General features: G+C 42.4%; 3 protein-coding genes across 14 annotated transcripts; 1 reads left to right on the forward strand and 2 right to left on the reverse strand.

Annotated features, from left to right (window-relative positions):
- Positions 1-219: 219 nt before the first annotated feature.
- Positions 220-36,087, reverse strand: AP4S1 (adaptor related protein complex 4 subunit sigma 1). 6 transcript variants are annotated; one of them, XM_053251855.1, is made up of 7 exons: positions 35,718-36,085; positions 26,171-26,313; positions 16,751-16,942; positions 13,665-13,751; positions 11,104-11,172; positions 6,950-6,961; positions 220-615 (listed from the first exon to the last, which is right to left on the reverse strand). In XM_053251855.1, the coding sequence occupies exons 3-7, from the start codon at positions 16,886-16,888 to the stop codon at positions 487-489; spliced, it is 435 nt and encodes a 144-aa protein (XP_053107830.1). In that variant the 5' UTR covers positions 16,889-16,942; positions 26,171-26,313; positions 35,718-36,085; the 3' UTR covers positions 220-486. The 6 variants fall into 6 exon arrangements, with proteins under 6 accessions (XP_053107830.1, XP_053107823.1, XP_053107849.1 ...); XM_053251848.1 differs by lacking the exon at positions 35,718-36,085 and adding an exon at positions 34,795-34,943; XM_053251874.1 differs by lacking the exon at positions 35,718-36,085 and adding an exon at positions 34,677-34,810.
- On the forward strand, positions 35,207-134,259 carry STRN3 (striatin 3). Of its 6 annotated transcripts, XM_053251801.1 has the most exons (18): positions 35,207-35,551; positions 61,237-61,340; positions 71,343-71,416; positions 75,712-75,793; positions 76,530-76,709; positions 79,304-79,436; positions 88,535-88,676; positions 97,764-97,874; positions 107,427-107,567; positions 110,472-110,605; positions 117,562-117,737; positions 117,882-117,929; positions 119,881-120,002; positions 120,807-120,974; positions 127,255-127,395; positions 128,564-128,671; positions 131,203-131,289; positions 131,384-134,259. In XM_053251801.1, the coding sequence occupies exons 1-18, from the start codon at positions 35,207-35,209 to the stop codon at positions 131,551-131,553; spliced, it is 2,466 nt and encodes an 821-aa protein (XP_053107776.1). In that variant the 3' UTR covers positions 131,554-134,259. The 6 variants fall into 6 exon arrangements, with proteins under 6 accessions (XP_053107776.1, XP_053107793.1, XP_053107785.1 ...); XM_053251818.1 differs by lacking the exon at positions 107,427-107,567; XM_053251810.1 differs by lacking the exon at positions 97,764-97,874.
- A 10,146-nt stretch (positions 134,260-144,405) lies between these two features.
- Positions 144,406-197,968, reverse strand: COCH (cochlin). 2 transcript variants are annotated; one of them, XM_053282747.1, is made up of 12 exons: positions 197,542-197,968; positions 197,296-197,331; positions 197,093-197,137; positions 189,856-190,012; positions 165,964-166,097; positions 160,189-160,251; positions 159,117-159,161; positions 158,881-159,028; positions 154,628-154,731; positions 152,225-152,451; positions 148,513-149,029; positions 144,406-146,659 (listed from the first exon to the last, which is right to left on the reverse strand). In XM_053282747.1, the coding sequence occupies exons 2-12, from the start codon at positions 197,318-197,320 to the stop codon at positions 146,484-146,486; spliced, it is 1,641 nt and encodes a 546-aa protein (XP_053138722.1). In that variant the 5' UTR covers positions 197,321-197,331; positions 197,542-197,968; the 3' UTR covers positions 144,406-146,483. The 2 variants fall into 2 exon arrangements, with proteins under 2 accessions (XP_053138722.1, XP_053146289.1); XM_053290314.1 differs by lacking the exons at positions 189,856-190,012; positions 197,093-197,137; positions 197,296-197,331; positions 197,542-197,968 and adding an exon at positions 174,577-174,653.
- Positions 197,969-261,532: the final 63,564 nt, after the last annotated feature.

Below are 261,532 nucleotides of genomic sequence, written 5' to 3' on the forward strand. Positions count from 1 at the left end.
TGGATCAATGCAGTCATGCCTGAAATATGCATGTGTTTTACTTCAAACAATACTGAGTATATGCTATTTCTGAAGTGAACCGTAGTACCATCAGTTTAAAAGGAATATAGGCACCCCTTGCTCTCTCTAGTTTTTGCCCATAATTATTAAGTATTAACACCTACATTTTTGTGTTTTTAATCCAGTCTTAATTGGCAAAAGAAAGAAAGGAGATACAGATTAAAGGATCCATTTGTTTATTTCCCCAACTGAATTAAAGGACACAGTTAAACATTTTGTTATGTTAAACCAGTAAGTAAGTAATCTCATTTCACAGGGAAAGAATTAAGACCATAAATTTGTTTCCTTCAGTCATCTTGTAGCTTGAAAAGAATCTGTCTAGCCCACTCAGAATGTTGCAAGAATAGTCTTTGGAACACTTAGGAGTTAGTTGCCTTTTATGTTTGAAGAATGTTGTGCAATATATCCTTCACCAGCTTGGTCATTCTAGCTTTCAGCCATTTTGTCAAGAACAAGAAGAGGTGCAAGAATTCTGATCTTGTTGGTTTCCATGATGCAGCCATTTAATACCATTTCATCCAAAATGATGTGTACCCTGTCCAATTTGAACATTATCTATGTACATTTAAAGTTAAGGATTTTTTCTTGTTTAAGGAATGAGTGATGAGAACTAAATTGGAAAATATCCTAATATCGGAGTGTTTAGTATGTATTTGGTTAATATTCAACAACTTTCAATAATAATGTCAAAATTATTGCTTTGTTCATATTTCAGTTAGTTCGGCTGCATTCTTTAGCAGAACCCAAGGCATGACATTTGGTAGTATAGTATGAGAATAGTTGCTTCTTAACGTACTTGCACATTATGGAAGGCAAAAACAAATGTTAACATACTAAGATTTGCAAACTACAGATGCTAACAAACCTATGACATAGTAAGACTTAGACACTGCTTAAGCTATTAGTTAGCTATTAAAACTTTGAATACATAGACTTTGGTCAAGATCCAAAGAATTGTGCAACTAGTTCTGCATGGCCACTGGCACGACTTGGGTTGAATATGAGCCCTATCATACTCCCTGGCAAACTGCTTTCCAAATTGAAGAAGCTTTCAAAAGATTGATATGGCATGAGAATAGATGTGTGTGGCTAAGACCTTGGGCTAAACTACAGTAATTTGTTAAGATTCCCTGCCTTTTTCAAAATATATGATGGTAGCCAACAGCTAATGAAAAGTATGACTGCGTAGCCATTGGCAAGTCACTAGTTGACATCCAATCAAAGCACTTTACAAGGCTAGAGTGTGGATGAAAACAATAATTGATAGTATAAGAGGATGCAAATTAAAACTGAAAGAAAAGAGAATATTCTCTTTTCTATCAATGTCAATTGCAATCAAATTGCAATTATAACTTGCACTTCAACCGAGAGATCATTTTGTGAAGTATGGCACAAAATCCACACCCCTGCTAACTGGGCAAAGAGGCAGCTTTTACCGTGGTGATTCTCTTTATTTAGCAGGGGGAGAGTAACTGGCCCTATCCACCCCCAGCACAGTACTTCCAGTGACTGTTGCTGGTGTGTGTCTTATGTTTCTTTTTAGAATGTGAGCCCTTTGGGGACAGGGAGCCATCTTATTTGTTATTTCTCTTTGTAAACCACCCTGAGCCATTTTTGGAAGGGCGGTATAGAAATTGAATTATTTATTATTATTATTATTATTAATTATTATTAAACTAACTCACTTCTTTAATTACTTATATATTCTCAGCATATGCTTAGTGACATGGCTGTTCAAAACACTAGAAAACAAATACAGTGGACAAATTTAAAATTATCTGATATCAGTTCCTTACTTCACAACATAGTTTAATGAATTCTGTCACCGCAATTTGACAAGTTAAATTGGTCTCGCTCGCACTGCACTTCTATTATGTTCACATTTCTATTTATAATAATGGTACTGATCTCATAAGGGTAGTGGTCAGAGAAATCACAGCTGCTCTTCTCTTATATAGCTCTTTCAAATGGAAATTATGCAGTAGGGACTTGAATGAGCAGATCCCAAACAAACAAAATGCAACAAAGTGACCAGAATCCATGCCTGTTTCTCTACTTTAGATTATTTCTCTGTGTGCCGTTACTACTGCGTTCCATCTAGAGGTTTTTATTACCAGCTGCCCAAAAGGCACATATTTAAGTTTGCAAATACCTTTCAGCATTTTCCCCACCTCTACCCACTTAATATTTAGTTATCCTGTTCATGCTTTGATCATGTTTTGTTCAGGATGATATTTGATAGTGTTACATCAAACAAGTCAGCTTTTATTCTCTACAAGCATAGCTGTGCTACAAAATTAAAGCAGTTTTATTTCAGGTTGTCATGTTTTCCACCAAAGACTTATGGGAATTGTAGTTTGCTGAGGTGCTGAACATTCTCCCTTAGATATTCCTAGCTGCCACTCCTACTGCACAGTTCTCTGGGGAAAGGGCAGACATTTGGTACAAATTTATTCTTCTGAAATTACAACAGATTGACTACACTTGTAAATGGAGTGAAATCAGTGTCAAGGGAATACTTTTTGCTCTGCTTATGTGATAATGTGTATATCCTTCAGTCAAACCTCCTTATCTTTCCAGGCATGCCTTTTAATGTGTGAACAGTTGTACAATTAAACCATAATGACCACATGAGAAACTTGACCTTTGCTATCTTAGAATTACTCTCAGTGGCTAACAAGATGTGCACTCCAGGGGAATGTTGCGAATGGGGAACTTGCAAAAATGCTGCTTCCACATCTGCTGCTTCAGAACAGCATCTGGGCTTGCTTCGAAGTCCACAACAGCCCTGGGGCACAGCATTATGGGGGTCAGTTAGCAGGAAATAACAGTGCTTTGGGATCTAACAATTTATTTTAAAAAAAAAAATATTTCAATACTACTAATTCAGCTGCTACAGTAAGCAAGGGCATAGGGTCCATGGAGCAAGGGGCTATTTATGTATTCATTCGATTTCTATACCGTCCTTCCAAAAATGGCTCATGGCCATCTTTGGAAGGGCATACCAAAATCAAGGGTATGATCATTCCCTGGCCATCAGGCTCTGGGGGGATCAGTAATCAGCACCTCATCGCCCTCAGCCAGGGTGCCCCCTTGCCCCCAGCCAGCCAACGAAGCATTCACCCACTGGGAGCGCAAGGCATGCCCCCTCCTTCCCAGCCAGTGTTTCACTGAAATGCTGGCTGTGCTGGGGGGGGAAAGCCCCAATGAACCACTAATTGGGGATAGACCCTCTCCGGGGCACTGCCCCACCCCCTGTATCTGACATCAGACGCAAAAGGATGAGGCCCGTCAGCCCTGGCAAAGCTTCCCCTTCCCCAGTCAGCCAGGTGGAATTGCTGACTGGGAGCTCCTTTCCCTGCCTCCTCAAGAAGTCAGGCCCTGCCCCCTTGCGTCTGATGTCTCATGTAGGGGGAGTGGCTTGAAGCGTGCACAGGCTTCGCACAGGTGACTGTAAAGCTTAGCGGGCGGGAGAGCTGCTGGAGGACTTTGTCCTCCGGCCGCAGCCAAGCTCCCTACGCCCCTGACATTCTGTTTGAATTGTAGTTTCCCCCTGAAAAATACCCATCGCTTAGAGTCAATAAACACCTCTTCAGAACCATGAGGAAACTGCACGTCCGAATCTGAGGCTTGCTTTCTTCATTTAGGTGTGTTGTTTTTTAAATTGTGAACATTCCATCTTACAGTCAAGTGTTTTTTAAAGCTTCTACAGAGATAGCTGATGGCTGACTTCCTGCCAGGAAGCCCAAAGAGGTTTTCTTTTTCTCCTAGTGAGATATGAGCCAGTGGCACCCTGTTCGGCAGCATTCCACAACTAGCTACTCTTCATTCCACCAGCAAGTACTTCATCTTCTATTGGGAATTGAGTGACCGCAGCCCATAGGCAGCCCCTTCCGCCTCAGTTCATTCTTCTGTTCCTCCCTCACTTGCCCATGTTGCTTTTGGTAAATGTTCCAAGTAGATGCTGAGCCCTTTTAGGTATTGTGCCCTGGTTTGAAACTCCTTATGATTCAATGGTGCTATTCCTCTACACATATTGGCTTTAAAATGAAGCAAAGTCTAGCTACCTTGTTGATTTGGCACAATATGTATTATGTAGTAACACAAGCACAGGGAATAAAGCAGGTTTGAGTGTAATAATTGACTAGACAGTTGCTTCCTTTAATGGTTGGGATAGTGTTTAGGTAAAATTCTTTCTTTTCAAAGACTGAATGAAGTAGATTATTACTATTCCTTTTTTACAGATGGGTTGCTCAAACTGAAATCCTGAGCATACTTATTAGGCTGTAAAACCTATTTTGCTCAGTGAAGCTTATGTCGAAGTAACAGAGCAACCCTAAACTTCTTTCCGTGAAATTTGCTCAAACCCCATTCATTGAGGTGTTTGGAAGTTTTATCTCAGCTCCAAAACTGACACTATCAACTGGACCATGATAGCCCTAAAAGGAACACTATACTATTTAAAATGCTTGAGGATTTTCTTTATGAATATCTGGTGAATTATAGCTCATGTTAAACTCTGTCCCTAAATATGTGTTACTTGCTTGATTCCACACATATTAAAGACTCCAGTATAATTTGGCTGTATAACTGCTCACCACCACAGATTAGCTGCATGCATACTATCCTCTAATATATCACATTGCCAGTCTGACAACAGCTTCTACAAAGTAGCCTCTGACCCAGTGACTGGCCTAGCTATTTCGGTCCGTGAAGAAATTTGCTTCAATTAGCATATGGCTCTGAAATCTCTTGCTTGATCAAATCTTAACAGGGTATCTTACAACTGTACAATGTTGTGATTTTAGACTTGGACTGGAGAAGCAAGATGGTTCTATTGTTGAATATTATTTACCCAAATTGAAGATCCCCTACTAACTGAGCAAAGATGTGCCTTTTAAAGTGATATTTATCTTATATTTCATAGGGGAGAGCAACTGGACCTTTCTAACCACAGCACAGCATCCCTCCAGTGGCTGTTGCTGGTGTCTACCTTGTGTTTCTTTTTAGATTGTGAGCCCTCTGGGGACAGGGAACCATCTTATTTACTTTATTTCCATGTAAATCGCTTTGAGAACCTTTGTTGAAAAGTGGTACGTAACTACTACTAGTAGAAGACAACTCTGAAATTTAAGACAACCCTCTTTTAAAACAAGATTATACTATATTTACTCAAAAGGAAGAGGACTGATTTTAACATTACCACCCAATTTCTATGATCAAAGACCTTGGGGAAAAACTTGTGCTAGATTCAGCTAAATACAATAATATGTATTATTGTATTTAGTGCTACTAAATAATAAGTGTCCATGTGTCAAGCATTTGAAAGGCCTTAGCTAAGTTCACTGGTGCAGTGTTCCACAGACATTTTGCATGTCGTGGAAACTGCTGTGTCTTCCAAATGCAAGTTGCGCTGGAGTGCACTTATTGATGCCATTACGTGAGGGAGTTGCACAATGACATAGCCATGATTTCCAATGGCTGTGTGATCACGCAACTCCCTCGTGGAATTCCCAAATTTGCACAAGTTGTGCTCTAGCACAACTTGCATTTGGAAGACACAGCAGCTCCTACCATGTGCAAAACTGCCGTGGAACACTGCATTGTATTTGAACCAATAACCTGCAGTGAAAATGTATGCAAGAGAAAATTCTTACATGCTTTTCAGAAACTTGGCAGTAATTCTTTCTTCCTGCATTACAGCATCTGTATTTTATTTTTGTGAAAAAACATTCCCTTACTTCTCACACAGACAATCATTTAGTCACGAAGCAGAAACCCAATTTAAACTACAAAATTTCAGCTTAATGTGAACTACTCCCCCATCAAACTATGGTTTTGCTGCACAAAACCGCTGTGATAACTTTCAACTGTTGCTTTTGTAATATTTTTCTTTATGACTCATCCCTCCCAGAAATCAGCACCTACTGCAGTTGTTTTAAGAGCTTAATAAAATTCCACCCACTTCTCCATGCACAGAGCTGGGACTTGTCAAATATTAAATGTGCTAAGTAGCAACACTTCAGATTCTGCTTTATGGGGAAAATGTTTAAATCCCAGCCACTCAGAAAGATTTATTTATTTATCTATCTTAAGTATGGGAAGCAGCTTGTTTAATGTGCATTCTTAATTATGTGAAGGTTAATGCCTAATAAGCTTCCAAACAAATGGAGTCCTGAATCGGATGGACAAAAATTTGGTTCTCCAAACAACTATTTAGGATGTAATGAGAATTTTCATTCTTGTAATTTGACTGAAACTAGACAATTAAAGGATGACCTTTTGGGTTAAGTGGTACAACTGTGAAAGTTGCCATCTCGGCTTTTAAGTGTCTCAGTGGCTCAACATGACATCTATTATCATGCCACCTTTTCCTTTGTGCAAAACTTGCATGAGTTACCATCACTCTGTCACTTTCCAGACACTTCACGCCACTAGCACTCAGTGGCTGACAGACCACGCAGGATGCTGCCCATCATAGGGGCACACATGAGGGGCTTGTGAGCCAACTAGGAGTCCGTCCTCACTGACATTGGAGGCGGGGGAGGAGGCATTCATATCCATCTGTGCATAATCGCTTCTCCACCAAGACTGCCAATAAGAATAATGGCAGTTGTGGGGAAGCAGCAATTATGAACACAGCCGAGTGTGCACAGAGCCTCCTTTGCTTCCACTGTTGGCAAGGACGGGCTCTTGGCTTGTAAGTTGCCCATGCATGCCCCCCTTCACTGTGTGTGGTGCATGGTATTTCAGCCAGTCTCTTGAGCACCTTTTTCTTCTGCACCCAGCTAAATCTAGGTATAGCACAATTTTAATTCACCAAGCAGCACTGCAAAAGGAGCATGAACATAGATAAAAGCAGATAGATTGGTGGAACAAAAAAGGATACATCTAATTCACTCTAGAAGACAAAGGGGGGGGGGAGAGAAAGGCCAGTTTGAGCAAGAGCATAGAACTTATATTATTTAACTATATATACATGAGCACAATTGTGTTAAAAGCAAATATTTTTCACGAACAGTTTCCATTGCCTCATCTGTGTACATTCTACCACAGCTCTTTGTACAATTAAATCTGACTTTCCCCCCTGTCTATATCAAAAATTTTCAAAATTGTCTATATCAAAAAGAGAATGTAGCTCTTTACTTGGGGCAGGGGGGAACGTAAGGCCCAAATATGTGTAAACAGTTACTTACATGCACGTTGCTCCCATGAGATTCAATTAAAATGTTACAGATTTTGGGTACAATCTATCTATTGTTGCCTCCATTTATTTCAGTGGAACTTATATGCAGAAGACCTGCAAAAAGTCCATTCAGGCGGAAGGAAGTTGGGTAGTTTGGGAGATTATGCCCCGGGGCTTAGACTTTGGCCAAAAATTTCCTCCCAGATATTCTTCATTTATATATACACATATACATCCATAAGATTGGAACTTAATACGTATGCTCCAGTTTCCCCACACAATCCCAGTGGTGGTGGAAGGGGTGAATAATGTGATTTTTGCTGTTCTTTCTTCTCTCCAGATGGAGTTTTTACTTCCAGGAATCTGTCGGTGGAGACTGCACAACCCTTAGGGGCAGATTCCTGAAAGTAAAAATTCTATTTGGAGGGAGGAGAGAGCAGCAAGAAACTGCCCTCCTTGATGCTGGGGTTCCTCTACTGATGCTGGAGCTGTTGGGAGAGACTGGAGTGCATTTCACCTCCAGTTTGCTACTTCTGTTTTTTTAGCCCTGCGGAGAATGGCAGTCTTTTCATTCCCCTCCCACTTTGTTGTCAATCAATCAACCCTTCACACTTTAATACTGACATTGACTATGATCTAGTGAAAAGACATTAGTGCATGTAGGAAACCTGTACAACAGAATTTTGCTATCACTTTACTCATGGCTCTTGCAAACCTCCTCTAAACTAATGTTTAAACTAAAGGAGTTTGGAGTGGGAAGCTATTTGAAAGGGGGCGGGGAAACCCCATCAAAACTTTGGCAGATATCCAGCACAGTGTTGCAAGTCCATAACCCTGTGGGGCTGCTCTGCCCTTCAAAGGCAGTGTTGAAGCTGTGCAAAATGGGCAGCTGTGCAAGCAGCACTTCCGCAGGCTAACCCACTGTACTGAATGGGGAAACCTGTGGAAGTGCTGCTTGTGCAACCGCCGGTTTTGCATGGACCCCATACTGCCTTTGAAGGGCCCAGCAGCCCAGCATCAAGGAGCAGAAGGTCCTCCTTTTGCGAAAGTATCTTTATTTTGCTGTGTGTCACAATGCACACTTGTTTATAACAATTTCAAAACTATGGCCAACATGATGCGCATGCTAACAGAGCTATAAGGCTTGGTCGCAGGGCTGCAGCAAAGCCAGAAAATAGTCCCAGCATTTTTTAAAACTGGCAGCTGAGCAAGCAGCGTTGCCATATTTAGCCCTTCTCATGAAAGGGGAGAAATACGGCTTTGCAGCCACCAGTCTTCAAAAGCACTGGTCAAGCTTCACTGCAGCCCCGCAACAGAGTTTATGACTCCAATGGTGTGCGGTGCACAGCACGTCAACCAATGTAATCGTTGTCTAATGTTTAGCAAACAGCTGACTGGACAGCAATATCAGCGAAAGAGAGGTGGTCGCTGTCTTCAAGGTCTCTTCAGCATTAACCAATGAAGCTCTGTGCGGCACCAAGGCAAGCACCAAGCTCTACTTGTACATATGCTACTCATGTACATGGTGACATAAGGAGCATTCCTTGGCCAGGGGGAGGCTAGGGAAGCCCGTACCCAGGAGCCAGAGCCTTGCAGACATTTGGCTCATAGCCAAGGCCCTTTGTGCAAATGAAGTGCGAGACAGCTGATAGTCCCCATGCCTGAAAATTTTTAAATTAAAATATTTAAAACATTGGTCAAATTGTGCTAGGTGTGTTAGATGCATAATGTGGAATGTTAAAAATAGCTATGGCATTCATCTTCACATATGCACCGCTACTGCATGGTAGGGATTATATCACATACAGAGGGGAGTGGGGAGCCCCAACCTGCACATGTGAAGCCACCATACAAGTAAGGAAGCACCACATATCTCTTTATCTGGAAATTTACATGCCTTAGTCAAAACACCTCTTCCTAATATTTGATTTGCCCAGTTTATTATTTATGGCACATTCAGCAGATGCTGTGTATCTATTTCTGAAATACTATCTATAGGCTAAAAGATGCTGTCTAACACCAACGTACCACTTGCTCCATCCCACAGAGATTGGTCTTGCTCAGATCTGTTGGTTTATTAAAAGTAGAAGAGTGCAAAAGTAGGGTGGATCATGGGGTGTCATGGTTGCATTCCATGAGCATGTGACTCATAGAATAAACAAGCTAATACTGACAAATTGGACTGTTAATTAATTCCCAAGAGATTTTCTGGTAGAAACCACAAAAAATGGAAGCTATACGTTTCTGTGCTAAATTAACATATCATATTTGGAGATTTTTGGCAGTGCCCTAAACTATTATTATAATGGAAGAGGAGGAGGAGGAGGGAACAAACTGTGGGAAAGAAAAGAACATCTGTCCTTTACTAGAGAGACGTTTTGTCATCTCAGTATTTTTAGGTTTGTGAGTTTCAAACATTCTTTGCAAGCGCTATATTTATCTAATGGCATTTGCAGAGCTTATATTCAGATTTCAGACCCTCCTGCATATCCCAAAGGAAACACTGACAAAATTAGGAGCAAGATATCAATCTGTCTTTCAGCTTCTGCTCAGATTCCTCTTTATTTTCAAGGAGACTATTAAACTAGAATTCAATACATGTGGAATGAGGTTAACTTATCCTCTCACTTTTTAATTATTTCTCACATTTAATGTAGGCCAAATATTTACACTCTGATCTGGATTCTGCATGCAGAGAGATAGGGTTCCGCTTGAGCAAAAACATGCTGAGCAGAGAGTGCTGTCTGGAGCTGCACGTGGTTGCTGAATAAAAAAATTATGGACAGTACTAATTTACCTGCTCAGGGGTAGGGGGAAACTGAATCCAGGCCTCCCCTGCTCTTTTCAAACAGTTTGACTGGCACTATCAAGGCGGACACAACTGACTACCTGCTCAGCAGGTGAATGCACACACAGCCTCTTGTGCATCATGTGCACAACCTGCTCCTTCATGCAAGACTCTGCGGATCTCGGCATCAGCAGAGAAGATTAAACTTTTATCCAATCTTGGTCATCTTCACTGTTCCCTCTAAGGCATGTGCATGTGCACGCGCTCACAAGTTTTTGGATGTCCACTCAGTTCATTTTAGATCCCTCTCAGGTTGAATCAGGAAGGCCCCATTCTGAATGCAGGTGCGCACACACTGCCTGGATACTGCCGCTCAGAACAAAACTCATTCCGCACAGAGATGAAAAAATTAGAGGGACCACTGGTCACCTTCTTAAAACATATCAGCAATCAAATCACTCTAGTGTACATTTGAGGAGCCATGCAAGAGCTGCCCTCTCCCCTTCTAAAGCTTGCTTACTTTATGTGCTCAGACTATTCTCCAACACTGAACATGAGGCATCCCTGCTTACATGGGATGCCTCCATGTACAGTATACATAGTCTACGCATGCTTTCAAATGTGCACCAGAGACTGATTGAGTACTGTTGGCCTCGATCAGGCCTGCTCAACTTTGCCCCCCACCAGCTGTTTTTGGACTACAACTCCCATAATTTTAATGGTGTTTTAATGTGAACTGCCCTGAGCCTTTTGGAAGGGCGGTATAAAAGTTTTAATCATCATCATCATCATCATCCCCAGCCACAGTGGCCAATAGCCAGTGATTATGGGAGTTGTAGGCCAACATCTGCAGGAGGGCCGAAATTAAGCAGGCCTGGCCTAGGTCTAGTGAGGAAAAGAAAGCAACAAATCATGCTCTGGGGAAGGATTGTGCTAATGGACAACCTGAAGGTTCACACTTGCATCAGTTTCAATGGGGTTGTGCAGGAAACCCTGCCTGCAAAAATATGACACTCCTGGTCTTTCCCATTGACATGTCTACAGTGTCATCATAATTTTTGATACTTACCACTCTGCTGAAATACTTATCCAAAACCTCCACAAAATTATGTATCAATTCATATACAGCCATTTCATTCTGAAATTCAGCAGAAAGCAGATCAAAAAGAACAAGTGAACAGGTGTACTAATCTTTCTTGAATTCCTTATATATCTTAAAGCTGTGGAATATTTCAAAGTTTAGAAAGACCAAAGCACAAACAAAATTGTCTGATTGTAAGATTTGCAAGAGATGGCTTACTGCCAATACAATGCAATTGCCAATTGTCACAGCAGGAACAGCTGCAAACAGATATACACTGCTGACATTAATTATTGGGTTCAGAGTACCAGTTTGTAGGTTTAGGAGCCCAATGTCCATTTTACTAAAGGCCAAACTAACAAATGGTGCATCAGTATTTGTAGGCAAGAGTCTATTTCATCAAGTGCATGGATGGTAGAGATGATAGAGGGAGGTTGTGTGTCTGTCTGAGTTAGAAGGGAATTCCTTTGCAACATGAGATTAAAATATAAACAAACACATCCTAATAGTAGAGATACCACACACAAGTCAATCATCTGGACTTAGTGATATTCAGTCAGTTGAAGTTGAAGTAATGAGAAACACCTCATTACCTACAGAATGCCTACAGAAGTAGATGGGTCCAATGCATCCAATACACATTTTATAGGCTGGTGCTCAATCTGCATGACCCACATGTGGGCTAAGTGCTGTAACTTAATCAACCCAAGTCTCTCATCTGGCTTTTGTCACAATAAATCTGTTGGACTGTAAGGTGCCCCAGAAATTTGCTTTTGCTGCAAGAGACTAACACTGCTATTCCTTTGGAATTTGTCCCAGGGTTAATGGCAATCTATCCTTCTCCTTTCTAGCTCTTAGGTCAGAGTAAGATTGCAGTCTTAGGGCTAATTTTTCAGTACTGGCAGAACTATTAATACAGAATAGATGAAGGCATGTTTGGTACATAAATGTCATGAAATGCCCAAGCAAGAATGATATTTTTGTTTCCCTTACCCAGTACTATGATGCTATTCAGTTGCCTGGAAGCAAGGTGCTGTTTAGGGGACCACATCAGAAGGAACAGCTTTTGCTTAGCAAACAGTACAGAAGTGACTGGCTCGGTCTCAAGCTACCCGAGTTAAGAGACTAAATGCCACCAGTGCTGGCATATGTGCACTCTCTTCTGCCTCCTTGCAGGGGCATAGCAAGGGGATAGCAGGCCCATGTTCACAGAGTGAGCACCGGTGGCCTCCCCACTTGCAGCGGTGCTCCCCATGGTAGCACATGCACTCATGCGCACATTGCCCCCCACCATGATTGCCTCTCCCCTCCAGCTGTCTGCCTGCTTGAAGCCCCTGCCATCACTGCTGACACTGGCCGCCTCTGCTTCTGGCCACCCAGCTCCTATGCCTGCCCTCCTTCCATCAGCCCATTGGGAGCATATGCACACCCTTCTTCCATCGGCTTCCCACCTCCCAAGCCCATCCTCCTTCCATCAGGAGCACAAGCTCAACGGGAGCAACTCCACTTTCCTCGGCCTCCTTGAAAGCATGTACATGCCCTCCTTCCATCGGCCAGAAGAATAGCCAAAAGAAGGAGGATGGGCCTGGGACCCAGGTGAGTGGCCAAAGGAGGTGGCTGGCTGGCAGCTGTGGCAGCAGCAGTGGTAGAAGCCCCGGGCCAGCCAGAGGGTGCAGCGGTGAGCTTAGCAGCTCCTTCCAGACGCTTATTGGCTCCCAGTCACAGGCAGCCTCGGGTTCTTTGATCCTGTCCACCTTGCCTCCTCCTCTGAGACTTCTGCTGGATTGGTTAGGTGGAGGAAGCTCCGCTTAACCAATCCAGGATACGGCAGTAGAGTAATGAGGAAACTCTACAGAGCATTGTTGAGGCAAGAGGCCATGAAGGTGGTGAGGAAGAGGAAAGAAACATTCAGCAAAGAGCTACTCCAAAGGTGTTGAGCAGCAGAGAGAGGCAACTGGTAGTGGAGAGCATTTTGCTGCCCTGCCAACACCTCAATAAACTATCACTTAAGGTCACTGCTTCACCTTGCCTCGTGGAAGGATGACCCCTGCTTTCCATCTCAATGCCTCCATTTCATTTCACCCCAGAGCAAATTTTAAAATGTTAGGAGCAGAAATGTGCAGCTACCTACTTCTAGCTTTGGCACTACGGGAAAGTAAAAAGGTTCTTAGGATTTCCCAGAAGATAGGGGCCACACTGGAGGAGGGGGGTTTGGGAGAACAGGGTCCTGGGAGAGTATTCAAACATAAATAGCTTGGAAGAAAGGGGCCATGGAGGTAAACTATGGTTGCTCTTGGCATGGAACTACTCTCTGGAAGCAGAACAGAAGTCACCACCATTGAGGAGGTGAATGGTCTGTGCAATTCTGAGGCAACTGTGCGGGTTGTTTCTTCCCTTAGGCTCTGGTCACATGGTGAGAGTGCTGAAGAGTGGCCAGAGGTAAGGACACAAGGTACAGTACTGGATCACATATAAACATCAGAAAAGAAACTGAAGCTAATATAATCTGTGTTTATCTAACTTTACATAGGTAAGAAGTATATACATACCTCAGTTTCATTAATCCCAACCACTATGAAAAGAGCAGCATACTGCCGATAAACCAGCTTAAAATCTTTGTATTCAATGAAGGAACACTAAAAAAGGCACAAAGTAAAGAATATAAATGGATGCACAAGATATGAATTTGCCAATAAACACCTGCTTATTGAATAATCGTCTGACTTACTACTCAATTGTGAGAACATAGCACCAGACATTTCCAGTTTATACAAGCATAAATGAGATAAGCTAACAAAGTGTATCAAGTGTGCAGAAAATCAGCATTAGCAGTGTATTTTATTTACCTGTTTTAAAGGCAGGTGGCTTGTAAACTACATGGCAAATCAAAACAGGTTTAAAGTCAAATTAGACAAGATGGGTTAGCCATGTAGATTTTCTCCATGTGCCTGCCTTCTTTACATATACAACAGCAGTGAAGGGCTCTATTCGTTATATCAAAAGAAGTGTCTGGAGGAGGGAAGTAAAACCTACTACCCTCCTGTTTTAACTCTATGCTCCATTGATTTAAGCCATTTTCTCCTAATCCAGCTCTCTTCCAGCTTAAAACAACCGCGTGTAGCAAAGTGAGACAGAGGAGAAGTTCTCTCTCCACACCCCTTTTCATGTAAAGAACAGACATGCTTGATCCCTGCTTAATAGGTCAGCAGAGAAGGCATGTGAACAGCTGCCCCATCATATCTTGGTTGGCCCTTAAAAGGCCCAAATCTGACACTCAGTCACACCAGCATAATCTTTCTCAGGGTCTTACAGAGATGAGGATGACTAACATTCAGGCATACAAAGTAAGCTTGGCAGGAAGGAGAACGGAATGGCTCTATACTATAAAATACTCCACTGTCTTACTGAAATGAAGGAGGCTTCAAAGTGATTTTGCCTCTATTACTTAGCAACAGTTTGCAGTTGAAGAAAACATTGGCTAGCAATTAAAAACACAAAAAGAATGGGGATTTTTTTCTTTAAGAGAACATGTCTCTAAGCATAGATGAGCAACAATCTAAATATTATGGAGAGTGAACCAAATAATACAAAATATCAGTCAATTAAAAAGCAAAAAACCCAGCACCAAATGGGCAGCCTTTCAAGTTCATTGTTATACAGTGAATATATTTTCTTGCCCCAAAACAGAGATTTATTTATTTTCAGATGAGCCATAAATGTCTTCCACATAGGGGTTTCTGTTCATTCGAGGAAGGAAACAGATCTACACACACAAATGTGTGTGTATGTAGATTAGCATCCTCCACTGGGACTTCAAAGAGCGGTGGCTCTAAAGGAGAATCCCATGCTTGCATCAGAGTTCTCATACTGCAAAGCTATTCCTTAATTGGGACAACTAATTATTGCCTTGATTATACATAACTCATCTTTATAGTACTTTCCCAGTAAACAAAGTAGTGACAGATAATATTTCGGAACAGACAAAAGGTCACAACCACCCTGGTTAACTCCCCACTTCAGAATTCCATGCCACATGATGAGGGGAACCCAGATTCCTCTAAATTTGGGCCTAGGTTGTATAGGGCTTGTTGCCACCAGCCAGTTCTTCCGGCCCCAAAGCACGCTTATCCTTACAAAGTGAAAGAAAAGATTGCTAGGGACAAGCAAGAAGAGATTGCTAGGGACAGGAGAGGTCTTGCAGGCATCATCCTTTGCTAGTCTGGTCTCAACACAATAATTTTCTGTTGGAAAGTATGGATTGCTTTGGGGAGCCTCTCAATTCAATGAAATGAACTGGGAGGCATAGAAAACTACAACTCAGATGCACCCTGACAGGAAATAGTGCTCTTGCGCATGCTCAAGAATACCCAAGCAAACATAAGGCTTCTCCTACATGGCCTCTCCTGTCTCTAGTGACCCCATCAAGATATGATGGGGCAGCTGTTCACATGCCTTCTCTGCTGACCTATTAAGCAGGGATCAAGCATGTCTGTTCTTTACATGAAAAGGGGTGTGGAGAGAGAACTTCTCTGCCTCACTTTGCTACACGCGGTTGTTTTAAGCTGGAAGAGAGCTGGATTAGGAGAAAATGGCTTAAATCAATGGAGCATAGAGTTAAAACAGGAGGGTGGTAGGTTTTACTTTCCTCCTCCAGACACTTCTTTTGATATAATGAATAGAGCCCTTCACTGCTGTTGTATATGTAAAGAGGGCAGGCACATGGAGAAAATCTACATGGCTAACCCATCTTGTCTAATTTGACTTTAAACCTGTTTTGATTTGCCATGGTAGTTTACAAGCCGCATGCCTTGAAAACAGGTTTTGCCACCAGGTAGGTTCCCTTATTGGCACCAGGTAGAGAAGCTTGCATGGAGACCTTCCCATCCACATCACGACTGGGTAAGAGGCAAGGGCAGCAGGACATTGTTCAGGACTTATGAGGAGTTGCAAGGGGCTTGCAGGACTGAGTAGAAGATTCTAGGTCCTGTCGCACTCCCAGTGACATGATTGTGGCAAGTTCCGAATTTGGAACTGGGCTCAAGAGAAAAAAAGTTATTTTCAACATTTGTGGGGAAATAGGTTGGTTTGCCAAGCCCAATTCAGAATCAGTCCAGGAGACATTTGCTCACTGTGGTGGGGGAAAAACACTTTACTGGTTTTACCCAATTTTTCTCACAGGTTTGAACTGGCTAGTGGACAAACATCACATGACCGCAGCAGAACCATGTCTTAAAATGTGGGCCTGCCTCAATCACATGTAAAGTGACTGGTAATGGTGGAGGATGCAAATTAAAGTATAAAGGGGTGCACAGTGTAAAGGGGTGCACAGATCCTACCCCACTTGCTGCTTTATCCCCTGGAGCCCTGACAAAGACATTTTTATTCTAGACAGGTTCCAATGCAGGACCAAAGTGGCTGGAGTGATGGGTTGGGGAGAAGATTAAGCATCTCCTGCATACACACATCCCTTTTGTACTTTAAATCAATCACACACACACACACACACACACACACACACACACACACACACACCCTCTTTGTATGTACCTGGGCAGACCCAAGTTTAAAGCCATGGGTCTGTCACTGTCACATGTAGCTTGGCCCTAAAACTTGTACGTAAGAACAAAATACATACTTGCTCCTTAGACCGGGAAAGGCAATGCTTGATTACTTCAGCTTCCAGTATTGTTCGCTTATGAAGGTCCATATATTCATAGTAACGAGAGAGCCTTGTTTGGCCTTGCTTGTTCACCATAAGGAAAAACTTGATCATGTTCCGTGATCTGCTCTAAAGATCCTTCTGAGGTTTGATGGTCAAAATATACATCTGAAGAGGGTGAAGTCAGAAATGTGAGATCCTAAAACTATCAGAAAATGGACAATTTTATCCTGTGAGTTGGCTCTGGATTGAAGACAACATTTTCAGGCTTAGACTATGGGGTCAGGTGAGAGAAGCTGTTGAGGACTCCACAACCATCTCCAGCAACTGCCTGGAAGCTACCGCTTAAATGGGCTCTTCTCGAAGCACATTAGCTACTGAAATGCTTTAGCAGCATTATTGCAGATGTTTTCCAGTACCGAATCTCACCGCCCCCCTCACCTCGCCCAAGCAAATTCCACAAGGAGAGATGCTTAGCAGGCATGTGGGAGGAAACTGAGTCGCCAGAGTTTCTTTGGAAGAATTGCGTTCTGCAGAAAATCAAAATGCCAGGAAAGAAAAGGATGAAGGAAATTTAGCTCTGCATTAATGTGCTGTCAACAGACATATCAAACTGAAAGGTGCAGACGTGCACAGCAGTGAGGATGCGTCTTTACTCCGCAAAGTATCTGTGTGAAAAAATTTACAGTCAATTTGCCCAAAGCCCACTACGAAGGCCACCAACGCATCTATGTAACTAGCCTCAAGCTTTTGAGGTGGAATCAGGGGGGCATTGGGGGGGGCAGGTTATATGGCTAATTTGCAGTGGAGAATTTTTTGAGGTGCTTACAGCTTATTAGACCTTGTAGTTACGGGTCTAGGCATGGATTTCATCTTTTTTTACCCCGTTAAAAGCCCAGTTTTATCTGTCTGTACAGATAAAAGATCAAAATAAGAAACAACCTATCTCAATTACCTAGAGCAGTGCTTTTTGTATACTATCTAATTATCAAACACAGTCTAATCCTCACTCAGTCATGAAGCAAACTGGGTGGCCATGGGAACATTACTTTTTCTCAGCCTAACCTACCTCACTGATGTTTGTTTGTTTATTTAACATATTTGTATACCACCCAAAACGCAAGTCTCTGGGTGGTTTACAACAAAACAATAAAAACAACAAGTAAAAAGGTTAAAACATTACAACAATTTTAAACTTAAAACAATGTTAAAACTATTAAAAATCATCAAACTATTAAAACAGTATCTAATTAAAAGCCTGGGTGAACAAATGTGTCTTGACTGCCCTTTTAAAAGTTGTAAGAGATGAGGAGGCTCTTATTTCAGCACGGAGCATGTTCCAAAGCCTCGAGAGAGCAATGGAGAAGGCCTGTCCCTGAGCAGCCACCAGATGAGCCGGTGGCAACTGCAGACAAACCTCTCCTGATGATCTCTATGGGCAGTGTGGTTCATAGCAAAGAAGACGTTCTCTTAAATACCCAGGGCCCAAGCTTACGGGGATAATATTAAATTCTACATATGCCAGAGTGCACACCTAGAAGGTATGAGATTTAAGTGGAGCAGTGGGATTTTAATATGACCAAAGCCCCAAAGACCTCTGCTTGCTCAAGGGATCCATCATTCCCCAATTCACCACCCTAAGCTCCCACAAAAGCCACTCCTGAGAGTTGAGATACCCTCAAGGATGGCATGGGATGTAGCATAGGGGATAACTCTGAGAATTTCCTTCCTCCCTGCACAAAACATTCCATGCTACTCCTGAGAGTTGAGGGGTAACATTTGGTGGAGGGAGATGACTCAGGTTTTTGTTTTTTTGTTTTCAAACACATTTCTACTGCACCAAGTCATTGTCCTGGAGCTGCTTTTTTGCTCTGTGAGACCAAACATGTGGGTACAATATGATCGTGGTTCTCCTACCAGTTCTGTCCTAACTTAAGCTAGATTGGGACCAAACAAGCATAAATTAGTAAAACAATACAATTAAAACAATACAAAGATAAACTATCATACAAAACTAAAGCAGGAGCAGTACTATATTTAAGAGCAGCAGTTAGTCAATATCCAGGGAAGGCCCTCTGATATAAAGATGCTATATGAGGGCTGTAGGAGGGCCTTCTCTATGGCCACCCCTCTTCTTTGGAACACTCTTCCCCCCTAGATCCATTCAGCCCCCTCCCTGGCTGCTTTTAAGGCCCTTCTCAAGTCCCACCTGTTTCACCAGGCATTTGCCCTTTCATTATTATTTTAATTAATTGGTATTGGCATTGTTGTTCACTGCCTAGAGTCCTTGGAGGAGGCGGTATATAAGACAATCTAAATAAATAAATAAATAAATAAATAAATAAATAATAGTAGTAGTATCACCTGCCAGTAGAAGCTGCTGTACTGAGAGATTGCCAGGTGAATCCCGCTGGCAGGGAGGGAGAGTCAGCAAGCGGGAGTTGCAGACAGCAGAGAGAAAATGAGTCCAATTACTATGCAACACAGAATGTGCACCCTGCAAGGTTGTAAGCATGCAGTTACGCAGCTGCAAGAATTGCATTTACACAAGAGTAATCTCATTTCCAACCGTGCTCTTGTGCAACTGCGTGCTTGCAACTTCATGACGTGCACGTTGCACTGCATAGTATGTGGGCCATTCTGCTTTGTGGTTATGATATTAATGGGCAACAATGGGCAGCATCCAGTCTAATACTTCTGTGAACAGAAGATGTTCTGCTCGTGCAAGGTTGGGGGAGAGGCAATTCCTGCCAATACCCCCTTCCCCATGTAGACCTGTGCGAGCGGAATATCTCCCATTTCATAATAACTACTCTGGATGCTGCCCAATATCTTTAATGTACAAATGTATTTAAATATTAATGTTACCTATAATTGTAGTTCTGCATTTTATATTTTTAAACAGGTTTTGTAAGGTGCTTCGAGAACGTATTTTAGTAACTTAATCAATCTCATAAATACAATAAATAAAAAGATGACCTTGCTGCTGAATGACAATTCCCAACATTACTTTATACAAAGCCTGACTTTCACTTAAACATTACACCAGAGCCAAACTGTATTCTTGATTAATACTATTAAGCTTTCACTCAAAGTAAACATGTTGATTTACTTTCCAAATTCAGAACTTGCTTACTACCTTAAAGGGCAAGATTACACAATCCTCTTTGGCACCTGAAAGGCTTAAGTGGAGCTTCTCTGCTCCTGTCCACAGTTTAAAAAATGAATAACTGGAGGAGCTGAACAACTATGCTTTGCTGCAGTAGGCACCTGTTATGGCTTGAGGAAGTCCAAAGTAGGCCTGTGTGTGACTGATTTGGGGCCGATTTGGGGATATTACAAATCCAGACATATCCCAGAATCAGCCACACACGATGGGGTCAATTTCATGGCACCTTTATGTAACCTCAGCATAACATACAGATACTGCACAAGAAGTTTCATCATCTAGCTACCACCCAGTCACTCTCTTGCCATGCACTGGGCCATTCGCTGGCTGAGTTCAACCACGCCTAGGTGCAATGCTGTTCTCACACAACTCCTCCACAGCAGCAATACACTATCACCACTTGCAACATATCTATTGCTCAGAATGATGTGACTAGTCTCCCTTTTATTCCATTGAGTCTGCAAACAGAATTGTTCACCTTTAGCATGAGTAATGGTTGCAAAACTGAATGGTTGCAAAACACGACAAGTGTCATGATTTCATTTCCTCAGTTTTAGTAGGAGATATATATATAGGTCATCAGCCACACCCATGTTGAAGCAATATTTGCTATTTATTTCTTCTGTATCAGTTCTTCCAAGGGAGTCTAGCGTAAAGGTACGCATTGACCTAAGCTTAAGCTGAAGCCCGTAGCACTTTCAAATGCCCCTTACCTTCTCAAATATGTCCCAGGTCATAGTCTGAAGGTGCCTGATAACTTTCACACATTATGTTCAATGCACAAAGTGTACCTTGCATTTGAGGGGTCTGTTCCCATGTTCACTTTAAAAATGCATGTGTTGTCAATCACAAACACATGTACATGTATACAGACACGTGTACACACATTTAAGATAAGGTCTGAAGATAGGACTTTTGCCTATGGTCACATTGGTATTTGCAGGTTTTAGTAGCACTTCAGATACATGCAAAAAGTCAAGACTAATTTTTACCAGCTTCTCGAAAGCACCCTGGTTAAAAAAAAACACCAATACTCTTCCCTCTTTTCCTGTACACGGAACAGTCTTTATTTATTCATTCATTCATTTTTATGTGGAATCGGCTGCCTGCCATTCCAGAACAGCCCCCACCTACTACCACCAAGAACTGAAACTGACTAGACCAGAAGCTGCTCTAGTTTCACTGCTACATTGATGTGCTGGGATTGGCTAAAACAGCTTCAAATACACACACAAAAATAAATAAAATTAAATAGACACAGCCATTATGTTCCCAGTAACGCTTACCCCCTATTTTGTTTGCACAGTTATCAAACTGATAATATTGGACTGGATTTGGGCTAAAACCACAGCAGTATTAAAGGAAACCTATTGCTCTTAAGAACAGATTGTATTAGTGCACAAATCAGCTCTATGTCGATAGAAGGCAATTTAAATTAAATAGTGTTAATCAGGCAAAGCTGTGTCATCAATTTCCACCCCCCGCCCACGTAGTATCTGGAATATAAGTGTGGATTTTAAACAGTGAGACATGGAACAGTGAAGTTGACGTCTGCACATCGAAACGTCTGTTCTTTATTTGGAGTTTTTAATTTTATTTTAATCTATGCAATAAAAACATCTGGAGAGAAGAATTAATTTAAAAGTTAGGTTTAACTTTGATCTGCATAGTTAAGTTGGTGGGCAATTACAACAATAAGAACTGGACAGAGGCAGAATGGACAGTTCATTTACACCCTTTATCCTACTGGCTTCAAAGAGAAAATATCCGTGTTCTGGTGATAGAATCACCCCTATATTTCCTGTTGCATTTTAACTATACATAGTAACTATGGACACCACAGTCTGATTCATTGCCAGTTCTACTCTGAAGTCTTTTGTACTCTGTCATTTGTCTCACTTGATTTTATTTATAAGTGGATGCTGGATTTCCTCATGGGAAGCTTGTTATATGAATCACTGCCAGTATGCAGAATTACTGTGTTATTATCATGCATAGATATAGGCATAATTCTCTGCTATGCAAAACCAGTTTTAATTATGCAGCTGTTAAGAGAGCATATCAGGCTATTTACAGAACACAGGAGGTCCTTTCCTCACAAGCCAAAAGCAACTTCTACTACCAAGCACTGTTCCCTGTAGCAGGGATTCCCAGAAGTTGTTGACTACGATTCCCAGAATCCCTAGCCAAAGGCCACTGCAGCTGGGGATGAGGGAGTTGGGGTCAACAACAATTGGGAATCCCTGTTACAGGGAACACTGCTCCCAAGTCAAATGAGTCCTCTTCAAGCTATGGGGACTTGTCCGAGTAAGTGGATTGCAGTCATTGCTAATAGTGGAGTTTCTCAAACTTGTGGGTCAGAATGATGGAAGTTGCAGTCCAACAAAATCTGGGGACCCAAGTTTGAGAACCCCGGGCTTATAAGTTTAGATATGTGTCTTGTCTCTGTGAAAAGACAAAACAACAAAACATACCCACTCAACCACGTGTGTGCGTGTGTGTATACACACACATACATACATACATACCTTTAAAAAAAGGACCGTGTTTTTAACCTTTATATGCTTATTTTGCGTTCTATTTTTCCTAAACAGCAGGTAAAAGGCAGTTCACAGATCACTAAATGTCTTTCAATAGTGCCTCACAAATTGGATATGAAATGTGAGGCCCGCGTGTGCCCTGATTAGGCATCCAAGCGCACCCGTGCCTCTCATTTTTGTATCCAGCTCACTTTTATTTATTGTAGAGCTTTAAACAATGGGGGCACAGTCTATTATACCACATTAAGATTCTGTCACCTCTTTCTGATAGATGGTTAGACCCAGTCTAATTGTGAGCCCAAAAGGTTGGTTAAAGTGTGCTAGGAATAACCAATAGATGTTAAGTGATTCATATAGGCTCTTAGTTTACACCCGTGTAACGTGATGAAAGAATGGTTCACAGCTTTATTGTAATTTTAGAATGATTGTGGGGTTTAAATCACATGCTCATACTATGTATGGGCAGAAGGAGAGGGATTATGGTGGGTCAACACATAGAAATAAGAAAACCCCAGCATTTAAATTTAAGGAATGAGTGAGTGACAGGGTCTAGGCTATGGATAACAAGCACAATTGTCATAAAAGAAGAGCTGAATCAGATGTAGTTGTCAAACAGATGGCATGCACATGGAGTTGTCAAAGGTAAAGCAAGGGGACAGTGCAGAAGAAAATTCCTAGGAATTACTTACAAACTAAACACCAGACTCTAACAACTTTCATGTAAGCAAACTTCCATTAATAAAATGGGTACTTTCTTGCCTCTTGCAGCATCCCCTTAAAAACTGCTCCCGAGGAGTGCTGTTTGGCTTTAACCAAAACAAAACAAAAACCTTACAACAGTTCACAAACAGGGTGTGGTGGTGATATCTTTCCCTAGTTGTTAGTCCTCCCTATCCGGTAGTCATAGATTTATGTAAGGCTTACCTTGAACAAGACTGCACAGTGTTTAGCCTTTTAATATGTTTTCAGTGCTTAGGGTTGGACATGAAATATATGAAGCGATAATACAGATGACAGTGGATTTGAGCATGGGATGAATGCCTTTCTCAGAGCAATTAGTGGAAGTTTCCAGGTCAGAGAGCAAGACAGATTTAAACCCCAACATCTCTAATTGTTGAAGGAAGCACATGGCACACAGTCTCTGAACCCAAACACTGTAGCTAATAGGTATAATAGTAAGAAGTGCCTATCCTCCATGTATTTACCTAATCCTTTTTAACACCACTTATACTAATAACCATTACAACATCCTGTGGAAATGAATACTATCAGTTAAATATGTGTTAAGTACTTCCTTTGTTTTAAATCTGCTACTTAGCAATAGCAATAGCACTTACATTTATATACCGCTCTATAGCTGGAAGCTCTCTAAGCGGTTTACAATGATTTAGCATATTGCCCCCAACATTCTGGGTACTGATTTTACCGACCTCGGAAGGATGGAAGGCTGAGTCAACCATGAGCCCCTGGTCAGGATCGAACTTGTAACCTTCTGCTTACAGGGCGGCAGTTTTACTACTGCGCCACCAGGGGCTCTTAGCAATTTGAATGAGTGACTCTGGTCTGGTTTTTTTTTTGAGACAGTAATTTTTCTCTGTTCACTCTCTCCATGCTGTGTACGAATCTTTATTTTCTCTTCCCTCATCTCTTCAATTATTTAAACATATAATTCATCAAGAGCAATACAGATTGTTGGGGAACAATTCTGTCCAACTCTTGTGAAAATTACATCTACAGAAAGCAATAGCTTTACTGGTGTGTCGTCAGGTTGTGTGGTTTCACAAAGAGCAGGACTTTTTCAAATAAAAAGCCATCTTCACCACCATCCAGGGTGGATTTGATTTAAATCAAACTGATTTAAATCACGATTTAAATTACTAGCAGGGTGGATAAAAATAAAAAAAATCCGATTTAAATCAAAAAAATCCGATTTAAATAAAAAATGGATTTTTTTGATTTAAATTGGATTTTTTTGATTTAAATCGGATTTTTTTTATTTTTATCCACCCTGCTAGTGATTTAAATCGTGATTTAAATCAGTTTGATTTAAATCAAATCCACCCTGCCACCATCACCTTCCAAAAACTTCGAGGAGTTACCATGAGCTCACAGAAAGAGATGAAGTAGATGACATCAATTTGGCTCTTTAAAATATCATGTTTAATATGGAAATACACTGAAGTTCTAAAACCATTTGCAATTCAAGAGGTTTGTTCGTAGGACTGCCAGCACGATAGGAGAAGCACTCTGACTGAGTAAAAGAGCTGGGAGACTCACAATCAGCAGGCATGAGAACTCCAAACACTGAGATTGGAGGTCCGGAGCATGATCATGTGTGAGGCAGCTGCTGAGTAGGATGCCTTTTCCTTCTACCTTGGGAAAACGCTGAGGACAGGATCCCAGAATGGCGCATTCCTCTGACCCAGTTCCTGCCTTGCAAATGATCACACTCCCCTCTTCCTACCTTAATGTTTGGAGTTCTCACAACTGCTGACTGGGAATGTACCTGGTTCTCCAATTAGCTTCCAAATAACCAAACATTGTCCAAAATGGCTACACCTGACAAAGTCACATTCCTCAAATGCACATATGATAGTCAAATACCATTTCACTGTGCTTACCTGAAAACCTTTGAAAGAAACCCCTTTCAAGCTCCATTTCTAGACTGGGCACTGTGCCCCATTTCCAGTGATCAAAATCTGGTATTTAATTGATTTTGAGAAGCATGTGGTCATTGGCATTGATATTCTATATATATAAACATATGCATTTGTTTAGTCAGAGAAAAGCTTTCCAACCTGGGATGACAACTTTGGACCGGACTGGTAAGCAGAATTTTGATATAATCTATTTGAAACATTGGTTTTGCTGTTTCAAATTATGGACTGACAAAAACAATTTGTGAGCTAGAATAGATTAACTGGAAACATGCATTTGCCAGGCTTACGTATAAAATTGCTACACGGAAGAGAGAATGGGCAACTCCTTGGACTAGTGTAAAAGTTGCTACATAAATGCTAATGTAAATGCAAGGTAGTTGCACAAAGAAAGTAACCTATGTTCCAGAATAGTACTTATGCTAATAGAAGATGTTGCACTAGTCGTGGTGCAATATGGTGCACCAGCTAATTGTTGGGCAACACATTAAACCACCTCTTGCCCAGCTTGGGTACATCCCTGGGAAGATTCCACTTCCACTAGCAATAGTGTATCTATATTATTATTATTACATTTATATCCTGCTCTTCCTCTAAGGAGCCCAGAGCGGTGTACTACATACTTAAGTTTCTCTTTCACAACAGCCCTGTGAAGTAGGCTAGGCTGAGAGAGAAGTGACTGGCCCAGAGTCACCCAGCTAGTTTCATGGCTGAATGGGGATTTGAACTCGGGTCTCCCCAGTCCTAGCTCAGCACTCTAACCACTACACCACGCTGGCTCTCTAATAGTATCTATAGGGCACTGCAACCATAAACAGTCCTCCTGTAAGTGTCAGGGTGGATGCTATCCAGTTTTAACAACATTATTTGTGACTGTTTCAGTCTGTTCATATATCCTCTCTGCTTCCTATATATTAAACACTATTTAATCTTTGCATTCTGAAAAAGACAGAATACTGTGGCACTTTGGGCTGCCCATCAACATTAGTGAACAGTGTTAGGGACTTTTACATAGGAGAGTGCATCTTACCTCTGAACCAGTCACACAAGTTTTAAGGATGGGAGTATGGCCTGTTTTCCCCCCACAGGTGAAGTCATGAGAGACTAGAATTCCTGTTGGCTCTGCTTCCTACAGTGCAAGTAGCCAAACATTTGCTTGCAGACAGAGGCACTCTGCAAAAGAGAAGAACAGGCTCTGCTCTTGCAACATTCATAGGAATACTGCACGTGTTAAGATACAATTTCTTTTTAAATGGAAGTCTGTTCAAGCACTGCTGTAGGACCAAAGCTGACGGAAACACTTAACACAGAGATGCCTTGAAAAGATACAATTGCTGGGGCCTTTCAGACATTATATGTTTGAATGTACACCTGAGATGTTTTGATGTAGACCTAATGTACACTTATAATTGAACAAACATGTATCATAACCATACACTCATTACAAAGCTGTCATAGAATGAAACTTTCCTGTTGAGTGTATACTGGGGGGCAAACTAAGGTCCAACTCTCTATAATGTGTGAAATGGCCCTTACTCTACCAGAGAACCATCCAATGAGGTCATTCACACAATCAAAAACTATGTTCTACCCAGGTTTGGGAGCTGTGTGCTCCCAATTTTCAGTTGTATGGAAGCAAGGTAGGAGGAAAACCTGGTACCTACCTTGCCGCCACACAAGGTATTTCCCTCAGCAAGGTTGTCCTCTTACCTTGCTTCCACACAACCGAAAACTGGGAGCTCCACAGCTCCCAAACCCAGGTAGAACAGTTTTTGATTGTGTGAATGACCTCAAATTCTAAAATGATATTGATACATTATTGACATTTGATGAGGGTTGACTCTTTATGCTATTGAAAAAAGGCCATGAATACAAGATTCAATCAGTGCAGGTGTGATCAACTCCAGATTAGCAGTGCCTGGCAATGAACAGTCATAGGCAAAATGGATACTGTAAACACACACCTAAAGTGGAACAAATACTTTATGTGGTAAAGTAGCCACTAGTTCCTACTGAGTTACACAATTTGCTAATGAATTCAAACTAACCAGCTCCAAGTGGGAGTCTCCCTTTGAAAGTTTGTTGATCTTTAGTGCTTTATTATGGCCAGCTACAAAATGTCCAGGTAGACCAAAATGTTCTCCCACTAGTTCTGTGTTGTAGTTTTCAATATCTGATTTGCATCTATTTATCTTCTTGCATACTGAGCAATTCATTTGGCCCAAATGGGCATTGTCAGCAGATTATTTAGCAGACATTATTACAATCTATATATATTTTTCTTAGGCATACCCGTCACTAATCCCATGCATGGCAGCTCTCGCTAGAGTTCATGAGTATCTGCCGGATAGCGGCGGGGACGGGTGGTCAGCAGCCAGGCTGGCTGGCGGGTAGGGAAAGCGGTGGCCAGGCTGGCCGGGAGGGAAAGCACTGCCAGAGGGCAGTGAGAGAAAGCGGTCTGGGAGGGGGAGAACGGACTGGAGCTAAAGACAAAATGAATAGGGGAAAGACAGGGAGAACTAGGGGCACAGATGCTCTGCACCAGATCAGCTAGTTATTATTTATTTAATTTATTTTCAAAGGCTCTAGGCAGTTCACAAAGAGGAATGCAATAAAAACAAAATAAAACAAACTGTTAAAACAATTTAAAACATTCAGGGATTACTAAAAGCTAGGCTAAAAAAAGACATCTTAAGGGCTCTTTTAAAGGCTAGTAAAGATGTTAAGCCACAAATATCTATAGGGAGTGCATTCCACAGCCCAGGAGCAACTACAGAGAAGACCTGCTCCCAAGTTGCTGCCAGAGCTGCTGGTGGCATCCACATTACCTTAATGTGCGGTGCGGATTGTGCAGAAGAAGATGCTCTCCCAGGTAACCCGGTCCTAAGCCATTTAGGGCTTTAAAGGTAATTACCAGCACTTTGTTTTTTGCCTGGAAACCTATTGGCATGTAGGTGAACAAGTCATTAATGGAATTGTTTGCTCCATGATAGTACTGTTCAAGTACATATGGGGACAAAGCAGACACTGGGGAGGATCCAAATTAGTATTTCCATGAATAAAAGCAGTCCTGCTTGCTCATGCAAGGGGCAATTTTCACTAGGGTATAGGTGGCAGCAGAATAAAGCTGATCCCACTTTCCCTGTGTGGCTGGCCTGCACCCTGGCAAAAATCGCTCTTCTTGTGCAAGCAGAACGTCTTCCATTTGTGAATATACTAGTCTGATACTACCCACAGAGACTGGTTGCAGGAACCAATCCCTGGTATCTTGGTTTGGTACTCTCCATTGTTGCTAGTAAGCATCAACTTCAGATTGTGGGGCTTTCCATTAGACAGGGCAGGCCTTGCACTCATGATTTGTGAAAAGGAAGAAACCTTTCCCAGGGCAGGGTGTTGATCTTTGTGATTATGTGCTTGATAAATTTTAGCTGAGAGTCGTAGATGACAAGCTGCGTTCTTTGCTGGATCTATCTTGTAGTTGGTGACTATTAGATCTGTGCAATTACTAGGCTCTGAATAGCTGAAACAGAATAATCCACACAGCCACACTGGCACTGTGTGGAAGTGACCATTCCTACCATTCACCTACAATGTTGTACTGTTCCCTGCCACCAAGGAATCCTTTAAAGCAAAACAGAGCCCTGGAGAGCCCCAGCGATGTCAGGGAAAATGCGCATGGAATACTGGGAAGTGGAGCAGTTTTTCCTTTAAGGTGTGCGCATGTGCACACACTCACACGTTTTTTGATGTCCACTCAGTTAATTTTAGATCCCGCTCAGGTTGAACCAGGAATCATGTATTTCCTCTCTGAATACATGTGCACACACACTGCCTTGATACTGCTGCCCAGAACAAAACTCATTCCGCACACAGATGAAAAAAATTTAGAGAGCACACTGAAGTGGAGTACTTTCCAGCATTCCCCCCACATACTTCTGAACACTCCCTAGATATTGCTGGGCCTCTCAAAGGCTCCTCCAGATCTCTCTTCAAGGGGCCCACCAATGCAGGGAACAACACAGAGTTGCATGCAAGTGAGCAGTAGGAAGTCACTTCTACATGGTGCCAGCAGGGCTGTGCAAAATATTGTGACTACCATCTACCCTTGTTGATCTGTTCCTTTACTTCCCCCAAGAGAGTATTTAAAATGCCTGATGTAAATCCTGCATAGGTTTGTCTTTGTCTTTTACCACAAGTCTTGGCACAACAAATCTGTAGACAGTGGTTGCATGATTGGTTTCTTGACTGCAGCCTTAACAGCACAGTTCTTCTAACGAAATATACTTTGGAGTAAGAATCAGTCATTTATTATTCTTTATTATTAAAACTTTTATACTGCCCTTCCAAAAGGCTCAGGGCGGTTTACATTAAAACACCATTAAAATCAGTTAATAATTAAAACAAGAATTATAAAACATAAAAACAATGATTAACAATTAAAAACATCATAAAACAACAATTAAATAATCAGAACAATTTAAAAACAAGTTTTAAAAAGCTGAAAAAGCCTGGTTGAAGAGATGTGTTTTCAGATGTTTTTTGAAAATTGGGGAGGATCGTATCTCAGCAGGAAGCGCATTCCACAATATCGGGGCAGCAGCCGAGAAGGCCCGTCTCTGTGTAGCCACCAAACAAGTTGGTGGCAAGTGGAGACGGAGCTCCTCAAGTGACCTCAACAGCTGGTGGGGCTCATAGCGAAGAAGACACTCTCTTAAATACCCAGGGCCTAAGCCGTTTAAGGCTTTATAACTAGCACTTTGTATTTTGTCCGGAAACCTATTGGCAGCCAGTGTAACTCTATCAACAAAGGAGTAATGTGGCTGCCACATTCTGAACCAACTGAAGTTTCCGGACTACATACAAAGGCCGCCTCACGTACAGCGCATTACAGAAGTCCAGTCTGGAGGTTACCAACAAATGTACCACTGTTTTGAGGTCATTGATCTCGAGAAACGGGCGCAGCTGGCGTATCAGCCGGAGCTGATAGAAAGCACCCCTGGCCACCTCCTCAACCTGAGAAACCAAGGAGAGACGTTGATCCAGAAGTACTCCCAGACTGCGAACCTGTTCCTTTTGGGGAAGTGTGACCCCATCTAGAACAGGCAGATCAAAATAGTCTCTAGAGTTCCGACCCCACACAATAAGTACCTCCGTCTTATCTGGATTCAGCTTCAATTTATTCTTCCTCATCCAGCCCATTACTGCTTCCAGGCAGGCATTTAGGGAGGATATGCCAACTCCTGAAGAAGTTGACATGGAGAAGTAGATCTGGGTGTCATCAGCATACTGGTAACACCCAGCTCCAAATCCCCTGATGATCTCTCCCAGCGGTTTCATGTAGATGTTAAAAAGCATTGGAGAGAGTACGCAGCCTTGAGGGACACCATACTTAAGCTCAGATTTTAAAGAGCAACAATCTCCAATCGACACCATCTGGAATCTGTCCGAGAGGTAGAAGCGGAACCACTGTAAAACAGTGCCTCCCACCCCCAATACCCTCAGACGTTCCAGAACGATACTATGATCGATAGTACTGAAAGCCGCCGAGAGATCCAAGAGGACCAACAGAGTCACATTTCCTCTGTCAATTGCCAATTGGAGATCATCCATCAGGCCGACCAAGGCAGTCTCCACCCCATAGCCCACCCGAAAACCAGTTTGAAATGGGTCTAATCAGTTTCCTCCAAGACCGCCTGGAGCTGAGAGGCCACCACCCTCTCAATTACCTTGCCCAGCCATGGGAGATTGGAAACTTGCCTATAATTGCTCAACTCTGAGTGATCTAATGCAGGCTTCTTTAGAAGAGGTCTGATAATTGCCTCCTTAAGACAAGAAGGCATCCTGCCCTCCCCCAGAGAAGCATTCATGATTTCTACCAGGCCGCCTACAACAGCCTCCCTGCTAGATAGAACAAGCCATGTTGGACAAGGGTCAAGAGGACAAGTGGTAGGCCTCACCACTCCAAGCAGGTTGTCCACATAATCAGGAGTCACAAACTGAAATTGATCCAGTCGAATCGTATAAGAGGAGTCGTTGGAAACCTCCAGTTCAGACATCAAATTAATTGAGGAGTCTCCATCTAAGTCAGCCCGAATCTTAGAGATTTTGTCTGTGAAAAATTCATTAAACACACCACAGTGGGTAACTGATGCTTCCAAATTCTGGTTCAAGGGAGAGGGGGCAGATACTAGTCCCCTCACAACCTTGAACAACTCCGCTGGACATGAACTCGCAGAGGCAATACGGGCAGAAAATAACTGCTTCTTTGCCGCATGTATCGCCTGAGCATAGATCTTTAAATGTGCTCCATGTCTTAATCTGTCGGATTCAAGTCGAGTTTTTCTCCACTTGCACTCCAGTCGCCTACCTTGCCGCTTCAGCCCCCGTAGATCTTCTGTATACCAAGGGGCCAATTTTGAAGCAGGTCGGAGGGGACGCTTAGGAGCAATCGTGTCTACTGCCCTGGTGAGCAAGTTGTTCCAGTTCTCAACCAGGGCATCAACAGGATCACCAGCCGAGCCAACAATGAATCCCTCCAAGGCTTCTTGGAATCCTACCGGATCCAGTAACCTCTTTGGGCGGACCATTCTAATAGGCCCCTCACCCCTGCGAAAGTGGAAAGCGGTTGTAAGTCCAACCTTAACCAGATGGTGGTCCGTCCATGACAACGGGGAGATCGTAGGAGTTCCCACCCATGGAACACCACCCTGATCAGAATAAAAGAACAAATCAAGCGTGTGACCTGCAATATGCATCGATCCAGAGACCGCTTGATAGGCCCATAGTTGTCATGGCCGCTATGAACTCCTGAGCTGCCCCGGACAAATTGGTCCCAATATGAACATTGAAGTCCCCCAGCACCAAAAGTCTGGGAGACTCCAACACAAGTTCCACGACCAAGTCCGTGAGCTCAGTAAGGGATTCTGTTGGGCAGTGGGGCGATCGGTACACCAACAGAAGTCCCTGGTCCCCAAACTCAAGTACACATATTCTATATGGTCCGATACCCTAACAGGGACCCTGGTAAGGGAGATGTTATCCTTATAGACCACAGCCACTCCACCTCCCGCCCACGTCCCCTCACCTGCTCCTCTACAGAATATCCTGACGGGAGAAGCTGGGACCAAACTGGACCACTAGCCTTCCCCAACCAAGTCTCAGTAATACACATCAGGTTGGCCTCTTCATCCATGATCAAATCATGGATGAGTTCAGATTTATTTTGGACCGACCTGGCATTGCAGAGGAGCAAGGTAAGGTTATGTGGGATGTTAGCAGTGCTCCCCAAGGTCAAAGAGCTGGCAGGACAGCCGGAAAGGGGGACAGCTATTAGATTTCTGACTCCCCTTCCCCTGGAACAGCCTGCTGACCTGCCAATGTTTCTTCTTCTATTCCCCACCACCACCGGAATAGCTGCCCCACATTCAACGAAGGCACTCCCTGCCTCCCCATCTCCAGACAAACACACACAAATTGCAACTTCAACCCAACCTCAGCACAACTTAAAACTGATTAAACAGAAGCCCCACGATTGAATGCCTCCCTCTACACAAATGGTTGGACAAAGTGTCCAGCCCTCGTTTCTCCCTCAAAGGGGCAACCCCCTTTGGTGTCGCCCCTTCGGTGGCGGGCATGCCGCCACTGGCAGTCTTCCTATATAGGCTGAGCAGCAAGCTCAGCAGGCGGAACCAGGAAAAACTGCCCAGTCACCCTTACAGCCTCAGTTCTGCAAAGCCTCTCCGCAAGCAGTCCTGGGGGGAGGCAGATGGCAACCAGGGAGGGCAGAAGAGAAGAGGTAGCCAGGCAGGCACCCCAGTCTCACACCCTGGGGAAGATGGTAACCTCTTCTCCAATTAGTCTAACTAATTATTAGATGATATGAACCTTTACTGTAATAACTGTATTCAAATGAAAACTACTTTTATGTTCAAATGTAACTGCATAATATTCCTGGCTTAACTCTATACCTTTAAAAGGAAACATTTACTTTTTGTCTTTTTGTTTACAAGGTGCACATAAATTGTGCCTATACATAGCATATATATTAGGTTGCTCCTTTTAAGACAGAAACTGCTTGCAAAGATAAGTAGCCTACTAAAGGCCAAAGGTGGGAACAGTTCCCTCCTGCTCTGATCTTGTTTTAAACATCCCTATGATGGAGTTTCCACAGCTTCCCTGGGGGAAATCACTCAGACAGCTCTCCCTCCTTATGTAGTGGTAAGCCTCTCTTAATTTAATCCTGTACTCATAGTAGTAATTTGATACTAGGTTGCTGACTGCCAATACTTTGGTTTCTATTTGCTGTCTTGCTACTTTGGGTGACAGGGTAATAACAACAGCAGTGGCAAAAATCAGAATGTGCCTCATGTCCTAGGGGAGGGTGTGTGTGCATGTGTGTGGTGGGGGAGTAGCTCACTCGTCCACCCCAAGGAGTCAGCTGTAGACATGTGAGGAATGCAGCTGCAATGCCAAGAATCTTTAGCTGGCACAAGCCACCATCACGGAGACCATTTTAAGTGAGTGGAAGGAGCAACACACAGTAGCAGCCCTGAAACAGAAAAACTAATGAACGGGAGAGAAAAAATGAAATGAAACTGCTTTTCTACAGTCTTTCAAAATAAATCATCAGTGAAAGGAAGTATTCCAAAGTGGGGCATAATCATTTTTTCCATTCCTAGTGAAGGGGGTGGGGAAGGGCCACCATACTTTGAGGCCGATAGGAACATAGGAAGCCGCCATATACTGAGTCAGACCATAGGTCCATCTGGCTCAGTAGTGTCTACACAGACTGGCAGCGGCTTCTCCAAGGTTGCAGGCAGGAATCTCTCTCAGGGAATCTTGGGGGGGGGGGGACTTGGAACCTTCTGCATGCAAGAATGCAGGCACTCTTCTCAGAGCGGCCCCATCCCCTGAGGGGAATATTTTACAGTGCTCACATGTAGTCTCCCATTCATATGCAACCAGGATGGTCCCTGCTTAGCTACGGGGACAAGTCATGCTTGCTAAGACCAGCTCTTGATGGGAATGCCAGCTTAGACATTCAGAGAGTGAGTGAATTAGGTGTGTGGACTAGCAGTGGGTTCCCCCCGCTGCCTTCTTCTAAGTGACAGGAGCCTCAAACTTTCCTGAAAGTCAGATTTCTCTTCTAATTTTGTAAAAACAAAAACACAAAAACAAAACAGAAAACCACACACACAACCGTTTCTATTTTTGTTTTCTAGTCTTCAACTGTAATATATTTAACCAACCAACCCTCAAAGTCAGAATTCGGTCCTGGGAATGCTTGCTTTAACGCTTTAACTACTACTCCACAGGTGCCAGCTGGTTCTTGGGTTAAGAGAAGCTCCCAGCAAAGCGATCAATGGCATGCTTTTAAATAACAACGATAACAAAAATACTAGTGAGCGGCTATGACCGTTCCGGATATACTATTTACAAGTTATTTCGGACAGAAAGAAAAAGCAAATCTAAAACCACTAAACATCTATTAAAAAAAGAGGGGGTGTGTGTTGGGCGCTGTACAGAAACGAACAAACCCTTTCGCTCCTCGTCACTGATTCATCGTTCTCCCTATATCTCCCCACAGCGAAACATCATGACAAGGAACAGGTGAGCGAGTGACTGAAGCAGAGAAAATCAGGAAAACACACTCACGGAGAGCACCCGAGCCTCTCCCTTCCATCCTCTCGCTTATCCCCCTCCACTTTCCTTCAATCCACGCTCGCGCATGCGTCTAGCGAGGCTGCCGGAGCAAGGCGGGTGCAATTTCCCAGCATGCCTTGCGCGCACCCCCCCGGGTGGGTGAGCTGAGTGAATCTGTCCGGCCGATGATGGAGCTACTGAGACCGTAATGGCGGCCGGCGGCAGTAGCTGCAGCGGCGGGGGCTTTGGTTCAGCGTCGCTCTGACACCCGTCTGCTACTCCGCGTGGCCGTGGTCCTCCCACCCCCGGAGCCGCGCCCTCCCCCGCAGGCAGCGCTGCTCATCGCCGCCCAGGACTCAGGAACACACACAAGGCGGAGGAGGAGGAGGAGGAGGAGGAGGAAGGGGAGGACTCCCCACAGACAATGGACGAACATCCCGGAGCCGGCGGGGGGATCATGGCGGGGGCCGCCCCGAGACCTCAACAGCAGCCGCTGCCGCCCGCCGGAGGAAGCGCCAACTCGCACTTGCTAGGCCAGAGCTGTGTGGGGCCGGGCGGGGGTCCACCGCTGCAGCAGCAGCAGGCGCCGCCGCCTCAAGGCCCGGCTGCGGCTCAGGAAGCCGTGGGCCCCGCCGGAGGCGGCGGCAGCTCGGAGCTGTCTCGGCCACAACACTACACCATCCCGGGGATCCTGCACTACATCCAGCACGAGTGGGCCCGCTTCGAGATGGAGCGCGCGCACTGGGAGGTGGAAAGGGCCGAGCTCCAGGTGAGGCTCGAGGGGACGCCGCCGGGGGTGGATGATGGGCGGGGGGAGACACGCGCGCCCTGGGAGGCTGGTCCTCGGAGCGGGGCGGGCGACCGCCGCTTTCGAGCCGCAGCCCGAGGAGGGGTGTGTGTGTGTGTCTGTGTGCGCGCGCGGGAGAGGCGGGTACCTGTGTGCGGTGGGTCCGGCGGGGTGGCGAGCGGCACTCCGCGCATCCCCCTCACGGCTCCACGGGCTGGGCTACTTTTCCCGGGGTAGCCATTTTGCTTTTTAGCATGGCGCCCGCCTGACTTGGGCCTGTCAAGTTACTCTGGGATGGTGGGGAGGCGGGGGAAGCCGCTGCCGCCGCCTCCGCCGCTTCCCTGAGCCCAGATTTCAGACGCCTTCTCCGAGCGCAGGGATCTGCGCCTTGACAGTTCCTGCGCTCCCTGCGGCAACGCTGCCTTTCCGTCTCCCGCGGAGAAGCGAGAGCCTGCCGGACATTTCGGAGGCTTCCGCGGCCTAGCGAGAGGGCAGCAGCCGGCTCTTGCAGGAGCATGACAAGGCTCCCCCCCTCCGCCCCCCCCCCCCCCGGTATTCCCATGTGCTGGTCAGGAATGCAAATCACACACATCCCTCACGTCAGTTCTTGGCAAGAGATCCGCCTTCTTTCTAGGAATGGGAGGCGTGTCCCCCTCGCTCTCTTTTCAGGTGGTTGCACGGTCACGCTTTCACCAAAACGCCAGGAAGGGTGATGTGATGCTTCATTGATCTCTTAGGTCTTTATCCATTACATCATTGAAATGTACATCTGATAGCATACATTTGCATCTAAGAAAATTAAGGGTGACTGTGGCAGATGCATGTATTGTTAAAGGCACACTTGTCATCAATCGTGGATTGGCGACTGGTCCCTCATGAGCATACACTAGGTGAGCCCTGTTTGTGTTCAGAAAGTATATACAGAGTTCAAACATACAGTTCTGTACACATGTACACACTCACACTTCGTTGGAACTTGTGTACAGTTCTATATTTACTATCTGTACCCCATACCCTGAGCCTATACCCAGATTCACTTCTTCAGTGAGTGCATGTGCAGTCATTCACATGCAGACATTTCTCTGTGTATAGACAACTGTATGCACATATAATATGATGGCTGGGTAGGATGGTTAATCTGCTTTTGACACTGTGTAGTGTGTGAATGGTAATTAAAGTTGGATGCACAGATGGAAAAGGGGCATGCATCTCGATAACCAAGCATAAAATCTTAGAGAGATACACATCTTTAAAATTATCAGGTGCTTTGCCCCTGCTAACTGGGCAAAGAGGCACCTTTTACCATGGTGATTCTCTTTATTTAGCAGGGGGAGAGTAACTGGCCCTATTCACCCCCAGCACAGTACTTCCAGTGACTGTTGCTGGTGTGTGTCTTGTGTTTCTTTTTAGAATGTGAGCCCTTTGGGGACAGGGAGCCATCTTATATGTTTTATTTCTCTTTGTAAACCGCCCTGAGCCATTTTTGGAAGGGCGGTATAGAAATCGAATTATTATTAACTGCACTTTGTACAAAGTTTTTTAATGATGAAACAGCTACATTCATACAGGCTTTACCCTTTAATTTGACTATGTCCATTAAAAGTTACTATAAGTGGCCAGGCTGTAAAACTGACTTACTATGGCTAATGAGATGTGATTCACTGAGCAGTGACAGATCTGCCTTTTGTGATGAATGTGTTAATGACTTTCAAAAAAGTTAGACTTGAATTTGAAATGCTCAGCTCCGACATGGATTTGTACAGACTTGCCCAAGGATGCACAATTGCTCAGCCTCAGTTTCCTGGTTGGGGGTGGGGGTGGGGTGGGGGAATGCATAATACTGATCTATCTGCAGAATTGTGAGGGAAAGCACTATGGAAATTTTTAAAATACTCTTAAAGTTGAAAATATACTCTTAACAGCATGATAGTAACAATGTAATCAAGACTACGGTGTATGGTTTTAATATAGGCTCTTGTGACAAGTGGTGAGGAATGTCTCAATAACTCCTGAGCAGAGCTTGAGGCAGATTAATCATTTAACATAGGACTGCTCAACTTTAGCCCTTCAACTGTTTTTGGACTCCCAGCTTGCATCATCCTTGGCTGCAATGGCCAGTAGTAGGGGATGATACGAGTTGTAGTCCAGCATCTTCAGGAAAGCTGAACTTGTGAAGCCCTGATTTAATAGAAGGATTATGGGGTTTGGTAGCTTCCAAAATAATTTATACCAACGTGAGGGGCAGAGCAGGGCATGGTTTTGTTGTTGTTGTTTGTTCGTTTGTTTTGAGAGAGAGAGAGAGGTTGGCTGAATCATACACCGCATTCAGATTTATATGTAGGTTTAAGACATATAGCACAATTATTCCAAGACTCTGATTCCAAGTCTTCACTTAAATGTTGCCTTCAATTAAACATTTGGGGTTTTATCTATTAGCTATAAGGCCCAAACCTTCTTTTATTTCTACAGTTTAGCAATAGTTGTGGGACCTGGAAAAACAAGGTATGTGTCACCCATATACACTATTGATTCCAATGAAATATGGGGATTGTTATGAAAAAGTGCTAGAGCAGGCATTTATGTATTCTATTGTATAAATAGACCATACAACTTGTTTATCTTTCACATAGAACATTAAATGATTAGTCCTACCAAAATGCATAGGACATTCATGAATAGGTCTCTCTAGGATTGCATCTGAATACCTTGGGGCTGTAAGTTCTAGCTTTTGTTCCCTTAAGAGCATAAGAACAGCCCTGCTGGATCAGGCACAAGGCCCATCCAGTCCAGCATCCTGTTTCGCACAGTGGCCCACCAGATGTCGCTGGACGCCTACAGGCAGGAATTGAGGGCATGCCCTCTCTCCTGCTGTTACTCCCCTGCAACTGGTACTCAGAGGCATCCTGCCTTTGAGGCTGGAGATGGCCTCTAGCACTCGAACTAGTAGCCAATGATAGATCTCTCCTCCATGAAGTCATCCAAACGCCTCTTAAAGCCATCCAGGTCGTTGACTGTCACCACACCTTGTGGCAGAGAATTCCATAAGCCAATTATGCATTGTGTGAAAAAGTACTTCCGTTTGTTGGTCCTAGATTTCCTGACAATCAATTTCGTAGGATGATCCCTGGTTCTAGTGTTATGTGAGAGAGAAGAATTTCTCTCTATCCACTTTCTCCACACCATGCATGATTATATAGACCGCTATCATGTCTCCCCGCAGTCGTCTTTTTTCTAAACTAAAAAGCCCCAGGTGTTGTAGGCTTGCCTCATAAGAAAGGTGCTCTAGGCCCTGATCATCTTGGTTGCCCTCTTCTGCACTTTTTCCAGTTCTACAATGTCCCGCTTTAGATGTGGTGACCAGAGTTGTACGCAGCTTATGCTGCTTTAAGCCTTGTCCGTTCATTCAGCAAATCATGGATGCTGCAAACTGGTATATTGCCCACAAGGTATTCCGAGTCATAGAGAAAAATCTCTCCATGTGTACAGCATTGTTCTCTGCAAACAAACACCATACTCATGGACAGTGTAGGGACAGGGCTATAGAATATGTCAATACGGGGCCATGACTTACTGGCATACTCTTGTTGACACTGTACTTAGGGAGAGTGTCCATGCTATGCTGAACAAATGAACAGGACTATAGCTTCCAGGTTGATTTGAAACGCTGTACTGTGCTGCACACAGCCGCCTAATGGCTCAGCAGGAAAGTAACTTGTCTAGGGAGCAAGAGGTTACTGGTTCGAATCCCTGTTGGTATGTTTTCTAGACTATGGGAAACATCTATATCGCTGCTTCCTGATATAGGAAAGATGCTGAAAGGCATCATCTCATACTGTTCGGGAGATGGCAATGGTAAACCCTCCTGTATTCTACCAAAGAAAACCACATGGCTCTGTGGTTGCCAGGAGTCAGCACCACAACAACTCTGAGTCGACAGCACAACAACTCTGCTGCACACAAGCAGGGAGAGTCTTACCTCTAGTTTGAGGCAACAGCTGTTTTAATTTGGGTGTTACATAGTAATCTTATATTTACAAAAAATATAGGATTCTCTAGCTTTAATTGAGTAAAATATTCAGTTGTACGGGAAATCCAGTTTCTTGACTCTTGTCCATTCTCAGCAAAGGCCAAACATAGTATCTTAGAGGTCTCCATCATGCAGGGACTTCACTGAACACTGCTTTTTGTTTTCTGTGATCTTTTGGTATTTTGTTTTGTTTTAAACTTGCTGCTATCCTGGCTTTTGGCTCTTTAATACCTCCACTACCTGCTCGTCATTTCCACATGTCCATTGCCCTGGACATAGAATAGAAGTTCTAAAGAACTGCCCATTCTTTTCAAGGTACAGCTTGTGTGATTGAATGAGGCATAAGCTTGAATAAATATTATTATCCTGGGAAATACCTCGGGTAGTATAAATTTTGTTAGGACAACTCTACATTTTTGAATGTAGAAATCCATGCTGAGATGAATGTTCTTTACTTTATTAACTTATCAGTGTAGTTAACTCCTGTAACATCAGTGTAATTATTAGCAATGTAGCCTTGAGATTATTGATGAGCAAATAACATCAGTATTAGATCATGATTGTGGACATAGGTGAGATAACTCCTGTGCTTAAGAAAATTGGTTTGACACAGAGTTCATTGGCTTTTGCTAGTGATTTTAGAATTGAAGCATGAGTTATTAGTACCTCTGAAATATACTGAAAATATAATAAACTGACTATGTCAGACCTTGACAAATTTTCTTTGGATCTAGGAGGCAGCCTGAAAATTTAGTAGCCAGTCTTATTTTTTAGCCCAAAATGGGTTTCCCTCTCTCCTCCAACTCTGTTTTGAAAGAGGCTAGCTGAGAACAGAAATTAATCACAAATTAAGTCTTTTCTCCCCTCGCTGCTTTCTTTCTGTCCCTTTTTATTCTCACTCCACCTCTGCCTCCCCAACCCTACCTTTCGTTGTAAAAGACAAAGAAATGCAGGTTAGTTTAGAATGTTCTAAATGAAGTGGGCTGTGGAAGCATTTCCTGGTGATAAAGGAATGAAGAAGTGGGGGGGGATTATTTTCTGTGGCAAAGAAGCTTGACTTATGAAATGTGCTCTTGAGCAATGAAAACTTTTGTTTTAGAGTTAGAATAATTCTTGAAAAAATATTTTTTTTAAGTAAGTGTTACGAAAGTCATTGATTTTACTGCTAACATTAAAAGCCCAGAGAGAGAAAACCAGCACAGTCTTTTGCATCTTTACTTAGGAGTAAGATCCATTATTCCAGTGTGGTGTTGTGGTTAGAGTGCTGGACTAGGACTGGGGAGTACAGAGTTCAAATCCCCATTCAGCCATGATATTTGCTGGGTGACTCTGGGCCAGTCACTTCTCTCTCAGCCTAACCTACTTCACAGGGTTGTTGTGAGGAGAAACTTAAGTATGTAGTACACCGGTTTTTTATGTCTGCTAGGTTAATTTTAGATCCCGCTCAGGTTGAATCAGGAAGGTCCCACTCTGAATTTGAAGGAGGAGGGAGAAGGTAGGCAGTGATCATGCAAGCAGAATTTTAAATAAAATATTCAGATTTTTCAAAAATTATTTTAGAAAGCCCAGGAAAGAAGCAGAAGATCTCAAGGATAACATTCCAGACTTCAGTGATGTACAAATGATCATTTTGTAGATTAGAGGGCCAGGAGAGGGATAAAAAGAGATAATTTGACAATTTGACTGACCTTTTAATAGATGTGTTGAATCAGATGCAAATATAGAGGTGAAAATAGAATCATATTTTCAAATTAGCAGTGATGCTGGTAACATTTCAAATATTATTATAACAAGAAAAAAGATGCATTGGAGTAATCTGGAGAGCAACTACCATAGATAGTGTAAACATTAGTCTTGTATATAAATGGGTATTTCAATTTCAGATGATGATTAATTATAAAATGCAATGACAACAATAATAGAGAAGGCATAAAGATCCATCTTATTTATTTATTATTGCTCTGTGTAAACCGCCTTGAGCCATTTTTGGAAGGGTGGTATAGAAATCGAATTAATAATAATAATAATGATCATCATCATCAAGAATTATTTTGTGTGGGGTAGGGGGGGACTGCCAGATTCAAACAGTTTGCAGTAAGGGATAGAGTGAAAGAAGGTCCTTCCCATTGAACTATATGTTTACTAATGTATTGGATCTTTAAAGAAGGATTTCTTGATAGTTTAATGGAATAATTTGTGTGTTTTATTTCTTATGCACTGTCCTTTTAAAATATAAAAATGTTGTTTGTTTATTTAAAATATTTCTATACCACCCAAAACTTGAAACTCTGGGTGGTTTACAGTTAAAATCATTTAAACGCATTAAATCAATTAACAATTAAAATCATTTAAAACATTAAAACATTTAAAACCCAATATTAAAAATATTAAAAATATAAATTAATTAAAAGCCTGGGTGAATAAATGTGTCTTCAGTGCCTTTTTAAAAGTTGCCAGAGATGGGGAGGCTCTTATTTCAACAGGGAGCGCATTCCAAAGTCCAGGGGCAGCAACGGAGAAAGTCCGTTCCCAAGTAGCCACCAGATGAGTTGGCGGCAGCTGCAGACAAACCTCTCCAGGTGATCTAAACAGGCAGTGGGGCTCATGGTGAAGAAGACATTCTCTTAAATACCCAGGACCTAAGCTGTTTAGGGCTTTATAGGTAATAAGCAGCACCTTGTATTTTGCCCGGAAATGTATCGGCAGCCAGTGTAGTTCTTTCAACACAGGGGTAGTATGGTCTCCTAGATGATCCAGAGACCAACCTGGCCGCTGCATTCTGGACCAACTGCAGTTTCCAGACTATGTACAAAGGCAGCCCCACATAGAGCATATTGCAGCAATCCAGCCTAGAGGTTACCAGCACATTTACCACTATATTGAGGTTGTGAAACGGACAGTTATGCCTGCTCCCGTTGATTTTGACATGGAGAAGTAGATTTTGGTGTCATCAGCATACCGATAACACCCTGCACCAAATCTCCTGATGATCTCTCCCAGCGGTTTCATGTAAATTTTAAAGAGCATTGGAGACAGTATAGAGCCCTGAGGGACGGGACACATATGCTCAGAATTCAAAGAGCAACAGTCTCCAGTCAACACTATCTGGAATCTGTCTGAGAGGTAGAAGTGGAACCACTGTAGGTCAGTGCCTCCCACCCCTAACGCTCTCAGATGTTCCAGAAGGATACTATGGTCAATAGTATCAAAAGCTGCCGAGAGATCCAAAAGGATGAACAGAGTTACACTTCCTCTTCCTTCCATCTCTTTCTAGAAAGTATCCGTAGCATATATACCCTATATTACTAGAGAACATAGACTCCCTCCCCGCAAAATCAAGACTTGGTTCTCCCCCAACTCCTAAACAGTAGTTCTTCATAATTAAAACGTTCCTCCCCCCACCCCACTGTCTTGCACACATTAAATTTTAAAAATTTCAGTTACAAGCCTGCTAAAACAGATATGTCTTGAGGGCCTTCCTGAAAACAAACAGGGAAGGGGATTCTCTCATTTCAACTGGGAGCATATTCCAAAACCCTGGGGCAGCCACAGAGAAGGCCTCGTCCCAAGTTGTCACCAAAATACCAGTGGCAACCATAACTGGTCCTCTTCAGTAGGCGACAGGGCTCATGACAAAGAAGGCACTCTCTTAAATACCCTTAAATACTTAGATTGCTCTAAGGCCATTTGTGTTACCATTTCTTCAGTCCTTTTCTCATGATTTGGTGTGACCTTACACTTCTAGTGTAAGGAATTAAATTTTTAAAATTAAGATTTTTAAACCTTATACTTCCTTATACCTTACACTTAAGACCTTACACTTCTAGTGTAAGGAAGGATCACACATTGAGCAACTAAATATTAATTGCCTACAATTAGCCATGTATTCCGATTGTGTGTGTGTGTGGGAGGGGTGTTCAGTCATCTGGGGTTGGGTCCATTTGCATATTGCATGTATCTCCAGGAATATATAAGAGGAATTAAGGGTCACATTTATCTTAATATAATTTTCAGCCCCAAAGGATATCACTGTTTGGCAAGTCCACATTAGGTGTGTTAGATGTGCCTCTTGGGATTCCACATCTCCAGCAGTTATCTGTGGAGGTGATACCCAGAGCATGAAAATGAACTGGGGTCCAATATGCCTTAAGCATCAGGGGGGTTTGCTATATAAGCTGCATAGGCAAATTAATTATCTGTACCCACTCGGCTACAGGAATCCCATTTGTGCCAGAGCACAGTCCAGCAGTTTTCAATATCAGGGCTAAAACAAACCAGGGGGAAAGTTCTTTTTACTAGGCTTGAGCCTGAAATGTTTCGGAGGCCATTATAGAAGCCTCCAGAACGTTTCGGCCACCGGGGCTGTTTCAGCTTTCGGAGGTGGCGGGGGAGGGTGCACTTATCCCTCCTGGCGCATTTCCCCTGCCGTTGTAGCAAAGCCCCTCGGGGCATCAGCATACCTCCCCGCCACCCCTTTGTTGTCCTCAGCTGGAAGTACCCGGAAGTACCGGGCGGGTGCGCACGCCCTCCTGCCATGCACTCTCACATGACGGGCACGCACCCGTCACCTCTGGCCGAGGACGACAACGGGGCGGCAGGGAGGTATGCTGCCGCCCCGAGGGGCTTTGCTACAACAGAGCGCTGGCGGGGGAAATGTGGCGGTAGGGGTAAGTGCACCCTCCCCTGCCCTTTAGGGAACACCCCCGCCTTCAGAATGGTTCCAGACACATCCCTACTCTTTATCCCATAAAAGAAATCCACCCCAGGTATTTGTGCCAACCCCTGTTTCCTACAGCAGCCATGGGGATTTCCTGACTTTTTTTGCAGCAGAGAAAGTTGGTGCAAAATGGTGCCCCCCCCCTTTTTGGGGTAGAGTGTGCAGGATGAAAGAGTGAGACCAGTTGCAAGGGCACTTGCTGGGAGGAGAGTGAGAGCTGGGAAAGGTATTGAGGATGCAGTAGAAAGCAGCAGAGATTATATGCATTCACCATGCTCCTATGAGATCACCAGAGACATGAAAAAAGATAAAGGCAGAACATAGTGGTTTTTCTTTTGGCCATACTATTTAAGGAACAGATCTGACACTTGTAAAAGATCATTTTAAGGCATTTGCAAGGGGTCATCCCATCCACATGTGAACCAAGAAAGGAATGAATGAATGGCAGGAAGCTATATTGGAATAATATAAAATTATTCAAATTAAGAACATAAGAACAGCCCTGCTGGATCAGGCCCAAGGCCCATCTAGTCCAGCATCCTGTTAAAGTCACCCATTATTACTGCCCTGCCTCTCCTTGAAGCCTCCCTGATTTCCTCCTGCAACTCTCAGTCACTGTCAGTGTTTTGATCCGGAGGGCGATAGCACATCCTCAGTAGCACATTTCCTCTCAGGCCTTGTATTTTCACCCACAGGGTTTCTATTGAGGACTCCAGTCCAGGTTTTCTACCTTATTAGATTCTATCGCTTCTTTAACAAACTGTGCTACCCCTCCTCCAAGGCGCTCCTCCCTGTCCTTTCTATAGAGTTTATACCCAGGGATAACAGTGTCCCACCGGTTCTCACTGTTCCACCATGTTTCTGTTATGCCCACTATATCTATTTCTGTGTTAGCAACCAAGCCATCTTGGCTCAGAGGCTTTTGGCATTGGCATATAAGCACCTATACACTGAATCTCATCCCTAGTGCCTGCTACCTACCTTCTGACTCTTTGACCAGCTGGCACAGGCTCCCATCTGCTCTTTATGCAGTTCTTCTCTGTCCCCTTCTGTTTTATCTGAATTCTTTGCAGCCTCACACTTTAAAGGATGGCTTTTGCCAAACAGGATACTGCCCAGCTCCCATCGGCTTTTCCCCAGGTGTCATTTTAAAAGCTGCTCTGCAACCTTTTTGATTTTAAGTGCCAGCAGTCTGGTTCCATCTTGTTTCAAGTGCAGCCCATTCCTTTTGTACAGGCCTTGCTTGCTCCAAAATGTATCCCAGTGTCTAACAAATCTAATCCCCTCCTCCCGGCACCAATGTCTCATCCACGCATTGAAACACCTCAGCTCTGCCTGTCTCATTGTACCTGCGCATGGAACAGGTAGCATTTCTGAGAATGCTACCTTGGGGGTCCTGGACATCAATACACTACCAATCAGCCTAAATTTGGCTTCCAAGATCTCCTGACTACATTTCCCCACATCATTGGTGCCAATGTGCACCATGACAACTGTCTCCACCCCCGCACTGCCTGTCTAGACGCTGCATGATGTCCGCAAGCTTCGCACCAGGCAGGCAAGTCACCGTGCAGTCAACGCGTAGGTCACAAACCCATCTCTCTATATCTCTAATGATCTAATCCCCTGCTACAAGGATGCCCCCATCCCCCAGAGGAGTATCCCCCATGCGAGAGGATATGTGCTCATCATCCATGGAAGGGGTCCTTTCTAAAGGAGCATTTCCCTCTTCCTCAGATTGATGTTCTCCTTCCCCAAGACCTGCATTCTCTCTGAAAGCAGAGGACCTATCAGCCCTGGAGTGGGATGCCTCTTCCGTGTCTCAGAAGGTCTCATCCTCATGCCTCTTTGTCTCTCTGCGCTTTTCCAGATCCTCCACCTTCGTTTCAAGGGAACAAACTTGTTCCCTGAGAGCCAGGAGCTCCTTGCACCGAGCACACACCCATGACTTCTGCCCATGGAGCAGATAGTTATACAATTTAATCAAATTAACTTTTTTACTTAATGTGGTTAATTTTATTAATTTTAAATGCCAAGGGCAGCAGAGGAGTTAGTTGAGAGAGACAAGATAGAAAAGAAGGTGGAGCAGTAGGAAGGAACAATGGAATTAAAAGGGAAGATAGTATTCAGTTCATCCTCCTATATTGTCCCACACTTTGCTATAGAAAAGCTGCCCTGGTTGGGCATGAGACAGCCACCCTGCGACTAGAGACAGGCTTGATGAAAGTAGAGGTCAGGGTCTGAATTACCATACTTAACTATTGGCTTAGACTATCTTTCTGCCCCCTCGGTCTTGTCCCCCTAACCTTTAGCGATGACTTCCAGTCCAGCTGGGAACGGGCAACTATGACTAAAATACTATCTCTGGGCCTACCTCTCCCCCAACTTAGTTAACATGGGCTATGATCAGGCCAAGGCTCTCATCAAATAGCACATTACAGATATAGAGTGCCAATCTGATATAGGCAGGGCCCTGAACTTCTTCATCAGCGAAGGACTCTGGTATTATGCCTCTCCATTGGCATACCTAACACAACTGGAAGTCCTAAAGCACAGGAGGGCCTTCACACTGGTGAGATGCCATGTCCTCCCCTCAGCCATGCTTGAAGGACAATATAGGAAGATCCCACTCTTAGAATGTCAATGCCCTTGCGACTCTGGGCAAGTAGAAACAGAGCACGTCCTCCTTCAGTGCTCGTATTACAGGGATATTCGTTCCACCTTCATTCTACCATTAAGACATAAGTATCCAGATCATGTGGACCAATTTTACACCTCTACTGCTTTCTGATAACAACCCTGCCACCACTTACGGTGTTGCTAGGCTTTGCGCAGCAGCGATTTAAAATCGGGCAGATGATAGCCTCTAGCTCGTGCCCAGCACCCAGCTTTATGGACTAACTTCAGCATGCCCTCAGCCTGCTGCCACAGAGCACTTCATGGCAGCCCTGAACTTCAACAGTCCTACAGCTGCTTAGGTAAAGGTGCCATTGAGTCGGTGTCGACTCCTGGCAACCACAGAACCCTGTGGTTGTCTTTGGTAGAATACAGGAGGGGTTTATCATTGCCATCTCCCATGCAGTATGAGATGATGCCTTTCAGCACCTTCCTATATCGCTGCTGCCCAGTATAGGAGTCTGGGAAACAAACCAGTGGGGATTTGAACTGGTAACCTGCTCCTTGAACCCTAACCCCAGCTTACTTGGCAAAGAGGCACCTTTTAACGTGGTGATTCTCTTTATTTAGTAGGGGGAGAGTCATTGGCCCTATCCATAGGAACATAGGAAGCTGCCATATACTGAGTCAGACCATTGGTCTATCTAGCTCAGTATTGTCTACACAGACTGGCAGCGGCTTCTCCAAGGTTGCAGGCAGGAAACTCTCAGCCCTATCTTGGAGAAGCCAGGGAGGGAACTTGGAACGTTCTGCTCTTCCCAGAGCGGCTCCATCCCCTAAGGGGAAGATCTCATAGTGCTCACATGGAGTCTCCCATTCAAATGCAACCAGGGTGGACCCTGCTTAGCTAAGGGGACAAGTCATGCTTGCTACCACAAGACCAGCTCTCCTCCCTGGACCAGCTCTCCTCCATCCCCAGCACAGTACCTCCAGTGACTGTTGCTGGTGTCCTATCTTGTGTTTCTTTTTAGATTGTGAGCCCTTTGGGGGACAGGGATCCATCTTATTTATTATTTCTCTGTGTAAACTGCCCTGAGCCATTTTTGGAAGGATGGTATAGAAATGGAATAAATAAATAAAATAAATATATCTCTGGCTTGCTATTCAAGTCATTTCCCTGCTGCGCCATTAGGTTACCTTGCCTTAAACTGGCAAAACAGTTTCTCTTTCTATAGCTGCCCTTGTATGATTTTATATGTCTTTTATGCCTTCTTGATGCTTTTTATATAACTTTTAATGCATTTTGCTTTTTTCTTTTATGCCCTTATGTCCTTTAAAGATGTCTTTTATGCTTTTTATAAACATTTGTACCATTATTAACTACTGTTTACCACAGCCTTTAGATCTTGGCCATTAAGGGCCACTTACTTTGCAGTCTTGCTTTTTGTACTAGACAACCATAGTTTTACTCTAAATTTTAATCCTATTTCTGATTTTTATAGTCCTTTATAGTTATTATAATTCCATAACAATAGTTCTAGCTTATTTTTTTTAATCATAGGCTTGTATTATGTCACTCTAATACGTCACTCATCGTGTTGTATGTTCTTATTGCTCTTATGCTGGTATGAGACCAAAATAACAGTGATTGATTAATGGCTTTTAGTTATTAATATTTTAACAGTGTTCCCCCTACCTAGGAGAAAAGCAGCCTGAGCAGGGACTGGATGATGATCATCATTATAAAATTAAAATAGCCCCTTTGCCTTTTCTGACTTCTTATAGTAGTAGTAGTAAATCCTACTTAATATTTTAACAGGAAGTTCTTGTAAGAACTAATCTGCTTACTTTCTCTGATTTCAACAATTTCACTCATGAATTTAGGCGTTTGAATACAAAACATTAATGCAGGGTACAAACATACTTTTTCTTTGTAGGTTGCATGTTAAGTGCTGTAATTGGACAAATGAGTGTCATGGTATAGAGCACTAGAAATGTTGCTAGTAGGGTTGGTTTCAAAATTTAACGTTAATATTTCAATATTATATTAAATTACATATTGTGAATAGCATACTCAATTTTGGATTTATTAGACTTGGCTTTAAACTTAAAACTTAAAACAAATATTTTTAAAGTAAAATACTGTAGTACTGTAGAATATTGTAGCATATTATTGCCATCCATTTTACTTTGCACTGAATTATATCTACAATTTAGATTGTTTCTGAAAGCTATTATTAAACTTGCATTTGATTGTATAAGATTTTGTAAAAGGCAAGACAGAGATATAAAAACCAAGACAGGACAGAGCAAGTAAAATACAATTGTCTTTCCACCCAGCTGCATTAATAAGTTACCCATGCCTTAGTCACGTCAAGGCTGGATTACTGTAACACGCTCTACGTGGGGCTGCCCTTGAAGAATATCTGGAAACTGCAGCTAGTGCAAAATGTGGCAGCTAGGGTTTTATCTGGAGCTGCCCGGTGGGAGCACATCACACCCATTTTGAAAGAGCTGCACTGGCTACCAGTTTGTTTCCGGGTCCAATTCAAGGTGCTGGTTTTGACCTTTAAAGCCCTTAACGGTTTGGGCCCGGGATACCTGAGGGACCGCCTGCTCCCAAGGGTTGCTGCCCGCTTGACGAGGTCATCTGAGGGGCCTCTGCTCCGGGTGCCGATAATGAGGGAGGCTCGGTTGTCGTGCATGCGGGACAGGGCCTTCTCTGTTGCTGCCCCCAGACTCTAGAATGCTCTCCCGGTGGCTATTCGCTCCTTGGTCTCCATCACAGCTTTTAGGAAAAGTGTAAAATCTTGGCTTTTTGCCCAAGCATTTATTTGATTATCTGCTGCTGCTCTTTATAATCTTTATTGCTTTTATGCTTTTGTTTTAAATTTTTAATCAGATTTGTTTAATTTTTTCCCCACTTAATATTTTAATTGTGTCTTTTTTACCATCTTGTGTTTAAATTTTTTTCCTGTAAACTGCCTTGGGATTGCTTTAATGAAAGGCGGTATATACATTTAACCAACCAACCAACCAACCAACCAACCAATCCGAGGCCATGATAATTTTTTTCTTAACATGATATATGAGAATGAATTATGACTCAATACAATGCTATAAATTGTGGGCTTTAGCATTAGCAAGCTTGACATAATTAATGGAGGGGATTTTTTTTTGTCTTGCTACTTCACTGGTCGAAATTGACTTGACGGCACACTTTTCCTTTACTTCACTGGGTAGAGTTAAGATGGTGTCGCTTGCAACTGATGATGAGATCAGCTAAACATGCTTAGTTCCCATCTTCATTTCATTTAATCTGAGACTTTTAACTTCGTTAACAAAGCTTTGCTGGCTTTGCTTTGGAATTGCTTTATAGTCACTGGCTCACATCCTGACTACTGAAGAACATGCATAAAGAGCGACTGTGGATGCGTAACCCGTTTCTACACATGCACTGTTACACAAGTGAGCGGAACATTGCCTGTACCCCTTAAGCAGTCTGGATGAAAGGAAACACAGCACTGAGGGTAACAATCTTGGTTGCTTACGGAATATAGACATAGTGGGGATGTTCTGTCTATCTATCAATCATATTTTTGTACCGCCTGATATGTAAATCTCTGGGTGGTGTACAAATCCCAACACTAAAATCACAGGTTAAAATACATAAAACACAATAAAAACAATATAAAATAAATGATTAAAATTATTAAAATTCTAATTAAAAGCTTGTGAGAACGGGAAAGTCTTGAGGGTCTTCCTGAAAACAAACAGAGAAGGAGATGTTTTTAGTTCAGCAGGGGGCATAATCCAAAGCCCTGGGGCAGCCACAGAGAAAGCCCAGTCCTGAGTCACCACCAGATGAGCTGGTGGCAACGGCAACTGGATCTCTCCAGAAGATTGCAAAAGGTGGGCGGGTGCATGACAGAGGAAGCACTCTCTTAATTAGCCTGGTCCCAAGCCGTTAAGGGCTTTATAGGTAATAACCAGCACCAGAAACATATCAGCAACCAGTGCAGTTCTTTCAAAACTAGTGTTATATGGTCCCTTTGTGTTTTCCCAATCTGGCTGCCGCATTCTGTACCAATTGTAGTTTCCTGACTACGTACAAAGGTAGCCCCACGTAGAGCACATTTCAGTAGTTTAACCAGCTTGCACAACAAAGCGTGTATGTAGATGGATTGGGGGAGTTGTGCATGAACCCCAGTCGCATCCCTGCAGTCTCTCTTCATGATATACTTTGGTAGTCAGAACATAAGAATAGCCCTGCTGGATCAGGCCCAAGGCCCATCTAGTCCAGCATCCTGTTTCGCACAGTGGCCCACCAGATGCCGCTGGAAGCCACAGACAGAAGTTGAGGGTGTGCCCTCTCTCCTGCCATTACTCCCCTGCAACTGGTACTCAGAGGCATCCTGCCTTTGAGGCTGGAGGTGGCCCACAGCCCTCCGTCTAGTAGCAATTGATAGACCTCTCCTCCATCAAGTAATCCAGACCCCTCTTAAAGCCATCCAGGTTGTTGGCTGTTACCACATCCTGTGGCAGAGAGTTCCACAAGTGGATCACGCGTTGTGTGAAAAAGTACTTCCGTTTGTTGGTCCTAGACCTCCTGGCAATCAATTTCAAGGAGTGACCCCTGGTTCTAGTGTTGTGTGAGAGGGAAAATGATTTCTCTCTCTCCAAATTCTCCAAACCATGCATGATTTTATAGACCTCTATCATGTCACCCCGCAGTCATCTTTTTTCTAATCTAAAAATCCCAGGTGTTGTAGACTTGCCTCATAAGAAAGGTGCTCTAGGCCCCTGATCATCTTGGTTGCCCTCTTCTGCACCTTTTCCAGTTCAACAATGTCCTTTTTAAGATGTGGTGACCAGAATTGTACGCAGTACTCCAAGTGTGGTCGCACCATAGTTTTGTATAAGGGCATTATAGTATTAGCCGTTTTATTTTCAATCCCCTTCCTAATGATCCCTAGCATGGAATTGGCCTTTTTCACAGGTGCCGCACATTGAGTCGACACTTTCAACGAGCTGTCCACCACGACCCCAAGATCCCTCTCCTGGTCCGTCACCTACAGCTTGGATCCCATCAGTATATACTTGAAGTTGGGGTTTTTCATCCCAATGTGCATCACTTTACACTTGCTAACATTGAACCTCATTTGCCATTTTGTCGCCCACTCCCCCAGTTTGGAGAGATCCTTTTGGAGCTGCTCACAATCCGTTTTGGATTTCACTACCCGGAAGAGTTTGGTATCATCTGCAAATTTGATCACCTAGCTGCTTACCCCTGCTTCTAGATCATTTATGAATAAATTAAAAAGCACTGGTCCCAGTACAGATCCCTGGGGGACCCCGCTTCTTACTTCCCTCCATTGTGAAAACTCTCCATTTATACCTACCCTCTGTTTCCTGTCTTTCAACCAGTTAGCAATCCACACATGTACTTGTCCCCTTATCCCATGACTGCTAAGTTTCCTCAGGAGTCTTTGATGAGGAACTTTGTCAAAAGCTTTTTAGAAGTCCAGGTAGACTATGTCAACTGGATCACCTTGATCCACATACTCATTGACACTCTCAAAGAAGTCCAAAAGGTTGGTGAGGCAAGATTTCCCTTTGCGGAAGCCATGCTGGCTCACTCCCAGCAGGGCATGTTCTTCTAGGTGCTTTACAATTTTCTCCTTGAGGATGCTTTCCATCAATTTGCCTCGAACGGACGTTAGGCTAACCGGCCTGTAATTTCCCGGATCACCCCTGGATCCCTTTTTAAAAATTGGTGTTACATTTGCAACTCTCCAGTCCTCTGGTACAGAGCCCGATTTCAGGGATAAGTTAAATATTTTAGCAAGGAAGTCGGCAATTTCACATTTGAGTTCTTTGAGGACTCTCGGATGGATGCCATCCAGCCCTGGTGATTTGTTAGCTTTCAGTTTTTCCAGACAGTTTAGAACATCATCCCTTGTCACTTCGATCTGACTCAGCTCTCTAGCCTCCATCCCTAAAACGCCTGGTTCAGGAACAGGTATATGCTCAGTATCCTCTGCCATGAAGACAGATGCAAAGAACTCATTCAGCTTCTCTGCAACCTCCAAATCCTCCTTAATAATCTATTTCACTCTCTCATTGTCTAATGGTCCAACTGCCTCCCTGGCAGGTTTCCTGCTTCTGATGTACTTAAAGAAGTTTTTGTTATTCCCCTTGATACTTTTGGCTAAATGTTCCTCAAACTCTCTTTTTGCCTCCCTTATTGTCACCTTGCATTTCTTTTGCCAGAGTTTGTGTTCCTTTCTGTTCTCTTCGTTTGGACACGCCTTCCAATTTCGGAAGGAAGTCTTCTTCCCTTTTATGGCTTCCTTGACGGTACCCATTAGCCATGCTGGCATCCTCCAGGACTTAGTGGTACTTTTCCTCCTTTTGGGTATACAGTCTAACTGGGCTTCTAATATTGTGGTTTTGAGTAAACTCCAAAGTGACTCTCCTGATTTTCCCTTTCAGCTTTCTTTTCACCATACTCCTCATTTTGGAGAAGTTTCCTCTTCTGAAATTCAAAATGTCCATGTTAGACGTCCTTGGTGATTCTCTCCCCGCATGTATGCTGAATTTGATGGCACTGTGGTCACTGTTCCCTAAAGGGTCGATGACCCTGACATCATGCACCAGGTCCTGGGTGTCACTCAGAATTAGATCCAAGGTCTCCTTCTCTCTGGTCGGTTCCATGATCAACTGTTCTAGGGCACAGTCATTTAGCGTATCTAGAAATTTGACCACTTTGTCCTGACTTGAATGTGAATTTACCCAGTCTATGTGTGGCTAATTGAAGTCACCCATAATTACAGCCCTGCCTCTCCTTGACACCTCCCTGATTTCCTCCTGCAACTCCCAGTCACTGTCTGCATTTTGATCCGGAGGGCGATAGAACATCCCCAGTAACACGTTCCCTTTCCGGCCTTGTATAGTCACCCACAGGGTTTCTGTGGAGGACTCCAGTCCACTTAGGTTTTCTAGCTTGTTAGATTCTCTCCCTTCTTTAACATACAGTGCTACCCCTCCTCCAAGGCGCCCCTCCCTGTCCTTTCTATAGAGTTTATACCCAGGGATAAAGGTGTCCCACCGGTTCTCACTGTTCCACCATGTTTCTGTTATGCCCACTATATCTATTTCTGCGTTAGCAACCAAGCACTCCAGCTCACCCATCTTGGCTCGGAGGCTTTTGGCATTGGCATATAAGCACCTATACACTGCATCTCTCCCCTGATGTATACTATTCTTTTGACGCTTTGACCTGCTGGCACAGGCTCCCATCTGCTCTTTATGCAGTTCTTCTCTGTCCCCTTCTGTTTTATCTGAATTCTTTGCAGCCTCACACTTTAAAGGATGGCTTTTGCCAAACAGGATACTGCCCAGCTCCCATCGGCTTTTCCCCAGGTGTCATTTTAAAAGCTGCTCTGCAACCTTTTTGATTTTAAGTGCCAGCAGTCTGGTTTCATCTTGTTTCATGTGCAGCCTGTCCCTTTTGTATAGGCCTTGCTTGCCCCAAAATGTGTCCCAGTGCCTAACAAATCTAAACCCCTTCTCCCGGCACCAACGTCTCATCCACACATTGAGACCCCTCAGCTCTGCCTCTCACACTGTACTTGCGCGTGGAACAGGTAACATTTCTGAGAATGCTACCTTGGGGGTCCTGGACTTCAAAATGCTACCTATCAGCCTAAATTTGGCTTCCAGGACCTCCCGACTGCATTTCCCCACATCGTTGGTGCCGACATGCACCACGACTGCTGTCTCCTCCCCAGCACTGCCTAGGAGCCTGTCTAGACGCTGCGTAATGTCCGCAACCTTCGCATCAGGCAGGCAAGTCACCATGCGGTCAACACGCAGCTCACAAACCCATCTCTCTATCCCCCTAATGATCGAATCACCCACTACAAGGAGGCCCCCACCCCCCAGAGGAGTATCCCCAGTGCGAGAGGATATGGGCTCATCATCCACAGAAGGGGTCCCTTCTAAAGGAGCATTTCCCTCTTCCTCAGACCGATGTCCTCCTTGCCCAAGACCAGGCTTCCCCAAACTGCGGCCCTCCAGATGTTGCTGAACTACAACTTCCAGCATACCCAGCCAGATAAAATTGTGTCTAGGGATGCTGGGAGTTGTAGTTCAGCAACATCTGGAGGGCCGCAGTTTGGGGAAGCCTGCCCAAGACCTTCATTCTCCCTGACAGCAGAGGAGCTACCAGCCCTGGAGTGGGATGCCTCTATCACATTCCTGAAGGTCTTGTCCACATGCCTCTCTGTCTCTCTGAGCTTCTCCAGATCTGCCACCTTGTTCTCGAGGGAACGGATTTGTTCCCTGAGAGCCAGGAGCTCCTTGCACCGAGCACACACCCATGACTTCTGCCCATGGGGCAAATAGTCGTACATGTGGCACTCTGTGCAGTAGACTGGGAAGTGCCCCTTTCCCTGCTGACCTTCTATCTTCATACTGTTTTTGTTGACTGTTTCCAGTATTTAGAGAGTTTATTGTCCATTTAGTAGATAGTTTATTAGAAGGATAGGTCTCAGCTGTAATGGTCAGCTATTTAACTGTCCAAACAGCCTTTCCCAAGAATATGAGGGATACGAGGGAGGGATATGTATTTACGTTCTCTTCTCTACCAGGCTCCTTGTGATCCTTGTGATCGCAGGGGCTTTATCCAGGCTCCCCCGCACACTTCCCGCTAAACTCCTGCAAAACTCCTATGTCCTGTTTGCTATCCCTGTTTGCTATGCTGGCAGACGGGAGCCTGTGCCAGCAGGTCAAAGAGTCAAAAGAATAGCATACATCAGGGGAGAGATTCAGCATATAGGTGCTTATATGCCAATGCCAGAATATGAGCCACTCTACCTTAGTGGGAAATAGTATACTACTTGTCTTAACATTAGGGGGATGATGGATCCAACCGAGGGTCCGTATTTGATTCCTTGCTATCTGCATAGTTCTGAAGAAGTTGACTGCCACTGAACATAGGTGGAAAGAGAGGTATTGTTTAGGTCTTTCATTTTAGACTTGTAAATAGTTGTTTGCCTGTGAAGAATAAGGGTAATTTTCATGTGACTTAGCTACAGGTGGTAGACTAGTATATTGTGTTTATGAACTGTTAAACTGCATAAACATTTGCAAGACTCCTTCCACTTGGACTATTACAACAGGTATATGCAGGCATTCTAAAAGGAGAGGAGGAGGAAAATAATGTAACAGATCTAATATTTTATAAGAGTACTCAGTACTTGAGGCCAGGTTCTAATAGCTGCTAGAAGCATGACTGCTTTATTTCCTGCTTTGTTTGTATCTGATAAACTTTTCCCAGCATTAATCTACCTATGTCTCCCTGTTCTTATGAACAGCATTGTTTAGAAGTAAATGAACACAAGGCCAAACTGTTCCATTGAATGCCTAAGACCCAAGAGGGGTCTTTGATGAATGTATCAGCAAAGGACAAAGTATTGTGTGTGTGTATTTGTACAGTGGGTGGCATCTCAGTGTCTGCAGAAGGAAGTTCCCACAAAGGGTTTTTCCAGCCCCCTCATCAGTGTTTGCTCTATTTAAAAAACTTCTTAAATAATTTAAATTTTTTATAATAAGTTATATAATTTTTCAAATAAATTTTATAAGCAGTGGTTTATAAAAGGTGGAGGGGGGAGAGCCCAGAGCAGTGGAGGGTGGGAATACATGCAGTAACGGGGAAAGGCAGCGCAGGCGGGAGCAGCAGCCGCCGAGCAAGCAGCAAGGACCAGGAGAATTGGTCGGGACAAGACTCAGGAGCAGCAGCTGCAGTGGCAGCAAGAGGGAAAGTGAGTGGCTCTTCAGGGTCACTGCACAGGGTGGCGTGGGGTGGGGGGTTGAAGGCTGTGTGTGCACATGCACCTTAGAGGGAATGGTGCCCGTTATCCATACAATAGCCCCTACAACCCTTGAATAATCTCTCCTGATAGCCAGTGGACTCTGAAACAGGATAGGGGTGGTCAGGATGTAGAGGAGGGGCCCGAAACCACCTGCAAATAGGGTGATTCCTCCCAATTTGGAATGATTCCCCACCCGTCATGTGGCTTCCCATTCCTGATGGTCACCCAGTCAGGAGAGGCTTTTCAGTGGGTGCAATGGAATGTTGTGGGGAGGAGGGAGCAGAGAACCTTCCTTGCAAAAATGTCCTTCCACTAGTGCAACAGATACAATTCAGTGGTTTGCTGGTAGTCAAAAGCAAGGAGTTATTCGCATTGTAAGAAGTGTTAAGCTTTTTAGGAATTTTAAGATACATCTTTCACATTTTTTGTCACATTTTGTTGTTATTATTACTATTACATTTATGTCACACTGCAATTTTATGCACACATCATTTTTTTAAAAAACACATTTTTAATATCCCACTCTTCCTCCAAGGAGCCCAGTGCGGTGTACTACATACTTAAGTTTCTCCTCACAACAACCCTGTGAAGTAGGTTAGGCTGAGAGAAAAGTTACTGGCCCAGAGTCACCCAGCTAGTATCATGGCTAAATAGGGATTTGAACTCGGGTCTCCCCGGTCCTAGTCCAGCACTCTAACCACTACACCAGGCTTGTTGGAATCAAGATTCACAGTGGGTATCATCCAGACTAAGTTGGTCATGATGAAGTCTCTTTGAAACTGATTTTGTTGATGGACATTCAGATTAACTTTGTGCACACCGAATAATGTTTCATGCATAGTGGGAAAGGGGAGATTTTCACATCTCCTCCTTCTATGCTTCCCCAAAACATGTCACTGAGAACTGTGGAAAACACACTGCACTTTCTCAATATTATTTGGTCCACACAATGTTAATGTGGATGTCAGCCAGTGCTGCTAGCTAACTAGCTGCCCTGTTTCCACAGCATTCCCATGATCTACTAGTCTAGTAGCTCTATCAAAAAAGGAGATAAGATTAGCCTGGCCTTTTTCTGACAAACCCATGCTGGCCCCTAGTAATCTCTACATTCCCCCCCCCCCAAGTGTTCACAGCCCAACTACTTAATCTGTTCTAGGATCTTGGGAGGTGTCTTGATTGGTCTATAGTTTCCTGGCTCCCACCACACACACACACACACACACACACACACACACACACACACACACACACCCCTTTGAAGACAGGAACAGCATTTGCTCATCTTCAATCTTTTGGCACTTCATAATCTTTTGCCACTTGCCATGTACTACAGGAACCACCTAATGGCACAGCAGGGAAATGCTTGACTAACAAACAGAAGGCTGCCAGTTCAAATCCCCGCTGGTGCTATGTTGGGCAGTAATGATATAGGATGATGCTGAAAGGCATCCTCTCATACTGCGTGGGAGGAGGCAGTGGTGTATTGCCTCCCATGTATTGCCTCCCACCCCCATGTATTCTACCAAAAGAAAACCACAGGGCTCTGTGGGCACCAGGAATTGAAATCGACTTGACGGCATATTTTACCTTTATCTATATTCTGCAGGAGTTTCCAAAAATTACAGATAGCAGCTCTAAGATCACCTTATGCAAGTTACTTCCATACCCTGGAATGTAACTTGTCTGGTCGTAGAGACTGTAAATTCATTTAAGATAAAAGGTAAAGTGTGCCGTTGAGTCTGTGTCGACTCCTGGAGACCACAGAGCCCTGTGGTTGTCTTTGGTAGAATACAGGAGGGGTTTACTACCATTGCCATCCCCTGCACAGTATGAGATGATGCCTTTCAGCATCTTCCTATGTCGCTGCTACCCCATATAGGTATTTCCCATAGTCTGAGAAACATACCAGCGGGGATTCGAACTGGCAACCTCTGGCTTGCTAGTCAGGTCATTTCCCCACTGCGCACAAATATTTTTGTTGTTTCTGGCATCCCATGGAAGCCTCAGCTCATTCTCAGCCTCAACTTTTCTGATGCCATCCCAATAGGTTCAGGCCACTCTTTTGTACTGTCCCTTGGTTATATGGCCTTTCTTCCATTTCCTGTACATGTCCTTTTTGCTTCTCAGCTGTTGAGAGAATTCTCTCTCCATCCACACTGACTTATTGAGATGTCTGACTCCCATGTTAACTTCTCATGGGAATTGTTTACAGTTGTGCTTTCAGCATCTCACTTTTCAGAATATCTCATTCCTTTTGGACTGCTGACTTCTTCAGGATTTCTAGCTATGGGATCCTTAACATTTTCTCAGCTTGTTAAAATTCTTTCTTGAAATCTAGGGTACATGTCTGACTTGCTTCAGTTCTCCCTCTACTTGACAATATGAATCCCAAGATAGCATGGTCACTTTCCTCAAGGGTTCTGCCACTTTTACTTCATCAACCAATTCTTCCCTAGATTGGGTTCAGGATAGCTGAGCCCCTTGTTGCTTCTTCCACTTCTGAAAGGCAAAGTTGTCAGGAAGACCAAAGAGTGATAACAAATACATCTTAAGGACGATGCACAGATGCCATCTTGCTCACAATCCTGACTCGCAACTCGAGCAAAAAGCTGTCCTTTTAAAAATACTTTTGTTGAAGCTTCCTTTATCAAAACTACTGTTAACAGGCTTATCAGTGGGAGCGAGTATCAGTCCATTGTAGACATACTTCTTGGTAAATGAGATCTCCTTAACTCTTTTTTTCATCCAATTACATATAGGAATAGATCATGGAATCAGGGTTAAAATAGTTTTTAACTCCTAGAGTTCTGTTCATGAAAGTTCCTTCCATTCATGAAGTACTAAATTAAGATTCCGCCGATGTGTGCAGACTTCTTTCTGCTATACACACTTCCTGCTATATACGTGGATTCGTTATCTGCAGTTCTGTTTATCAGTGGTCAGGTAATTAACAACCAACCTCGGCATTTGTGGAAAAAACCTGGCCAAAAAGAGGGTTAATTTAGCATGTCTGCAGTTTAGAGATGCTGAAAAAGGGAGCCATTTTGTGGCTCATCTAGTTCTTCACACAAATACACACACCCCGCGAATAGTCACAGGAAAAATGGAAGAATTTGGACTTCTGGTAGGCATTGCTGGGTAGCTGGAGATACGCAGAGCACAGTTGGAGACTTTACTTCACCCCTTTTTACATTATTGTTGGATGTTTTTCCTATGATTTTTGACCTTCCAGGAACCTCCCCCCTCCCCCCCCATCCCATAGACTGTAATACCTCAGCATCATCCACTGGAGAGGAACACCCGCGGATACAGAGTTCCACCTGTAGTCACATTAACAATACTCTCAGTAAAGTAGCATCTTTAAGAGTTTTTAAGAGAGTACTTAACACTGGCTAGAATTTGACTTACTGGAAATTCTCTTAGCACTTGGGTGTTAAACACAAATATGTCTATTTCTTTTTATATGATTTTTAAAAAGTGAATACCTGGCAGATTAGTAAATGTAATTGAAATTGAGTAGACCAGTTTGCTTGTGAAATTATATCACATCATTGCACAAAATGGCGCCATCATGGTGTAGTGGTTAGAGTGCTGGACTAGGACTGGGAGACCCGAGTTCAAATCCCCATTCAGCCATGATACTAGCTGGGTGACTCTGGGCCAGTCACTTCTCTCTCAGCCTAACCTACTTCACAGGGTTGTTGTGAGGAGAAACTTAAGTATGTAGTACACTGCACTGGGCTCCTTGGAGGAAGAGTGGGATATTAAAAATGTGTTGTTTTTTTAAAAAATGATGTGTGCATAAAATTGCAGTGTGACTTAAAGAATCTGAATATAAATAGTCCATATATATATCTTGAAAATTTTGCTGGGAAGAACATATTGTTTCAGAGCAGTGCGCTCTCCAATTTTTTTTTTTCATTTGTGTGCGGAATAAGTTTTGTTCTGGGCGACAGTATAACGGCAGTCTGTGTGCAGTGCATTCAGAGTGAGGCCTTCCTGATTCAACCTGAGTGGGATCTAAATTAACTGAGCACACATTTTTTTTAAAGAAAACTTGTCAGTGTGCGGACGCCTTAGGTAAAGGTAAAGTGTGCCATCAAATTGGTGTCAACTCTGGGCAACCACAGAGCCGTTTGTTTGTTTGGTAGAATACAGGAGGGGTTTACCATTGTCACCTCCTGCGCAGTATGAGATGATGCCTTTTAGCATCTTCCTATATTGCTGCTGCCCAATATAGGTGTTTCCCATAGTCTGGGAAACATAGCAGCAGGAATTCGAACAGGCAGCCTCTGGCTTGCTAATCAAGTCATTTCCCACTGCGCCATTAAGTGGCTGCACGCCTTAGAGTGAACCCTAATCCAGAGATGCTGTATGTAAATTGGAACTGGAATTAAATAATAATAATTCTACTATTTTGTATTTTCAGGCTCGAATAGCATTTTTACAAGGTGAAAGGAAAGGTCAAGAAAACTTGAAGAAAGATCTAGTAAGAAGAATAAAAATGTTAGAATATGCATTAAAACAAGAAAGGTATGTGCAACATTATTCTGGACTAAAAAAATGTTATGGACACTTTTTATATGGAGCACATGGAAAATTGGCATAGATTAGAGAACTTTCTAGCTTTTTAAATAATAAAAATCACCTTAATGCAGTTCTGCCAACATCTTATTTCTGTTATGGGTCTGCCCAAAGCCCTATTCACATGTTATGTTCAGTACTCGTGCAATCTAATGTAATAAATAAATAAATCTGTGTGCAGTGTACATAGATAAAATTATTCACATGTTATACATGTGACAGCAGTACATTTCTTATCTGTACAATGCATTTGAGGGACTTGTACTCTGGTTCTCCTTTAAAATAAATGCAGGTACAGCCTTTCATACAAAAACATGTATGAGTATACAGAAATCTGAAAGCAGGTACAACATAATGTCTGAATATGGCTCAAGATTTCTTTAAATGCTGTTTACAAGGATGGGTAATTTTGTTCCATGTTGAAGTCTGCTTCAGCTGCTTCTGCCATCTCCTACACAAATTCATGAGAGTCTTAAAATTATTTGTAATGAAAGCTGGTATTATCTCAAACAAGAACCCACAAACATCTGTTAACCAAACTGGAGGCTTTAGGCCAGTTCACACAATCAACAAATGGTGGTTAATTTGAACCAGGAATGCAGCCCAAAGCCTGCTGAGATTTTATGTTCCTTGTACCTACCACCTTGGCTCTAGTTTGTTCAAACATGGCTCTGTGGCTCATATGAAGCTGGAACTGTGGTTTAAATTTGGTTCTATGTCCTGGTTTAGGAACCAAAGTTCCCAGCTCTGCAACACAAGTTGCAGAGCAGTGGTTTAGCAAACAACAATGTTGACTGCACATGAGAACTAAGGTAAAGAGATGGGTCATGGCCAGTGTTCCCTCTAACAGGGATTCCCAGATGTTGTTGACTACAACTCCCATAATCCCCAGCTGCAATGGCGCGCAGAAGCCTTCCTAAAGTCTTTTGCAGCCTAGCAGGGAAGGGGGCGGGAGGACATCTCCCCGCCGCCCGCCTCTTAATGTTATTGGGGCATGATTTAAGGGCCCGGGGCGAGATTTAAGGGGGTGGGAGGGGGCTTCAAGGCAGCAGCAGGGGGCCAGGGCTTCAAGGGGGCAGCCATTTTTTAAAATAGGAACAGCCATCGGAGGAGCAATTTCTTCAATAATTACGGCGGCAGTGTGTGGAAAGCGCAGGAGGGGTAAGTAAAGCCCCCCCCGCCCTTAATGGAAGCCCCCAAACTCCCCACCCGAACCAAAACCACCCAGTGACCGGACCGGTCTGGAGGCCTTTAGAATGGCCTCCGAACCGGTCTGTGCACATTCCTACCCGTGGGATCCAAATTAAATGGGGGAGACATTGAGAAGGGCAGTTGCACATGCACATTGGCACATCTTGGCATGAATATGACACTGCAACTGGCAATACCACCCCTGCCTTTTGGGGACTTGTTTTTCCCCACACAAGCACTCATTCAAACATGGAAAGGGTTTCGAGGGCATATTGTGTGTGCCACTCCACATTGCGGTTATCCAATTCATAGTTGCTTTTCCTTGGCGGAAACATATCCCACTGCTACAGTCTTAGATACTTCCTAATGATTGGGCCAGGCTGTACAATGACTTGCAGATGTGTAGGATGTAGCAGACTACTATCACCTGTGGAACCAGCTCCTCCTCCATATCCAGCAAAGTGTAGAGGGCATGCCAACAGGACTTCAGCCTCCCAAAAGCCTACTCCTCCACCATTCTCACACCGCTGTGGTGGAAGTTGAAGTCCTTCTCCATGGCTCTCCAAGGTGCATAGTAGTGGGTGATGCGCCACTTCTGAAGCCTGTATCCCTGGTTTCTGAATATCACCAGCTTGACGAGAAGGCCATGGACAACAACAGGTGTGTGTGTAGAGTTTAATGTCCTGGCCCTTAGTTTTGTGGCAAGGGGATGTCCAGAAGATTACTGTGTTGTGGCTTCTCCTGGACACCTTGGCATATATGTCTATGAAACATCCTGTGGAGTTTATAACAGCTTGCAGGGTCATGCTGTAGGTTGTGTTTTCAGTTGTAGTACTCATCATAGTGGCCCAGGGGCACCAAAATTTTGATGTGTGTGCTGTCTATTTAGCAATGAGACCTGGAAAACCCTTCCGCAGGAACCTTGCCACCACCTTCTTTGGGTTGCCCTCCCAGATCATGTCCTCCGGGAAGAGCTTGTTCAGGAGAACAACAATTTTATGGAATATCTCACAGGCTGTCAAGGTGCCCACCATGTACAGGTTGCTGTGTGTCTGGTAGTTGGCATTGGAGGCCAACTTGTACAGTATTGTGGACAAGTGCTTTCACACGGGCACAGTGCATGGCAGTGTCCTGCCAGCGGAGAATTGGCTCCATTTCACCGGCAAGGAACTCAAAGGTCGGTTTGGACATTCTAAAGCTGCCCATGAAATGCTGGTCATCCCACTGTGACACAATTTCCATTTACTGTCATGTGTTGTTTCTTGGCAGTGCCCACCTCCTGTCTGCAGATAAGCCCTACTTTAGAAAGTGTGCCAAGGATGAGATTGCCCCTGCACTTCCTTGCACATTCACAACTTCAAGCAATCCGTCCCATCTCATTATGACAGCACAACCTTTCTGCTTCCTCGTGGGCAGCAGTTACTCTCATGCTCCCAAGAACTTGCAGTATCACCCACCTCTGCTTGGATCTCATTCTGACTTCCTCCTCCATGTTTTGCAGAACCATTAGATGGCACTGGGCACTGTCATGCTGGGTGTGCTGTCCACCATTGTTAGAATGTTATTCACAGGGCAAAAAGGAAGTGGATGTTCATTGTCATCACTTCAGAGGATTTATAGTGTTCAGGTTGTCAGCCAAGTGCCTCCCCTGCCAAGGAGGAGGGGGTGGGTGGCCTTGTGCACCCTGCAGGTTCCTTGGTTTGCTGGTCGGAAGAGGCGGTGTCCCTGCCGGGGACGTAAGAAACTGGGGAGTGGTCTTTGTAGAGCTTGCAGGTGGGTGGGTATCAATAGCCTGTTGCGTATGTGAAGCATGAAGGGAGAGGAAACGGGCCTAGAGCCCACAGACTTACTGTCCCACAGTGTGTCCTCCATGGGAGGTGTCCCCCCATTTGTCCACTGTATCTACCGATGCAGTGCCACACACGTTGCTTGGAGGCATATGGTTTGCGTTAAGACAACACCTTCGGGAGGGGAGAGCAGAGACCATAACACAGAGACAGTGAAAGGTACTCTCTCCTCTAGGTGTGCCCACCACCCACCCACCCACCCCCCTTCAGGAAGCCTGGCCTCTACTTGTCTGACAAGTCACCCTTGAATGGGGAATAGAACGCGGAAAGGCATGAGAAGGGGGAGTCATTAGTCCCGCACATTTAGCATTCCATCACCTTCTTTGGGGGAACATCATCCCCCAGTGTGTAAGAAGGGATTTGGGGGAGCTGATACCAGTTTGACCATCCACAAAGCTTGGCCAGCCTTTGCATGTGGCAACTCCCACCCGCCCACTGGGACATGGAGTTTGCAAGTGAATATGTGAAGCATGGGGCAAGTTTTTCATGTTTGCATGGAGCAGAAGAGCAACACCAATGGGGGGCAGGCAGTCACAGCATCTGGCACATCCCCTTCCCCCCTCGCAGCAGGAACGAGATTGCAGGTCAAGCGCCTCGCATAGTGAACCAGGAGCAGTTCTTACAAGTTGAATAAGAAGTTGCACCAGGCCCCCTATGTCCTGAAATAAAGAGCAGAGTCTGAATAACGCTAACAAATTGTCTTTACTAACAGTTGAAAAGTGAAGCAAGATGTTTTGCATTCCTTCTTCAGAGCTGACAGCCACAGGGGTGCTCCACAAAATAACAAAGTGTGAATAAGGAACTGAAATTGGATTTTTGTGTGTGAAAGCAGCAGTCAACAAACACTCCAGTGCAACAGAAACATAAAACAAAGCCTCAGAGAACAGAATTGGATTCTTGCTCTGAAACCAGAACATAAACTAATGGCACAAATAACTTTGGCTTTGCATCCATTAAGAAACTGTCCCCTACCCCACAAGTGCCTTAATTCTCATCCAAGGTCAAGGAAGACTGAGGAGGATATTCACCACTACCACTGCTACAATGCTCACCACTTTCTTGGCTTTTTATTTCCTCTTTCTGCAACCAAGGCAGGAGTGTGTGTGTGCGCAACCTTGCCTTTCTGCACAGTGACCTTTTTCCTGGGGAAAGTGTGGGGACCCCAGCATTTTTTGTGTAGTGCATGCATGCTCCTTTTGCCTCTGTGCTCCATGTTTGTGGCAGCATGTGCCATATCCCCGGAACCTGGTGGGGGCCCCTGCTGTGTTGACTGCTGGTATGTCCCTTGCAAGCTTCAAGCGATCCATGTGTTTCCTGTTCCTCAGTTGTGCTGTGGAGCATGCAGCACAGCTTCTACAGAAGGAGAGTGTCCTAGGAGCGGGCCCTTCTTCTGGAGGTGCAGGATGAGTGGGCATATCCTCCAGTAGCAGTGGTTCATCGGGGTGGTCACGACCTGGGTGGGAAATAGTAGTAAAGGAGTAGAAGACTCTTGTTAAGAACCATAGCTGCAACTGGTTTGAAAGTGGCTTGCCAGCAGTACAGTGAGTGTGTTTGTAGGAATCATTCTGCAGACCTGAGGGCAATTCAAAAGGGGTGAGTGAGAATCTCCAGAGCGTCCAGAAAGTGCTTCCTCCCATCCCCTCTGCCTCCCTAACCCGACTTAGGTGAACCATTAGTGGCCCAAGGGTGTTATTTTCTGGAGTGGCAGCTGCAATCATATTTTGATTATTTTTTGAAATGGCTATCACCCTTGGAGTCAAGATTCCTACAGTAAAAGCTGTTCCTTCCATCCTAAGGAAAGGGTCCAAGTGACCGGTCTGCAGAAAGGTTTCTGGACCTCAGCCCCATCATCCCAAGTTTATAAAATCTGTTGCAAGGGCTCACAGGACCTGAATTTTCAACTACTTCCGCAGGGCGAAGGGTTCAAAGGCCTGTCCAGAGTGAATGTAAAAGCCCACAATGTGCACATAATCACACCTTTTCTTTATAGTGACAATTTATGCAACAATAGTTTTAGGCTAAGATTGATGAGGTGCTTATGGTGCACTGCATTCTGTCGGGATTGCAGCCTGGACATTGCTGTCCTTAGGAGATGTACCCCCTACTTCTTTCACAGCTCTGGAGGACATGCACACTCACCAGGTGTGTCCTCTTGCGTGAGAGGGTGCTCTTCCAATTGTGTTATCGGAACCACCAGCTTCCTCATTGAGCAAAGGGGTCGGTGGAAAGCCCTGAAAAGTTGTCTCGCTGCCCACCTTGGAGAGCACATTTGTCGGGCTGCAAGAACAGTTCCTCCTACTGCTGCACATTCTGTGCTTGCTTCAGGGAACTGCTAGTGTTGAGCGTGGAACCCTGCACATGTTCCTGCTCTAGTGGGAGACCTCGGCTCTCCATTTCCATGTACTGGGAGGCTGTTAGGTGTTGAAGGGACTCAATTTATGTGTCATTGTCTTCCTCATCAGAGTCAAGAGTACAGCGCAGACTGTATTGCCTCTCCCTGGGCATCCAGAAACTGGATGGAAACAAGTGCACTTCCCTCTCTGCCTTCCCAGGAAGCTTCAGCAGCAGCAGCACCCATGTGCTCTATGGGAAGGGGAAGCCAACATAATTTGCTTGGTACCCCAAAGCAGCTTGTAACCTCTGTGGCCTGAGCTTGTGATGTGGGCATGGCTTCATACAGTTCCATGGCCGTGGCTGCTATTGAACCACCTGTATGGGCAGAGGAGGTGGTGGCTGCCAGGACAGCACCCTGTGCAGGGAGTCTGCTACTCTGGGGTATGTTGTTCGGTGCTGCCATCTGGTTTGCCCATTGCCCCTTCTCCAGGATAGGGTGTCAACTCCCAACCATGTTCCTAGGCGTAACATCCCTCCTATCCAGGAGCACTGATGCCAGCTGCTCTCAGTCTGATATGATCCTTGTCTCCACTCCCAGCATCTTGTTGTGGGTGGTCACCTTGAACTTCTTCTTTAGGAACTGCAGTCTTGCCTTTTACTATGCACCCTTGCGTTGGAAGCCCCTCTGTACCATCTGCTTGGAGATCCAGCTCAACGTTGTTTCATTCCTGAACTGCTGCTGCAGTTGTGACTGGACATGGCCAGAGGTCCACGAACTCCCCAATCTGTGCTTCCACCTACAACTTCGCACAGACTTTCCTGCCCCCATCCCCCCAGCCTGGCTGCTTTCGGTGATGGTGCCAGTCATGAATGCCAAAGTGGTGGTTGAATGTCGAGACTGCATGGCTGGTTTCAAAAGCTGAGGGTTAGAGGAGCAGGGCATGGGCCACCAACCTACTTTTTCACATTAGGGGAAAGGAAGAGGGCTCGGGGCATCTGCCGCATGCATTGAACTTTATGACCAAAGGGGCTGGAAAGGAAATTATGGTCTTTTGAAAGCCATTGCCCACCAAACAAAGTCCCCCGTCCACCACCATCTTCCCTTCTCAACTCTCCCTTAGTAGACTCTCTTTTTGGTAATGTTTGAAGGAGTAGTCCTTGCTTGGTGGGACCTGGCAATCGTTGTGATTCTTTAAACCTTTTTCCTCAATCAAATGCATCAATTTGAGAGGAGAGCTGGTCTTGTAGCAAGCATGACTTGTCCTCCTAGCTAAGCAGGGTCTGACCTGGTTGCATATGAATGGGAGACTTGATATGTAAGCATCAAGCATATTTCCCTTGGGATGGAGCTGCTCTGGGAAGAGCAGAAGGTTCCAAGTTCCCTCCCTGGCTTCTCCAAGATAGGGCTGAGAGAGATTCCTGCCTGCAACCTTGGAGAAGCCGCTGCCAGTCTGTGAAGACAATACTGAGCTAGATAGACGAATGGTCTGACTCATTATATGGCAGCTTCCTATGTTCTTAATTTGGTTACCCACCAAAGGACATCCCTGCTCTGTCTCCTTCTGTCCCTTAACATATCTACTTGCCGCCCCCCCACAAAACTTCTGAATTTGGCAACATGGGGGTGCATCAGCACATCAGACTGTTACCTTTGACCTCAGTTCAATAGCACACTCAAACCTTTGCTCACTGGCACATTTGTGAAGTATCTAGAACCTGAAACCCACAGCGGGTGATACGAGCATTGTGGAAAACAGGTGGGACATGGATGTGGAAGGAAGCCACTCACATTAAAATAAACCCACGCAGAGGACCTGTTACAATTGAAGGATGGGGAGGACTGAGGGTGATAGAGAGGTGTGTTCTGGGGAATACATTCCATTGTTTGTGCTTCCATGGCTCTATGTGTGAACAAAGCACTGCTGTGATGAATTGTGAGGGACCTCTCCCCTTGTCTTCGTCTTCTTCTATCATCCTTTTCTTGCCAAGGAATACCTATGGTCCAGAACAGATGGGAAAGTGGGCTTTCTCTAATGTGCTTCTGTCTCTTTAAATGCATGAACTCTAGGAACATGGCATCCCTGTTGCCAAGCAGCAGGAGGAGAAGAAAGGAGATGACAGAGGATGGGGCAGCAGCTCTAAGAGGCAGCCAGTGAGAAATGCAGCTGCCCTAGAATGGACATATTTCTGGGCTGCTCTGAATTGACTTGTCAGTGGTAGCAGTATAAACTTGCACACAAAACCCAGGTTATAGCAGTGGCAGAATTCAGACAACACAATGCTGCTTTCCAACCTCAGGTTTCAACAGCGAAATTCACAACAAACCGAGGGCTCAAATTGGGAGGAGAGCTAGTGTTGTGGTGGTAAGGATGAACTGCCCCCTTTTGCTAAGCAGGGTCCAACTTGGTTTGCATTTGAATGGGATACTACATGTGAGCACTTTAAGATACTCTCCTTAGGGGATGTGGCCACTGGGAAGAGCACCTACATGCTAGCATGCAAAAGGTTCAAAGTTTCCTCCCTGGCATCTCCATGATAGGGCTGAGAGTGTTGATGTGCCCGGACTGGTCCGGAGGCCATTCTACTGGCCTCAGGAACGGTCTGGACATGGGCGGTTCGGGGTTCAGAGGGATTGGGGCGGAGGGCTCCTTTAAGGGCGGGGGAGGGTTTACTTATCCCTCCCGCCACTTTTCCCCATCTAGCGCATGTATTCTCTGTAGTAATTGGGGCGGCAGGATACCTCCCTGCTGCCCTTCCCCAGCGTGACTGCAAAAGGCTGCAAAAAGCCTTTAGCACGTGCGCACTTTGTGCGCACACTTCACGTCTCTGCGACGTGCACGCACGCGGCCACACACGCACGCACGTCGCAGAGATGTGAAGCGTGCATGACGTGCACATGTGCAAAAGGCTTTTTGCAGCCTTTTGCTGTCAAGTGGGGGAAGGGGCAGCAGGGAGGTATCCTGCAGCCCCAATTACTACAGAGAATATACACGCCGGAGGGGGGAAGCGGCAGGAGGGATAAGTAAACCCCCTCCTCCCTTAAAGGAGCCCCCCACACCAGTGCTGGACCGCAGCTCTGCGGTTCCGTGCACACCCCTAGCTAAGAGAGACTCTGCCTGTAACCTTAGAGGAGCCACTGCCAGTCTGTGTAGACAATACTGAGCTAGCTAGAGGGACCAATGGTCTGACTCGGTATAAGGCAGCTTCCTATGTAAATTTCAGGTTTGGGAGCAAAAACAGAGCTGTGGCTGGTGATGAAACAGCGGTTTCGTGCTTTTGGATGATTACAAACTGAAATCTCTGGCACATTTACCTCTGGCTTGGTGTGATATCCGAACATGACCTTTAAAGTCCTAAATCTTTAAGTCTTGGCCAGCTAAAATAAACTTAACAAGCCATCATGATTTTGGACTTTGTCTTTATGATAGTAATTCTCCCTGTAGTTGTCGCACATTATGGGAAGTAACTAAACTACTTTGAATTTGCTGGTTTTTACAATAGAAGCAAGCAGTTTGAAACTTCAGGAATACGTGTTTAGAGGAATAATTGTTATAACAAAATTCAAGACAGCCAAGGCTTCATAAATTGGATACAGTGGCTGAGATCCTGAATTTGGGATACAATGGCTGACAGATTTCCTCCAGTAAATTTAGTCAGCATAATCGAAATTTAAAAGACAAGTTAGGCATTCCAACAGGTGAGTTCTAATGATATAAAAAAGCCCAGCTTGCTGGAAAATTGTAGATGCCATGGAGCGTGTTGTGAGAGCTCAGACATTCTCACACAGTGTAGGAGGTCATCAGCCTTGACAATGGGTTCTCTTTCTCTACTTGCTAATGAGAACCCGCCCAAAGTGTTGCTTTGTGACATAGTTCATGTTAGCTTGAATATAACATCAACCATCTAGACATCTGAACATGACAAGAGTATCCGTTAAGAGGTCTATACTTTTTCTCTTTTTTATGAAAGATGATAAGTGAAGGTTATGTTCAATGTCTTGTGTGTTGCCACTTGATTTGACAATTAACCATCTCAACTCTTTAAAGAGTTCTAATGGAAGGGCAGCTATAACTAAACTCCAGAAATAGTACCAGAAAATATATTGTGAAATCATTTTTGTGACTAAGGATATGATCTGCTTCCTCTTACGTGTTTGTCTGACAGCTGCGAGCGTGGTAAGGGTGGGTTGTTCCTTGGCTTTTCAGAACGTGCCATCCATCTAGTCAGTCATTCAGTGACTCAGGTTTCCTGTTTGGTTCAGGAAATAACTGACTCTTTCAACATTGTTTAGCACTCCCTTACCTTTTTTCACTTGGCTGTTTCATTTAATGTAATAATGCAGGCTGTATACTCAGTTATGTAAATCTGTTTTACAGTTGGAGAAATGAGATAAAAATACACTTCAGTGTATACATTATTTTAAAAAATCAAAGCCAGCAGCCAAAAATTACATTTATTTATGTTGCAGATGTTAAATAGTAGTGTAGTTGTACTTAAGGCTTATTAATGTATAGCATTAATTAACTGTTTTTCTTTTGTTCATTAATATATTTATGTTTATTTATGCTTAACTTTTAAGGGCAAAATATCATAAACTAAAATATGGCACAGAACTGAACCAAGGTGACTTGAAAATGCCAACTTTTGAATCAGGTAACTCTTTGCATCTGTCACATTTAGTTTAAATTCTTCTACTGCCAACTTCTTCTGTATAATGAGGAATCTTTATTTTAGTAGGATCTTTGTAGAGTTCTGTAGTTCAAAGAAAAAGTGAATTGATTTCCATGCTAGCTTTTATAATATGGCTTGCTCTTTATGCAGTGAGATTACTTTTTAATGTGATATATAAAGACTGCTTTTTTAATTCAGGCTTTTGACCAATGAGTTTTCCCTTCTCTCTTTAAATATTTAGCTTTGTTTGTTGTATTTTTATGTTGCTTTTATTGAAATTCTATTAATTTTATCTTGTTAACTGCCCTGGGGTCTTAGGGCGGGGGTGGGGGTGGGGTTGTAATTCTAATAGCAACCTTCTGTAAAGGCAATTAGAGCATGGAATAATTGTTTAGTAAGTGAAGTTAAGCTGCCTATCTTGTACCATTTTACGAATAGACTTTCATCTATAGGTACTACTAGTATTAAACTATTAACCCAGACCACCTTTGTTTTGGATTGTAGGCGTCTATTATTTACAGTTCTTTAGAATATTAATTCAATTATTCACGTAAAATATTCTGTCATTCTGATTTATGTAGAGTGTGTGTGCAGCAAAGGAAGCACTTACATATTTGCTGTGTTTCAACGTAACACCTCATGGGCAGCCATGTGAGAGGGGTGACTTTTGACTAGGGATGCGCCCGAACCGGTTCGGAGGCCATGCTGGAGGCCTCTGAACCGGTCCGGATCCAAGCCGGTCCGGCGGCTTGGCACGGAGGGGGGTTGTAGCTTTAAGGGCAGGGGGGTAGTACTTACCCCCCGCCGCTCTTCCCCCTCCAGCGCTGTGGTTTTTGTAAAAGTTTCTGGGGCAGCAGTGTTCCTCCCTGCCGCCCCTGCCTCTGTCGTTAGCCTGCCAGAGCTTAAGTACGTTACACGCATGCGCCCGTTCCGGCGTGCATGCGCACTTGCTGCCGTCGCGAGCGCGCTCCGTATACGTTACACTTCGTTGCTTATAAAGTCATTGGGCTTTAGCTTCAAATACACTATTTGCACATATTTGAAAGAAAGGGACATGGCAAACCTGCATACTAAATTATAGAGCTGATTTGCATGACCAAATCGTGAGCAGTATCCAGTGTTTCAATAGAATTTGGATTTAGCTACATGATGATAATTTAAAGATAAGATGTGACATTCCGACCTTCAGCAACACTCCAAATACATAAAATTGCAGCACAGTGTTTATATATGTTTATGCCATTTTTATTTGTAAGAGGAGATAATAGAAATTAGGGAAAGAAAGCTAAAGAAAAGAAGTGAGGCTTCGAGAGCTTTTTTAGAACAAGTTGTTACAGGAGTGGAAGGACATTCATCCAAAAATGAAGACATAAAATGAAAAAAGAGGCCTGGGTTTGTCAAAAAGAGAATGATAAAACCAGAGAGTAATGGCAGGGGACATAGGCTGGGTTCAGACAATCCAACACACCGTGGACAAGTGAGGAATGGACAAGGAGCATGCATACTTTCTCTCTGCTTTTCAATTCCCACTGCATGCCTTTCCAAACATAAAGCTTCATGGTTGGTTAACCTATAGTTTACCATGCCATTTGAATGGGAAAACTCTGGTTTAGGTGCTGCCTACAGTATTTGTATTTTGCTTAAGCCGTGGTAGTGACATCCTGAGTCATGCTGTTCATGTGCTTCTAACTGCAGCGCACATGTAGTGCTAGCCTTGGTGCTTATAAAGTGTGGGTGCAGTGATTTTTGATACTCACCCTGTGCTCCTGAAGTGCTCTTTGACAGCCGAAATACTTCTTTGAGTGTCATCACAGAGCCATTGTTGGTCACTGAGTGCAGGCATGTTTTTCAGGGAGAAAATGTCACTGAAAATCTGAATCAGCTACCTTAGTAGAATGTAATGAACGAACATATTGACTCTAGGTAACTCTGAACTTGTTGATTGATGATCCTAGCAGTTAGAACACTGTTTTCCAGAAGTGTGGACAACTAGGAAAGCAGATAAACTAGGTAATAAAGAAGAAGAGGGGTGCATGAGTCCCCAGCAGCCAGAAAAAATGAAGAGAAAAAATCACAGAGGAAATGTGGAAACTGCATCCATTCCATGGCAAGTTGGAAAAGATGCAGTAAAGTTCAGAGTCTTTTTGAGGAACCTGTTTAAAAGCTGACAAGCAATTGATTCAAACATGCAGAAACATATGTTACAGTTTCCTGGACTGTATCATCTCACACTCAGGTAACAGATGGCATGTTCCAGTGCTTCCCCATATAAAAGCTAAGAGAAAACATTCATGTAGATGGAAAGCAGGCATATTGGAAAGTAGGGTTTTAGCCAGCTTAGCTTCTCAGAAACTCATAGTCTGAAAACCTACTTCTATTCCTTTTCTCAGAAGGGAAATAGACCAGTAATTCAAAATATATAAATTGGTTTCAGAGGGATAGTGTCGGGCATTGCAGAGAGTTATCAATGCCCACATACATTAGCAACTTTCAAGAAGGGATTATAATAGGAGAGGAGAGATTCCTGGCCCTTTAAAAATATTCTCCCACCCACCCTTGCCACCCATGAGATTATATGAGCATAGTGCTCCCTTGGTGAGGCAGAGATGCGTTTATTTTCCATCCCCCTTTTAACAGGGTTTGTTCCATTATTTGCTCTTCCTGGGTTTTAAAGTGAGGTTTCCATTATTCCTTACTTCTTTTTTTTTTTTACATGGATTTCTGAATTTTCTGTCTATATTCAGTTTTTAAAGGTGTTTTTCGTTAACTGCCCCTCCTGTTTTGGGCAGGATTTTTCAATTACTCTCTTCCCCCCCTTTGTAATTTGGAGTAAACATATGGAAGACTGAAGAGTTACTCTGGAATAAATATTTGAAGGGCTGTATGCTAGGCAGCTGCTGCAGGAACATAGGAAGCTGTCATATACTGAGTCAGACCGTAGGTCCATCTTGCTCAGTATTGTCTACAGGCATAAAAAAGACTTGGCAAGCCAGAAGTCCCTGCTCTGAATGAGAGTCAAGACGGACACACTGCTCAGCTCACTATGGTGGATCAGTGGGTCCACACAGTTGAGGCCAAAGGGAGGTAGCACCAGTCTTTATTGAAGAAAAAGATTGCTTCTTTCTAGTAGCAATCCGTCTACTTGTGCTGTGATGTACACCCTCATTTGATTACACTGGACTTCAAATGCTAATAATGCAAGAAATATTCAGTAAGGTCATTCACGCAATCTAGGATGGCAGGGAGGGCTTGGGGAAAGGCAGGAGCACTCTTACCTCCCCACCAAGACGATTTCTTCCCCCCCAGTGGCTCGCTTGTTTGTGGCTCACATGTGTGTGGTTCGCATGTCCACACAAACCATGCTGCTCCTGGCAGTGTGGCCAGGGGTAAGTAGCACAGCCTCTAGAAATCACTCAATGCAACGTGTGAACAGGGCAGTGCATTGGGTGATTTCCCTGCAATTCAGATGCTTTAGATGCCCAGCTCTGTGACTGTTTCAGCTGCAGGCAGCACTAGCAGATGCACAATGCAGTACGGGGTTGGAAGGGCACACTTGTGCCCTTTTACCTCGGTAACAGGTAAAAACCTGAGGTGGATGGGCACTCTTGCACCCTTTTATCTTGGTATAGAGGCAAAAACCTGGGCAACTCAGTGGGGCAGCACCAGGATCGATCTCGATCGCAGCACTCCATACGAGCAGCCCTACCTGGGTAGGACTGTGCAAACCCAGGTAGGGCTGCTCATGTGGACAGCCTCATATTTTTTGAAGCCAAAAAAAAAAAAAAAATGTATTCCACTATAGACGCACATTTTTAGATATATTTAAAAGGACACATTAAGAAAAGGAGGAGTCAGTTACTCTTGTTCAAATTTAAGTTGCCAGCAACTGAAATCAACTTCTTAAAAGTCAGTTTTTAGACTTCTGTGTCTTGGTCACTTTTTGGTGGAGCTGCATGAAATGTAGAGAGATGGTGGACGTTGTCACCTACTTATGCACCAAATTTCAGCCCAGTTGGACAGATGGTTTAGATTTCATGACTTATTCAATGTTCATGGCTTGTAATGGTGGAATGCAATTTTTGTACCTCATCTTAACTCTACAGGCATTGCTGTGCCTATTTATTTATTTATTTATTTATTAAATAAGTAAGTAGGTATACCGCCTGACTGTGAAGACTCTAGGCGGTTATATGATAAGTAATATTGACTCTTTATGCTACACTCTGTACCAGGTGTAGTGTAAAAGTGTTGCTAATGTGTCTGCCTTTGTATTTCAGAAGAAACCAAAGATACAGAGGTTCCTACAGTACCTCATAATAGTCAGCTAACTTGGAAGCAAGGCAGGCAGTTATTAAGACAGTAAGTATGCATCTGTATACTGTTTTCCCCTCATATGTCCTTTGTCTTGTAACTGTCCTGTGATCATGTATATTAGCTTGATTTTGTTACATAGGAGCAACTAATCTAAAAGAGTGGTGTTCTCTTATTTTAAAATGTTGGCTAAATTCTTTGTTTGAGCAAGAGTTCACCTAGTACATTGTTTGAGCAAGAGTTCACCTAGTACATTGCTTTGGGAACTTGTAAACCTCTTTGGGAACTTCTGTTGAAATGCAGTATATATCATCTACTGCTATGATAGGGATATTCTGTAGCAGTTTCATTATTCTGATTGTGCAGGAAGTTTCACAAGTACTACCAAGCAGAAGAGTATTTTAGGATTTAGTTTCACTTTTCTTGCATAGCACAAGGTTTAAAACAGAAAACACCATCTTCATGAATGGGACAAGTCTGTAGCTCAGTGCAAGAGCACTTGGCTTGCATGCAGGAGGTTCCTGGTTCAATACATGGCATCTTCAGGTGACTGGAAACTATCCTATCCTAGATGGAGAGCTGCTGCCAGTCAGTGTGTAGACAGTACTGAACTAGTTGGACTGGTGGCTTGACTCTTTACCAGGCAACTTCCTTTGTGAAAGGGCACCTTTGGATCCAATCTGTTTGTCCTTTTGCATCCCCATACAAGATAATGTTAGACATCTTGCCTTTTTTTAAAAAAAATTGTTTATGTGCCAATAATATTTTAATTCTTCTTTGTTAGGTATCTTCAAGAAGTAGGTTACACAGATACAATATTGGATGTACGGTCACAGAGGGTAAGGTCTCTCCTTGGGCTTTCCAGTTCAGAACCAAATGGCTCAGTGGAGACAAAAAATCTGGAACAGATTCTTAATGGAGGCGAATCTCCTGCATCAAAACAAAAGGGACAGGACATTAAAAGGTGGGGGAAAGAATGTGAGCCACAGAATGCATGTTGAATTGCTTGCAAAGATACTGAATAATGAACTTGATTACAGATGCATAGCTATGTGTTCCTCTGAAAACTGCGGTTATTTTCACTGTTTGTACACATTTAGCTTATAGCAGTACCAACAGGCACCACTTTGGGCCCACGTATCCCTCAACACCGCTGACCTCATTGCCAGACATGCCCCACTTTCCCCAGCTAAAAGTCTTTGTCTTGTTAATCAAATTCTGTATCAAGACTGAAATATGCAACCTGTACAGTTTATGGAAACTTGCCAGCCCGCCCCCCGTTTCTGCTGTTGCTAGTGTTTGGGGGATGGTTCAGGGGCTAAACTCCTCACTCCAGACCACTGGAAATCCTACTGAGCAGGGGCGTAGCTAGGGGAGAGGGGGCCCGTGTTCATCCCTCTCTCTGGCGGCCCCCCCAGAGTGAGGGAGATAATGAAGGAAATAGGGAGGGATGGAGCTGGAGGGCCCTCAGGAGCTGGGGGCCCGTGTTCTTTGAACCCTTTCGCTCAATTATAGCTACGCCCCTGCTACTGAGTCTCCTTTTGTCTTTGGATATTTCACCAAATAAAGTGCACAGATCTTTAAGCCTTTCTTTTAAAGTGCTAGAAACTGGAACGGTCCATACAGGTAAGGCAGAAGGGGCAGTAAACAAGCTGCAGGTTCAGCTTGTTCCCACTCTCCTCGTCCTGACCACCTCTCTCTGCCTCATTTTGCCCACCACCACATTAACCCTAGTCACATGGGCTGGTTATTTGCTCTGTTGGAACCATAAGGCTAACTAGGCTTAATGTGGTGGCAGGTGAAATGAAGCAAAGCGAGGCAGGTGGGAAGAGGAGAGGGGGAATGAGCCACACCTATGACTCGTTTACTATCTCCCCGCCTCGCCCGTATGGGCCTCTCCTGCTAGAAACTCTTTAAATATATATATTTTAAAATGGAGGGTCCTAGATTTCATACTCAGGCTACTGAAAGCTTTGCACAAAAGCTGCACCTGTGCTCATGAGAATCATAGCATAAGAACAGCCTTGCTGGATTAGGCGCAAGGCCCATCTAGTCCAGCATCCTGTTCACACTGGCCCACCAGATGGACCAGCACATCCTTGGCATTTGGTCCAGCTGCAGCAATATAGGAGTGTCACTGATCCTGAGTATATGCTACTTCCTGCAATATTTGATTTTAAAATGAGTATAGGCGCAGCCCTTTGTAAATACCTACCATGCACTTAGCTGTCTACTGCATATCTCCTTTTTCAATATGAAAAGCTTAGGGCTCTATGTGTATTGCTCAGAAAAAAGATGGAGCTTGTGTCGTTTTTTTAAGCTTGCATAGCTTAGCTGAGACATCAGTGTAAAAGGGTTTATGATACTTGAATAATGGCACAATTCATAAAACCTGGTGAAATGAATGTCCTCTTCACTTTTCTTTTTCCAAACGTTAGTGCTATTCCTTAGATTTAGACTTGAGCTTCAAAATACCACAATTGGTTCACATTTTTATGGTGAGCTAATGACCATTCTGAGTGTTCCATCTTCATCATGTAATCCTTTTCATTCTCAATCAAAAAGTTATTATCATTTTCTAAGTGTACATTGTAGAGATACCAATAGATTTATAATACAGATATCTTAATAAGATTAACTTTCCAGTTTAGACATACCTTAGGAGGGACTTACAGCTAACAGAATGAAATGCAGAAAATGTCAGTATTATTCTGAAGATGTTCCATATGACAAACTCAATAGTGTTTCCAAACATCAGCCTGAACATTTCAGTGAACAAATGTTGCTTGTTAATTGTCGCTTCCTCCTTTCTTACAGCTGGTAACTACTAATTTATCAATACTGTGCTTCTACCAAACAGTAGTAGTATTAGACATGTTGGATCACTCTGAAAGTAGCTTGTTTTATGACAGTCATAACTGCATGAATGATGACACTGTGTAAAAAAATTGCACACTAGTTAAGTTTAAGTCAAGTAGTAAATTACACTGGAAGTGGTTATAGCTATGACTCAGAAAATCCCAGATGCTGAGTCACCTTGGTGGTTATAACTTAGAAATTTTTCCCAAGCATCTGACAGTTTTTCTTGATTGAAGTAACAGGTTCACATACTGACTAACAAAGCACTTGTGGTAGCAGACGTTTTGGGGATGCGAAGGGGAATGCATGTGCTGCCATGTGTGCCCACGTTCAGTATGCATTGTTGCACAGTGGAACAAGCAGGGACTCTTTTGCGCAGTGCAAAAAACATTTCACAGAGGGCTGTGAGATGTCCCCGCAGAAAAAGAGAGCTTCAGGAAGAAGCAAGGGTGCTGCACATGTTTTTCACTCCTTTGTGCAACATATGCGGAATGTGGGTACATTGAGTAGCACATGCATCCCTCCAAGTCCTTATTACACCTGCTACCAGAGGCTCTTCATTGGTCAGTACATGAGCCACTGAGATTATTTTAATGAAAGGTGGTATAAAAATTTAACAATAAATAAATAACAGATTATTTGAAAACCGTTAGCTGGGCATAGCCATTTGCTAACATTGTTAGTAATTTTCTTTTGTAGGAACCCTGGTGATGTTCTTGAAACATTTAATTTCTTGGAAAATGCAGATGATAGTGATGAAGAAGAAGAAAGTGACATGATAGAAGATATTGCAGAAGGAAAAGGAAAACATCGGATAAATAAAAAACACAAAGTAAAAAAGAAGTCTTTTTTTTTTTTGCCTTGTTGCGCACACAACAATGGTAAATGGCTTGTTGGGTGAAATAATGGATGACTCTCATCCAGTTTAACATTGTGTGTGCCAAATAAAGTTTCACATGTACAACAGAGAAGAGACTATTTCATCTATCCTCCCTTACTTCTGCAAGCCTCTGCTGTTGTGGATCTCTTGGGGACATATTTTCAGGAGGCACAGAGAGCTGCGGGGTGGAAAGGGAGAATCAGTGAAAATTGCCCCTTGTCATTGCACATGCATAAAGTTATTTGGCACACGCACCACTAGTCTGGATGTCAGCCATTGTGTTTTGTTCACACCATCTGGGCATAACTTCTCCCAGTGCAGTCAGTTTGCAGACACAGATTCTGCACCTCTGAAAAGTTTCAGAAACCTAGATAAAGGTTTCTGTACCTATGAAGGGTTTGCAGTGTTTGCCTAATTTGAGGTAAAGGAAGCTGAACATAAGTGGAATAAGTGCACAGCATGTTCTGATTAGTGTGGTGGAGGGTGAGCAACGTAACATGCAGGGAGAAAAACCTGATTGAGGGTTTGGTTATGGATTAACGTTTTATAGAGCTCAGAGGTATAGTCCTTTTTACTATGTAGTCTATTTTGGTTCCCCCACCCTTGTTTAATCTGCTATCAGGTTATCTGCTACAATCAGTTACATATCTATTGAGGTAGTATTGGAAGGGGACAGAACATTGCTCCTTTATTAGCACTAAAATAGTTCACTGCAGAGTCATGTGTTCCATTTTTAACTCCAAACATAATAGTTTGGGAATGAAGACCACAGGTTTTTTATTATTATTATTATTATTATTATTATTATTATTATTATTATTATTATTATTTATTATTAGGAACTATTTATATCCAGTCCCTTCAGTATACTACTGCTCGGGACAGCTAAAAAAGTGATAGTGAATGGCTTATTTTCTGGTAATGTCAGGAACAGGTTGGGGAAATACTTATAGAGCTTACTTCTTCAGTTTATCTAATGGCTATCTGTATTAGCAAAGTTCACCTATAAAGTATGGCTTATTTTATGTAGCTGCCCTGAATATGAAATATATACAAATGACTTCCAAGTACTAGTTGTTTTAGCATACATAAATCAAAGTTTAATCCCTGTGTTTTATAGTTTAGTGGCTGCTGTGTTACTATGAATATAAGTTGGAATTCTATATTCGTGGTCTTGTATAAACAACCATAATAGTAGAATACTGTGGGTGGTGTTTGATCACTGATCCTAGTTAATACTGTTAGTATGCTACTGGTGGTAATCTTTCTTATGCATCATGGACTAAATTCCCCAGTGAAGATAGTTAATTGTGGATATTCACATCTGGCTCATAATTCCCGTTTCCCCCTGCAACCCTGTCTACCACAGCTGTCTTCATCAGGACATCTGCAGGGAAAGAAAAATAATTGCTCCCCTCCTATATTAGATTAAGTATGTTTGGTGCACATCTTGCTTTTTATTGTTTTATATTTAACGAAATTTAGCCTGAATATATCAAAATGGATGGGGATACTTATACACATACCTGTGTAAATACATATACACAGAAGTGTGTATCTGATAGTGGTTCCAGACATTCATAATGAGTGGGTTCTGCGCCTGCGGATGGAATTTGTTAGCTCCTTGCAACGCCTATAACTGCTGGCTGCATGTGGCTGCGGTATCCTCTAGCGGCGGTTAGGCGTCCTTTTCCTCATTTTCTTGCTGACTGCCAAAGCGATCACTTTTTTGGAAACATTTGCTCCTCAGAAAACTTAAGCTTTCCATTTTGATATCTTAAAAACGACTACTGTCACAGACTTTGACTTCTCTTAGCATTTCTCCTTGAATCTGATGACTTCTCAGATGACTTTGAATCCTATTCAGACCTTGGAACGGACAATGACTTTGCTTTTGATTAACACTTCTTTACATGGTAATCCTTTACATGGTAATCCTGGGGGCAGGGGTGGGCTAATAACTAAATAATACCCTTACTCTCATGAGTACAAGAAGGGAAAAGACTAGGGAGAAAACCACCTTCAAAAGGTGCCGCGATTGCCCCAGGAAGCTCCCGTCTGCAGACAGGCACAAACTACCTATTTTGCCCGGGGGTGGCCCAAAATACAACAAATTGCTCAGTCTGCTCTACCTTTAGTAAGCAGATGCTGAAGAACCAGGCAGCCCTCCTTAAAGTGTCACTACTGGAACAGAAACTTCTCCCAAACCGCCCGCAAACTTCCGAGTCCCCCTCAGCATCGAGACCTGCGACAATGCAGTCTAAAGTCTCGGCTGCAGCATCATCAGCGGCCACCTTGACATCAGCCGCAACAGCTTCGTAGGGCAATCCCCCATTTAGGAAGCTGGAAGGCCTATTGCCAAAACCAAAATGTAAGAGCACGGCTATGATGCTGGAACCACTGGCCAAGAAGCATAGGGCACAAAAAGCTGCATCGCAGCTATATTGCAGAGCACACCCCCTCACCTACTGGGCTACAAACATTTCAGAGCCCATAACATCGGGCAACTTCTCTGTCCCCAGTGGGAGCCATACTCATACAGGCGCTCAACGTCAGTGCTCATTGGCATCAGAGTCAAAAAAGAAAATACTCTCATCGGCATCGACATTGACTTCGGCATCGACAGCAAATTCAACTTCAACTAAACCTTTGACATTGAAGAAGCACAGCTCAACGGCGGATCCTTTCAATATTACAATAACTGTCACCCATGACACCGAACTTGCCGTCGAACCGGACCACAATGTCAAATAGGCCAAGATGTCGAATATGAAGACGATGCTGTAATTGACCACGATGTCGAAGATGACCAAAATGTCAGCTGCGACCAGGATATCGAGTGCAACCAGGAGTCGATCATACTAAGCAGCCCAGAAGGTCCACATAGCTCTGGCATTGAGGGGCGACAACAACTCACTCGCTTACTTCACCCAGAAGAGAGCTCTCCCTCAACAAATACCTTCCGAGGTTTCATTGACATTGGAGCTAATACGACCCCGATTCCAAAAATTCCGTCCATCACGGCAACTACAACTTCTGTAAGGGGCCTACTGCCCCAGGGTGGATAGTGTGACACTTGCACTGTATCTCCCAAATAATACTCCCTCTTCAAGCAATCGCTACGAGAACGGGATCAACCATGCCCACCTGACAAACAACATAAAGAATCCACTGTGCAGACCTGCTACTCAGACACACAATAAAGGATTGTCTCGCTCCAGGCCCCTACCAATGATGCCAACTTTGCCATCGCGACGGGGACTTGGTCATACAGAAACACAGACAAGCCATACTCCAGCACACATCCCTCCAGCAACTGATAATCATAACTCACCTCTGGCCTCCTCTTCCAAGGGGGATGATGCAGAAAGCTATGCTCCAGATTCCACTGAATCTGAGCCCGAGGATCCTGTACTACCCGATCCAAGTGAGGAAGTAGCTACTGTCTGATCACTGATCAAGATTGCTGACTATATAGCCTGCCAAGCAAAATTTACCCACTCACTGTGGGAAAACCTGTACAATCACTGAACATCCTTGGACCCAGTAGACTTCATCAAAAAATTTGAAGCAACCTTTATGCATATGACCACTGCAACATGACAACAGCTGGTGAATGCCAAACACTTGGCTGTCCCACACTATAACTTTCTCCATTATTTTGAGACGACACGCCTGGTTGAGTGCTACTCACCTCCAGCAGGATATGAAGGACCGGATTGAAACGTTACCATTCAGAGGAAAGGGTCTCTTCTTGGAGGACACGGATAGTACCATGGAGCAATGGAAGAAATAAAAGCTTACAACACAATCTTTCATGAACCAGAAGTCCTCCACCACCAAGTACCAGTTATACCAGCTGTACCAACCATATCAAGAAAGACAAAATTACTACCGCCAGCCTGACCAAAGAGAGTATAGGTGGCCGTACCAGCGCTACAACAATCGCCATTCCAATAATGAAACAAGCCTAATCAACCAAGTCACAACAAGGCCACATAACAATCCAAGCAACAGCTTTTATTTTTTATTTATTAAAACATTTTTATACCGCCCAAAACTTGCGTCTCTGGGCGGTTTACAACAGAATAAAAACAAAGTAAAACATTCGTTAAGACAAAAAGAGGGGTGTGTGTCACATTTACAACAATTTAAAATTTTTAAAATAATATTTTAAAATAGCATTAAAACCATTAAAACAACATTAATTAAAAGCCTGGGTGAAGAAATGTGTTTTTAAAGACTTTTAAAAAGCTGTCAGAGATGGGGAGGCTCTTATTTCACTAGGAAGTGCATTCCAAAGCCTCAGGGCAGCAGCGGAGAAGGCCCATCTCTGAGTGGCCACCTACAAGCCGGTGGCAGCTGCAGACGGACCTCTCCAGCAGATCTCAGTGGGTGGTGGGGTTCATGCAGACGAAGGCGTTCCCTTAAATACCCAGGGCCCAAACTGTTTAGGGCTTTATAGGTTATAACCAGCACCTTGTATTTTGCCCGAAAACATATTGGTAGCCAGTGTAGCTCCTTCAATAGAGGAGTTATATGGTCTCTCCGAGATGACCCAGAGACCAGCCTGGCTGCTGCATTCTGGACCAACTGTAGTTTCCAGACAGCGTACAAGGGCAGCCCCACATAGCGCGCATTACAGTAATCCAGTCTGGAGGTTATCAACAGATGTACCACTGTTTTGAGGTCATTCATCTCAAGAAACAGATGCAGCTGGCGTATCAGCCAAAGCTGACAGAAGGCACTTCTGGTCACTGCCTCAGCCTGGGACACCAGGGACAGGCTTGGATCCAGAAGCACCCCTAGACTGCATACCTGTTTCTTCTGGGGAAGTGTGATCCCATCCAGATCAGGCAGATCAAAATCATCTCTTGAGTTCCGACCCCGGACAATGAGTACCTCTGTCTTAGCCGGATTCAGTCTCAGTCTGTTATCACTCATCCAGCCCATCACTGACTCCAGGCAGGCATTTAGGGAGGTTATGCCCTCTCCCGATGATGCTGACATGGAGAAATAGATTTGGGTGTCATGAGCATACTGGTAGCACCCTGCACCAAATCTCCTGATTATCTCTCCCAGTTTCATGTAGATATTAAACAACATTGGAGACAGTATGGAGCCCTGGGGAACACCATACAAAAGTTCTGATTTTGAAGAACAGCAGTCTCCAAGGGACACCATCTGGAACCTGCCCGAGAGGTAGGAGCAGAACTACTGCAAAGCAGTGCCTCCAACCCCCTCAGACGCTCCAGAAGGATACCATGGTTGATAGTATCGAAAGCCGCCGAGAAGTCCAGAAGGACCAACAGAGTCACATTTCCTCTGTCAATTGCCAATTGGAGATCATCCATCAGGCTGACCAAAGCAGTCTCCACCCCATAGCCAGCCGGAAAGCCAGTTTGAAATGGGTCAAGATAATCAGATTCATCCAAGACTTGTCTGGAGCTTGGAGGCCACCACCCTCTCAATTACGTTGCCCAGCCACGGAAGGTTGGAGACAGGCCTATAGTTGTTCAAAGTCCGAGCTTTGATCTGCAGCAGAGTCCACATGCAAATCAGACCATGATTCCCCACAGCAACATCACCAATCCAATAAACACTTATGCGAGGAACTCCATCACCTTGACACCAGCCAGAGTTACCATCAAACTGGCAAGCCATGCCCCGGCATGGCAACATATAACATCAGACGGGTGGGTCTTATGCACAGTCACAACAGGCTATGCGATGGAGTTCAAAGAGATTGCTCCTTCCACAGGGGTGAAATTCACCCCCCCAAAACACCAATATTAAGGGAGGAGGTACAATAGCTGTTGTTGAAAGAAGCAATATTACCAGTGCAGTGGTCTCAGAGTCAGACGGGATTCTACTTCCAATATTTTCAAATTCCCAAGCGAGACGGGGGAATACATCTGATTATGGACTTGCGATGGCTAAATCTGTACATCAAAGTACAAAAATTCCAAGTGACAAAGTTGCAAGCCATCCTTGTGCTACTCCACAAGGAGCAGTGGATTGCAACACTCGACTTCAAGGATGCGTACTTTTGGGATGCAATAGAGTAATCAGAAATATCTCTGTTTCACCTTGGGAGAGAAAATTTATCAATACAATGTACTACCCTTTGGACTGGTAACGGCACCAAGGGTATTCACAAAGTGCATGGCCGTCATCATAGCCCACCTCAGAGTTCAGGGCCTGTCGGTCTTCCCCTTCCTGGACAACTGTCTCCTCATGGCCAAAACCCAACAGCAATTGCTTGCCCATATAGAGGTGATAACGACATTGCTAAACGATTTGGGGATCTGAATCAATTAGAAAAAGTCACACCTGACACCAGCAAGACGCTTACAGTATATTGGGGCACAGCTGGATATGTTGAAACAGATGACTTATCTACCAAGAGAAAGATACCATCGCATAAGGGCGTTAATCGAGACATTCCAGACACCACCACTGCAGAAAGCAAGGGCTATACAGGTACTTTTCGGCCTGATGGTCTCCTGTACCACCACACTCCCATATGTGAAGTTGAGAATGTGCAGTTTACACCTGTGGTTTCTTCGCTCCTACCATCTAAAAGTCGAACCACAGTCCAAATGGCTCCTAATCCTGAGAAAGTGCTGTCCTCCTTGCATTGGTGGACAAAAGAAGTACACCTCCTGAGGGGCTTGCCCTTTAAGACACCACTGCCGACTCTAACGGTGACGTCGGATGCCTTCATGCGGGGATGGGGAGCCCACAGGGGGGAACAGAGGGCACAAGGCCTCTGGTCTCCAAAGGAAATACATCTACATATCAACTTTCTAGAGCTTTTAGCAGCATACAAGGCACTATAGACCTTTCGCAAAAACATCGCCAACGGTGTCATCCAACTTCAAATGGACAACACAATGGCAATAGCCTATGTGAACAAACAAGGAAGAACAATGTCCAGGTCTCTCTGCAACCTCAGTCTCCAACAGTGAAACTGGTGCATCCCAAGACAAATCCATCTGCTAGCCATCCACATCAAAGTCACCCAGAACTGCTTGGCAGACTCATTGAGCAGAGACCTAGTGCTTCAACAACACGAATGGGAGATGCACCCAAGGATCCTAGAACAACTGTTTGCATCATGGGGGCAACCAGAGGTGGATCTATTCGCAACAGCGGAAAGCAAAAGGTGCCACCTATATTGCTCCAGGATGAGACTGGGGGAACTATCCAAGGGCGATGCCTTTCAATATCAATGGACATTCTACATATATTCTACGTATATCTGCCTGTTCCCCTCCTACTCAGGTTAGTTGCCAATCCCTTACAAGACCGGCCACGAGCAATTGTAGTGGCTCCATGGTGGCCAAGACAACCATGGTAAACGCAGCTACTCAAACTATCCAAGGAGATGTACAGGCGACTCCCCAAATGGGCAGATCAGATCTCACAAGACCAACGACCGATACTGCACCCGAATCTATCAGTGTTGAATCTCACCATTAGAGTTGGCAGTGGTGTCTTTAAAGGGCATGCCCCTCAGGAGGATCTTCTAAGAAAGATCCTCCTCAACACTCAAAAAGCGTCCACTAGACGCAACTACAATGCTAAATGGTGTAGATTCTGTGCGTATGCTGCCTCCCGACATTTCGAGCCCAAAGCGGCAGGCCTAAAGGATGTTCTCCTCTACCTCACCCCCATAAAGAGGGATGTTCTAGCTAATGTCTCCATAAAAGTACACATGGCTGCAGTATCTTCATGTCATGCTGGGTGGGATGGCAAGATGGTTTTCACCCACTCCAGATGTAAGGACTTCCTAAGGGGAATTAATAACCTTTATCCGCCTGTTAGACCACCGATGGAGAAGTGCAGCCTGTCTCTTGTGCTCGGAACGCTAACAGAGAGCCCATTTGAGCCCGTGGCTACTTTAACCTTAAAGCTAATAACTCTGAAAACGCTATTCCTGGTGGCGATAACCACAGCAAAGCGGGTCAGTGAGCTCTGAGCGCTCCGTGTTGATGAACCCTATACTAGGTTCTTTCCGGATCAAGTCGTCACGCGCTTAGACCCAGACTTCAGACCTAAAGTCACCTCAGACTTTCATTTAAATGCAGGTATAATACTACCTACCTTTTTCTGTAATCCGTCAACACCACTGGATCAGGCAATGCATTCTCTAGATGTCTGCAGAGTGCTACTTACTACCTTAAGGTGACCCAGCGCATTTGCAAAATGAAATATCTCTTTGTATGTGAAAAAGGACTACATAAGGGTCAGTCTCCAACATGACAAAAGCTTTCCTATTGGTTGGTTGAACTCATTAAAATGGCATATGACCAGCAACAGGTCATTCCACCAGCCTCGATACGTGTCCACTCTACTAGAGCATATGCCACTTTGGCTGCACACCTGGCGGGCATTAGATTCTACAACATCTGCTCGGCTGCCACATGGGCATCACATCAGATTTTCGTTAAGCATTATACCTTGGACCTCCGCACAGCAATAGCTGCAGAATTTGGATGGGCAGTCCTTAAAAGAGTCCTACAGTAGCTTGCAGCACCCACCACCGAATGGGTAGCTCGTTATTCACCCACTCATTATGAATGTCTGGAACTGCTATCAGATAAACAGGTTGCTTACCTGTAACAGATGATCTGGTAGTGGTTCCATGACATTCATAACACCTGCCCATCCATCCCCACTGCATAAAGGGCAAGCTACTATACTATCTTCACCAGGGGAACTACTACTGCTATACTATCTACATCAGGAAAGTTACTGCTGCTATGCAGAATGCCAGTCTGCTTAGTCAGCCACCAAGAAACTGAGGAAAGTACCGCTAGAGGGTACTGCAGCCATGTGCAGCCGGCGGTTATAGGCGTCGCGAGGAGCTAACAAATTCCATCTGAAACTGGTCTGTGCAGGCACAAAACCCACTCATTATGAATGTCATGAAACCACTACCAGATCATCTGCTACAGGTAAGCAACCTGTTTGTGTGTGCGTATAATCCCCCCCCCCATTAAATGGTATTGTCTCAATAATACTGGTTCTGTCATCATCTGTAGATTGGAAATGAAGGGCTTGCTGCTGACCTTACAGATGACCCTGATACAGAAGAAGCCTTGAAAGAATTTGATTTCTTAGTAACAGCAGAAGATGGAGAAGGAGCTGGAGAAGCACGCAGTTCAGGGGATGGGACAGAGTGGGGTAAGAAGCTCAAGGGACAACACATTAAATAGACTTTGAAGTTTGTTTAGGTGTGTGTGGGTGTGTGCGCATGCGCACACTGAAACAAATAATTTAGTGGATTGTTCAAGTAATATGATAGAGAAAAAAATAGAAAAGAGCATTTCATATGATGTAATGATATACATCTAGACCTACTCCGATTTAAGTATACTCTCTGTTCTTGCTGGTATCCTGGTTTTCCTGTGTGTGTCACATCTTAGGATAAAATTCTAGGTACAATTTAGAACTCATAAGTTTGGCTAGTCTATTCTTGTTCAATATCCTGTCTTTTTCTTTTCCTGCATAAGCAAATAATAGATTTGGCAGTCGCCCTGGCAGTATTGCGGTGGTGTTTTTTAAAGCAATTTGGTACTTACATTGCAAAAGCAAGTACATCTACTGTTTGATAAAACTAACAGTTCCTTTTTCTAAATAGTTTAGCTTTTATACAGAATCTAGTGCATTTTAAAAGTCATGTGGTGATATCAAATGTAATATTTTGGAGTGCTATCAAAAACATGCTTACCTGGAAGTTTCATTGAAATCAATGGGACCTGCTTCCAAGCAATGGGTTTTATCCTAAAAAACATCTTCTGTTAGTGGAAGAGGCTCAATTTCTCCAGGGGAGAGGGGTGATTTTTGCCAGTCCCCCATCCCTCTGCTTCCCATGCCTCATGAACTGATTTTCATGGTTGAGGGGCTGCAGAGTCTCTTCAAAAATCATCCCTTCCTCCCTTGCACAAATTGAACTTTTTTTGTGAACAGAAGACATTCTCAGAGTAGAACCTAATATGTTTAGTATCAAACTACTCATGATGATTACAAATGTGTTATATTAAGTGAGAATGAATGTGGGTGCATTTTTCTGTAAAATCAAGCTCTTTTCTGCAAAAGTAGCACTTCTGTTTCTTTTCCTTTATTCCCTATTTTGCAACAGTAAACTTTTATTTCCTAAAGTCAACATATTGGCTTGGATCCTAACTCTTAGGCCTTATGCCTAACTTTAGGAAATGTCAGAAACCCCGGTGGGTCTGTTCCCTCCCCCCAACTGATCCCATGGCAATTGCCCCAGATAATGCAATGGTTGCCAGGGTGTGTGTGTTTCCTTTCATTCCTAACCTACTGCATAGAAGGCTGGGCAGGTGCAGGGAATGCTGTGAGCGTCTGTGGGGATGGCAAGGAGTTATGCACAGGAGATGTTGGGGGGAAAGCATGGGGATGCTTGGGGACTCATTTTTCCCAGAACTTTTCCCATTAGCAAAACCTTTTCCCATTGGAAATGTTCTGACAGTCCCTGACATCCCCACACCTGCCCAGACATCCATGCTCCAGTGTTGGATCAGGAATTAGAGAACACCCACCAATCCCGCTCTGCAATTGCCCCGTGATCAGCTGCCTCCACATAATGGGGGAAGAAATGGCCCCATAAATATTTTCTAAAGCCCAAGCCTACTAATGTTGCCCCTTTTGTGACTGGAATAGGGTTCTTTTGCACTACTAGGTTTTCTTGCCTCTCCCTGAGCTTTGCATCCCCCATTGCCCACCCACATATGTTTTTGGAGGGAGAGGGACCCTTTGGAATGGATGTGATATGGGGAATGCAGCAGAAAACAAGGTTCTGCAAAAAATCAGATCCACTCATACAAGAGCACAGTAGAGCCAAGGTTGCATTACTTGCAGCTGCACTCATGGACTGTTTGATCATGTGCTTGTTGGTGTGATTCCTTTTGTGCTTGTATAATATTTATTTGAAGCTGTACCACTGAAAGCACTAGTTACACAATGTATGGTAACCCTGCTCATGTATCCAAGATCAGATGTAATGTGTGTTTGATTTACTGATCCCCAAAGAGGGCATTCATAGTTTTTCCTCACTGGAGTTCCACTGGTCTGGTAGTGGAACTGGTATGCATGCAAATATATTTATGAGTTGGTTGGCTTCTCAGATTGTAGTGAGATTGTAATGTTTTTCAAGCAACAGGAGATCAATATATGATTTTTCTTTTCAAATTCATTTTGTTAATATTTTTATTAAGAACATAAGAACAGCCCTCCTGAGAAGCCCACAGGCAAGAAGTGAGGCATGCCCTCTCTCCTGTTGTTGCTCCTCTGCAACTTATATTTGGAGGCATCTCTGAGGCTGGAGGTGGCCTTTAGCCACCAGTTGTATAGCCATTGATACACCTGTATTCCATGAATTAGTCTAAGCTAGTGGCCATGACCACATCACATGGCAGAGAATTCCATAGTTTAATTATGTGCTGTGTGAAAAAGTACTTCCTTTCGTTGGTACGGAATTTCCTGGCCTTCAGTTTCATTGGATGACCCCTGGTTCTAGTGTTGTGAGAGAGGGAGAAAATTTTCCTCTGTCCACTCCCTTTACTTCATGAGTAATTTTATACAGCTCGATCATATCTCCACATAGACGCTCTTTTCCAAACTAAAAAGCCCCAGATGCTGTAGCCTTGCCCAAGAAGGAAGGTGCTATAGCCCCCTGAACCTTTCTGCATGTTTTCCAGTTCTACAATGTCCTCCTTAATATAGGGTGACCAGAACTGTATGCAGTACTCCACTTGTGTCTGAACCATAGATTCGTATAAGGGCATTATAATATTAGCATTTTTATTCTCCTTCCTAATGATCCCAAGCATGGAATTTGCCTTTTTCACCACTACCACGCACTTAGTTGCCACTTTTCAACAAGCTGTCCACCATGACCCCAGGATCTCTCTCCTGGTCAGTTAACGACAGCTCAGACTCCATCAGTGTATATGTGAACTTTGGGTTTTTTTGCCCCAATATGCATCACTTTACACTTCCTTACATTGAACCGCATTTGCAACTTTGTCGCCCACTCATCCAGTTTGGAGAGATCCTTTTGGAGCTCCTCACAATCTCTTTTGGATTTTACTATCCTAAATAGTTTAGTGTCATCTGCAAATCTGGCCACTTTGCTGCTTATCCCAACTTCTACATCATTTATGAACAAGTTAAAGAGCACTGGTCCAAGTACAGATACCTGGGGGACCCCACTTCTTGCTTCCCTCCATTGTGAAAACTGTCCATTTATTCCTACCCTCTGTTTCCTGTCCTTCAACCAGTTACCAATCCACACATCAACCTGTCCCCTTAACCCATGACTGCTAAGTTTACTCAAGAACCTTTGGTTGGAAACTTTGTCAAAAGCTTTTTGGAAGTCCAAGTATACTGTGTTGACCGGATCACCTTTATCCACATTCCTGTTGACACTCTCAAAGAACTCCAAAAGGTTAGTGAGGCAAGATTTGCCCTTGCAGAAGCCATGCTGGTTCTTCAGCAAGGCCTGTTCTATATGTTTAACCATTTTGTCCTTAAGTATGCTTTTCATCAATTTACCCGGCCCTGAAATTAAACTAACCAGCCTGTAGTTTCCCGGATCCCCCTGGATCCCTTTTTGAAAATAAGAGTTACATTAACTACTTTCCATTCCTCTGGTATAGTGCCTGATTGTAGGGACAAGTTACATATTTCTGCTAGGAGGTCAGCAATTTCACATTTGAGTTCCTTCAGAACTCTTTGGTGGATGCCATCTGGCCCTCGCAATTTGTTAATTTTTAGCTTTTCAAGACAGTTTAGAACATTCTCACTTCAAATTGTCAAGTCAATTCAAAAAGACATGACTTTTGTAATGTGCTCTACGTGGGGCTGCCTTTGTACGTAGTCCGGAAACTTCAGTTGGTTCAGGATGCAGCAGCCAGGTTGGTCTCTGGGTCATCTTGGAGAGACCATGTTACTCCTTTACTAATGGAGTTACACTAGCTGCCAGTAGGTTCCCGGACAAAATACAAAGTGCTAGTTACAACTTACAAAGCCCTAAACAGCTTAGGCCCTGGGTATCTGAGAGAGCGTCTTTTTCATTATGAGCCCCACTGCCCATTGAGGTCATCTGAGGAGGTCCGTCTCCAGTTACTGCCAACTCATTTGGTGGCTACACAGAGATGGGCCTTCCCGGTTGCTGACCCGAGATTGTGGAATGCTCTCCCTGCTGAGATACAATCCTCCCCATCTCTAGCAATTTTCAAAAAACACCTGAAAACCCATCTTTTCACCCAAGCTTTCTCAGCTTCCTAAATTTTGGGGGTTTTAATATCTGGTTTATTTTACAATTAAAAACCAAATTTTAGGATTTTAATCACTGTAATTGTTTAATTGTTGTTTTAAAATGCTTTTAAATTGTTAATTGTTATATTGTTTTTAATTTGTTTTAGCTCTTTACTGGTTTAGTGTGTGTTTTAAATTATAAACCGCCCTGAGCCATTTTGGAAGGGCGGTATACAAATCAAATCAATCAATCAATCAATCAATCAATTGGCCCAGTTCTTCAGCCTCCAAGCTTGAGAAGCTCAGTTCTGGAACACATATATGATCAGTATCATCCACCATAAAGATAGATGCAAAGAACTCATTCAACTTCTCTGCAGTCTCCTTATCCTCAATTTCTTTCATGCCCTCATTGCCTAAGGGCCCAACCACTTCCCTTGCAGGTTTTCTGCTTTTCATATGTTCAAAGAAGTTTTTGTTATTGCCCTTGACACTTCTAGCTATATGCTCCTCAAACTCTCTTTTTGCATCCCTTATTGTAACCTTATTAATCTTGAGCACTACACTTACTGATTTTAAAATAGACCAAAACATAACTGCTTTGAATTAGAAAGAAAAAAACACTTAATTTCTTGAAAGTTGTTTCAGAATACTGCTGTTTGTAATGCTTCACAGTACAGTGTTTGGACGGTAGTGTTCAAAAACATCATGAAACAAATCTTATAGCAAGATAAATACAGTGGCCAATTTCTAGACTGACCCTATGCCGGTGTGCCAGGGGTTTCTGTTTCACGGAAGTGCACGACCTGTGTTCTGAAACTGTACCCCCACCCCCAGACATAATTTCAGGAGGCACATGCAGCTGCAGTGGGAAGGGGGAATCACAAAAAATCACCCCCATCCCTGTAGAATGAAGATTCCTGGTGCATTGGCTTGAGTTCGTCTGAATGTTGGCCACTGTCATGTGAAGTACAACTATAACATTCCCTCTTGGGTCTACAGCTTTTTATCTTGCCAATCTCCCATAAGATTCATCTGCTTGAGTATGTCTATTTAGACAAGCATACTTGGATTTGTTTTATATACTTTTGGTAATGCAGATTTTAAATAGCATTTTAGCAACATTCTCCCCTTTCTTTCAATAGGACCTATTTTTTACCTTCCAAATGAATGTAGACTTACTATAAAAATTTATGCCTCACCTTTCTCAAAATACTTAAGATGTTTTACAGTATTCTTGAAGCATCATAAAAACAAAATAAATTTGTAAGCAGAAGCTCATGAATTTATTTTGTTTTTTTATGATGCTTCTAGAATATTGTTGTAAGACATGTTGGATATTTTTACACAATATATTGGCTTTGTTGCTGCTTCTAGCTATTTCCTAAGGAATGCATGAATCTTTGTACTACTTGGTTTCTTTTACATATTGTACAAATTAAGCAAAATATATCTAATGAAATTGGTCCACGTTTTATATTAAGAAAATCTCCGCAAAGTAGATAGAACTATTCCATCCCTAAAACATAATTTGGCCAGTTAGGGAAAGATTCAGCCATTTTCATGAAATTTTAGAGTTGTAATATTATGCATCAAAGCTATTCTAATGATGATTTGGGAACAAAACACAACAACTGCCTCTGCAAGGGAGAAAAGCTCACTTCAGCAACCCACCTGTGCACCTGGCATAGTTTTCTTGGTGGTAAATTTCTGGCATTTCCCCTTAATAGCCTCATGGTAGTGTGAAAGGACTTCGCTGTAGAAACATTCACTCCAGTTGGCTGGCATGGACAGGTTTCTCTCCTTGTTTGTTAGTAGTAGACTAGTAGTGCTGTCATAGTCAAAGTAGTGAAGTTGCTGTAGCAGTAGGAATGCATTCAGAAGACCCTAGAATAAAGAAGGTCTGCATGTTGTGTCACCTAGAGCAAGGGATTCTCAACGTTGGGTCCCCAGATATTATTGGACTTCAGTTCCCTTAATCCCCAACCATAAGCCACTGGGGTTGGGCATTATGGGAGTTGAAGTCCAATAACATCTGGACCCAATGTTGAAAATCCTTGATCCTTGATTATTTATCATATTTATATACCTTCTGTAGGCAGTGTACACAGTCCAAATTAAACTATAATATGAAATTGCAGCCCCATCCAGTGTCTGTTTACTTGGAAGTAACTCACATTGAGTTCAGTACAGCCTTAAATCTGCTCTTTGCAATTGCTCCTTGGCCATCATTCCTCAACTATTTCAGGTCACTGTTTTTTCTTTTCTTTTCTGATGTATTTAAATGAATCTGATCTATGGCAGCTCATGCTTTAAAACACACATGCATAGACGAGCATGCAAATTTCATAGCTATTCGATATCCCTGGTATTGTGAAACTAGATGTTGCTTAAAAGTAACACTTCTTGCTTGTTTTCTTTTGGATTTCTCTTCCACATTTTTATACCTTTTGACCATTCAACCTCCTTTCTCTGCTTTAATTAATAAGCATTATATGTGTTAACTCTTCACAGTTATTATTAAACATTGCGGTTTGCATTTTTAGGGAGCAGGTTTTGATTAGAAACAGCTGAATCACAAAGCCATTGAAGTTGAAGCATGTAACATTTTGAAAAGAGCTGGCTGGATTTAAACGTTTTAATAAAGCGGACATCTTAATGATTTGATGCCGTTTGTTCTTGCAGAGGTAGAGATATAACATATGAAAAATAACATATTGTTAGTGGTATTGATCAGTGCAAATAAATTATTGACCATACAGACAAAAATGTTATGATAGCTGGCCAAAAAGGTTCTTACCACTGTACTATGGTAATCAATATAAAATTATTGGTTTACAATTATTTATGCACTAGTCATTATTGCAGACCCATAAAGTGCCACACAGTTGCCCATGGCAGCTTACAAGGTGAGCTTGCAAGTTCCAGAGGTTGTAGATATAGAGCCATTTGTGCAGCTTAACATGATGCTCTGTGCTTATGTTGCTTACACTGTACATATGGCTTGCTCATTCTCCCTTCTAATTTTAAATAATGATTTGGCTTTTAAGATTATAAAGGTAAACAGTATGCCTTTATTTAATGCATAAGTGATATATAGGTTCTGCACTACATAAGAACAGACCTGCTGTATCAGGCCCAAGGCCCACCTAGTCCAGCATCCTGTTTCACACAGTGACCCATCAGATGCCTCTGGGAAGCCCACAAACAAGAGATGAAGGCATAGGATAGTCTAGGAAGAGGCTAGCTGTTTCAGTAGCACCATTTGTATGGTAAAAATAATGTTATCCCCATATTCAGCTCCGTGCAAATTTGCAATACCCCTCTGATGAATTGTGGTTTAGAGCACTGTGTGCACCCCGGATTATTGACCAGCAAAGCTCCACATGTGAAAACTTTCATATCCTTTTGCTGGACCATTTCCAGCTGAAGGGTTAATTTCTAGCTAAAGGGAAGCCAGTTAAAGTGCTCTTCTGAAAGTTCATGACTAAGGACAGTATTTAAATCAACACATCTGTCCAATTTTGAATAGCTTATTCAAATGATATAGTCTAATTTGATAGGCAAATAGGCTTTTGAGTCTTGTTCAAATGATACTTCTCTCTTTGGATACTACCTAGAGTGGAATTAAGGAGTGGGCCTCAAATTCATGTATGCCTCTACTCTGAAGACACTGGGTGAAGACACTGTATGCATTTAAACATACATAGGATTTCTTTCTCACAGGGTTGTGGTGGTCACTTTTTTGAACAAATTCAGGTTCTCGTCTAGTTAGTGAGGTTAGCAGGAGAGGGAACATGCCTTTGCTCAAAATCTTATGGATATTATCCAGGAGGTTTGAACTATGTTGAACAGATCGAGCGAACAAAAATTTCATACCTTGAGTATGAAAGATATCTAATACTTTCAAGTTACATACATATCCCATTTTGAGAGAAATGCTGGCTGTTTAGAAGTAACTCCCACTGAACTTAGTGAAGCTTATTTCCAAGTAAGTAAGCAAGCATAGGATTGTAACTTTAACCTTGCAGAAGTCTAATCTTTCTTGCTTAAATTCTCTATACACCTGAAGAATACATCTGTCCATGACCTTGCTGTAGAATGAAAGTGCCCTGTCTTGCCTATAGCGTTTTCTGAACGAAGGGCTAATGTTAATGCTTCAAGATAAATAACACAGTACCTAAATTTCATACAAGACCCAGTGTTTTCAGTGGAACTTCCATGTAATGTGGGTATAAATACTCGAATATCCATCTCTTAAATTACTGATGTTCCATCAGTTTTCACATATCGTCCTCTTACCCACAACTTGTCATAGCTGATTTCTTGTCTTTGAGGTGGTGCACCAGCCATTTTAAATTAATAAATAAACTAAAGGGAAAGATCAACAAATAGTTTTGAAGAAACATTACCAATCCTGTGGTATCCCAAACTGTCTGGAATTGTATTAATGTTTTTAGTATAAACTTGCCCTTGGATGTGTTACATTTAGATCTCTTTTCTAGAGCTACTAGATCTTATTGCATGTAGACTAAAAGTGGAGGAAAATGCATGATGGTTTTCATGAACAAAATGGTGCAGACACTTAATTCTGTTTGCACTTTTATAAGTATTATCGCATGAAGAGTATTTATTTGCTTACTGAAGCCTGGCTGAATAATTTGTTAACATTGTCTTTACTAAAGATGCAGTAACCATGCACTAAAGTTAATCCATTAATTCTTTTGTATTGGTGAATGGAAAGAAATTCAAATTGCTGCTTTATTGCTGATAAATCATCATAAAGTAACAGTATTTTTTTAAAAAATGTGAAAAGCATTTTGCAAAATTGAAGCATTTTTGCAAGACAGTAACTGAAACTGCACCTTTAAAATATTGAAATGTAATTGAATAACAGTTTTATTCTTGATAATTAACCTGTATCACAGACAGCTTGCATTGCCAATTGCTGATTATTATTTTTTTTCAATAATATGCTGCATGTAGACAAAGATGACCTGTCCCCAACTGCTGAGGTTTGGGATGTAGACCAGGGACTAATAAGTAAACTGAAGGAACAGTACAAGAAGGAACGAAAGGGGAAGAAAGGGGTAAAGAGTAAGTGCAGATTCTGAATCTTGATGCAACTCTCTGAATCCACATGGAGGACAGTTGTATTTTTGTAAAAACCTTGTTCATGTTTTCTTCATTTTTACACTTTGCTACAATGGGGGCAACCAACTTTTAACTTTTCATCTGATAAATCTGCAAAACAAAAATTCATCTGGAATTAAATTATTTTAAATTTGACCTTTGCAAGGGCAGGATAGGCAGGAATTGAAGTAGTTATGTGGCTTCACTTTCACGTAGTAATAACTTCATAAAGGCAGTGGTTCACATACTGTCTAACAATGCTTACATAACTGTGGCCCATTTGCATCAGGGAAAGGGTGATTTTTACCATGTCCCGCTTTCCTTTGCTACCTCTTATGCCCCCCTGCCCAACCCACCCAGACCTATTTTCAGAGACAGCAGAGGGAAAGGCAAGATTGTCAAAATTTCCCCCTTTCCTGTGTGAGCAAAGCATACTCTTGTGAGTGTGGTGTTAGAATGTGAGTCAGTGAGAGTTTCAAATATTAACCAAATACATATTAACAGTACTGCAAATTAATAGACTTAACGTTTGTCATACTTTCCTAAAGTCTTTTTTTTAAAAAAAGGAATGTGTGATGAGACTTTCTGTTGACACTGTTTTTAAGAGCAATCCACAAACTTTTGCTTGACTTATTAGCCAGACAATTTGTAATTGCAGCCCTCAGGGACATATTCCTACATGTGAACAGAGCTTTTGCAAGAATGGGATAGAAGTGAAAATCACATTCTCCACCCCCAACCCATGCACTGCAATGGCAGGCTTAAGTGCAACTAGTCTATTCACCCTTAGTGAGAGTGGAGCTCTCCTAAAGCTGTGGAGAACGTTAGCCACTAAGTTTAGTAGGTAATCTGAGTTTTAAAAATTTAAGAAATTGTGATCAGTAGAAAAATCAACATTGAAAGTAGGTTTAAGGTAGTAGAAACCTAACTGTAAGATATATATTCTGTAGATCTGACATTTTACAGCCTAGTCCTATGTTTACTCAGAAACATGTCCCATCAATGAGATTTACTTTTAAGTGTGTGTGCTTAGGAGTTCAGTCATAAAGAATAATCTTTAATATTTGTGTAGTAAAATATTTAATGCTGATCTGGCTTTATATACAAGCTCAAACAATACAAATAGATATGTGCATGTTTTTCATTTTTGGAAATAGTGTTGCATGTTCTTTACATTACTTGCTTTAACCTAATATGCAAGACCATAATTGGCCTTTCCTATGCCACCTTAAGTGGCGCAGCAAGGAAATGCTTGACTAACAAGGAGAAGGTTGCCAGTTCGAATCCCCACAGGTATGTTGCCCAGACTATGGGAAACACCTATACTGGGCAGCTGCTATATAGGAAGATGCTGAAAGGCATCATCTCATACTGCGTGGGAGGAGGCAATGGTAAACCCTTCCTGTATTCTACCAAAGAAAACCACAGGGCTCTGTGGGTGTCAGGAGTCGAAATTGGCTCGATGGCACACTTTATCATCTCAATAACTTTTCTGAGTTCATTATATAGTTTCTGTCTGTGCTGACGCTATGTAGACATCTGCTGTAAAGTTGTTGAAACTACAGTGTGTATTTTGAGTCCGTCTCTGTCTCTCTAGCTCTCTCTCAATCTAAGCACTTACTGCTACTTTTACTGGAGATTTTATAAGCGTGTTTAATGTTTAGAAACTACACAGAATCAAATATTGAGGAATGGCATACAGTTTTTGTAAGGAAATACAGAAATGTTGTGGTTCCTCAGAAAGCAGAGAAATTTAGTAGAGGAAAAGGTTCAGCCAAAAAAAATATTGGCATTTGAAACAGCTGGCTGTTAATGGGCACAGCTGTTGTTTCGGTGCCTGAGAATTAACTTCCCTGCTTGTATTACTCCTAGCTGATGAAACTACCAAAATAGCTTTAACCTTTGCAGCAACCAAAAACACACACACACACCCCATCAGATTTATTAAAGGACAATTACTTTCTGTAAAAATACATATCCTGAAATTGTTTTATCCTGTGAAATTGTTTTAACTCTTTTTATTCTGTGAAATTGTTTCGTTACTCTGTTTTGTATTTGTTGTGTTTTTAATTGTGCCTCTCAAAACTTTAATGGTTAGGAGAGCTCATGTATACACATGCTGATTATTCAGTGTGATTTAATCATAACATTGGGCATAGAATTGCAGCTATTGGATTGCTTGACTTGTTGAAGAGATTCAGTCACGCTCTTTGTCTTGCCAAGGCTATGTAGAGTATACTGTGTGGAGTTTTAGAGGATATTCAGGTGTATCCCATTTTCCAAGTAAAGACTATACTACTGTACATTCAGGTCTGTCTTAAGTATCATGGCAACTATGGAGTTACTGCTCCTCTAAGCTCTGTTCGTATCCCCCACAAACCTTTAACACCACACCATCTACACCTACATAGAGCCCCTAGTGGCGCAGTGGTAAAACTGCCGCCCTGTAACCAGAAGGTTACAAGTTCGATCCTGACCAGGGGCTCAAGGTTGACTCAGCCTTCCATCCTTCTGAGGTCGGTAAAATGAGTACCCAGAATGTTGGGGGCAATATGCTAAATCATTGTAAACCGCTTAGAGAGCTCCGGCTATAAAGCGGTATATAAATGTAAGTGCTATTGCTATTGCTACATAGTGTTTAGGCAAAATTACTGGGGAAATAAAACTGAAAAACTCTAGTTCAGTTTTCTAAGCTAGTGTTTCCATCACATCCATTACAGCACCTCCCCTTCCCCTGCTGTTGCCAGCATAGTAGTGCTCTCTTTCCCCCTGCTCTTTCAACAGAGAGCCAAAACTGGCAGCTGCCATAATACTGTACTGTGTCTTCCTAATTTGAGATTCCCAGTGCAGCCTTGCATTTCTACAGGACTAGCTTTAAAAGGATAGGCACTGCTAGCTCAGACTTCATTCATTCTTGCATTTAGGCTGAACAGCCTGGAGGATTTCACTCTGCAGCTTTCTCATAGCTCATGCAAAAATTTGAATAGAAAGAGGTGCCTCTCAACCCCATAGAGACGTAGGAAGCTGCCTTATACCGAATCAAACCCTTGGTCCATCTAGCTCAGTGTTGTCTACACTGACTGGCAAGAAGCTCTCCAAGGAGTCTTTCCCAGCCCTACATGGAAATGCCAAGGACTGAAACTACCTTGTGCATGCCAAGAGGATGCTCTTCCACTGAGTTATGGTCTTAAGTGTATCATTATAGTAGTCAGAGGTATGACTTTCCAGTTTTGTGCTGGCCATCATTTTCTCAGAATAGAGGTTTGATAAATTTTACTGGATCTAGAATAGGTTCAGAAGAGCACAAAGATACACTGATGTTTGATAGAATTGCTACAGGGCTGAAGTTCTTCCTCAGTGTAGTAAGGACTGATAAGTAACTGTGCATGGACGTGGCCTACAGACTAGTAGTGCTCTGCTGGTTCCATGGTGGGGAGGGGCAACTTTGGTATGCATATGGTATAGTAACAAAATAAGAATTTCTCATTTGTTAAATATATTAGGAATAGAAAGTATTACACTCTTCTCTCTTCCCCTCCCCAATTATGGTTTTATGGACTCACCCAGGAGACTTGCTTCATAACAGAACACCACTATTGTAAAGATGTTGTTCATTCACTGTTCTAATGCTGGTGTGGCCTCAGTGAGTGTTCGTTCACTGATCGCACTCTCAGACTGAAGGTATATGAAGGAATTCTACTGCTGTACTTTAGGTCTAGAGACTAGATGTGAGACTGCATAGGAATGCATATAGTCGTAAAATATCCATGATAATTGACAGGCTATTTCTCTCTCTTCAGTGCTCTGCTTTTGCGAGACAAATGCATCATAGCATGAAATTATTTGCTTCTCCTGTATTCAGAACTGCATCAGTTATGGCATTCAATATTTAACCATCCTGGGCCTCATGAACAGAGAAACTTCAATTCTTTTTCACCTCTTGGGATGGCAAGTGTCTTAATTTAATCCAGGAAACTTTCCACTTCTACTTAGTGAATATAATATCCAAAATTGAAAGTGCACAGTTAATTACCAATACTTGCATCCTTAATATCTGGATTGTGCTCCGTTGCCAGCCATAAAAATGGGGTTCTGCGCCTGCCCAGGAAACCTCTGGGTGGAATGTTATAGCTCCTCTCAGCACCCGTGTTCCACCCCATGTGCTCTGCGTGGGCTATTATATAAAAGCGGCCAGGCACCATTTTCCTTGGTTCCTTTCTGGCCGCCTCAGCAATAGGACCTTCGTCACTGTTCGGATCAGTTATTTGCTAGATTTGTTCTAAACATAAAGTAAAAAAGCAATGTTGTATTATTGGTTTACTGGATTGACTCAGACTGATTCTAGATCATTCTTTTTTCAAAATGGATGGCAAAATTGGAAAAAAAATATTTTAAACTATGTTCAAAGTGTGGGGTGAAACTACCATCTCAAAACCACCATCTTGCTTTGCTTGGGCGAAAAACTTAGGCGGCCTTGTTCGATGACATCTTGAGTCCTGTGACACTGAGGCCGGATACCCCTTCGATATCGAAGCTGGTATTGACTACAATTGAACCTTGAAGGCCTAAATACCAGTCTTGATCCATCAACGGCTCAACACTGCTATCCATCTTAGACTCAAGTAACAGCACGCAATCAACTACCACCTTCAAGGGATTTCTTCCATGTAGCAGACCCTGATGAAGATCCTGATGTTCAAATAATCACAACTACAACTAGTGGGACACCTTTAACACAACACCTTCAGCGATCTCAACATCTGCACAAAATCTTTTTCACCCACAGGCAAGCTACGCTTAGTCAGCTTTGCATTTGTCTGGTGCCTCCCAATGGCACACATGCAGTTTCTCATACCATGCCACGGCATCCTCTGCTTGGGTATCCACCACTACTGGCATAAACATGTCATCTCCTGGATTGCCTTATGACTATCAGGATTGCAAGCTACAACAATCAAGGCCTCCAAGAATGCAGTCTGGCTTTGCACTCTTGTCTACTTTGATTCAACCTCTGCCTTTAAACAGACTTTGGAAACAGGTGGCGCTCAGATTCTCCCAGTGAATAGTGTCCACAGCTTTATCAGCGATACAGATCTCTGCTCCACAAGTTCCATACAGACTTGGGTTAGTGTCTACCACTACTCAAATTGTAAAACCCATGTTAGTGTTTACCACTACTCAGACTACCGAACCTGTAAAGGAAACACCAAAAACTAGATCTGTGGAGGCAGAGACTCCTACTGCTCCCTCTCCTGCTCCATCTCCCTCGGATGAGCATACTAGCTCATCGGATTTTGAATTTGACTTGGAGAGCATAGCTAACGACCCCTCTCTGGATGTTCCTCCTGCTATCCATATTTCTCCGGAAGAGGAATTGAAAGCCTATTACTTGAAAGTCAAGGAGATGACAGAAGCATTAGGACTTGATCTTAAAACACAGTCAGCATCAGTGATGACCCAGTCTATAATTTCATGGCAAAATCTCAAGCTACTAACCCAGTAGCATTGGCACTACTTCCTGTTATCTCCTGAGCAGCACAATCCTCATGGGAGGTTGTACACACATCCATGCCTTTGTCATGCTAGAACGCCTTTATTGGGTACAGGAAGGAAACACTTACCTGTTAAAACATAGTGTCCTGAATTCATTAGTAATAGACAGCGCAAAATCTTCGAAGTCTGGCAGACATCACACCACCCCTACAGAGAGAGAAGAGAGGAAGTTAGATGTCATGGGAAGAAAGGTGTACTCCACAGTGTGCCTTTCTGTCAAGATCGCAAATTACTCTCAACCTGTTCGCAGAAGACTTCAAAAAACACTTTATTGAAACCATGGTGAGATCAATTACTATATAACAGCTCACCATCTAGCAGAGACGGAGTCCAGGTCAATGACTACTGCAATTTCCCCAAGAAGGGATGCCTGGCTTCGCTCTGCCTCACTACAGTCTGACATGAAAGATAAAATAGAGGGTTTACCCTTTGATGGCAAGGCCTCTTCAGCAAGGAGACAGATGCTACTATGGAAAAGCTGAAGAAGTCCAAATTCACTACGAAGTCCTTTACAGCTCCACTGACCTCTTCATATACCTCCAGATTTAAGAGATCTGAACAACAATCCTCTTATAAACAACAGGTTTGCAGGGAATACAAGAAACCATTCCAACCATATAATAAGCATGCCTATGCTAACAAGAACAAAAATAACCTGGGCCCATGCGGTAAACAGTCTGAGGCCCAAACAACATATCTGAAGTTTATGTAAGTCCACCTTTACTCCAACATCTCCATGTCAATTCCACCTGATTGAACCTCAAATACCATCAATAATTGCCTACTCCATCAAACTGGCAAGCTCACTTATCTGATATAACTTTCAAAGACATTTGCAAGGCTGCAATGTGGTCATCAGAGCTGCCCTTTATTAAGCACTATGCTGTCGATCTGCGCTCTGCAGTGGACACTAATTTTGGGAGAAATGTACTTTAAAGGGTGTTATAATACCTTACCTACTGTACCCTTCCCCTAGGGGAGCTAGCTAAACACCCATTCTTATGTCTGACAGCAGATCACAATCCAGATAAACAGTTGCTTACTTGTGACTGTTGATCTGGTAGTAATCCGTTGTCATCCATAAGACCCTCCCAATCCTCCTCGCTGAAGTAGTTTATACATTATGCCTACTTAACATTTTTTCAAAGGAGAACTCTACTTACTAGTGCCATGTGAGGATCATCGTCTGCTCCAGCAGTCATCCAGGAACCGAGGAAACTGGTGCCCAGCTGCCTTTATATAACAGCCACGCCAAGCATGTGGGGCGGAACACGGATGCTGAGAGAAGCAATAGCTTTCCACCCGGAGGTTTCCTGCACAGGCACAGAACCCCATTCTTATGGATGTCAATAGAGCACTACCATATCATCAGTTACAGGTAAGCAAGCTGTTTCACCTTCTTGTATGGCCTTCCTGTATGGTATTTCTCCCCATCAAAGAGCATAAGAATTGCTCTGTTAGGACAAGACACTTCCGGCAAGTTTTCTTGTAACAGCCGTTAGTCAGATGCCACAAGAATGTTTCTGAATTGGGCAAGGTTGTGATATCTGTATCTTATTGTTTGTCCATGCAATCTGGTAATCAGAGGCATATTCTTCAAGATAAAATCTTAATGGTAGAATCCTTCATTAGAAATTGAGTTTAAAAAACCTATCTGACCCCTGCCAGATTCAGGAGTTCAAGAGCACAATCTTCCTATTTCCGCAGTCAGAAAAGAGAGGCATTAAAATTACCATGGCGGATGTGCTCCTAGCAGTTGCACATTCCAAGAAGTAAGGATTTCTTGTTTACATCAAAGGTCATGACTTAAGCTTGGGAGGGCAATATCAGAGTAGCATTCAAATGACTGGTGGCAGCCCAAGGCATCTTCCTTACTCTTTTCTCCTTACTAAATCTCCCTGCTCAGGACGCACACGCGCACACACCCAAGCTGTTGTGAGGATCAGGGGACACAGAACTGAAGGCTGTGGAGGTGAAGGGGACAAATGAAGTCAGTTCACCGACAAATATCCTGACAAATGAAGTATCAGTGCTTTTAATGGAAGTACTGGTGCTTTGTCTATGTTGCTGCTGCCGCTGTTACTGCCCCTATCACCTTCCAGACTAAGGCATGCTCTTGTGGGAGGGTGGGATTTTTGCCAATCTCCCCTGCCCCCAGAAAGCAGGGACAGTCTCCCCCATTCCTAGGACCTGGAAGTGTCATGGAACAACTTCTGGGTTGTAGGAAGTGCTTCCAGGGTGGGGGAGACTGGCACCCTCTGGGCAACCAGTCGAGCACTGCTAGGCTGCAGTTCTGAACCACCAATGCACTGGTGCTTTGTTAGTCAGAATGCTGGCTATTGTTTTTTGTCATGGATGTAGCTTTGGCCAGCTGAAACTCTCAGCAAGAGAAAACTCTGTTCATAGAATTCAGCTTCTGAGTAGCATCCAGAGTAACACTTGCACAACATATGTCAGCAACAAGCAACTTCCTCATGCCCTCAGGTCTTCCATATAGTTATAGCTATTTTTCCATTGCTATTTTATATCTTTACTGCTCTTATGGTTTACTGCACAAGATGCTATAGATTTTTTCTTGTACAAACAAGATGTGTTTTTCAAAATGTGATGTGTTTTTCCAGAATCTTTAGTAAAAGCTTAACTTTGTTATGTATGTATCTTAGTCCCTGAAAATGTTGCCACCCCACATTTCCCAGTATGAGTAGATTGGGAAGTCCTAAAAGCTGACATCCAGAGCAGCATTCAGAGGATGCAGCAAGAGCTGCACCCTCACAAGGAGCATTTGCTTTTACCACGGCCATATTCTTCCTGAGCAGCAGGGTGGCGGGGGAGGAGTGATGTTCCCTTTTCCCCTCTACCTCCAGAACTGTCCTCTGCTTTCCAGGAATATGTCTCTGAGGGTTGCGTGTGTCAGTATCTTGTGCGTTCTGAGAAATGCAGCTTGTTGGTTTCATACATATAGGGCAACTTTTAAGATGAAAGGTGTCTAAAAATGAAAATTGTGGCTTTGCTTTTTATTGCTTTTTGAACCAAGTAGCTCTAAATGTGGTGTTTTCTGGATCTGTAGGAATCTTGCAGTGAAAAACAATTTGAGGAGGCTTAGTTAATTTATTTGGAGACATCTTCTTGGCTCATGTAATGAAGAGGTAGTGGTTACTTGGCTGATAGAGGAGAGAAAACACTTGCTGGTGGTTTGATTAGCCAACAGTAGGCTGAGAGAGGAGATTCCCTTAGTATTTTACTCCATGATTGTAGATTATCTTAAGTTGTCTTAGAAGTTCTGGCTTGATTTTAACTCTAAGCACTTCAGAGGATGGAATATTTCGTGTAAAATGTTGAACACTGCACACAGTATATTCATAATATCAATATCTTGAATACTGTTTTTAAATTGACCTGTCACATAGGAAAAAAAAGTATATGCTGTTAAGGATCTTTTTGCAACGGTTCATAGATGAATACTTTTAAATTGGCTAGTTATTCATTTAGAAATGCATAACAAAAAGGGGGAAAGTTAAGTGTTTGTTGCCTCCAATCTAGTTATACATCTATATTTTTCTTTCCTCTTTTGGTAAGCTAATATTGTGTCTTCTCAGTGATGTTAACTTGTGATATAAATACTGGATTCCTCCCGCCCCAATACATGGTTCAAGTACATTTGTTCAAATATTAGATTCTTGACGTCTTTCATAGGGAGTTCAAATGTGCAAGCTTCTCCTTCTACCTTAAGCAGAACACACAGCAATTACACAAAGAGCAAGTCAAGCCTGAATTTTTTTTAGCTTGAAGATTCACTTTAATTGTAACTTTTCCCAACACAACACGTGTATCTTACTCAAATATTTATCTTCAACGAGATCACATAAAATCAAGAATATTGATTAGCAAACTGGGCATGTTAAGTGGCTATCAGGTCGACCGGTAGCAATCAAATGAACCTTTGCTGCTGACATTAATTTACAGGGGTCAACAGGACAAAACTGCACGACATGATAGCTGATCTGGGCGATGATGAGCTACCCCACATCCCTTCGGGAGTCATTAATCAATCTAGGTCACCCTCTTCTAGAATGACTGATCATGAAGGTGCAAGAGCAGAGGAAGGTACAATAAATTCACCTACTTGTTGTTTTTAAGGTTTTATTTTAAAACCACACACTTGGGTAGTCCCTCTGAACCCAGTGCTAATATGAAGACACCAGTGTTGCTTGCAGCTTGGTTCTATGAAAGATTACCACTTTAAATTCTCCAACTCATGTCTTACATGGCAGAAATCAACACCCATAATTGTGTTCTTTTTAAAATTGTGTATATAAAAATACAAAGCTTAATATTCTGACAAGTAGCAAAAATTAATAATAAAAAGGGCACTTCGCTGGTGGTGAATGATGCTCCTGTCTTTGAGTTTATTCATTTTAGTATGCTGTGAATACCTTTTTGAAAATCTGTCCTTGATCAAATCTGGTTGCATCATGGATGAAATTCAGCTGTGCTCTGCTCACAAGTTGAAAGAAAATATTGCTACTTCAGCTTTAGCAGCACTTTAATATATTTTAAAACATTTTAATATTTCATTTTTAAAAATATTATTTTGCATTCTGGGAAAACATCTTTGCTAATCAAAATGTATATTGTGGTGTTCACAAATTCTCAAGAATAATCTAAAGTCTTTCTTGAGACAAAACAATAGAAGAGATTGATTTTAAATGTAAAAAGTCATTTTTTCCCTTTGTTATTCATGGGTCAGCTATGCAAAACCCTTAATGACTATTGGCTGGCATCCAGACTAGCACAGGTGACTGCTCTGCTTGTCAAGCTCAGGAGCTTTTAAGATTTTCCCTTCAAGTGACCCCCAACCAAGGTTAGAAGGGGCTTCCAAAATGGAACCTCACTCCTGCAACTTCAGGGGCTGCTGTTGGAAGGCATCCCCCCACCCCCGTGCTCTCACATAGGATCTCATCTGTAGAATTTAAGTGACAAGCCATGGAGTTCAACTAATGTGTGAAAGTTGTTCACATAGTTTTCGGCATTCATCTGTGTTCACACGCTCATCTATGTTCATGTCACTACTTGTACTGGATCCTTTAGTGTCACCAGCAACTGTTATATCATGCACACTGCTAGGCCACAAGTGGTATGTTGTAAAAACTGGTGAGTTTTCTTTTTAACTTCTGAACTACTTCACAACTACCTGGTTCTGCCCAGAAATAATTCCCTACCATTATAGTCTCAAAAACATATTTTCGGGATATCAGCCATTGGGGAGGGGTTGGTCACTTTTATGAAATGCAAGGCTTCAGTATGGCCAGACAGATCTGCTTATGATGTATAAGAGGGAATGGATTTGTAGCTTCATTCTCTCCCCAGAGTGTACATTCATGCATCTTAATTTCTCTTATTCTCTGGCCAGCCGTATAATGTAGAAAATAGCAACATGTTGCCTTGCATAGTGCATTCCTTTCTCACTGCAGTTTGAGTGAAAAATTTGAATTTGGAGTTCTACACTGCAGTCTTTCTGTTTGCCATACATATTTCTGATAGTGAGAAATGTTTCTGATTACTTATGTGTTCTTTTGTTTTTACTAGAGCTTCATGTCAAAATATAGATTTGACAAAAATAGGAGACTTTCTAATATTGTAGGTAGCACTGTCTAATATTGTAGATATTTGATGTATACCAAAAACTATTAATCACAGTGGCTGACATCCTAACAAGTGAAGCATGGATGCATCTAATTTCAGTGCCCATGTGGGAGTAGTGCATCTCCCCCACCCACATGCTAATTTCCATGCTTTCTGAAGCGGGGACATGCTTGCATAAGAGTACAAATACTTTTTGGAGATCGTCTATGCTCTGGAACTGCTTTGCTAGAGTGGAAACTCATTGCTTGATGCTCAGTGACATGTTTCCGCTCTAACAGAGCTATTCTAGTTTATAGGTGAGCTCCAAAACGTATTTGTGATGTTCCACAAGAGCATCTGCACTCTGGAAAGCACAGGGACTAGCGCTGTGTGGCTGCTGCTGTTAGGAGTGCACACCCTTAGGATGCTAGCTGGTGAAAATTGCATGGTCTAAATATCAAAACCCTCATATTCATCTAGGAAGTGCTAACATACATTTGGTATTCTTAATTAAGACGTTGGTGTTTGGAACTGGAACAAAGATTTATGGAACAAATTTCATGTTTATGTAAAAGTAAAGATGCACACAAATCTTAAAGTTGAAATTCACGTGCGTGCACACTGCCTTGATACTGCCGCCCAGAACAAAACTCATTCCGTACAGATTAGAACACTCGTGGCATCCATAGTTTCCCTTCCTCTAGAGCAAAGAGTCTTTCTCCAGAGCAAGGACTCCTTCCTTCCTTCTTCCACAGCAAGGGAAATTGTTTATGCCACCCTTAGACCTCTGCTATCAGTGACTGACATGCTCACAAATGGAGTACTCCTCTGCTTTGGATTACTAAATGCTGTGGAGATGATTTGCATGCTGCATCTCTGCACTGTTAGTGAGGAGGTCAGTTAGTAATTCTTCAGTAAGACAGTGTTCCAAAAGAATAACTTTTAACACTTTGAAATATTATTTGAAAGTGAAGAAGAAAGGGACTACATCTTGTCTTGAATGTATGAATGTTTGAGCAATTTCAGTTTTGTTTTGCACTCATACCTTTTCAAATGCAATCTCCCTTGCTTGCTCTCATTTTAGAGAGATAGATAGATAGATAGATATAGATGAGCATAGACTTGTGACCAGCTAAATAAAATATTTTTGAAACCCTCAGTGTGTTATAAATATCAACCACAAATGTGCAAAAGGAGATTTGAAGTTAGCATGCGCAAACCTATTGAAGATTACACAGTTATTCTGATAAATGAAGACTACTTGCAGTTTATGCAAAGATATGCCTCTTTTTGAATGAAAAATAACATGATGTGAACTATTCATGTTTGATACTAATTGTCACAGAAAATATCCAGAGCTTAACAAATTGTATTTATTTATTGTAGCGGAGCCAATAACGTTTCCATCTGGAGGAGGAAAGTCATTTATCATGGGTTCAGATGATGTATTGTTAAGTGTACTGGGCCTTGGGGAACTTGCAGATTTGACAGTAGCTAATGATGCAGACTACAGTTATGATGTAAGTACAGCTTAATTTTTAATGGTTTATATAAAATTGAATATAACAGAATGTTCCAGATATTTTAGTGAGTGTGTGTGTGTAAATTTATTGTTGATTAACAAAAAGAAATTTGGAAGACGTTTCGACTTCTGCCTTCTTCAGTTGCTCTGATATTATGAAAGGTATAGTAGCTGCAGTAATAGTTACAGAATGTCCTTTTTAAAAAAAAATGTATGCACAATTATAATTACAAAAATGTTAGGTGCCCCCAAATGTAAATGAAGAGTTAAGGCACATAAAACAAGAAAAGATCCCTGCTTTTCCTATTTGTTGGTAAACTCATAAAATGAGTGGGAAATGTGTTACAGTTGACACTTTAAAAATTTATAGAAAGTGTATGTTCTTTGACGTGATCTCTGTCTTCTACACATATGGGCTATGCGCCTGCACAGAGACCACGTCAGAATCAAACAAGCTCGATTTCTCCTGCTTTGGGCGGGAACCCTGCCCCCAGCCGCTGTATGCAGCTGCTCCACTCCTCATCCTTTCAGTCTTTCTTCATCCATGCTTCAGCAAACATCGTGGTGTCTTTCAGCTCAGCAGCTCATTGGATCTGGTAGTCCTGATTGTTTTTCTCCTGTTTCTTCTGCTTTCTCTAGTTTTTCCTTTGTTTATTCTTTGTGCAGTTGAGTTTTTTCACCTTTGCATTTTTCTTTTGATGGTCTTTCCTTTGAGTCCTGGCTGGTGCGGGGCGTGCTGGCCTGCCGGCCCTTGGCGCGTGTGCCGGGTACAAATAACTTTTAAGTGTATCCGCTGCGGACCAAAGCTTCCCTCCCCTGATACGCATGTGGAGTGCCTCTTATGTTTGGGGGAGTCCCACATAGTCGAGACCTGCCTGCATTGCCAGAAGTTTACTAAGCAGGCTCGCAGGAATAGGGCTTCTCGCTTGCTTGCTGCCCTGTGGGATCTGGCTGTCTGTTCTTCAGAAACCTTAAAAATTAAGAAGTCTTTGAAAATGGCTGCTTGGATGTCTGCGGACTGATTGGCTGTTGATACTGTGGAGGACCAGGTCTCGGTATCGGGATTGTCATCCTTGGACACAGCCTTCAGCAGCGTCAAGCAATAGGATACAGTCATAGGAGCTCCCCTCTTAGCAGCCTCAGGCGGCTCCTGCGGTCTCCCCGAATTTGTTGGGGGTAAAGGCAAAGAAGAAGAAGTCTAAGACTCAGAAGCACTCCCCAAGGGATCAAGATTGAACCCAGGCCCCCAAGCCGAAAGGATCGATGGATGCCAAGGGATCATCAGCCCCAATCTCGAAGAAGGCCAAGATGGCGTCGCTCCGTCCAGTGCAAAAGCCCTCAGTCTCGACGCATCCTGCTTCGCCTGTGGCATCGGGGGCTTTGGACTCAGTTACGGCAGGGGAACCCGACTATGCTTCGGCTGAGGAAGAAGCCTACGCTCCACCCAAATTTGTGGCCAACGCTTCATGGATACCTAGACATAGGTCGCCTCTGCATCAATACCAAGAAGAGCGCTCCTCGGCGTATCAACAGGATCTGTCCTGGGATCACTGAGATCGATATCATACTTAGAGTATCTTCCCCCCTTTTGGAATCGGAGCGTGTCTACAGGTCCTGGCATCGGGACCCATGTTCCTATGATCTCTACTGGGTGGATGGCAGCTCGGACTGTTCAGACTATGCTCAATCCCATTATGGGTCTCACTCCCCGGAAGACCTTGAGTATCGGCAGCCTTCGGTACCAAGGACTGTCCGGATGCCCCACACGCATTTGGAGGGCTCTTCGTCATTCGCCTTGGGACCGGGAGGATTGTGCTGTGGAGTTCATGTCGGTATCGAAGCTGCACCAAGAGACAGTTCCAGTTTGGTGGTCACCACCAGAACCTTGAGTCCCAGCTCTCGCTCACCCGACTGATATGCCCAGTTTCCTATTGGATTTGACCCCTGTACTCCAGGACCAGTCGGTCCCATTGGACCCTATGTCGGACAGCAAGGATAGTTCACAGGACTCGTTGGTTGTCTCCCCGGGTTCGTCCCTGCTTGATCTCCACTGCCTATGTGACCCATTTGGCGTCGGCTTTGGGAGTGAATCTCGGTACCCTTCAATAAAGGGAGCCGGACCTGATTGACTTGGAGGCCAAGGTGCCTGCTTCCTTGCCCTTCAGCCTGGCTTTGTTGAAAGTGGTGAGTGCTGGACTAGGACTGGGAGACCCGAGTTCAAATCCCCATTCAGCCATGATACTTGCTGAGTGACTCTGGGCCAGTCACTTTTCTCTCAGCCTAACCTACTTCACAGGGTTGTTGTGAGGAGAAACTTAAGTATGTAGTACACAGCTCTGGGCTCCTTGGAGGAAGAGTGGGATATAAAATGTAATAAAATAAATAAATAAACAAAACGCTCTCTCAGCCGAATAGGCGCCTGGAGAACTTCTACAGGGGGCAGTTCCAGGAGGCTACAGCCTTTTTGAGAAGTCACCCTACCCTGAACTCTATCATGGTAGAGGCCTCTTTACAGAGGTCGAGGGGTCATAGCCAGTTGACCCCAGGTGATAAAGAAGGCAAGAAATTGGACTCTCTTGGGAGAAGACTTTATTCTGCTGCAGCCTTGCACTCACGTGTGGCAAATTATCAAGCATTTAATGCCAGATATAACCACTTCTTGTGGGAGAAAGTGGGTCCTTTCCTGGATCTCCTTCCTCAGGATAAGCGGGATCCTGTGAAGTCCTTTCTGAGGGAGCCCATGCAAGTCTCCAAGCAGGAACTGTATTCTGCCCATCATTCAATGGAGTGTGCCGCTAAAGTGATGGCCACGTCCGTGACACTTGGACGCCACACTTGGCTTAGGTCATCTGGCCTTCACTATGAAGCTCATGCCAGGGTGGAAGACTTGCCCTTTGAGGGCTCTAGCCTGTTTTCGGAACAAACCGATGACATGCTTCAAAAAGTGCAAAAGTTCTGGAACACCGCACGATCCATGTCCTATAACTCTCCATTGCAGAATCTACAGAGGACTTCCAAATGGTCACCTCATCAGATGCAGAGAGCGCCGGCTCACCGCCAGTCACCTTCCGAACGGTCCTTTCAGAGCAACAGATTTCCCCTCGGATACAAATCGGATGGACAGTACAATAAACTGGCCTTCCAGAAACCTCGCCCTAGCGTCCCGCCAAAGAAACAGTGACTTAGGGCACCTTGTGACCCGCCTGCGTCCGTTTGTGGCGAGTTGGGACAAGGTGACTACGGACCAATGGGTCCTTACAGTAGTGCATTTTGGCTATGCCCTGGAGTTCTGTGGTCTGTGACCGGTATCCGGGACGGTGGTGACTCCTCGTACCCCAGAGTTGGACCAGGAGGTCACCACTCTCCTAGACGCGATCAAGGTCGTGTCGAATCCGTATGGTCTACTCCAGGTATTTCCTGGTGTGTCATGGCTCAGACCTCTGAGTGAGAAGAGTCAGAGGAGGAGCGGGAGGACTTGGTTGGGAGAACAGGCTCAGAAGCACAGCAGGAGGACTGGACTGTGAGAACAAACTCTGAAGCTGAGCTGGAATGGCAGCAGACAGGGGAATCTGGACAGCTGACAGAGATGAGGGCTGAGGAGACTGATCAGGAGAAAGCTGGAATTTCACCTGTGTTAAGAAGACCTCTCAAGAGAAAGGCTTAGTGGGAGACACGCAAGCTCTCACAGGAGAGGAAATAGAAATGCTGAGTCAGGAAAGCCTGATTGGCTGCCAGTTATTTTGAGCCCTATATTAAGCAGACGCTATTCATAAGTCAGTACTGTCAGCAATGTTGTATTCTGCAGACAGTGTTCCTCGTACTTTAATTGTTCAACCTTTCTTGTTTCAGCCTGTCCTTGTTCTGTTCCTTCCTGGCTCCTTTATTTCAGTTAGCGTAGAGCGGGGTACCTAGTTTAGTTTTAAGGGACTTTATTTTGGCTTATACTACTTTAACTTTGAGAGTCTTTTTTTTTTTTTTTGCTTTGGTTCATGCAGCTAAGCTGCTACTCTTATCTATAGAATCTCCATCGTGACTCGCAGAAGTGGAGCTGGAGGGATTGTAAATCCTGTCAGGTCAGCCGTGCCAACAGATTTACAACATGGTACCAAAGCAGGACAGTGGTCAGCACCCTATCTTAGATGTCAGGGCTCTGAACAGGCATCTGGTCTACAAAAGATTCCAGATGCTGTCGGTGCCTACCATCATGACCAGACAGGGACATGTGGATGGTCTCACTGGACTTAAAAAAACTCATACTATCATGTGTCCATAAGGCATCAACATCGTCGCTTCCTGCTGTTCCAGATAGGAGGGATCTCCTATCAATTCAAGGCATTGCCATTTGGCCTTACGACCACTCCTCATGTTTTCATGAAGTGCCTTACCCCAGTGGTGATGTTCCCACAGGAACACAGCCTGAAAGTACTGCCGTACCTCAATGATTGGCCCAGTGGCGGTGTTCCCACAGGAACTCAGCCTGAAAGTACTGCCGTACCTCAATGATTGGCAGTTGTGGCGAGTACTGAACAGGCGGCCTTGGAGGCCCTCGAAATCATGATCGGTACTCTCCAGGAGTTGGGGTTCCAGATCCTAGGGGTCCTACACGGGTCCTAGGCTGCTAGGAAGCCGTCTACATGGAAGTCTTATAATCACAAGTGGACTCGCTTTGTGTCCTTTGCCACCCTGCATGGGTTTGATGCCTGTAATTCATCTGTATAGGACATTTGTAGTTATCTGTTGTCCATTCAGAAATCTGAGTTGAAACTTGCCTCCCTTAAGGTATATTTAGCTGCCATTGTAGCCTGTTCTCCCTCTAACCGGATTTTGTGGTTCAAAGATCCAGTCGTTAAAAGTTTCCTGAAAGGTCTGCAACACTTGTTTCCAGACGATCCGGTCATGTCACCGCCTGGGATCTGTCTGTTGTTCTGGCTGGTCTGCTAAGGCCGTCTTTTGAGCCTTTGGCTTCTATTGACCCTCGTCTCCTGACTTAGAAGGTCGCTTTTTTGATGGCTATTACCTCCTCCAGGAGGTTTAGTGAATTGCGGGCCCTGTGGGCTGACCAACCGTACCTGCAGTTCCATAAGGACAAGGTAATACTCAAGATGGATGTCAAGTTCCTGCCTAAGATGGTGTCCATGTTTCACCACTCATCCCCACTCAATTTGCCCATGTTCTTTCTAAATCCTTCATCGGATGTGCAGAGGCGGTTGCACTGTTTGGATGTACGTACAGAGATCTGCTGAGTGGAGGAAGTCCCCCTGTTTGTTTGTTTTGTACGATGGGCCGCGGAAACGGCTTCAGGTCTTGGCCCAATCCATGTCCCAGTGGATAGTCTCCACTATTGAATTGTGTTATCAGCTGGCCCATAAGCAGTTGCCTGCCCCTGTGAAAGCCCACTCTTTTTTTGGTCTGTGGCAGCCTCTGTGGCCTTTGATCAGGCAGTCCCATTGGATGCTATCTGTCAGGGAGGTGCTTAGGCTTCACCCCATTTGTTTATTCAGCATAATGCTATCGATGTTAGAGCACATAATGATTCTGTATTTGGCAGGAGTGTCCTGGAATCGTTTTTCAGCTGAGCTGCTTGTCCTGAAATAAATTCTTTCTGGTTGTTTAACTCTTGCCTCTGTTTTTTCCGCTCCTCCTTGAGTGCTTGCTTGTTATACGCCCGTATGTGTAGAAGACAAAGACCACGTCAAAGAACTACAGGTTACTCACCTGTAACATTGGTTCTTCTAGTGGTCATCTGTACTTCTACACGCCCTCCTCACAAGGGTCGCTGGAGCTCGACTCTGTGACTGAGGGGATGAGGAGTGGCACAGCCGCATATAGAGGCTGCGGGCAGGGTTACTGCCCAAAGCAGGAGAAATCGAGCTTGTTAGATTCCAGTGTGGTCTCTGCGCAGGCGCATAGCCCATATATGTAGAAGTACAGATGACCACTAGAAGAACCAACGTTACAGGTGAGTAACCTGTAGTTTTAAGTGCTGCCTAATTCCTAAAGTATTCCTATAAAAGGTTTTGCAATCAGAAACTTTTAAAAGTAATAAAATACATGCAAATACTGATATAATTGGGGGGGGGGAGGCAGTTTGAAAAAGGTAGCTGACATGTTCCACAGCGTAACATGGCTGGTACGGACCTGCCAATGCTGTTGTGGGCCTCTAACACACATGGTGACATCACTGTGCAATAGGAAGGGCTGTTCTGGTTCAGCCCACATTATTCCCAAGGAAGTACCGTGTGACATGTGATCACGCAAGAGTCAGCAGTACCAGTGCTACCCAAACCTTGCAATAGTGCAGGCGAGTTGGTACCACCAATGTTATGCTATGAAACATGTCAGCCATTGGGAATAATGCAAGTAGCATGCAACCTGCAATGGTGCAAGAATAGTGGTGCCAGAACAGCCAGTGTCGCTGTATATTTTAGAATCCCGCAGAGGCATGAGTAGGTCTGCATTGCCCATATTACACTGCAGAACATGTCAGCTGTGTATTGTAGTATTTATAAAGCTAAGAATTTTGAGAACAGGGAAGAAGGGATGCGAAGGCTTGTGACGTGTGCAAAGTCTTCTTTACCCATGAAGATTTCCTGTAGTCAGCTTCTGATTATGGAAGCTTTGGCATTTATGGCTGATGTACATCTTCAGGATTCTCACTGCATCCATGAGATCTAGAAAAGGCTTTCTTGAAGCTAATCTGTGCTGTGTAAAGCAATCCTAAACAGACTAGATTTCTAGACACCATGGGTTTTATCCAGAGTTGAGGGTTTTACTTCCACTCCTCACTGCATCAGCCCTCTATGCCCTATGAAAAGCCTCTTCTGAGAATCAGGCAACCCTCAAAAAGGGAATAGGTTGGAGCCTAGAGGAGCTGCAGTGAGAGGGGAGAGGTATTGAACAAGCTTGTAACCCATTGTGTCATTTACTTGTTAACCTTATGCATTCTTTTTCCAGCTGCCAGCCAACAAAGATGCCTTTAGGAAAACATGGAATCCCAAGTATACGCTACGCAGCCATTTTGATGGAGTGCGAGCATTAGCTTTTCATCCTGTAGAGCCTGTGCTGGTTACAGCCTCTGAGGACCACACGCTAAAACTTTGGAACTTACAAAAAACAGTTCCTGCCAAAAAGCAAGTATACATTTCAGTGTTTTTAAGGTCCTCTATATTTTGAAATCTCTGAAATTTACTATTTGGGGAGATAATGCTCATAGTAATCAAGTTTTGGCTGCTCTCTCTCTCTCTCTCTCTCTCTCTCTCTCTCTCTTTCTCTAGGAGTGCCTCTTTAGATGTGGAACCTATCTATACATTTAGAGCCCACATGTAAGTATTTCTACGTTTGAATAGTGTATAAATACTTGTGGCTATCACACAAAATGATTACAGTAGAATGTTTGGGATTAATGAATGCATATTTAAGTGTTGATGCTTGCTTTTGGTTTCTTTAACTGTGGTAACTGTATAGAAAAATAGTTATTTGCTTGCTAATATGGCCATCTAGGGCGAGGCTTAGTTGTAGAGGAAAGATGGTAGAGAATGATACCTTTTTAGAAAAGCTGTTTAGTGTAATCTTTATGTATCTTTTGGAGTTGTTTGAGAGTGTCAACAGGCATGTGGTTAAAGGTGATCCGATTGACATAGTATACTTGGACTTCCAGAAAGCTTTTGACAAAGTTCCCCATCAAAGGCTCTTGATTTAGCAGTCATGGGATAAGGGGACAGGTTCGTGTGTGGATGGGTAACTGGTTGAAGGACAGGAAGCAGAGTGTAGGTATAAATGTACAGTTTTCACAATCGGTGGGGGGGAGTAAGATGTGGGGTCCCCCAGGGTTTGGTACTGGAACCAGTGCTCTTTAACTTGTTCATAAATGATCTAGAAGTTGGGGCAAGATCAGAAGTGCTCTAATCCCTGAATCTTGGGGACCCAGCCTGTGGCCTCCAAGGGACCAGGGGGGCCTCCTGCTGCCCTGCATTGCCAAAAGTTACCTTATTTTTAGCTGCCAGTGGGCAGGAGGTGAGCTGAGCAGGCCTCCTTCTGCCCCATGCCGGCAGCAGTGGGCAGAACGGTTGCTGGGCCTGCCTGTCTGGCCCAGCGGTCCTTGAAAACTATGAGGCGCTCCTTTCTGCAAAGGCACGCTGGAGTGCCTCGCAGTTCAAGGACCACTGGGCCAGACAGGCAGGCCCACAGCTGCTCCACCCACTTCTGCCACAGGGCAGGGGGAGGCCTGCTCAACTCAACCCTCACCCCCTGGCCTCACACAGTGGTGGCTAAAAATAAAGTAATTTTTGGCGGTTTGTCAGGGCAGGCATGGGGTGGCAACAGGAAGCACACACACCCCAAATGCAGGGGGGCCTCGCGGTGGGCTTTACCTACATGCACCACTGGGCAAAATGACACTAAACTATTTGCAGATGACTACCTTAAACTATTTAAGGTAGTGAAATCCAATGCAGATTGTTAGGAGCTCCAAAAGGATCTCTCCAAACTGTGTGAGTGGGTGAAAAAATGGCAAATGTGGTTCATTGTAAGCAAGTGTAAAATGATGTAAGTGTAAAATGCATATTGGGGCAAAAAACCTGATGGGGTCTGAGCTGTCAGTGACTGAGCATGACAGAGACCTTGGGGCTGTGGTGGACAGCTCATTGAAAGTGGAAAAGAGGCGACTACAGGGAGACATGATAGAGGTCTATAAAATCATGAATGGAGTAGAGAGGGTGGAAAGAGAGAAACATTTCTTCCTCTCTCACAACACTAGAACCAGGGGTCCGCCTGTGAAACTGAAGGCCAGGAAATTTTGGACCAACAAAAGGAAGTACTTTTTCACTCAGCACATAATTAATCTATGGAATTCTCTGTCACGGGATGTGGTGATGGCCATTAGCTTGGATGCTTTAAAGGGGGCTTAGATAAATTCTTGGAGGACAGGTGTATCAATAGCTATTAGTCTGGTAGCTATAGGCCACCTCCAGCCTCAGAGGCAAGATGCCTCTAAATACCAGTTGCAGGGGAGCAACAGCGGGAGAGAGGCCATGCCCTCACCTCTTGCCTTTGGGCTTCTCAAGAAGCATCTGGTAGACCACTGTGTGAAATGGGATGTTGTACTAGATAGGCCTTGGGCCTGATCCAGCAGGTCTGTTATGTGGTGTGTTTTTTAAAGTATACACAAATAGCAACATTTCTTTCTGTGTATTACAAGAGGGGGAGATATATATATGCCCAAATGTTTTGTTTATGTAATAAATGTTTATGTACTCCTTTTGTATCATTAAATAGTGGACCTGTATTGTCATTGGCAATTAGTTCTAATGGAGAGCAGTGTTTTAGTGGTGGTATTGATGCAACTATACAATGGTGGAACATGCCTAGCCCAAATGTGGATCCTTATGATACATATGGTAAGCATAATCTAGATGATGTCATAATGTATTTTAATATGTATAGTTTAATCATCATAAAGATAAAATACAATGGGTGGTATTCTGGGTGGTATTCTGACTGGACACCCAATTAGTGGAAGTTCCTTTTGTGATTTAAAAGAGCATTGTGCTTGCTAAAGAATCTCTGGTGTACATGCAACACTACTTTTGCTGATAGAGCATTTCTCTGTGAAAGGTGTGGATGCTGCCCATTCAAGTGAGTGATGATCCATATAGGTTTACGTTACAAGTGTTCAAGCAAAGTGTGTGTGTGTGTGTGTGTGTTTTTGTGTGTGTGTGTGTGTGTGTGTGTGTGTGTGTGTGTGTGTGTGTGTGTGTGAGAGAGAGAGAGAGAGAGAGAGAGAGAGATTTGACCCCTGATACTGAACAGAGAGGCGCCTTTCAAAGTGGAGATTCTCTTAGTTATCAGTGGGGAGAACAACTGGTCTTATCCAACTCCAGCACAGAATCTCTCCAGTGGCGGTTGTTGGTGTTTTATATTTCTTATTTAGATTGTGAGCCCTTTGGGGACAGAGAACCATCTTGTTTGTTTGTTTGTTCTTTATTTCTCTATGTATACTGCTTTGGAAACCTTGTTAAAAAGCAGTATATAAATAGTATTAGTATTATATTTGGCCTAATCTCAATTGAGATCTCAATTGAGATCTTTAATTAGAGTTTTGCCATTAAATTTAGAGTTACCAACTAAATCTATATTGATTAGCAACCCTACATGAAGTTTTGAATTTGAGTTTGACAGTGGTGTGTTTTTTTCTTTTGCAGAGCCAAACGTTCTAGCTGGCACATTAATTGCTCACACAGATGCCATCTGGGGTCTTGCTTACAGTGGTATAAAGAATCACTTATTATCTTGCTCAGCAGATGGCACTGTTAGATTATGGAACCCACCAGAAAAAGTGCCCTGCATTTGCACTTACAATGGAAATAGGGGTGAGTTGTTGCTGTTTTAACTTTCTTTTAAAGTTTTAGTTTTAAGTTCAAAAGAAGAAATTCTCAGCTGGTGTAGGATGTCACCCAACATGGGATTACATCCCTCCATGTGCTCCAGGAGGCAGAAAATAGATTTAATTGAAGAACCTTTAACCCAACCCTTGTGGCCGGATCCTCCCTGTTTATTTCCAGAGAGTTGCACTCGCTACAGCTCATTCTGCTTTCTTGGTTTCACTTTCTAATTCCTTCTGATTTTCTTCTTCGACCTCAATTTCCAACCTCCAATTTCTTTCTTTCTCCTCCTCTATACTCTTGCTGCCATTTCTCCCCTGTCCCTTAAAAAAAAAAAAAAAAAAGACACACATCTTTATACTTTTCCTCTCACTTTTCTCTACTGCTGTGTCCTGTGCTCTGGCTCCTTGCCCCTCTCCTACTGCCCTTTGCTTCTTCCTTCTCGGCCGATGTCCGAGAAGAGAAGCCTTGGCATGCTCTGGCTCCTTGCCCCTCTCCTTCTGCCCTCTGCTTCTTCCCTCTCAGCCGATGTCTGAGAAGAGAAGCCTTGGCATGCTCGCATTCAGGGAGGGACACACCCGGCAACAGCTCTTCCCACCGAAGCTGTGGGAGAGCCGAAAATGCTCCGTGGCTATGACGGCAGAAGAAGGGAGCCTTGCTGGTGCCACTGGGCCACAGCGACTCACCTCATCCCCAAAAGTCGGCTCAGAGAGGAGTGCGGGGATCCCAGGAATGAGCATTGCCACCAGATCTCCCTGGCGCTGGGGCAGAAGAAAAAACAAAAGAGGCCCTAGCTCCTTGATCATGGGCGCTTGCTGACCTTGCCAGTGGCTGCCAAAAACTTGCTGGACAGGGCCAGTGGGAGAGTACCTGCGGGGGCATCCTCTCCCTCACCACCCCTCCTTTACCCAGCCTCCAAATAAACCGCCATGGCACCCACATCCCCTGAGCATGGGCTCTTGCTTCTGAGGCAACAAGCTGGCTGGGTCCCTCATCGGCAGACGGACTCAGAGGGCGAGGAACCACAGGAGACGGGGATATATCCCCAATGCTTTGACCATGGGGGACAACGTGGGAGCAGCAAAGTCAAGGTGGGAGTACACCACAGGATAATGCAGTGAGACCTCACCTTTCCCTGGGGAGTGGGGACAAGGACTCCACTGTACCTCTGGAGCCCTCAAATCAGTATACCACTCTACAGGGTGATATGGCCAAGGGTGACCTGGGGGCCCTGCCTGATTCTGCGATCTGGAAGGGCTGGATACAGGAGGCTGTACAGCAATCCCTGGCTGCTGCCTTAAAAGCTCGAAAACCTCTCATTCTTGCAAGAGAACTGAGAACTCCTCTTTCTCAGATTTACAAGCAGCCTCCCCCACCCACACACACAAGAAGTGTAGAAGGACAGGAGTCATGAACAATTCTCAAAAAAGTAGAGAGGTCAGATCCTCTTGAGGATTCAGGAGAGGACTCTCCAGTTCTGTTTAACCCTTGTGAGTGCAGAGACTGTTCAGCACAGGGTGACCCGGACCCAGAGTCATCCTCATCAGAGGAAGGGGAGCTTCCAGACGACCCTATATCTAATATGTATTACCAGAGGCTCTCCTTAATTGATGACTTCCAGCCCCTTATTAATCAGCCTATAGCTGCGTTGGGTCTAAGAAGCCTGTCTCTGCGGATCAGGGTACCACATTATCTAAGGGATCGCTGGTTCTGCCTAAACCTTAAGTCCCTCAGACTTAAGTCAGTAATGCCAGAGGATTTCACTAACACAATTAAGGAGGAGTGGATTCCATATCCACGTCTAAACGGGCCTCTGCGCTGGCTAATAAGCTATATAATTTTGAGAACGAGACTTTAGAATTGCTTAAAGTATCCTTTGCAGATGCTCCATTCGGGGCACTCCTTGGTGGAGTGGTGGTTCTCAGGGATTGGGACTCTACACTCAAAGACCTGGCAGACAAAAAGGCGGAAGCTATGCTGCGCAGGGCCCTTCTTACCCGGCTGGGATGAGACATAAGTTGCTGCGTCTGCAAAGGGTGGCAGCATTCTCGGCCGATGCTACACTGGACAGTGTTTGTTTCTCAGCCCATGCAGTCAGCGCTGACGTACTGGCTAAGCGTAACATTTGGCTGAAACACTGGAAGGTGGACAACACTCCTAAAGCCAACTTGACGTCTTGCCTTATGTGGCAGGGGAGAAGCTCTTTGGCGATGATGCTCTGAAGGATGTCTTTAGTGGAGACAAAGGACAAGCGCAAGGCTTTATGCTCTGCACACAGGCAGGAGGCCAAGGGTTTTTCTCACAAGACAGCACAACCATTCAGGGCCTTCAGGCCCCAGTTCCGACAGAAAGAACCTTTGAGATCATTTCAACCACATTGAAACAGGCCCAGAAGCCAGGGCAGACAGGGGTTCAATTCCCAGAACCGACAGTCTTTTGGGACCCAGGCCAGGGGCCTTAAGCAGCAGTCCTGACAATCAAGGCAACAAGGTGGGGGCCCACCTGTTGGACTTTTGGCCTGTCTGGAAAGAATCAGACAGATGTGTTCTTTCCATTGTTTACCAGGGTACAGGATAGAACTGACAAGTCACCCAAGGGACAGGTTTTTGCTCACACCAAAGTAAAAAAAATCTAAGAAAACACAACGGGCTCTTGCTAGCTATCTGACACTTACCATACATAAACGCTATAGAGGAGGTCCCCCAGCCCCGAAGGGGCAGGGGAGTCTACTCACTAATCTTCACAGTACCGAAGAAGGATGGATCGGCAAGTGCCATCTTAAACCTGAAACCAGTCAACAAGTAAACAGTCAGGAAAAAGTTCAGGATGGAAACCCTTCAATCTATTGCTGAAGCGCTACAGGCAGTGGATTATCTGGCATCAATAGAGCTTCAGGATGCCTATTTTCATATCCCCATTCACCCCAACAGCCGTCAACTGCTTCAATTATGTTTTAAGGGAAAGTACTATCAGTATCAGGTGTTGCCATTTGGCCTCTCCTCAGCACCTCGGGTCTTCATGAAAGTCCTGGTCCCCCTTGTAGCTCACCTGAGGACACGGGGTTACCTTTATTGTTTCCTGGATGACTTGCTCTTCAGGGCAATTACGGAAGAAGAGGTTCAAGCGGCACTACAGAAGACTATGTTGACACTTCGCATTCATGTTTTTCTGATAAAAAAGGGGAAGAGCCACTTAACACCCACTCTAAGGCTCTGGCACTTGGGAATGATAGTAGACACAAGAGTGTGCCAACTCTACTTACTCTCAAGACAGAATAGAAATCATCTCATCCTTGGTCAGCACGCTCACTTGGTCAAGACTTCTAGGGCTCATGGTGTAGCCATGGACTCAGTGCCCTAGGCCAGGCTCCACCTTCGTCAACTTCAATGGGCTCTTCTCCCCTTTCAACAAAGCATTGCCCTCAGACGTAATAAATAGCTGGCGATTTTGGGAAGACTTCGCAAGTTGCTCTTTTGGTGGACTATTTGAGAGCATCTCAGCAAAGGGAAATCCTTTGTGGAACCAGACAGGGTACTGGTGACCATGGATGCCAGCCTGCTAGGTTGGGAGGCCCACAGCCAGAATCGGATAGCGCAGGGTCGTTGGGTGGGGGCGGAGATCCATCACAGCATCAATTGGCTGGAGCTCCGGGCAGTGTACCTGGCCCTGAGGTGTTTTCACCCACTTATACAGGGCAAAAACATCCTGGTGCGCACGAACAATACATCCACGAAGGCACACATAAATCGACAAGGGGGGACGAGGTCCAGGTCCTTTCATCTACAGGCAGTGGAGTTGTTGAACTGGGCAGAAATCCACCTGCCCATCATGTGAGCAAGGTGTCCAATGTACAAGTGGACTGGCTGAGCTGCCAAGAGATTCATCCAGTGGAATGGAGTCTGCACCCACAGACAGGTCTTTGAGTGGCTGATGAAGTGCCTGTGGGACCCGCTAATAGAGCTGTTCGCCTCCTCACAGAACACCAAGCTGCGCAGATTCTTCTCATGGTTCCCTACACATGGTGCGGAAGCAACAGATGCTCTATCACACTGTGGCCACCATGTGTTCTGTATGCATTTCCACCCATACTGCTGCTATCTCACTGTCAACGAAAACTCCGGATCTGTCAGACATCGATGATACTAGTAGCACCATTCTGGCCCAGCAGGCCATGGTTCTCAGAAATCGTGGTGTTAGCAGAAGGAGATCCGGTCCGGCTGCCAAGTCAGGCAGATCTGCTTTCACAGGGCCCAATCCGGATCTGGCCCAGTTGCAGTTGATTGCAAGGAGGCTGAGAGGTTCTTCCTGAGGAAGGAGTGTCTGTCTTCAGAGGTCATAGACATCATTCTGGCTTCCAGGAAGGCGTCGACGAATTGGATTTACCAATCCACTTGGCATAGTTTCTTACGCTGGGCAGCCAGACTCTCTCTGCAGCCGGATCAGTGCAAGCTGCATCACCTGCTCAAATTCCTGCAGGAAAGCCTCTCTCTGGGATTGAAGGCTAACACTCTTAAATGTCAGGTGGCTTGCCTGATGCAAATGTTGTTTCCCCAAGTACAGTCTTATCAAACTTAAACACCTGGTACTCCGAAAATTCCTGAGGGGGGCCGTTCATTTCTCACCACCAGTGTGTCATTGTTTTCCTTCTTGTGATCTGCATATCGTTCTTTGGGGATTACAGTTTCCACCATTCAAGCCCCTATGGTCTGTTCCGCTCAAGTTACTGTCCCGGAAGGTGGCGTTCCTAGTGGCAATCACATCGGCCAGAAAGGTGTCCAAGTTGCAGGCCCTTTCCACGAGAGATAATCTGTGTATTTTCTCCAAGAATTCGGTGAGGCTTATCCCAGATCCTTCCTTCGTGCCCAAGGTCAATTTGCCATTCCATCGGTCAGTGGATATTTACTTACCTTCCTTTTGCCTTCCTTTTGCCTTGAACCATGCCGGCCTGCCGAAAAGGAGTGGCACAGATTGGATGTGTGGAGGGCGCTTAGGATTTACCTGGACAGGACAGAGAGTTTTTGTAAGTCTGATGCATTGTTTGTCGCATTCCGGTCATCCAAGATGGGAACAAAGGCATTAGCAGCAGTGATAGCTGGTTGGGTTCGGACCTGCATCTCTCTGGCATATGACACCCAGCATCTTCCGGCTCCAGGACACATCACTGCCCACTCCACAAGGTCCACGGCCACCTCTGCAACACTATCAACTCCATCTTCATTGGAAGAGATCTGTAAGGCGGCCACCTGGAAGTCTCCGTTCACGTTTTCCAAACACTACAAACTGGACAAGCAGGCTTCATCCTGGATGGTATTTGGCCAGAGGGTTCTGTAGCGGGTCCTCCCTGGTCAATAGATCCAGCCTGGGCTTGGTTCCCACCCATTGTGTGCTGTGGTATGTCCCACGTTGAGTGACCTCCTACACCAGCTGAGAAAGGAACATTGGTACTCACCATGAAGGTTTCTTCTTGCTGGTGTAGAAGAGGTCACCCAAGGCCACCCGGGGTTGTGTTAGGCTAGATCTCTTGCCTAGGGTGGGGGCTTCTATTCTTTTTCTTTGTTTCTCTGACCTGTTGCTCTGTGTCTTGGTCTTATCTGGGGATATGTTGTATTGGACTGAGATCTTCAGCCTTATTATTGGCATTTGGTTAAGGTCCTCTCTGAATTTAGAGCTGTTTAAGTAACTGAGAGGATCCACCCACAAGGGCTGGGTTAAAGGTTCTTCAATTAAATCTATTTCCTGCCTCCTGGAGCACGTGGAGGGATGTAATCCCACATTGGGTGACCTCTTCTACACCAGCAAGAAGAAACCTTCACGGTAAGTACTAATGTTCCTTTTTTTTTGTAATCACCTACCAAATATTATTTTTAGAAGTATATATCTCACGTTGATAACAGCTGGTGATAATCTAGACACCTGCTGATTCCCTTAGCTGTTAAAAATCTGTAGCTGTAGTTAAAAGTTTAGATTAGCAGCTATTCTTGGAAGTAAATTCCATGGGAAGCTATACAACTTGCTTAAAAATAAATGCACCTTGACACTGCAGAATTGCTTGGTTTTCTGAATTAATCATATGGTTTTAATTGATGTTATACAGATTAAAAATGAAAATATACTTTTAAAAGGAAGTGAATGGCTTTAAGGGCTGTACAGAAGAATTGTTTCTGTTTTAAGTGCTGTAGAAGTGTAAATCAGCTGTAGAAATTTTGAGATGCAGGGTTGACAAATGAATGCTCTAGGAGTCATCTTGTTTCTTTTTCTTTCTGACTAGAGTATGGAATACCCACATCAGTTGACTTTATAGGTTGTGATCCTGCTCATATGGTGACATCGTTTAGCTCTGGTAACACGGTCATCTATGATTTAGAAACATCCCAGGCACTGGTAATGCTTTCATCACAGACAGATTCTGGTAAGCTCATTATGTTTTTTATAGTTCTTTGTTTCATCTCTGCAGATGGTACTTGTTCTTACAAATGTTTTGTGACAAGTCCAGTAAAAAAAAATCTGTGCATGCAGTTGCCAAATTTTAATCTAAGGCTAGATAAGCACACCTCTTCAAATGTGTCTTTAAATGAGTTGAATATGTGCATCACTGCTCCTAGGGGAACTGATAGGTTGTTGGAGTTTCATTTTGCTGTAAACCAGGCCTGTGCTGAAATAATGTAAGAGAGTGTTGACTTTGGTTCTGGGAAATTTCGTTTTGAATCTTTGGTCAGCTGTGAACTCCCTGGGTGGTCTTGGAAGTCACTGTTTCAGCAGGTGTCTCCATCTGTAAAACTGGGAATCTATGATGACTTCTCTGAAGTCACCACACTTCAAAGAAGTCTGGTAAGGACACACAAGATAAAAACTGCTGTTTACTTGGCAGATGAAGTAAATTAATGCTTAACTTGGGAGTGAATCCCATTGAACTTGGTGGAACTTACTTTTGAGTAGACACGCATAGTGTGCTGTAAATGTCCTTGATGTGCTTTTGCAGTCAGATCCTTCACCAGACTCCCTTGAAGTAAGGAGATTCAGAATTTGGTTTGTGAGAGCCTCTGCTTTTTAAAAGAAGCTCCTAGTTTACAGGATTACAAATGACAATTTTGTGCCCTCATCTTAACAGCTGTTTTTCATTGCCTTGTATCCCATAAATCCCAAATATTTCAATCATGGGGTGGTATCCAGCTGGGAGTTGGATGAGATGAGGCATTGTGGGTGTGTGCCAAAAAGTAATCTCCGAAATCTGGATACAAACCATAATAGGCTGGCATTCCAACTATCACGGAGGGAGCATCATGTGCAGCCCAATAAAAGTGACATTCATTCCCATTTCTGAAGTGTGGGTGCTCATGTGCAGGGCAATTCTGGGGGAAGGAGAGATCAGTGAAAATCCCTCCCCCTGCACACACGAAGCATTTCAGAATTGAGAATGTATCCACTGTGCATGCACACAGCATTAGGATGTTGTCCACTTTTTGCTATATTTCAGTAATTTTTGGTAACCTTTCAGTGTAATGAAGTTTGAATACAAGCATGAAATCTGAGTGCAGTTTTATTCCTTCAGCTTTTTGTTGCCTCCATTTTATTATTAGGTTTACAGTCAAACAATCACATTAACAGGGTAGTAAGTCATCCAACGCTTCCTGTAACAATAACGGCTCATGAAGATAGACACATCAAGTTTTTTGACAATAAAACGGGTAAGCAGCTTAAAATGCACTGATTTGGAAGTTCCTACTTGCACTGTACTATATATATTTTCTCCTTGCCCCCCACCCCACCTCCTTCACTCCTTTCTTAGGCTGCCTTCTTTCCTTTTTAGCCTACTTCCCAGTAGGCTTATGAGATCACCCGGCATTCTGTGTGTCCATGTGTGTGCCCCACCCCCATCAACTTCACAATACCTGGACCAATATGAACCAAATCAGGTACAGTTGAACCAAATCAGGTACAGGACACATAGGGACACCTCAACGGTGCAGTTTGTGATAAGGTCATCCACCTCAATTGAAGATTGCGGACGTGAGGTGCAAGTGGGCTAACTTTTGAATCGCTTAACCAATTTGAACCAAATTTTCTACAGCTGTAGGGGCACATAGGGACACCTCAACTGCATAGTTTGTGATGATGTCATCCACCATATTCAGGATAGTGGATGCATGAATGTTTGAGTTGCAAGTGGGCTAACTTGTGGGCTGTCTAACCAATTTGAACCAAATTAGGTATATTTGTAGTGAGTGACGCACAGGGATACCTCAGTGGCGTAGCGTAGTTTGTGATGTCATCCACCCTGATTCAAGATGGCGGACACATGAACTTTTGAGACGCAAGTGGGCTAACTTGTGAACCGCCTGACCTGTTTGAACCAAATTTGCTACAGCTGTAGGGACACATAGGGACCTCAACTGTATAGTTTGTGATGATGTCATCCACACCAATTCAAGAGGGTGGACGCATTAACATTTGAGGCGGAAGTGGGCTAACTTGTGAACTGCCTAACCCAGGGTTTCTTAACCTTGGGACCCCAGATATTTTTGGATTATGACTCCCATCATCCTCAGCCACAAAGGCCATGTCTGGGAATGATAGGAGTTGTAATTCAACAGCATCTGGGGGGCCAAGATTAAGAAACCCTGGCCTAACCGATTTGAACCAAATGTGCTTCAGCTGTAGGGACACATAGGGATGCCAAAATGATGTAGTTTGTGATGATGCCATCTACCCCAATTCAAGATGATGGACACATAAACCTTTGAAGCGCAAGTGGGCTAACTTGTCGACTGTATAACCCATTTGAACCAAATGAGGTACAGTTGTACAATGGTGTACACCTCAATGGTGTAGTTTGTAACGATGTCATCCACCCCGATCCAAGATGGCGGACGCGTGAACATTTGAGGCACAAGAGATCTAACTTGTGGAGCTCGATTTGAACTAAATTTAGTCCAGTTGTAGAGAAAGTGAAAGGAAAGTAGGCAGATTAGTTCTCACTAGATCAACTTGTTTCCTTTTGTATTCATTTCCATGACATTCAAGTCTACTTATAACCTTTTTCTCCAGCTTCCTCATCTCTGTACTTCCCCATCCCTCCCCTGAGCTGCTGTGAGTTTAGTTAGTGGCAGGGAGAAAGTTCATTTACTGAGAAGTAATGGTCAGATGATGTGTATTTCCCTAAGCTTCAAATAAAAGGAAGAGTTCCATCTGATTAACTTGGAATCTGCAGGAGTAAAACTGAGAGCTGCAGGCTGTCAACTACTCCAAATTAAGAAACAATTTCCCTGTCTCCTCTTGCCTTTTATGATTTAGTACTTTGTGCAACTTCAATGGCTGGACTGAGCATTGATTTCAATTGGCTTGTGGACAGGGGCTGATTTTGTTCTTGTTGAAAATTTTGTGCATATCTGAGTTCTAAAACACAAAAACCAAGTTTGACAACCTGATAACCGATCAAATGTGATATCTACAAATAATGGGAGAGATGAATCAAAATTGGTATATTATTCAAAAACTAGATTGTTCACTGACCCTTTTCAAATATATTTTTGAATTGCTTTTAATTAATATGATTCAGCAAGGCAGTTCTTATAATATTTCTGTCAGGTATTATTTTGAATCTCTGCAGTCTGTTAAAGTATGATCCAGCAGTTCAGTTTCATTGGTGCCTGACTTGGTCTCACTTACAACAAATATATAATCTTCCTAATTATAACAGTACTGGAAGTGTCAAGCTCCAGGTGCAAATACAATGTCCATTTTGGGGGATTAAACGATGATAGAATTTGTTTTGAGCGATACCTTGGCAGTTATTAAGGATATTATTGGCTATGAGATCTTACTGATTCCTAAAGTCAGTAAGTAACCTTGGATACTTAATGTCTTGGATGAGGATCTTGAACTGGTTACAAGTTCAGCTGCTTCAGCTTGACAAACTATTGCACATTGGTGAGAATCCCAAGTCTGTCTGCCCCGCGCCCCGGTATGATCATATTGAACAGTGGCTAAATTGACATACATTTCTCATAGCTCTTAAGCAGTATTTCCTGATAGATTTATAGAAAAGTGGGGCTTGTTTCTAATTATTGGAACCTTAACAGTCAAAATAATGTTAATCCATATGTCTTATTCCTAATATAACATAAGGATAATAGTGTCTGTTATGCAGAGGAATAAACTTTTTTATTCTTGTAAATTGGTAAATTGTCGTCTTTTCATTTTCTGTACTTGCTCTTAGGTAAAATGATCCATTCTATGGTTGCTCACTTGGATGCTGTCACAAGTTTAGCTGTGGATCCTAATGGAATCTACTTGATGTCTGGAAGTAAGTTAACAACCTCTTGCATTGCCAGCAGATTTTGCTGTAATGCATTGTTTGTTGTGTCTGAAAACCTAACTCTGTTTTTCTCTTCATACAGGCCATGACTGTTCTATTAGATTATGGAATTTGGATAGCAAAACTTGTGTGCAAGAAATAACAGCCCATAGGAAGAAGTTGGATGAATCCATTTATGATGTAGCTTTTCATCCATCGAAAGCATATATTGCCAGTGCAGGAGCCGATGCCCTTGCCAAAGTATTTGTGTGACACAACAAAGCAAACCTGCATCCTATATAGCAGGTTTGCCTGGACAAAAAGAGGGAATGCGTCACTGCCATGACTGAAGAGGTTGCTGATGAGACACTACATGCGACCTGCCTCAGCAGGGACTGTGCATTTGGGGCAGGTATAAATTGTTGGAATCACGATTTCGTGAATAATGCTGGGGCTGATTCATTTAACTGTAATTACTGTATTTTGGGGGGGAAAGCAAACCAGTATTTGTAGCCTTGACTGGATATGAACTGAGCATTTGTCCGTTCTCTAGGTGTGTCTTTAAACGAACGTGGAGTCGAATCTTATTGAAGACTTTTACTTTGGACTCTGTGTGCTGCCTTAGGGTTAGGAATGTGGTGCTCTTGTGGGGGGAAGTGAACTCCAAGAGTAGCTTTCTTTGCATCTCTTAGTATCTTCCGTTTATCATTAAAATACCACAGATTCCCGTTTTAAACTTTTATTTTGCTTCAAAAAAAGGAATTAACTTAAAATATTTAGCATTAGTTGCACAAAATATTTGGATAAAATTCTAGTTTTTATATGTCTTTTATATATTTAGCCTGTCACAACAGTGCTCAAGATTGTATGGATGATGTTTTTTCAGCATTATAGTACCCTAAACCACAGAGATCTTGCTGGCCTGCTGCCCTGTAACCACACGGTTCCCTTTGTTGCCTAATAAAGCTCAGCTAAGTCCTTTCATGAGGATACTAATTCATCATCACTGCATTACTAGCTTCCTAAAGGACTGTAAAGAAGTGTAACTGAAACACAAAGGAACTAAAGTTACCCCCCACCCTCCCAATGAACTTTAAAAATTAATCTTGGCATCCTATCACTATGTGATATTTTGTACATCTTACTGTATTTACGAGATTATTTATCAAGGATTACCCATCTGGCTAATGGCCTATTATTTATTTCACTTTTTGTTGGTCTTTATATCCTTTTTATGTAGCTTGTTAAGGGGCCCTGTATATCTATTATGGCACTCTTTGAACAGTCTAAAATAGACTTAAAATGGGACATGTAATAGTTTTTAAAGTTACAGACAGACTTTTTTCCAGTTAAGTGTCTGGAGTAAAGTTGATTCCAGAAAATCGTTTCAGACCTTTGGGTGAAAATGTTTTTATTTGCGGTTCTAATAGAATGCAAAAGTAGTTGAATCAGGAGTCAGAAATTGGCTGTGTTTGAAATAGTTACTCCCTTCTTAGATTTATTTTTTTCAGATGTGCTTCAATTTATGGTGTAACTAAAAGATTTTGTTTGTGTAACTGCATGATTAAGACAAAGTATTTTTTCTAGTCTTCCACAAAAATCTTTCTGATCAGTTTGCAAGTTTTGATGAGTTTTGTAAGTTTTCTGTTTTACAAACTATGAATCAGCAAATTTTTAAGATTGTAAAACATAGCAAAAATACAGCTGTTTAAAAAATAATGTATATAAAATGCATATAATAAATACTAAATGGTGTACCTGTATATTACTGTTCGCTATATTTTGTGTTGCAAAGTTTTAAGTGTCATTTTATTCTATGAGTAACTAAATAAGGAAATGAAGGTTTAAATTCTAGCAAAATTATTTTACATGTTCTAAATAAATTGCATTGCTTTTTTAACATGTAATATTTGTCAACAGTTTCTGACAGCACTACTCCCTATAAACATTTATTTTACCAATATGTATTCTAAAAATAGAAAACACAATGGTGTGATAGCTAATTTTTTTTTAAAGGAAATATGGTCTAATGATCTCAGCATGGGAGTTGAATTTGACACTTTAAGATTGTATGGCCTTAAAGATCTTATTTTTGTGTTTCACGAACTACATATATTGAGGACTCTATTCCTTTACATTAAGGCAGCATAACAAAAATTCACACCTTACATGAAAGGTTTGCCAGTCTGATAGGCTCAATTCTTAAGAGATGATGCCTGGTATCAAGAGTAGCACTGCATAGGTGCAGCAGTCTGAATTCCAGACTACTGCTGTTCTGTCATGCGAGCAGGGAAAGGGACAACTTTTACCAATCTCCCATTCCTTCTGAAGCTCGCCGTGTGTCATGAAAATATGTCCCTGAGGGTTGTGCAGAAATCAACCCTTCCGCTTGTGTAACACCACAGCAATAGTGTAGAATTCAGCACTGCTCCACCTACGTGGTCCTAATCTGCAATCTTTATGAAAGTAAAATTACATTTGGTTTGATGCAACAGTTGATAGAACTTATTTTTCAATTATTTCCTGTTGCAGCAGGTTTTATTCTACAAGTCATTTCTACAAAAAAAAACACAACACCCCATTTTTTTTCCTTTTTTGAAGGATTATCAGCAGAATGCTACTAAAAAGGGGTGCTGGAGTATATTTTGAAACTGGCACAATAAATGAACATGTTATAGAGACTTGGAATTTGTTCTTATGAATGGTGGCAACTGTGTTAAATCTAGATTAGCAAGGAGAATGTATCTTTTGGATCAAACAAAAAGAAAGAAAACAAATAAAACTTTTTGTTTTGAAGAAAACAAAAAGGTAGTTATGTACCCTTGACAGAGTAATGTAATCGTATATTGCATATAACTGGTTTTTTTTAAAGAAGTGACATCATTGTTTGCAATGTGATGCATTTTAAGTTTATATTGTAAATAAAGGGGAAATGCCGCCATTGACCACTGAGATCAAGGTGAGCTTTTCAATAACTGGTGTAAGATTCTTTTTTAAAAAACCTTTCTCTTGATTTGCACTATAGGTTTTGTTTTTGCTTGCCCCCAGTCAAAAACATTCAACTAGTCAACCAACAAGAGCGTGGGGGTTTTGAATTTTATTGGAAGTAGTTTCATAATTGCCCTTTCTTAAGTGAAACATTGTTTCTGGCAGCTTTTCCAAATTGCTACATTCTAATGCTTAAATGAAATGCCAAGCAAAAACTTTGCTCTTCTTTGAAAATTGTATTAGAAATAGACAAATGTATTTCTTTTCCATTTGCGTTTTTCCATATCTTATTTATTTTCAACTTATAAACACCATTTCAGCTGAAGATACATTAGCAAATAAGATATAAATATACTAAAATAATCATGTGACCACCTCCTGCCAAGTGATGTCACCTTGTGGAGTAACTATCAACATATCCTCACTAAGTAGAAGATCTGGATCATAATCCGTTGATATCCATAAGAATGGGTACTGCGCCTGTTCAGGATTCTCATGGGTAGAATGCTGCAGCTCCTCAAGGTGCCTGAATTCTCTTCCCCCTTTCCCGACTACAGCATGGCGCTATTTGAGACAAGCCGGAAGCCATGTTCTTCATTTCTTTTCCAACCACCGTTGCTAACAGACCTTGTGCTGTCACTCCTCATTCGGAATAGTTCTTAGTGAGTTCATGATATTAAAAAATAAATAAATCTATATTTACAGTTTTGACTCAGAACAGACAGATGACAATTACGGATTATGGCTCCAAAAAGTGTGTGGGGGGGGGACCCTTTAAAAGGTGTGAGGGCTGCAGGGCTAAACTCCCTTCGAAAGTCCTCCATGACCTGTGTCTTGTTTGCTTGGGCAAGAGGAGAGCTGGTCTTGTGGTAGCAAGCTTGACTTGTACCCTGTAAGCAGGGTCCGTCCTGGTTGCATATGAAAGGGAGACTAGAAGTGTGAGCACTGTAAGATATTCCCCTCAGGGGATGGAGCCACAACTCTGGGAAGAGCAGAAGGTTTCAAGTTCCCTCCCTAGCTTCTCCAAGATAGGGCTGAGAATGATTACTGCCTGCAACCTTGGAGAAGCTGCTGCCAGTCTGTGAAGGCAATACTGAGCTAGATAGACCAATGGTCGGACTCAATATATGGCAGCTTCCTATGTTCCTATGTCTCCACCCTGTAAGATCTACATGTCTTTCTCAAAGCAAACAAGAAAGAACCAGGTTCTTGGGCTGCGTGCAGTGATTTATGAGTCCTGAGCCCATCGCCTTGAGTCCATCGACACTGGGTGAACCTATTACATTGACATTGAAGTTGACATCAATAGCAACACCGAGCGCTGTTCAAACAAAGTAATTGAAACCCTCGATGTCCACATCAAAGAGTTTCAAAAGCCCTAAACCACCAGGAAGCACTCCAGCTGGCCATGCAAAGTCGAAGGTAAAAAATTGGTTACCGAAGACCTCACTTCAGCACCTAAGCCTAAAACCCCCAAAAACAATTGACTTGAGAGACTGAACAACTTCTCGGTCAGAGCTTCAGGATATCAGAGATGAACAGCTGAGAGCACCGAGGGAAGCTCTTGACATCAAGTGTCTGTCAACGTCGGGGATCTTGATATCTAAGCAGAAGTCGATTTCTCCAACACCTACTCCGATCCAGTCTTCAGTGCCATCAATGCCGAGGTGCACCGTCAACACCAACAACTCTCTCTATGACACTGATGGAGAAAAGCCAAGCCCCTGTCTTGATATTAAACACTCCAGTGTTCTTGACGTCGAGACAGGTCACGACTCAATATCAATAGCCAGTACCAACATTCAGCATCCAAGAGGGGGAAGATAATGGAGACACAGGTTTGGACCCAACTGCACCTCAGACCCTGCTCTCCATCCTGGATTCTAGTGCCAGCACACCCTCTACAACAACTTTTAAGGGCTTCTTTACTCCAAGTGCTGAACATTCAGTTGAGAACCCAGAGGACACTAGGGTCCCTACAACTACTTCAGTCTTGGAGCAACCCACTGATACACAACCACCAGTGTATTATGCCTTGTTGGAGGCCCACCTGGCCAGTACCTCTTGGCATGCCTGTGGTTTTTCCCACCACTCAGTAGCACCCACCACTTTAACTACGGTTGGCATGGGACAGTCTTACCCAGACATCCCCATAATTTCCAGGATAATAGGTCCTGGAAGCCAATCCAGCCAAGACCATATTACCCACTAACCTCTCTTGCACAAGTGCTTCCAGTTCACACTCTGTTGGGTGGGGACACTACAGTGCCTCAGCAAAATCCTGCTACACATAGCAGATCAATGTCAACCCAGACTATAACACCACCACCCCCCAACCTTAAGTCGGTGTCTTGGTCTTTGCACCTAAACCAAAGAAATCAACCACAGAAACACAAAAATCAAGCCACAAAATGGCTTCCACTGAGACTCAGGCCCAAGTTCCTGCATCATCATGGCTCATCAGATTCTGAGGAATAAGATAATGAAGATCCAGACAGTCTGGCAATATTACTCCAATGGATGTGCCACCTACTACACATGTCTCTCATATAAGATGAAATGGTCCCTAGGTCTGGACTTGAAATCACAGTTGGTGACCATTGATGGCCCAGTATACAACTTTATGGTCAAATCACAATCAACACAACCTATAGCCTTACTAGTCCTTCCTTTGATCTCCTGGGCGGCTCAGTGCTCATGGGAGATTATACAGACTTCCACTTCTACCTCTGAAAGGTTAGAAATGTTATACTGTGTACAGGAGTCTGAGAACTCATCTCTTAAAGCACCCGGCACAGAGTTTGCTGGTCATCGATTGTGCTATGTCCACGAAGTTGGGTAAAAGATATACACAACTTGGGATATATAGGGATGAAAGTTAGACCTCACGGGCAGGAAAGTATATTCCACCACTTGCCTATCAAAACAACAAATTAATCTGCATGCATGGCAAAATACAATCATTGCCTTTGGGAAGAGCTCCAACAGGACTTCAAAAAGCATTTCAAGCAGACAATGACAAAATCATCTGCACTCACACTTCAACAACTCAGCACTGCAAAACATCTGGCCAAAACAGAGTCCAGGTCCATGACAAGATTTCGATCATGGCAAGGTCCATGACAAGATCTCGACCAGCAGATCTTGAAGGCAGAGAAGGCAACAAGCTTGCACTTCTCTCCAAAAGAAGATGTCAAGCAAGGAAACACAGCAAGGAAATAAATCAACAAGAAAACAAATGGTGAAAGGAAAGCTAAGTTTAAGGCTAGGAATTTTCTAGGGTTTGATTTCTGGCTGGCTGGAAGTGTGTGTTTTTGACAGCGAAGGAGCGGTTGGCCTGAGTGGGAGATTGATTTCAGGTGAGTGACTCAGTTTGTGAGGGGTCACACTCCTGAGGCGAGTCAGATTGCCAGCAGATCTTGAAGACAAAGGCGCAGAGCAGAGGAGCTTTGCTCACAGATATCAAAGCAGTTTTGCAGGCATTTGTGGGGAACTCTAGGGAGGCACACAAGTGGTCCCCCTTCATCACAGAGGAGACATGCTGCAGCAGGGAAAGGTGAGTACTACCTGACTTGGAATTTTCTTGGTGGACAAAGCTGAAAACATTTAATTGGCTAACAACTGCACCCAATACATAACTTCAAGTGAGCAAGCTATATATATTCTAAATAGACAATCAAACCAGTTATTAAGGTAGAATGCCAGCAGGAGAGAGGATTCTTCCCAGTGTATTACACAGAGTGTTGCATATATGATTATCTGCCTGAGGGGCAGAAGTCCTGGGTGTGCAATCGATGCAAAGAGGTGCTAGTTCTCAGGGAACAAGTTTGTTCCCTCGAAGCCAAGGTGGATTATCTGAAGAATCTCAGGGAGGCAGAGAGGTGTGTGGATGAGATGTGATAAAGGCATCCCACTCCCAGGCTGATGGCGCTTCTGCTGTCATGGACTATGAGGGTCTTGTGGAAAGAGGATATCTGTCCAAAGAAGAGGGAAACACTCCCTTAGCTCCCTTCCTTGGGTGATACACTCATATCCTCTTGCACAGGATACTTCTTCAGGGGATGGGTGGGGCCTCCTAGTAGTGGGTGGTTTGATTATTAGGAACATAGAGAGATGGGTCGTGTAGCAGACCACATGGTGACTTGCCTGCCTCGTGTGAAGATAGTGGTTATCATGCTGCGTGTAGGTAGGCTGCTAGACGGTGCTGGGGAGGAGTCAGCACTGTCATGCACATTGGTACCCATGATGTTGGGAAATGCAGTCGGGACATCCTGGAAGCCAAATTTAGGCTACTAGGTGGCATACTGAAGTCCAGGACCCCCCAGGGCAGTGTTCTCTGAAGTGCTACCTATTCCACGTGCAGGACCAGTGAGACAGACAGAGCTGAGGGGTCTCAATGCATGGATGAGACAGTGGTGCCGGGAGGAGGGGCTTAGATTAGTTAAGCACTGGGATACATCTTTGGGGAAGTTAAGCCTGTACAAAGGGCTCTACTTGAACCAAGATGGAACCAGACTGCTGGCGCTTAAAATCAAAAAGGCCGCAGAGAAGCTTTTAAAATGATGTCTGGGGAGATTGCCAACAGGAACTGGGTGGTATCTTGTTCGGCAAGCAAAATCCCCTATGGTGTGGGGGTGCACACATTTTGGATAAACCAGAATGGGGAAGTGTAGAGCGGAAGGGAACATGTCACCTGGCCAAAAAAGTCAAATGATGGTAAGGGGGAAATATAACACGCTAATACCAGGTGAGGGACTTGGTGTATAGTTGTGTATATACCAATGCCAGAAGCCCCCGAGCGCAGATGGATGAACTGGAGTGCTTAGTTACTAATGAAAACAGATAAAGTGGGTGTAATGGAGACCAGGTGGAACAGTGAGACCCAGTGGGGCACTGTTATTCCTGGATAAAAACTTTACAGAAGGGACAGGGAGTAGGACTGTATATTAAAGAAGGAATAGATAGGTTTTTCTAGTCTAGAAAACCTAGGTGAACCAGAGTCCTCCACAGAATCATTATGGGTAACAATACAAGGACTGCAAAGAAATGTGTTACTAGGGATGTGCTATCACCCTCTGGATCAGAACGCTGAGAGTGACCTGGAGTTGGAGAAGCAAATAAGAGAGGTGTCTGACAGACAGGGCAGTAACAATGGATGACTTCAACTACCCACACATAGACTGGGTAAATTCACATTCTGGTAATGAAGGAGGCCATATTTGTAGACATGCTAAATAACTGTGCCTTAGATAAGTTAGCTGTGGAACCAACCAGAGAGATGCGACCTTGTACTTAATCCTGAGTGGTGCACAGGACCTGGTGTGAGATGTCAGTACCATTGGGGAACAGTGACCATAGTGTGATTCAATTCAGTATATATGTGAGGGGCAAATTGTCAACACAGATGTATTCAGAAGAGGAAACCTCTCAAAAATGAGGGGACTGGTAAAATGGAAGTTGAAAGGCAAAGTCAGGAGAGTAAAATCACTCCAGAAAGCATGAAAATTATTTAAAACCACAATACTAGAAGCTCAGTTGGAATGTATACCAAGAAGGAGGAAAGCTACTACCAAGCTAAGGCGGACACCAGCATGACTAACAAGTAGAGTCAGGGAAGCAGACTTCTTTCAGAAAATGGAAGAGCTGCCCAAATGAAGAGAACAGGAAGGAACGTACACTCTGGCAAAACAAATGCAAGGAGACAATAAGGGATGCAAAAAGAGAGCTTGAGGAACACAAGAGCTAGAAGTGTCAAGGAGAATAACAAAATTTTAAATATATCAGAAGTAGAAAACCTGCCAGGGAGAGGTTGGACCCTTAGATGATGGTGTGAAAGGGATTAAGGAAGATGAGATTGCAGAGAAACTGAATGAGTTCTTTGCATCTGTCTTCACAGGAGAAGATACTGACCATATACCCTGTCAGGATGTGGGCTTTTCATGTTTAGAGGCTGAAGAACTGGGCCAAATTGAGGTGACAAGGGAAGATAGTTCTAAACTGTCTTGAAAAACTAAAAATTAACTAATTGCCAGGGCCAGATAGCATCCACCAAAGAGTTCTGAAGGAACTCAGATGTGAAATTGCGGATTTCTTAGCAAAAATATATAACTTGTCCCTACAATCAGGCTCTGTACCAAAGGACTGGAAAGTAGCCAATGTAACTCCCAATTTTCAAAAAGGGATCCAGTGGGGATCTGGGAAATTACAGGCCAGTCAGCTTAACCTCAGTGCTGGGTAAATTGATGGAAAGCATACTTAAGGACAAAATTGTTAAACAACAATTAACATAATTAACAAACAACAAGGAGAACCGGCATGGCTTCTGCAAGGGCAAGTCTTGCCTCACTAACTTTTTAGAGTTCTTTGAGAGTGTTAACTGGCATGTGGATAAAGGTGATCTGGTCGACAGTATACTTGGACTTCCAGAAAGCTTTTGACAAAATTCCCCACCAAGGGCTCTTGAGCAAACCTAGCAGTCATGGGATAAGGGGACAGTCCACGAAACCCCCCCGGCACTGAACCAGGTTGGGGGAGGTTGAAGGGATGCCGGACCAAACTGCCTCGATCAGGTTCGAGTCCGGACTCCAACCAAACTGGTGCAGCCAGTTCCGTGCACATCCCTATCACTGTGTGGAACAGGATGCTGGACTATAGGCCTTAGGCCTGATCCAGCAGGGCTATTCTTATGTTCTTAATAGAATGTGCTTCCTTTAAGTTTGTCAGCCGCTCCAAGAATTTTTACAAAATGCATGAGTGCAATTTTAGCTCATCTGTGAATGGTGGGAATTACAGTATTTCCATTTCTCTGTTAGATGATCAGCTCCTGACAGCAGGCGAGGAAAATGAGTTACATACATTCTCAGATAAAGTGTGTATTGCATCTCTTGGAAGATGTGGGGATCCAGGTAAACTGGAAGAAGTTGCATCTGGACCCTGTGAAAAGGATACAATGTATCAGGTCAATCTTGGACACACAGACAAAAAGAGCATACTTACCAAACAAAAGGTACCTGTTGATAAACTTGATTCAGATTTTCTGGGGAAAGCCAGTATAGTGGGCACATCAAATTCCAAGGTTACTGGGGCTTATGGCCTCATACAATGGCACTGTCCAGTATGGCCATCTAAGGATGCATTGTCTTTAATTATGTTTCCTCTGTTTTCAGACTCAACATAGTCAACAGATGAACCGGCACATACCTGTGTCAGTCGTACACTCCCTGTGGTGGTGGACTCTGTACAAAAACTTGCTGGAGGGGATTCCATTCACGTTTCCTTCTGACTCCTACAGCCAGGGTTACAACCAATGTGTCCCTCTCAGGATGGGAGGACACACTGTGGGAGTTGCCAAATGTGGGGAATATGGGTGAGGCAATAAATTTAACATATTTTCTGGAACTGTTAGCAGTGTTCCAAGCATTAACATCTTTCCTTCTCTTACTTCAGGGGAGGGTGGTAGAGGTAGAACTAGACAATACAACTGTCATTGCCTACTTGAACAGACAAGTGGGTACAATCTCCCAATCCCTCGGCACCCTCAGTGCGCAATTGTGGCATTGGTGCCTAGTTCAGCAGACTTAACAGATTGTTATGTACATAAAAGGGACAGAAAATACACTGGCAGACAATTTAAGCAGGACAGAAATGGGCTTGCAGCACCATGAATGGGAGATTCACCAGAAATATATAACAAAAATATTCAGCTGCTGGGGGAATCTGACATTCGATCTGTTCACAACAGAACAAAAAGCAGGTCTGGGAAAACATTCAGTGGGAGATGCATTCCAGCAGAGTTGGAGGAACGAACTACTTTACATTGAGGTAGCTGCCAATACCTGCATACTGACTGAGCAGAAGCGGAATGCATCCTGGCATTCCGCTTCCCCTTGGTGGCCATGCCAGGCATGGTTTCTGCTTCTGCTCAGTCAGCACACAGGTACTGGCGGCTACCTTAATAGCCAGATTTACTGTCCCAAGATGGGGATCAAATTCTACATCTCAACCTAGGGACTCTAAAGCTGACAGCTTGGAGAGTCAGCTTCTAGATATAATACTTTTAAATGAAAGAAAGGTCTCCATGAGGTATAATAATGCTTACAAGTGGAAGAGATTTAAGTTGTATGCAAGTGTACAGGGTTTTACTCCTGCAGATGTAACTATTAAGACAAGTACTTTCATATTTAATAGGTTTAAAGAAAAACAGGTTTGGCTACCATTTCCCTAAAGGTACACTTGATAGCAATATCTTCAAAAACATAAAGGATGGGGAGTGGTAGGACTGTGTTTTCATCCAGATTGCAAAAGATTCCTGATCGAGCTTAATTAAAGGAGTGGAGCTTAATTGGTTCAGCTCTGAAAAGCCACCTTTTGAGCAAATGGATTTCTTTGAAACTAATTGAAAACTTTTCTAATAGCCCTAACTAATGCAAAGAGAGTTAGTGAGTTAACGGCGCTAAGATCTGACTTGCCATATACAAAGTTTTATCCTGACAAGGTGCTCATGTGGATGGATCCTTTGTTCTGTCCTAAGGTGGTGCTAGATTTTCACCTGAATCAGGATATTGTACTACCTACATTTTTCAGAAACCCTAAAATGCCTCTACAATGCATCTTTACATAAACTGGATGTTTGGAGGTCACATTTGGAGGTTTACGTAGATAGAACTAAGGGCTATTGTAAAAGTAAACAACTTTTTGTAGCCTATAAGGTCATCCTATATCAAGGCAACACGTGTCCCATTGGCTGGTAGAACTAATCTCTTTAGCATACAAGGTTCAGAAGGTAGAACCACGCACAATTAGAGCTCACTCTACCAGGCTTATGCAACATCAGTGGCACATCACCCAGGGATCCAAATGGAAGATATCTGTAAGGTGGCAACATGGTCGTCTGAACTACCCTTTGTGAAATGCTATGCAATTGACCTACATTCTGTTGCAGAAGCTAATTTTGGAAGGGGAGTCTTGAAGAGAATTTTGCTATAGTTACTGCTCTATCCTCCTGGGAAAGCTCGCTAAACACCCAGGCTTATGAATGTCCTACAGATCATGCTACAGATAAACAGGTTGTTCATCTGTAACTTACGGCATTCATAAGAACCTCCCATCCTCCCCATAGCAGTAAGTGAATAGATAAAGACTTACCTGTGCTCTCTGGAAGACTTTGTGGGATTATCATCATATGGAGGTGGTCATCCAGGAACCAAAAGAAGGGCAGTTTAATCACCGAAATAAATGGTTGCACTGAGCACAAGGGGTTGTGCATGAATGCCGTGTGAATGCCGTGATGAGCTTGGATATTCCACCCATGAGGTCCTGCACAGATGCAGAACCCATGCTTATGAATGTCTACGTATCACAGATCAAGGTACAGGTGAGCAACCTGTTTTTTCGAATAGGCTCACTCTCATGTAACATTGTGCAATTTTTCATTTGCGCAGATGACAAATTGTGTGCACACGTTACTGGACGTGCCTTTGCAAGATATACCAGTGTCTGTGCTTTTCTTGTGCTCTTGTAGAGTTGCAGCGGATATGCAGCCCTGACTTTTGGCTGCCCCTCCCTCATATCATAATATTCTCTCCCACTAGGTGTTCAGATGGGACACATCCAGAACGAGGAGTTTAGTTTAAGAACACAGCTTGGCATCATCTGTGTAAAGAAAATTCCACCTCTCTTCAGGTCAACCTGAGCTAAATGTATGTCCCAGGTCTTTCCTCATAGATATCTTTGGGTCAGGGGGATGGAATTGATGACACATGCTCTTGCCCTACTTTACTACAATTTAACTTCTATTTTTCTTTCAGAGAGGTTTTGCTTATTTTTTTTTTAAAGTACAGCATCTTCTGAATAGTGTGATGATGCCCCTGTTAGTAAATCAAAGATATAATGGGAATTATAAAATTATTAAGCTTACAAGTTACATAGGCTGGCAATGCAGCTTCTTTACTGAATAGTGAAAAACATCTGGAAAGAGACTTTAGGAGTGACTCGGAATTTCTGAATTTATAAACAAACTAGCTAATAAATCTTTCCTGTCAGATGGTCATCAGGTTATTATATAGCATGGGTTATAGTATAGAATTCCTACAGTTTTGGTAGTGCTGGACTTAAAATTAAAACCATAGAAAAATGTAATATTTTAAATATTCATTGTTTTATTGTGATTCAGTAATTAATGATACCAAAAGCGGCAATTTTTATTATTGCTTTGACTTATACCATACTGCATTTCTGGAGTCTTGTCTATATATTAAAAAGTACAGTAGCTGTTATGTAAAGAATGTGCATTTTCTATAACAAAACTTTTTTAAAGCTCAAACTAGTAATCTGAACAAAATCCATATCTTTCCTTGAGTACCTGTTGTTCCATACAGTAAGAGGATACTGTGCAGAACTACCAATATATGAAGAGATTCAGTAGAAAAATACAAGGCATTCTTGCCATTCATATTTAGTGTAATATATTGCCATTCATAATTTTAAAAAAACAAAACTAAAAGCCACATAAATATGATCCCTTCTGTACCTTTTTTATAACAGCTTAGAATTTTACAAACAATATATAGTAGAAAAAAAGAACTCAGTTTTGTAGTTAATGGTAGTTCCTTGTGGTTTATAATCTCATCTATTGCTCACTTAATCTGAAACTCCTGGATTTGTCATTATTTTCCCTCATAGTTTTAATCTAAAGAGACTTGAGACAACACCTTAATTTCAGTTGATAAAAAATTTAAAATAATCAGTAATGAAAGATGTATACACATGATTGGAAATTAGTTTCCTAAAAACATGTACATATTTAAAATCTAGAACATGGTTGAAAGGTGGACTAAAATAACTTCATCACTGGAGCCCCACTTGTTCAATGGGGCTTATTCCCAAGCAAGTGTGTACAGGATGCAGCCTTAGACTGAATTGCTTCAAAATAAAATCCAGCTATTCTTCTGTCTTCATGCCTACCTACCTCATCCACCTTGATTTCACCTTTTTGAATTAATTGTTAGAGGCACATTGGAGAAGGAAGAGGAGACCTTGCTAGAGAAGTCCACTGGGGAGCTTGATTCACAACCAAGACTTTGTTGATATAACAAGGCAAGTTCTGTTCAACATTGGATACAAGTGGATGTGCAGCTGACAAGTGCAATTTAGTTACACATATTTTATGTTTAGTGTGTTATGCATGGGCACAGTCATTGTAAATGCTGGTCATTAAATATACTACATATGCAAGAGTACGTAGTCTTTTCACTGCCAAAACTGAACATTGGGTCAGATCCAGCAGTGTCCTGTGTGAACAGATAGTTCTTCTCACAGAACTAGGGGGAAAGGTCCTAGTAGGATAGAAGAAAGATCCATTCCACAAAATCTAACCCATTCTTAACAGCACCTTTTCTATTAAAACATCTAAATGTTTTTTCCTAAGAGTTAAAAGTTTGAAACAAATGTCTCATTGTGTACAAGTCTATGTTGCAGGATTTTTTAGAAGACTCTACAAACAGTACTAGTCAGAGCTTAGCATGACTAAGATTTTGGTTTTTTTTAAATCCAAACTTAAATTGGTGGGTTCTTTGGTGCAAAAGAGGTTAGCCAGGTAGGTAGGCAACTTATGTTCATGTTTTGGAGTATTTTACTTCAGTCTTCCGCCCCACTCCCAACTCCCCAATCTAAATATGTAGGTTGACTGAAGATCAGGTTGTATAGAACTTTCCAAAAGCATTTTAAGTAACACATTGGAAATGTGTTTCATAACTCACTTAATATTCTCCATGTCACTGCTGACAGCATTCTAGAATAAGGTTTTTTGTTATTTTTGCACTGGATAGAATGCATGTATTTGAGATATATTGATTTTAATTTGGGAGGAGACATATAGTAAGTAACAGCAATTAATGCCAGGAGCTGCATATATTTTCTCTATATACATAAAATGGATATCAAGAAACTTTAAGATCTGCATCACTTTAAACTTTAACTGAGGAATATTAAATATACAATGGTAGCTTTCGGCTAAATTCTGTACTTGCTATTTATTCAAGCAAAACTTGTACTGACTTCAGTAGAAGCTTTGCCTACAGAAAGCAGAATAGTAGCCCTTTGTAAGTGAACCCAAATCCTTGCAACTTTGTGTGCTAGAATAACAGAACATCTGTACCCTAGAGAGACCGTCTTGGCTTTCCTGATGTGATTTAAAGTCATCTCCTGCAGACTTCCATTCACTGTTTAGAGTCCAAGAAATCTCGGCAAATGGCTCTAACAACATCCGGAACAATCTGCTCTAGTCCTGTAAACTCTCTTGTGAAGAAGGTGTGCGTCTCCCTTGGTTCAGATGCCATATCTTTTAAATCATCCAGTGGGGCCCAAGCAATGCCAATAGAAAAGGTGGTTATACCTACAACAAAGTCAAGAAGAGAGACTCTTTAAAGTTCAAGTAGATATGACAATTGTCTAGGTTTATATTTATAAAATTGATTCGGACAAAATAGTTCTAAATGGATATTAAAAAGATGTTAGATTTCTGCCCACTGGCTGTGGCATAGTGTGCAATTGTACAGAGCCAATGTACATTGCATTGAGGCTGCTGCAGACTCGTAAGGTTACCACAATGCTGTAGAGAATGGGTAATTGTGCAAACAGCAGTACTACTGTAATTTCTTCTATTGTGGATGGGAGAAATTGCAGCGGCACTGCTTGCACAACCATTCATTCTCTGCAGTGTCAGGTTGATTCTTGAGTCCGGAGCATCCCTGATGTGATGAGAAGCATCTTCATACTGCTACACATCATGCTGGCCACTGAAATCAAGAGAACTACTGATGGTGATTTCTGTAAAGTGGTTTAGATAATTATGCCACAGCAGCAGGAAGAAAAATATTTTGAATTTTGGATCAGTCCTGATTGCAGTGGCTGACATCTTTAAAGTTAAGGTGGGTGGATGTGTAGAGATGTGTGTAGAGACATTAGGAGGCTGTGTAGAAATGTGATAGGAGCCCACATGCAACATCCCTGGTCTTGCTACACACACATTGTTGCACAAACGGATGAAACCTTCCAGCTCTGTCTGTACTCCACAAGCACTTTGTAAGAGAGGAAACATGTAGCTGAACTTCAGTAATGTGTCTCTTACAGAGCACAAGCAGAGCTCAGACGTTTAAACCACTTGCACAACAGCACACATGGAGGACTGGGGGAGTTGTGTGCAGACCTCCATCCTGCAGAGCCTCCTAATATGCACTTAGGATATCAGCCAGTGTCCCATACACAGTGAGGTCAGGTGATCTTGAACAGTGGAAATCTTTGTGAATGATAGTATAATAAAGTCATATTTCCCAATGACCTATAGATACCAAATTTTGCATGCACAGTTCTGCCACTGAAGTTAGCTGAATGCAAAGTAGATCTTTCTCAGATTCAAGTTTACCATACATGATAGTTATTCAAAAAAATGAATAAACTTGAAGTTGAAATTCTAAAATATCCAAACTGTTATTTTACTTCCTTTTGCAAACACATTAATAAACAATTATATTACATAAATGAATAAAATGTATTACTTTATATATATTGAATTTCTTGGACTTTTCTTTAACTGTAATCTATGCAAAATGACTGCTCAGTCAATGACGGGCTGTGTGTTTGTGGGTCTAGGTCTAGCAATGAGCAACAATGAAGAAATTTCATCCACATTTGCTCAAATCATGAGGATTCAGAAACTGAATTTTCCAGAGTGTTAGTTTCCTGACTCCAAAGAATATTGGGAATTAGAATTCTTGACTCCCTCACAAGACTACAATTCCAGGGTGCTTTGGAGGAAGCAGCAGCAGTCTGACTAATTTAAAATGGAGCTTAAACTTGTATAGATGTAGCCCCTCTTGTATTAAGCTAGTTATAATAGCTATTTAAAATAACACCACAGCTTTGAAAAGAGGGTATGGTGGATTACATGCCTACTTTTATGAACTCAGTTGTGTAAGCATAGATGAAAAGCACTAATTTCTTATTCATGTGCCTTCCATATTAAAAAACATCTGGAGGGTAGCAGTGGTAAGTGTCTTGTGGAAACAACAGTCATGAACCTTGCATCACCCTGAAGACTAGCAAACTGAAGTTCATGCTTTTGTGAACTAGAACCCATTTAGGTAATGCGTGTTATGTTAGCTTCAGTTGGCACTTCATGCAGCTGCTGGACAATTTTAATAAATAAGTTCAACAAGACACTGTTGCTCATGTGAAAGAATAATTTACCTGCTTTATGAGCAGCAGCTGCTGGTCCTCTGACATCATCATAAGACTGGCCATCAGTCAAAATCACCAGGAAATTTTTGTTGGCTCCATCTCTCACAGGTCCAAACACATTTCTGGTTATATAAGTAATGGCATCTCCAGTAGCAGTACCACCACTCATGTAGCGGATTCCTCGAAGAGCTGTCAGAACCTTCTCTTTTGTGATGTAGTCTGTAAAGCTGAACTCAGTGCGCTGATCATAGGTAAACTGCACTACTGCTATCTTGGCCCCAATATCTGTGATTTCAAATGATCTGGCAACATTGCCAATAAATTCAAGCATGAGACGGAAGTTGCTGTCTCCAACACTGCTAGAACCATCTATCAGGAAAGCTATGTTGACTGAGTTGTAGCAAGTCTTGCTGCACAGCATTTGTTCATGGGCACACAGTTTTTGAACAAGAGGTTTGACATATTTTGTAGTACCAAACCAGGAGGGTATGTTGTAGGAGAAGAAGCCATTATTTCTACAAACAGCCTGTTTTTAAAAGCAAAATAAGAAAAAGTAATGGATGTGTGACATCTTTTTAGCTAAACTTTTAGTATTTTAAAGAAGTATTTTAGCTAAACTTTCCATAATCGATTTCTTTCTGTGTGCAATAAATATTCATTTCTAATGTGCAGTGCTCATGTCTTCACTTGAGACAGAGTGCTCATTTCTTAAACCCTCAAAAGCATAGTATTCAGTGGTTTACATACTGCACAGTCTACCATCATTCCAAGTAAGATGCCCACACACTGCTACATTCTACTTTAAAAACATGCTGCTGCTTGCAAACATATAGAGCCTCCATGGATTCTTAGAACAGTGTCATCACTGCAGTGATAATGCTCCCTTGATTCCCAATGGGAACTTCATCACTGGAGTGATAGTCACGGAGGCTCCATGTGACTGCAAGCAGCAGCAGCGTATTTTTGAGTAGAATGCAGCAGGGTGTGGGCATCTCGCTTAGAATGATTGGAGATTGCATGTTATGCAAGACACTAAGTGGGAAACTGTTTTACTTTCCCCAGATAGTTCATTTATTGCTATTGTAATTGTGGTGTGAAATATTTAATTTATGTAGGAAACTATACCCCACCTAATTTACAAAGAACCAAAAGGTGGCTTACTGAAATTAGAACAGTACAAAAGATAGCAGTGGCTGACATGATCCACAGCTTAATGCAGTTGGTGTAGATCCACCTGCACCTCTGTGGGGCTCTAAATTACCCAGTGCCATTGCAGCACAAGAGGCAGTATTGATACTGTTGACTCTTGTGTGATTGCATGTCACATGCTGCTTCCACTATTTCCAATGGAAGTGGTGTCTGATATAGCAGTAACAGTACTGCCCTCTTGTGCAGCATCATTGCCAGGCAATTTAGAGCTACACAGCAGCTCAGGCAGGTCTGTACCACACACATTACACTGTGAGAAATATAAAAGTAGCAGAGAGTAGAAAAAAATAGCCATGAAGCCACCCACTTGTAAAAGCTCTGAGTACGCCTGGCATGGCAGAGCAGATTAATGTGGGTGTAGGTAGTCCTTCAGATATCTGTCCTAAGCAGTTCAGAGCTTTAAAGGTGATAATCAATACCTTGAATCATGCCCAGGAACATACTGGTAACTAACGCAGCCATTACAGTTGCTGGGTGCTATGGTCTAAGCATCTATTGCCCACCAGAACCTTCACCATAGCATTCTGTCCTGTCATTTCCCAAGGGTCTTCAAGGGTAGCCCCACGTAGAGTGCACTACAGTAGTCTAGGCTAGAAGTGATGTCACCATGGCACAGCTGAGCTGGCATACCAACTAAAGCTGAACAAAAGTGCATCGGTCACAGCTGCTACTTGAGCGCCCATGAGCAAACCTGGGTCCAGGAGCACTCACAAGCTGAAAACCTACTATTTAAAGGTGGCTGCTACCCCATCTGCAAACAGGCTGATAGCCTGCTCTTGAATCAGCAGGTTTGTTAACAATGAGAATCTCTGTTTCATCCTGATTTAATTTCCATTTGGTGACGGCCTCAACTAGGCCATCACCAGGCTTCCAGACTCTGATTCACTACTGTAACTGTCTCTCCAGTTGGAGATGGTAATGGGATGTGCAATTGGATGTCGTCAGTATACTGATGACTCCCATATCAAACCCCCAGACAAACTCATGGAATATCATGGAACTGGTGGTTTCATGATGTTCAGAATATGTCATAAATACTCATTGGATAGTCCCTGGGTAGCATACAGACCTTCAATGAGTGGCACACCATCAACAGAAGCTCCTTCCCTGAACAGGGAAGCTGAACTTTTGCAAGGGCTCGTTACGCAAGGAGGAGGTAGTGGTGTGCACGGAACCGGCACCTGCTGGTCTGAAGAAGGGGGGGATCTCTTTAAGGATGGGGGAAGGTGCTCTTACCCCTCCCGCCACATTTCCACCACCAGCACTGCCTTTTAAAGCGGTCTGGTGGGGTGGCAGCGTACCTCCTTGCCGTCCTGGTGCCTCTTTGGACTGGAAGTAACCGGAAGTTGCCGCTGTACATGCGCACGTCACAACATGCACATGAGTGAGCACGACGTGCACACATGCAGTGGCAACTTCTGGTCTGTGGAGGCACTGGTGCAGCAAGGAGGTACACTGCTGCCCTGTTGGACTGTTGTAATAGGCAGTGCTGGCGTGGAAAATGCAGCAGGAGGGATAAGAGCACACTTCCCCGTCCTTAAAAGGATTCGAACCAGCTGAACCACCAGGCTTTTGAACCGGTTTGGAGGCCCACATAGTTCCATGCACATCTCATGCACATTCTATGCACATCCCTAGCAGGAGGTGGCTTTGCATAACTGCTGCTCTCCTTTTGCTAATGGAATTCGCTACCAACAAGAGAGCACCACTCTACCAAAAGTCTGGATGCTACTCCTTATGACATAATTAGTTATTTGTGCTGACAGCTTCCCTGGATGCCACACCATCTTGTGACCTACCCTCCCCTTTGCGGGGGGGCTTCTCAAACCTCAGTGGTTGACATGATGTGCAATGGTATGGAGCCACTGCGCACCATGTCAGGGTTACTGTGGATTTGTAAGGCATCCCTGATGGTTGGGCAAACAGCATTATTGCCATTTCTCCCATTGTTGTGAATGGGATAAACTGTGGCTGCACTGCTTGTGCAACCACCCTTATGCTAGCTAGAGTGTTGGGGCTGCCTTACAAGTCTGCCTCAGCCCAGACATAGTGCACAGTAGCTCCATACTGCTGTGCATCATGTCAGCCAGAGGCCTTAGCAAATATGCTCCGTTTTCTCAACACTATGGCCAACATGATCTGCAGCCCTCCAGTGTGACCATTAGGAACAGATTTATACAAGTGTAAAAGGCTTTTGGAAGGATGGGGAGAGACACAAAAATAACTTCCTCCACTTCTCTGTGCCCAATATACTGCCCAAAGAAGCCTTCGGCACGGGGATGTTGAAGGCTTCTTGCAGAGCCATGGCCCTCCTTCCATCACCCGAGGGCTGTGAAGCTTGTCAGCCACAACCTGCAACACTGCTGACTATAACTTACCAGATTTTCAGCTGGAAAACTGGGCATGTCAAAACTCTAATGGAGGCCCTTCATGCTGCCAATTTTTTTAAAGTAAGGATACTACTTATGAGAATAGAAAAAGAATGGAAAAATTGAGGAAATTTCCTCCTCACCTTCTCAATAAAGCCAACATCTTGAACCATCCCAAGTTCTTCAGTTGTGGGCTTCGCAACTGACACAATGAACACATTAATGCCAAATTCTCTGGCCACTATACCAGCTTCTTCAATATTGTCTGATGGCCAGCCGTCTATGAAAACTACAACGATTTTAGGAATGCCTTTGCGCACCCCATTTTCTGCAGAAAAGAATCTTTGTGCTGTGTGTTTCAAAGCTTTTCCTGATTTGGGGGATAACAATTTTTTTTTTTTGTGAAAAACAAACATTGTTTCATTATTGTTGAAAACACAACTTGGTCTAACATCTAAAACAGCCTTCACAAATGAAAAGATTTGCTAATGGAAAAGTGAATGTTTCTGTAGCATGCATCTTTCTAATGTGACATAAACTATTCCTAGCTGTATTACAGGATTTCTATGCCAAATGGGGTAGTGATAAAACTGCCTCAGCACAGCTGTACACAGAAGGTTGTATTTGTATTTCTCTTTGGGTTTGCAGTAGGGCTGTGCAATTTCATTCGACCTCAAATCAATCAAGGTTGAATCAGAAGTAATTTGCAGATTTAACCCTGAATCAAATCACCCTCAAAATAGATATGGGGTAGAAGAGAATCAACCCTGATTGGACCCAAATTTATTTGAACATAATTTTGAGTCCCATTTTGCTGGAAAAACAGTTCTCAAAATGGCACTTTTTTCTGGGTAGAGTTGGTCTACCAATTGGGATTGGTGGGTAGGGCAGCTCTCCACTCAGGACTTAGCACATCTGCCTGCCTCGGAGGACTGTCTACCATCTGCTCTGGACGTGGTGTGTCTGCCCACTTTGGAGGACTGTCTACCCTGATAGATAGTCCTCCGAGGTGGGCAGATATGCTAAATCTAGCATTTGCTGGACTTGGGCTTGTGTTTGATGGTTAAGCTATTTGGACATAACACAAATGCAAAGTGCAGACCTGCCTTTATTTATTTATTTATTTATTTAACGCATTTCTTAAATTTATTTAACACATTTTTCTACCGCCCAAAACCTATGTCTCTGGGTGGTTCACAACAAGATAAAAACATTAAAACATTAGTTAAAAACAAAACCAAGAAATTTAAAACACAACAATTTAAATTTTTTAAAAACAATATTCTAAAAAAACATTAAAAACAATCAAAACGGTATCCGTTAAAAGCCTGGGTGAACAAATGAATCTTTAAAGGGCATGCTCAGTTGCTGACAAATGTTATTTTAGCACATCCTTCCCATCATTCTAGAGGGTTTTAATGAGCGTGGCAAATCTCCAAAATAGTAGTACACAGCTCTCAGAGCAAGCATCTGTTGGTTAAAATATTTCTATCCTGAAGGACATTTAAGATACCTAATAGGAAGGAAGGAAGGAAGGAAGGAAGACTTTTTATTATTTAGTGGAAGGCAGAGAGTGATGGAGCCAGGTAGGTCTTCCTTGGATAGGCATGCCACAACTGAGGTACCATGGCCAAAAAGACTTTGTCTCATGTGCCCACCCACCAAACTTCAGATGGCAGAGAGAGCAGGCCTTTAAGTTGATCTGAGTGTTTGCTAATATGGGAGAAGATGCTCCTTTAGGAAACCTGATTCCAGGTCATTTAAGTCTTTAAAAGTAAGAACTAGTGTTTTGAATTGGGCCTGGAAATGAATTACTAGCCAGTGTGGATAAAATAATATTTGTTATATGCCCCATTAATAGCCCTAGACAAAATTCTGGGGTCACATTCTGAACCAGTTGTCGTTTCCAAACATTCTTAAACACTAGTTGAAGTTTCCAAAGTGCCTCTTCAGAGGCAGCCCCATGTAGAATAATAGGCCAATCTGGATGTTACTAAGGCATAGATGGTTTTAGTCAGATCTGACTTCTCCAGGAAAGGCCGCTGATACTTACACTGGAAAAAAACCTGTTCCTGGCTATTGCCACCATCATGATCACCCCAAAACTGCTAACCTGCTTCCCAAAGGGGAATGCAGCCCCATCTAAAATACACACAGTACAACTAATCCAGGTAGACTGATCAAACCCACAGCACTGCTTTCTTATCTGAAGTATCAGTTTGTTTACCCCCAATCAGTTCTTCAGTGACCCTCAACTTCAGGACCTTCAATACCTCTCAGGATCTGAAGAAAAGGGGAGATAAAACTTGGTATCATCAGCATACTGATGATACCAAAGCCCAGATCTCAAGAAAACCTCACTTTGTTTCATGTAGAAAATAAAATGGAGCTATGTCAATCACTTCAATGCCAGTAATTGCAGGAAGCATCAATAACTTACCCAAGTGCAAGTGCAATGAGGTGAAGTCTTCAGTCAAGACAGAGAAATAACATAGTTATTCTAAAATACGTAGTTCTTATATTTTGCCTCCCTGGCTTGAAATTACCTGTATTGGAATTGCCTCCTCTGAAGCCTATCTCTTTTATGGCAAATAAAACATCCTTTGCTGTAGTGAAGTTAGTCAGATAAAATTCATTTTTGGGATGCTCACTAGAAAAGAGTTGGGGGGAAAGGGGGAAGAGTCATGCTGTAATAAAGAATGCTTACCTTAATTTATTTTAATTCCACTGACACTATTCAACCTCTTAAAATCAAAACTAATTGTACTCATTTCTTTGGCTTATAAATCAAGTTCAGGCCCTTTGATGTCCTAGACAAAACTAAACTATTCCTTAACAAACATAAATTTGCAGTTCTCAAACCTTTCTGAAAACTATTTTAGAACAGTAGTCTGAGTTCACAGCCTATTTAATCACACTACAATCTGACTATTTTCACAAGTTATGCTTAAGAGGTGTTGAAAAGTGTTGATTGGCTGAAAACTTTACATTGACTAGACTGTATAGCTGATTAAAAAAACATTGCTGACAGACTGAACAAGAGTACATCAGCTGAATTATGTTGCATTTGTACAAGTTGTGGAAATGCAAAATTTATGCAAATTGTGTTACACAAGAGTAAGCCCATTGGGATTACTCTTGTGTAACACAATTTACAAATGCATTAAGTAGGCTGACATACTCTTGCGCAGAATGTCAGTTCTGTTCCACTTTCTAAACAATATTTCTATACCGTTCTAGATAATATTTCAGGGCAGTTTACAATTTAAACCAAACAACTACTAAAACCTAAAAAGGTAATAAAATAAAAATAAAATGTGTTGCTGCAATCCTATGCATAGTCACATGGAAGTAAGCCTTACTGAATTAAATGGGGCCAATGTTCAAATATGCACGAATAGGATTGCAGCCATAAAGATCACATGTGAAAACATCCTGGGTGTAAAACATATGCTGGGATCTACTTCTGGTTGATCCCAGGAGGACTCAATAGAGTCCTGTCCCCATTCTTTCCCATGTACTCACATAAGCCCAATAAGGGGAATGGGAATTTCATATGTGTCCCATATATACCTATTAAACTTCTCTTCTCCATGCCTTGCAAATCATTTGTGCTCTAAGCTGGAGTAATGTGCATTGGCCTGACAGAAGAGATGCTGGGGGAAATGAGAAGCGTGCACTGAGCTCTCATTTCCCCCTCATGATGCATCACTTTGACTAAGCTCTTGCATTTGTGTGCACCTGGGAGGAGAAAAAACTATTTCTACTGAGTCTGCTGGAATCCTTGATATCTGGGCTTTAGACCTGCACTGTAAAATGGATTGTGTCCCTCTTGTCTATCCCATAAATGACAATATGAACATTCAGGAAGAACCTAACAAATACATCAACTGAGCATTCAAAAGCATCACAGGAAATAATATTGATGTGCTTGGGCTGTCCTTCACTAGAAGTTTTCGAAGTGGGGCTTGATAGCCATTGGTCAGGGATGCTATAGCAGTTTCCTACTACAACAGGGCGTTGGACTAAGGTCTCTTCCAAGTCTTAACATTCTGTGATTCTACGCATATGGATATGAAATGTTCCAGAAAGTTCATTTCACACATGGATATTTAAAGAATATAAATAGTGATTAACATGATATGCAGAGCTACATCAGTGAAAGTAGTCCTGCAGCATCACAAAAAAAGCTGGAGCTTTACAGAACTTTTGCCTTGTTCTGTGTCCCAGCAGCAGTGGAGAGGGGGCAGGGTGTGATTTCCATTTCTCTCCCTCCCCACAAAAGCGATTTTCACTGCCAGGAACATGACTGTGAGGGCTGTGTATGGAAACTGAAGACTGTAAACTCATCAATTTCACACAAACATGAAAAACAAAGCAAAACAAAATGAATTGTATTTCATTTGGTTACAGGATGTATTTTTAAGCTCTTGCCTGTAAATTATTTTTCTTCAAAGGTTGCCCTGAAGAGAGATTTATATCAAAATGGACTGGGTTCATTTCAATATGTTGTTTCCAAGTACCTGTTGAGGTCTCCTGTTTTTTGTTGTGTGGTTTTGTTTTTTGGTGTGTGGTTTGTTTGTTCTTTGGTAACCACAAACAAAATGACTATATTCAATTGGACATAAATCAGAGAAGCAATTTAACTAATTCCAGGAGTTCTATTTTCAAATTTAGGTTATGCCCTGCCTTAATCTCTTGTATATGTTTTTCCACTGCTGTCAGCCCTTCAACACAAACACTTTTCTTGGCACTGAGAATTTTTTCAGAAGAATTGCTCATTTTGGGAGGATACATGACAGTAATTACTTTGGATGAAAAAGGTTTATGCTGTTAGTTCAGTCAACAAATATATTTAAAACTATTCTTTTGGGGCTGATATGTTTATGGGGTAAGTCATCATCAGCTCGGTAAAAGGCAACATTAATTTTTCCAGATGTTTTGGACAGTTTAATTCTACACGTATACTTTTAAAAATCTACTTATTTTTGCTCTTCATCCACCCCACCACGACTTTATCATCAAGTACTAAACATAGTAGAGCTAATAATTTAGTCAAAAGGTCTTTGAAGAGAGAGGTGACAGGGGGGAAATCTCCAATTCTGAATCTCACAGATGTTTCAACTTTTAGAGGGAATGAAAAGATTTATAGGCCATTTCTGTTCCTTTATCCCAGAAGCAATGGCCAAAGAAGTTACAGCACTGGAAATTTGCCATCATACAAGACCAGATGTAGGGATCTGAATGAAGATCCCCAATACGCACACATATGGCTTTAAAACAAATATAAACTGCTCTTTAGTGCTGCATTCCATGTCAGACCAGGATATTAACTATAGACTTTTGTTATATTTAAAGTCTTAATCTGGATGTCAGTCTTTGAAAATGTCAGCTGCAGTAGATGATGTGTTAATAAATAAAAACAACAACACTTTATTGCCATCTTAAAGATAATCTCATTATTGAAATGTGTGTTTTGGAGTGAGTGGTGATGGACACCTAGTCTATACCCCATATTACACTCCAACAACTACTTTCTGTGGCAGATTAAAGAACTACAGAATAGCCTATTATTCAGTTCATGACTTTCTATATTTTGTATGCTCATAGATTTTTCATGCAAGCAAGCACAATCTCCAGTTTATGTTTGTGCAGAATTTGACATTATAAATATTCTTAATAATATCTATAACAAACATCAATAATGGAAACTTCAGCTGTCATTTTGAAAGAAGTCTTTAGTGATTCTGGATGGGCAAAAATGCTGGACAAATGTGTGAATTGTGTCAGGGAAAGCTTAAAAAGTGAAGATGGCAGGATGTGCTGTGATCAGGGGTAGGGATTACATGACATCACTTTCTCATATGATTCTTATTCTCTGTCTTTATCTCCATGAGTAATCTGTGACCCCAATTATTATGCCCATCACTCTCTTGCCCTCTGATAACCCTTGGACAACTAAAGGGAAGATGCCTATCACTTCTCTTTTACTACAAATGCATCTAGGAGCTCTATAACAATATGCAGACACAACATAACTCCAACTACAAAACAAAGGGGATTTATGGCAGTGGGTGGTTAACAGTAGTTGTCTCCCCTGCTAACTGAGCAAAGAGGCACCTTTAAAAAGTGGTGATTCTCTTTATTTAGCAGGAGGAGAGCAACTGGCCCTATCCACCCCCAGCACAGAATCCCACCAGTGGCTGTTGCTGGTGTTATCTTATGTTTCTTTTTTAGATTGTGAGCCCTTTGAGATCAGGGAGAGATTTAATTTAATTTAATTTAATTTAATTTAATTAATTAATATTTATGTAAGTTGCTTTGGGAACCTTTGATGAAAAGTGGCATATAAATATGTGTCGTATTCGTCAGGGATATCATTATCATCTGGATGGTCACTCTTAGTGGAAAGAATGCCAGACTAGACAAGATTTCAACATAGCAGTTTTTATGTTGGTACTCTTTATTTTCAGCTACATATGTGTTTCTAATACAATTGGTGACATCCTGACTAATTACTTAATTTAAGTCCTACTGAAATCAAGTAGTTCTTTAGAGAAATCCTGAGTAGTAATACCGAGTGACTTAGTCTGGATGTCAGCCACTGTCTGGATGTCATTGAGCCTTCAGTGGGCAGGACAAGACATTAGACCCTCTAAATGGGATTCAAATTACAACAGCAAATATATTGGCTATAAGAAGATATTTATTTCTTAGATCACAGCCACCCTAAGCACAATGTTATAAGGCATAGCACCCAAGGAGGAGTGGTGTACCAAATAGGATATATTTCTGGTACCTGGCTTGTACAACTCCCACATGTGGTCCTTCAGATCCAATTCCCAGCATCACCGCTACTTTCCCAACAAAGTTCTTCTGCAAATTAAATCTACGCTGCCCAATATTGTAGCTTCCATCAATCAGAAAAGCAATATCCGCTTTACAGTCTGTGAACACCCAAGATAGTTAGATTAACTTAAGGGCAAATTAACATTAGAGATTTGTTTTGCTTGGCATAGCTGTGTAGTCTCCTACCTTTGTTCCCAGACTTTTTTTCAACAGTTTTCTTAGGTCGCTTACCTAAAATTTAGGAAACATCATGAATGTATTTATATCTAAGTAGCCTGAACAATAACAAAAACCATCCATGGCTGGATTATTACTTTTGCATTTTCATAATGACCATGTAACGCACTCTAGGATGAAAAATAGTGCTTGGCTCAAGGTGAACTTCACAACTTTGTAGAGTTATGAACCAAGGATTTCCCAGCTTAAGTTCAATACTCTACATCAGGGATCCTCAACGTTGGGCCCCCAGATGTTCTTGGACTTCAACTCCCATAATCCCCAGCCAAAGGCCACTGGGCCTGGGGTTTATGGGAGTTGAAGTCCAAGAACATCTGGGGGCCCAACGTTGAGGATCCCTGCTCTACATCACTCATGCTCTACTGTGGAGAGATGAGAGAACAAATACATGACTGTACTTGTATTTGCACAAAATGTCAGCCTGCAACTTGAATGAGATAGATGCAGTGCAGGGTGACGGAGTAAAAGAAAAGAAGGAACAATTCATAAAGTATAGACATTTTTCTGCCACACAGGCTTACATTCTGCACAGTGAAGCTGCTGATCCAAGGGAAAGGCATGTTTGTAACTTCCGGTCCATATGATCTGGTGAGCTGCTCCATGCCTACTAAGGAGTAAGGTAAAGTAAAGTTGTTTCATCAAGTTGGTTTCGACTCCTGGTGACCACAGGGCCATGTGGTTTTCTTTGGCAGAATACAGGAGGGTTCACACCAGTACTTCCATTGGGAATAATGATATGACCCCAAGTGTGTCATTGTGCTCTATAATAGGCATGGAGCCGCCCCACTTTTCAGAGCAGCACAGGCAGTACATACCATGGATTGGAAGCAGTGAGCATTCTTCTCCCTTGGATGAGCAGCTTGCTACACAGAATGTAAGCCACTGACCTCATTGTGTGCTTCTCTGGCAGCAACGTAATAAAGTATAGTATATCATATAATCATGATATAATAAATGCAGAATATTTTCTTATTTGGAAACTCTTGATTGGAAAGATCACATCTGGAAAGTAATATCTTACCCATGGATGGGCGTGCTGTTGAAACTGGCCGTGCAGCTGCTTCAAGTGCTCCAATCGTGGCTCCTGTTACCATATTGAAGAAGAAATCAGTTTTTATGACATTATTTTAAAGTATGTTGACACTGCTGTCAAATGATGTTGCATGTAAAATATTTCTTATTTTGTTTATTGTACTGATGCAGAGCCACTCTGGGAGCTCATTTGGGCTAGTTAAGCAAGTATGCATGAAAATGAGGCTGAGATCCTAAACCCACTTACGAGACGATGAGCCCCATTGAACTCAAAGGGATTTACTTCTGAGTAAACTTGGGCAAGACTGTGCTGTAAGTGACTGGCAAATCAGAAAAGGCTTATGATTATTTACTTAAATTTTCAGCTTTGTCTTCATCATTAACACACTTGGATTGCAAATCAGGCCCTTGGGAGCCAAATCTGATAATTCTAAGAATGCTGGGAAAGGAAAAATTTTTCAGGAGGGTGGTATTTGCCATAGATGTGAAGAGAGGTTTTTTAAAAATTAAAAGCATATGCAAAAGTCTTATTACCCTCCAATAAAAGCCATGGGCTGTTGGGGTATTCAGTCTGCATGTCCAAAAGCTGCCCCTTGCCCCTAGTCTCTTAGGATTACATGGTTTTTCTATTGGCAATATTTCCAAATTGGAAAGGGTATACTGTACTCATCAAAAATTAAAATTTTGTATGGTAGATCATTGAAGTTTTTTCAGTTGCAGACTTTCAGTTTCTAAAATGTGTATGAAGAATTGTAGTTGTTTCCCCCAAATGATTTACTTCCCCCCCTGCAGTTGCTACAATCCAGAGTCTGCTTATTGCACCATTGTTCAGCTTTCCCCCCCCAGGATCACACACACACACACACACACACACACACACACACACGTATGCATGTGTGCACATATACAGAGCAGTAGAGTATGTATTTTGTACTTTGAAGTACATATCTGATAAACCGTGATTTATCACATTCTGTTCAGTGGCCTATGTGCAAAAGATAATGCAAACAAAAGTCAGTAGGCTTAATGGGATCATCCAGTCTCCTGGCTACTCAGTGTCTCAAATAAGGGCTAGAGCTTAAATTTTAATTAATATATTTATGAAGATCTCTAGCATCTTATGATTTATGCTGAAGCTACTCGGGGAAATCTGTTGGAGGCAAAGAGCAATTTGCCACCTCGACTTGCTTCAGTGGCCTCTGCCAATCACTGGCCTCATGTCCATCACTGCTGCTGTAGTAGCATTCATCTGGCTTTACCCCCTAAGGTATCTCGCTTTCACTGCCACCTCTCACCATTGCTTCACTAACTGCCTGCCACAATCTGGAGAGGAAGTAGACAAGTGTGGTGCTCCTGGGGAACCAGCAGCAGCCAAAATGGCAAGCCAGTCCGCTGCATTCTGGCTGAAGCAGACAAGTGTTGTGCTGCTGGACAGATAGTGGAAACCAAAGAATGGTGGGTGACATGATGGCTGTTACTGGAGCAGCAGTGTAGTAGTGGTGAAAGACTCTGACCAAGTTGCATGCTGCTATTGTAGCACTGAGTGACAAACTGGTGGCTAGACAGAATGTGCCCAGGAGGGAGAAGCAAGAGGGAAGAGGGGTGGAGTCTGTGAGCTCCAGTGAACGGGGTGGGGGTGTGACAAGGCAAGTGGAGCATGCCCTGGCATGGAAAGGATTGGGGGAAGGAAAAGGGGAGTTTGCTGCAGAAAGGTGAGGCGGTGGCAGTAGACCAGATGCAGCAGGGGTGGTAGTGAAGAGGTTTCCACATCTGACACTCTGTGGTGCACTTGTACCCGAAGTCATTACCCCAAAGGTATCCCTGGGCTTATAAATTAGAATTTTTATATCAGTAATTCTGAGTTATTGTCTTCATTACTTGCAAATGAAATGTCCAGTGCATTGCAGTAGTCAAGTCTGGAGATTACCAGCATATTTAAGGGACTTGAAAGGGCCCCTGGTGGCGCAGTGGTAAAACTGCCACCCTGTAACCAGAAGGTTACAAGTTCAATCCTGACCAGGGGCTCAAGGTTGACTCAGCCTTCCATCCTTCCGAGGTCGGTAAAATGAGTACCCAGAATGTTGGGGGCAATATGCTAAATCATTGTAAACCGCTTAGAGAGCTTCGGCTGTAGAGCGGTATATAAATGTAAGTGCTATTGCTATTGATATTGCTATATTATACTGTACTCTGAGGTAGTTTAGCTCAAGAAGTGGACACAGCTAGTGCATCAGCCGAAGGTGAAAGCACTTCTGGCCACTGCCCCAACCTTGGACACCAGGAAGAGGTTAGGATCCAGAAATACCCCCAGACTGCATACCTATTCCTTCTGGGGAAGTGTGACTATATCCAGGTATGGCAGATCAAAATAGTCTCCTGAGTTCTAACCCCACACAATAAGCACCTCTGCCTTATGTGGATTCAGTCTCAGTTTGTTATCCCTCATCCAGCCCACCACCATCTCCAGGCAGGCATTTAGGGAGGTTATGCCTTCTCCTGATAATGCTGACATGGATAAATAGATTTGGTTGTCATCAGTATACAGATAACACGCTGCACCAAATATTTTGATTATCTCTCCTAGCAGTTTCATGTAGATGTTAAAAAGCTTACAAAGTTTTGGAAACAGTATGGGGCCCTGGGGAACACCACATAAAAGTTCAGATTTTGAATAACAACAGTTTCCAATGGACATCATTTGGAATCTGCCTGAAAGGCAGGAGCGGAACCACAGCAAAACAGTGCCTCTCACCCCAAACCCCCTCAAATGCTCCAGAAGGATACTATGGTTGATAGTATCGAAAGCAGCTGAGAGATACAAAAAGACCAACAGAGTCACACTCCCTCTGTCAATTCCAAATTGGAGGTCATCCATCAGGCCGACCAAGGCAGTTTCCACCCCATAGCCGGCTCGAAAGCCAGTCTGAAATGGATCTAGATAATCAGTTTCCTCCAAGATTGTTTGGAGTTGGGAGGCCATCACCTTCTCAATTACCTTGCCCAACCATGGAAGGTTGGAGACAGGCAGTGGGAGGGGGGGTGGGGATGAGGGTGGAGAGCACCCTTTCAAGTCCCTTAAAGGTAAACCCTTAAAGGTAAACCTTTTCAAGTCCCTTAAAGGAACCCCCCCCCCGTAGACCACTGGACTGGTCCGATGAAGGTCTGGAAAAGGACCTCTGAATCAGTTCGTGCACATCTCTAACAGGTAGAATGCATCATGCTCTACTACTCAACACACTTTGGTGTCCCTAGGAGCTACACATGGGGAACAATGAGGTGTTCCCTATGGCTGAAACATTTGAAACATTTTGAGGTTTGTCCCATCAAAACAACTGGGTCGATCACTGTTTCAACGAAACCTTTCAGCCATCTGTGTTTTGTTTCGAGCCTGAAACAAAACACAAAATCCATTTTGTTCACATCCCTAGTTTTTCCTGGCATATAAGTTTAAAGCCAAAGCAGCAGCCAAGATTTTGACAGCTGCATATGCTCCTATATTTTTTACAGCAGCTAAGATACTCAGGACGCTCTTTGAAGAAAACCTCTAATTCAAAAAGGCTTCATTTTATTAGTGCTTATTTTATGCATTATGCATTAGAGTTGTCTAAACATCTTCATTAGAGGAACAGTTTCTCTTGTCCCTTCATCAGAGGAACAAGAGCAGAGGCGTATCTAGGGAAAATAGTGCCTAGGGCAAGCACTGAAATTGCGCCCCCTGTCCAAACATCTGACACCCATCTTTCAGATAACTTTACCATAATATCAGCTGAAAAATGCAAGTCAAGCTTGTTAATCTTTTAATATTTCAAAAACTATTTAGCAATGGACGTAGCCAGACCAAAAAATGCTGGAAAACTACAGATTTCAGTATGCTGGGGCTCATGAAATACCCAAATACTATGTGGAGGTGTACTTGGGAAACTAAACAGAAATACCTGTTCTAATTCTCTACTATGCACTGTAGCATCACTATTATGTAAGTTTTTAAAATAAATTGAAAATTTGGCTTTTCCCAGCAACTCTGAAAATAATTAAAGGATATGCAGAGTAAACTTCGTCACAGCTTGTAATATATTCTAGTATTTCAGAAAGACAGTTAAAATGAGAGAAAGAGAGCAAGGAACTCCCAGTGGGCCTTAATACTAAGGATTTCACACTGATTCAAAGACAAACTCACCACTAATAGCCATATTATTAAGACATCACATTTAACTCACTTATCACAAGAAGCAAAGTAAGAGCAAATGAATACAATCCTAGCTCATAAGCTTCAGCTCAGTATTCACAAGCCCTGATTCTCTGTACCTAGTTCCAAACTAAATATGTGTACAGTGACTTATAATATATTATTATTATTTACCTGTAGCCATTTGGGGTGCTTCCTAAAGGCTGGGGGGGTCTGCAAAGGTTCCCCCTCCCCGCGCTGGCCTCTAGGGCCTCGCAGGGACCACTGAGCATGTGTTGTGGCCATTGTTTAGGGTTTTTTATTTTTTAAAAATGGCCACTAAAAACAGAGGCCATTTGAGCATGTGCAGTGGCCATTTTGTTTTCAGCGACCATTTTTATTCTATTTTTTTTTAATTTTAGAGAATGGCGCCCCCCTTCAAGTGGCGCCCGGGGCACGTGCCCTGCCTGCCCCACCCTAGATACGCCCCTGAACAAGAGTAATAGTAAGGTAAGCAGTAGCGGCCTAAGAACTCAATGTGCCTGAGGCAGGGCACCAAATGTTATCCTGAAACCTGTCCATGTGCCTCAATTTTGTTTGTTTGCCGCAGCTGCCATAGCTGTCACCACTTCTCTAAGTGTGTGTGCAAATGTGAACGCCCACACCCTCCTCCACAGCAGCAGCGACAGTTACTGTCACTGCTGCCTGCCTTAGTTACCCCCTCCTACTCCCTCCAGATGCTGCTGTCATAATGAAAAGGAGGAAGAAGAAATAATAAAGAGCAGTAGAGTACAGGAGGAGCTCTATAGTATGTCTACTATGTTGGAACTAGGACCATGGCAGCATCAGCTCTCAGCTGCAATGTCTCATAGTGACCATTGTGGGGGGTTTAGGATCATGGATAAAAGTGCTGGACTCCTCCCATCTTTGTTCTTCCAGTGTTAGTCTCCATTTTTGTCTCTCCAGAGATGGCTGTTGTTTTGGTATCTCTCCCCTTTCAGCCTTAAGCTCAGCTTTCCTATCCTTTTGTAACTTCTAGAAGAATCCTTGTTATTCTTCAAACTTAAAGAACTATCTCCAGACCTCTTGCTTGGCTGAATTCTCCCCAAACTGGCTTAGCTTTGCTAATGGGAGTTGAACTGCCATTTGTTCCCTACATACTGCACTCTACTAATCTTTCCAAATGGTACTGTAGATACTCTAAAGAGCAACTCCTGTACTCTACTGGTCTTTCTTTGTTTCCTCTCTCACTTCCTCATTTGCATTGCTAAGTCCAGTGAGGGAGGTAGTAGGGTGCATGCCAGGCTGAGGAGGCTGCAGTGGCAACAGAGGACCCTCTTGGGGCAACTCTTTGTGAAGTGGTGGGAAAAAATGTCATTCTGATAGTAGTGGGCAGAAGAGGATGGTGTGAGGGTAGTATTTTGCCACTCCCAAGATACTGGAAAAAATTGTTGATAGAGTTGACTGCCTCAGTTTGCCTCATGCTGGAGCTGCCTCTGATCATAAATTGCTAATAGAAGAAACAGAAAAAGAAACAAGGAGAAAAATGAATAAGCACCAGCCTTAACTTCTTCTGTTTGATGCATTTCATTCACTTACTGGATACTGAGAAAGAGGATGACCATCTAGAGAGCACTTGGGATTGGATTCCATTGGCATAAGTTGCAGAGTAATTCTCTTGCCCTGGTAACATCTGGACTCTTACAGGTCCTCCTGAACTGGTGATCACACCCCTGAATCAAAATAATAAGATGATGATAATGATGATGATGTTAATTATCACATAAGCATTTCAAGTATGCTAAATGCATTCAATGAAATCTTTTCCACAATGTAGAGGAGAGTGTTGAAATTCAAGCATGAATATTTTGCAAGGGCTGTAAACCTACTTGGTTGGATTTGATCTTAAAATGAGTAGGATTAAATGGTATATAGGGCAACTCATTCAAGGATAGCGCATTCCAATTCCTTAAAAAATTGAAGAGTAATTTATATATTTTAAGTTCAGTCCTAAACATATCTGCTCAGCAGCTATGTTGGGTCCAACTGAGTTCAGTGTGAGTTGCTTCCAAGTAAGAATTTTGGGACTGCAACCTATTTTGGATTTATTGTATAGTTGCTTTAGGCTGCAATTCTATGCACACTTACTTGGGAGCAGGTCCTACTGAACTCCGTGTGACTGTTTCTCACACATTACAAAGCACACAATGAATTTGTACTAATTTGGAACAGTGTGACGTGGCCCCAAGACTGATATAATATCAACCAAGTATAGTTCAAGGTAGAACTATGATGGGTATGTAATTGTCCAGTCTGACAACCTCTGAGGTTTGTAACAGCTGCACTTGATAGATATTTCGTACAATTCCTTAAAGGTCTGTTCCTATTAATCATGGCACCAGAAATAAGTACAATAAGTTCTTGCACCATAAATAAAGTGCAAGAACTGCTGCATCAACACATGACAAATTGTGGTGGTGTGTCAGTAACACAAACAGACCCAAGGCATTTGTTGAAGCAACAACTCCTGTTGCAAGTTATGAGGTGGTGGTACATATATTTGACATAGCACAGAACTAGGCAAAGAGAACGTGAAGTTGGAGGAGGACAGACAACTCTACACACTTAAGCATCTTTCAGCGAAATCAATGTGTACACTCACTCAAACACTCCCCCCGATGTACTGTGTTAAGCTATAATAAGACTGTAGCTGACAGGTAGCAGAGGAGATGTTATCAAAGGCATTCCACTTTGTAATGCTAACTTAGAAATATTCCATCTTTTCTGTCAAATAAATGATAAACTAGAAGATAAAATGACTATTAAGAAGCGGAGTTATGTTTTACATAACTGTAAATCAACCAGATTTGCTTTGTGGGATATTAATAAATAATTCTTCACACTTCTGAAGTCATGAGTTTCAAATATTTGACATGCTATTTTATAGAAAATTATAAGAGTTATTAAGATTGCAAAGCATCATTTATATTCTGTACATACAATAATCTAAAATTAATTGGATTCCTTTGGAGTAGATCCAGCCCGGGAGAAGAAAGGCTGGAATTGATAATAGTGAAGTAACTGAAGGGAAAAATAAAACAAGGATTTTATTTAGAACTAGTATGTGAGGCCCGTTGTTGATCGATGTTGATCATTTTACGTAGACTGCACTTAGAGGAAAGTTCAATAAATTAAATATATGTAATATAATTTTTTTATTAATGTGCTTGCAAAGGGGAAGTAAAAGAAGGTTTAAAGTTGTAGGATTTCAGCTCCAAACATTGTTCATTTATTGAATAATTGAATAATGACCATATATGGTAAACTTGAATCATAGTATCATATAACTAAGAAAGATCTTCCACTTCTCACGGGCATGATGTTGTTATGGAATTATTGATATGATTAATAATAAATAATAACAAACAACATCATGTTACATCACTCTATTTGTTACCCACCCCATAACAAATTGTTCTCTGTGTGGTTCACAACACAGCATCAAAACATCAAACAAAAACACACAATTCATGAAATCACAACAGACCAAAGAGGGAAGAAGAAGAAAACCACAAAATACGATACAAAACAATTTAACTATTGAGTGTTAAAAAATCTGTTGAGAACAATAGTAGTTAAAATATGATGATTAATTAAGAATTTCTGCTAAAAAGAAAAAAATATTTATTTAAATATGTCCCCAAGCATATTCCAGCGTAAAAAGTAGTATATTCAGTTGATTTAAGTGGTGGGACTGTTCATGCAAAATTTGGTATCTGTAGGTCATCAAGAAGTATGACTATTTCACACAATCACACAAATTCTTCAAAATATATAACAGATAGTAAGAGACGGAAGATGCAAATCCCTTTCAAATAAATAGTAAAGTAAATTAAAAGACCAGTGGTACAAGCATCTATGTGATTTCAAAGGATCTATCCACACGTTTCTGAAAGCAGGGACTAAACCTGATTTTAATATCTACCTTAATATTGAATATCCACCACAAATAACATTCAATCCACCCACCCATGTCGGCAAATCTCAAGGTATGGTAGATGATATATAATTCAGTTGCAACGAAATGCAGTTATCTTTAATTTGTTGTAATCCTAATGGCTTAGTATTCCTGCTTAGTATTCCAGCAGGAGTCTAGATTATGCATTATATTAATATTTAACACCTCAACTGTCTAGGTTTGTTTTTTGCATTTGATTATCCTTTTTGTAATGAAACCATATGAAAGCTGCTGTAGCATAGTGGCTAACAGTAGGGATGTGCAAATGGCCTCTGTGCATGTGCAGAGGTCACAAAATGGCCTCTATGCATGCAGACCCCTCTTTACCAGTAGAATCTTCACCGGATTCCCCTTTACCAGTAGAGCTCTGAACAGGTTCAGTTCTAACGCAGACCGGCAAAGGTTAGTCTGGTTCAACCCCGAACCTGTCAAGCCAAGCCAGCTCAATGTCAAGCCTGATTCAAACTGAGCTGGCTCACACACCCCTAGCTAAGAGATGGAGCTATGTATCAGAAAGTCCCTGGTTCAAATCTTGCCTCCACTACAAACTCATTAGATGGCCTTGGGCAAATCACTCCCTCTCTGCTTCACCATCCCATCTGCCATATATTTATTTATGTGATTTATATACCGCCCTTCCAAAATGGTTCAGGGTGGTTTACAATAGGATAAAAACAATTAAAACCAGCTAACAATTAAAATCAAAACTATAAATACAGAATAAAAGCAACTAAACATTCAAACAGCTAAAAACCCTGGAAAACCTGGGCAACCATTTAAAACAATTTAAAACAGTTAACAGTAGTTTAAGAACCCTGGAAGGCCAGGCCAAACAGGTAGGTTTTAAGGGCTCTCTTGAAAGACAGTAATGAACTCAAGTTAGGGATTTCTGCTGGGAGTGCATTCCATTGTCCAGGACCAGCTACAGAGAAGGCCCGCCTCTAGTCACCACCAGACGAACCAGTGGTAACTGGAGACAGACCTCCTCAGATAACCTTAACGTGAGGTGGGGATCATGCAGAAGAAGGCGCTCTCTAAGTTAACTGGGACCTAAGCTGCTCAGAGCTTTAAAGGTAATAACCAGCATTTTGTATTTTGCCCAGAAACATATTGGCAGCCAGTGTAACTGTTTCAAGACAGGCATAATACAGTCTCTCCAGGTTGCCGCACAGACCAATCTGGATGCCACATTTTGAACTAACTGAAGTTTTCAAACTACATACAAAGGCAGCCCCACGTAGAGCGCATTGCAATAGTCGAGCCGGGAGGTTACCAGCTGATGCACCACTGTTTTGAGGTCATCTGCTTCAAGGAATGGATGCAGCTGTCGAATCAGCCAAAGCTGACAGAAAGCACTTCTGGCCATAGCCTCCACCTGAGATACCAGGGTCAGGTCTGGATCTAGGAGTACTTCCAAGCTGCACACCTGCTACTTCTGGGGGAGTGTAACCCCATCCAGCACAGGAGGATCTAACTCACCCCTCAGATTCCAAGCCCCCACAATGAGCACCTCTGTCTTGCTTGGATTCAGCTTCAGTTTGTTATCCCTCATCCAGCCCATTACTGCTTGTAGGCAGGCATTTAGTGAATGAGTGCCATTTCCTGAAGATGAAAAGGAGAAGTAGATTTGGGTGTCATCAGCATACTGATAACACCCAACACCAAATCTCCTGATGACCTCACCCAGCGGTTTCATTTTGAAGAGCAACTGTCACCAAGCTCCACCATCTGGAATCTACCCGAGAGATAGGTGCAGAACCACTGCAAAGCAGTGCCACCTATCCCCAACTCCCCCAGGCGATCCAGAAGGATACCATGGTCGATGGTATCAAACGCTGCCAAGGAATCCAAAAGAACCAGTAGAGTCACACTCCTTCTGTCGATTCCCCGGTGAAGGTCATCCATTAGGCCAACCAAGGCTGTCTCATCCCATAGCCAGTTCTAAAGTCAGTTTGAAATGGGTCTAGATAATCGGTTTCTTCCAAAACTGCTTGGAGCTTGATGCTCTCAATCACCTTGCCCAGCCAAGGGAGATTGGAGATTGGCCTGTAACTATCAATTGCTAAGGGGTCCAAAGAAGTCTTCTTAAGGAGTGGTCTAACCATTGCCTGTTTCAAACAAGGAGGTACCCTATCCTCCATCAGCAATGCATTTATGATATTAACTAGGCCACCTCCAGCAATCTCCCTGCAGGATAGAAGCAGCCAAGTCAGGCAAGGATCCAGAGAACAGGTGGTAGGCTGCACCACCCCAAGCAGTTTGTCCACATCCTCAGGACTCTCAGACTGAAACGGATCCAATCTAATACTGCAAGAGGGATTGCTGGACTCCTCCTCCGTAGACCTTTCAGAAATAGTGGAGTCAAGTCGGGCCAAATACAGATCTTGTTTGCAAAGAACCCATTAAAAGTATCACAGCAGAACAACCCCGGGGACTGATCTGAAGTAGAACGAGCAAAGACTAAACTCCTCACAACCCGGGATAGCTCTGCTGAGCACGAACCTGCAGTCACAATGCGTGCAGACCAAAATATCTTTTTGTACGCACGACCATCGCATAAGTCTTCGAATGGGTCACATGCTGCATCCTGTCAGATTCGACCTGAGTTCTCCTCCACTTGTGTTCTAGTCACCTACCCAACCGCTTCAGTCCCCACAACTCCTCAGTTTACCAAGGTGCCATTTTTTAAGCAGGTTGGAAGGGATGCTTAGGAGCAATCATGTCTACTGCCCTGATGAGTTCCCTGTTTCATGTTCCCACCAGGGCATCCACAGAATCACCGGCCGCACCAACGTCAAAATCCTCCAAGGTGTTTTGAAATCCTACTGGGTCCAGCAGCCTTATTGGACGGACCATCCTAATAGGTCCACCACCCCTGCAGGGGTGGATTGTGGCTGTGAAACCAGCCTGTGAAACCAAATGTAGAGATAATAATACTGACCTACTTCGCAGGGTTAGTGCAAGGATTATATGTCAGCCTACATAACCGCTGACATCCAGAGCAAGCCACCTGTAACATGCCAGGAAGATGCAACAGTGAGCTTTCCTAGTTACGTAGGAAACGTGGGAGAGAATGTTGATGATTTGCTCTTGGTCCAGAAGTGACCTATATAACCCAAAATATGTTCCTCAAGGTCACGCAGTCCCCAGGGACATGTTTTCCAGTAACACAAGGCACTTCTGCAGCCAAAGCAAATCATCAAAATTTGCTCCACCAAGCTGCATGCCTGAGGTTGTGCGGCCCCAGCACTAGTGGGGTAGCTCTCTGTTGTGTTTGGTGTGCCTTTCTGGAGTGCTACCAGTAGACTGTTCTGGATGTCAGTCAGTGTATGCACAGTGCATTCAGCTTTTAAAAGTGTTGTATAAATGCTAAGTCTTATTATTTTCCATTCTGACTATTCTCCACTGTACCTCAGCCTCACGTGTATATATGCACACCACCACCCAACACTTCATAATCTAATGTAGACCTTTACTTTGAAATTTGGATAGCTTCTATCACAATATATAAGTTAAATGCTTTTGGCAGAATTATACATTACCATAAAACATGAGGCTACTCATTGCCTTGTGTAGAGTTCTTCCATTACATAAATTATTATTATTATTAATTCGATTTCTATACCACCCTTCCAAAAATGTAGTAAAAAATCTGCTGCTTGACATCGTGTTTGCTTTTCCTTCCTCCCACGTGCATCAGCTCATGGTATGGAAAACGCACAGGACAAATATATTAAGAAATCGGCAAGTGTTGCTATACTTTTCTATACAGAGGGGAGGAACTTCACACAGGGCAGCTGTCTTTCACATGAGCCCTGTGCTTATAGCAGATGACTGAGCCTTAAGGAGACATCACAAAGACAAATTTAATAGAATTTGTCTCTGTGCCTGTTCAGTCAGTCTGTCTGCTGGCCCATCTTAGATGCATGGGGAATGAGAGGGCATGCACACATCTCCCTCTACATGGGAAACCATCCCATTATCACCTAACCATGTGGGCGAGGTTAATCTGTGCTGCCCCTAAATATTCTGCATTTAGGGGCAATTAAAATAAACTGCCTCCGTGGCAATAAGATGGTGTGGTGTGTAGGAGATGTGCGTACTTACACTCCTCCATGCATTTAGGATGGTCCAGGGGATACATCAACCAAATTGGCCTTCTATGGATATGTAGGTTTAAATATTCTTCTATTTTGCTAAGTATTCATAGCAATGAAAATTGTTTCCTACTGGATTGAGACATATCCCACTAAGCAAAAGTTTCATGCATATCACGTCCACTGAAATGAATGGAACCTGCCTTGAAGTAATAGGTTGAAAGCTTAGAAAATTAGCCCCTTGGAAAGCAGCAAAACTGTAACTGAATCAGTTTAAAATCTAAGTATTTTGGCTGAATTGGGTTGTTCAAATCATTTCTTTTACACCCCCCCCCATCGCCCAAAAGTGGTTATTCTTGCACAGCAGATAATATAGGATAGAGTCATTATGATCTAATGTGAACACATCACACCCTTTGTTTCATGGGCCTTCTAGCACTGAAACAATGGTAAAAGTTACCATGGGCAGAAGGCCCTTTTGGAATGGGTTTTCTGGATTTGCCTAAAAGGAAATAAAATCATTTCCTCTAAGAAACAGTGGTGTTCTTTTCACCTTGTCATTCCACTATTTGTGCCCAGGGCCTATGGCCACCTGTCATATCAATATCACATTGTCAATGTCCTGACAGTTTTCCAGTACTTTTTTCACTTCACCAGTTACCTAATGATTGCCATATTTCCTGTTACTGCCCCAGTTGTTTGGCAGGTGTAATTTGGAGATATCACTTCTTTATGACTTACTGAATTGCTAATACCACTATTATTTAATCATTCTCTTACATATTAAATTCTACAGGATGGAATGGTGAAAGCATGACATAGTGAATGGAAAAACATTATCCAAAATGGGGAACAGCCATTGTTCTTTCTTTGGCTTTGGGTACATCCTGAACTCAGTAGCTGACATCCCAACAGTGTGCAGATGCTTCTAACAAAACATACGTGCAGCACCAGAGCCCGCACATCTGAAGGATGGACATGAAGAATTTTTGCCATCCTCCCATTACTCCCATCCTCTTTGACCCACGGAAACACATTCCACCCCCCACCCATTTTTAATTTTTGCAGAAAGGTACAAAAGAAAACAAATTACAAAATACAACAGATAAAACTCTGCTCAGGAACAAACAACAAATCTAAGGATCATTACTTCAATTAATTCATTTAGAATATTTGTAAATACAGATCTTCAGATAAGTGTTTCTGGTGTCAAAAAGCACTTCCAGGGCAAGGGGAGCACAGGAAAATGGTTGCAGTCTTGTGCAAGATTGCCCATGCTTTGGAAGTGTAGAGGCTAGTGCTGTGCATGTGCTTTCATTAGGAGCATGTACATACTATTATTTAGGATGTTGGTCAATGTCTGGCACCTAATGAAACTAACCAAGTTAAATCTATATGATTTGTATCCTAATGAAACTGCGACTTAGTGACTGTAGGCTGCAAGACTTAGTGACTGTAGGCTCCATGAACAGAAGAAGATTTTCACTCACAAGGGATCCTTCTGTTCAGAGAAGGTCTCCTTGTGTGAGCTCAACTCTCTGTTCACCTAAGGAGCTTGCAACCATAGCACATCTCCATGGCAACAATTAGGATACAACCCAGTAATTTCTCCTGCACTCCATCTTAAGACTCTTACCAAGGCACAAACTACAGCTTTCTCCTCCCCAGCCTTTTTCTTTGCTTGACAATGAGCCCAATGAAGAGATCTGGATAACCTGAAAGCTTGCTGCTTGTACCTATCTCATTTTGGTTAGACCTTATAAAGGTTTTATCAGACTGAGGTTTTTGAATACTGAATGGAGAACTATAATGAAAATATTGGGGGAAGTAAGCAGCAGTGAAATGCTTGACTAACAAGCAGAAGTTTGCCAGTTCAAATCCCTGCTGGTATGTTTCCCAGACTATGGAAAACACCTATATCGGGCAGCAGCTATATAGGAAGATGCTGAAAGGCATAATTTCATACTGCGTGGGAGGAGGCAATGGTAAACCCCTCCTGTGTTCTACCAAAGAAAACCACAGGGCTCTATGGGCCGCCAGGAGTCGAAATCGACTTGACGGCACACTTTACTTTTAAGCAGAATATTATTGGGTTACCTGCGCTCTAAGATATTATTCAGAAGGGACTAGTCTCCAAGGCATTTTTCTTTTCTTTTTTCCAAGCAAAGAGTACTTCAAAGGGCTGTTCTGGCTTTTATTGGACTAGAATCTGATGGAAGACAAATATAAAGTACTTTGAGCTATTTAGACCTCTTCAGCATAAAGGGTAAAATGCTATATATAGATGAAGTGATCCAGAGGTGTTTAATTATTTCTGGTAGATAGTGCCTTACTCACAAGATCACTACACTTTGACACAACCTTTGGAAGCGAAATCAATGACATGACTTGAAAGTCATCACCATTCCCACTTGAGCACTGAGCACCCAAGATATTCAGAGGCAACATGAGACAGTGTGAATGTTCGGCCTCTTCCAGGACTGAGGAGGGCCAACCGAGGGTGCCTTACCCAGGTGCCCCCAAATCCCGTGGCTGGCATTGCCAGAATCAATTTTCAGTAGACATTAAACAATAAGGAGTGCCCTGCCCTATAGCATGCTTGGCACATTATTTAGGGACTAGAACCAATGCTCACATCCAATGCTCACATCCAATGCTCACATCCCTAATGCAGAAAGAAATATTTCTAAGAAAGAACACAATCCATCCAAAATTCAGCAAAGTCTCACTGACGTCAGTTAAGAGGCTATAAGTCCCCCCCGCCCCCGAAATCAAAAGGACTTAAGAGTACAGGATCTTACTCTAAGAGCAGGAAGATTATCTTAGTTCTGTCCACAGTGTATGACAGCAAGAAGCAATTGCATACTTGTCGCTCCCGAAGTGCCCAAAATGATGAAAAATTAGAAAAATGATGATAAATTAGTCTCTAAGATGTATAAGTTGTCGCTTTTGGAGGAAACAAGAGATGAAGTGGTTAAAATGACTATGATAAAATGGGCTCAGGATGTGGGTCATAATATAGATATGGCTGCTTGGGAAAAATTATGGGAAATTGATTTAAAGTTCACTGCATGTTATACTTTAAAAGAAAATTATTATGATGTATAGGTGGTATTTGACACCGAAAAAATTAGCATTAATGTTTTAAAATGTTTCAAACAAATGTTGGAAATGTGGACAATGTGAAGGAACCTTTTTTCATATGTGGTGGTCATGTGGGAAGACAAAGGCCTTTTGGGATAAGATATATAATGAGCTGTTAAAATTTTTAAAATGACAATTCCTAAGAGGCCAGAACCCTTCCTGCTGGGAATGACTCAAGGAGAGTTCTCCAGGAGAAATTTAACATTTTTAATGTGTGCAACCATGGTGGCTAGAATAGTATAAGCGCAGAAATGGAAAGACAATAAAATGCCCTCAAAAGAAGACTGGTTGATAAAAATTTTGGAATATGCTGAGATGGCAAAATTTACAGCACTTATAAGGGATGAAAATTTGGAATGTTTCAAAGAAGACTGGGAACCATTTTTACTTTACTTAAAGAACTATATTTCTAATATGGACCTTTCAGCAAGGTTTGAAATATAGTAATAACAGCAGGTTGGGTTGGGTAAAATCGAGTAGCAATGTGGAGTATGTATGTTTTGAATTGTTATAGCAATGGTTTATATGTATAGTTAACGTGAACCGCTCAGATAGGTAAGCGGGAAGTCAATATTTACTTAATCAAATAAATGAATGTAGTTGGATTGTAAAAGCCAACAAAGTTATTGTAAAAGCCAACAAAATTTTAAAATACAAAGTGCCCCAAAGGTCTGTGGGTGGCATTGCCAGAATCAGTTTTCATTTCTACTACGAATACTACTACAAATATTTATATACTGCTCTTCAACCAAAGTTCTCAAAGCGATTTACATAGAAAAAATAAATAATATATAAATAAGATGGCCCTATGTCCCCAAAGGCCTCACAATCTAAAAAGAAACTTAAGGCAGATGCCAACAGCAGCAACTGGAGGGATGCCGTGATGGGGTTGGATAGGGCCAGTTACTCTCCCCCGCTAAATATAAGAGAATCACCAATTAAAAAGGTGTCTCTTTGCTCAAAGCAGACTATCAACACCTTCCTAAAGGACCAGTGCTTAGACAAAGCAGTAGAAGAAGAAAAATCTTAGAAGAAGAAAAATACACCAATTGCACAGCATTTAGACTAACGTTTTGATGCTGTCAGGGACATATTCTCTGTCAGGGGGAGAGCAGAAGAAAGGGGTAGGATCAGTGAATGTTGCCCCTCCCTACCTGTGTAATGGAACATACTTCTACAACAGCAGTGCAAGTCTGGATGCTGCCCATTATCTTTGCCTTACAACTTAAGATTTCCACAGGGAAAAAATTACATTTTTGGAATTTGTGTAATTGCTGCCAGGTTTTTACTTCAAGATACACAGCCCTCTTATCCAAACACATACACTACTTTTGCACAGATGAAATTGTGCCAAGTCCCTGTTCTCTTCAATGGGCTTAGTGCTGTCAAAGTAATGTAATGATCAGCTCAGAACAGTTGTCCAGGGAGGACAAAATGATGCCAAAACACTGTCCATAGAAGTAGACAAAGATGATGTTACCATGCAAAGGCAGGAAAAAACATGTCAAAAATGAAGGAAAATTGTTATTAGTCTAGCTACAGAGACAGTGTTCCACAGTGATGAGAGAAGTAAAAATAAAGGAGAGTAGAGTTGAGGCTATGTCCTTAAAAGCAGTGCACCTCCATTACTCAAAGGAGAAATTATTTTCCTTTGGATTTCTGAATTGAGTTCCAAATGGCACACCATGTTGCTATTAGTTTGCTCTCTGTTGATACAGATGGGAAAACCACATGTGCATTAAATGGCAAACAAAACATAGACCTCCTGGGCCTATCTGAGCAGGAAACCTGAAAGACGACAATTCATTACATGCAAAATGGGTTTTCATGTGTTTACTTTTTATGGGCTCCTCTAATCTTAACCATCTGAATGCCAAATGGCATTATCCTTTACTGCATTCCAGGGTAAGGAAAATAGGGGAGTTGTTCAATATTGTTCCCCTTCGTCCCTCGAAAGGGAGGGGGGACCCAGGCGATTCCCAGTCCTGTATGAATGTACCTCATGCAGAAGTACATTCATACAGGACTGGGAATAGACTGCCCCCGCTTTCAAATAGCTTTCCACTCCAAACTTCTTTAGTTTAAACATTGGTTTAGAGGAGGTTTGCAAGAGCCATGAGTAAAGCGAAAGCAAAATTCTGTTGTACAGGTTTCTTATATGCACTAATGTCTTCTCACTAGATCATAGTCAATGTCAGTATTAAAGTGTGAAGAGTTGATTGATTGATTAAATGCTGTCAAGTTGGTGTCGACTCTAGATTAGATATTTTGCCTATCCTCTAGATAGATTATTTTGCCTATCCATGTGGTTTTCTTGGTAAAATACAGGAGTGGTTTACCATTGCCTTCTCCTGCAGTGACGCCTTTGTCATTGTCACTGAAGTGATCGGCCTCCAGCACCTTCCTATATAGCTTCTGCCCAATATAGGTGCCTGCTTGCTTTAGCTGGGCAGTTGGGATGACCATTACACTTTGGGTGACCCTACTGGGAGTATACCTCCCGGCGTACTTCACTCATCCCTCCCAGGAACACCCCACCACCACCACAATGAGGCAGCATAGCAGGACTTGGGGGTGTTATTTATATACAGGATTGTTTTTGCATACAAAATTGGTCCTCAGAACCAACTAAATGTATTGTAAATATGAGCAGAGTGACTCCTAGCACTGGGCACATGCCAAAGAGTCAACTTAACTTATTCCGGCACATTGCCCTATTCTCAGCTGAAACTTCACATCCTACAGCTCAATCAGCTTTTGGTAACTTTGTAATGGTGCAGTAAGGGTAGCTTGTAATGAGTATGTGCTGAAGTAATTACACAAGCTGCTGAATATGAAAGAGATTCACTTAACCACTCAATATTCCAGTAAGGCTATACGCATATTCATGCAATTGAAGTCCATATTGACTCCAGTAGGAGCTAGGATTATCAGATTACACATCAATAAGGGCTTTTGTGTGTCTAATAATATATCATAAAGTGGAATTTCAGCAGATGCAGCATATCCATAAAGCAGCATTGATATGGAAAGATATTCCTACTGAAAATTCCCCAGCATGTATTTATTAAAGGCAATCAGGTCTTGCACAGATGTATTCTAGCAAACAAAAACCATACTTAAAGCAAAGTGTGGATGGCATACCTGCAATACTTTCTGGAGAATGGCAGAAGGAAGAACTTCAACTCAAAGTGTCATGGAAGAAATCCTGTTAACTCTTGGGATAGCCTCCCTAGAAGTCCATCAATAAAAGTCATGATGCAACTTGCCTGCCTGGCAATGGTTACAATTCAACCATTGTCTATGGTTGAGACTAAATGTGATGTAGGAGATCCACAATAAGGTTTTCAGATGTTGTTTTCTTTGGTTAATAGCAGCTAGTGGGAGGGAGATTAACTTCTTTCCTCCTACAGTTTTCCCAGCTTAATTCACTCTTGAAGCTGCTATTCTATGCAGAGAGAAAAACTGGTATCTGTTTTTTTAATCTCTTCCATAGCTAATAGTAGGAGAGGCGTTAATTTGCCCATCTCAGCACTGCAGCCCCAGTTCAAATTGCCTCAGCTGCTTTTAACCAAAGAAAGATGTTGGAAGATACCTTGTCATGTCTAGTTTGTCCCCAAGCAACTGGTTTGACAAATGGCCCATTCTACAATCAAAGGAAATAAACCCAATATTCCAGGTAACTACAACAATGTTGTGGTCATCTCTGAATGGACATTTGTCTAGTATAGGGCTGCTCAGCTTTGGCCCTCCTGAAGATATTGGTCACTGTGGTTGGGGATTATGGGAGTTGTAGTATAAAAACATCTGGAGAACTGAGCAGCCCTGGTCTAGTACAAAGGTGATTCATTTGAACATATGTGTCCCTTTTGCAGCTGCATCATTTTACAATTATAGCAAATAGCCCAGAGATGTGCATATTAGGTGGTATAAAAATATGATAGATAGATAGATAGATAGATAGATAGATAGATAGATAGATAGATAGATAGATAGATAGATAGGAATGGGAGTTGCAGGCCAACATCTGCATGAGGGCTGCAGTTGAGCAGCCCTGGATTATGGGAATACTACTATGGACTGATTTCTTTTTATTTCAGTAAAGCATTTGAGAAAATTATGATATTTTGGTTAACAAACTGGTCCAATATGGTCTGTAAAACAACATCCTCATGTGGATTTGCAACCAGTTTTAAAACCATACTTAAAGAGTGCTCATCAATTGCTCTTCATCAGATTAGAGGGAGATTTCAAGTGGGGTGCCACAGTGTTCTGTCCTAGGTGCAGTACTCATTTTTATCAATGATTTCAGTGAAGTTATTCACTGGCTTGGCAGTAGTACATATGAAAAGAATCTCAATTGCAGTCAAGCTGAACATGAATCTTTAAAATGATGCAGCTGTGAAAAGGCTAATGAGACTTTAGGCTGTATTAATAGAAGCATAGTTTCAAAGCCATGATAAATACTAGTTCCACTTTATTCAGCACCAGCCAGAACTCATCTGGAGTACTGTGTTCACTTCTGGGTTCTGCACTACAAGGATAGAGACAACTTAGAACTGGTTCAGAGGCATGTAGCAAAAATGACTAGGGGGTCTGGAAAAAAGCCCTCTGAGGAAAGGCTGAAGCCTGGAGAAGAGAAGACTACTGGGAACCTGACAGCACTCTTCAAATACCTGAAGGATGGTCACATAGAAGAGGGCAAAACTTGTTCTCTGCTGCCCCATGGAACAAGACTAGATCTAACGAGTTTAGTTAAGATAAGAGTTAAGCTTTTAAAAGGCTTAAGTGTTAAGCTTTTACATTGCTTTGTTTTCAGTTGTATTTTTTTATAGTTTTCATGTGTTCTTAATTGTAGGTTTTGTTTTACTGCTTATTGTTTAATTTTGTGTCACCCCACTGTTACGGGGCTACCATACAAATAAAGTTTATCTCAACTGAACATTAGGAGAAGCTTCAGTGGCAAGACCAGTTTGACACTGGAACCAATTACTTAGGAGTGGGATGGGCTCTCCCTTGCTGAAGGTCTTCCAGCTGCAATCTGGATAGCCATCTGTTGGGGTTGCTCTAGCTCCTGCATCATGTAGGGAATTGGAGTACTAGATGCACTACAAGTTCCCTTCTAGCTCTACGATCCTTTCTCCCGTCCTTAAAGAGAACCAAAATAAAAATTCAGTGCTTGTCTTTTTAAAGAAAAACAAAAGAACAGTTTTATCTTGGTGATATGCCCAAAATTATACATTCCTAGGAAAGAACGCAAGATGTAGTGAGTGTTTGAGTCTTTTTGGAAAGGCTGAAATGTTTGGAATTTATAGGCTACGATGTGCATCATTAAACCTGATATATCCCCATTGTGCAAAAAGGGAACTGGCTTCCTAGTTTCTTAAGCATCATCCCTTGTGTTGTTTTGTAGACCACATAAGGACAGCCTGAGTGCTGTAATTTCAGTGGCTGTTGCTGAAGTCTTGAGTTTCTTTTTAGATTAAAAGCCCTTTGGGCACAGGGAACCATCTTCTTTCTTACATAGAAAGATTTTTCCTATGTAAACTGCTTTGAGAATTTTTTCTAATTGAAAATGGTATAATAATTTGTATTTAATTATTTTATCTATATAAAGAATGTGTACATATCCTTCAAGAAATAACAGACTCAAGAATGCTGCCATCTAATGGTGGATGGAGATAGATCTTGTAAACCACACTAATTTGCGTTGACCTTGATAACTGAGCAAAGAGGCACCTTTTATAGTGATGATTCTCTTATATTTAGCAAGGGGGAAACAACTGGCCCTATCCAACCCCAGCACAGCATCTATCCAGTGGCTGTTGCTGGTGTCTACATTATGTTTCTTTTTAAACTGTGAGCTCTTTGGGGAACCATCTTGTTTATTAATTATATCTTTTTCCATGTAAACCACTTTGAGAACTTTGGTTGAAAAGTGGTATATAAATATTCATAGTAGTAGTAGTAGTGACATATGTAGACTTATATTCAGTGGCAAAAAGTATGAAAAAAGCTGGAACTGCCAATACCTAAGGTAGAAGGTAGGTACTATAGAAGAAATATTCTACGGTAGATATATTTGCTCTGACTTGTCTTGTACCTAGGTTAGATATAAAACTGAAGCAGTTTTTCCAAGGATCTGCCCTCCTAAATGACTAAAAGTGCTGCTGGCTAATGAGACATTTCACTATATGAATCACTGAAACTTCATTCACTAAAGACATCATAACTTTGGTGCGGATGCTTCATTCATACTACCTTGCTGAAAGGAATGGATGACATGGAAATACTTCCATTACAGGAGAAGATAACTCAGAAAACAAAAGGCTGCCTATGCTGTACTGGGGGAAGTGGGTTGCAGAGCGAATTCCGCTTCCTCCCACCTCCACTCCTGTATGGACACACAGACCTGTCTCAAGGCGGAAGGATTATTGGTGCCCTGTTCCACCCACATCCCCATGTTTTGTGCAGGTTTTCTTTTAAAGTGGCTGCATGTTTATCTGCTCAAACATTTGGTGTTTTATTATTACCGCTGGTTTGCCCCACTGCCCCCAGGTCTTTTTTCTACTTCAAAAATTGCTGCAGAGCGGTGGCTTTGGATAAACATGAGGGCCAACCAGTGAGCACCGGCTGGCCCTCATGGCCAGTGAGTACGCAAAGCTCTGCTTCAAGACTAATACAAGGGACAGATGATCATTGGCAGATACATATGGCTGCTGCTTCACACTACAGCAACAGGTTCCCCCTGTGCTTAAATGAGACCAAAGATAAGAGTACCATGTTTGCTTCCACAGCTGAACTTGTGTATAGCTATGCATGTTGGATATTCTAGCCTACATAGAGCTGCAAGTAAGATCTACAAACCACGGATATGTATTCTTCCATAACAAGTGCCTTGGACTATTGGGATAATTTTTGACTGCCAATATTTAGACTATAATCTTGTTAGACAGGGACCTATTTGTGGGGGACGGGGGAAGGTTGTGCTTATGTATCACTCCACAGAATGCAATGTAGGCACGTGTATAATTACATTAAAATGTGCCAGGGCTAAACTCTCTCACAGAAAACAAGTTCCAGGGCTGAGCTCTGGCTCAGTTTACAACTCACTTAAGCAGCAAAGAAGATGGAAGTTTTTCCTTTGCAAGCACAATTTTATTCTATTTAAACTTTGCAAAACATCTTGAAGTATCTGCTGAGAACAGTACTAATACACTTACTAAGTTAGGAATGCTTTGCTACTGGCATCTACTCACTATTTTGGTGTTGGACCATGGCATTGTTATCATATAACATTTGTACTTGGCCAGAATATAACCTATTTACAAGGCTTTAACCTTAATATATATTTTCTCCCTTCGCATCAATACACATAATATAAAAAAGGGCCATTATACAACCTACTAGGTGGGTAGGGTGAAGGCTTGGCAAATCTTGTCGTCCCCCCAGATAATCATTCCATGCTTGGTGGAAGTGTGGAGTGTACTCCCACATGATCCATGCTGCTCTGTGCAGCACAGATTGCTCTGTAGCAGGGATACATTATTCCGGCCTTTGGATATCGAGTGCAGTACACTAGGGGATTCCCCCAGGGGATGAACATTCTAGGCCCGCATCTCTGTGTCAGCGTGAGCTGCAAGCAGTCCATGCTGACACATGATGCCAGCATCCGGGTGAAGGGCACACTGGGTTTGGCACTGCGGCACTGCTAGGTGCAAGCAGCCAAGCCCAGGTGTGGCCACCTAAGCCAGGGCTTGGCTGCTCATGAGAACAGCCTCAAAAGTGTTAGTAAACATTTCCAGAGCTAAAATAGAAAGAGGAAGTTGCCATATACTGAGTCAGACTATTGGTCCATCTAGCTCAGTATTGTCTTCACAGACTGGCAATGGCTTCTCCAAGGTTGCAGGCAGGAGTCTCTCTCAGGCCTATCTTGGAGATGCCAGGGACGGAACTTGGGACCTGGATGCTCTTCCCAGAGCGGCTCCACCCCCTGAGGGGAATATCTTACAGTGCTCACACTTCTAGTCTCCAATTCAGATGCAACCAGGCTGGACCCTGCTTAGCTAAGGGGACAAGTCATGCTTGCTACCACAAGACCAGCTCTCCTCTTCTAAGTACTATAGGTACAGTTATACAGTACTATAGATACAGTTCATCGTATTGACCTGCAGATTTCATAGGTGTACCTATGCCTCCTATTGGGTTCCCTATGCCTCCTATTGGGTTCCCAAATGCCTCATTTGGGTTATTTTGTTTTCCATATACTCAACTGAAAGCTGGGACCAGATTAAGACATGCTGAGTCCCTAAGCTATATGACTTAAAAGGCCACATAGCATTACCAAAAAAAGTATTATTCTAACAACAACAAAAACAATGAAAATAGAAGTTTTATTTTTACTTGGCAAAGAGGAATAAAAAAACACATAAGAATCTAACCTTACAGTAAGCTGATTTGTACTAGAAGTACCTTTAAATGAAAATTATGTAAAATTTGAAATTATTTAAAATTATGTAAAATGGAAATTTAGTCATATTTTTTGTATTCAGAGGCCCTCAAAATGCTGACCTAAGCTGCAGCTTACTTAGCTTGGGCCTAAATCTGGCACTGCTGGAAGCTGAAAGTGTGGATACAATCATGATCCAAGGCAGCAGGATTTGAATGGTTTCCAGCTCCATGTTTTATACTACGTACACTCTGCTAAACTGAACTCTACTTCTGCCTGAAAGAGGCTCACATTATTATTATTAGATAAAATTGCAACTCCAAAGTTTCTGCTTTAGTACAAGGCAAAATAACTTTGCAGGCATCCCCTGGTATATTCAAGGATGTAACTAACTTTCCAAAGCTCAGTCTGATAACTTTAAATCATAGTTTAACTTGTTTGAGGTTATAGTTCTAAATAGTTTGAAAAAAAATTATTATTTCAAACAATTACGGGTTCTGTGAAGTTGTTTCACTTTCACATTGTGCAGAGGAAATACTCCCTAGAATTCCTAAGAACGCCCGAAGAAAACTTTATCATATTAATTAATCCTGGGCAAAATTATTGTCCAAGATTGCATCACCCAAGGATGATTGTTCTAGAAATCAGTATGCAATGAACAGGTCTAGCACCGTACTGGGGTTATCTTCTCTACTGCTATTACCATCGTGTAGTGTTTACAGACAACTTAAGAAGATACATACCCATGCTGTTAAAATTTATCATTAAAAGCCTATCACCATTGCTTTTGAGCAGTACAATGTCTGAAGTACTGATGTCAGAAACCAAACTGATGCAAGAACACGGCACTCAAAATGTACAATAGGCACCATCTTTGAAATACTTCCTATTGCATGTTTTGGAGAGTTCAGGGAGGCAAATTTTGGACATGACCTTGAAGGCTGTTCATACAAACCCAGAGTTGGAGGGATCCTCATATGCCATCTAGTCCAACACCCTGCTTGATGCAGGAAGTCCAGAGCTAGAGTATCCCCAATAAGCGGCTGTCAAGCCTTTGCTTGAAGCCCTCCAGAGAGAGCGAGAGAGAGAGAGAGAGAGCGCGCGAGAGAGAGCGCTGACCCCATTGGTAAGTGGCTCCATTGTCAAACCTAAGCCCACAACATCTAATCTTGCTCCCTGGATAGCAGAAACTTTGCCCTCTAAGTGACATCACTTTAGGTATTTGAAGACTGCTACTATGTTCCCCCCACCCCACTCAGTCTTCCCTTGCCCAGGCTAAACATACTCGGTTTCTTCAATCTTTCCTCAGAGGGCTTCTTTTCTAGACCCTAACAATTTTTGCTGCCATCCTCTGAACCTGTTCCACATCCTCCTTAAAGTGCAGTATCCAGACTGGACACAGTACTCCAGGTGAGTTTTCCATTCTATCAAGATCATTTAGAGTCAATTGATACATTATTGGAAATATTAGAATCATATGGGAATCTGGCAGTGTTCTATATAAATAAGGATAAGACAAAGGTATTAATTAAAAATATGAACAAAGAAGATATTGAAAAATTTGTCTTGAGATCTAGTTTCAATGTGGGGGGAAAGGTAAAATACCTAGGAGTTACGCTTACAACAAATAATGCCTTATTGTTTCAAAATAATTATATTAAAATCTGGAAGGAAATAAAGATAGACTTATGTAGATGGGATAGATTGAATTTATTGTTAAGTGGAAGAACTTCTGTTATCAAAATGAATGTTCTTCCTAAAATGTTATATTTCTTCCAGACAATACCAATAATAAATACAATGTCAATTTTTGATCAATGGCATGAAGACGTACAGTAAAGAACTTTATTTGGCAGGGCAAAAAACCAAGAATGAATTTTAAAAACCTAACGGACAACAGGAAGAGAGGAGGGTTTGCGTTACCGAATTTTAAGTTATATTTGAAGTAATATGCCTAAGCTGGATGAAAGAATGGATTACATTAAAAAATCCAAGACTGTTAGATTTGGAAAGATTCCATATAAGATATGGTTGGTATGCATATCTATTTTATGATAAGGTAAAAGTAAATAAAGACTTCTTAAATCACTATGTTAGAAAAAGTTTATATATGGTATGGATGAAAAACAAACTTGTGTTAGAACCAAAAATTCCACTTTGGGTATCTCCACTGGAAGTTATATCTAGAAAACAGAAAAATATGCAACAGACATGGCCTATGTATCAACAACTGCTTGTTCTCCATGGTGCAAAATACGAACTTAAAAAACTAGATCTTATGCAGGATTGGAATATTTCTTGGTTTTAGTATCACCAGATTAGCGCCTTATTCAAGCAAGATTGCAAAAAGGGTTTTAATCAATCAAAGTCAGAATTTGAACAGTTGTGTGACAAGGAAGACAAACTAGTTTCTAGGAAGTATGATCTGTTGTTATTGGAAGATACAAGAACAGAAGTAGTGCAAATTTCAATGATTAAATGGGCTCAGGATTTTGGTTACAATATAGACTTGGAGAAATGGGAAAAACTATGGACAGAAGACATGAAATACACTGCCTGTTCTAATTTAAAGGAAAATAATCTTAAAATGATGTACAGATGGCATTTAACTCCTAAGAAATTGACTTTAATTTACAAGAACATGTCAAACAAATGTTGGAAGTGTAAAAAAGAGGAGAGTTCCTATATACATTTATGGTGGACTTGTAATAAGTCTAAAGGCTATTGGGATTTAATATACAATGAGCTTAAGAAAGTGTTTAAAATGACTTTCCCTAAGAGTTCAGAAACAATACTATTAGATATTGATAACGGTTCATTGCCTAGGAAATACTAGATCCTCTTTATGTATCTGACAGCAGCAGCAAGATTGACATTTGCATACAAATGGAAAGACATCCATTGTCCAAGTAAAGAGGATTGGATACTTAAAATGTTAGAGTTGGCAGAAATGGCAAAGCTAACAGCATTATTAAGAAATAAATTTGAAGTATTTAAAAGGGAGTGGGACCCTCTTCTTATTTACCTAAAAACATATTATAAAATGGATTTCTATCAGGCTTTTGAGTGGTAACAAAAATGTTTTAAAAATGCCCTAGAGCTGACTTTTGTACGATTTATCGGGGGCGGGGGAGAATTATTAAATTACAGGCAAGAATTGGGTATTGTAACTGATATTTGTTGTAATGATGAAATGCAAGTCCTCATGTTGTTTGTTTGTTTTGTGTTTCTTTCTTTTTTTCTTTTTATGTGTGCGTGTGTGTCTCTTATGCTGTGAAAAATTGAATAAAAAGTATTTTTTTTTTTAAAAAAGATCATTTTGAATTTTGTTTCTGATTTGAGGCTCTAGCTGTCCCTTGATTGAATGGCAGTGCTGACTCCTCATCATTCATGTTGCTTTTGTGAGGTTCCATGCAATTCCTCTTTTGGAGAGAAAAAATGAAGACAAAAAGGGAGTTGAGCTGTTCTGCTTTCTTTTTATCACCCATTAACTGTTTGCCATTCTTATTGAGCAAGGGACATACCGTTTGTTTTCTCTTCCTTTTAAATATACTTGAAATAAACCTTTTTGCTGCTTTTAGCATCTCTTTCCAATCTCAGCTCATTCTCTGTTAGCTTTCCAGATACTAGATGATATCATGACTAATGAAGAGCTTGCAAAAGGATGTTGCACTAGTGCAAAACTGTTACACTAGCTACTTGTGCTAAGCCTGGAGCCTGCATTACTGTTGCACAACTACAAGCATGCTGGCAACATGCTTGCAACAGTTACACAGCCTGCAGCATGCCTCATTGGTTTTAAAACGAACTTTTGCTTAAGAGCACCATAGTGCAATTCAGCAAATCCTCTGTTTTAGCAAACCTATGCAATCCTCTTGTGCTACTGAAACTTTGCTAGTTACGCAAGCACTTAGAATGTCTGTCACTGTCCATATATGTCTGGACTGCTTCTCTGTATTCATCCTTGGTGACCTGTCCTTTCCTTCATAACTTACATATGTCCCCCCCACCCCCGCATTTTCAGCTCACTAGTTAGCTTTTCATACAGCCACTCTGGCATTTTTAGATGTCTCTCATTTTTCTTTTTCATTGGAATTGTTAGAAGTGTGCCTTTAGGCTCTATTTAAGGAACGCCCATCCATCTTGGGCTCATTAGTTATCCCCATTAGTTTGTTTAGCCATAGAATCCTACTTAGTGCTTCTTTGAGCATCTTGTATTAATTTTAATGTATTCATGATTAACATTTCCAAATCCGAGTACAACCAGAAGTTAAGCACATTTATGTCCCATTTTTTCTCCACGATAGGACTCACAGAAATATACCCCAGGTAGTCTTCCATCTAGGCACTGAATGGACCCAGATGGAGCCAGAGTGGTGTAGTGGTTAGAGTGCTGGAATAGGCCTGAGGAGACCTGAGTTCAAATCCCCATTCAGCCATAATACTTGCTGGGTGACTCTGGGCCAGTCACTTCTCTCTCAGCCTAACCTACTCCACAGGGTTGTTGTGAGGAGAAACTTAAGTATGTAGTACACCGCTCTGAGCTCCTTGGAGGAAGAGCCAGAGGCGTGTCTAGGGAAAATAGCGCCTAGGGCAAACACTGAAATTGCGCCCCCTGTCCAAGCATCTGACACCCATCTTTCAGGTAACTTTACCATAATATCAGCTCGTTAATCTTTTAATATTTAGTCAAGCTCGTTAATCTTTTAATATTTCAAAAACTATTTAGCAGTGGACTTAGCCAGACCAAAAAATGATGGAAAACTACAAATGTCAGTATGTGGGGGCTCATTAAATACCCAAATACTATGTGGAGATGTACTTGGAAAACTAAACAGAAGTGCCTATCTAATTCTCTACTATGCATTGTAGCATCACCATTACATAAGTTTTAAAAATCAATGGAGAATTTGACTTTTCCCAGATACTCTGTAAATAATTAAAGGATATGCAGAGTAAACTGTGTCACTGCTTGGAATATATTCTAGTCTTTCAGAAAGACAGTTAAAATGAGAGAAAGAGAGCAAGAAACTCCCAGTGGGCCTTAATATTAAGGGTTTCACACTGATTCAAAGACAAATTCACCATTAATAGCCATATTAGCAAGACATCACATTTAACTCACTTATCACAAGAAGCAAAGTAAGAGCAAATGAATACAATCCTAGCTCTTAAGCGTCAGCTCGGTATTCACAAGCCCTGATTCTCTGTACATAGTGCCAATCTGAATATGTGTACAGTGTCTTATATTATATTTTTATTATTATTATTTTTACCCGTAGCCCCTTTAGGGGGCTTCCTAAAGGCTGGGTTTTTTTTGCAAAGATTCCCCCTCACCCCGCTGGCCTCTAGGGCCTCGCAGGGACCATTTCAGCATGTGTAGTGGCCATTTTTAAAAATAATTTTTTTTAAAGGCCATGAGGCTCTGGCATGACCTAGAGCCTCACAGAGGCCATTTGAGCATGCGCGGTGGCCATTTTGTTTTTGGCAGCCATTTTTTTTTAAAAAAAATAATTTTACAAAATGGCACCCCCCTTCAAGTGGCGCCCGGGGCACATGCCCTGCCTGCCCTACCCCTAGATACGCCCCTGGGAAGAGCGGGATATAAAATGAAATCATAATCATAATCATAATAAGCTCAGCAAAGGTTGCTACATCATTTTGCCTTCCAAACATGCCCAGACAGCTGGACCCAGGATTAAACTGTGTGGTCTAATTGGCCAGGTTTTTAACATGGGCAACCTATTTGTAATTTCAATTGAATTTTTGGTAATTGGGCTTACCTGTGAATGGCAGCTCCACAGATGCTGGAAAGGGAGGCATACACAACATTTCCAATGACATAGAACTGCCATCTAGGGCAGTCTGCGGGGCAGAGTACATCTGCTTTATCCTTTCTGAGATCAAGTCCTCTTGTAAAGCATGTAATGGCTGTGGGGGCTACAGAGGAAAAGACAGACATGACATATGAAACATATGCTTCGTTTAAAAAAATGAATACACTATCTGCAGTCCAGTCTATTATTGCCAAGAAGCAGACATAATATTCAATGTTTTAATTACACATAGTATATTATGATTTAAAAATTAACTACAGTATATAGCCTATGAGGCTTTTGAACTCATTTTGATCAGACAGCACAGCACTCAGATCACTGACAAAATGCAGTAGCTTAAATCCTGGCTAAATTACTCAGTGGAATTCAGAGTAACTACACCTAATGGTGCAGCAGGGAAATGACTTGCCTAGTGAGCAAGAGGTTGCTGGTTTGAATCCCTGCTGGTATGTTTCCCAGAATATGGGAAACACCTCTATTGGGCAGCAGCAATATAGGAAGGTGTTGAAAGGCATCATCTCACACTCTGTGGGAGAAGGCAATGGTAAACCCTTCCTGTATTCTACCAAAGAAAACTACAGGGCTCTGTGGTTGCCAGGAATCAACACTGACTCAACAGCACAACTTTCCTGGGTAGCTTAATCTGGATGTCAGTCAGTGTTTTTGGCTTCGAGACAAAGTTTCCTTCCATTCTTGTACAGTTCAGCAGTTGCTGCCTTCTTTTAATTTACAAATAGAACATTTGCTTGTCTTTTGTGATGATAAATATAATACTGATAAAAACTTACCTCCCTCAAAGGACTGGTGTGAGGATTAATTATGTCTATGATACAGAACATTTAAAGTGCAATGCAATACAAGTGTCCAGGATTATTGTTAAGTTTCTTGTCACAGGCTATGGAACTATTCTGTCTTTGCAATGAGAAACAGGGGTATTAATTTTGATGCTAATTTGTCATTTTAACCTCAAAGCAGGGTATTAGTGGAGTCTTGTATTGTTTAATCTTCATAAAAACTCATTGGCATTTAACACTATTCGCTGCCAGGATTCTCAAAGTCTGTGACAGGCCCTTGGCTGGATATCCTTTTATCTGTCATGTGTTTGCAGTCTATTGAAAATGCAGTGGGTCAGTTAATTTGCACTGGAATTTTTGTTGGCCGGACATGCTAGAAATTGCTCTGCTTCCTTGTGCACTAGTGAAGCAAATGGCATCGACCCGAAGGCTTCAAAGATGAGAACTACAATTGCCCACATGTGTGATGAAATATTTGTGTAGATAGATGTTTCTAGCTGAGACATCAGCTCAGCACAAGTTTACTGCAAAGTAGTGTAACATGTTTTCAGTTACCAAATGCTGTTTGCTATGCCCTGGTGGTTATGTGGAGGACTAACAAGTCATAGAGGCTGTTCTCTTGACTGCCTGTGAGAACCACCAGGATCCGTGTGGATTCCAGCGGTGCTGCGATGTCAAACCCAGCACTGCAGCCTGGCTCTTAGCCAGGGTTAAGGGCTCAAATGCTCCCTTAATCCCAGCTCCAGGATCACGTGTCAGCAGCACAGAGATGAACGCCTAGAGTGATGAATCCCAGCCTCTGTTTACCAGCACAGCTGGGAGCAGTGCAGAGAGTCACCTGTGCTGCTCCTGGCAATGCTGGTTGTGTGGGTGCACAGCTGCAAAGGGTCATCTGGGGGAAGATAGGTTGAACGCTGCCTTCCCCCACTGCCCACCTGCATGTGCAGTCATGTGAACAGCCCCACAGAATTGAATTATAATGATCTTGAATGTCTTTTTTCTCAATTCAACTGTAGTTTAGCAATTTTCTTTCTGCTTTTGATTTATAAACTTCAGTTTTATGAGCTATTAATGTTGATAATAGATTTGTAATGCACCATTATTCCACAATATGATCAGAATCAAAAGAGTACTGATTTCCACCAAATTGATCAGGAAAAAGACTGGAGTTAATACTGAAATGGAAGCACTTTTTTTAGAATAAAAACCACTGCTTTAAGTACAGACACAGGAGTCATCTAGTGAAACTATTAGTAATTTTACATCAGTTGTTCAATCTCGTTGTTCTGCACAGGACAATGACAATAAAGATTTATCTATCTATCTATCTTCCATAAATTGTTTTGCAATACTTTGGTGAAATGGGGAGGAGAGGAGAGGAATCAGCATTAAAGTGTAAATATTATTATTATTACATTTATATCCTGTTCTACCTCCAAGGAGCCCAGAGCTGTGTACTACATACTTAAGTTTCTCTTTCACAACAACCCTGTGAAGTAGGTTAGGCTGAGAGAGAAGTGACTGGCCGAGAGTCACCCAGCTAGTATCATGGCTGAATGGGGATTTGAACTCGGGTCTCCCCGGTCCTTGTCCAACACTCTAACCACTATACCACGCTGGCTCATACCCAAGTGATAAAGGCTAACTAAAGCAACTAAACAGAAGCAACTAAAGAAAATTCAGCAATCCATATTAGATTGGGATCTATTATTTCTATGCTACTTTTTAAGAAACCTAGTGAAGTATAGTTGTGTTGTATTAGATTAGTTATAGTTAATCTACTATTATTATGTTTGGTTATGTTTGGTTATTATTTATTCATTATTGGAAAAGTCTTTTTTCCTGCCGTCTTCTGCATACTGACTGAAGTAAGACATGCAAAGCAACATTCTTGAATGGCCTCTAATATTCAAACACACTACATTATAACACTGCACCAATATAAATGCTATTTCAAAGAGTAATATAATTTTAGAGTTGGAAGGACCTTGGACGTCTTCTAGTCCAATCTCTGCTATTTCTCTCCCCCCACCCGCCATTTAAAATAAATCTAAGCAAAGTCCTTTAGAAGGGAGGAATGATATTTCTTCAGAATTGAACCTATAAAAGAAAAAGAAAACTTCTATAAACTGCATGAAACATTTGTAAATTATTGTCATGATCCACTCAGGATGGTGCATGTACAGACAGAATATAAAAGTATGCATTTCCTGGGATTAGATTTCTGCATCCGGTTCTTGGAGATGCATGCACAATTCTGGCACTGGACTGGAAATTCCATTCATAGTAGTCAGCAGATGGTCAGCACTGAAATTTTGATAATACCAACTAGTTGTTGAGCAGCTAATCATGCACAGGTGTGACATAGCAACATGCAAGGAGCCTACTACTGCACATCCAAGTACAATTGAAAGTTATATTTCCAGGTATTTGATCTAATGATTGTGCCATGGCTTCCTTGGATATTATTTAAAAATCAACAACCACACTTCTCTGTCTTATGCCCCAATCCTGTAAAAAAATATCCCAGATCATACACTTGAAAGAAACTTGTATTTGCTGATCAAATTAAAATTTATATTAAAATGTGAAGATTTACAAACATTTCAGGCAGTGAGCTTTAATAGGCAGGGAACTGGTTAAGCTATCTAGATTTTTGGTGTTACTCTGAAATGTAATTTAAGGATGAAGCCCTTTAGTAATTGTAGGACATGGAGCAGAATTCTATGCATGTCTACTCGGAAATGAATCCCACTGAGCTCAACAGGACTTATTTGCAGGAAAGTGTGTACAGGATTGCATCCTAAGTATTATTTGCACTCTACTGAACACACAGTGACAGACTGGCATGTGACACAGAACCAAAAAGTGGGCATCTCTATATTAATACTCCCCTCGCCAAAGAAAAATTGTGGTACAAACAAGATTAAACACTCTTGGAATATAAGGCTCTTTTCATGAGCAGCCAAGATCAGGCTAAGGCAGCTAAGCCCAGACTTCGCTGCCCATGATAACTGCTGGGAGCTGCTGGGCTTCTGGTGGCACCTTGGCAGCAAACCTGGCTAAGCCAGGCTGTTAAGTGAGGTTAAGGGAGCAAGGCCTTAACCTTGTTAAATTGACTGTGTGTCAGCACCAGCTGCTTTCTGACGGGCACCCGCCTGTTGCTTGGGGGGATTCCCACAATGCACCATGCACTTGCATGGTGCATTGTGGGATTTCCGGGGGCTGGGATGACGCGTCTTGACCCCTGCACCTCTGCGCTGCCTAGGACAGCAGCAGAATGTCTGGGTGCTCAATTTGCGTGCCCAGCACCAGGATTGTTTATGGGGAATGCAAGCTTTGGCAGCCTTCCCCGCCACCCGCCGGCAAGCCCACTCACACGATTGTGAGAAAGGGCTCTATACTATTTTTTAATTCTTATAGGACACTTTCCCCTTTCCACTATGTTTGCTCTTCCAGAATTCCTCATTGCTGATCTTTATTGTGCTTATTCAAGAAAGAGAAAGAAAAGAAGCAATTTCTAGTTTGCATTACTCCTTTCTTCAGATGTCAACAGTACAAGAAACCTTTGTGAAGAAGTTATTTAGGTCGTTTATGGGTTTGCCAACTCCACATCTGATGAGCTTTCATTCTTCAAAGGTCAAATCCTCATTTTTTTACATTTTTTAAAAAACTCAAAAGACCTCACTCACCATTTTGGAAAGAGTTCTATGTTCTCTTTCCAGTGCTGATAGAATTTGTAAGTCTAATGACTTTTAGGGGAAGGTTTGTAGCTTTGTTGGTGCTCCTGTTCTTCTTGACTGTAGAAGTCCATTTCTCGGAAATATAATTATGTAGTTCATATCTTCTTTGGCTCTTATTTCAATAATATTTGCATGTACTCCAAAATAATGGTTAAGCACCTGTTTTTCCCCTGCATTGTTTCTTTTAGCCGTAAACTGTTCAGATGCTATTTTAAATGTCAGGTGCATTTAGCTATGCTGTCAGTTACTTCTCACTATCTCTTTCACAAAATTATAGATATTATTGAGACTGAAGAACTGAAAGGGTGTATTTATTTAGTTAATATTCTTGCCCCATCACTAGTGCTAAGGGTGCCAAGACTCAAAACAAAATCCACTAAGTCCGCAGCTTCTCTGAACCCTGCTACTGTTGTGTGCTATTTACAGAATTCAAATTGCACTTTTAATAAGAGAACATAACCCCATTGTTAATTGGCAACCTGAATAATAGGTGTTCTTTTTAAATACCATATGGTGATCACATTTATTTTCTCTTTTCCACATCAGAACCAACAAGCATTTTTCTACAATTATTTACACTCTTCTTCTAGGATAATTCCAAAATTCAACTTTGGATACCAATGCAGTCCTAACTCAGTTAAATCTGGAGTCGAAATTAATTATACAGTAACATTGCCATGATGTCCAAAGTACTACAGTAGTCCTCTTTAGAACATGAACCAAGGTTCTTTAAAGTCACAGATATGCTTTCAAAAAAAATTCTTTGAGAGAATAATGTCACTACTAGATCTGCATAGAAAAGAAAGAGGCAACACCAATGAGTACACAAACAAAGAGGAGAAATGCGGCTTCATACGGATGCCGAAAAATGAAAACGTATTGGATATAATATGTCTGAGTGTCAATATTATCTGACAGATATTCACTAAGTAAATTGTTTTATTGTCATTAGAACAAGATTGTACAACTTTCCCCCCCCAAGGAAGACTAATGTTGAAATGTGTTGGGCATATTGTATGTCATAATGAAAATGTACATGTTTGGAGTGCCAGTTTAAGGCCTCACCTCTCCTTCCAGTATTTTTTTTACTAGTTCTATGTACCCAGCAACACTGTTCCCTCTAAGAGGGATTCCCAGATGTTGTTGACTACAACTCCCAAAATTCCCAGCTGCAGTGGCTTTTGCTTGGGGATTATGGGAGTTGTAGTCAACAACATCTGGGAATCCCTCTTAGAGGGAACACTGCCCAGCAGACTTTGGACCAGAGAAAAACAACCTGTTTTGAAACTCAGAGAAGTTGTAAAAGCAGCTGCAATCAGGGCCAATGGGACGGGGGGGGGGGCAGCGGCGGAGAAGCAGGTACAGATTACTGGGGCCCAGCAGTCTGGAAGGGGGCCTGGCTAGGGTTGCCAAAAATTTGGGGGTGCCCAAAATAATTTTTCACTGGGACCCGAACCAGCTCTTGGCAGCCCTGGCTGCAATACCCCAGGGAGATCAGCGATGTCCAGAGTGGAGGAGATGAGTCAGAAATCCATAACTGCTTTAGGAATGCATTTTGGAAGCTAAATAAATATGCACATTTATGAGTAGTGATACTGTAGAAAACTACAGGTGGATTCATCAACAACTTTAAACTCTAATGATAATGGGGGAAATTGACCACAAAAGCTATCCAGATAATTATTTTAGACATACCCAAAGTTGCATACAACTCTGTGTCTTTAGGTATACTAAGACAACTCTCTGGGATTTGACTTTTATGAACATGGTCAATTTCTCTCCATTATCATTGGATTTCAAAGATGCATCTTTGAAAATCCATCTGCAACTGTACAAAATATCTCTGTCCCATGAAACCCTTCATTTTTAAAAGTATCAATATTAATTTTTAGCTTCCAGAAAACTGAACACATATATAATGTTTGTCTTTCAATGGGGAACTAACTTGTGGGGAACTAACTTGCCTAGGGTGCAAGAGTTTGCTGGTTCGAATCCCCACTGGTATGTTTCCTAGAATATGAGAAACACCTATATGGGACAGCAGCGATATAGAAAGATGCTGAAAGTCATCATCTCACACTGTGCGGGAGATGGCAATGGTAAACTCCTCCTGTATTCTACCAAAGAAAACCACATGGCTCTGTGGTTGCCATGAGTCTACCTTTAATAGAAAGAATATAAATTACCTTTGCTACTGACCTTTTCATAACAGGTACCTTATGAACACTCCAAGAAGGAAAACTAATCCATGACAGAAGGAAAACAAGGTTTTCCAACCCCATTGTTTACACCAACTGCACATGGCTTTTTTAGGATAGAAAAAAAAGAGGCTACAGAAGTAAGAAACACCTGATGTGAAAGTGTATGATTAAACTGCAATTAGTTTGAGGATGTGGGACAATGAAAACAAACACAAAAAGCATTCTGGAGACCCCAAGTGCTAGTAATAAAGCAGAGAAAATTCTTTGGAGAAGAAAAAATAAAAAGCAAACTCGTATCTCTTGCAGTGGAAACCGTAAGGTCTCTGAGGACAGCTGTATAAGATTTCTGCATGTGTCTCTCCTCCCACTTATTCAAAGACCCTCCAGAGCAAACTTCTTATTAACTTCCAAAGATTCATACAGAAAGGAGACTTTCTGAACTCACCTGACTTCTCACTGCCCTTGGCAGGACTGGTAAGAAAGAAGATACCTACAATCAGAGGCAGGAGAGATTAAAACGGAGCACAATGGATGGGTGAAGCTCCCTGATATTCCAATCCCAGGGAGTTCATGTGCATTTATGTGAAAGAGAGACATTCCATCCTCCTGCAATCCAGCACTGAAATCCGGCATGAGTTCAATACCTACCTAGGAGGAGCAGGACAGAAGCCATGGCTGCTGCACCTAGCAAATGGGAAGAAGGCACTGTTAATGCACAGGCAGCCACAAGAGAGTTAATCCTATTCTCTCCCCCTCCCCACGGCCACCAAACTCGAAGCGACGAAAGCTAGGGCGGGAGGGGGGAAGGGATACCCTTGCGAGGGCTGAAGTTCCCTGCAGGCAGCTTCTAATCTGTTGACAAGGCTGAGAGGGATAAGCAAAACTGACTCTCACCAGATAGGTGTTGGGGCGAGGACTCCAACCTGCTACCAGACCGTCCGCGAGGCAAAAACTGAGCAGCAGCTCCAGGGAAGGCGGAGGAGGGCAGGCACCTCTTATAGGGGTTCCTGAGGAAGTGAATGAAGGCAGCGGAGCTGCTGCGGCTGGAAAAGACCGAGGCGCAACCCGCTGGAGTGTCTGCCTGAACCAACGCTGCGCGCACGACGTACCATGCGCCCGAGCTTTAAACCCTGCCCAGGCGCATGAGCATTGGGCAGGCAGCGGCTGCCTGGGTGGCCTGGGAAGACGGCTGACCCTCAGGGGAGGGGGCAGCAAGGGCTCGAAGGAGCACCAGGCGGGCGGGCCAGCGCCCTTGGCAACCCTGGCCTCTGAGGAGGCGGCAGCTGCTGTTGTGTCGGCGGCGGGAAGACCCCAGCAGCAAGTAAGCAAGCAGGTGCGCTTCTCGCGCGCGGGAACTACGGACGCAGAAAGCTCACCAAGACCGCGCTGATAACCTCCTTCATATTGTCAATACCGCGTTGACAAGACCTCAGGATTCCCCCTCCCTCTCGGAAGAAAGCTACCCCTGTCTCTTGTTGCTGGCCGGCCGGCCTGCTCCCATTTTAAAGCTGGAGGCGCTTTGCCAAAGGAAATCTGCAATCTTTATACCACTGTCACGCTCCCCTCACCACACTCTGTATTGCGTGGTGCAAAGAGACACACGGAGAGCCGTAGGGACCGAAGCTATGTCTGTAAGTGCGGTATATATTTCGGAACTAACCTGTACAGAACATAAGAACAGTCTTGCTGAATCAGGCCCAAGGCCCATCTAGTCCAGCATCCTGTTTCACACAGTGGCCCACCAGATGCTTCTTGGGAGCCCACTGGCAAGAGGTATGTGCATGCCCTCTCTCCTGCTGTTGCTCCCCTGCAACTGGTATTGAGAGGCATCGTGCCTCTGAGGCTGGAGATGGCCCACAGCCATCAAACTAGTAGCCATTGATAGACCTGTCCACCATGTATCTGTTGAAGCCCCTTTTAAAGCTGTCCAAGCTGGTGGCCATCACCACAAATCATGGCACAGAATTCCATAGATTAATTATGCACTGTGTGAAAAAGTACTTCCTCTTTTCTGTCCTAAATATCCCAAGCTTCAGTTTCATGGGGTGAGCCCTGGTTTTAGTGAACCAGGAGAAAATTTTCTCTTTGTCCACCCTCTCCACTCCATGTGTAATTTTATACACCTCAATCATGTCTCCCCTTAGTCGCCTCTTTTCCAAAGTAAAGAGCCCCAGATGCTGTAGCCTAGCCTCATAAGGAAGGTGCTCCAGGCCTCTGATCATTTTGGTTGCCCTCTTCAGCACCTTTTCCAGTTCTACAATATCCTTCTTAAGATACAGTGACCAAAGCTGTACGCAGTACTCCAGATGTGGCCACACCATAGATTTGTATAAGGGCATTACAATATTAGCATTTTCATTTTCAATCCCCTTCCTAATGATTCCTAGCATGGACTCAGCCTTTTTCACAGCACTGAGATGACCCTTTTCAACGAGCTGTCCACCACAACCTCAAGATCTCTCTCCTGGTCAGTCACGGACAGCTCAGATCCCATCAGTGTATATATGAAGTCGGTGTTTGTGCATCACTTTACACTTGCTTACATTGAACTGTATTTGCCATTTTGTTGTCTGTGTTTCTGTGTAACACAAACATTTTTGTTTTGTCCATTTAATAGTATGTCAAGACTCTGTCTAGACTGACAGACATTAAATCAGAAATCAGGCTAGTTCCAAGCCATCCTCCCAAAACTTCATTTCACATTTTTTTTTCATATGAGCTCGAGCTGCCTAGATTGTGGAATGCCAGGGAAGCATCATGGCTGAAGCCCATCTGACTTCTTTTTTAGCCTAAGCTTGTGAGATCACCCAACATTCTCTCTGTGTGTGACCATATGAATGTGTGCCTCCTCTCCAACTTCACAATGCCTGGACCAATATGAATGAACCAAATTGGGTATAGTTGTAGGGACACCTCAATGGCATAGTTTGTGATGAGATCCACCCCAGTTCAAGGTGGCGGACACGTAAACGTTTGAGGTGCAACGAGAGGCACACTAACTCCTGACCTTGGGGACCTGGTCTGGTCCTCAGAGGTCCGGGGGAGCCTCCAAATGTCCAGGGCCGGGAGCCTCCAGCAGCTGAGCCACCCTGCACCCGCCCTGCCAAAGCTCCGCTTTTTAAAAAGTCTTACTGCGGCTGAGGGGTGGCTGCAGGGGTTGGGGGGAGCAGAGTAGCCCGTTTCCCTTCTCCCCCCTCTCCCTGCAGGGGCGGGATGGGAGCAGGAGAAACACTGGCCTCATCCGTTCAGGCTAGTGTCTTTAAGCAACTGCGAGGCTCGCCTGTGCAGTTGTGATTGTAGCAAGCCTGTGGCGTCACGGGCTTGCAACGATCTCTAAACTAAGATAATACATTTAAAAAATGACATAAAGACTACAGACTCACTCAGTTGCCTCCAAATATCCTTCCAAGAAGCAGACTGAATCAAAGTCTTATTTGAAATGCTCATATGGCCACCTTATTGTTAAAAAAAAAGAGGTTATTTGTGTGTATATCATTCTATGTGAGTACTACCCCTCTTTTTCTACTAATCTTTTAGGGGATCCCTTTTCTATCATGTCTGAATAGACAGCTGTTCATTCTTACAGATACAGTAAATATCTGTTAAATAAATAAAGATATTTAAATAAAGATATTTCAAGAATTCTATCAGGGGAAACTTTTTTTTTATATTACACAAGAATCTTCATTTCTAGTTAGGCTTAATGACTATGGCCTAGAATAATTGGTCATAGAACCAACCAGAGAGAAGGCGACCTTGGATTTAATCCTGAGTAGCACCTAGGACCTGGTGCATGATGTCAGTGTCATTGACCCTTTAGGGAACAGTGACCACAGTGCAATCAAATTCAGCATACATGAAAATCAGCAAGGAAGTCCAAAACAGACACTTTGAATTTCAGAAGAGGAAACTTCTCCAAAATAAGGAAGATGGTGAAAAGAAAACTGAAAGGGAAAATCAGGAGCATCACTTCGCTTCAGAATGCATGGAGTTTACTCAAAACCACAATACTAGAAGCCCATTTAGAATGTATTCTTCCAAAAAGGAGGAAAGGTACCATTAAGCCCAGGAGGATGCCAGCATGGCTAACAGGTAAAGTCAAGGAAGCCATAAAGGAGAAGACGACTTCCTTCTGAAATTGGAAGGCTTGTCCAAATAAAGAGAACAGAAAGGAACACAAACTCTGGCAAAAGAAATGAAAGTTGACAATAAGGGAGGCAAAAAGAGAATTTGAGGAACATTTAGCTAAAAGCATCAAGTGGAATAACAAAAACTTCTTTAAATACTTCAGAAGCAGGAAACCTGCCAGGAAGGGGGTTGGTTAGATAATGAAGGAGTGAAAGGGATTTTTAAGGAGGATATGGAGGTTACAGAGACAACCTGGATGGCTTTAAGAGGGGTTTGCATAACTTCATGGAGGAAGGGCTGTTCTTAGAGAGCCCTGGTGGGTAGAGGAGCTCTTTCCCCTGGACTTTGGGGTTGAAGTCAAGGGCCTCCACACCCCCTGGGGTCCCCCCAAACCTCTTTAGTCTGCCTTGGGTGGTGTGGTTTGTGCCATCAAGAGCCTACATGTTAAAAATGATGCTTAACTTAGTGGGGTGGGGTAGAGCTCCAAAGGCCTTTAGGTCCAGGCTCCAAAATTACCTAGATGCACCTCTGCTGGTGGGGTGCAGGGCCTGGGGCAAATCCGCCAGTGCGAAGGCACCTTCCAGTTAATTGTAGTGGGGGTTAAAAGACCAGGGCCCGGGGCGGTCACCCCAATTGACATGCCCTAAGGGCAGCCCCACATGGAGGAGAGGTCTATCAAAAGCTACTGCTCTGAGGGCTATAGGCTACCTCCAGCCTCAGAGGCAGGATGCCTCTGAAGACCAGTTGTAGGGGAGTAACAGCAGGAGAGAGGGTATGCCCTCAACTCCTGCCTGTAGGCTTCCAGCAGCATCTTGTGCGCCGCTGTGTCAAACAGGATGCTGGACTAGCTGGGTCTTCGGCCTGATCCAGCAGGGCTGTTCTTATGTTTATTCTCACAGGATTGGTCCACTTTTGAATATCTTAGTAAACAATGCATTAGAATTGAACATTATCTTCCTTTGTCTGAATATATTAAAGTAAAATGAATCCCAAGAGGCTTAAGGATAAACAAAGACCCAGCCATCTTTCTTTTGTTAATAAGTTAATTTCACGTCTCAATAAGTGTTATTTGGACCTCATTGTAGAATGTTCAACACAAGAACTAATAAAACTGCACAAAAATATAGCTACTTGTAGATATAAAGTAAAGGTAAAGTTGTGCCGTCGGGTCGGTGTCGACTCCTGGTGACTACAGAGCCATGTGGTTTTCTTTGGTAGAATACAGGAGGGGTTTACCATTGCCATCTCCTGCGCAGTATGAGATGATGCCTTTCATCATCTTTCTATATTGTTGCTGGTGTTTCAGAAACATACATAGGTGTTTCAGAAACATACCAGCAGGGATTTGAACCAGCAAGCTCCTGCTCCCTAGGCAAGTTAATTCCCTACTGTGCCATTAGGTGGCCTTCACTTGTAGAGATACATTATGTCAAAATGTCCCAGATAAGGTTTTTCATAAAATGCTAGAAAATATTGATAAAGACTTACAGTCTTATTATAAAGATTTAAAGAGCTTCAATCTGAAGAAATTTAGGAGAGATAATTATTTGAAAAACTGTGCATATACATGGTCTGATAGTCATAATAATATATCTTCCACAAAAAAATCTGTTAGATTTCAAGATACTGATAATATTCCATTGGATATCAGCTCTACTGAGGGCTTGAATGAATCCTCAGATGACAGAAAAGAGAGGAATTATAGAGATAGATCAAAACACTTTTCCACACAGAACAGCATTTTGAGAAGGTCCTCAAGGAACAAAACAAACAATTGCAAAATGAGGACAAGAACTTAATTGTCAATATGTCTGATTATACTTTAATTCTGGATGAACAGGAAGTTCTCCATCAGGATTTAAAATATGTTCCTACACCACAATATATCACTTTAAAAATGAGGATTGATTTATTCAAACCTATTCGACTTATTAAATTGAAGGACTATTTTGGTTCATCTAATGAAGCTATTTCTATACCTTTCTAAACTAAAAATCATAGTTTGTGATTATGTCATCCATCCCAGTTCAAGATGGTGGACACATAAACATTTGAGGCACAAGTGGGCTAACTTGTGGACTGACTAACCAATTTGAACCAAATTTGCTACAGCTGTAGGGATACTTTGGGATGGCTCAAGGTCATAGTTTTTTATTATGTCATCCACCCGTATCAAAGTTGGTAGACACGTGAATTCTTGAGACGCTAGTGGGCTAATTTGTGAATCACTGGATTTGAAGCAAATTTGCAACAGTTGTAGGGACATCTCAGTGGCATAGTTTGTGATGATGTCATACTTAGGATGGTGGACGCATGAATGTTTGAGGTGCAAGTGGGCTAACTTGTGAACCACCTAACCAATCTGAACCAAATTTGCTGCAACTGTAGGGACACATAAGGACACCTCAGTGGTGTAGTTTGTGATGATGTCATCCATCCCAATTCAAGATAGCAGACATGAATGTTTGAGGTACAATTAGTGGGAACTAATTGGAACCAAATTTGTAGAGACACATAGAGACCCCTCAATGGCATAGTTTTGGGCGGTATAAAAATATATTAAATAAAAAAATAAAATAAAAATGATGTCATCCACACCGATTCAAGATGGTGGATGCGTGAATGTTTGAGGCACAAGTGGGCTAACTTTTGGACTGCTCAACCAATCTGAACCAAATTTAGTACAGTTGTAGTGAGTGACACATACAGACACCTCAATGGCATAGTTTGTGATGATGTCATCCGTCCCAATTCAAGATGGTGGACTTGTAAACATTTAAGGCTGAAGTGGACTAACTTGTGAGGATGGTAATTATCAATTAAGATTATAGTGAAAGGAAAGTAGGTAGATTATTTCTTACCAGTACAACTTGTTTAAATGCATGTATGTTAAAAACAACAAACCAAACATTTAAATTTAAATTGTAAATTGCCCTGAGATTTTATATAGGGTGGTATAAAAATAAAACAAACAAACAAATAATAAAACGTTTTAAAGAAAAACCCGGTTCAAACTTAAATTTAGAATGATCAGGAAATTTCAAATTCCTGAAAAGGCAAGTCCCCCTTTCTCTTACTCCCCCAGATCCTCATGTAGACATACAAAATGTTCAGGTGCATTAAAGCCATCACCCAAATCAAACTCCCTCACACCCAGTGCACGCATTGCCTCCTCCTCTTCCTCTTCATGGATATCTGAGGCTGCCATATGATGCACCATGTAATTGATTCAGCTAGTGCAGTACTTAGAAAGCATCAATGTTCGTGGTTTTTCTTAGCCAGAAATAGGGATTGAATCTGGGACCTTCTTCCTGTATCCAGGTGACTCTCCTTTGTAGTCGCAGTTCAGCACTGTAGTGGACAACTGGGAGCTAGGAAGTGTACTATGAAAAGGGTGCTATGGCTTGCCGCCCTCATGCTCATCATGGGAAGGCAGTCATGTAGAGTGTATGTTAGTAAGATATTGGGACCACCAAGCTCTACTACTGATCTGCAGTCTCAATTGCACGCACACACCCCGCCCCAATTATATCTGCTTTATACTCTAAGTTACTGATTAAGCATTTTGGTTTGCATCAGTATTGGTAGCTAACAGTATTGCTGATCAAGCATCTTCATTCATTCATTCATTTGATTTATATACCGCCCTTCCAAAATGGCTCAGGGCAGTTTACAACAGGATAAAACCAATTAAAATCAGTTAACAATTAAAATCAAAACTATAAAAACAGAATAAAACCAATTAAACATTCAAGCAGCTAAAAACCCTGGAAAACCAGGGCAACCAAATTGTGTATTATTATTTTTATATATTTATTACATTTATAAACTGCCCCATCCAAAGACTCTGGGCGGTGTACAACAACTTTAAAAAGACATAAAAACACACAATTCAAAACACAGTGCTAAAAACAATATAAAACAATTAAAAAACAATTAAAATCATTTAAAATCAATTAAAATACCTTTTTATTATTATGGAGTGCCCTCCGATATGTTGCATGGACTTCAGGGTAAATCTGGTCAAAATGTGAACACACATGTTCCATTCTGATGGAGATGTGAGCCAAAAGCCCTGTCTGGGAATGCTCCTGCCTGCTTCTTCTTTGGTACTATTGTTTTTCCTGGCTGCTTCCTCCTTTCTGTATTGGTCACATATAGATGATGTCACCCATTCAGTGAACATGGAAGACACCACAGTGCAACATAGCCAATTAGATTTGGTAGTATGATTCTACAATGAACGCAAGTAAGGGCAATTGAAATGAATAAGTATGCTTCAGCTAATAAATTTCCCACTCTTTTTGTTCAAGCCATTCTTCCCCTGTCTCACCATTGAATTCCATTAGCTCCTCCCACATGCTTCTCTGTTAACTACACTCTGAGCCTACTAACATTCCATCCCATTGACTTACATGGTAGCCCCCTTAGGGTTTTTTCTTCAGATGTTTTGAACACTGACATATCTGTGGGTTACCCTGAGTCTACTGGTAACTTCTACTTGCCCTCAGGCACTCCAATTACGCATTTATAAGGATAATATAAATGATTCGCAAATAGTACCTAGGTCAGTACATATCTGACAACTTTTAAAAATCTTTAAAGACACAAATATTCACCCAAGCTTTTTAACTAGATTTGTGGTTTTACATTGTTTTAAGGTTTTAGTTCCTGTTTTATTTTGTTTATGTTGCTGTAAACTGCCCAGAGATGGAAATTTGGGACAGTGTGCAAATACAACAAACAAACAAACAAACAAACAAACAAACAAACAAACAGCCTCTCCAGCATCTGCTGGGTTGCAAATCTATCTATCTATCTGTTTTTACATTTCTGTACCACCCCATCCAAAGGCTCTGGGCAGTGCACAACAGGTAAAATACTACAACAAATAGCATTTAAAACAAACAGGTTAAAACAATATAGAAGCAAATCTAAAATAGTTCAGAGCCATTTAAAACCAATTAAAAATACTTTAAAGCAATTTACTGAACTGAACTGAACTTATTTATTTACAGTCAACGACCAAATAATTAAAGCAATTTAAAAACCTTGGAAGGCCAGGCCAAACAAGTAAGTCTTTAGGGCACTCTTGAAATGCAAACAATGAGCCCAAACTATGGATATCTGCTGTTAAGAGTACATTCCATAGGCCAGGAGCAGCTACAGAGAAGGCCCAGTTCTGGGTCGCCACCAGGTGTGTCGGTGGTAACTGAAGATGGACCTCTCCAAATGACCTCAGTGTGTGATGGGGATCATACAGAAGAAGGCACTCTCTAAGGTAACCACACCTAAGCTGTTTAGGGCTTTAAAGGTAATAACCAGCCCTTTGTATTTTCCCCGAAAACATATTGACAGCCAATGCACCTGTTTGAGCAGGCATAATATGGTCTCTCCAGGTTACCCCAGAGTCTTGCTGCTGAAGTTTCCAAACTGAAGTTTCCAAACTATGTACAAAGGCAGCCCTACGTAGAGTGCATTGCAATAGTCAAGCCTGGAGATTACCAGCTAATGCACCACTGTTTTGAGATAGTTCTCTTCAAGGAATGGATGAAGCTGTCGAATCAGATGAAGTTGATGGAATGTGCTCCTGGCCATAGCCTCCACCTGGGATATTAGGATGAGGCCTGGATCCAAGAGCACTCCCAAGCTGCATACCTGTTTCTTCTGGGGGAGTATAACCCCATCCAGGACAGGGAGATCTAACTCATCCCTCAAATTTTGATCCCCCCCAATGAGCACCTCAGTCTTGCTTGGATTGGATCCCTCATCCAGCCCATTACTGTCCATAGACAGGCATTTAGGGAATGAATGCCATTTCATGATGATGATTGATGATGATGATGATGATGGATGATGATGATGATGATGATGATGATGCTAAGGAGAAATAGATTTGTCTGTCATCAGCATGCTGATAACACCCTGCACCAAATCTTCTGATGATCTCACCCAGCGGTTTGTAGATGTTAACATGTAGATGTTAAAAAGCACTGGTGACAGAATAAGACCTTAAAGTCGGATTTGAGGACCAGACTTCAAATTTTGAGAAGGAATTATGTCAAAATGATGAAAAATTAGTTTCTAAAATGTATAAACTGTTGCTTTTGGAGGAGACAAGAGAGGAAGTGGTTAAAACGACTATGATAAAGTGGGCTCAAGATGTGGGGCGTAATATAGAAATGGCAGCCTGGGAAAAGTTATGGAAAAATGATTTAAAATTTACTGCATGTTATGCTATAAAAGAAAACTATTATAAAATGATGTATAGATGGTATCTGACACACAAAAAAAATGGCATTAATGTATAAAAGTGTTTCAAACAAATGCTGGAAGTGTGGACATTTTGAACGCACATTCTTTCATATGTGGTGGACCTGTGGGAAGGCTAAAGCCTGTTGGGATATGATATATAATGAATTAAAGAAAATATTTAAAATGACATTTCCTAAGAAGCCAGAATCCTTCCTGCTGGGAATAACACAAGGTGCAATTTCTACAACTAATTTAACATTTTTTATGTATGCCTCTCCGGCGGCTAGAATTATATATGCACAGAAATGGAAGACCAGTGAACTGCCTTCAAAAGGAGACTGGCTGATAAAAATTTTGGAATATGCAGAAATGGCAAAACTTACAGCACTATTAAGAGATCAAAACTTGGAATGTTTTAAAGAAGATTGGAAACCATTTTTGTTGTATCTAAAGAATTATTTTCCTACTATGGACTTGACAGCAGGGTTTGAAATTTAGTAAAAATCGCAGGTTGGTTAGATTAATTATGTTTGTAAGGGTTTGAATTTATGTTTTGAATTATTATTATAGCAAGGGTAAATTTTATAGTTGATGATTCACGAAGAAATGTGAGCGGGAAGTCCACCTTTTTTGTGTGTATTTGTAATGAATGATAATATTACGGTTGTTAAAATTAATAAAAATTGAATTTGGGGGAAAAAAAGTATTGGTGACAGAATAGAGCCCTGAGGGCTCTAAAATATAATTAATATAATATAATATACTAGCTCTCATTTTGAAGAGCAACTATTACCAAGCTCCACCATCTGGAATCTGCCTGAGAGATAGGAGTGGAACCACTGCAAAGCAGTGCCTCCTATCCCCAACTCCCCAAGGTGATCCAGAAGGATACTATGGTCGATGGTATTGAACGCCACAGAGAATCCAGAAGAACCAACAGAGTCACACTCTCTCTTTCGGTTCCCTGGTAAAGGTTATCCATCAGGCTGACAAAGGCCATCTCAAGCCCATAACCTGCTCTAAAACCAGTTTGAAATGGGTCTAGATCAGGGATCCTCAGTGTTGGGTCCCCAGATGTTGTTGGACTTCAGCTCCCATAATCCCCAGCCCCAGTGGCCTTTGGTTGGGGATTATGGGAGTTGAAGTCCAATAACATCTGGGGACCGAGTGTTGAGAATCCCTGGTCTAGATAATCGGTTTCCTCCAAAACTGAATGGAGCTGGTTAGCCACCACTCTCTCAGTCACCTTGCCCAACCATGGGAGATTGGAGACTGGCCTATATCCATCGCTGAGGAATCTAGGGAAGGCTTCTTAAGAAGTGGTCTAATCATTGCCTCCTTCAGACAAGGAGGCATCCTACCCTCCCTCAGTGATGAATTAATGATATTATCTAGGTCATCTTCAGCCATTTCCCTGCTAGACAGAAGCAGCCAAGTCACACAAGGATCCAGAGAACAAGTGGTAGGCTGCACCACACCAAGTAGCTTGTCCACGTTCTCAGGCATCACAGATTGAAACTGATCCAATCTAATACTGCAAGAGGGATTGCTGGACATCCCCTTAATAATCTGCAAAAACAATGGAGTCCATGTCGGCCCGAATACAGGGGATTTTGTCTGCAAAGAACCCATTAAAGGCATTACAGCAGAGCATAGTCTCCGGGGCTGGTTTGAACTGGAAGGAACCTGAATCAAACTCCTTACAACCCGGGACAACTCTGCTGAATGCGAACCTGCAGAAGCAATGCAAGCAGACCAAAACTGGTTTTTTTTGCTCCTCACACTGCTTCTGCATAAACCTTCAAATGGGCTCTATGCTGTGTCCTGTCAAATTCAAGCTGAATTCTCTTCCACTTGCATTCCAGTCGCCTACTTTGCTGTTTCAGATCCTGCAACTCTTGTGTAGACCAAGGGCCACTTTTAAAGCAGGTCGGAAGGGACGCTTAGGAGTGATCATGTTTACTGCCCTGTTCCCTATTCCAAGTTCCCACCAGGGCATCAACAGAATCACTGGCAGCACCAACACTGAAACCCTCCAAAGCTTTTTGGAATCCTACTGGATCCAGCAGCCTTCTCGGGCAGACCATCTTAATAGGTCCATCACCCCTGCAGGGCTGGGTTGTGGCCATTAAACTAAACTTAACCAGGTGGTGGTCCATCCATGACAATGGGGAAACTACAGGATCCCCCATCCATGGAACATGCCCCTAATCTGAACAAAAGACCAAATCGAGTGTGTGACTGGCAACATGAGTTGGTCCTGAAACTAAGTGGGATAGGCGGCCCGTAGTTGTCATGGCCACTATGAACTCCTGAGCTGCATCACACAAGTCAAAGTGTGATAGAAAGAAAGAAAGAAAGAAAGAAAGAAAGAAAGAAAGAAAGAAAGAAAGAAAGAAAGAAAGAAAGAAAGAATAAGGAGAGGGTGGGAGGCACATGTGACCTATTGTGGCATGCCCAGAGCTCGAAGTCTGACATGAGATTAGCCTCCCTTTCAAGGAGATCTATAACATATTAGACCAGGAAGGTTGTGTCAGCAGCTCTGGCCATCTGAGGAGCCTTGTAATCTGCACTAGTGACCTATATCAAAACAGAAAGGGTGAATAGACAACTGCATCCTCTGTTTATACTGATGAGGAATGAGCTTATTTCCTTCCTGGTAGCACAGTACATCTAATTGCAGCCCTAGGATAACACCCGTGATTTGTTCCCTCTTCTGTCTTACTTCATAACATATCGTGGCTTATTAGTTGTATGCCTGAGATCCAACATTTGACACCTGTGGGCTTGGTTTTGAAAGATGTACAGTGGTGCTAATAAATAGCTTGTTTACAATATTACACTCAAAGCAATTTGACATATTAGTGCAAATGTAAACACAAGCATGACCACTTGAAAAATTAAAAAAATGTTGATTCAGAAAACATCATACATGCAAGGCACAAATATTTGCAGAAGCATGGCCATTTGGTGTCTTGTTACATGAGCTTTCTTAGGATTTTGTCCAGGCACTTAATGTTGGATCAAACTGACGATCAAATAAGGGGCACAAATTAGTGGAGAGTCAGTTGCCCGTTATTTATTTATTTATTTATTTATTTATTTATTTATTTATTTATTTATTTATTTATTTGATTTTGATACCATCCTTCCAAAAATGGCTCAAGGTGGTTTACATCACAATAAAAACTATTAAAATCAATTAACAATTAAAATCAAAACTAAATCAATTAAAATCATGTAAACATTAAAATCATTTACATTAAAGTATTTTAAAACCAACATTAAAAATTTAAAACCATAAATCTAATTAAAATCCTGGGTGCATCGATGTGTCTTCAGTGCCCTTTTAAAAGTTGCCACAGATGAGGAGGCTTTTATTTTAACAGGGAGTGCATTCCAAAGTCCAGGGGCAGCAATGGAGAAGGCCTGCTCCCAAGCAGCCACCAAACAAGTTGGCAGCAACCACAGACAAACCTCTCCAGATGATCTTAACAGGTGGTGGGGTTCATGGTGAAGAAGGCATTCTCTTAAATACCCAGGACCTAAGCTGTTTAGGGATTTATAGGTAATAATCAGCACCATGTATTTTATCCAGAAACGTATTGGCAGCCAGTATAGTTCTTTCAACACAGGTGTAATATGGTCTCTCCTAGATGACCCAGAGACCAACCTGGCTGCCCATTTTTGGACCAACAGTAGTTTCTGGACTATGTACAAAGGCAGCCCCACATAGAGCACATTGCAGTAATCCAGCCTAGAGGTTACCAGCATATGTACCACCGTTTTGAGGTCGTTCATCTCAAGAAATGGACTCAGCTGGTGTATCAGCCGAAGCTGATAAAAAGCACATTGCCTCAACCTGGGACACTAGGGAGAGGTTCAGATCCAGAAGCACCCCATACTGTGTACCTGTTCCTTCTGGGTGAGCGTGACCCCATCCAGAACTGGCAGATCAAAATCGTCTCCCGAGTTCTGACCCCACACAAATAAGTACCTCCGTCTTATCTGGATTCAGCCTCAGTTTGTTAGCCATCATCCAGCCCCTTACTGCCTCCAAACAGTCATTTAAGGAAGTTATATCTTCTCCTGATGATGCTGACATGGAGAAATAGATTTGGGTGTTATCAGCACAGTATCTGCACCAAATCTCCTAATGATCTCTCCCAGCAGTTTCATATAGATGTTAAACAACATTGGAGACAAAATGGGGCCCTGACGGATACCATAGGAAAGTTCAGATTTGGAAGAACAATAGTCTCTAAGGGAAACCATCTGGAATCTGCCCACGAGGTAGGAGTGGAACCACTGCAGAGCAGTGCCTCCCAGCCCCAGTCCCCTCAGATGTTCCAGAAGGATGCCATGGTCAATAGTATCGAAAGCCGCCTAGAGATCCAAAAGGACCTACAAAGTCACACTACCTCTGTCAATTCCCAATTGGAGATCATCCATCAGGCCAATCAAGGCAGACTCCACCCCATAGTCCACCTGAAAGCCTGTTTGAAATGGGTCTAGATAATCAGTTTCCTCCAAGATCGCCTGGAGCTGGGATGTCACCAACTTCTCAATCACCTTGCACAGCCATGGAAGATTGGAGACTGGCCTTAGTTGCTTAACTCTGAGGGATCTAAGGCAGGCCTCTTCAGAAGTGGTCTAATGATTGCCTTCTTAAGACAAGGAGGCATCCTGCCCTCCCTCAGAGAAGCATTTATAATCTCTTCCAGGCCCTCTACAACAGCCTCCCTGCCAGATAGTATAAGCCATGTTGGGCAAGGATCAAGAAGATAGGTGGTAGGCCGCACAATTCCAAGCAATTTGTCCACATCCGCAGGAGTCACAAATTGAAACTGATCCAGGGTCATCACATAAATGGAGCTGCTGGACACCTCGGCATCAGACTGTAACAATTGTGGAGTTTGATTTTAAGTCGGCCTGTATAAGAGAGATTTTGTCCACAAAAAACTCATTAAAAAGTCACAGTGAGTAATTGTTGGTTCCAAGTACCAATTCAAGGGGGAAGGGACTCATATTAGTCCCTTTACAACCCTGAACAACTCCGCTGGATGTGAACTTGCTGACATGATACAGGAGGAAAAGAATTGTTCGCCTGAGCATAGATCTTCAAATGCGCTTCTATGTAGTAATCTGTCAGATTCGAGTCGAGTCTTCACTTGTGCTCTAGTCATTTACCTTGCTGCTTCAGCCCCTGTAGTTCTTCCGTATACCAAGGGGCCAGTTTCGAAGTGGGCCAGAGAGGACGCTTAGGAGCGAACGTGTTCACTGCCCTGGTGAGTTGATTATTCCAATTCTCCTCCAGAGTGTTGACAGGATCACCAGCAGAGCCAACACTAAATCCCTCCAAGGCTTCTTGGAATCCTATTGGATCCAATAACCTTCTTGGATCCAATAACCATCCTAATGGGCCCCCTACCCCTGCAGAGGTGGGACGTGGTCGTGAGTCCAACCTTAACCAGATAGTGGTCCATCCATGACAATGGGGAAATCACTGGAGTCCCCACCCACAGAACACCACCCTGTTCAGAGTGAAAGACAAGATCAAGCATGTGACCAGCAATATGTGTCAGTCCTGAGACCACTTGGTATAGGCCCATAGTCGTCATGGCTGCTATAAACTTCTGAGCCACCCTGGACAAATTGGTCCCAACGTGAACACTGAAGTCCCCCCAGCACCACAAGCCTGGGAGACTCCAATGCCAAGCCCGAGAACAAGTCTGTCAGCTCAGTTAGGGACGCCCACGTCCCCTCCCCTGATCCTCAGCAGAGTACCCTGGAGGGAGTAGCTGGGACCAGACTGGGCCACCAGCCTCCCCCAACCCTGTCTCTGTAAAACATACCAGATCAGTTGCTTCATCCAGAATCAGATCATGGATGATTTCAAGTTTATTCTGGACTGACCTGGCATTACAAAGAAGCAAGACGAGGCTCTGTGGGTGGTTGGCATTGCTTCTCAAGGTCAAATAGCTGGCAGGACAGCCAAAAGGGGAAACAGCAATTATGTTTCTGATTTCCCTTCCCCTGCAACAGCCTGCTGACCTTTCAATGTTACTTCTTCTATTCTCCACCACCACTGGAATAGCTGTAATAACCAGAAAATGTGATTTGGTTCAAATTTGAGCAGAATCAGAACCAAACTGCCTGTCCCTGATCTGGTTCGGTCAAACCAAATGGCTGGTCAAGTCCATTTGACTGAACCAGTTAGGTGGTTCAGGAGGCTATACTTGTAAAGGGGAATCCAGTGAGGCGGGGGGGGGGCTGAGCAAAGGGCTAGGGGAATCCTCTATGTGGCAGCTGGGAGGGCGACAAGAGAAGTAGTTTAAAATTCTTACTGGCCAGGCCTGGCTGCTGGTGCTGCCACTTGCCCCCCCGGTGCAGCTCAAGCATGTGGTGATCCCTCTTCAGCAAACCACCCATGTGGTGATGGGGTGGTTCTGGCCGGAATTGCACCACAACTTCATGGGTGGCTTGCTGAAGAGGGATTGCCATGCGCTTTGGCTGTGCCAGTGGAGCGTGCAGTGGTGCTAGTAGCTGTGCTGGGCCAGTAAGAACTTGAAACAACTTCTCTTGCCACCCCTTCAGCTGCCCTTTTGATGCTGAACTGGTCCTCCCAAACCAGGCTTGGTTTGGTTCAATCATGGACCGAACTGCCTCAGGTTCGGTTCACAATCAAGCTGCCAAACCAGCCTGGTTTGAGGTGAACCGGTTCGGCATCGAACAGTTTGTGCACACCCCTAATCTGAATTACTAAATACTTGAATAGTTAAAAACAACAACACCCCAAACAAAGCATCGGATAATAATAAAATGAAAATATAACTAAATAAGCAAATATGTAAATAAATACTGCCATTGATTTGTGTTAGTGAACATTGAATCTGGAGAACTGGATACACTATGTTTGTAATGTTTTTATGGCTATGTTCTTAACCGCCATAGAATTTTTTGTTGTTGTTATTTTACTGAATCACCCCAAACTACTATAGTATTCAAGAAGTTCAGTGTCTGTATTCTTAGACAAGTAGTTCCTAGACAATTCTGGAATTCAGTCATATTCACACTTTTTTGGTAGTTATCAGACCAATAATAAGTACAATATGCTTTCCATTGTACTGGTCTTTATGTGCAAGTTTTAATAACTATTTGTTTCTTTGATTATAGCTTCTATTAGTTCTATATGAAAGATTCTGTTACAAAATTACAAACAGTGGGTGTCAACCTGACTAAAGAAGCACTAGTGCAGTGAGGAGATTAGAATAAGAGCACTTCCAGACTAATTGCACCTACACACTAAGAAAGGGGTGGTTTTTGACCACCTCTCCTTCCCCAGGAAGTTCTCTGTGCCTCTGGAAAATATGTCCCTGAGGGCCACACAAAAGAGGGAAGTCATTAAAAATTGCCCCTTCCCCAGTCCATCAGTGCAGATATTTTGGAAATACTGTTATTTTGATCCTCTCCCTGAACTGGCACTTCCTTAATTAGAACATCAGCCACTATTTATAGTTCACACAGAGGTATTAATTTCAAGCTGGATGTTTTCAGTACTGACTGTACAGTTGTGCTTTGTGGACATAAAGTGTCTTCATTATAAAAATCTATCCATGCATCAACCAGACACAGTATTATAAGTGAACTAGGAAGACAAAATAACTACTGCATCCCTTAAGGATTCTGTAGAATCTTTCTTAAATATATAATTTTAGATGAGTGGCATAAATTATGTCCTTCGATTAGGCTGCTGTCCTGAACAAGAAGCATCCTGGAAGAACCTGGCTGTAGTCTTGTGCATATGTCAAATATACGACTTTTGCTGTTTCTGGCTCTGCTACTGATGAACATGTTTTTTCAGCTTCCTCTGGTAACAGTCATCTGAATCTTCTGGAGACATTCCATGCTACTTGAAACTTATTTAGAGACTGTGTGCTGCATTTCCTGTTTTGTTCTAAATTTTACTTAAAATACCAAAAATATTTTCATACAAGTTTCTGTATGGATCCTGCAACTATTAAGTTGATGTATTAAACTGGTTAAAAGACTTCATTAATTTTAGTGGCTGTTGAATGTAAAACCTACAATATCCGGAGGACACATTACTTGTTTGGACTACCTAACAGCAGTAATTTGATCAGCCAGAGGTTAGGGCCAAACCAAGGGTCAAGCCAAGCAGAAAGACCAAGTTCAGGGGTCAAACAGCAAGCTAAATATCATGAACAAGCCAAAAGTCAAGGAAGCCAATCAGTAAAGCTGACAGATACAACGCACCGAAATCAGAAGACCTTGAAATTGAAATTAAACATATATTTTGTCAACTAGAGTCCAGTTCATCAGTGGGCTCAAGACCATGAAAGAATGCTCCAATTGATATGCTAGTCTTTGAGGTGTCATAAGATTCTTGGTTGTTGTTGATGTAGCAGACTAATAAGGTTACCCCTTCAGAACTTATCCCTATAAGAAGAGGCAGGAAAACCTGTTACTCCAGTCTTACTACAAAATTCATTTGGTTTTAGGTAATAGAATATCTTTTTTTGGATACTGGGAAAATAAGGCAAATACTGCTTTGACTTCTTAATTTTGAGTGGTGGTGTTTGTGCTCTTTGTTAATATTGACATTTGGAAAAGTATAATGAAGCTTTGGGAATTCATTTGTAGTGTTAACAGCTGATTTGACCATGAGTTTATAAAATGAAAAGGCATGTATACGTAAATTTTGGTTATGTTCCATGGCAGCTACAGAATAAAGAGTTGTTCTGTAGCTAGCTCAATATTGAAAGTAATTGTCCCCCTTTATGTACTTATATATGCTATTTACCTCATTTTGACCATCACCAGTTAGATGAGTCCATCCATTCTGACTGGATTTTGTTTCTATTTGCATTCTGCATATTGAGACATGCCAATCTCTGGTCCTTCTTTCCTCACTTTGTAATAACAGCCATCCCTGCCTTGTCAGAGTGTATCCATGTATATATGTATCTGCCAATTGAGAATAAAATTGCTTGTCTCTATCCCTGTGCAACAGTTGTATTACAGGAATGGTTTTGAGTCCAGCAAAGAACAAAACATGACAAACTCAGTGACTGGCTTCATGTCCTGTATGACTTGGCCAATGGGAAGGCAGGATTTGACCAGATGTACCTGAGTAGGAACACCTTAGGTTGTGTGTGTGTGTGTGAGAGAGAGAAAACTGAGGATGCATCTGACAATGTAAACCCATGAAAGCACTTTTGCCATATCCATTTGTTAGTCTTGAAAGGGTTACCAGACCTGGCAGTTTGTAAGGGAATGTTCATGCCTTGTTAATATCATAAAGGGCTGCTAGTATTACACTTTCTGAAATAGTCCCCCCTCACCCCCCCCCATTACCTCTGGAATCTCTTCCTTTCTTTGATTAATCAGTTCAAAAGAATGATAACATCTATAATCTTATGTATTGTAATGGACTTGAAAGGGGGATCTCTACAGTTATGATTACACTCTTATGCATTTCACAGTTCACTTATTCACAATTTACTTATGCATTTCACAATTGTTTATTACAGTCTCAGACCAGCCAACATTGCACAAAAATGTGGCAAAAATGTTGACTCTTATTAAATCATTATATTACTATTTGGTGTTTTCACTTGTTACACTCATAATATCCAGTACACTGGACTTGCAGTTTATACAAAGGATTACTTTAGGGTGAGGAAAAAAAGAACAGACGAGACATATAAAAATAACTTTGCTAAAGTTCACCTGCAATAGTCATTATCAATACCAGGCCAACAAAATAAGCGGTATTAGACTGCCTTTGGAAGAAGTTTGAGTTACTAAATAAGAACAATGGGGTGTGTGTGTGTGTGGGTGTGTGCGCGCGCACACACACAAACACACACACAAAGCTGTCTTGTACTGAATCAGACCATCGATCCATTAGTTCAGTATTGTCTATATTGCCTTACATTCTGTGCAACATCCCACTAATGCAAGAGCAGGTCATGTGCAATGGTTCTGTGCAACTGTTCACACTCCTAGCAAAGGAAGAGAGGCTCTGTCACTCTAAGGATTGTGTCATCACTGTATCAAAAATTCTCCAATTGGACAAGCTCTGTGGTTGCATGGAACCAGTGCATGCACTCAGCTCCTGGACTGCTGGGGTGCTCTGCAGAATGTAAGCCACTGACTGGCAGTGACTCTAGATTTCACAGGACCTTTACCAGCCCTACTTGGAGTCGGTGCCAGGTACTGAACCTGGGGTCATCTGCAATCAAAGCTGGGGCTCTCCCATCGAGCTATGGCCCCATTGAGTTGTTATTTATTTGCTTTGTACACATTGTACCAAAAGCTAATTCATTTATTATTCAGTCCCGACCCGATGTTGTTTTAAAGACACTTTGTATTTGATGTGTGGAATTCCTTTTGATTGTTTGGTTTTTAGCGTTCCATCTTCTGTTTTCCTGTTTTACTTAAATGGGACTTTGGTGTTAAGTGTAACCTTTTGTGATGTGAGTGCTGCTACTGTCAGTGTAGTGTATCTATCTATCTATCTATCTATCTATCTATCTATCTATCTATCTATCTATCTACAGGTGAAACTTGGAAAATTAGAATATCGTGCAAAAGTCCATTAATTTCAGTAATGCAAATTAAAAGGTGAAACTGATATATGAGACAGACGCATTACATGCAAAGCGAGATAAGTCAAGCCTTAATTTGTTATAATTGTGATGATCATGGCGTACAGCTCATGAAAACCCCAAATCCACAATCTCAGAAAATTAGAATATTACATGGAACCAAGAAGACAAGGATTGAAGAACAGAACAATATCGGACCTCTGAAAAGTATAAGCATGCATATGTATTCAGTACTTGGTTTGGGCCCCTTTTGCAGCAATTACTGCCTCAATGCGGCGTGGTATGGATGCTATCAGCCTGTGACACTGATGAGGTATTATGGAAGACCAGGATGCTTCATTAGCGGCCTTCAGCAATTCTGCATTGTTTGGTCTCATGTCTCTCATCCTTCTCTTGGCAATGCCCCATAGATTCTCTATGGGGTCAGGTCAGGCGAGTTTGCTGGCCAATCAAGCACAGTACACTGTATACTTTTCAGAGGTCCGATATTGTTCTATTCTTCAACCCTTGCCTTATTGGTTCCATGTAATATTCTAATTTTCTGAGATTGTGGATTTGGGGTTTTCATGAGCTGTACGCCATGATCATCACAATTATAACAAATTAAGGCTTGATTTATCTTGCTTTGCATGTAATGCGTCTGTCTCATATATCAGTTTCACCTTTTAATTTGCATTACTGAAATTAATGGACTTTTGCACGATATTTTAATTTTCCGAGTTTCACCTGTATCTATCTATCTTTTGCTGGTGTGACTTAGCTGTGAACTGTTTTGTTAGTGACTACTTGAGTTTCTGCTTACCTCAGCCAAACCCTTCAACTCTGTACCTACATAATTGTGCATCTTTGCACCAAATCTGTTAAAGTAGGGCTAGTGCATTTTCACAGTGGATGATGGTCACTTAGCTTGTACCTTAACATACAGCTGCTAAAATAATTGAATCACATGAGAAAAATGATGAAAAGATCACCTTGATAAAAAACAATTTAGCCTTGTGCGCTATCAAAACGTTTACTAGGCTTAACCTGTGTAATAGATTTAAGTTGCCACTAGCAAATATTGTATTTTAAGAATGATTACAATAATGCAGCAGGGTTTTTTTTGCAAAGTATGATCTCAAACCCCCAATCCTGCAACATACAAATAAACAAAAACCCCAACCAAACTATAGGACATTCTGGAATAGTCCATTAATTACAAAATAGGCATTAGCTCAAAGGGAGAGATTTTGCAACTTTGCTCAGGCTGAACAGGGTGTACTCAGGTGACTTCCCCAAATATGTGCCAAGCATTTCATAGTCTGTCCATAAATCAAGATGCATATTGATTCTCTGTTTCCAAAGAGGGAATGTCACATCCGTGCCAGTATCCACTGGTATGTCAGGACAACTGAGACAAGAAGTACTTACTGACTCCTGGAAATCAAAGCACACAGAAAGAATCAAGGCTTTCTTCAGTGAGGCACTGCATCACATAATCCTAGCAGGAATTGTATACAGCATTATATCCAACTGCTGGTTTGCTGCCACTCCAAAGAGAAAGTGACATAATTTAGAAGTGACATAATATACATGTAGTATCCCTCATGCATTTATTTAGGGCTCCTCTTTTGTCACAAATGGATATTTTCTTTTTTTAAATAGTTATATAAAAGAATTAAAATACTTTATCCATCTGTTTCGTTCAGAGAGGTCCACTTAGAACAGTTTGACTAACTTATTTTATTTATTTTTTTATATTTTTTTACATTTTATATCCTGCTCTTTCTCCAAGGAGCCCAGAGCGGTGTACTACATACTTAGGTTTCTCCTCACAACAACCCTGTGAAGTAGGTTAGGCTGAGAGAGAAGTGACTGGCCCAGAGTCACCCAGCAAGTATTATGGCTGAATGGGGATTTGAACTTGGGTCTCCCCGGTCCTAGTCCAGCACTCTAACCACTACACCACGTTGGCCCCTTCTTTCTTTCTTTCTTTCTTTCTTTCTTTCTCATTCAGTAGGGCAGCCATATCAGTCTGTTGCACAACTCACCACTCACCACTGCAAAACTCACAAGTCTTGTGGCACTTTGAAGACTAACAAATGCATCGCCAAGTAGATTAGAGTTAAGATCTTACATATTATAGCTATACTGTTTAAAGTTCTTTTATTCTGAAGTGTACAAATTCTTTTATCATATTTTGCAGTAACCAATGGTTACATGCAATAAGACTGAGAACAAATTCACTGGAGCATAAACTTATGCTTCAGGATATTTGTTATACTTTAAGGTGAAACAAGGCTCTCTGTTGTTTCTTTCAGCTGAGAAAGTGAATCTGTGCTCACATTCCTAAAATGTTTAAAATGTAAAATAAGATGTGCTAAGTTTTTAAAATACCCCTCCTTTGGAAGCGCTTGATCACTTGCTTCCAAACCATGGGAGTATCACCTTCCTCCTCCTTGAGACTGCCAGCTCATACCTGGAGGACCCTCCTATATTTTTTAACAGCCCCTTGAAAGAGGATGTGTCTAGATAGAGCCTCTCCAGATCACTTCTTCTCACACCCTGCTGCATACCTTCCCCTCCCCTCTGTTCAGCTGGGTCAAGCCAGACCTGCCTTTTGCCTGACAACAAGTGGCTAGGAGGGAAAATAGTGACTGATTACCAAACAAGGTGGAGAAGGCTGACGTTGCTCACTTCCTCACAGTTATGTGGTTATTAGGGAGGATTGTTCTCTGGATTACCTCCGAATATCAGTCTGTGCTAATCTATGAGAGTTTGGCACCAGGCTAGTTAGGCATAGTGATGCATAGGCATCTTTACACATGATGCTAAGAGTGCCCTTGAATCTCTTCCACATTATGTGTATCTTTGACACGTAATACTGAATAGGTAGTGAAAGGCCGCTGAGTGAGCACCACCTAAGAGGGTTATAATTAAAGTGTGCCATCAAGTCAGTGTTGACTCCTGGTGACCACAGAGCCCTGTGGTTGTCTTTGGTAGAATACAGGAGGGGTCTACCATTGCCATCTCCTATGCAGTATGAGATTATGCCTTTCAGCATCTTCCTTTATCACTGTTGCCCAATATAGGTGTTTTCCATAGTCTAGGAAACATACCAGCGGGGATTCAAACTGGCAGCCTCTGGCTTGCTAGTCAAGTCATTCCCCACTACACCAGGGTTTCTTAACCTTTGTCCCCCAGATGTTTTTGGACTACAACTCCCATCATCCTCAGCCACAAAGGCCATGTCTGGGGATGATGGGAGTTGTAGTCCAACAACATCTGGGGGCCCAAGGTTAAGAAACTCTGCACTACACCATTAGGTGGCTTCTAAGGGGGTTATACCTTTGGGGTATTTCACAGGAGTTAAGTAACTTATTTTGACATCTGTCTACCAAGACAGTAGTGAGAATACAGTTCAGAAGTGGCAACATGGAAGTTTGACTCTTATGGGGGCTTTTCACCATTTCCTGAGGTTGAGAGCAGTTGATTCTTTTGTTATGTGGATGAGTTTTGGAATGGCCTTAGCATTTCTGGTGGCCCTTGGGAAAGCTTTGAAGTTGTATCTATTTAACTAGGCTTTGGGTTGATTGTTTTTAACTTATTTTAATTGTTCTTAAATGGTTCATTGTTTTTAATTGTTTAATTGACTTTAATTACTTTAATGGTTTTAATTGTTTTAATGATTCCTTGGAGATTATATTGGCCTTGTGAGAGAAATGAGTTGTTTGCCCAGATGGGAGCTGGGTGATTGCTAGGGAGTCCTTGTTCCTAGTGTGATTATTTTGATGGGAGTCCTGTATGGAGTCTCTCCCTTGATGGGAGAGAGAGTGACTATACTCCAGAATCTCAAAGCACAAGCGCTGAAAAGTTCCAATTAACTCAGTTCCAGCTCATGCAGCACAGCAATGGGGGTGGGTTATCAAACCTCTCCTTCCTCTGAAAGTGCTCTGTGCCACCCCAAAATATGTCCCTGAGGGCTATGCACCCTCTGATAATATTTCCAGGTGGCACAGAGTGCTTCTGGGGAAAGGAGAGGTCATCAAATTCACCTTCCCCCACAAAAAAATCAGTGCACTTTTCAGAAGCACGGGTGGTGCTTCTCCAGCTGTACTGGGGCTTTATTAGTCTTGATGTCAACCACAGGGAATAAGTCAGATTGCTTATTTTTATTTGTATATTATGGTGCTAGCGTCTTGTTTGTTTATTGTTTAGTTGCTTTGATTTCTTATTTGTTTTACTGATTTTGAAATGCTATGTAATTATTATTTGCTAGTTAAATCTTTTTTATGGACTTTGAAATACTGATAGTGTTTGTATAATTGATTTTGGAATATTTATTGAAATATTTTACTTATTAAAGTGAATTCTGTTGATAGGTTGATGTTGTTACTGGGGTAATTTTTTAATTTAATGGGTTACCTGAATTACTGATATTGCTTGATGTGAATTGTTTTGTTACATTTGTTGCTGATAGCCACTTCAGTCTTTTTTCTTTTCTTTTTTGAGAAGGAAAAACAGGATACAAGCAGTCCATGAAATGAAATGAAATGTTAAAATCAAATGTACCTTCTAGACAAAATAGATGTCACATTTGCATTACAAACCCAAGAAAAGAAAAAGGTGTCAGGTGAGAAACCATCCTTGGAGACTTCTTAGGAACTGTAATATTCTTCCCCAATAGTGGCGGCCACCTGTCATAAGCTTCTGGTCAACAGCTGCAAAATATAAATATGCAAAGCAACTGAGATAGGAAGGGGGGGGAGTGTACGCCTCATGCAAGAGGCAGATTCTTTTGTATTAACACTCATGATGCAATGAATGCCCAACACTGTTGAAATAGCTCACATTCTTTTTTTCTCAGTACAAGGACCCTTGAACAGCTCAGAATGGCATGAATAATAAGTTTCTGTCCTGCCTTTCAGGACCACTTTCTAATCACACATTCTTTCAGAAGCACAATGTTGATTTTATTTGGTGTACTTGTAATTTGCTTAATAGTTTTTATATTTCCTTCTTATTTTTTTGTGTAGCAGTGTTGAAAAACACCTTCCTTAAATGTAAGTGTACTATTAAAATAATTGCACTGGCATGTAGATATATATTTCTCTTGTGTATTATGAGATCTTAAGTTATGTAAATATGCTGATAACTTTAAATAAATGTTAACACATTTAGAGATACCTGTTTTTGTTTATAATTATCTTTCTAATCAATTAGAAAATAATTTTGCTATCCTGGCAGTTTGATAGTGATGAGCTTCAAATGTCAAAATCTAAGTTCCAATTTCAGAAAAGTACTTTTGGGACCTGATGATAGTATAGCAGTTAAGAAGATGAGCTATGAGCAGGAAGCCCTCAGATCAAATATCAGCTAAGCCAGGAATGTATTGGATGGTCTTAGACAAGCTACTGTCTCTTAGTTTATGCTAAGGATGGCTCCAGAGGGAGGGTAACGTGTGTGTGTGTGTGTGAAATGCCCCCATGACAAGTAGTTTGCTCCCCCCATTTCTGTTTCAAAAATCTAATATGTGGGACACAGTTCGTCCAGCCATAAATATGCTTTGCCCCTTCTGTTCCCCTCTCAATTTTTTTTCCTGGTGCCAACCCTGGTTTATGCCCCTTTGTAATATGGGGATGATAATAATGCAGCCCTACCTTACAGGGTTACTATGATTACAGTATTTACTACCACAGTATTTGCTGGTTCCCCTCCCCTTCAGATTTGCACTAAAATTATATGTGAGGCAGTTTATAAATATCTTGTGCAGCTGTTTCAAATCAGTCAATATAACTTCCAAAATTTTACAAATAAAGCCCATACATTCTGAAATGAATTTATATGAACATGAATCTCCCTCATCTTAATACAGTCAGTTTTTCCATTGTCAGAATGTATCATAACTTAATTAATCAATCCTTTATATCTGCAGTTACTGATTTCCCTCAAAAAATGTGCCGAACTGATTTTTGCTGCAATAACTAAGTTAAATCCCTTGTTTTTAATTTTCTAGTGGGACAATAGTTGGGATATCATTAAATATTAATACCTTTGAAACACTCAGTTAATTAAGATAAATTGTTAACAATATTACTTCCATTAATATTGTGGACATCTCCACCACATGCTAATGTATATGGATATGCTTCTCTTGGATTACAAGCTTTGTAACATAGAGGAGACCTAGTCTTGTGGTAGCAAGCATCACTTGTCCCCTTAGCTAAGCAGGATCAACCCTGGCTGCATATGAATGGGAGACTAGAAATGTGAGCACTGTAAGATATTCCCCTTAGGGGATGGAGCCGCTCTGGGAAGAGCAGAAGGTTCCAAGTTCCTTCCCTGGCATCTCCAAGATAGGGCTGAGAGAGATTCCTGCCTGCAACCTTGGAGAAGCCACTGCCAGTCTGTGAGGACAATACTGAGCTAGATGGACCTATGATCTGACTCAGTATATGGCAGCTTCCTATGTCCCATACCTGTGATTTTTTTTTTAAAGGACTCTACAGAGTTAGGTACCATGCTTATTTTGACCTTGTGAGGACTTGTAAAATTTATTTTGTGGAGGTTCATAGCACTTAAGGTTGCTAAGGAGATGCAATCTGATTCCTTCTTTTCATTTTTGATGATGTTCTCAACAGTTTGACTATGGAGCTGCCCCTCTCCTGCCATAATGCCTGATGAGGTAATAATTCCTATGATCACCATGACTATTAGAAAATCTAATTGCAAAGTATAGCTTTGTGATGCACATAATATTCTTCTAGAAGACGTACAATGCATACACGGAGTCAACTCCAAAGCAGCATTTTCAGAATTATAGCTATGGTTGCTTAACAACTTGTATTGCTTATTCATAATGGACTTTAAAAAAAATCACTTCAGTATGACTGAACAATCTGATCCTATTTTGAGACAGTTCTTTTGAGCTGGGACTTTTTGTGGTCTTGCATATCATTGAAACAGGATCACAAGGCAGAATATTTTTATAGTATTAGAACTGAAAATCTGGCAGGACCATTTTTATCTCATGATAAATTATAGATATTCACTTTGGCTGGGAATAGATTGTTTGTGAGGGCATGCAAGGACATGAAACCTTATTACAATCATCTAAGAACCAATAAAAATATTTCTCACTCCCGTGAATACTTGATTATAGACAGGGGGAGATTAATATAGCAGTTCAACCTTTAGTGTTAAAAGGAGATTATAAATTCAAAGACGTGTAATAGAACAAAATCTGATTGCAGAGTTCTAATTAGCCTTCTTGAACTGAATTGCTTAAAGACAATAGTTTGTAAATAAAATGACTGATTGTAGGTATTTTATCAATCAGTTGTAATAAGAGACATACAAGTGTATATTAATTTCATTCTATGGAAGAGTTAGTCTTAAAAACAGGATTGGCTTCAGGCTTCAAGGGGTCTTTGGCAAAGTGCCCTGGGTGTGGGGGGGGTGGGCTTTCCTACCTGATATCCTAAGGAGGCTTACCTTGGCAGTGGATATTGTTTCTGACAGAAGCAATAATGTCCCCACCCCAGCAGCTAAAAGCCACTGAAATCAGCCCCATTGGTAGCTGGTCGCAATCCTCCCCAGAGGTCCTTCAGGGCAGGTGCAAATTTCAGTGGCCTGTAGTCCCCTACCATTGTCCCCTCATGATGTCTTCCAACATTGCATCATCCCAGGACAATGCTTCATCAGGCGCATCATGAGGGGAAATAATTAGGGATATTTGAATTGATTCAAATTCAAATAAATTTTGAATCTAGGCAATTCGAGTGATTTGCATTTGAATCGAATCATTCCTAAAATTAGGGTAATTTGATTTGAATTGAACTGCCCAGATTCAAATTCAAATCAATTCAAATTGATTCAACAACTATTTTGGTGCCTTTAAAAAGCTATTCAGGCACTCTGATTGAATCAATTTGAATTCAAAATGAATCAATTTGAATTTGAATCTAATCAAACTGTTTTGAACTGATTTGTTTGATGTGCAAAATTCAATTTGTGCACATGCCTAGAAATAATAGTGGGCAACCAAGCTCTGGCTAGTGAGCTGCCAAAAGGAGCACCATTTGTGGTGCACCCAATATTCTCCAGGAGGCCCAAGACAGACATCTATAGTGGACCCTATAAGGGCCTGGGTCCTGGAAATTGCCCAAGGATGCCACTCACTGTTGCTGAGCCTGGTTAAAAAGAAACCTCTGACCTTCAGCTGCTTCTAATTAATAATAACAAAAACAACCGAGAAACACATAACTTAGAAAAAAGTCTCAATTCCTCCCAACTTTGGATGAAAAGACATACACCTTGTTTTATACATATTGATGAGAGAATAGTACCTCAGAATAGTGCCTCATAATGTAGAGAGACCATGTCTCATGAACAAGCACAAACATGAGCCTTCCAAAGATTGTTGTGAGTACCACCAGTAGATTCCTGTATCACCTAGAATGCCCCATCTGCAGCCTCATGCTGTGGGATGGGTCTTTGTCCCACACCCTCAGCAGATTGGGCAGGGCTGCAGGGGAGGCGGGGCTTGTGAGCCATTCAGTCCAGCCTCCCCTCCCCTCCTCAGTTTGGCTTGGCTTTTCCTGGCTTCGGGGAAGGAACTTCATTGGAGTGGCTCCTTCTCAGCCATGTGGCCGGCAGGCCAAAGAGGGGAAGTGGTGGAGCGACGCCAAGCGACTCAGGAGCAATTTTGGGCCGGGCATGGCCAGGATTACAGTGGCTCTTGCAATGTGGTTTGCAGTTGGACTGAGGCCCCTTTTTGTAATGGAGGGGATCGGCTTGGGCACCATCAGGCTGGGAGCAGCCGGGATCCCAGAGGCTTTCACTGCGCTTTTGTTCTAGAGCTGTGGCCCATCTGTCTGGGTGGAGTTTGGGGCTGCAAAGCAGGTATCGAGGAGTAGGGCTGGGAGCAGTCTGTTCGGGCACCCGTTGCCACAGCAGGCCGAGTGGTTGGGTGTTTACCCCAGGAGTGCGCAGCACAGTCAGCTTGGCCTAGGGCCTGCATGACCAGGATCACAACTTGCTGCTAACCCACCCATCATTTGACAGTTCAGCAGGGCTTCTTTTGATTTGGGGGGCTTATTGGGGGCTGTCCCCTTTTTAGTGTTGGGACTGCTGAGCCAGGGCTTGTATAGTGCTTTAACCGGGTCTCTTGGTGGGTTTTTTGGGTGCACATATTTATTTTGAGTGGGACTTAGGGCGTGGGACATGCCTCCTAAGAAAGCCTTGTGTAAAAAGAAGGGGGTGTCACCCTATAAAACCCCCCAGAAGGCCTCAGTCATCTTCCTCTGAAGACGAGGGGGATATGACACTAATTCATGCACTGATCCAACGGATGGAAGATCTTGAACGGGTGAAGAAGTCCCCACCATGAAAAGGAGTGTGCCCTTCAGGGGTGCCTCCTAAGGGGAGGAAGCATACAAGGGGGAGGCTCCTAGAGCTGAATTACTAAAGACTTTGATAGGTTGGCCTCAATGGAGAAAGACAAGGGAGAGCCTGCACTGGTTCCGGATGAGCCAGTTGACCCAGAACTACCCATGGCACCATCACCTAGTGAACCTCCGACCCCAGTGCCTGCTACACCAGTGCTACCAGAACCATCCCCAGTGGAGCCCTTAGTGCCAGCGCCAGCAAGTGAAAAGGATGGGGAACCTGTAAGGGATGGGGGGAGCCCTTGGCCTATGCATCCTTAGTCCATGCCACCTTTTGGAGGCTGGGGATACAGCCCCTTTTGGGCTGCACCAACACACCCCTGGTCTACTGGGGCTTTCTTGGACATCCATGGTGGGCATCTGTCCACACAGGGGATGGCTCAACAGGTTTAGAAAGATGTAGCTCCACAGGGTACCTCAACAAACACCAATGGGGGCCTGAGGACAGATAATAATAATAATAATAATAAATAAATAATTCGATTTCTATACCGCCCTTCCAAAAATGGCTCAGGGCGGTTTACACAGAGAAATAACAAACAAATAAGATGGAACCCTGTCCCCAAAGGGCTCACATTCTAAAAAGAAGCATAAGATAGACACCAGCAACAGTCACTGGAAGTACTGTGCTGGGGGTGGAGAGGGCCAGTTACTCTCCCCCTGCTAAATAAAGAGAATCACCACGGTAAAAGGTGCCTCTTTGCTCAATTAGCAGGGGGCAACTGCCCATGAGTGTGGTTCCATCGACACAAAATTCGCACTACAGGGCTTTGGGTCTCCCACTTGGGTATCACTTGCTACTAGTCACAAAAAAGAAGATATTGAAGGGTGAATATGTGGACATTCTTAGTTTATTGTTTTGGGAGCCTGAGGTGAAACAGAAGGAGGGTGACTCTGCTAAGGAGCATGAAGTTACCAAGCGCAAGCCAGTGGAACAAACCTGGAACAATTGGCTTTCAGGATTTAGTATATATATGGGGGTGGTTCTTTGAGTGCAGCTGGCGAGGGGCCTTGCATTAGTCAAGTATATGGACATCATTCATAGTGCCATCATGGATTTTGCGGGCACCCCCTGAGCCGGTTATGATGAAAAGTTTAGAATGAGGGCTGCCCTAGACCCCACCCTCCTGTGGGATGCCTCTATGAATGAACTGTGGTTACTCATGTCAAATCCAGCTGATGGTGACAGGGCTGATAGTGGCACTCTTTTGTCCAAGACACTGGGCTGCTCCAATGCTTCAGGTACAGGACTGCTGTGGTTTCAACCCCACCTGGTGTGCTGGGAATTCCAGAGTGGCGGGCGATGTATCAGGTCACCTTGCCAGTTCCTCCACGCGTGTGGTTTCTGTGGCACCAAGCACCCTAACTCTTTCTGTAGCTGGGCCAAAGGTTAAAGTTCTGGATTCTGGAGTCACCAACCTAGCCAAAGGAAAGGCACCCCCCATCTCCTGGAAAAGGGTCCCAGCCCAATTAAGCTAGAAGTTTTGTCCAGGCTGCTTGCAAGCTACCTGGACTGCCAAGCAGCTGGTTATTTGTTACAGGGTTTTAAGGAAGGCTTTTGGATTCCATCGCCTTCACAGTGTGAACCTTTCTTCGCTTGTAATTTGCGGTCTATGGCCGGCATGGAGGAAATTGTGCACAAAAAAGATAAAGAGGTGGCAGCTGGTAGGTTGTTGGGCCCCTTTGACCCCTCGCTCCCTCACTTCCGTGTGTCACCGCTGGAGGGTAGTGCCCAAGAAGGCACCAGGCGAGTTTCGTCTGATTCTTCATCTATCCAACCCCTAGGCCTCATCTGTTAATGATGGGATCCCTGATCATCTTTGCTCAGTGCGTTACTCATCCTTTGATGAGGCAGGGAGCATAGTTAGGGGGTGTGGCCCTGGGACCCTGCTTGCAAAGTGTGACATAGAATCTGCCTTCTGCAGGATTTTGACCTGCTGAGCTTTGCCGTGGAGGGTGAGTTTCACTTTGACAGGGCACTCCCCATGGAGACAACTAGTAAGGACTTAGCACCATTGAAATAAGTGAGAGAAGTTAGGTGTGACTAACTGAAGTCACATTCATTTCAATGGGATTTAGTAATGACTAGCTTTTTTTTTTATACCGCCCACTTTGGTGATCTGCGTCACTCAGTGAATATGGAAACATGACAAGAAGTTTTCATAGTAATTGATTAATAATATATTATATTGTTCCTATAAAAGCACATTCTCGGTTTGCAAAACTCTGCTCCAGAGTAAGGAGTGAAGGGCCCTAATAGAATACAGTTACATTTAGTTTCAGGTTCATGATATGAAGAGGCTTTTGTCATGATGTCTTCAGACCTACAAATAAATAAAAGTGGACCTACTAAAAAGAATACAATAGACAATTCGACTGAAGAAGCTTGCAACAAAGAAAGGATGCATTTGGAGAACAGTTTAATTCCCCCCCCCATCAGTTCCTAACTGCTGCCTGAATGTATTATTATTATTTTTAAAAAATATCAAACACATCAGCCTTGCCATAACTAACAGATTAAAATCTGAAATCTATAACTGAAAGGTTTTGCTGTGCCACCCGGATTACACATTGTGAGCAAAGGAATGGTTCCATAATGTTGCTATTGTGATTAAACAGTGGAGATACAATAATCTCTGCTAAAATAATCTGTTGACCCACACATACAAAAATGAGTTGTGATGAGCCAGCAACCACAGTTATAAAATAGCCTTTAAAATGTCTTGGAAATATATCTGTTGATTCAGTGGCACTTGAGTCAGAGCCCATCTAGGATAACGGAGTCAAATTTCAACCTTGCTAATTATATTCAGGGGGAAATTCTTAAACTTTGTAAAAATGTGAACTGTAGAAAACCTCACAAACTGCTAACTCAATAATACATTACAAAAATAAACCCTTCTAATATTATTTTAATATGTATCACTTTGTATTCCACTTATCTTCCTTCAAAAAAGGGGAAGAAAATAGATATGTTTAATTTGGTGCCTCACTTAAGCAATTCCGGTGTGACAAAATTTGTCACGGTTTAGGAGAAATGTCTCTTTTTATGCATTCAAACACAAATTGGCAGCTGAAGCAGCAAATATATAAGGCAGTACAAAAGCACTATGCTCAGGGTAAAAGGAGTTCACCACTGGCAGGACATTTTCTACCGTATAAACAAATCTCCCTTGTCTGTAGTCTACTGAGACTGAAAGGCTATGGTTACATCCCTGAAGTGGAGATATAGGCAATTTCCAGTTTTAGGTAAGCGACGTCTCTGGAGTTGTTAGCAGAAGTGCACCTAGGTAATTTTGGAGCCTGGACCTAAATGCCTTTGGAGGCCCCTCCCTCCCCTGCAAATTAAGCATCATCATGCTCAGCTGGGTGACCACACCACCCAGGGCAGACTACAGAGGATTTGGGGCTCCCCAGGGGCTGCAGAGGCCCTGGACTTGGGCCCCAAAGTCCGGGGTTAAGAGCACCTCTGGCTGTTAGACAAGATGTTAGACTCGATCCTATAAGCTACTCAACTTGTCACAGAGCTGCAACCTAGAGTGGGGATGGTACAAAAGACAGGAGCCAGAGGCGTAACGAGGCTGGAGTGGGCCCAGAGACAAAATTTTAAAATGGGCCCCTCGCTGATACACACACACTTCACAATATATAGCCATGTGACTTGCCTCTGGGGGGCCCCTTGAGGCATGGGGGCCCCCAGGCAGCCACCTCCCCTTGCCTAATAGTAGTTACTCCCCTGACAGGAGCGCCAGCTGGCTCTAGGTGCAGCACTGTAAATTTGACCATCCTGTAAGCTGCATCTACAATGAAGCCCTCTTCAAGAGTCTGCCTATGAACTACATCCTCCCCACACCATTTATACAAGGAGTTTGTCCTAATCAGTAGAGTGTAGCTTTAGCTTCTGCAGCATCAAAACATGTGCTAATTGTTGCACAGCCTATTTCATATACTCATGATTAAACTCATACAGTGCTTTGTATTCAAACAGTAAAGCTCATGCTAAAAGATATGATCGGTGTCCTTTCTGGTATTTATAGTCTTGCATAGGGTTAGCAAAAGTCATTAATTTAATCACATTTTGAGGTCGTTCACATGATGCGGTGGGCAGGGTGGCGGGGGAAGACTGCTTGTACTCACCTTCCTCCGAGACAATGGTTGCCTGTTACTGGGATTACAAACTGCACTCCCAGATGAACAGCACTGCATGCCTGCAGCATACAGCTTGTCCTGGCCTCAGGAAAAATGCACCATCAACACCACAATACATTGGGGGATTCCCCAGGAATCCTAGAACTCTAGGTGCCTGTCTCTGTGTGTGGCTGGGATGAAAGCAGCCTGTGCTTGCACACGAGCAGCAAGCCTGGGTTAAGGAAGCACTCACTCCTTTAGCCTTGGCTAACAGCCGGGCTAAAGGGCTGGGCTAGGTGGCACTAGATCACCATAGGGATGTGCACGGAACCGCTGCTAGGTGGTTCGAAGCCAGCGGGGGCGCCTCTTTAAGGGTGGGGGAGGGTGCACTCACCCCTCCCACTACTTTCCCCCCACCAACACTGGTATTTTTAATATCCCATCAAGGTGGCAGCGTACCTCCATTCCGCCCCATTGCCCTCCTTTTACAGACATTACCGGAAGTTGCCAATGTGCACAGGGCCTGTGCTGGCGCGCGCAGGTGCATCGGCAACTTCCAGTAATGACTGGAAAAGGAGTGCAATGGGGCAGCAGGGAGGTGCGCTGCCACCCTGATGGGATACTAAAAATACCAGCGCCGGCGGGGGGAAAGCGGCGGGAGGGGCGAGTGTGCCCTCCCCCACCCTTAAAGAGGCCCCCCCGCCGGCTTTGAACTTCAAGCCAGCACTGCATTCAAACCAGTTCGGAAGCTTGTAAAAGGCCCTCTGAACCGGTTCATGCACATCCCTAGCTCGCCAGGATTAAACTCAATGTCTAAGCTTCTACTGCACCATTAACAAAAAACCAAATACTCTGAACAATGAGACCTAAAAGAAACCTAGCACATTTTTCTTGGAGTGACCTTTCTATCTCAGATGTTCATAACTTCTTGCACACATCTTAATCCTAGAAAGTGTAGAAGGAATTTCACACAAAAGGAAACTCCCTGCACTCTCTTCCCCACAGCAGTCCCCTGTGCCCTCCTGAAAATCCACTCCTGGGGTTGGGGAACTCTCTAGAGCAGAATGCAATGTTGAAAGTGTGGAGGAGAGATTGGTAAAAAATCAGTCTGCCGTGTACAAATGGATGTGCCTTCTGTTCCCCAAATATAATTGAACTATAATAGATAGATACAACTGCAAAAATGCCCGAGGATTGGGGTGTCTCGGTAATAGTTCCAATTTACAAGAAAAGATCAAGGGAAGATCCTAATAACTATCGCCCAATTAGTCTCCTTAGCATTATTAGTAAACTCTATGCTAGACACCTCCTGGGGAAATTACAAGAATGGCTGGATACTCAGGATATCTTATCCGCTGAACAAGCGGGATTTCAAAAAGGATATTCTACAACACAGCAAGTATTTATTTTACAATACTTAGCTGAGAAATATTCCTCCTTGCCTAAGTCCTCCCTGTATGTTGCGTTCATAGATTTTAAAGTAGCCTTCGATTCTATTTCCAGAGATAGACTTTGGATGAAGTTAAAGGAATCATCAATATATCTACGTGTAATTTTATTAATCTACAATCTTCATCAGAACACCCGCCTCAGACTGCGGTGTAGTAGGAAAGGGCATCTCTCGGCTGAGATTCCTACTTATAGAGGAGTATGACAAGGTTGTATTCTTGCCCCTGTTTTATTTATTTTTTATATAAATTCAGTAGTTTCTCATCTGAATGACCTTGCTCTTCATCCCCCTAAACTTGCAAATAGGCATGTTTCGTTACTGCTTTATGCTGACAATATTGTCCTATTATCTCAAACCAAGATGGGGTTAAGCCGTGCCTTAACTTCCCTGAGTTTCTATACTGTGAAGGAGGCCTTGGAGGTAAACTATACCAAGACTAAGGTGATGGTTTTTGCAGAATGCCCCCAAACCCATAAAAGGTCCATAAATGGACATAACATTGTGCAGGTCAAGGTTTTCAAGTATTTAGGGGTTGTATTTCATTCCAGCAGATCCTGGAAAGCTTATCTTAGCTTTTTTTCTCACAGTGCCCAACAGATGGCAAATGTGATTAAATCTTTTAACTTCTCGAGAGGTGCTCTTTTTGTCCCAGCGGCTGTCAAATTATTGAAGGCTAAAATATATCCTCAAATTCTTTTGCACTAATTGGGCCTTTTGATAATTTTACAATATTAGAAGCAGTTCAAACTAAATTCTTAAGGGCTATCCTTCAAGCCCCCAGAGGCACAGCTAACGTGGCTTTCCGTAGAGAGGATGGGGTCACCACCTTGAAAATGAAAATCTGGTTTTGTATAATCAAATTCTGGCTACAGTTCACTTTCTTCCCAGTCAATTTAGCGCTTTTAGTATTAATTGACAGCTTTACATCTAAATGGGAAATAGCTTTAAAAACAAAACTGCATCAACTGGGCACATCCCAAGAAAACCTTATAGGGAGGGGTTTAGACCAGGTGATATGTTTTGTTAGGCAATGACTATTGGACATAGATCTGCAGGAGGAGTGTGCTCGACTACCAAAGGGAATCTATATAGGCTCTCAAAACTTCAGCCACAAACCGGCTGAATATTTAGATCACATGTTTTTATCTAAGTTTAGGAGAGCATTGACCCTTGCTCGTTTGAATGCCCTTCCCTCTGCACTCCTAGACGGGAAATATAAATGAGTCCCATAAGCACTGTGTCATTGCCCTTGTGGCTCAGGGGATATAGAGTCAGTTCTTCATGTTATTCTGTATTGTCAATTTTATAGGGATGCTCGTAGTAAGTTTATTGCTCCTCTCTTAAAGATCTAAAGGTCATACAGATCAATTTTACTTGGATTTTTTGCTGTCAAATTTTAAATCTGTTACATCTATAAATGTGGCCAAGTTTTGCTTTGTTGCGTCCAAACTTCGTGGAGCTTGTGTTGGCAATTTGAATGTTTTGTAGATTATAATTGCATTGTTTTAAATGTTAAGCTGGTCTAAGGACCATAATAAATTGACTTACTTACTAACTATAATCCATGCTAGCAAAATAATGCTCAGGATCATCCAAAGCAGATTAGAGCCCTACGTGAAAAGGGAACTACTGGATGTTCAAGCTGGTTTCAGAAAAGGCTGAGGAACAAGAGACATCATTGCTGATGCATGCTGGATAATTGAGAAAGCCAAAGAATACCAAAAAGAAGTCAATATGTGCTTTATTTGCTACAGAAAAGCCTTTGATTGTGTTGACCATGTCAAGCTGTGGAATATCGTCAGGAAATTGGGCATGCCAGAACATCTCATTGTTCTCGTGAGAAACCTATACACAGGACAGGAAGCCAAAGTCCTGACCAAACATGGTGAAACAGACTGGTTCCAGATCAGCAAAGAAGTAAGACAAGGCTATATACTTTCTTCTTATTTATTCAACTTATATGCTGAATATATACTGAGAGAAGCTGGACTGGGAGAAGATGAGCGTGGTTTTAAAGTTGGAGGAAGAAACATCAGTAACCTGCGCTACACTGATGATACCACTCTGATAGCTGAGAATGTGGATGATCTGCAAGCTTTAGTAATGAAAGTCAAGGAGCACAGTGAAAAAATGGGACTACAACTAAATGTAAAGAAGACTAAAGTAATGACAAAGGGTATAGCAACCAGCCTCAGAATTGATAATGAAGACATCGAAGTGGTGGATAGCTTCTGCCTTTTAAGATCGACCATTAACAGTAAAGGGTCCAGCAGTCAAGAAATACACTGCAGACGAGCACTTGGTAGGGTTGCAATGAAGGCCTTGGAAAGGATATTTAGATGCCGTGATGTGTCTATACCTACAAAGATTAGAATCATTCAGACAATGGTTTTTCCCGTGACACTCTATGGATGCGAAAGCTGGACTGTGAAGAAGCAAGATAGAAAAAGTATTGACGCTTTTGAACTTTGGTGCTGGAGAAGACTTTTGAGGATACCATGGATAGCCAGGAAAACAAACAAATGGAGCATAGAACAAATCAATCCAGAATTTTCACTCAAGGCACAAATGACCAGGCTCAAACTAGCATACTTCAGACACATTATGTGAAAACGCAGCTCCCTTGAGAAATCTATAATGCTTTGAAAAATTGAAGGAAAGAGAAGAAAAGGACAGCCCGCAGCAAGGTGGATGGATTCAGTTATGACAGCAATGAATGCACCACTGAGAGACCTTAAAGGCCAAGCTGAAGACAGATCATCCTGGAGAAAATCTATGTGGTTGCTAGGAGTTGATACCAACTTGACAGCACTTAATTAAGCTACCTGCCTACCTACCTACCTACCTACCTACCTACCTACCTACCTACCTACCTATCATCCATGAATTCCAGTTCTGCTGCTATTTGAGATATATCACAGCAGCCTGCACTGTAAAGAATTTTCTTAACATTTCACACTGATCTCAACAGGTAGCATTGGGGTTTGCACAACTAATTTGCTATGGACTGGAGCCATTTTGAGCTAATATTTTCCATATACCACTCTCACCTTGGACTTGGACCAGCATAGCAAGTGCCATAACCTGTAGTACCTGCAAGTTAATGCACAGGAAAATTATTCCTAATCAAGCCGGCATTACGCCCAATTCCTGCTAGTGTTGTGGTACATTATAGTTTTATGCAATGTCACTATGATAAGATGTGGCATGTGAGGAGCTTCACCCTATGTTGCAGGCCACCACAGCTGTACTGTAACTGTGGAATACATACCAAATCTGCACTGAGAAGCTGTGTATTATCAGTGCATGCCTATTGCCTTGTTCTGCTTTGAACATGTAGGCTTTGTGCTTAGCCATGCTGTAGAAAAGCTCTGTGTCTGCAGATAATGCCGCAAGACTTGATGCACACACAGATTGCTAATAATGCATGCACAAGTGGGTGCCCTTCCCCCCTTCTGACTATACATGTGATTCCCTGAAGCAATCAGGCAAAGTGCAAAGCCACAGTGCCTGACTAAATCAGTTAGTAATTTCCAAGATGCTGGTTCTAGCCCTCTCTGAAGATTCCATCATATTCCTTTATTACATTTTTATCCTCTGCAGGATGATATACATACTTCCCACCCCTTTTATCCTCAAAATAACCATGTGAGGTAGGTTAGGCTGAGAAGATTACTGGCCCATGGTCACACAGTTAGCTTCATGCCTAGCAGGGATATAAACTCAGGTTTCCCCATTCGAAGCCCAACACTGGCTTTCCAGTTTGCTTGAGATGTCAGCATACTTCAGATATAACGGTGCTATGACCACCACATCCCATGATAAATATTTATTGTTGGTACACTGGTTATAGGAATTGACACTGAATAACTCAAATTCCATTTCATGAGTTAAAATGTGAGGGTCATGAGTCTTGAAAAGTCAAAAGAAGCTGTGAACAGTATCATTTTATATATACTAATATAAGAGAAAGACAAATCAGCTGAGAGATGGAGAAAGTTCTTACGGAAAACTTTCTGTTGCTCTTAGAACATCAAAATAGTTGCAGATATCTATGTTGCACATCATAGGAATGTAGTAAGATCCGACCCAGAAAATGTTTTTCTCTTACTTTGTTTCATTTTTGTCCAGGTATTTTAACAAGTTGGAAAGTCACTTTTGGAAACAGGAGTTTATTTTGAATTTTCATTTAGAATATGTGGCTTTGTATAATACATGGGGTTCTTGGCTTCTGCAAAAGACTGAGAAGAAAGCTCTGCTTGAATATAGGAATAGTTGATGGAGGTGTAGAGTTTCTGGTTGCACAACATGCACTAGTTGGAATGTGACTTGTATTTGAAATACACAGAAGTTGTTTTGAATGCTAATATGAGGCTTCTGAAAAGATTTGCAATGTTTGTTCAAGTAAGGCAAGACTAATAAGTGAAAGTGGTCAGGAGAAAAAGCAGGAAGAGGAAGTCTTTCCTCATACTGTTGATGAATTACTTTTTCTAATTTAGACTTTCAAAAAATAGATTATAATATGATTGAAAGAGTACCTGTTCCTATTTACTCCAAAGAACTATTTCTCCTTCCTGTTGTTGTTGATATTGGCCTATAAAGTTTCAACCACAGAAAGGAAAAATGCTTTCAGAAACACCACTGGATCTCTGAGAAAACAATTTAAAGCCAGGTATCCTTTTGAATACTTATTTCTGCGCTTTTAAATTCAATATGGGGTAAACACATCCAACTGGCCACCCCATGTGGACTCTGACCATTAACTACAGTATTCTCAACTGTTGCAGTCACCCCGTTTGTGGTCATCTAAAAATATGGAGAACTTATTTTATATCTCCCTACCACACCAAGTTATTTATAAAAACATTGAACACACCAAGATCTCTTGCAAGATCCCAAATAATTGCTCTCTGTCTGGGGGTTTTCTGTACTTTCCAGAAAGCACCTTTTAAAGCCCAGCTTCTCCAGATCCAGAACCTCTCTGATGAGTATGTCAGGCTCTGACAGATCCAGAACCTCTCTGATCAGGCTCTTGCACATGTGGGTATCACCACCTGGGGCTGTTCTAAAGGAATGTGCACACAGATCTCCTTTCCCTATTGAAATCAATGTGGATTGGGGAGTCTCTGCATGCATGGGTTGAATAAATTTCTGGACTGGAGCACTGCGTGACTGTCCTCCTAGTGCCTGTAGTGTACAGAGGCGTTACCCACCAAATCTTCATCTGGATCCACCCATTTAGTGCCTAACGAAGCGTACATGAAGTTCCTAGGCAGACATGTCCATCATCTCTTCCAGTCAAGCTCATGGATTTTAAATATGGCTGCAAAAACAATCTTTTCCCATTGTTTATATATATTTAAAGTTACATAAAGAAAATCTCAATTGATATTGTGATCAGCATGCAATATATTGATTGCAATTGATATATAAGATCCAGAAAGGTTTTGCGGAAGAATTCAAAGCAGAGAATGGCATAGAACAAATAATATGATGGTATAAAATGGGACAACTGTTATATAAAATCCTGGAAAGATTCACTGAAGAATTCTCAGTGGAGAGTGTTTCCTTAGACACCCTTTCCCCCAATAGCTAGAGCAGGAAATAACAAATATGGCAACATTAAACAGACAGAGTTTTATGAAGGTTGGCCAATATGCTGGAATCTGTTTTGTGGTCTGGATAGGAAAAAAAGAAAAGAAAGAAAGATTGTGCCGTCAAGCCAGTGTCGACACTGGCAACCACAGAGCCATGTGGTTTTATTGGTAGAATGCAAGAGTGGTTTACTATTGCCTTCTCTGGTGCAGCAAGAGATGATGCCTTTCAGCACCTTCCTATATCGCTGCTACCCGATATAGGAGTTTCCCACATTCTGGGAAACATACCAGTGGGGATTCAAACCAACAACCTCCTGCTCTCTAGGCATGTTGCTTCCCCGCTGTGCCATTAGGTGGCTAGAAGCAGTGCTTAAAAGGTTATAGTAGGTCACATAGAATTTTTGAGCCAGAAGTATGAACAAAACTTACTGCTCAGATTAGGCACGATCTGCAAAGAACCACATCATGCTGTGTCAGTTGCCATCCAGTATCTTGGTGATGGAGTCAAACAAACACTTTTTAAAGCAATCCATCTGAATAGGAGAAATCTGGTTTTCATAATGTTTCCATCTTAATAAGAATACAGTATGATGCATGCCCACATGTAAACTCGCTTTTGTTCTTAAAGTTCAAGAATGAGATCCATGTGATCAATTTCCTGTACTCAATGAATCAATCATGGGTTCTCAGTTCTCACGCCTTTAAAGCAGAATGTACACATGTGAACAAAGGCAGCAGAACATCCTATTAAAATGCTTGGTTTTAACGATATGTAGCTACAATTAAGAATGTGTTCAATATGAACAAATCTTATATTTCCTTCATTCCACAGCAATATCAAATAATGGTTGTGACATGTTGTGGAGGATCCTTATTTGGCTGAAGCTCTGCAAATCCCTTCTTGTCTTAACTGCTCCTTCGAATCCCCACTGGTATGTTTCCCAGACTATGGAAAACACCTATATCGGGCAGCAGCGATATAGGAAGGTACTGAAAGGCATCATCTCATACTGTGTGGGAAATGGTAATACCCCTCCTGTTTTCTACCACAGAACACCACATGGCTCCGTGGTTGCCAGGAGTCGACACCGACTTGAGGGCACAACTTTACCTTTACCTCCCTTTCCCCAGTCTGATTCAGTAGCTAGTTAAAGCATTAGGCATGAAGGCAAACCAAATCAGGAGTTGAGAAGAGCAAGAAGCTTTTTTTTTTTTTTTTTTGAAGGCAAAGGTTTCTTGTAGATTCAAAATCAACTTAACTATTTACAAGTTTTAATTAGATGACTTTCTCCTAGTCTCTTCTTAATTAGTTATGGGTAGTTGTTATGACTTTGGACTTAGTTTTACTTTCCCTTTTCAACTTTAATCACAGACTTTTCACTTTTAGAATCCTTTTCCCACTTTCAGCTGTAGACTTGTTGAATGGGCTGCTCATTAAATGAGCTTATGTTTTTTTTTTGATGGACAAGATCTTGTATGCAAACACGTATGGCTTTTTTGGACTCTCAGCGATGTAACCTTTTCTGTTTTTACTTATAATACTAATAAAAGCATTTAAAATTTCAAAAAAATAATAATAAATAGTTACTTTGTACAGTTCATCATTGATTGTGTAACCTTGAAGCAGGTTCAGGCCCTTTGAAGTAAATGTCACCCCCTGGAAGTTACCTGGAAGGATTTTAAGAAGAGTTTCTCCCCTTTCTTCCTTCTTTCCATCTAACAACAGTTCTTTCCTCCTCTTAATTTGCCTAGTTACTCAGCTCCATTCCTTTTCTTTTTCCTGCATTCCCACTTGCACCCTAAGAATTCTGTGTTAGGACCATGAAGGAGCGAGCAGTCAGAAGTTGACATGACTAGCAGCTACCTGTGTAATGTTGGTGTAAAAAGCCTAGCTGGCAACAGTATCATCAGCTTTTGGTCCAAACAGCTTTAGCTCCCTGAGCTGATATTATCCAATATCTATCCTAGAGAATTGGCAGGAAATTGTATAAAATGTCTATGATGCTACTCCAGATCTATGACACCATCTAAATATGGAGTAGCAGAAGAAATGGATTGGCCAGAGTAGTGGCACATTTACCAGATGTTTGGGGCAAGCTGATATGGCTATCACCATTATACTCTGCTTGTGATCTTTCTAGAAGCTTCTAGCTGACCACTGTTGGAGGCATAATGCTGACCGAGCAGGCACGTTCTTAGGACAGGTAACAACTTAGCTGTGAGTGTTTTGAAAATGGGAAGTATGGACTAACTCTACATGTTCTGGCTGCTTAATACAATGCTAAATGTTTTCCATGGCAATAATTTATGTTTCTACTTTAAAGGCAATGTGTAAACATTCTGAGATCTTTTGCCTCTAATCAGTTGCATCTCTCCAAAAATGTTAAGAACATTCAGACTTCCTTCTGAAGTTTTCCTTGGTTTATGATTCCCCCCATTTCAATTGTTATGCATACACAAATGTATCATTGTCTATATGCATTGTGCTGGTATATTAAAATTTACTGATTTATAAGGTATCTTGTTAGTATATTGTGATTCAAAGAGTTTATGCACGAACCTACAGAAACATTTTTTCTTGCTTATAAGCAAATGAGTTCCATTTTTAATAAGACTTGTTATACTACTATATTTGTATACATTTGATTATGTAAGAAGGTTGTAAGAAAGATTTTTGCAGGAGAAATTTGGGGGAAGGAGTAAGAAAGAATGTAGAAACAGAGAAAAAGGAAACTTTCTACTGTGCTTGGAAACATGGATCTTGTTATCCTAATAACTTTAACTAAGGGCTAATCTTTTTAAACAAACTATGTTTTTACTAGGAAGATTGTTCCTCTTAAATATTAGAAGACCTGGGCAACGTCATGACTAAGCACCATTGATATCAATGGCTGACATTCTGACTAATGAAGCATGCATTGAATGTAAGGAGGCTCTTTGGGGATGTGCAGAGAGTCCGCCCACAACTCTCCCAGCCCTCCTACACACACACACACACACACACACACACACACACACACACACACACACGGTCTTCTCACAAAGGGGGAAGACTGGTCTGAGGGAGCACAGCCTGGTTTCCCCCCATCGTGAGAACCACCAGGCTCATGGGCTTGTCCAGTGGCTCAATAGCGGCTAGCTTGCCAAAGTAGCCCTCTGCTAAAATGAGGCTAGTGGAGCGAGCACTCTGGTAACCCCATTTTTTGATTGTGAGACACTGCAGAGCGGCTTTGCTCCGTGGCAACTCATGAGAAGACCCCTAACAGGGAGGTTTAAGCAAGCCTCCCCTGTGTCGGGCGTCCCCCCAGAATGCCCTACACACTTGTGCGAGGCATGCTGGGACTTCCTGGGGCCAAATGGCCACCGATCCCCACCCTCCCTACCAGCTCTGTGACGGAGCCAGTAATCATGTGGGTGGCCGATCCAGCCACCCGGGGAGGGGGGAGTGGAATGCTTGTATGTGAGGAGAGCGAATCAAGTCCGCTCTTTCCACACAAGCCCTGCAATCTCTCCACACTTCTTGTATGGAGAGCCTCACTGTTTCACCACAGAACTAAGACTTCAGACTACTGTTTGCACTCCAGAAGCACTCTGCTAGATTGGAAACATGTCTCCGACCCTCAGCATCATGTTTCAAATCCTGCAGAGTGCTTCTGGAGCATGAGCAGAGTTTGAAAGTCTTTGTCTTGTGGTGCAGCAGCACATATGCAGGAGGACTGGGCAAGTTGTCCATCAGCATCCCTACAGAGCCTCCTTACATGCACATCATGTTAGTCAGGATGTTGCCCCTGAGACCAGTATTTAAGTCTCATTAATATCAATGAGGCTTGGCCATGATGACTAACAGTCTGGATTCTGTCTTTAGGTTTGGATATTGCCCATAATCTGTTGAAAAACATAATTAAATAAGCAAAGAGCTCAAGAGATTCCTTGTAATTCTCTACAAGTAATAAGTGATCCATCCCGGCCATGAAAATGATTGATGGAAAGGAGATAGTATGGTTCCATTTTACTTTTAAATAGAAGCCTGGCAAATTTACATGAAATGTTCTTAAGCTATTTAAGCTATTTAGAAAGATTAAAGGCTTAAAGGCTTAACAGATTTTATTGGAATAAGGACAATTCTGGACCCTCTACCTAGCACGCAATCTATTCCTTTGTTAACCTGTTTCTCTGGATATCATAAGACTGTGTCATATCTAAAGATAATGGTGGTGATGAGAAAAATAACTGAAGGGACAACAAACTTTTTTCTTTATCCAAACGTGCCCGGTGGGGGGGGGGGGTTGAGAGAGAACAATAGCATTGCATCTGTGTGTGTTATCCAAGAGGAATAGTGAGTTTTATTAAATTATCCAAAGGCAATGACCAATTAACTATCCTTTGAATAAGGTTATACATTTTAGCTTTCTATATTCTTGGACTATTTTTGAGTACCACCTACATTCCGACTAATTTAATGACAATCTCATATGAGTTTTAAGGGCTTTCAGGCACCTTTATGGCAGAAAAGAAGCATGTAAATTTTGCACACCCAGGCCTAATAATGACAAGACATGTATGATTGGATGAACTAGGGCCACTTTTATTAATACATTACAATAACCTGCAAAGAGGTATTTACAAAGAGTGAAGGTATCCCCTCTGTGGATCAGCCTCATTAGAACATAAGAACATAAGAACAGCCCTGCTGGATAAGGCCCAAGGCCCATCTAGTCCAGCATCCTGTTTCTCACAGTGGCCCACCAGATGCTGCTGGAAGCCACAGGCAGGAGTTGAGGGCGTGCCCTCTCTCCTGCCATTACTCCCCTGCAACTGGTTCTCAGAGCCATCCTGCCTTTTGAGACTGGAGATGGCCCACAGCCTTCCGACTAGTAGCCATTGATAGACCTCTCCTCCATGAAGTTATCCAAACCCCTCTTAAAGCCATCCAGGTTGTTGGCTGTCACTACATCCTGTGGCAGAGAGTTCCACAAGTGGATCACGCATTGTGTAAATAAGTACTTCCGTTCGTTGGTCCTAGACCTCCTGGCAATCAATTTCATGGAGTGACCCCTGGTTCTAGTGTTGTGTGAGAGGGAAAATAATTTCTCTCTCTCCAAATTCTCCAAACCATGCATGATTTTATAGATCTCTATCAGGTCACCCCACAGTCGTCTTTTTTCTAAGCTAAAAAGCCCCAGGTGTTGTAGTCTTGCCTCATAAGGTTCTCTAGGCCCCTGATCATCTTGGTTGCCCACTTCTGCACCTTTTCCAGTTCTACAATGTGCTTCTTTAGATGTGCTGACCAGAATTGTACACAGTACTCCAAGTGTGGTTGCACCATAGTTTTGTATAAGGGCATTATAATATTAGCCGTTTTATTTTCAATCCCCTTTCTAATGATCCCTAGCATGGAATTGGCCTTTTTCACAGCTGCCGCACATTGAGTCAACACTTTCAATGAGCTGTCCACCACGACCCCAAGATCCCTCTCCTGATCAGTCACTGACAGCTCAGATCCCATCAGCTTATACTTGAAGTTGGGGTTTTTCGTCCCAATGTGCATCACTTTACACTTGCTAACATTGAACTGCATTTGCCATTTTATCACCCACTCCCCCAGTTTGGAGAGATCCTTTTGGAGCTGCTCACAATCCGTTTTGGATTTCAGTACCTGGAAGAGTTTGGTATCATCTGCGAATTTGGCCACCTCGCTACTTACCCCTGCTTCTAGATCATTTATGAATCAATTAAAAAGCACCGGTCCCAGTACAGATCCCTGGGGGACCCCACTTCTTACTTCTCTCCATTGTGAAAACTTTCCATTTATACCTACCCTGTTTCCTGTCTTTCAGCCAGTTAGCAATCCACACATGTACCTGTCCCCTTATCCCATGACTGCTAAGTTTCCTCAGGAGTCTTTGATGAGGAACTTTGTCAAAAGCTTTTTGGAAGTCCAGGTAGACTATGTCAACTGGATCACCTTGATCCACACACTCGTTGACATTCTCAAAGAAGTCCAAAAGGTTGGTGAGGCAAGATTTCCCTTTGCGGAAGCCATGCTGGCTCACTCCCAGCAGGGCCTGTTCTTCTAGGTGCTTTACAATTTTATCCTTGAAGATGCTTTCCATCAATTTGCCTGGGACAGACGTTAGGCTAACCGACCTGTAATTTCACAGATCGCCCCTGGATCCCTTTTTGAAAATCGGTGTTACATTTGCTACTCTCCAGTCCTCTGGTACAGAGCCCGATTTCAGGGATAAGTTGAAAATTTTAGCAAGGAGGTCGGCAATTTCACGTTTGAGTTCTTTGAGGACTCTCGGATGGATGCCATCCGGCCCTGGTGATTTGTTAGCTTTCAGTTTTTTCAGACAGTTTAGTACATCATCTCTTGTCACTACTATCTGACTCAGCTCTCTAGCCTCCATCCCTAAAAAGCCTGGTTCAGGAATAGGTATATGCTCAGTATCCTCTGCCTTGAAGACAGATGCAAAGAACTCATTGAGCTTCTCTGCAACCTCCATATCCTCCTTAATAATCCCTTTCCCTTAATAATTAGGAGGACTGCCCACCACAGGACGAAGGACTAGGTGTTGATTCAGCCTGGTGCCAAGTCCAGACAGTGGCACAACTACGGAGCTTTAACTCTGCTGAGGGGAGGCCAACCAGCCCCCACCCCACCCAGGCTGCACAACTCTGAGTGGTGGGCACCATCCAGCCACTGAGTAGGGGCAGATCCCAGCCCAGGGGCCGCAAAACCTGCAAGGGCTGTTCCTCGGCTTGCCTACTCACCTTAAATGGTCCTCCAGTCAGACACCAGACCTAGACAATTTACTCCAACCCACACTTACCTGCAAAAGTGACTAAACATGCAACAATGACAATCTAACAATTAAAGTCAGTGAGAAGTAAGCGAGAAAAGGCCACACCAGAGCCAATAAAGTGTGACCCCAAAAATTCCTACTTGGCCCCAAAAGGCGACCGGACAACCCTCACTGAACTGAAGTCGGAGAGATGGGTCCTTTGGCCCCAGAGCAACTGAGGGCAAACAGAAGGGAGGCGGCTGCTTATGCAGGTGCTCCCCTGCTCCCATTGGCTGGCACACATCACATGACAAGGGAGTCAAAATGTTACTCCACCCCCATCCCTGTCTCAAGGGCTGGGCACACAACTCCGCCCATCGCACTGCTGGATGCGGCGGCATGGAGTGGCTTAAAATATAAATGGATTACTGCAATGCGCTCTATGTCAGCCTGCCCTTGTGTGTAGTCCAGAAACTACAGTTGGTACAGAATGTGGCAGCCAGGTTGGTCTCTGGGTCATCTTGTAGAAACCATATTATTCCTGTATTGAAAGATCTACACTGGCTGCCGATAAGTTTCAGGGCAAAATACAAGGTGCTGGTTATAATTTATAAAGCCCTAAATGGCTTGGGCCCTGGGTATTTAAGAGAACGTCTTCTTTGTCATGTACCCCACCGCCCATTGAGATCATCAGGAGAGATCCGTCTGCACTTGCCACCAGCTCATCTGGTGGCTACTCAGAGATGGGCCTTCTCTGCTGCTGCCTCGAAGCTTTGGAACGCGCTCCTTGCTAAAATAAGAACCTACCCATCTCTGATAACTTCTAAAAAGTCTTTAAAGACACATCTATTCACCCAGGCTTTTAATTAAATATTGTTTTAACATCATTTTAAAATGTTGTTTTAAAATTTAATTGTTGCAATGTTTTAACTTTTACTTTATCATTTATTTTGTTTTAACTAATGTTTTATGTTTTATGTTGTCATTTTTTTAAACTAATGTTTTAACTTTTTCTGTTTATTTGTTTTCTTTGTTGTAAACTGCCCAGAGATGTGAGTTTTGGATGGTATAAAAAATATGTTAAACAAACAAATTGTCCTTGCCCGTATATATTTCAGAAGCAGTTCTCTTTGAAAGAGTTTGAAAAGAAAGAAGAGACCATCATTTCATGGAAGTATCAACTAACTTTGTTATCGTCTGTAGTTATAGAAAATGTTAAGTAGGGAATGCTGAACCTATACGTATGAAGCTATGTAGCCAGAGCCCTGGTCTGTCTAACTCAGTATTGCCCTACATTGATCGGCTGGCTATGGCTCTCCAGTTTCAGAGAGGGGTTTTTCCCAACTCTTCCTGGATATTCCAGGAACTGAACCTGGAACCTTCTGTATACAAAGCAGAGATTCTGCCACTGAACAGTGGTCCTATCTCTAAGAGAAATAATTCCATGATTTTAAAATCTTTTTAAAATTCACATTAAAAAAAAAATTCACATTTTATTTCACATTTTAAATTTTTTTTAAAAGTCTTTTAAAAATTCACACGTGCAACAACATGATTCGCCTTTATACTGTTTTGTTGAACAAATTTGTTATTTTTCAATGGTTAAGAAGAAAAGGATCAGCCTCACCAAAATGAAGCATTTCTTTGAAGTACCACAAAGACATGATTTATATCTAGATCTATTTTTTCCTGGGAATTTGAGACATATGAGAAATGGCATTTTAGAAATTTTCAGAATAAATAATAATAACAATAATAATCCCCCAGTGAGGCACTACATTGGCATGGTTGTGGGGCTTGCATGCTCTGAGGAAGGAGAGAGCTATGCCAGAGGTCCAACCATACTGGACAGGTCTCACCAGAAGAGGCAGATGAAGAGTGCATCTCCCATCAACAATATGGAGAGATGTAACTTTAATAAATCTATACAGGATCAGTGGTTGCCCGGGTCAACAAGGACCGCGCCAGGTGCTGGAGTCCCTGGACATCTCGTGGCAAGTGGGCAACAGGACTCAGGATCTTCAGTTGAGCAACCAGGGCTGGAGACTGCAGAGTTACTGGAAGAAACGTCGCTTAACCAGAAAAAAATATACGAAAAATGCCAACAAGGAAATAATGATCTGCTATTACAAGTCTAGTCCAACTAGAAGAGGTTATTTAAAAAGAATGTACCAAATTTGGAAAGAGAAGCATCCAGATACAGAAATAACAGAACAAAGGCTAGCAGACCAGAGAAGATTCATAATAAGAAGTATTCACAGGAGTTGAGCTGGAAGAACTGCAAAGAGCAACACAGGCTCAAGATATGGTTGAAGAATTATCACCAATTGAAGAAGTTGCTCAGGCACAGGTGGAGGAGGTGTTGGAAATCGAGGATGCCACTGTTGCTGAACTGTTTCAAAATCAAAACCAGGCAACCTCCCCTTTGCCTTCACCTCAAAAACCCAAATGCCGTTTAACAGAAAAGCAACAAGAACTAAAGCAAAAAATAACTGAGCACATGAATCAAACAACCACCAGGGTTCAACTTGCAGCTCTAAAAACAGTTGCCAAAAAAAAAACTTGCTCAGGCATTAAAAGCTGCTCTTGCAGAAATAATGACCAATAATCTGCAAGAAACAAACCAATTAATGTACAGTGCAGCAACAATAACAACACAAGGGCTTGGATATAAGATCAGAGGACCTGTAAAAAAAGAAAGTAGTACATCACCTAAATGGAAGATTAGATTAGAAAATAAAATCTCCAGGCTTAGATCAGATGCTAGTAAATTGAAAGATATGAAAGACAAGAAGCTGAAGAATGAAAACACCAAATGGTATCTGATCCAAAAATACCACCTAGATTCAAGGAAAATTAGAGAAGTCCTGGAAATAATAAAGCAGCAAATAACAGCAGTGTCAAAGAAGATTAGCAGATATGAAGCCAGAATTACACAACACAGGCAGAATCTCCAATTCCAATTGAATCAGAGACGTTTCTACCAAAGCTTAGAAGGAGAAACTGCACGAAACATAGAAACACCAAATAAAGTAGAAACAGTGCAATTCTGGGGGAAATTATGGGACAATCCAATAGATCATAATAAAAAAGCAGGCTGGGTGAAAGAGGTCAAAAAATGTAACCAACAAATGCAAGATCTAATAATAACACCAGAATTAATAAGTGAAAGAGCAAAGAAAATTAAAAATTGGACTGCTCCAGGCGACGATGAACTGCATGGCTTTTGGCTTAAACACCTAACAAGCCTTCATAAACAACTATCAAAACAGTTCAATCACATTTTGCAAGGAGGTGATATTGAACAATAGCTAACAACTGGGGAAAAAATAATCATCTCATCATGAAAGACCCAGCAAAAGGTGCAGTTCCAAGTCATTATAGACTGATAATCTGCCTGCCAACCATGTAAAAATTATTAACTGGAATAATAGCAGATGAAGTAATGCAACACTTATTAACTAACAAACAGCTTCCAGTTGAACAGAATGGAAATTGCCCGATCACCAGAGGCACAAAAGACCAGCTGCTGGTTGACAAAATGATTTTAGAAAATTGCAAGAGAAGAAAAACAAATCTAAGTGTTGCATGGATTGACTACAAGAAAGCCTTTGACTCATTGCTTCACACATGGATACTAAAATGTTTAGAAACAACTGGTGTCAGCAAAAACATTCAGATATTTATTTTTAAAAGCTATGAGCATGTGGAGTACACAGTTAACAATCAATGGTGAGACACTTGGACAGGTTAGCATTAGAAGAGGCATTTCCCAAGGGGACTCACTATCCCCTCTATTGTTTGTAATCACCATGACGCCACTTTCACAAATACTAAACAAAACAGACCTCGGATACCAAACATCTAAAACATCAAGTGAAATAAACCATCTGCTGTACATGGACGATCTGAAGTTGTATGGAAAGCCCCAGTCAGAAATCGAAGCACTGCTAAACACTGTCTGTATATTCAGTAGCAATATAGCAATGGAGTTTGGACTAGACAAGTGTGCTGCATTAATAATGAACAGAGGGAAAATAACAAAAACAGAAGGAATAGAACTGCCCAATGGAAGCAAGATCAAGAACCTGGAAGAGAAAGAACCTTACAAATACTTGGGCATTCTCCAGGCTATAACATCAGACACACTGAAGTTAGAAGAAAAATTGGAAGTGAATACATCAGGAGAGTTAGAAAAATCCTAAAGTCCAAACTCAATGGCGGGAACGCCATACAAACCATAAACACCTGGGCTATACCTGTTATCAGATACACTGCAGGAATAATAGACTGGATGCAGGCAGAGCTTTAGACGCTAGATCGTAAGACCAGGAAAATCATGACCATCAATCATGCTCTGCACCCCCGCAGTGATGTAGATAGGCTATACCTACCTTGCAGCTCAGATGGAAGAGGAATGTTGAAAGTCCATCAAACAGTAGAGAAGGAGAAAAGAGGCCTTGAAGAATATATCAAGGACAGTGAAGAAGATGCACTTCAAATGGTCAATAACGAGAAACTATTCAATACCAATGAAACAAAGCAGGCCTACAAGAAAGAACAAGTCAAGAACCGAGCAGAAAAATGGAAAAAAAAAAAGCCACTGCATGGTCAATAAGCCACGGCATGGTCAATATTTACACAATATAAGTGGAAAATCAGACATCACCAAGACCTGGCAATGGCTTAAGAATGGCAACTTGAAGAAACAGAGGGTTTAATACTGGCTGCACAAGAACAGGCACTAAGAACAAATGCAATAAGAGTAAAAGTAGAAAAATCAACAACAAACAGCAAGTGCCGCCTTTGTCAAGAAGCAGATGAAACAGTGGACCACCTAATCAGCTGATGTAAAAATATCGCACAGACTGACTACAAACAAAGGCATGACAAGGTAGCAGGGATGATACACTGGAACATCTGCAAAAAATACAAGCTACCCGTAGCCAAAAATTGGTATGACCATAAAATTGAAAAAGTTGTAGAGAATGACGATGCAAAAACATTATGGGATTTCCAACTACAAACAGACAAACATCTGCCACACAATACAGCAGATATAACTGTAGTTGAGAAGAAAGAAAAACAAGTTAAAATAATCAACATAGCAATACCAGGGGATAGCAGAATAGAAGAAACAGAAAAAAATAACAAAATACAAAGTTCTACAAATTGAAATTGAAAGGCTGTGGCAGAAAAAGACCAAAATAATCCCAGTGGTAATTAGTGCCCTAGGTGCAATTCCAAAACAACTTGAAGAACACCTCAACACCATAGGGGCCACAGAAATCACCATCAGCCAATTACAAAAAGCAACTTTACTGGGAACCACCTATATTCTGAGACAATATCTATAATAACAGCAACAACATTGATAATAAAATTCTGGCATCCCAGGTCCTTGGGAAGGACTCGATGTCTGGATAAAACAAACCAGTCAACAACATCTGTCTGACTGTGTAAATAAATAAATAACCAAAAGGAAATATTCAGGCTGTGTGATAATTTTTGGCTCATCCGGATGGCACAGCAAAACCTTTTAGTTCAAGATTTCAGATTTTAATCTGTTAGTTATGGCAAAGCTGGTATGTTTGATGATGATGATGATGATGATGATGATGATTCAAATAATACATTAAGGCAGCAGTTAGTAACTGGTGGGGAAAAAATTAGGCTGGTCTCCAAATGCATCCTTTCTTTGTTGCAGGCTTCTTCAGTCGAATTGTCTATTGTATTCTTTTTAGTAGGTCCACTTTTATTTATTTGTAGCTCTAAAGAAATCATGACAAAAGTCTCCTCATAGCTGAAACTAAATGCAACTGTATTCTATTAGGGCCCTTCACTCCTTGCACTGGAGCAGAGTTCTGCAAACCGAGAATGTGCTTTTATAGGAACAATATAACATATTATTAATCAATTACTATGAAAACTTCTTGTCATGTTTCCATATTCACTTAGTGACACAGATCACCAAAGTGGGCGGTATAAAAAAAAAAAGCTAGTCATTACTAAATCCCATTGAAATGAATGTGACTTCAGTTAGTCACACCTAACTTCTCTCATTTATTTCAATGGTGCTTTGTCTTTACTAATTATATTAGTTGTCTGCAGATTTCAAATTTTCTGATATTAAGCTCATTAAATTTTAATTAAGGCTAACAATTGCTGCTGCAATTCACTACCAGGAAAAATGTGATTCCTATCTTTATTCATTATTCAGAAATGTGGAAAGATGATCAGCAAGTTACTTGAGCATCCTCTGGAGTACTTCTGCAGAAATGTATCAAGCTGCCTTCAGGGTGGGGTAGTGAAAGTTACATTGATTTAGGCTCCAGTTTCAGCTTGTTCCTAAAATTGCTTAGGACTATTCTGAGCAGCTGTGAGTGGAATCACACACATTCATCTCTGGGTCTGTGACAGCAGTGCAAGCAAAATGTGCAAGTATGTACTTGTGCACTAAAATCATAAAACTGTTTAATTTGATCCATTTTGAGCACAATAATCTAAATTCCATGCTGGGGGAAAAAACCCTGTTTCATCTTGGCATAGAATCGGTTTTTTTGTGTTGAAATGCAAGGTACAAACTACAAATGCGGCAATGTACTGAGGGCTCTAACAGGGGCGTATCTAGGGTGGGGCAGGCAGGGCACATGCCCCGAGCTCCACTTGAAGGGGGGGCGCCATTTAATTTTTTTTTTAAAAAAAAGATGGCCTCTGAAAACAAAATGGCCACCGTGCATGCTCAAATGGCCTCTGTGAGGCCCTAGGCCAGGCCAAGCCTTGCAGAGGCCATTTGAGCATGTGCAGTGGCCATTTTGTTCTCAGAGGCAATTTTTAATTTTTTTAAAAGTAGCCACTGCACATGCTCAAATGGTCACCGTGAGGCTCTAGAGGCCAGTGGGGGGAGGGAGAACCTTTTCAGACCCCCCACAGCCTTTAGGAAGCCCCCCAAAGGGGCTACAGGTAATTTTTAAAATATATATATATATAATATAAGTCACTGTACACATATTCAGATTGGCACTATGTACAGAGAATCAGGGCTTGTGATTACTGAGCTGAAGCTTATGAGCTAGGATTGTATTCATTTGCTCTTACTTTGCTTCTTGTGATAAATGTGATGTCTTAATAATATGGCTATTACTAGTGAGTTTGTCTTTGAATCAGTGTGAAATCGTTAGTATTAAGGCCCACTGAGAGTTTCTTGCTCTCTTTCTCTCATTTTAACTGTCTTTCTGAAGTACTAGAATATATTCCAAGCAGTGACACAGTTTACTCTGCATATCCTTTAATTATTTTCAGGGTATCTGGGAAAAGTCAAATTCTTCATTTATTTTTAAAACTTATGTAATAGTGATGCTACAATGCATAGTAGAGAATTAGACAGGCACTTCTGTTTAGTTTTCCAAGTACACCTCCACATAGTATTTGGGTATTTCATGAGCCCCAGCATACTGAAATGTGTAGTTTCCCAGCATTTTTTGGTCTGGCTACGTCCACTGCTAAATAGTTTTTGAAATATTAAAAGATTAACGAGCCTGACTTGTATTTTTCAGCTGGTAAAGTTATCTGAAAGATGGGTGTCAGATGTTTGGACAGGGGAGCAATTTCAGTGCTTGCCCTAGGCACTATTTTCCCTAGATACGCCTCTGGGCTCTAACCATACCTCTTATGAGGAATGTGAGTTGCAGTGGGCTAGGGGTACTCCACAGAGAAAGGAGCTGTCTTCTGACCCTCGCTTATAGTTATGCTTCTAGGCATTTGCCTTGTGATTGGCCTCGAGGCGTGCTGCCAAATAGAGGGAGTTCAGTCTCCCCAAATGTTCCCATGGCATAGGTTAGGTAACCTTAAATGACAAAGAGTGCTATTGCTTTGGTGCTGGCATGATTCAATAGGTTCCAGAAAACAGGAGGTCACAGATAGTTCATAGCATCATTATTCGCCTCATGAATGCCAGGCCTACAGGAAACCCATTCAGGCACCTGATTGTTACAAAAATATTTTTGTAAATCAAAAGCTTCTAGTCTTTGTCCCAGAAATGTTGTTTTGGAGTTCAAAAGGAATATGTCGGAGCCCATGGCGGCTGAGCTAGGTATAAGAAATAGTATAATTTGTTTGGAAAGGGCAACTTTCTCACCTTTACATTAAGTATTTCCAATGCAGAATTTAAACATATTTAGATAGCTATTTGCATGCATATGTATCTTTAAAATGATAATTTAATGGCTCAAAGTAGCCGGTGTCCCGGAATTACTCTCAGCAGGGTCTATAATATGGAACACACTGCTCCTCAGTAGATCACCGTCACCTCAGAACATCTGCTAAAAATAAAGCTGTAATGAATACTTTGTTCTAAGACTTCTTCTTGTTGTTAAACAGCCCGTTATTTGTTGTTTCATTACCAGCAAATATGGTTCTTCTTGGCACTCTGTCCATCTTAGCCTTCTGCTCTTTCTGTTCCACTGAATTTATTTACTGTTTTCCAATAACGTTTAAGAAACAATTCCCTTAACATGTAATATTTCATCCAACAGCTGCTTTTGACAACCATGGCAACCATTCTGCTCTCAAGGGGCATAGCAATGATGGAGTACGCCCTGGGGCAAAAAACTGAAGATGGGCCCTTGGGCCATGCTGGGTCTCCCAGCTTCTTCACTCCCTCCCGTATCTTTGCAGCATAAGAACAGGACATGGTGAAAAACAAAACATTTCTGGCATCCGCCCTCCCCTCCATTCTGCAAAACAACATCACACATTCCCTACATTTTAAACATATACAGTATACCTACTACAATCGCCTCATATATTCATACATCATCATCAACACTTCTATCTTTATTAGCCTGCTCACGCTTTCTTTCTCCCTCTCTCACATACATAGCCCAATCCAAGTTGTCCACAAGAACTGAGTCCCAGATTTCATGGCAGGATTTAGGGGCAAACTGAAGCCAGTTGCTAAGGATTGTGTGTGTGCTGGGGGAGGAGGCAGTGAAAAGCAGTATTATGGTTTTACCCTGTTCTTTTTAACGAGGCTGTACAGGATTCAAAAAGAGTTCCCAAGTTCCTTTAATCAGAGAGCTTTTTTAAAAATTTAAAATTTGAATTTAAATTTAACATTTTATATCCTGCTCTTCCTCCAAGGAGCCCAGAGCGGTGTACTACATACTTAGGTTTCTCCTCACAACAACTCTGTGAAGTAGGTTAGGCTGAGAGAGAAGTGACTGGCCCAGAGACACCCAGCAAGTATCATGGCTGAATGGGAATTTGAACTCGGGTCTCCCTGGTCCTAGTCCAGCACTCTAACCACTACACCATGCTGACTTTATTCTTTTCAGCTCTGTCTCAGCTTTGGGAGAGAAGGGGAAGAGTACCAGGCAGCATCTTTCTCTCCTCTTCTCCTTTTAGATAATATGATAGATAGACTGATAGGCCGGTTGAGGCTCAGCAACTTTCCCCTTGCCATTGAGCTTGTCAGTCAGGCTGAGGGAGGGGCAATAGGGATGTGCATGGAACCGGCAGGGGATGGTTTGATGGAGGAATGGTGGTGGCTTTAAGGTCAGGAGAAGATGCATTTACCCCTCCCCCATGTCCCCCCTGCCATCACATATCTCCCTAAAAGCCTGTTGGGGCGGCAGCGTACCTCCCTGCTGCCCCGCTCTGTCATTATCCGGAAGTCACTGGAAGTAGCAGCTGCTACTGCGCACATCACGCTTGCCTCTATGGCATCCATAGTTTCTCCTTCTGTGGGTTTTCTTTTCTTTGGGTTCCTCTTCTTCTAAATCTACGCCTTGTATGGTCATTTGGGGCTCCATTCCCAGATGTTGATTACAACTCCCATCATTTTTCCTGTAATGGCCTTTGGCTGAAGATTGTGGGTGGGGAGTTGTCATCTGGGAATCCTTGTTACAGGGAACACTGTTGCTCACATACTTAAAAAAAAACTTTATACAGTTAATGTGGTTGCTTTTCACATTATTTTAACTACATCCTTTTGGGCAGACTACTCTCCAAATCTTCTTTTAATCTTCAGCTTTTTACCAACTGTTCAGTTTTATAACTCAGTCTCAAACAGTCTACCCCAAGAAGCTACCTCATGCTTATCTTTACTGAGACCCATCCATCTGACATGTCAAGAGCTGTGGTTGTAAAGCATTGACAAATGCTCAATGTAGCAAAATAAGATTAATTTTCAGAATTCTGTGATTTTAAAGATCAAATAAAATGGGAGAAGAGCTGGTCATGGAGGCAAAGCTGGTCTTGTGGTAGCAAGCATGAATAGTCGCCTTTGCTAAGCAGGGTCCACCCTGGTTTGCATTTGAATGGAAGACAACATGTGAGCATGGAAGGTATTCCCCTTAGGGGATGGGGCCACTTTCGGAAGAGCAGAAGCTTTCAATTTCCCTCCCCGGCTTCTCCAAGACAGGGCTGAGAGAGATTCCTGCCTGCAACCTTGGAAGAGCTGCTGCCAGTCTGTGTAGACAATACTGAGCTAGATGGACCAATGGTCTGACTTGGTATAAAGCAGCTCCCTATGTTCCTATGAACATACCCTATAAGAGACTCAATAAAAGGTATATCAGTTTCATCACCCATTATTTTTAGAAAGTCTTTGTTTTCAGTCCTGGATAGGTGAGTAAGACTGTATTTTGAAATAGCCAGTAGTTCCAATTGGAACAGAATTCTTTACAGAAATAGTCTAGACTAAGAATACCTTGTTGTCAGAGAGGAAATAGAAGACAACAAAATCAATATGGTGTACCACACTGTGTGAGTGTGTATTAAAACAATATAATCATTATGATGCATTTGTTGGTATCAGAGTTCTTAACATTTCTTTTAATGGACAAATGTCCGTGATTATAATCAAAGGGCATATGTCACTTGTAGAAAAAGGGGTTGTTGTTTTTTTGAAAACCCTACCTGGCTAGAAATATTCACTCATATTCTTTACCAGTACTTTTACTTTTAAGGCATAGTGAAAGCATGCAGAGAAAAAGTATTAACAGAAGTATACAAGTGGCAAATCCTGTTAGTGGGAAGCTGGATTTTCAGAATAAGAGGGCCCTTATTTCTTCCGCTCTAGATCAAAGTCAGTCAGACTGACTTTCATACCTTGGAATTATTTAAATGCTCAAAGCAATACACTTATTAGAAACAGGAGAACAAAATGTGGTTCCTCTGAAGCCAAAGGATTGCCTCTCTGGGCACTGGATTAATTTCTGTGTCTGGCCTTTCATTTGCAGGAACCTTGGACACCAAATACTTCTGTCAGTTTGGACAGGCTGCTGGCTCATTTTGTTGCTCCAGCACCAATGTAGGCATCTGTGTGGCTGGTTCCTTGACTTTTCTGAGGCAGTGAAACAAGTTTACAATGTCCTTATGGAATTTAGTATTCATGCCAGTATAGATGAATGAGTTGTAAAGACTGGCAGATTTGGCAAGTGGACTGGCTAAGACATTGGTGAGTGCAGGCACCTGAAATCCACATGTTGACCATATGGAGATGACCACATCAAGAGACCATGCCTAGAGAAAGGCTCAACAAATTACAAGTGACACTTAGAGGAATAGAAAAGAGGTTGAAGGAATCAAATCTGTAAACACATTTCATATAATACAGTAATACTAGAATTACTGCAGCTTTTGGAAGATCATCTTATTTTTGTAACTACGGAAATAGCTGCACTTTAAAAAGAGAGACCTTTCAAAAACTCTGTGAATTGACTAACCAAATAAAAGGCAGATTTGTCCTTCCGTCTTATTAAACAAAGTAGTACAAAAAGAAAGAAATGCTTCTGATTTCAGTGCATTTGTCTCTTAGTATTGATAATTTGTCCATTATCTACAGCAGAATAACTAAGTCAAGAACATATTTATATGTTTTGGTTTTTTCTACCTGCTAGAGAAAGATCTCCCTACTGACCAAGTGTAAATGAATAATCAGAATTATTTATTTGCAACTTTTATATCCCACCCTCTTTCTAGGATCCTTATGGTAATTTCCTAGCAATTCCCAAAAAAGCTTTTTAATAAGGTATTTGGACCAGGGGGAGAGCTGCTTAGTGTCAAAGATGGAAGTAACCAGGAACCTTCAGTCCAGCCTCAGATAAAACACTGTAACTGGATTAAAGCCAATTGTCCTTGAACAATTCACTGGCTGACAGACTATGCAGAGATCCATCTGATATGAATAGGTGAGTGGACCCCTTTTTAGAACCAGGGTCTGCTCTGAGACCCCCAAAAGCCAAAAGGCTAGATTGAGGCTTGTATCTGAATTGTCATTTTGGCAGGAAGCTGAAGCCTGACTTTGATTTTTTCTCTCTAAGCCAAGCCAGTGAACAGAAATGCTATTTTTGAAAGTCTGGGAAAGAAGGGGAATTCTCCCTTACAATCATTCCCAGCCTTGAAGTAGGGATGTGCAAAAAATTTCGGGCACAGATCGATCAAAATCTCATTTGCTATCATTGAATGAGAATTCACACCTCAGAAAATAAGGGAATAACATCCCTTCAGGAAAACGTCTGAGGTGTGAATTCTTATTCAATGATAGCAAATGAGATTTTTTTCAATTAAAGAACTCTCATGACCCCACTTTCACTTTTTTCACACTCTCATTTACTATGAATATGATGAATGAATCAAAGCATTTTATGAAGAAAAACCTCAGAAATTCACCAAAATCCAGCCCTCTGGCCAATCACTCTGAAAGTGGGGATGGGTGGTAGCCTCCACCCATTAGGCACTATCTACCAGCCCACCCCACTCTTTTGGGGCAGATCCACTTTCTGCCCCCAATCTGCCCCAAAGACACCAAAACTTCAAATATTCCCCAAAAATCAGCCCTTTGCCCAATCCCCCTGAAATTGGGGTGGTAGCTTCCACCCATTGGGCACTACCACCCCACCCCAAAATTTTGTCCCTGGGCCCTTTCCCCCCCGAATCGATCCAGATTCAGATTAGGATTAAATCCAAATCCAAACCAAATCAAGGGTGATTCGGGTGGCCCATATTTGGGCACAAAACAGAACAGGGGTGATTCGGTTCGGGTCCCAAACCGAATCACCAAAAATCCGAATTGCACACTCCTACCTTGAAGCTGTTTACTGCTTAGCAAAGAGCCTTGGGTGGCTCGTGACTTGCTAAAATCCAGTCATGAGAACTAGTTTGACATGTCAAGCAATAAATCATATCTAGCTGATTTAGGAAAGTATAAGAAACCACACAGAGATGATAATGCCTATGCTGTATTATGGGGAACATTATATTCATATAACACGGAGACCCTGCTCTTACTTACGTAACATTCTCTGTCCTTATAACATATTTCTCTGGGCTGAAGAACATCAACAAGACCAAAATGACCACAACCCTTGAATTTGATCAAAGAGCCAGGCCAAGCTCCTGATTGGCTCCTCTCTGAGGGGAGAGAGGAATTCGGGGAGATGTGCCGGAATTTGTTTATTAAAGAAGAGACACTCTGAGTAGGTGAGGTGATTATTTTGACTTGGAGAGGTGGCCAAAAAGGTATAAAAAGCTGCAGACAGCCATTCATGGGAAGGGTAGGCATGGGCTTCTTCATGGAAGAGGCACCATGTAGCCCCTCCCTATATCTTCAGAGTCAGTCACCCTCCCACTGGAGAAGCCGGTGGAGATCTCGTTCCAATGTACCTGGAAACTGGTAATTATTGCCTAGAGCCATGCCTCCATGAACCAGCCACTTCTGACTAACACATCTCCGCAAGCCCCTCTTTTCTTCTCTGTCCCTGGATCTTCTCTCTTACCTATCCAGAGCTCCAGGGAAGCCTCTGCTGCAGCCATTATTTGCTAGGTGGCAGGAAACGGCATCTGTCTGTTCCCTCTCCTTCCAATCCGTCATCCTCCTCCCAATTCCCCTCCTTCCGATCCCTTCTCCGCTGTCTTAATGGACATTCCTCTTGTCGGTCTCCCTCCCTCCTTGGAAACTGTATTTTAGCCTTTTCCTCTCTGCCAGCACAGTTTCTTGGATTGTTTTGGGAACAATCAGGAGATAGCAGAAGGCCTTCAGCCACTTGCTCCAAAAGAAATGAAACTGTTTTAAACTATTTCGCATTTAGTAGAAGGGTTAGAAAGAAATGCTTTTTCTGTTAAGAGTCAAAGATGCCTTGCATTTATTAGTGGTATGAGTTAATTGTCATAGAAATTATTAGACCAAATTAAAGGGGAAACATTGATTGCCAGGTTGGGAAATTGTTTGACTTTTTGCTACATAACAGCAAGATAAGGCGCTCTTGCACAGCTGGCTGATAATGCGACTACCTGTTTCTTGGCGAGGCCAAAAACTCTTTCCTAGCTAGCAGCTCTGCATTTTGAGAAAAGGAGAAATGATTTTAGGAATGCTTTTAGCTGTTACTGAACACTGCACTACAATCATAGAAAAATGAAATGGATAACTACTTGCCTATATGCCTAATCACCTACACTTGTAATCATTAGCCTTAATAAAGCCCATTTAAACTCACAGTTGTGAGTGTGCGTGTGTGTCATCTTTCCTTCTCCAGAATCACCCATGACTCACAGAAAACAAACATTGAGGCAGCTTGTGGGCTGCATGTGATAGGATAATGGGCAGGTCAACCACCAATCAGCCACCCTTATCGTATCACAACTATCTAAGACAGAGGTGTGCATGCTGCTGCAATGCACTTGACAGCCCATCTGTGCTGCTTGTGGAGGCAAGGCTGCTGCATGCCTACTAAGCAGTGCGTCACTGCAGTTGTGATGCTATTTTCATGCTGGAAGTAACATTGCTACAGGAAGGATGCCCTGAGAACCTTGCAAAAATAGCTACTGATGTTCTTATTACATTAATTAATTACATTAATTGATGTAATTAATAAGAACATCAGTAGCTATTTTTGCAAGGTTCTCAGGGCATCCTTCCTGTAGCAATGTTACTTCCAGCATGAAAATAGCATCACAACTGAATAGAAATAGGAGAGGAGAGAAATAGGAGAGGATAAAATAGCATCACAACTAACTAGAAATAGGAGAGGAGAGCTGGTCTTGTGGTAGCAAGCATGACTTGTCCCCATAGCTAAGCAGGGTCTGCCCTGGTTGCATATGAATGGGAGACTTGATGTGTGAGCACTGCAAGATATTCCCCTCAGGGGATGAAGCTGCTCTGGGAAGAGCAGAAGGTTCCAAGTTCCCTCCCTGGCTTCTCCAAGATAGGGCTGAGAGAGATTCCTGCCTGCAACCTTGGAGAAACCGCTGCCAGTCTGTGAAGACAATACTGAGCTAGATAGACCAATGGTCTGACACAGTATATGGCAGGTTCCTATGTTCCTAATCAATCAATCAAATATTTGTTGGATAAATTTGGTATGAATGTCCCAATATTTACATGTCAGCTGTGCAATCTGTGAAAAAAAATATTTTGTTGTGTTTATCTTAAAATTGCTGTGCATTAGTTTCCTTATGGGTTGTTCAGGTTTCATATTAGTAAGATAGCTAGTCTATTACATTAGCATGCAAATTTCATCTCTGTGCCTGAGGGTCGGTCATGTATTTCCATTCTTCCAGCGCATAAGCAGCACTTGGAGGTATTGGCTCTCTTGTACAATCATGTATCCCATAGGAGAACTGGGGGAATTGTCCAAGAGCTCCTGTTGCACCCCTGCAGACCCTTCTAACATTCATGCTTCATTAGTTAGCATGTCAGCCACCATATCATATTCCAAGGGAGTACTGTTTGTACAAAAAATGGTAAACACATAGATGACAATGGTCATTTGTATTACCCTATTGTGTTGAATAGGGTTGAGAGTATTGGATGCAGTGTTGGATGGTTCATGCATACAATGGGTGAAATCATGGTGCCAATGGAATGAACTTACCCTAAAGTAGCTCTACAATGCAGCATTGTACAGCAGCCTTTCTGTCTTGTAGATTCACATTCTATTACTTCAAATAAGAGCAGATTCAAAATAAATGGTTGAACTCCACCTGTAATATCAGTGTTCAGAGTTTCTAGCAACATATTTTTAGCACAATAAAAGATGCCTTCTATGATCTTTGAAAAGTAAATACAAAAGGTATCAATTACCTATTTACCTAGAACAAGCACACCCCAAGGTCAGTTTTTGGGTCCAATCCAAAACTGCATCTTACTCTGCAACAGAGTAACAATGTCCATCAGCACTACCCACTACCCCAACATGCTTAGCAGCACACCTACAAATAGGAGAAAAACAGTGCAGGTATAATACCAATTGCATGGTTATAACTGCCTGTCTGAAGGCTGTGTTACAGCTACTTAGTAGGAATCATGGTTGCTTAGCAGCAAGCAGGCTGAGAGTTGGATGTTTTTCGGTCTTGTGCATCATTGTACCCAATCTGCTTCACTGCAAAAAGACAAAACAAGATGAACTGCTAACAAATTGATCAGGAGAAAGATCAGTAGACATACTTGGGCATAAAGCAAACTCCACCCATCAAAAAT

This window comes from Hemicordylus capensis, chromosome 1 (genome assembly GCF_027244095.1).
Source record: "Hemicordylus capensis ecotype Gifberg chromosome 1, rHemCap1.1.pri, whole genome shotgun sequence".
Lineage (NCBI taxonomy): Eukaryota > Metazoa > Chordata > Lepidosauria > Squamata > Cordylidae > Hemicordylus > Hemicordylus capensis.

Excerpts from the sequence above, each read along its gene's own strand:
- STRN3 (XM_053251801.1), top strand. The coding sequence starts at position 35,207 with ATGGACGAACATCCCGGAGCCGGCGGGGGGATCATGGCGGGGGCCGCC. Across the intron at positions 71,417-75,711 it reads AATGCCAACTTTTGAATCAG|AAGAAACCAAAGATACAGAG; the intron begins GTAACTCTTTGC and ends TTTGTATTTCAG. Across the intron at positions 88,677-97,763 it reads AGGGGATGGGACAGAGTGGG|ACAAAGATGACCTGTCCCCA; the intron begins GTAAGAAGCTCA and ends TGCTGCATGTAG.
- AP4S1 (XM_053251879.1), bottom strand. The coding sequence starts at position 16,888 with ATGATCAAGTTTTTCCTTATGGTGAACAAGCAAGGCCAAACAAGGCTC. Across the intron at positions 13,752-16,750 it reads TTTCCCGGTCTAAGGAGCAA|TGTTCCTTCATTGAATACAA; the intron begins GTATGTATTTTG and ends TGCCTTTTTTAG. Across the intron at positions 11,173-13,664 it reads TTGGGATTAATGAAACTGAG|AATGAAATGGCTGTATATGA; the intron begins GTATGTATATAC and ends GCTGAATTTCAG.
- COCH (XM_053282747.1), bottom strand. The coding sequence starts at position 197,320 with ATGGCTTCTGTCCTGCTCCTCCTAG. Across the intron at positions 159,162-160,188 it reads AACAGCACGCCCATCCATGG|GTAAGCGACCTAAGAAAACT; the intron begins GTAAGATATTAC and ends CCTAAATTTTAG. Across the intron at positions 146,660-148,512 it reads AGCTGCTGCTCATAAAGCAG|GTATAACCACCTTTTCTATT; the intron begins GTAAATTATTCT and ends ACTTTGTTGTAG.